This window comes from Manis javanica, chromosome 4, assembly GCF_040802235.1.
Source record: "Manis javanica isolate MJ-LG chromosome 4, MJ_LKY, whole genome shotgun sequence".
Lineage (NCBI taxonomy): Eukaryota > Metazoa > Chordata > Mammalia > Pholidota > Manidae > Manis > Manis javanica.
This window is the reverse complement of record NC_133159.1, coordinates 43901857-44106943: the sequence shown is the minus strand read 5'-3', so window position 1 is coordinate 44106943 and position 205087 is coordinate 43901857. Positions and strand designations below refer to the sequence as shown.

The 205087-nt window shown below is 46.7% G+C and overlaps 5 protein-coding genes and 1 long non-coding RNA gene across 12 annotated transcripts; 3 read left to right on the top strand and 3 right to left on the bottom strand.

Moving 5' to 3' along the window:
* The first annotated feature begins 10275 nt into the window (after positions 1 to 10275).
* Positions 10276 to 17064, top strand: PARS2 (prolyl-tRNA synthetase 2, mitochondrial). 2 transcript variants are annotated; one of them, XM_017655251.3, is made up of 2 exons: positions 10276 to 10389; positions 14542 to 17064. In XM_017655251.3, the coding sequence occupies exon 2, from the start codon at positions 14739 to 14741 to the stop codon at positions 16164 to 16166; it is 1428 nt and encodes a 475-aa protein (XP_017510740.3). In that variant the 5' UTR covers positions 10276 to 10389; positions 14542 to 14738; the 3' UTR covers positions 16167 to 17064. The 2 variants fall into 2 exon arrangements, with proteins under 2 accessions (XP_017510740.3, XP_073090082.1); XM_073233981.1 differs by lacking the exon at positions 10276 to 10389 and adding an exon at positions 10420 to 10906.
* A 5889-nt stretch (positions 17065 to 22953) lies between these two features.
* On the bottom strand, positions 22954 to 50829 carry TTC4 (tetratricopeptide repeat domain 4). 4 transcript variants are annotated; one of them, XM_073233982.1, is made up of 10 exons: positions 50642 to 50829; positions 49907 to 50024; positions 49010 to 49171; positions 45754 to 45831; positions 44165 to 44289; positions 36315 to 36401; positions 34086 to 34303; positions 33408 to 33489; positions 30934 to 31016; positions 22954 to 23183 (listed from the first exon to the last, which is right to left on the bottom strand). In XM_073233982.1, exons 1-10 carry the CDS (start codon positions 50750 to 50752, stop codon positions 23114 to 23116), a joined length of 1134 nt encoding a protein of 377 aa, XP_073090083.1. In that variant the 5' UTR covers positions 50753 to 50829; the 3' UTR covers positions 22954 to 23113. The 4 variants fall into 4 exon arrangements, with proteins under 4 accessions (XP_073090083.1, XP_017510744.2, XP_017510743.2 ...); XM_017655255.3 differs by lacking the exon at positions 22954 to 23183 and adding an exon at positions 23190 to 23607; XM_017655254.3 differs by lacking the exon at positions 22954 to 23183 and adding an exon at positions 28350 to 28925.
* A 4452-nt stretch (positions 50830 to 55281) lies between these two features.
* On the bottom strand, positions 55282 to 109902 carry MROH7 (maestro heat like repeat family member 7). Its single transcript, XM_073232852.1, is given in 30 exon segments — positions 55282 to 55424; positions 55427 to 55525; positions 56088 to 56150; positions 58231 to 58333; positions 59772 to 59924; positions 60177 to 60302; positions 63503 to 63617; positions 65474 to 65506; positions 65508 to 65591; positions 77576 to 77763; positions 80782 to 80920; positions 83117 to 83231; positions 83234 to 83270; positions 83707 to 83795; positions 83798 to 83882; positions 84293 to 84383; positions 86139 to 86166; positions 86826 to 86961; positions 87167 to 87225; positions 87228 to 87270; positions 89726 to 89852; positions 90148 to 90224; positions 90779 to 90862; positions 93624 to 93670; positions 93673 to 93696; positions 107069 to 107472; positions 108801 to 109296; positions 109299 to 109450; positions 109452 to 109631; positions 109847 to 109902. Coding segments are annotated over 30 exon segments (3576 nt in total).
* A 14746-nt stretch (positions 109903 to 124648) lies between these two features.
* FAM151A (family with sequence similarity 151 member A) lies at positions 124649 to 137134 on the top strand. 2 transcript variants are annotated; one of them, XM_017669046.3, is made up of 8 exons: positions 124649 to 124870; positions 125922 to 126068; positions 130435 to 130587; positions 132406 to 132565; positions 133995 to 134219; positions 134970 to 135109; positions 135885 to 136025; positions 136461 to 137134. In XM_017669046.3, exons 1-8 carry the CDS (start codon positions 124753 to 124755, stop codon positions 137132 to 137134), a joined length of 1758 nt encoding a protein of 585 aa, XP_017524535.3. In that variant the 5' UTR covers positions 124649 to 124752. The 2 variants fall into 2 exon arrangements, with proteins under 2 accessions (XP_017524535.3, XP_017524534.3); XM_017669045.3 differs by having other exon boundaries at positions 125910 to 126068.
* On the bottom strand, positions 130070 to 180546 carry ACOT11 (acyl-CoA thioesterase 11). 2 transcript variants are annotated; one of them, XR_005062252.2, is made up of 17 exons: positions 180322 to 180546; positions 158014 to 158221; positions 156942 to 157011; positions 153124 to 153184; positions 152012 to 152110; positions 151413 to 151548; positions 147651 to 147807; positions 146293 to 146412; positions 144734 to 144878; positions 143414 to 143469; positions 142589 to 142655; positions 142164 to 142247; positions 141372 to 141505; positions 139233 to 139364; positions 138389 to 138515; positions 137292 to 137530; positions 130070 to 130188 (listed from the first exon to the last, which is right to left on the bottom strand). XR_005062252.2 is itself a non-coding variant. In XM_037021902.2 (16 exons), exons 1-16 carry the CDS (start codon positions 180352 to 180354, stop codon positions 137375 to 137377), a joined length of 1785 nt encoding a protein of 594 aa, XP_036877797.2. In that variant the 5' UTR covers positions 180355 to 180546; the 3' UTR covers positions 134240 to 137374. The 2 variants fall into 2 exon arrangements, 1 of the variants encoding a protein (XP_036877797.2); XM_037021902.2 differs by lacking the exon at positions 130070 to 130188 and having other exon boundaries at positions 134240 to 137530.
* LOC108402473 (uncharacterized) lies at positions 158050 to 159490 on the top strand. The gene is made up of 4 exons (XR_001854441.3): positions 158050 to 158213; positions 158672 to 158828; positions 158970 to 159067; positions 159195 to 159490. It is a non-coding gene; the product is annotated as an uncharacterized lncRNA (long non-coding RNA).
* Positions 180547 to 205087: the final 24541 nt, after the last annotated feature.

The following is a 205087-nucleotide window of genomic DNA, read 5'->3' as shown; positions in this document are numbered from 1 at the left end:
TTCTGATTCAGACCCATGGCCCTGCATTGAGCTTGACACATAAGTTTTGGTTGTTGAACTGCAAAAACTCACATCAGTGACAGGGCTACCTCAGTTTCAAATGGGTGACTCCATCACCAGGTCCACAAGGGCTGAGATGGGGGCCAGGTCTGCAGCCCAAGGACCTTTAAGGCCTAGAGCTCAGCCAAAAAGCATGCACTTGCTTTCCATTTCTGCTCCAGCCTTAGGCCAGTTCTGCAGTTGAGAAACTGAGGCCCAGATTGGGAAACTGAGGTAAAAGAGCAGGACTTGACTAAGGCCAGGCAATGGACGGATGACAGTCACACATCTGAACCCCACCTCCAGGGTCATGGGCCAGTGCTCCCTGCCTTTTCAGGGCTGCCTCCTCTTCCAGGTTTACTTCCGTCAAATCCAGGAGGATCACGGGCTTTCCATTCATTCACTCAGATACAGGGCACTAGCTAAGTGGTGGCCCCTAGCACCAAGTCTGGGGCTGCAGTGGAGAACAAAATAGACCCCGCCCTTACCTCCAGGGAGCTCACAGTCCACAACCATACAAAGCAGGTTATCTAGGGCCTGTGGGCCTCAGTGGGGACTCTAGAAGACCAGTGGGAAGCTATCGAAGATTTCAGCTAGCAGAGCCGGTTACTCCAGCCCTATGCACCATACTCATCTTGTGTTAGTGGCCTTCCCCCAGCCCAGTGGGGAGGAGAGGGTGGCTGCCCCTGGGGCTTGGGGCATGGCCCCTTGGCCATACCTGTTCAGCAAGCCACTGCGAAGGCCAGGCCTGGAAGTACCCTAAAACTGTAGCTCTGGCTGGCAGGAGGAGGCTAGTGGGTGGGCAATCTTTATCTAATTATAGTTTCGAGGGCTATGGAATGTCCTTGTTCCCCAGGGAGCTGGGCAGACAACTGTCTGTCAGGCAACTAAAGCAGGAGTTCCTTAGGGGAGCACGGCAGAGCAAAAACCTTAATGACCCCATAATTGAAATAATGAAGATGAATCACACCTTATGCTGCCTGCCCACTCCTTCCTGTGGGTCTAGCAGCCAACATCAGGCAGCTAGGAACTCCTGTGTAGATGATGTGAACAAGACATGTTAAAGATCATGGAAATGGGTGAGATTTTTTGGCTATAGGTTTCTAGAATTTCAGTGTTGGAAAGAACCTTACTCATCTCTTCCAGCTCTCCATCTATACCAAAACTCCTCTCAACAGTAGTGTTCTGAAAAGAGTGTGTAAATCACTTGCAACGCTCTGACAGACACACAACTCACTGTCTCTTCAAGGAACCAATCCATTTTCAACAGGACTGAGTCTTCTGAGCATGTCCTTCTATTGAGCTGAAATCTTCTATTATTTATATCTCCTGATTCAAGTTCACCTCCTGGGGCCACACAGAAGAGACCTTAATAAGCGGAGCGACATTGAACAAGTCACTTCCCTTGGCCCCCATTCCCTTCTGTTCTTGCCCTATTGTGGGGTTTGAGTTGTTCCAGGGGGCTGGCTAGCACCAGCAGCCAGGCGGAGCTCTGACATGGCCTCCAACTGCCAGCACCCAGCCTGGAGCCTGCAGAGAGCAGGTCCTAGCAGCTGGAAGTGGACAGAACAGGGCTTCTCCCCAGCCCTAATCAGGCCCCAAGAGAGCATCCTGTGTGGATGATGGTGGCTGGATGCCAAATGAAGTGAAATATCTCCTTTTCTCAGGCTGCTAACTTTTTTTCTTGTTTAAGGAAGGGGAGGATAATGACATTTAGCACTTTACAACTCAGCAGTAAAATGAGCAGATGGAAACAGATCCCCAGCACTGTGGGCACACTTCCAGCGAGAAACCCTCCCAGCTCCAGTTCTGTCTCTGTGGGGCCAAAGTCATCGGCAAGCCTTGCTGATGGAGTTCGGGGGCTCCCTCACAGCCAGCTCCTCTTCCTGCTGCTGCTCCTCCCCACAGACAGCCACTCCAGGCTGCCCCCACTTTCCACTGCTTGCCTCTGCTCACCCTGTTATACTTCCCTGGAGCACCTTTCCTACCTCCCAGGTCTGGGTGGAATACAGTCTGTCTAATCTTGACCTGAGGAGGAGGGGAGGACAGGGTGGTTCCTGGCAAGGCAGCAGGGAGCATAAACTCCTGCGGAGCCATGGAAAAGCACCAGCTGGCCACAGAAGAACGATATGACTAGCAGGGAGTGTTCCCCCAGGGAGGTCAAAGAAAATCATCACCAGCATTCTCATCATCAAAACTATTTACTGAGAACTTGCCATGGGCCATGCAATGCAGCACATTTTTCGTATGCCTTACTTCATTTAATCCTCACAAGCCCAGTAGTTACATATCCACATTGTCTCCATTTTACAGATAAGGAAATTGAGGCTCAGAGAGGTTGCATAACTCTCCCAAGGTCTCTCCAGGCTCCCTTGAATGGCAGGCAAGCTAAAGAGTACAAATAAATGGCTTTTTAACTATTTGGGGTTTAGATTACTTTCTCTTCTATCACGTATGTTGCTCTGTAAACTGAACACTTACAAAATCTGAATGTGTTTTTCATGTTCATGTTTCCAAACCAGTCAATAGCTCTGTGGTGGGACATGTACTATTTTGGCATGTAAATGGTTTCATTAAGCGATAGCTCTTCTGTTAGTTTTATTTGTCATCCACAAAGTAAAAGAAATTAAAAAACCCTTGTGGTGAAGATCTATTGTTTTATCTACCCAGCACCCCTTTCTGCTGGGAATAGCGCACCTCTTCTTCCTGGGCCATTAATTGCTCCTTCCCCTCTCTGAGTGGTGGTGGAGGGCTGCCAATTATAATATCCCACCACAAATTCTGACATATAACCCAGGTTGGGCCAATCAGAGTCTTTCCCAGAGTTTTTCATCAGGGTGCAACAAGCAGAAAATGCTCTCTGTCTGCATGTTGGAACAGCTGTCAATGACTATCCCAGTTAGGAAGAGGTGGAGCCACAGGCATCAAAGGCTTGAAAACAGTATCTTAAACAAGACGGCATGTATTTACCTTGCAAGGACAACTCAAGTATTACTCAGTGCCTAACCATGTCCCCTCTCCCCTCAGCCACCAGGGACCTGCTAAGGCCACCCTACCGCAAGCACCTGTGACCCTCCACCTGAATGGAAGCACTGGGTAGTTGATATCCAGGGGAGCAGCTGTCAATCAATAGGGAATGGAAATTAGAGGATAAATACCTAAGCCTCATAAGCTGCAGTGGGGGTGGGGAGATCAGGTAATTCTGAGGCACGTTCCACACTGTCTCCCCAATGTCCCATTGGGATTGATGCCTACTTGTCCAAAGCAGTAACCTGCTCATTCCTTACCACCCTCTGTATTCTTTTGGGCCCTTCCCTCTCGCTTTCTTCTCCTCTTCCAGGGCTTCCTGGGATCACCTCCCAAATAAAGGACTTGTCCTTGACTCAAGGTCTGCTTCTGGGGGAGCCCAGCTTTAGATAACCTTGAAATCCTCCCTCATCCCAAAAGGAGAACTCTGGCACCTCAATTCTCCCATGACACTTTGTACCTCTAATACAATACACCATGGCCTAACTTGTATTTATTAAGTATGAAATCGGAATAAGTGTGTATTTATTGAGTACCAATTATGTACCAGGCACTGTACCAGGTGTCTTGTACCCATTCATTCATTTATTCACCAATTAATTCATTCAACAAATATTTATGAGCATTTACAATGTGCCAGGCAATGACTAGGCAGGAGTTGGCAAAACTATGACCCACAGGCCAAATTTGGCCTGCCACCTGTTTTTGTTAAGTTTTATTGGAACACAGCTATGCTCATTTGTTAACATATTTCTATTTGTATGGCTGCTTTCTTGTTATACCAATAGGGTTGAGTAGTTGTGACAGAGATGATATGGTCTGGAAAGCATAAAATATTTATTGACTGGTCCTTTACAGAAAGAATTTGCTGCCCCCAGGTCTAGGCAAACAAACTACAAACTAGGTAACATATTTACTATGTCAAATGGTATAAATGGTACAAAGGAAAAAGATCAGGAAGGGTGTGGATAAAATGAAGGTTCCAATGGCCAGGATTCTCACCTGGCCCTGGTCAGCTTACTCACTACACACATGTGGGCAATCCATCATTATTGACCATATAAAAAGCTCCACCCAATGCTCTGGGTGACATGGTGGCAGGGCTGCAGGGCTGCAGGAGAGCAGAGACTAGAGTGGTGGCAGTGCCAAGGACAGTAACTGAGACGGCTGAGGGGGAAGAGAGGCCCAGAGGCAGAGACCTGCTTGCATGCAGACTTGCTCGGAGTGGACAGAATTCTAGTGATTGACCTGCTACTGTGGGAATAAAGTTGGGTATAAACCCTTTCACCCCAAAGAACGTTTTACTGTCATTTTTCAGTCTCATTGAATCCATAGTGATCTTGCCCGGAACTGAAACCCACTGGCAAGACAGAGGGTGTCAGGAGTGATGGGGTGCAGCAGTGGGGATCGCAGTGAAAATAAGGATGTCAGGATTCCTGTCTGTCAAAGAGACATTTCAGCAAAGACCTGAAGGAGATGAAGGAGTGAGCCGTGTGGATGTGGCGGGAAAGAGCCACTGCATTAGAGGAGGAGCAGATGCAGGGGCTAGATTGACAGTAGTTAATCCTATATTGAGCACTGTGTACCAAGCACCCTTCAAGTGCTTTACATACATAATCTCACTACTTACTTAAAATCATCAACTCTTTACATACTTAATCTTACAAAAGGATGTTCTGAATATATTTCTTTTACTAATATTTATACAAAACATTCAATTTACACAGTTGTTTTGTAATGTTGTTTGCTTGCTTCTCACAACATTTCAAGGAGGTCACTGGCCCCATTGTAGTATATCCAGAGGCCAGCAAGGTCAAGTCCCTTGGGCCAAGTCACAAAGCCAGTGAGTGCTGAAGCTGGGAAGCAAACCCAGGTCTTTTTGGACCCAGATGCCCTGTTCCTTTCTCTAAGCTACCAACTCTGCAAGGCATGAATTCCACTTAGTTCTACTCGTACCTAAACCAAACCGCACCAAAGAGAAAAGGCAAAGGCTTACTGAAAGGAATTCAATTCCCATCATACTTCCAGATGAGAGCGACCAGATAAACTGTTGGAATTACACCCAGAATTCACAGACATTTTATCATTCCCTCTGTCCTGGGGCCGCAACACCATGCCCCAGATTGCTGACTATGCCCAGTGCTCTGTAGAGCTATCTCACAGCAGGGGCTCAAAAAGGAGTTATTGGTTGACAGATTAACTACTGCTGAGATTTTGTTTCATTGCATGTTTAGTAAGGCAATTTTATGAATTGAGGTTGTTGTTTAGAAAGACATTGATTCAGAAAATATGCATTGAGATTTGCTATGAGCAAAATTATTGAGATTTACTGTGTTACAAAACTCTTAATGTAGTACACAGATTTACTAAGGCAGGGCTAGAGATGAAAAGGACATAGGTTCTCCCCTCTGGAAGCTCACAGCCCAGTTGGTGAAGAGATGAACTTTTTGCATGTGCTATAAGACCTACTGTGTACCACGCATGGTGACAGTCAGGGCACTTTCATCAGTAATAATAATCATCATTGTAGCAAACATTATTGAACCCAGGCCATGTGCCAGGCACTGTGTTAAGCCCTTCACATGGGCTGGCTCCTTGCATCCTCATCACAACTCCGTGGGGAAATGTCACTCCTGTTTTAAGGATGCGGCATCTCAGCCTCAGGGAGGTTGACTGTCTCAACCATAGGCACATAGTAAGTAGTTGACAAAGTGAGGATTTGCATTCAGGTCTGTTTACCTCACTGTATGTACCCACTCAGCTGTAACAGACTCCAGAGAGGGAAGAGGCCAGCTGGGAAACTCAGAAAAAACTCTGAGGGGTCTCAAGACAGGGAGTGGGGGCTTCAGGGAAGGGTTCCTAAACAGGATGCCATTGAACTGAGCCCTGAAGAGAGGGCGTCCAGTCAACGGGGACACAGGAAGGGTCTGTTTGGATTGTTCCTCCCACACCTCTGCTTGTAGGTCAACACATGTTTGATACAAATATATTGTCACTGGAGGCTGTAAGTGTGGAGATCAGGCTGTGCATCAAACAGGCCTGGTGATGAATCCTTTCTCCCCTTCTAGTAGTTGTGTTGACCATGGGCAAGCCTGGGGTTGCCTCATCTGTAAAATGGACATAACAGTGATATTTATACCTCATGGGGTCATTGTAAGGAAATCATCAGACCTGGGTGTGAAGTGTCCCATACTGTCCCTGGCACACAGCAAAAGCTCTGTAAATGGGAACAATGATAATGACGACAATGATGATCGGTGGCTACACTCTTCAATTCTGAGGAATCTTAATGAAAAAAAGGAGCCCACCTTCCCAGCCCCTTTCTGGTCTGTAATCATCCAGACTTAGGTACTGAGCGAATGAGCAAGTGATGTGCTCTGGGTCTTGAGAAGAGATCCCTGGAGACAGAAGAGGACTGGTGTCCCATGCGGCGGCAGGAGCAGGGTGTCTGAAGAGAACAGACAGCAGCAGATTGATGGGTCTTTCTTTATGGTGGGCGAGGGGACCATGGGGTCCCCGGAGTTGGAACGGGTTAAAGGAGGAGCTCGTGCTTGCTATTACATCTCTCACTGAGCTTTCGCAATACTCCTATGTGGTGGTATTAGAGTTCTGTGTTACTGATGAAAAAATGAAGAAGCATCTGGCTTAAGATCATAGCTTGGAAGAGGCTGACTGGGCTGGGCTGGGCTAACAGGGAAGCAGGGTGGCTCAGGAGTCCTCCAGGTGGACTGTCCTGATGGTTCTCGGGAGCCTGTCCCCTCCTCCCCAACCCACCACCCCAGTCTGGGCCTCTCTCTTCATCCTCTTCCTCCAGTCTGAGTTCACACCTCATTCAGGCAAAGGAACACAGCAGAGTGTGCCCTTCCCTGTTGTAAAGTCCTGCCATTGCCCACAGGCCTGCTTCTCATGTGGCCAGCCTCCTCAGCAGAGGAGGTGGTCATCTTCTTGGAGTAACAATTGTGTTTGTTTTCAAATTATAACAAATAGATGTCAAGGATGGAGTGCAGAATGCCCAGGGATTTTTTTCTCAGAGGAGGAGTTGTTTTGGGGCTAAGCCTCAAAACAGATATGTATATGTTGGTGGGAAAGGGAGTATCATTCTTCACAGAAAATGTTTCATTGGCCTCAAAGATGAAGAGAAAACAGTCTGGACAAGCAGGCTCTGGCACACTGGCACCCACTGCCATCGGTGTTTCTATGATGCCTGGGTGAGATCTGTGCTCCAGCCAAACTATCTTTAGGCCTTCTTCCTCACAGCCAGTCATAACTTAATACCCCTCTGACTAGTGTCTTTCTATCCCCCCTTTTCAGCCTGGGAAGCTCCTAGTTATCCATTAAATTTCAATTCCATGTTCCCTCCTCCAAGAAGCCCTCCTTGACCCCCACTCCCTTACAATGCTGCTCTTTCTCTTTATAGCTTCTTACCACAGGGTGTTGGGACCACCACCAATTGAGAGGCAGCCTCTCCAGGAGATTATGAGCAACTTGAGTTCAGGGAATTCACCATACACTGCCTTCACTTGTTCAATCAACACACACTTAGAGCCCTTCTGCCAGGCCATGGGCTCTGGATGCAAGAGTGACTCCCCGAAGGAGGAGCTCCAACGGAGACAAACTATTCATTCACGTATTAATTGATGTATTAACACACAAAAGATAAAACACTTGCTAATCCCCAGATGGGCCAGGTCCTCTGCTCAAGGTTAAGGATACAGGAAAGAGCAAAACCTATGCCTGCCCTCCAAGGGGCTCCCAGTCTGGCCAGTGGCCAGTGGAAACCACTACATGCATGGTGTGTCTCCAGGAGTGTGGGGCAGCAAGGCAAGTGTGGAATGTGGGGTCCTTTTGTTTTGTTTTTGATGACAATGAATGAATGAATTTTTTCTGTGAGTTTTTTCCTGTTTTAGGGAACTTGTGGGGTTTTAAACATGAATGAACTCTGTAAATCAAGGCATCCAATACATGGCTGATCAACTGATTGATTTAAGCTCACACAGGAAGTTACTAGCATCTATATGGCTAGATTCTGGGTCTCCATCACACTGTCTTTCTCAGTGGAGATGATGGCTGTCTTGTGCAGGTTCTGCAGCTCTAGGCTGCAGAGCCTTCTGAAAACTCCAAGTAAAACACTTCAGTTCTTGGCCTGCCTCCCAAGGGGGTCGTGAGCATTAATTGTTTACCATTGGTAAAGTGCTCTGAAGATGTGAGGGTGTATAAACATGGCGAGTCATTAGGCCTCTCCACACCACCATGCTATCCAGCCTGGGAACTGCTAATTGAGAAATAATTAACACCTCAGGGTGCAGAAGACGGATGCTTGGCTTTTCCAGGATTGGAAGGGATGTAATAATATGCTTAGGGAGTAGGGAGAAATATAAGGCTAATTTGGATCCCGAAATATACTCAAGATTATTCACCTCCTGCCCCCAGAGAGGAGGGGTGGGGAATATTGCCTCTGTAAAACCTTTGGGACTGCACTCCTTGGGGAAAACCTTGATCCCAGTGCTGGGCTGCAAAGCTGAGTGATGTTCTTAGAGCAAAAGAGCTCAGGTCCAGCCCAGCCCTGCCCTGCCTCCTAGCTGGTGGGCAGATGCCAGTTGTGTGGTCTACCCAAGCTGTGTTTTCTTCATCTGTGAGGTCGGGATGATGAAATGCATCTAGTCCCCTCACCCCCACCACCTACAAGGTTGTCACGTGCCTTTCCTCTAGGTCAGCAGATCTTGCCCAGGCTGCACATTAGCATCATCTGGGATACTATAAAATATTAATGCTCTGGCTGACCCCAGATTGATAACCAAGCATCTCTGGGCTGGGGGTAGGAGGCACATGGTGCTTCCAGTGCAGTCAAGTGTGAGAACCTCTGCTCTTGTCTGTGTGTCAAGCACTGTGTTAGCAGTGGTGGGAAATTAAGGTGTAAGCTCTACCACATTCAGGCTTCCCTAACACTGGCTCATTATTTCCTGATTCCAAGTCTGTGAGTGTCCTAGTCCCTAGTGCCTGGACATTCCACTTCACTCCCACTGACATTCTTGCCCTGGTTAAACCCCACTCATTCTTCAGGCTTAGCTCAAAGCTCACCTTTGATGCCTTCCTTCCCTGTACTCCCACAGGACTTTTCTCAGCCCCCATTATATCACTTGTCAATCACACTGTTGTTCACGTCAGATCTTGGTGGGCTGAGTTTCTTGGGCTCAGTATCAGAATCCCAAGTGTCTTGCACTGGGTCTGGTACATTTTAGGCACTCAACACTATAGCTGTTATTAGTTAGGTAGAGTCACATGATATGCAGCTCTTGCCTCAGGATGTTTGCTCTTGTCCCCTGCGTCCAGAACATCCTTCCCCCAGATATTTGCAAGACTCTCTCACCTACAAGTCTTTGCTAAAATGTCACCGGCTATCCACGATCACCCCATTTTAAACTGCAATCATTCTACCTCCAGCCCATTTCCCTTTCAGAGTTAATTTTTCTCTCATAGTGTTTAACACTATCTGACTGATGGGTTCTGTCTTTTATTTAAAATTTTGATATTTTGTGAACCATGGATTTTTGCATTAATTTTGTGGTTTATTTAATTAATTGCATTAAAATACTACTTACCTTGATTGCTGCGTTCTTTGCCCACCCCATGCCTCCTTAAATTTCACTGTATGGGTTTACTGACTGTCACTTCTTCCTAGATGTAAGCTATACTGAACGCAGGGAATATTGTTTTGTCTGTTTTGTTCACTATTCCTAGCTTTTACAATAGTGGTAGATACATAGTAGCTGCTCAAAAAATATTTTGTGAATGAAAGTTTGATTTAGTGTCTTAAAAGATTGTCTTGGACTTTGTAATAAAGGTGCCATTTTACAATTGTTTAAAAATGCTCAATGTATTTAAATTGAAAGCCTGTAGTATCGTAGGGTAGACTCAAAACTGCATTGCCCACTCACCACCGTTGTCATGGTTACACTAGCGCCAGACTTCTGTTTGGAGAGTGAGGCGGGCCCTGGCAGTGGGAGGGAACTCCAGGCTCAAAACCTAGGCGTTGATCATAGAGTTACACCTCCCTAATCCTAGAGGGCACTTCCGGAACGGTGATTTACTTTTTGCTGCCCAGGCCAATCTATGATTGGGGGCGAGCCGGGTCCTCTCTCCTAGGCCAAGCTTCCGGAAAACCTCTCACTGGTGTATAAGTCAGGAAGGGGCCAGTCTCGGCGAACGCGGCTTTGTGATTGGCGAGACGGATAGGGGGCGGAGCTTGGGGCGGGTACGGCCGGGGCGCTTGCTCTCGGCCCGGCGTGGTGATCCGGCCGGCGGCATTGGCTGGGCCTCCTGTTGGTGAGCGAGGGAGGAAGCGAGGGCTGAGGGACGGGTCGGGGACGGTGGAGCGGAGAGTGCTCGGTCCTGAGTGCTGAACCTCAGGACCCTGGGGTCCGTTCTCCCACGTGCATCCGTCCTCGGATTGGGGCGGGGTCACAATCACCTAAACTCTAGGATCTCCTAGTTTCCTCCTTTGTAAAATGAGGGCAAGACTTCCTCCCTTGCCACCTCAGGTCGTATTTTGAGTGTCACCGTGGCCCTAGAAGTGCCCGTCCTGGAGAGGCCCTCCTGGTGGCTGAGCCAACCTTTCCATTTCTCGTATAGGAAAATGGAGATTCAGAAAGGGGACTCATTTGACCAGGGTCACCCAGTCAGTGCAGGCAAAGCCAGCTCATAGATTCCATTGTTTCATGCAGTATGGCAGTGCCTCCCAACCTTTTTCAAGTCCTGGTCCACATAGGAAATGATACTTGTGTACAAACATTTGTATGAGGTGGAAACAACAGGAATTGGGAGCGGGGACCTAGCTTTCCAGGTAGGACTCTGTGCTTATCTGTTATGTCGCTTGTCACAGATGACCTCACATCTCTGAGCCTACCTCTTCTGCGAGTTGCACATAATGATAATAATAGCAAACACTATGGTACTTACCATATACCAGGCTCTGTTGTAACCTTTGTGCACAGCTTTCCTGATTGCATTGCCGGGCCATTATGAATAGAACAATACAAAAGGCCTGTGTCGGAGGAATGGAGTACATGCTCCATAAAAAACGTGTGTGTGTTTTTAATTGAGATACAGTCTTATGTTAGTTTCAAGTTTACAACACAGTGGTTCAAGAGTTACCCACTTTATTAAATCCTTACCCCAACTAGTGCAGTTACTGTCAGTCAACATAGGAAGATGTTACAGAATCATTGGCCATAAAAAATTTATTGAATGATTGAATAACTGGAGGCTCACTTTCAGAATCTGAAGTATAGGACACATTCGTTACTATACTGCTTTTGAGGTATTGCCTGTCGATAACCTTGAAAAAGTGAGATAATAGTAATTATTCTACTATTTGTGTAAGCTGAGGGGTCTGAGGACAGGCACACATTTGGTGGGGGGAGTGGGGGAAGGTATTAGAGGACCTAAGGCTCTTACTTAAATTATCAAGATAATTATCCCATTGCAGCCCTTTACTTTGTCATTTACTACTATATTTGATCAATAAGCAATAATATCCTAAGTATTAGGCATTATGCTAGGTCCTGAAATCTAAAAATGCAGAAAACCTCATGAACTCATAGTTTAATGGAGAATAGGACATGAAAAATCATTCACTCCCAATGCCTTCACACATCAGTTTCTCAAAAACATTTCTGAAAATTACTCCATTACAGTAAACTATAAGTAGGTGTATAAATAAATGGGAGCACAGAAAAGGTAGAGACTATCTCTGTTTGGAGTTGTTGGAGAAGGCTTTTTACGATAAGGGAACCTTGAGTGACAAATTGTGAGTTGCTGAGGGAAGTTGGCCTATTCCAGGAATGTTGATCAATGTGGGGCGTGTTAGAGGAATGGTAGGACAAGAAGCTGGAAGAAGTGTGTTGGGTGTTGAGATCAAAATATGAAGAGGCTTTGGTACTATCCTGAGAAAATTATAATGAGGAGCCATTAATGGATTGTAAGCAGGGGAGTGATTGAGTTAACTATCTTTTTAGCTGTAATATGGACACTGAATAGACAGGGGTCAGGAATCATTCAGTTCACACACTGATAGACATTTATTGAGTATCCACTGTGTCCAAGTACTGTGGTGCATGCTGCAGATCCAACTTGCAATAAAATAAACATGGTTACGGCCCACAGGGAGTTTACAGTGGTTCTCTCAGTGTGGTCCCTGGACCAGCAGCATGAGCATCTCCTGGGAACTTGTGAGAAGTACAGGTTTTCTGCCCATACCCCAGACCTACTGAGTCAGAAGCTCTGGGAGCGAGGCCCCACCGTGTTTCACGAGCTCTCCAGGTGATTCTGGTGCTCACTGAAGTTTCACTGGGCTACTGTATTATAGCAAGTGGATGGGGAGGCTAACCCAAGTTTGAAGCAGTAAGGATCAGAGAGGAGGGGATGGACAGGAGAGAAATCTTGGAGATGGACTCATTTGCTTTAGGAGGAGTCAAGGCAAAGGAGTTTCTGGTACAGGCCACTGGCCTGAGGTGGGGCCTCAAGTAAGTGATGGAGCCAGGTGTGGATCACATGGGCCTTGCCTCCCAGACTTGCACTTTTCCACGCATTCACATAAGGGCTCTGGGGTAGTGCCTCCCAACCTTCTTCAGGCCATGGGCCACCTAGGAAGTGATAATACTTGTGCACAAAGGAAATGGATGAGGCTGCTGAGAGCTAGAGGGAACTGCATGAGGTTCCAGCTTCCCAGAGTTGAGAAGAGTCAGCATCCCAGTCTCAGAATCCTGCAGGGGAGCTTTGCTCCACAGGATAAGCAGACATGCTCACCAACCTTGGCAACATAAATCAAGAACCCTGAAATAGTTTATTTCAAAAACCTTAAATTAATTAGTCAAAAATAAAATAATAAATAATAAATTAGTCAAAGAAACTTTGACTCATAATTACATTCCTGAAAAATCTCTCCCAAATATATAACAGAAAAGAAAAAAGCCTTCTGTTCATTGTAGATTATGTGTAACAGAGAAAACTGACGATTGGTGGTAAAAAATGATACAGTCAAGCAATGGAATGTTTTACTACCTTTAAGAATATGTAAAATCAGAAACATGCATGCTCATTCAAGAGACAATGTCCAGTAAGCTCCTGCCACCAGCCAGGTGGCGAGCACGTTAGATACAGTCCTTGCTGCCCAGAGCTGAGTTCCCGGGGGTAAATGGGCAGACAAATGAGCAGTAACTTCAAAGAGTGATTGGGGTTTCTTAGGGAACAGGTGGTTGCTGTGAGCCGCCGGTCTTTGGGGTATGGGAATGGGACAAGGAAGGCATGCTGGAGGACAGGCTGGTAATCCTGAGGTCTAGAAGATGAGCAGATATTGGTATGCAAAGGGCATAGTGCATCTGTGAGTGAATGTAGTGCAGCTGAAACATGGAGAGGTTGGGAGGAGCCACCACCAGCTCACCTGCCAGCTGTGAAGGTCAGCGGCGTAGACCTGACTCTAAGGGTAGCAGGAAGCTGGTGTAGGACTTGAAGCAAGAAAAACTTGTGTTTTGGAAGTGGCCCCTCTGGCTGCAGTGTGGAGAATGGATTGGAGAAGGGCAGGGCTGGAAGCCGGGAGCCCAGTGAGGAGGCTGTTGCAGTAGCCCACGTAAGAGATGATACTGGCCTGGTCCTGGGTGGAGGCTGTGGAGGTGGGAAGGGGAAAAGGTTCAACAGCAAGCAAAGAGTTGGAATGGCCGGGCTGAGGGCTGGTGCCTGTGGAGAGCATGGAATGGATGAACCCAGGTTTCTAGTTTAGGCAAAGGGCAGCTTGCAGTGATAGGCACCAGAGTGATAGGCAGCACTGGATGGGGAGTGGGTTTGGGGGGAAGTGCTGACTTCCTTCTGTGGTGCTGAGTTTGAAATACCCATGCAGTGTGTCTTCAGGAGGCAGTTGAATAGGTAGATTTGAAGCTCAAGAGACATATATGGAGTGTTGACTCAGGGTTGTGAGCATGTGGCCTGACCAGGGGAGCATGTGCTGTGAGAAGGAAAGGGGCATACGACATATAAGGTGGCAGAGGGGAGGTGTAGGCAAAGGACAGGGCTGGCAAACAAGACAAGGGATTGGCGGCGGTAGTTGTCTCTGGGCCAAAGGATTATCATTGATTTCCTTTTTTATTTGTTTCTGTTCTTTTCCCAGTTTTCTATAATATCAATAGTAAACATCAATTGAGCTCATAGAATGTGCCTGATATTGTTCTAATAACTTCTTGTAACTCTTCTAAATTCCCACAATAATTCTACAAGAGTGGTCCTCTTGTATTAGATGAAGAAAGTGAGCAGAGAGGGGTTAAATCACATGCCCTAAGGTACACAGGGTACAGTCGGCAAGAAGCCTGCCTAGAATCCAGGCTGCCTGATTCTAGAGCTCATGCAGTCACCACACAACAGTCTCTCTCCACAGTATGCTGCCATATGTTTATAAACTGAAAAATACTGATTTTTTTTTTTCAACAGCAGTAAGAGGCAAGAGAAGTACTTTGATCTGCTAGGGTATCAGAAATGAGAGGATTTGCGTCTGCAAAACCAGTGGCTGTCACAGGCGGCTGTTGGAGACCAGACTGAGCCGGCCACTTCGTGGTGTAAGAACACAGCCTTATTTCTGCCTGGCTCATTTTTCTCCAGGCACAAATACTTCCCTGTGCCGGAGTGTCATGGAAGGGCTGCTGACAGGATGCAGAGCACTGCCTCCTCTGGCCATCTGCAGCCACCAGCTCCCTGGGTGCATTCCTCACAGGTTTCACTACTGTGCCCCAGGGAAAGGGAAGCGCTTGGTGCTCTCTCGTATGTTCCAGCCCCAGAACCTTCGGGAAGACCAGGTGCTCTCTCCTGAAGGTAAATCTGGTAGTCTGACCTGTAAGAGCCAGCGGCTGATGCTACAGGTGGGTCTGATCCACCAAGCAAGCCTGGGCTGTTACCACCTCCTGCCTTATGCTGTCCGTGCCATGGAGAAGCTCATGCGAGTAATAGACCAGGAGATGCAGGCCATTGGGGGGCAGAAGGTCAACATGCCCAGCCTTTGCTCAGCAGACCTCTGGCGAGCCAGCAACCGGTGGGACTTGCTGGGCAAGGAGCTGCTGAGACTTCAAGACAGACACGGCAAGGAATACTGTTTAGGACCAACTCACGAGGAAGCCATTACAGCCTTGATCGCCTCCCAGAAGACACTGTCCTACAGGCAGCTTCCATTCCTGCTGTACCAGGTGACAAGGAAGTTTCGGGATGAGCCCAGGCCCCGCTTTGGTCTGCTCCGAGGCCGAGAGTTTTACATGAAGGACATGTACACCTTTGACTCCTCCCCAGAGACTGCCCGGCAGACCTACAACCTGGTGTGTGATGCCTACAGCGGCCTGTTTGACAGGCTGGGGCTGCAGTGTGTTAAGGTCCAAGCAGATGTGGGCAGCATTGGGGGCACCATGTCTCATGAGTTCCAGCTACCAGTTGATGTCGGAGAGGACAGGTTTGCACTCTGCCCCAGCTGTAGCTTCTCGGCCAATGTAGAGACACTAGACTTGTCACAAACAAACTGCCCAGCTTGTCAGGGACCTCTGACTGAAACCAAAGGTATTGAGGTGGGACACACATTTTACCTGGGCACCAAGTACTCCTCCATTTTCAATGCCCAGTTTATCAACGACCACGGCAATCTAGCCCTGGCTGAAATGGGCTGCTATGGCTTGGGTGTGACACGGATCTTGGCTGCTGCCATTGAAGTTCTCTCTACAGAAGACTGCATTCGCTGGCCTGGCCTCCTGGCCCCTTACCAAGCCTGCCTCATTCCCCCAAAGAAGGGCAGTAGGGAGGAGGCGGCTGAGGAGCTCGTGGGGCACCTGTATGACCACATCGCAGAGGCGGTGCCACAGCTTCGTGGGGAGGTCCTGCTGGATGACAGAACACACCTGACCATTGGAAACAGACTGAAGGATGCCAACAAGTTTGGCTACCCCTTTGTGATCATTGCTGGCAGGAAGGCCCTGGAGGACCCTGCACATTTTGAGGTTTGGTGCCAGAACACTGACGAGGTGGTCTTCCTCACCAGGGAAGGAGTCATAGAATTACTGAGCCAAGTGCAGGTGGTTTAATGCTCCCCAGTGCACTCCTGCCCCATCTCGCAGTCTCGCTTTTCACTCTGCCTTCTCCTGCCCTCTTTTCTGGCGCTGGTCTTTCCAGAAACAGGGCAGCTCATGGAAGGTGAGACCATGTTAGGGAAACCAATGTTTTTTTTAATGCTTAATATCTTTTATTAAAAGTTTATGTAAGTTTTAGAATGCTCAATTTTTACAAGCGCTTGCTTTTTTTATTTTTATTTTGTTATCATTAATCTACAGTTACATGAAGAACATTATGTTTACTAGGCTCCCCCCTTCACCAGGTGCCCTCCCCCACCCCATTACAGTCACTGTCCATCAGCGTAGTAAGATGCTGTAGAATCACTACTTGTCTTCACTGTGTTGCACAGCCTTCCACATGCTAATTATACATGCTAATTGTAATACCCCCTTTCTTTTCCCCCTCCCTTCCCACCCATCCTCCCCAGTCCCTTTCCCTTTGGTAACTGTTAGTCCATTCTTGGGTTCTGTGACTCTGCTTCTGTTTTGTTCCTTCAGTTTTTCTTTATTCTTATACTCCACATATGAGTGAAATCATTTGATACTCGTCTTTCTCCGCCTGGCTTATTTCACTGAGCATAATACCCTCTAGCTCCATCCATGTTGTTGCAAATGGTAGGATTTGTTTTCTTACCGCTGAATAATGTTCCATTGTGTATATATATATACCACATCTTTATCCATTCATCTACTGATGGACATTTAGGTTGCTTCCATTTCTTGGCTATTGTAAATAGTGCTGCGATAAACATAGGGGTGCATCTGTCTTTTTCAAACTGGGCTATTGCATTCTTAGGGTAAATTCCTAGAAGTGGAATTCCTGAGTCAAATGGTATGTCTATTTTGAGCTTTTTGAGGAACCTCCATACTGCTTTCCACAATGGTTGTAGGGAAACCAGTTTTTATCTATTGCTCAGACTAGTTGATCCTTTTCTCTTGACTTCATGCTGCCATTTACCATTTCTTTTAGATTCCATTGTGGAGGCTACTATTAAGAGGCAGAGAGGCAAGAAAGAGCTGAATTCTCATCTTGGCCCTCAGGCAGGTCACTTCCCTTCTCTCAGCTGACCTTCCACATGTAGGTTGGGAGTGGCTGATGGCCGAGGCTCCTGCCTCTGACAGTGTAACCATGGCTTTCTTACTGCATTCAGTAGGCAGGCTGCCAGCATCCTCCACTGAGAAGTTGGGCTGAGGTTGTGGGGAAGAGAATCAGGAGACCTGACTGCCATCTACTCATTGGTAACTTGGACACAGCCCTTCCCGTTGGAGCCTCAGTTTCCCCATCTGAGCCATGAGGAAATGGAACTAGATCTGTAAAGTCCTTATAGCCATCGCTTTGGTTCCACAAGAGGTTCACAATAGGCAGAGCTGGGTCCCCTGATTCTCCACCATCGAAGCCTCCCAGAAAGTTAAGATAATTAGTAATGGCCCAGAAACCACCTCTAGAGACCTGGTCGTATTGAGACAGCTTAACACTGATCATGTTGTAGTGATTGAATAAAGTCAAACTGTTGAGAGGAGCCTTGCATGGTAATTAGCAACAGTGGTAACACTGTTTTAACAGTGCAGCAGCTTCCTGTCTTGAGACTCTTTCCTTTTTCTACCGATTCTACTCTCCACTCAGAAAAGAAACTTGGGTGGCTGGGAAAATGGGTTTTAAACCATCTTTTCCCACAAGTATCAGGGGCAGCAGGATTCAAGTGCATGGTGACCTTGTTCTAGGTGCAGAGTTGGGTCCTTGAGCTATGACAGGGAGTGAATATTGAGGGGATATCTGCCTGAATCCCATGGAAAGCTGGGCTCAGACTTGAGCCGCCACAGAGGTGCAGCCTGCTTTCAGGACTCCTGCTCACCAAATTAGGGTCTCAACATGGCCAAATCTAACAAGACTCTTTATCATGATTGGCCAAGCTCAAACCCACCCCCTCCTGAAAACATGCCTGACAGCTCTTGGAAGCCGTTTTCCCTCTGGCTCTGCCAGCACTCCAGTGTTCAGCGCTCATAGCATTCCTTTGTGCTTGGTGTGCACACAGCTCGTTGTTTGGTGAGCCAATCTCTGGTAGTTGATGGTCAGCCCAGGGGCCTAGGCTAAGTCCTAGTGCACTGCGGTTCCTGGTAGAGTCACCCCACCTCCAAGCACACACCATCAGGGGTCCTACATACAGGCAGACCTCAGAGATACTGCAAGTTTGGTTCTAGATGACCTCAGTTAAGCAAATTTTTTGGTTTCCCAGTGCATATAAAAGTTATGTTTACACTATAGTCTATAAGTGTGCAGTAGCATAATGTCTAAAAAAAAATGTACATACCTTAATTAAAATATATTGCAAAAAATGCTAACCATCTTCTGAGCTTTCAGCGAGTCCTAATCCTTTTGCTGGTGGAGGGTCCTGCCTTGACGTTGATGGCTGCTGACTGATCAGGGTTGTGGTTGCTGAAGGTTGGGGTGCCTGTGACAATTTCTTAAATAAGACAATGAAGTTTGCTGTATGAATTGACTCCCCCTCATGAATGATTTCTCTAGCATTTGATACTGTTTGATAGCATTTTACCTACCATAGAGCTTCTTTCAAATTTGGAGTCAAGCCTCCAATTTTGAAGGCTTGCTTTATCAACTAAGTTTATGTAATATTTTAAATCCTTTGTCATTTCAAAAATCTTCACAGGATCTTCACCAGGAGTAGGTTCTGTCTCAAGAAACCACTTTCTTTGCTCATCCATAAGAAGCAACTGCTCATCCATTTAAAAAGTTTTGTAAGGTTGCAGCAATTCACTCGCATCCTCAGGCTCCACTTCTAATTCTAGTTCTCACTGTTTCCACCACATCTGCAGTTACTTCCTCCTCCTAAGTCTTGAACCCCTCAAAGTCATCCATGAGGGTTATAATCAACTTCTTCCAAACTCCTGTTAATGCTGATATTTGACCTCTTCAAATCATGAATTTTTATTTTTTTATTTTTTTAAGGTATGATTGATAGACACTCTTATGAAGGTTTCACATGAAAAAACAATGTGGTTACTACATTTATCCATATTATCAAGTCCCCAAAATCATGAATTTTTTTAATGGCATCTAGAATGGGAATCCTTCCAGAAGATTTTTAATTTACTTTGCCCAAATCCATCAGAAGAATCACTATCTATGGCAGCTATACCCTTATGAAATGTGTGTTTTGAATAACAAGACTTAAAGTTGAAATGACTCCTTTACCGTGGACTGCAGAATGGATGTTGTGTTAGCAGGAATGAAAATAACATGAATCTCATTGTGCATCTACATCAAAGCCCTTGGGTGACCAGGTGCATTGTCAGCAGTCATATTTTGAAAGGAATATTTTTTCCTGAGTGGTAGGTCAACAATGGGCTTAAGATAATCAGTAAACCATGTTGTTAACAGATGTGCTGTCATCCAGGCTTTGCTGTTCCACTTATAGAGCACAGGCAGAGTAGACCTAGCATAATTTTGAAGGGCCCTAGGATTTTCAGAGTGGTAAATAAGCAGTGGCTTCAGCTTACAGTCACTAACTGCATTAGCCCCAATTAGGAAAGTCAGCCTGTCCTTTGTAGCTTTGGAGTGAGTACTGACTTCTCTTTAGCTATGAGAGCCCTAGATAGCATCTTCTAAGAAAAGGCTGTATCACCTACGTTAATAATCTGTTGCTTAGTGTAGCCACCTTCATTAATGATTGTAGCTAAATTTCCTGGTTAACTTGCTGCAGCTTCCCCATCAGCACTTGCTGCTTCCCCTTACACTTTTATGTTACACAGATGGCTTCTGTCCTTAAGCTTCATGAACCAACCTCTGCTAGCTTCACACTTTTCTTCTGCAGCTTCCTCACCTTTCTCAGCCTTCATAGAATTGAGGGGAGTTAGGCCTTGTTCTGGATTAGGTTTTGCTTTAAGGGAATGTAGTAGCTGATTGGATCTTCTATCCAGATGCCTGAAACTTTCTCCATATCAGCAGTAAGACTCTTCCACTCGCCAATTGTGTGTTCACTGGAATGGCACTATTAATTTCCTTCAAGAACTTTTCTTTTGCATTCACAACTTGGCTGTTTGGTGCAGGAGGCCCAACTTTCAGCCTGTCTTGGCTTACGACATGCCTTCCTCAATAAGCTTAATCATTTCTAGCTTTTGATTTAAAGTGGAAGACAGTGACTCTTCCTTTCACCTGAACACTTAGAGGCCATCATAAGATTATTAATTGGCCTAATTTCAATATTGTGTCTCAGGGAAAATGGAAGCCTGAGGAGAGGGTGGGAGATGGGGAAACGGCCAGTGGAGCAGTCAGCACACACATGGTATTTACCTCCCATCATCTTTTTTGGGCTTGGTTTGTGGTGCCCATGAAGAAAAATCAACAATGGTAACATCAAAAATCACTGATCACATAAAAAATAAGACAATGAAAAAGTCTGAAATATTGTAAGAATTACTACAATGTGATGACACAGAGACATGAAGTGAGTGAATGCTGTTAGAGAAATGGGGCCAATAGATTTGCTAGATGCAGGGTCACCACAAACCTTCAGTTTGTGAAAGACACAAGGATCTGCAAAGCACAATAAAGTAAACAAGGTGTACCTGTAACGTCTATGCCAAGTCCTAATGACTCCCAGACCTCCTGCTGGAGCTGTGATCCCAGCATTCAGGTCAGGAAATGTGTATTCTGAGAGCAAATCTAGAAAGGCTGGATTGTAAGGCAGGAGATCTTCCCCTCGGCTGCACACTGGAGTCACGAGGGTCCCACCAGAAATTCTGGTTATGGTCTGGGGTATGGCAGGGGCATCAGAATTTTAAAGCTCTCAGGTGGTTCTGATGCACAGTCAATTGGGAGCTCCTGGTGTACAGGTAGCCAGCTTCTCTGAGCCCACTTTGTAGTTGAGCATTTGAGTAATTTCAGTTGTACATTATCAGACTGATGTGAGATATTTTTAATGGTTGTTGAGGGCCTGCCATGCGCCATTTTCAGACCTTAAAACTGTGCAAGGTAAGGTGCTATTCTCATTTCACCCTTAAGACTGTGCAAGTTAAGGTGCTGCTATTCTCCATTCACAGAAACCTGATGCTCTGTTTAAGCAACTTACTCAAGAATGCATAGCTACTGAATGTCAGAGACAGAATCTGAGTATTGACCCAAACCATGCCCTTCCCATTGTACTGCATGGCCTCTGCCTTGGCAAAAGTGATTTCAAGAAATAAACTGAGTGTTTATGGCTGTCTAATCAAGTTAGCCTAAAGTAGATGAGAAATTAAAATTTGTGTCAGTGGGTGCTTTTTTTTAAATTTTAAATTTGCGTTCCATAAGTGTACTTATGGAAAGCTGACCTAATGTAAGCATTTAAAAAAAGCAGGTTTCCAGGAATAGAAAATTAATTTTTAACTCTTTATAAATGTTCAAGTTACAGAATGATTTGAGGATGCTATAGATTCATGGGACTCTAGAACAGGAGAACGTGGAACCTGCCTATCAAACCCTTTCACAGAAAAGAAACAGGTCTGGAGTGGTAATTAACCTGGCACATTCCAGCTGAGTGGCCAAACACTCGTTTGCAAGCCAGGTACACCATCCCCTAAATTAGGCTACTTTGGATGGATTTTGTTGCATTAGGAGAGGTCTGGCTGGATTAGCCTTTGAGCTACAAAAGCCTTGTAGGTGTGAAACAGGTACCTGTCTTCTATTCTCCGAGGGAGACAAATACAGAAAGTACAGTGATCGGTGCAAGGTCACACTTAACTGGAACCTATGTGTCCTGATTACTAAGCCTATGTTTCTCCCAGAAGCCAGGGCAGTATAATTTGGTGGAAAGATCAGAACTTTGAAGAGACATAATCCTCAATCCATTTACTAGGGATGTGACCTTGGCCAAACTACTTGCCCTCCGGGGTTTGGCTGAACTTATATGAAATGCATAACCTTTAGGGTGCTCTCAGGAAACACTTCCTTCACACCAGAAGACTTAGGAGATGCCCCCATTGGGAGCTCAGGTTCTGCTGTTAACTATATCTTGAGAGCTGGGTCTTGTTTTCTTGGTATGATGCTTTGCAACCTTCCTGTGAAATGCCACAAGCAGGAATTAAGAAACACCTGTGGATGGTTCCATCTCCTTAGAGGAAAGACAGAAATGTTCAAACCGTGTACCTTGCTGTCTCCTTCCTGAACTTGCCAATGATACCTCTTGCCATAAATTGATGAAATGAGGATGCTGGCAAAATAACAGGTACAGGCTGTATTATCATTGCTCATTCCTTGGGGAGATCTAGAAACAACTGGCTGGGAAATATTTAGCAGAATTAATACTTGGGGATAAAGGCTGGTGCATAACAAAACCATCATGTAAATCAAGTTCAGAATGTAAATCAAGGGTTCCATTAATATTCTGTTTTTTTAATGGAAGAAACACCTGCTGGGCTATCAATAAAGGAACCTTGCAGAAATCTGTTGAAATTGCCATTTCCTTAACTACTTGAGTGCCAGGCCTCCTCAGACTTTTTTTTTTAATGAGCTATGCTTTTTATTTATTTATTTTTTCTTTTGGTATCATTAATATACAATTACATGAGCAACACTGGTTACTAGATTCCCATTATCAAGTCCCTACCACATACCCCATTATAGTCACTGTCCATCAGCATAGTAAGATGCTAGAGTCACTACTTGTCTTTTCTGTGCTATAATGCTTTCCCCGTGACACCCCGCATTGTGTGCTAATCAAAATGCATGCCCCTTATTTCCCTTCTCCCTCCCTTCCCACCCTTCTCCACTGCACCCCCCCCAGTCCTTTTCCCTTTGGCAATTGTTAGTCCATTCTTGGGTTCTGTGAGTCTGCTGCTGTTTTGTTCCTTCAGTTTTCCTTTGTTCTTATGCTCCACAGATGAGTGAAATCATTTGGTACTTGTCTTTCTCCGCCTGGCTTATTTCACTGAGCATAATACACTCTAACTCCATCCATGTTGTTGCAAATGGTAGGATTTGCTTTCTTCTTATGGCTGAAAAATATTCCATTGTGTATATGTACCACATCTTCTTATCCATTCATCTAACTGATGGACACTTAGGTTGCTTCCATTTCTTGGCTATTGTAAATAGTGCTGCGATAAACATAGGGGTGCATATGTCTTTTTCAAACTGGGCTGCTGCATTCTTAGGGCAAATTCCTAGGAGTGGAATTCCTGGGTCAAATGGTCTTTCTATTTTTAGTTTTTTGAGGAACCTCCATACTGTTTTCCACAATGGTTGAACTAGTTTACATTCCCACCAGCAGTGTAGGAGGGTTCCCCTTTCTCCACATCCTTGCCAACATTTGTTGTTCCCTTTTTACAGACTTCTATATGAAGACTCCAGAATGTTTTTTAGAATGGATTGTTGGCATCCAAGGGCATGTACGGCTTTGTTTTAGAGTTAGGAAAGTTTCTGTAATGTGGAAAATGGCAAACTATTTTAATGATGTTACTGCAAACTTGGGGACAGACTGACAGGTTGGGGCCTTTGCTTTGACAATGAAATTCCAAAAAAAAATCAAGTTACTTCATATAATTTAAAATAATGACTTATGTCATAGTGACCAAGACTAGAGACTCTGGTGTTAAGAGTGTCTGGGCCACTTAACAGCTATGTGACCTTGTGAGAGAGATTTTCTCATACTGTTTGCTTCCTTCTCAGTAAAACAAGGCAACAGTTCCTAACTCACAGCAGGTGCTGGCTAAGTGGCAGCTGCCCTAGATTAGACCAGTTAGCCCTTTGCACACAGTAGGTGGGTGGGTAGTGTGTGGGCCAGCAGAATGAGATGGCACTTGTAGGCTCCCCACATTCAGGCACCACCTTGGTGCAGGAATGGTGTCCATTCCTATTAAGCCAGTAGCTCTAGAGGCTGCTAATGAGTTAAAGTCCCATGGTTAAATCTTAATTGCCCTTGGCTAATTGAAACCATGCAGGGTAAGGAGAGTGAGCAGGTGGCACTTATCAGTTAGTAGTAACTGAGGAAGCCCTCTTGGCAAGGGTACAACTTTTACCCAGGCTCACCCAGAAGGCTCACGGGCTAATGGGAACCGTGGGGCAGGATGTCAGTGGTGTGGAGATTTGGCTGTGGGCTCTAGCATGGTTTTCTGAAGACTGGATTCTTCTACCCAGGCTGACAGGTTGGGAACTTTGCTTTGACAGTGAAATCCCAAGACTATCGTAACCTTGGAGTGAGCAGGCAGGGGCCACTGAATCTCCTGCCACTGAATCTCTTGCCACATCCTCAAAGGCCAGGGCCCAGTTTGTTATTAATATTTCCTGAAGGGCTTGGGGGAGTCCTGGATTTGCATTCTGGTGCTACTTTTTACTAGCTAACTGGCTTTGGGTAAGTTACCTCTCTGTTCCACTTTTCTTACCGTAAAATGGTGCTATAAACGTCTTTGTCTCCTTGAGGTGTGGGGAGGATTAAGTGAGCCAATCCAGAAAGACCTAGAACACTGGCTGGCATGCTCTGAGCTCACTGGCTGGCAGCTGTTGTACTCAGCCAGGCCAGCATTGCACTACTCCTGGAATGTGCTCCTGGCCTTTGCTTGAAGGCCCGTCCACCTCACCCCACCCCATCCCCATTCCTTCTTCAACTTCACAGCCCACATCCATCACATGTGAAAGTTTCCACCCCTATCTATTCAGAACTCATCATCCCTTCCCGTGTCATCAGTCAGAAATTCAGTTGTGCACCTGCTCTGTGCTGAGCAGGTGCTGTGCTAGCTCCTGTGATAGAGAAAGGCATAGTTCAGGGTCCTTGACTGTTTATAGAACTGTGCAGCAAGCAATTTCTGTGTAATGTGATAAATGTGATGGTGCAGGTACCTTGGGACATACGGCATAGGGGCCAGGAGGGTTTCCCAGAGGAGGCAACTGGGCCTGACTATAAAGATTAGGGATTACACGGTAAAGGGAAAGAGCATTTGGGGGTGGAGGGAGGGAAGCAGGTGTGAGTGTTCCAAGAGAGTGGGGGCTGACTTGCTTGTTGTGGCTGTGTGTGTCCTCATTCCCAGCCCAGGGTTAGATCATTACAATAGTGTGGCCTTGAAGGCAGAGGCTGCGTGATGCACTTCAGCCTTGATGCCCTGCCCTTAGTTGATGCCAGTGAAATGTTTATAAAGCAAATGGAATAAAAGGAACAAAGGAGCAGCAGATGTGCTCTGGATTGAGATACTTGGGTTCAACTCCTGGCTCTAATACTCACTAATGATTAGACTGCATGCCCCCATCTCCTTATTTATAAAATGGGGATCACAGACCTGAAAGTGTGTCTGTTAGGATGAAATGAGAGGATTCAGGTAAACAGTTTGCGTGGTGCCGGCTCAGTATTGACAGCCACTACCTTTTCCTGTCCCCTGCCTACCCTTGCATACCTTCCAGCCTATATTCAGGGGATGGCTTAAGGGGACTTGAATCCCCCACCCAGTTCTCTAGCTGCCACCCCAAGTCCACAGAGGTAACCAGACAAGTCAGTGGTTCCACCTCCAGCCTGACCCTGGGAAGGCTGCACTCCCATCCTGTGGGGAGGAGGGGCCCAAGGGTGGGGAGAAACACTGCTGCAAATCAGGGATGCAGAAGACACTGGGACCTGCCTTCTCTCTAGGCCAGTTTTCTCATCTGTAAAATGAGGTGGGGGACAGTTGAATCCTTGAGATCTCCAACTTGTTTCTGCTAACATCCTAGGCACACAGGGTCAGGGAGGCACCTGGCAAGGGCCAGGCCCCAATACCCTGCTGGACATGCCCACCTCAGGGGCCACCTGTCCCCACCACTGGCCCCATCCCTCAGGAGGGGGAGCACGCAGCACCCTTCCCCAATACTCCAGCCTTGCTCAGCCAGACTGCCAGCTGCCTGTAGCAGGGCCAAGACTGGGCCAGGCCACACACTCAGTGAGGCAGGCAAACTTGGCATGGCCTGTAGTCTTGCATGGCTGGGAACCACAGGATGGTGAGGGTTGGGGGGGTGCAGCCGGGGGGGTTGGCACACATTCCAGGCCTGTGCTGCCCATGAGGACCCCTGCTCCTTGCCCAGCTGAGTTCTAGTCCTAACCTCTGAGGTCTGCTCCTTAGTCCAAGCCCATCCCACCCTCCTGCCAAAGATGGCAGAGGTAGGAGGAGGTGGAGCCTGTGGGCTGAAGAGGCCAGGAGCACTTTCTGGTGGTGTACGACGAGGACATTGGGCTTGAGCATGGGAAGGCTGTTGCTGTGCTTGTGTGTGGAAGAGGGGATCAGAACAGGTCTCTGGTTTATTTTTTTTTCGTTAATTCGTTCATTTGTTCATCCATCCATTCACTTATCAGCACAAGCACACTCACACTCACTGAGCTCCGACTGTGTCAGGCCTGGGCACTCAGACAAATCCCCATCTAGCCCAGGCCACAGAAATACTGCTTTCCAGAAGGTTCAGTGTGTTTTCTCAAACAGCATTATCGACAGTTTGGGCCAGAGAAGTCTTGGTCGTGGGGGCTGTCCTGAGCATTGTAGGATGTTTTGTGGCATCCCTGGCCTCTATTCACTAGATGCCAGTAGCATCCCACCAAGTTGTGAAAACCCAAAATGTCTAGGCATTGGCAAATGTCCCTTGGGGTGCAAAATTGCCCCTGGTTGAGAATCACTGGTCAAGTGCTGCTGGTCTGCACAGATGGGCCTCTGGATATGGTTTGCTTGAATTAGAAGCTAGCTACTGAATAATTTTGTGCCAGGCTGGGCATTGCATACAGTGTCTGCACAGAAATGCCACAGGCAAGCCTATGAGGTGAGTGCAGTGACTCACTGTGCAGATGAAGTAGGCTCAAAGCAGCAGTCCCTTACTGTCAAAACAGCAGTTGGCAGTCACAGGATCCTACCTCTGGTCTAACAGCCATTCTAAATCTCTTTTCTCCCCTTTCCACTTCTGCCCCACCTAGCTGTTGGGGGTGGGGGGCCTGCCAGAAATCTAGTGAAAGGGCAGGGTGGTGGAGATGAACGTCATAGAACGAACCTTCTCAGGTGTACAACATGCTCTCATCTGGCATCTCTTCACAGTTTCACAGTGTCTAGGAAGGGGGCAGGGCAATCAGTGTGTTTTTCAGATGAGTAAGGTGGCAAGTGGAATCTGCTGTGCCCCATGAGGGTGAGGTGGCTGCTACAGGAAACCCTGCAATGACTGCTACAGTGTTGTTGCTAACTAAACGTCGGGCCTCTAAAATGAGGTGCTGAGTTCTTACAAAGAAAGCCAAACAGGGAGTCTCTGGCAGGGAGTAGGAGTAAGTGAGAATAGCCTCAGTATGGCCTAAGCCAGGCTTAAGAGGAGGCTGGACTTCAGCTTCTGGCCACAAGCCACAGGCCAGGACCTGTATCTGGAAGGAAAGCTACTTGGTTCTTTTCATAAATATTCCACAGTAAACTGCCCTTCAGAGACAGCGAAGTGCACAGCACAAACCCCCAAAGTTAATCCATCTCAAGGACAGCAGCTGGTTCCAGTTTAATGATGCATGAGTTAGCTTTGCTATAGTAACAAACAACCCCCAAATCTCAGTGCTTATATAAGCTACAACAAGGATTTCTCATTCATGTTACAATCAATGGCTGCACACCCGCAGCCTCAGCTCTGCTCCATGTGCCTTACCATTCCGGCACCCAGCTAAGGGAACAGCCCTTATCTGGGGAATACATTCTCACAGCAGAGGGAAAGAGCATAAGCTAACCACACACTGACTCTTTAAGCTTCTGTCTGGCCATATTCACTCACATCCCCCTACACTGGGGCCAGGGAAGTACACTCCTCCCTGGGGAATGGGGTGGGCACTGCAAGAATGGCCACAGCTAAGGATATATGAAATCCTCCAGGAAGGAGGAAGCAAAGAGCTGCAGACAAAAATACAATCTATGACAATGACTTCACATGGGTGAAAAGGTTTTCCAGCTTAAAAGGCACAAAATCGTAAAATGTGAGAACGGGAGAGGAATCAGAGTTCACTCCAAGTCTGTCACAGTTCTCCATACTGCAAGATGAGGAAAAGTGGCAAACTTTTTACAGGTTCTGAAGGACCCCAGTTTGTAGTCTTTATAGATGTAGAAATAGAACCCAGCTTTCTTGGCTCCATCTCACCCCAACACATCTACAGCACCCCGTGCTAGAGCAACCCTCTGTGCTCATGAAATAACCGGAAGTCAGTGTCTCTCACCTTTAATGCCTTAAAATTACACGTGTGGGTTGTATATGTGCTGTTTGAGGGGCAGCTTCTCTGAGGCCTCTAACTCCACAAAGGTTCAGAACTATGCCACTGGATCCTGAGTCAGTGGCCACAGGCCAGAGTTCTTTGGGTCAGTTGGGTCTGCAACAGATGGTCCCTTCAGAGATGGCAGCTGGTGATTAACACAGCTCACAGTGAGTCTGAGGTATCACGACCAAGGCACAGAGTTTTGTATCAAAAGAAGAGAGTGAAAACCAGCTGTAACTCAGTACATTGACCAGAGAGGCTACAGTTCAGGGAAGTCAGCAGCTCTTCCCCCACCACTGTCCCCAGGGTGAGAAAAATGTGCTAGATTCTAGCAGTATGTCCATCTGATTGAAGGATGCCAGGCTCCACACAAAGGAGGGTGAGGGAGGAGATCCATGGGACCTAGCTCCCACAGCCTGGCAGTTACTTTACCTGGGACACCTTTCTCCCCTGGAGATAACTCCTACAAAAGGGAGAGGATCCCACACACACCAAAAAGGCTGGTGTCAGGGCTTTTACCCAGTACCTGCAAGGAACATGAGAAGGGTTAATTGAATTACAATCTTAATCATTCATGGACCTTCCCAACAACATTCAAGGTGAGTCACTATTAAAATGCAAGTTTAGTGCATTTATTTGTTTAGTTGTTTATAAATCTGGCAAATTAGCATGACCTCCCATTTACAACCTAGCCGGACCTTTGAACCAGTTCTCTGGCACCATGTATGTCTGTGGCTAAACATGAAATAAAATTCCAGGAACTATGCTTTCACTCATTCACTCAGCAGTGACATGTGCTGGAAACAGAAAGATTAAAAACAAGCAAAACCATCATCCCTGTTCTCAAGTCCTAGGGGAACAGAAATAATCAATTAATGACAGCAGGGCACAACTGTAGAAGCATTTGTGAGTTACAGCATTAGCCCAAAGGGTGTGATTCCTCTATAGGGAAGGGGAATCAAGAAAAGCTTCCTGGAAGATGCTGTATCTGAGTTTGACTTCAATATGAAAAAGGCACAGGGGAGCAAAAGCCAGGAGGTGCAAGTCACCAGAATATTTGCTGTTGTTGGGGCCTAGGGTACATGGAGTGGAGCAGGCTGGAGAGGCAGGCGAGGCCTTGGGCTCCCAGGTCAAGGGGTGTTAGCATTACCCAGTGTTCCTCGATCTGGACAGAAAAGCCTGTATCTTGGGCCCACCCAATTCACGGTCTGAAGTTGCTGGAAACCTGTCCTGGGTACTCTTTTGCCTATGCTAATCATTTAAAAAGCAAATACTTCCAATAGCATTTATACTTTCTGAGAAGCATGAAACTTGTGTTCCTCCACAGATCAGTCTGCTTTACATTTAGATTTCTCCCCCATTTTTTGGAGATGGGCCAGAATGTATCTCAAGCCTTCCAAGAACTCTGAGTAACTTGTTAACAACTGAGAAAATGAACAGCTAAAAATCTGTCTAAAAAACTGTCTATAAAGGAGATTTGGGGCCAGTAAAAAAACACTGCCAAGAGAAGTCTTTGGTCATATCCAAAGCAACCTTCGCCTGCTGCCTGCAGAACAGAAGTAGAAGCACCAAAACCAGCTGGACACCCCTACCAAGTCAGTAACCACATCACCAGGTCCCATCCAGTCTGCCCTCTCATCTCTCCAATTCGTTCCTTATTTCACATCATCTCACCATTAAAATCTGGACATTACTCTGTAAATATTACCTAAACACATTGTATGGCTCCATATACCACCATCAGGATAAAGTTTCTGCTCCTCAGCAAGACATTCAGGGCCTGCATGGATGGCCCTAGACCATTTCCCACCATACTCACCCACCCTCATTCCCCCTTCGGGCTCTTTCAGCCTAAATGCAAGAGCATTTGCTTTGCTCAAAGCTTAGGGAAAAGTAGTCCAAAAGTCACTTATAAATCCACTGAGGGCATTCCCTTATAGTTCAGGAACACCTCAAAGTGGAAGAGACACTGCCAAATCCAACTGGCTGCCTCATCTGTTATGTCTGTTAACAAAAATGTCCTCTTACAGCAAGACTGCCCTTTTCAGTTCACAAAAGCACTTTGACTCCTACTCTGTCACTGGCTCCCAAATATGTGAGAAATATGTAGGCAAGAGTTATTTACATTCTAAAAATGAGGAAACCTCCCCAGAGGCCATATGTGTTTAGAGTCACAGTCAGTAAATGACGGGGTCTAATGTCAAGGGCCAATGCACTTGCCATAGAGCACTATCAGGGGCACAGGTACAACTGGGACAAGGAGGGCCATCCCAGCTGTCCTCAGATACAAAAGCCAGGCAGCTTTTCCCTTCTCAGAGCAACCCCATTCACTTCCAGTCTTGGTGCCATAGTGCAGTGCCATGAGCCAAGTCACCACACTGCAACCTGTCTGGCCAATGGCCTAGGCCAGTCTCCATGGCTGCTGTCTCACACCCCTCTGTGTCCATCTGTGGAGGAATGAGAACCTGGCTGTGTCCCTGGGATGGTGCCTGAGCATCTCCTCTATTCTGTTCAGCTCCAAGAAGGTGACTCACCTGGGGTGCTGTAGCACCTGTAGCAGGGTGCTTCTGGGAGGCACCCGGTATAGTTCTGCCTTATCCTCATCCTCAAAGTAGACCTGCAAGGGTAACAGAGGAGCAGGAGTCAGACACAAATAAAGGACTTTAATAGCACTAGGCATACTGAGGTGAAGTCTAGGGACACATTAAAGAGACAGAAAATGTTATTAATTGAGTGCCTCCCTTTTAGAGTTGTGGATATCAGGCACTCAGTCTGCCCCCATGACACTCAGAAAGGTATGATCGGCTCCATTTGCCAAAAGATGAAACCAAAGCTCAGGGAAGGGAAATAACTCACCAATGAAACCCAGCTAAGAAATATTTGCAGCCAAGACTCAAGCTCAGATTCCTGAGCTTTCCCAGCCTTCATAATTCAGTCCTAGACCCTTAGGTACAGAGGAAGAAAAACCGTGGTGACCCAGGGTCAGGGATGAGCCTGCACAGGGTGAGAAGGATACCCACACTGGGGATGGCCCTGTGCAGGTGTCAAAGCCCAAGCACGGACAGGAAGCTGTCTGCCCAGGAGGACTGCCAGGGGTAAGGGGTGTCAGAGTCCAATCAGAGGAGGAGGGCATCCTTGGTGGGAGCCAGCCTGACTAGGCAGGATGAAAAGGGCTCCCTTATAAGAAGATGGCTGTCCGGGGTGGGCTGTCAGAGCCCATGGCAGGTGAGAAGGGTGTCCATGTATAGGGACAGCAAATAAAATACGGGGTGTCAGGACCCAGGGTATGGAAGGTAACCACTTATGGCAAGGGGTAGCCTGCTACAGGGAGTGAGAGCCCAAGCAGGACGAGGAGATTGCCAGGTGCTGGGACAGCATGGGGTGTCAGGAATGTGCACGGGATGAGGGAGAGCAGACAGCGGTGGTGACAGGAGGAGGATTAAGTACAGGGGACTTGATCAAACACAAATATATTAATAATAGAAGCCACTGTTACAATTATAGAAAGGGAGGAGACAGGTCTTGTGGTGTTGGATTGGAACTGGAGATACCAGTGAGACCGCAGTTCTCATACACACACACACGGCACTGGAGCAGTGAGCATCCCTCCCTGCAGCCCTGTACTTATGAAAATAGCTGTCACACAGATTTTGACTTCCAACTACCATTTTCCACTAAAAAGAACCAAGGCTCCTTGGAAAAATGTCTGACAGATTCCAAAGCTGGGGCAAGGAAAGCACGATTTGAATCTGGAACATCTTGTGCCAAAATGCAAGGAAGTACTTAAAAAATAGAGACAAGTCAAAAGGATACAGAAAAAAATGTGAGCGCATTTCCATTGGCCAAATCTGGGACAATTTAAACATAACATAATCATAGTAATAGATTATAAGTCAATGAATAAAATCAGAAACCATAAATCCTGTTTGATGAACCATGGGCTAATTATATCACTTCAGAGTACCCCTCTATAAAATACTAATCACCTAATCACACAGGGGAAAAGAGTAACCTTACAGTAGAGAAGCCTGGCAGACCCCCACCCCAATCAGGTGCTCAAAAGGAACATCATCAGTAATGTGACAGATTGAAATCATGTGCATTTGATAGATGCAATGAGAACACAGCATCACTTCCATGATATTTCAGCCAAATATGCAAAATACAGATCTAGTCATCGAGAAACACAAGACAAACCCACATTGATGGATGTGCCACAAAACAACTGGTCTTTCATCTTCAAAAGTATTAAGAGCAAGAAAGTTGAAGACTGAGAAACTCTTCCACTGTCTGAAGGAGACTAAAGGGACATGACCACTAAATACGATGCACTATGGGATTCTGAAGGGTCTTTTTGCTATAAAGGACATGACTGGGACAATTTGTAAAAACTGAATGGAGTCTGAGGATTAGATGGTACTAGTGTATCAAAGTTAGTTTCCTAATTTTGATGGTTGATTGGGATTATGAAGGAAAATATTCTTGTCTGTAGGAAACAGACACTAAGATATTCAGGGGTGGTGGACCATATGTTGGCATTTTACTCTCAGATGCTTAGAAGACAACTTCTTTGTAGTGTAAGTTGTAATTATTTGTTTAAAAAATCAGTGGAGTATTATTCAGCCTTAAAAAGGAAGGAAATTCTGACACATGCTAGAACATGAACCTGCAAGATGTTATGCTAAGTGAAATAAGCCAGATATAAAAGGACAAATATTGTATTATTCCAGTTATGAGGTACCTGGAGAAGTAAATTCAAAAACCAAGTAGAATGGTGGTTGCCAAGGACTGGTGGGGAGTGGGTAATGGGGAGTTAGTGTTTAATGGTACAGAATTTTAGTCTGGAAATATGAAAATGGAGATGGATAGTGGTGATGACTGTGTAACAATGCTACTGAAGTTTGCACTGAAAAATGGTTAAAATGGCACATTTTATAATATTTTAAAAAAGGAAACTCTGCCTTCCTCCCCCAGTCCCACAGAAGAGCAAAATTAAAACTTCTCTTACCTCTAAATTATCAGGGCAGTATTTTTGCTCTAAGTCCCAAGAGGGCATTTCAGCAAACATCACCATCAGATGATCAATAAACCTAAGGATATAACATGTATTTTTTGGGTGCCAAAAACTCATGATCTATTTTCCTACATCACAGTCCCTGGACACCAATTCACAGAGATAAAAAAAAAATGTGTAACACATGAAATGCAGGTTTATGCCATTTTGAGAGCAGTGCCCAAAATGTGTGTGTGTTTCACTTGTCTTATTATGACGGTCATTTTCTTAAAACTAACTCAGGCTTAACAACATTCCTTACATTTAGCCACATTCTAAGCATTAATCCTAAAAAATCACATGTTAAAAACTGCTAGTTATATTTTTCCTAATAAATATACACTTTCATTACCATGCATGTACTGCCTACAATGCTTTCATATCTCACCAGAGATATGCACCAGTGCTGGATGGACACTGTATTGTGGTACTACCCTTCTGAGCCCAGTCAGCATGGTGGTGAGACTTGTGTCTGTCCCTGCAAAGCTAATTAGTAAAGGGAGAAATCAGGTACAGGATAGAGATTATACCAAAGCAGACTGTGTAAAACCCTCTAAACTATTCCCTTCCCTCCTCAACCAAAAATCTACCTGTCCCTCCTGCTGAGACATCAGGGAAAGAGCACACAAGTACCTGGAGTCCTCATGGAAAGCAGAGATGAAGTCCGACTGGGCATACTCTGGGTATAGAAGGAGCACAGGCCAGCTTAGTCTGCCCTGGTCATCGACACTCAGCCTGGCTCCATAGGGGTTCTCAGAGCTGAGCCCATCCAGGAATAGCTCACCCAGACCTTCTGAGGCTGAATCTTCATCCTTATCCGCAGCTTCAGAAGCTAGCCTGATGTTCCTAGCCTGGGTGAAAGACAGAATCATACACAGACACACACACACACACCTTATTATGTGGAGGATGCAATTCCATCTCACTAAAATAAGGAAACCGTAACACGGCAAGCTCCCTGAGCGCCAGCTGTATGTGTGATTCAGCTTCATTATCTCTGAGGCCTGGCACATAGTAGGCATCACTTGTTTAACTCACCTTTACCAGGCATCCACCATGCTGGACTCTGTGTCACAGATATGAGCTAGATATGGTTCCTGCCTCAAGACCCTGTTCATGGTCTAGTGAGGAGATAACTATGGAAATCAGTACAATACAAGGTCAGAAATGGAGCTGTGGAACTGTAGACTATGAAAAATCAATTCAGTCTAGGGGCTGGAGGTAACTGGAAGATATTAGGCCCTGAACAATGACTTTGAAAGGCTGAGAAGCTGGGAGAAAGGGATCCAAAGGCAATCCAACCCAAGGAACAACATGTGCAAAGGCACAGAAAAGATCAAGAATGTAGCATGTATAAAAATGGCAAAAGTTTCAGTTTAGCTAGGGTGTAGAATACTAAAAATAATGCAGATGATCTGTCAAATGGAAATAAGGATAAATCAAAGGTCTGAAGAGTAGTCACATCTTATATCTGTGTGTAGAGGTTCCTAAGGCCAGCACATGAGAAAACCGCGTGCAATTAAAATTACCTTTTTTTTTTTAAACAAGCAAAGAGTAGTTTAATAAAGCAAAGTACACACTCAAGGAGGAAGTATGGGTGTGCTCTAGAGGCAAACAGCCCAAAATTACCTTTGACGATAGCTCCTAAATAAGGGGTTGGCAACCTTTTCCTTGAAGGGTCAGGTAGGAAATATTTTAGGCTCTGTTGTCTTTGTTGAAATTAACTACTCAACTCTGCCTTTGCAGTGTGAAAACAGCTACAGGTAATACCACAAGGTAGGGCTATGAGTCAGTGATTCTGCTTCTTCTTTTCTTCAACTTTGTTTTCCTTATGTCCTTCTGTTCAGTTCACTGGAAATGAAATCCAGATGTGTCAGCTCTAGGAAACTCATTTCTGTTACCCCAGCCTGATCCTAAAATATAGTATACATGGCTTATACTACTACTGTTAGGATTAATTCTTGCGTACACTGAAGTTTGAGATGCAGAGTTAGACTAAAGGAAAGAACCAAAATAAGGTCTGTATGCAAATATCTGGTCATTTCAATATCCTATATTTTAGAAAATAACCAAATCCCTCACAGTGAATGAGGATTAGATGGAGAACCTGGAGTGTTCCATTCTGTTTCATCTGTTAACATGGGCTAACAGATTGCTTGTTATGGGGATAGACTAGTGGAGTGCATCTTAGTAATGTGAAGATCTCAAAGTCAACCCGTAACTTAAATGGGTACATAATTTAACTCAGCAAAGAATGAAACCAGAACCTATCCCACAGTCTCATGGCAGGTGTTCTCTCTCTTGTGAAGACCAAGCAAGTCATGGCTCAAGAGGTGATTTGCTGGGTATCCGGGTAAAAGCAAGATTTGGATCAGACTATATTCATTTAAAATGCAGGGAGGAGAGAGCAGAGGAGGTAGACTTCTTTGTTGTTATTGTTAGTGGAGCAACATCCTAAAAATTCAGACTTCTCAGGATGCAGTTTCATAGTGTCTACGAGCAAGGACCTGGCTCTAACACACATGAGATGTGTGAGGTATCTTTACATCTCTGAGCTATGTTGTCATCAAGCAAAACAGGAACATGACCTACTTCAGAAGGTCATTGTGAAAATTAAATAATGCTTAACCCATACCAACTCTTCAGCAAAAGTTACTTGAGACTAACACATGTAAACAAGCAAGATAGCTGCCCAAACTCATGGGGGTCTCACTGTAGAGGGGGTCACACTACTTCATCAAAGCAGAGAGAAAATGAACAAATTCATTCATTCAGATAAGGCATTGCAAGAAAAGGTTCCCAACAAGCTTCAGTATTAGTGGATTTAGCAAAACCATAAGGGCTTAAGGTTTAAGAACTCACCTTGATGGCCTGGAGTAAAGCTTCATTCTGATTCTGCTCCTTCTTTTCTTTCAATTTTGCTTTCCTTATGTCCCTCTGTTCAGTACGCTGAAAATGAAATCCAGATGCATCAGCTCTAGGAAACTTATTTGTTACCTCAGCCTGCTCCTAAATTACTATCTCTGATCTCTAGGCAACCCAGGCTTCTATATTAAGGGATAACCAGTAGCTGGATTCAGTTCAATAAATGTTTAAAAAACACATGTCTGGGGCCAGAACCCTTTGCAGCAAAAAAAACTTTGAAAGCTACACTTCCGGTACCCAAGGAGCTCGGAGCCTATCTACTGAGGGGAACAGACAAGTCAAGTGTCTGTTAGGTGCTACTCTGGTGGTGTGAAACACACAGGAGGGAGTGACTATTCTGCCCCATTGAGGAGGTAGATTTAGTTAGACAAGAAGATCTACCAGATGACGGAGAAAGGGCATTCTCGGTAGAGGAACAGACATGGGGCATTTCAATTTCTCCAGTATGGCTGGAGTATAAGAAAACACATTGGAAAAACCCAGGGCAAGAATTTATCAAAGGTTCTGCCTTTTGCACAATTATAATCCATGAGAGAAAAGTTCCATCTATCCACTTAATCTGGCAGAAATATAATTTCCTTTCCTTGCCAATCTACCCAAAACCAGTTGCTCCTGCTCTTAAACTCAGGATTGTGGATTAAGAGGGGTCAGGAAACTTTCCCTATAAAGAGCCAGATGTTATTTCTAGGCATTACAGGCCATATATGGTCTTTGTTGATTATTACCTGATTTTGTTTGTTTACAGTCCTTTAAAAAAGTGAAAAACACCCTTAGTTGACCATGACCCCTTCTCTAACAGCACCAACCATCTATCATCCTCCCCACAAATGCCCCACAAAGACTAACACAGATCTTTCTGTTCTTGTAAACAAAGTCATCTACCCTTTCAGGGAGACAATGGCTGCTAATTCTTGGCCATTCCTCCTCCGATCCAGTCTGCCATGAGAGCTGCAAAAATCCTTTCTGCTGTTAGGAAGTTTGATTACATTATCAGGAATGTCCCACCCCTGGGATACCACTAGAACTATGTCCAATTCTGCCTTCACAGTTGAGCTAAGCCCAATCCACATTAGAGAATGATTAAGATGGATGATTAAAAGGGTAACTTGAACTCTGTCCCATGCTGTTTTTACATGAATAGGATGCAAGGGGGTGGATGTGGCCTCCTATAGTCTCACTTAAAGTTTGAGGTCTTGGCAGCCCAAATAAAGTGGAATAACCGCTATGTCTGAGGAGCCCTGAACTATGGAGCTTGCTGCCTTTTTTTTTTTTAATCAACTTTGTTGAGGCATAATTTACAGATTTTAAGTGTATAGTTCCATGAGTTTTGACAAATGTATACCCTAAGTACCCAACACTCCAAACAAGATAGGGAACATTTCTATCTCCGTAGTTCCCTCCTTTGCAGTCAATCCCCCTCCTATCCCATCACTGATAGGTTTCTCTTTATTGCCAAGTAACATTCCATCGTATGAAAATACACACTCTGCTTATTTCTTCTGTTTCTGAGCTGTTTCTGGGTTATTATGAATAAAACAGACTATGAACAGTCTTATGCAAGTCTTCTTTATGAACATGTTTCCATTTCTCTTAGGTAAATACCTAGAAGTGAAATTGCCGGATCATAGAATAGGTATATGACACTACCAAACTGATTTCCAAAGTGGCTGTACCATTTTATATCCCACTGGTAATGTATGAAGAGTTCCAGATACTCCACAACTTAGTACTTGGTACTGTCAGTCTTGTGAATTGGGATCCCACCAAGGTTTAATTTGCATTCCCCTGATAACTAACAATACTGTGCATATTTTCATGTGCTCATTGTAAATCTTTTTTAGAGAAGTATCTGTTTCTTTTGACTCATTAAAAAATTTTTCATATTGACTAATTTCCTTATATATTCTGGGTACAAATTCTGTTAGATATATATATTACAAATGTTTTCTCCCATTCTGTGGCTTGACTTTTAATCTTCCTTTGCTATTTATTTACTTTTTATTGAAGTATAATTGACATACAATGTATTAATTTCAGGTGTACAACAGTGATTTGACATTTACATACATTAACCCTTTAATGTATTTTATACAATTTTTTAAGTTTTGACTATGTCCTATTTATTCATAATTTTGTCTTTTATGGTTAGTACATATATATTTAAATTTTTTTATATTGAGGTGAAATTAACAACAGAATCAATCACTAGCCATTTTAAAGCATAATTCAGTGGCATCTAGTCCATTTACTATATTGTACAACCATCACCCCTATCCAGTTCCAAGACTTTTGAATACTCTAAAAGGAAATCCCAAGACCATTAAGCAGTCACCATTTCGCCCTCCCCAAACCACTAGCAACTACTAATCTGCTTTCTGTCTCTACAGATTTACCTATTTTGGATGTTTGGATATTTTGTGTCATTTCTAAGGAATCACACAGTATTATTCTTTGTATTTGGCTTCTTTCACTTTGCACATCTACATTATAGCATGTATTAGTACTTAATTCCTTTTTATGGCTGAATAATATTCGATTGTATGGACATACCACATTTCATTTACCATCTGTTGGTGGACATTTAGATTGTTTCCCCTTTTCAGCCATTATGAACAGTGTTACTATGAACATTTATGTACAAGTAATTGAATATTTGTTTTCAATTCTTTTGGGTATACATCAGGAGTGGACGTGTTAGGTCATATTGTAATTCTACAGTTAACTTTTTAAGGAACTGTCAAACTGTTTTCCATAGTGGCTGTACCATTTTAATTCCCATCAGCAACATAAGAGGGGTTCAATTTGTCCTTGCCCTTAACAGTATTTTCCTTTAAAGAAATATTATAGCCATCCCAGTAGGTGTGAAATAGTATTTCATTGTGGTTTTGATTTACATTTCCCTAATAACCAGTGACATTGAGTATCTTTCATATGCTTGTTGGCCATTTGTGTGTCATCTTTGAAGAAATATCTATTCAGATCCTTTGTCCATTTTTTTTAAATGAGTAGTCTCTTAATTACTAAGAACCTAAGAGTTCTTTATATATTCCAGCTGGAAGTCCATTAACAAATGTGATTTACAAATATTTTCTCCCATTCTGTGGGTCATCTTTTCACTTTCTCAATGGTGTTCTTGGAAGAATGAAAGTTTTTACTTTTGATGTTGTTTATCTATTTTTTCTTTTGTTGCGTGTGCTTTTTGTGTCATTTCTAAGAAACCATTGCCTAATTCAAAGACATGACAATTTATGCTAATACTTTTTCCTAAGAGTTTTATAGTTACAGTGCTCTTACATTTAGGTCTTTGCCATTTGGAGATAATTTTTGTATATAGTATGAAGGGGGTCTAAGTTCATTCTTTTTATGTGGATATCCAATTGTCCCAGCATCATTTGTTGAAGACTATTCCTTATTCCTTTCCCACTGAATGGTCTAGGTACTCTTAGTGAAAATCAACTGTCAATAATAAACACAAGGGTTTATTTCTGAGCTCTCAATTATATTGATCTATATGTCTATCCTTATGCCAGTACCACAATGTTTTCATTACTATAGCTTTGTAATAAGATTTGAAATTGGAAAGTGAGTCCTTTATGTTTGTTTTTTAGGATTGTTTTGACTACTCTGGGTCCCTTGAATGTCCATATGAATATTAGAATCAACTTGTCAATATTCTGCAAAGAAGCCTGTTAGAATTTTGATGCAGACTGAACTGAATGTGTACACCAAATTGAGAAGTATTGTCATCTTAACAGTGTTAAGATCTAATCCATGAACATGAGGTATCTCTTGTCAATTTTTTTAGGTTAAATTTCTTTCAACAATTTTTTTATATTTTCAGAGTACAAGTTTTCTATTACTTTTGTTAAATTTAATCCTAAGGATTTTATTACTTTTGATGCTACTATAAAATGGAATTTTCTTAATTTCATATATGGAATGTTTATTAAAAGTCTATAGATAATTGATTTTTGTATATCAATGTATCCTACCAACTTGCTGAACCAATTTATTGTTTCTAATGTTCATTTTAGTGGATTCCTGGGGATTTTCTATATACACGATCCTATCATTTGCAGTGTTATTTCTTCCTCTCCACTTTTGAAGGAAAGGTTTGCTGGATACATAATTCTTGGTTTACAGTCTTTTGCTTTCAGAACTTTGAATGTTATTCTACTGCTTTCTGACTTCCATGGTTTCTGATGAGACATCAGCTGTTCCTATTACTGAGTATCCCTCATGTGAAGAATCACTTCTCTCTTGATTTTAAGATTCTCTTTTTATTTTAAGATTCCCAAATCTTAGGAATCTTGGAAGATTCTTTTAAGATTTTCTTCCTTGTCTTCTTTTAACAGTTTGATTATGATGTCTGGGTGTAGACTTTTTTAAGTATATCCCACTTGGAATTTGTTAAGCTTCTTAGAAGGGTAGTTACTGTTTTTCATAAAATCTGGCCTTTTGTTTTCAGCTGTTATTTCTTCCAATATTCTTTTGCCCCTTTCTCTTCTCTTGGGGTTCCCATTATGCCTACAGTGATATGCCATCAAGTATATCAGGGCTCTCAGTCTCTCTTCATCTTTCTTTACTCTTTCTGTCTCTCATACTGGGTAACATGATTGACCTATCCTTGAAGTTCTGCTGTTGAGCCCCTAGTAAATTTTTCATTTCAGTTAGTGGGCTTTTCAACTTCAGAATTACTATTTGGCTCTTTTTTAATAACTTTTCTTTATTGATATTCTCTACTTGGTGAGATATCATTGTCTTTTTTTAAAAAAATTCTTTAGACATTGTTTCTTTTTGTTCTTAGAACACATTTAAAATAACTGGTTTAAAGTTTTTGTCTTATAAAAGTCCCATGTCTGGGCTCCCTCAGGGACAGTTTCTATTGATTTTCTTTTCCTTGATATGGGCGATAGTTTCTTCTATGCATGTCTTGTTTTTTTATTGAAAACTGGACATTTTAAATGGTCTGGAAGGGTCTCTTCTTCGCCCCACACCAGTGCTTGTTGTCACCATTGTGATTGTTTACTGACTTTTCTGGACTAATTCTGTGAAGTTGGGTTTTTATGTGATTACTAAAGTCTCCAATCAGTTAGCTCAGTGGTCAGCTAATGACTGAACAGATATCCCTAAATGCCTAAGACCAAGAAGTCTCCTAGTCTTTGCCAAGGGGCTGTGTGTGTTGGGCATGCCTTCACTACTCACCCAGTTTACAGTGCAGCCTTAGCCTTTCCTTCCTGCTTGCACAAAGCCTCCCATTCAGCTACAGGGGAGAGCTTAGGGCCATCACAGGTCTTTCTTGTGCACCTGTGTAGCCCTAGGCACACATGTAACCTTCTAGATCCCAGGAATGTGTTAGAGATTTTCAAAGTCCCTATAGAATCTCATTCCCAAGCTTTTCCCTTTAGGTTTGCTGATAAGGCTATTGTTTGCCCCAAGTGTTATCCACTGCCTCAGGCAGCTGCAATCTTAAATATTTGCCTCTAATTGTTTTTGAAACATAACCACCACCCACCTGAAAAAGTTTTTCATACTGGGATACCTCCAAGACTCGTCAAATAAAAACAGCCTTATGACTAGACTCTTCTAGGATACTACCAAGTGGTAAAATAATGACAGTTCTCTGAGAATGGGACTTTGAAGGAGCTCTAATCCATTCTGCCTCCTCTGGTGGCTGCCAGGCTACTCATTTTCACCATGACTGTGGGCTATAGGCTTTCAAGGATACTGCAGAGGTAGGAGGAAGGGAGGTGGGAATAGGGCAAGTTAAAATGCTATGTACAAAGCTTACTGTTCTTACGGAGGTTCAGCCATTTTTCTTGTATTTATTTAAGAAATAATTGCTGCAAGCCTTTAGTTCATTTCAGAGTTCTGAAATGTATTCTGATTCTAACCATTTTTGCTAGTTTTCCACTGACTTTATGAAAGAGAGAACTTTGGAGGTCTTTAGCCATTTTTGCTGACATCACCTCTCCTTACTAATTGTTTTTATCTACTTGTTTTATCAATTACTATGTGACAGGAATGTTGACATCTCCACCTATTTGTAGATTTGTCTCTTCTTTGAATTGTCAGTTTTTTGCTTATGCACTTTCAAGTGTTATTAGGTACATACACACTTAGAATTGTTAAATCTTCTTGATAAGCTGACCCTTTAATTCTTTAAAAAATGCCTTGCTTAATCTCTGATAACACTCATTGCCTTGAAATCTATTATGTCTGATATTCATATAATCCTGAGGTCTGTTGCTTACACATCCCAAGCACATAGGAATCTAGAATCAATTTACAGATATACGGGGATAATCCTGATACTCAGCAGGGACACCTACACCTAATGTTAGGCTTTTGGGCCCTGAAAACTCCCTTTAATTGTGCCTGTGCTGGACATAGAAGCTTTCATATAGGTCCACTAAGGATTTTTCTGTGGATAAGCTTGGCTTTGGCCTTCTACAGAAGCCCTCTAGATATTCTCTCCTACATCCACTATCTGTAGAAATCCTGGCCCACATCCAGTTACCTAGGCTCAGTATCTGTTGTTGAGTCATGTAAGTCCAGAGATATCTATTTTTTCTACCATTTCATATAACCAGAATGACCTCTGACTAAAACCTATCCCTGTTCAAGAACAGCTAAAGGTTCCCATGCACTGAAAATCCCCACTCTATAGGATAAGCAGTGAAGAGACATCTAGACCAGGAATTGGGAAGCCTAAAGCTGAGTTTTGGCTTTGTATTAAATAGACATGAGAAGCAGTATTACAGAGACTAAAAGCATAGACTCTGGGGCCAGACTGCCTGATTGTGAAGCCCAGCTCCACCACAGCTGTGTGACTTAGGCAACTTCCCGATCACTCTGTGCTTCAGCTACCTCACTAGTGAATTAGAATAGTTTCTACCTTACAGTACTACTGTGTGGTCTAGATGGAGTCATGTAAGTAAAAAAAATTAAATAGCACCTGGAACATACACACAGTAAGTTCAATCTTAGTGTTGGATATTATTTTTGGTAGGGATGGTATTCTATTACTATTATTGTTTTATCATCACTATTGCTGTTACGTGTCAGAAATGTAGCATTTCATCAGCAAGTTATACGTGTCTTAGTGCTGAGAGTAGCACAGTATTGTAGAAGCTTAAGGTTTTGTTTAAATGTTTAACTGTCCTTTCCCTTCCTCTTTTTCAAGAATTTTACACAATGTGCAGACTAGACTAAGCCAATCTTATGCTATTTCTTATTTATTCAAATAACAGCATAAATTAACCAGTCCTTACTGTATGTCAAGAAACGGGCTAATACACATACATATATAGACACATTCTCATTTAATCCTCATTAAAACTTTGAAGCACATATTATGTTCACTATTTTCAAAGAGGGGACTGAGTTTCAGAAATATATTCTGCTTTTTCCTGTCTGGAATGTTCCCCACCCGCCCCACCCACCCCCACCCGAACATGGCAGGCAAGTAAACTCTTGCTCAGTCTTCAAGAGCTTAGACTTAGGCATCACCTCTTTCAGCAAACCTCTGCTACCCCAAGCTCTGTGCTGGTCTTGCCCAAGCAAAAAAAGATACCACTACTATACATACTATATATTTTTGCTTTCCTCTATCATGTTATAACTATTTACTAGTTTATTTACTAGTCTGTATCCTGGCGCTCCAAGGGTAGAAACTGTTTTGGTATTTTGTTTTTAAAGAAGAAAACATTTACAATGACAAAAAAACCACAATCTGGAGAATGCTAATTAACAAATGCCAACCAACTACTAATTCTGCCACGAACCTTTAGTTTGTCTGCTTTAGACCTCATTTCCAGAAGCTTCTTCTCTTTGGCATCTATCTGCAGCCCCTCATCGCACCAGTTCACAGCCTCAGCAAAGTTTTTCAATTCCAGATGGCATAAGGCACCTGCAGAACCCAGAACCCTTAGGATCCATGGATAACATGCATATAAAGACCCCTCCTTGAGCAGGATCCCTCACATCCACCAGCTATCAGCCAAGTACCCTGAAGGGAAAATGGATGATAAAGCCCTGTACTTTACTATAATCCCCAGACAAGGAAGGTTATTTTTTGAATCTTGGAAAGATCTCTAGGGCCAATTCAGCTCCAAACTCCTGTAAGCCTCCCTGGTATATTAAGGACCCTTAAAAGCAGGGAAGGCTACAGCCTAGTGGCAAAGAGCATAGGCTTTGGAATCAGACAGATATGGGCTGGAAATCTGGCTCTGTCATTTACCAACAAGACCTTAGACAAAGTACTGAGTATCTCTGAGTTTCAGGTTCCTCACCTGCAAATGAGAAGCCCATCTCAGATGATTTTTTTTTAATGGAGACAGAAAGCAGAATTTGCCTTAGCCATTCATCAAAGCAGCGACAAGACCAGACATTAAGTCTCTCCTAAAATTGCTCTTGATGGCCACCAGTTTAAGCTGCTTCTCCTTTAAGCATGTTCATTTTCCTGCAGTTAGCCTCTTTAGGCTTCATAGAATTTCAAAGTATCAGAACCATAAGGGCTTAGATGTCAACAGAATTCAACCTCATCTTCCAGAGATGAGCAAGCAAACTGATACTAAGAGTGGGTGTCTTCCCAAGGTCACATGGTAAAGTAAAATTACCAATTCAGTTGAGGATTATAAACTTCCAGCCTGTGGCCTATTCTAAGGCCTCAATTCCATTTACTTGCCAATCTTTGTTTAGTACCAGCTTTCCCTACAGCTGAAGGAAATGGATCTACTGACTACCCCCAACCATGAATAACTAAAGCACAGCTTTGTTAAAGCATTTAAGTTGGTCCATGGAGATATAGGGGGGATTAATATGTGATGAATAAATTAATGTTTTCAAAGCACCTTTGAGCTTCTCAAAGAAAAGGTAAAGTAAAAAAGTAATGGAAGCACTCGTATTACATAGAAAGGTCAGACTACAAGAGAAAAAAAAATCTGGGAACATCTCAGCATCAGAGTTATCAGTAAAGGTCCCATAATTTATCTTTTAATTAACATTAATATAGCATTTGAAGATCTCACTTTTCAATCAGTTAATCTGGAAAAAAATTAGAATGAGGCTTTTGGAATTGCTTTATTTTAATTAACTTTATTCTTTATTAATTTAAAATGAGTTTCAATTTCTCTACAAATTCTTACAACACAAAGGGCTAGATTATTCTCTGGGGAATTCTTTTAAAAATGGCATTTTGCTGTTGATTAGAACCAGGAATTTAATATCAAGATTGCAAAAATAAGGTGATTTCATTAGTAGCTTACCACCTTAATATTAAAGCCTAAAATGTCTCAACTTTTGATTTTCAGTGCACTGAGTGCTAACTTTTCCATCATGACAATCAATCATATTGCAGTTCTACAAGACTTACCTCTTACTATTGCTTTGAGGTGGCAAGGTTTTAGCTTTCTCGCAGCCATCACATCATTGAGAGCAGAACGAACATTGCCTAACAGAACACCATTTAGTAAAAGAACACATTTTGAGATCAGAGTATTTCCAAAATTTAGTCTGTAGAGGCAAAAACACTCTTATACAATCCTGAAGAAATATAAATTAGAACAACTGTTTTTAGGGAAAAAAAAACAAGAGTTATGTTCATCAAGAGCCTTAGAAATGTTTATATCAGGCAATCCACAGCATAACTATAATGACTAGTACACACATGAAGAGGTGCTCAACATCACTAATGACGAGGGAAATTTAAATTAACATGAAATTGGCAAAAATTAAAGATATATAATATCCCATTTTGGTGAATATCTGGAAAAAGGGCACTCTAAGGATAAATTAAGGAGCAACTTAACATGTAGTTTGTGTATATACTTTGACCCAGCAATATTCTAAGAATTTACCCTTTAAAATACTTGCATAAATGTGCAAGGATAAATATAAAAGTATGTTAAATTGAAAGCTGGCATAACCAAAATATCCTCAACTTCGTAATGATTAAATAAATGATGGGAAATCCATACTATTGAATACTATGCAGCCATTAAAAAGCATAAGACCTGCACGTGAAAGGCATCACAGGACATCTGTGTTATATTGTTTTAACTGGTGGTCCAATGTGTATAGAACCCTGTATCTGTAAAACAAACCAATCTAAATATATAGACACACATACACACACATATTTATAAGTGCATTTTAAAAAGGTGTACAATCAAACATACTGGTTATTCAAACCAGGCTAGGGCATGAGGAAGGTTTTCACTTTCTAGTTTATATTGTAAGTATTTTACTTAACATTTGCTATTTACCTATTAATTTCACTTCTAAGACTCTAGCCCATGGGTCAGCAAAACTGTTCTTTAAAGTAAATATTTAAGGCTTTACAGACCACATATGGTCTGTTAGACATTCTGTTTTATACTCCTTTAAAAATATCAAAGACATTATTAACTTACAGGAGGCCAGAAATCCAGACATGGCCTGGGAGCCACAGTTTGCCAAATCATACTTTAGTCAAAACAATAATCAAAAGTATTGGAAAAACTTAATCACTTTGTTCATTTTTGCATTACTTCAAAAAACCGAAAAGCACCTATATACTCAACAGCAGAACATTAAAACAAACAGCACAAACACTGTTATGTCCATGTGATCCAACTTTATGCAGCTATTAAAATAGTATTCACAAATCATTTCAATGACAGTTAAAAGTGTTTATGTTATAAAAGTAAGTGAGAATAACTGAATGCAAAATTGGAAGAACAGCACTACCTTAACTATGGGAAAAAATGCATGTAAGAGATCCCAAGACTTATGGTTAAGGGTGATGGACTTAACCTGTGCATTTAACTCAGCCCCCACCACTCTCCACCTTCCTCCCAAAAAAAGCCATAACCCACAGACACCAGAGGAATAACACATTTTAAAGCTGGAAAACAAAGGGAAAGGGGCTAAGTGACTAATCAGGCTTGAGAAAACTAAATTCTACGCCCTGAGGGAAAGCCCCAAAAACGAATGAGCCATAGTGCAGAACCTACAAAGCACTTGGGCCGAAGGATCTGACAGCACCAGGTATGGCTGGAAGTGTGGCTAAAGGTGTCTTCTGTTTAGGGCACTTTGAGCCAAAGCTGATTCTGCATCCTAATGCTAGCACTGTGTACCCTCAGACAATACATTTTACTACACTTATTACATTTATTATAGCTTTTTACTCTGCTGGCATGGATAAAGCTGTTAACCTCACCTATCTCACACAGTTGCTATGAGGTCAAGAGGGATAACAAGTGTGAAAGTGCTTTGTAAGCTGCACTACTGAAAGATCATTTACGGAATGGCTTGATTATGCATCTGTTCCTCTGGTATTGAAAAACATAGTTCATTCTTGCAAGGTGTTTCTGATCTTATTAGCCCTGTACATGACAGACTTTAAGTTCCCCAAGGAAAGGAACTGTGTAGCTCTTTTATAGTCCAGTGCCTAGCATATAGCAAATGCTTTATATATGTTTACTGATGGAATAAGTAAATGAATGAAATGCCTTATGGGAAAAGTCAGGTCTTGCTCATCTCTAGGATGCCAGTGCCTAGCACAGAACAAGAACTCAGTTTGCTGAATGAAGAAAAAATATTTCTCCAGAAGTTAGAAGACCAGTGTGGGAGATGGAAATGTTAATAATGGGGCTGTGCAGAGTACATTTCCATCCCCCACCAGACTAGTTTCTAGTTCAGATTTTGACACTAACTAAAGGGTCCCTCTCTGGTCCTGTGTAAAATGAAGGGGTTGGCTGGCCCAAATAATCTCTAAAGTTCTGTTAGACTCTTACATTTTAGAATTTTATAATGAAACAGTCTAAAGGAAAAAGCAGTTGAAGCATATTATGGCTGGGGAGAAACTCTGTTCAAAAATGATGATGACTTACCTTGACTGGACTGTAAGATTTATTCTCTACCAGCCCCTCAGAAAAGCCTGAGGTCATTCTCAGGTCCTCCCCTAAACTGTGATAAGAAACACTGGTCTAACATGACCAAGGCAAGTCACCAGCAATAATGGCACCCAAATAAATAGTGCTTCCCAAAGACACATCTGTGGAATAGTCCTGCATGTTAGCATTATTTGAAAAGGGGGGCTTACAAAACTTGAGAATCACAGGGTAAGGTTCTCTGCTGTAGGTTATCTCAGCATCCTTAACATATAATGGACACTGTAAATATCCAACAAAGCAGCAGCACTTTCCAAACTTACTTGTCCAAAGAATATGTTTAACTTCAAAGGTCCCACAGAATACTTTGAGAAATTTCCCGAGATTAATATAGTTTCTCTCACACAAAGATCTTTATTGCCTTAATCCTTCTAGCACCCTTGGGAAGAGGATAAAAGGCCAGAAAAACATTTTTTTTGAGAGAATAGAAGCATTTGGGCTCAAAAACCCTAGGTCATACTAACTCATGTATTAAAGTATTTGATATCACTCATTTGGCTCCAACAGTAAGAATTATACAATACACGTGATTTCCCTCTCACCAAGTCTACCTGGAAGATAAGAGTTCAATTAGAGTAAACCAGGTTTCTGGGATAAGCAGCTCATCCTCCTCTGACAAACTCTCCAAAAGCCATCATAACAGCTTTAACCAGAAGTTAGTTCTTTAGAAAGCACTAAATTAATGGAATGACTTACCCAGATAGTACTGTGCTGCTGCCCGGTTGGTATAAAGGACAGCATTCAAACCAGGATCTGCACATTTCTTCTTTAAGCCTTCAGTGTACGAAATTACAGCTTTTTTATAGTCTTTTTCTTTAAAGTAATCATTGCCCTCATCTTTATAGGTCTTGGCCTGTTCTGTAAAGAAGAGTATAAATAATCACTATTTCCTATTTTTAGTTCATTAAAAATTAATTCTAAATCATGCAATGATGTAATGTTATAATAAACCAAAGAGAAGAAACCAATAGGTTAAGAAAATTCAAAAATTAATGCTCTAAAGCTGGATATCAATATGGAGAAACAAAGTCATGCATATTTAAGGCTACAGTCAATTCCAAATTTCTTACAAGGTAGATTATTAAATGCTTACCAAAAAAAAAAAAAAGAAACATAAAGAAAAAAAGCATACCTAGCCTAGCTCCTGAAGAAAGGATTTTTTAAAAATTACTGAAGAAATGGGGGGGGAAATTATACTTCTGCTTTTGCTTATGTTGTTTTATTCCCTGGAATGTAGTTCTCCTCCTCACCCTAGAGCCTACAAAATGGTTAAGATTCAGTTCAAATTTCCCATCCATTCTGAGCCATTCCTACCTCCCTACTTTCAGTGTTCCAGTAGCACCTACTATATAGCCACATGTTGGCATTTATCACACACCTAGGATTCTTCAGGAGGATTTCACTGCCCATTGGAGCATGACCTTTGAGGGTAGTTTTATTCATCTCTGTATCCTCAATGCCTAGCATTTAGTAGGTATGCAAAAAGAACAGTGACAAGTTAGTTCAGGCTAACTACTTCTTGTTATCAATTAGTCTTTCTGACTCTTCAATTCAATGTTGGCACAAAAAAAAACACTAAGTTATAGAAGATACCTTCTGGAGATCGATCTTCATCAAAAATAATTGACTGGAGGCAAGCCAAGTCAGGATTCTCCTTGGGATCAATTTCTGATGGTGCTTTCTTCATAAATAGGGGTATCTTTTCAAATTCCTGGAGAGTGTTAAGAGAAAAAAATGAACTATATGAACAGGGTTTTCACTGAGTGGATACAATTCCATGTCTCTATATCAAAGCTTTCTTACTCATTATGATTTGCAAATCATAATTAGCTCTCTCCCTATCCAGGCCTCATTTTTCCCACCTCTAAAATGAGAGTGTGTAGGCTAAAACTCTAAAGATTCTTTCAGCTCCCACATTATTACAAGAACTGTAGTAATTACCATTAATTGAGCATTCTTGTGTTCCTGACACTGGACCCACCACCTCACTTCATCTTTGCCACAATCGTACGAGACTGGTGCTATAGCTAGGGCAATTTTACCAAAGGGATGGGCTTCGCTAAGTTAAGTGACCCAGGAACAAGGGCCAGTAAGTGGTCAAGTCCCAGATCTGCCTCCGAAACCTGGACTCCTACATGTGCTGGCAGTTCTAAGAGGACCCTCAAAACCTCGAGGCCGATTTTTAGGCCTCATGTAGAAACCCTGTATTCGCCAGCCAGCAGTGCCAGAGGTCGGGGTCGCTGAGAGGCGCCTCCGCGCCGGCAATTCCCAAGAGTCCGGAAGACGTCCCCACACACGTGCGGAGACCCCGGGGCGGGGTCCGCCCACCTCCTCCCACTGGTCTTCGTGGAAGCCGGCACGGTAAGGCTGACTCTGAAACTTCTCCAGAAACGAGTCCATGGCATCATCTGCGGAAGCGTCCGGCTCGGGCCGCTGCATGGCAGCTCTTAACACCTCCGGCCACCGTGCGAGCACCGAGAACAGCGTGGCAACTTCCGGCAGCGCGGGGACGCTTCTCTCAGTCCTCCGGGCAGCGCCTGCCCGCGCGCCTCGGGTTCCGCGGTTCTGGGCGCTTGGCCGGCCAGACTCCACCCTCCCCTGACAAGCCCCTCCCCTCAGCGGGGCCGCAGCCCCGCCACACCAAGTGGTTTTGGGGTAGTGAATTAACCTAGCGCCCCACGATGCCCCACTGTCACTTCATTCACTCATTTGTTCAGCCAGTTAACATGCATTTCCTAAGCTCCTGTGTTTCAGGTCTGTCGTTATCGCTGGTTATGCAGTGGTGAGCAGAGCAGATAAAATCCCTGCACTCTAGGAGTTGGGAAAAGACAGACAATAAACAAATAAGATGTAAGAATGTCAGGTGGCAGCAAGAGCCATCCGAGAGAAATTTAAACTGGGTAGACAGGCATTCAAGCAGAGGAGGAGTTCTGGGGTGGCCAGGGGCTGTCTGGGGAAGAGCACTCCCCCTGGAGGGAACAGGCAGGGCCCAGCCCCAGTGAGGAAGCTGCGGGGTGGGGGCCGGGTGGGGCAGAATGAGAAAGGGGGTGAATAGGATAGGTGGGAGGGGTAATGGCCAGTAATTCTGAAGACTTGACTTTTTCTCAGAGTGCAATGGGACCTTTTGGAGAGTTTTGAGAAATAGAGTGAGGTGATCAGACTTGTTATTCCTGAACTTAACCACCCCCTGTAGAGCTGAGATGGAAACAGGTTTCCAGGCCCAGTGTGCCTTTCTGCATGCAGCCATTGGGTTACCCACAAATGGCTCTTGGGGCCCTGCACTGGGTGCCATAGCATCAGGGAGCCCACAGCCTGGTCTAGAAGGAAAGGTCCACAGACAGCAGACAGTCTAAACTGGGGCTGGTCACATGTCTGCACGTTGGAGGCCCAGAGAAGGGGACGTCACCTGGAGGATTCCGGGAGGTGATGCAGAGCAGAGATAAGGAAAGAAAGCTGATGGATGGGGCTGGAGGGAAGGTGGGTATTTTAGGCCACGGGAGCCCATGGGCAGAGAGATATGGAGGTGTGCAACAGCTCACAGGCTGGGTACTGCAAGAGTTTAGAGGGAAGGCCATCAAGATGGGTGGGAGCCAGGAGCCTGACTGCCCTTTAGCTCTTTATCCTGCAGAGGATAGTGAGCCACTGATAGACCTAAGGGCAATTTGCCTTAAGAAGGCCTGGGCTGCTAGGTAAAGGATGGATGGGGGAAGGCTGCTGGTGAGAGGCCAGAGGAGAGAAGAGCTCTGAAGTTCAGCAGTGGTGCGGACAGTCTTGGTCATTACTTGATATGAGGATGAGTGAGACAGCAGGGCTAAGGATGACACCAGGAGGGCCGTGAGCATTCCAGGGCCAGGCTGTGTCTTCTCCCACAGCCAGCAGGCACCTGGTCCAACTGCTGCCTTTCCTCCAAATCCAAATCTCCTTTTCCACACTTCCTCCTCCAGCCTGCTCCCTAGTGGTTCCTGTTCTTACTCTCCTCTTCATTATCTTTTCCCTTAGTACAGAGCATACAGAGCTTCCATTTTTAAAATCTGATTCCTACAAAGCCCTGTGAGGTCAGAACCCATCTGTAATTCCCATAGGGGAGGCTCAAGGAAGGGAAGTGCCTTGCCCAGCGCTCTTTGGGCATTCCAATGTGAGACTACTTGGGGCCTTGGCCAATAACTGAGCCTATCAGCCTCTGCTGTGCTTTGAGGCCACCCAGACACAGAATATGATAGTTGTCACTTGTCAAGGTCATCCCAGACCTGGGTTCTGGCCAGTGAACACATCAGTGTCTCTGGATGGGAAAGGCTTGAACATGGGAGCTAGGAGAGCTTTGAGACCCATACTTCTATTGAATCCGTTGTGTGACCTTGGTCAACGCTCACCCATCTTTGAGCCCTGTCTTCATCTGTAGAACGTGGCAATGAAGCCAGCCTGTCTTCCCTGTAATTCCATATATATTGTGAGACTCCAAAGAGACAATGCTTATGAACATTCTTGGCAATGGAAAAGGTTATGCAAAAGGACCACCCCCATTTCCTACTCTATTTGAGGCCCAGAATCCTGATGGCCTTGGCCTACCATTTATTGGAGGAGGATTGTCTGGTCAGCTTCATGGGTCCCTCATCTTCAGTAGGAGCTTACATGTAGATATTCCTCAGGCTGGTGTCTCCTCTTCCCACTCTGCACACTTGCCCAAGGACTCTCCCCTCACCCCTGTACACAGATGAATCCCAAATCTGTTTCCACCTCAGATCCCTTTGCTGAGCTCCACCCCTGTGCAGCCAGCCACAGGGTGGATGTCGCACTAGCAAGGCACAAAGGTGCACAAGCCCCCAAAGCTCACCACATCCAGACTGAAATCATCTCTCCCCCAACCGGCTCCTGGCCCTGAGGGGCTACTCAGTAGGGGTGCACTGTTAACCCAGTCATACACCCAGAAACCCAGGCACCATCCTCAACACCTCAACTCCCTTCCCTTCCTCCATCCTGTCCCACCAGATTCAGAAAATTCTCCTCCTTCATTCTCCCTCAAATCAGCTGCCCTCCCCATTCCATGCTGCCACCCACACCGGTTCCTTACCAAAGCCTCTAGCCAACCCTCCCAACTCCAGCCCTTCTGTTCCATTACAGAGTAAGCTTTTCTTTTACTCCCTGTTATATTTCTTCCCTATTATGTCCCAGTGCATCTCTTCCCTATTATGTCTCCATACTCCCACCCATTACTCCGTGTTTTAATGTATATCTTCAGTTTGTAAATATTCTTGCAAAATGAAACTATACATGCATCCATTAAAAAATTTTTTTATTAAGGTATCATTGACATACACTCTTATGAAGGTTTCACAAGAAAAACAATGTGGTTATTACATTCACCCTTATTATTGAGTCCCCCACATACCCCATTGCGGTCACTGTCCATCAGTGTAGTAAGACACACGCATGCATTTTGAATATACTTTTTCCCTCAGCACTAGGTGCTTGGTCCCATCCATGGAGCTACATATACCCCCACTGCCTCTAAGTGCTGCATGGGACTCCAGGGCGTCCATGCACTCACTGAGGATGGATCCCCAGACACCACAAATGACTGCCATAGACTTCCTCATACACCCTTCTCTCTGGATCTGTGGGAAGAATTCCCCAGCTGTGGACCCATCAGTGGAAATGCTGGGTCATGAGTATGCATAAACTTCATACAACTGAATAATGACAGATTCCTGTCCAGAATGACTGTACCCATTACCCTCCCACCAACGGCGCTGAGGGGATCCTTCATCTTCATGAGAAGAAAGACATTTGCTTAAATCTCTCCCCTGCTTAACACTCTACATGCCTTCCCAATGCTCTCTGAAGTCTCCCCTGTCCATAAGCCCAAGGCCATAGTGATCTGGCCTTTGCCCTCCTCTCCTTTCCCTCTAGGGTCCATTACACCCATACATCTGTGGTTGGTCCTTGGGCCCATATGCCCTGCTCTCCTCTATACATGTGCACCATGTGGTCATCTTTCCAAACCTCCTGGAGTGGGGGAATCTCATCTCTGGGAAGCCTTCTCTGAACCTCAACTCCCAGCTGGCCTATGTTCTTCCTCTAGACTTCACAGCCCCCACACTTCTCTTTGTCACAGAATTGACCTGCTGGGCTGCTGTGTCATTATATGCCTTTAATACTTCCATTAGACTGACATTTCTCAACCTTAGCATTTTTGACAACTTGGGATGGTTAATTCTTCACTGTGGGTGCTGTACTATGCATTGTAGGATGCTCATCTGACTCTTTGGTCTCTATGCGCTAGATGACAACAGCATTCCCTTCTCCAAGTTGTAACAACCAAAAATGTTTCTAGACATTGGAAAATACTCCCTGGGGGCCAAATTCATCCTTCGTTGAAAACCACTGCATCAGACTATGACTTTTTCTCATGGCCTGGGGCTGGGTCTTGTTCATGTCTATATCTCCAGCACCCAGGGCAGACCCGGTCCAGGTTAGGTGCTCAGTAAGTGTTGCCGGAATGAGTGGTAACCAGTCTCTGCCTTGAGCAAAGACCTGAGGGTGGTGCTCAGAGGTCAGGGTTCTGGGATATGCATGATATCATGGGGTTGGGGGAGTTTCTTTTCCTCCCCTAAAGGCCACCCAAGTTGTCATCTCCTTTTGTTCTTTTACCCACTCTGTGGGGAAGGGAAACTGAGACATCCAGAAGACTTACTATGTGGTCTTGAGCCTTCACCTCTCTGAGCCTCAGCTTCCCCACTTATAAACTGTGGGCAAAACAGCCTGTGTGAATCCATAAATGTTGACTGAGCCAATGAGGAAAGCCACGCTCTTTTCCCAGATCTGTCACAGGAGCAATGGCTGCTCCAGACAATGGGGCATCTCCCTTGAGAAAACATTCATGAGCCATGGAGAGGTAAGCCACGTGGCATTTATAGTGAGCATGGCTGAGGCCACAGCCCACTCTGTGGAGAGCTAGAGGTTTGGGGACATCACTGCTTCAAGGACATCTTCCAGGAGCCCAGTGCTTGCATGATCCAGGAGCATCGATGGTGGGAGGTGGGCAGGTTCTCAGAGCTAGGGCTCCAGCGGTGTGTGGTGGCTGGGTCACACACCTATGAGTCCCCATGTGGCATGGCCAGGAGTTCCGCCAGCAGCTGGCCAGGATGTGATCCTGGGCCTGGGCTGCGTAGATATACACTGCTGCCTCTGGGTCATGTCTTAAGTTTTCCAGAGCTGTGTCATCGGGAGGGGAGAAGTCACTTGATAAGACCAGGTCCCCACATGGGTCTCACACCTCATCCTTCCTTCTCAGTCCATGCCTTGCCTTAGGCACTCTGCTCAGCATCCCCTCATCTCACCTTCCTCTCAACAGCTCAAGTTGTTCACACCTTTCAAAGCCTGAAGCAAAACCTGTCTCCTCCAAGAAGCTGTCTTGGACTATCCCAGCCTCATGCTCCCATCAGCTACAAAATTAATCTGCCACCATTAATAAGAGTCTGAATTACTTGCCCTGTAAGTAGTTTGGCCAAAACTTCTAGCCAAAAACCCCAAAAATCATTTTTGGACTTCTTTTCTAAGCCTGGTTTCCTAGATTGTAAACTCGGCTGGGGTGTGTTTGTGTGTCCTGTGTCTTGGGGACCCCATGGTACCTACCACTGTACACATCCTCAGTAAGGACAACTGGACTAAGCTGAAGTCCATTGCTTTGGGACATACCCCTTCCCTTTCCTATTACCCGCTGTGAGCCCACTCATTCTCTCACTGGCCAACCTCACCAACACAGAGCATGACTTACCTGCTTTAACTTCATTCAGATGATCTTCCGTCACTATGTTCTCCATGCAGGGGACCAGGGACCCTTGAGCATAATCCAAGAGGTGAGTACCTCCACCTCCTGGCTCTGACTCCCATCTTCAAACCAGATCTCCTCAGGGATGCTCTCTCCACCCTCTTTTAGCCCCGTGAATGAAGATATCAAAGGATTCCTTTGACCTTGAAACAGGAGGAGTCCTCGTAGAGGTGGCAAATCCAACAGGCAGGGCTGGCACCAGGACAAGGACAGCGTCTGGGCTGCAAACCACTCTGAAATGTAGCCCTGAGTGGTCCCTTCTGCAGGCTGGCCCTTAGTGTCCTCTGAGACTAGGGGAGATGCTGCTTGGGTGCCCTCTTCTCCATGGAGTTTGAACGGCAATAATGTGAAGAACAATGAGTGCCTTGTATATCTTTCAGGCAGGTAGTTGGTGGGGCCCTGGAGGGGCTGAGACCCTGCTTCCTAGCCACATTGCTCAGCCCTCGCCTGCTCTCAGCCTGCATGTCTGGCTCTCAAAGTACTTACAGGCACTTGAATAGGCCTTACCTCTCTGGAGGGTACCAGCACTTCTTTGCCTGGCTCATTTCTATTTATCCTTGATTAATCAGCTTACAGTAGTCACGCCTCCGGGAAATTCTTCCTGACCCACCCCCAAGCTAGGCTAGGTACCTCTCTGGGCTCCCAGAATACCTGTCAATTTATCTCATCTGTATATGCTGTGTCATACTTGTAATGAGCATCTCCCACCAGACCAGGAGTCTCTTAAGCTTAGATCCACTGGGGAGAGGGATGGGAGTGGCAGTCTCTGAGGATCTTTAAGTCACATGTACAAATTGTATGCATAGGTGCATTTTTCTAGGGAAAGTGTTCATAACTGTCTTCAGAGACTCACAAAAGGTCTGTAACCACCAAGAGGTTAGGAATCACTGCACTATGTTAGGGGATGTCTGCGGGCAGATGCAGCCTCTACTCAGCTTTGTTCCCCAGCACAGGCCCTGGTGCAGAGAAGCTCCTCAGGATGTTAAACACCAATATTATTAGAAGTGATTAATTTGGAGCAATATTTAGAGAATATTGTCCCAGGAAATAATGTCACTGTGTGTGAGAAGGTGACTCTGATCAGGCACCCCACATTCTGAGTGGTGCCCTGAACCCTAGGCATTGCTTCTCTGTCCTGGCACTGATCATGTTAACAGCATCCCCCAGCCCATACCGTCAGCATCACCTCCTGAAGGGTTCTGTATTTCTCTAGACTAAGCATAGTGCTTGATACAGAATGGAAAATCAACCAATGTTTGCTTTAAAGCAATGACTAGATGGATGAAAAATTACAGTTGAATTGATAGAAGATTCTAAAAGAAACATTGCTTTATGCACTCAAGCCTCTTTGAAGCAGGGTCTCCTGGTCCTTGGTGAAGAGGGTGTGGTTATTTGTAGGAGGGGAGGTGATTGGCCCTGAGGAGATATACACAGCAAACCGTCAGAAGGGACCCAGGCAGAGGGGTGGGGTGTTCTGAGTAAGGGGAATCTATTTGTTTCTCCCCCCCCAGGAAAGGCAGAATTTGGGATTGTGGGAAATAGAAGAATGAAGGTGACTAACATTAGTGAGCACATTGATGTGCCAGACTTCGTATTTTTTAAAAATTTCTCATCCAGTCTGTGAAGCAGGAGTTGATCCCCATCCTACAGATGAGGAAACTGAGGCTCAGTGGGAGTAAATGACTCAGTTGGGGTCACGTAGGAAGGGGACCATGGAGCTGAGGTTTTGCTTCATTCCCTCACTGTGCAGCATGGCCCCTCCTGCCAAGGTCAATGGCAGGCACCTGCTGGGCCTGGTCCTAAGCTGTACTCCAAGGGGGAAGCAGTAGTTCTGCAACGTACAGTTGCCCAGGTTGTGACCTGCACAAGGAGTCCAGGATGAACCTCCCAGGGGTCTACTTCTCTAGCAGTGATTTTAGAGGAGGGAAGACCTTTCTAATGTCCACCATGGTTGTCCTCTGGCCAAAACTTGCACCCAAGGAGAAGCATTCACCCAGGTTCTGGAAGGGCTGGCAGCTTCTTTCCAAGGAGAGGAAGCAAATTAGAGGGTGAGCAGAGTCCCAGCAGGAGATTCGTTTTGCCCTGTTACCTATGAACATGACTGAGGACTTCCAAAGGGAGGCCCGGGTGTTCTTGGCGTACTGCAGACTCTGGCTGAGTAATGTGAAGGCACTGTCTTGGTAAGTGTTCACCTGGGACAAGGAGAAACTGCAAAAGTGCTGAGTTAGGGGAACTAATTACCCACCCACCCCTCCCAGACCCTATCAGGCAGCCAAGCCCTGGCCCCTTGCCTCCTAAACATCCCTGCTGCCCATCCTGGTTTCTGCCTGTCACCCGCAGAGGCCGGGGCTCATCTCCTAGCTGATTACAATAAGCATGTCAATGGTCATCCTGCCTGGTGTCTCCAACCCACCCTCTTGCTACAACCGGAAGGACAGTTCTAAAATGCAAGTCCGACCAGAGGTGAGTATGGACATGGCGTGCAAGGGTCATGGTAAATAAGGGGACAGATCTTACCAGTGTGAAGTATTCAGGTAACAGATTCATAGGAAATAAATTGAAGAATAAGAACTTCTTAAAAGCCAGACAGGAATAGGGCTTACTTAAGCATTAGAAAATAGGAAGCCAGCATTCTTTCTTGGTGGGGCAAAGACAAGCAATGTATTGGGCAAAAGAGTCTGACAATGGTGTTCAGGATGGTTTTGATCAAGTTAAAACTAGGGGGTGGTTTCTGTTTGAAGTTGTTGAAGGAGATGAAATCTGATCACTCTTCTATTGGCAATTGGGATGTCAGGGAGTAAACTCCTGGGCCTAGCATGCAAAGCTTCTGTGATTGTGTGTGGCAAACCATGAATTAAACAGCCATGAAGCATTTCCTCAGCACAGAGCATCTCAGAGCTTTAATGTGCCATGTCACTGCAGATCTCCAAGAGGAAGATGACAATGCGCATGTCCCAAACTCATGTGTCTTAAAACATCTTTTATCCCTGTGGGTCATGTGGGACCAGCATCACAGAGAAACAGCCTAAGAATAACTGTTGTAGAAAAGGGAGCCAGTGAAACCCTTCCGGCAGGGATATACCATAGACAGACTTGTGTTCTAACCAGATTGTTGTAGTTGGCTTTGTTGGGGATAGTAGATGAAATTAAAGGCTGGGAGACCCAGTGGATGGCTGGGTCCATAGCCCAGCTGAGAGACATCCATGACCTGAATCTAGGGCACAGTGGGGATGAGGAAGGAAAAACAGATTCAGAGATATTTAAGATATTTAAGATCAACTGTAGAAGATGAGGGAGATGAGGGAGTCTAGAATGATTCTAGATGTCAGCTTTGGGGATCTAGAGGGACAGAGCAGAACTGGCATGGGAAGGCCACAAGTTCAGAAAAGACAGGCTTGACATGCATGTGGTTCAGCTGGGGGAGGTGTCCCTTAAGCCACAGTACAGGAGCACTGGAAATGAAGAGAGAAGTCAGAAATGGAGATGAACATTCATTCAGGAGTCAACAACCTCTAGGTGGCAATGGAATTGTCACTCAGAATTCTTGTGTAAAAAGAAGGGGAGAGAAGGAAAGACTTGCCCACCCCCAACAGTCTCATAGGGAACCACTGTAGTCTCAGAAGCACTCACAAGGTACTTGCAAATTTTGGCCACTGCCTGCTTCTGGTTGTCCCAGGGCTTCTGGCTATAAGCTCTTTCGGGCAATTCCCAAGCCATGAAGCAAGAACAGTGGAACAGGGTCTTCACACATTTCTGGGGACCGACAGGAAGAGAATACTGGAGCTGTGAAATTTCAGGACAGCCATCACATGTTCTAGGAAAAAAAGTTGTGTGAAACTGAATTTTGAAAAATCGGTTCCTATTTGAAATACGTACGTGAAATTGGTTCTTTTGAGGAAGAATCCTGGGTGCCTTTGGAGAACAGAATTACTCACAATAGATTGTTAGTGATTCTGGCTTGGTTTTCATGAAGGGTGGCACCCCCACAGGGCCTGGCGCCTGTGCACACTGACCTGGCCCACGTTGGCATTGCACGATCAGCAGCAGGGGCACCAAGGTTCTGATCAGCTGCTCCTCCATGGCCGGGGTGCGGGCCGACCGCAGCTTCTGGACTACCTTGCTATATAGGTCAATGCAGAAGGAGCGCACATCCTCTCGTGACTGGGGCAGACCTGGAGGCTCAGGTGTGCTCCCTCCACCAGGAGGCTGCCTGGGCCCTTGCACCCCATGTGGAGGCACTGAGGCCTCACTCCCATTCCCTCTGAGGGCCCCGGCAGGCCCAGAGATGGAGAACAGCAGAGGCCAGTGTCCCCCTCACTGGAGTCTAGTTCTGGAGCTCTGCCCATTTGTCCCAGCCAGGAGTCCCACTAACTTTAAAGGTGCCTTATTGCCAAGTGGGAAAATGCCCCCTTCTTCCAGGACCAATCAAAATATGTGCCCTCTCTAGGTGGACCAATTGAAATGAAGCAAGTCTCTAGGGAGACATGATTACAAAAGAGCTCCCACTGTGAGAACCAATTAGAAAAGGAACTTTCTCTGTGTACCCACCCCCACCCTCCACCCATCCATACAACCCATACTCAGGTCTGCTCTGCACTCAGTCTGGGCTTGCACCAGAGATGCAGAAAAAAGTAATGATGATGATAATAATAATAATAATAATAATAATAATACCAGTGGAGCTGCCTCAGAGAGCATGTCCTATGTGCCAGCGCCTTACAGTGTCTTACATGAACTCATTTAGTTCTCATCAAAACCTATCAGATGGACAGTTCATTATCCCCACATTACAGGTGAGGAAACTGAGGCACAGGCAGGCTCAGGGACTTGCCCAAGGTCACACAGCTCCCTTGAGTTCAACTGCCGTTGAGAGAAGCCAGCACATGGGCAATCACAGCATGGGGGGCTGGGGGAGCTGGCGAGGGACATCTGAGCTATGTCAAAGCACCACAGTGAGCATGGTGGGCCTTCCTCTGGCCAGGAACAGGCCACCTCTTCAGGAATGGGAGGACTGAACCTGGGTGCAGACCCTGCCCCCGGAGGAGGGCCACTGCTCAGGATTCCAGGGCTCCATCAGGGAAAGGCTGAGCCTAGAGTCCCTGACCTTGTGGTGGACATGGGAGCCTCCACTGAGGTCTGGCAAGGTCCTCCCCCAAGAACCCACGTGGCAGCCACTAACAGACTTGGAGAGAAGGGCCTCTGCCATGAGGCTGACTGGGAAAGAAGGACCAGTCAGGCAGACCTGGTGTGAATTTCTCTGGACTCTGTCAGCTGTTTGACCTTGCAAACAGTACCTTACCTCACCTAAACATGAGCATCACAAGCCCTTTGCAGTCCTGCTGCGCAGAGTAGTAGGGTAACGTATGAAAGAGGTCAGCCCTGTTTGGAACATCTCAGGCCTCGAGAAATGGAACTTTCCCTTTCCCTCTCCAGGTCATGGGGGAAATGGAAATAGAACCTGGCAGAGCTTGGGCTGGAACCCAGGAGTCCTGACCCTACCACTCAGGCTTGTCCTTCTAGAGGTGACAGTCTGCTGGTGCCCACAGAGCCAGGCAGTGTTCAGCTGGACACTCACTCATCCATCTGGTCCCTACTTCTTGGGGAGCTTTCAGGGCTGTGGCTGGGGCTGCATCCCAGACACAACATGGTGCCTCCTCCCTAGACTCACAGTCCAGTAGAGAGGCAGAAAAGACGCAAGAAGTGCCTGGAATCCATGCTGCCTCGTGTCCACCTGACAATTAATCACCTGTCAGGAAAGACCGTGTCCACGGGGAAAACAGTGTAGCACAGAGAAGGCAAATAGTGAATCTGTGGCATCTTACTACACTGATGGACAGTGACTGCAATGGGGTATAGGTGGGGGCTTGATAATATGGGTAAATGTAGTAACCACATTGTTTTTCATGTGAAACCTTCATAAGAGTGTATATCAATAATACCTTAATAAAAAAATTTTTTAAAGACCATGTCCAAGCAGACAGTGAGCCTCCCTCCTCTGAGCCCCTGCACAGACCCTCATGTAGCTCACACCCACTGCCTGACAACCAGCAGGTCACAAGGGGCCGGCAAGGGTGGCGGGTAAGAGAATGAGTTTAAAAGTGTCCATCAACAGATGAATGGATAAATAAAATGTGTATATGCACACAGCAGAATATTATTCAGCTTTAACAAAGAATGAAATTCTGACTCATGGTACAACATGGACTAACTTTAATGATGTTAAGTGAGACGAGCCAAACACAAAGGACAAACACTGTATGATTCCACTTACGTGAAACCAGGAATGGCAAATTCTTAGAGACAAAGTAGAATATTGGTTGCCAGGGACTGGGGGAAAGGGAAATGGGGTGATATTATTTAATGAATGCAGTGTCAGTTTGGGAAAGAGACAGAACTTGGGAAGGAAGGTGAAAGTTCTGAAGATGGATGGTGGTGATGGATGCACAGCAACGTGAATGTACTTAATGCCACTTAAGCAGGGTTAAAATGGTGACTTTTAGGTTATATATGTTTTATCATAATTTTAAAGACTAAAAAAAGAGAGAGAGTGGGTTTTAGAGCCCAGATGTCTGGGTTTGAATCCTGGAGCCACTTACGAGCTGCATGGCCTTGGGAAGTTTACTTAAATCTATGCCTGTTTCCTCCTCTAAAATTGGGAAGGAAATAGTTTCTATATCATAGGATTATTGTGAGGATTAAATGAACCAATATGTGTAAAGCTCTTAAAACATGCCCAGAAGATAGTAAGTGCTCAATAAATGTTAGCTATTATTATTGCTGAGTCTCCTCTTCTGGGTCAGACCCCACCAACCTTCCCAACTCATCTCTCCCCAGCAACTCCTAATACCTTCCCATACTCACTCAGCTTAGATATCACTGCCTCCAGGAAGCCCTCCCTGATGCCCCACCACCATCTCGAATCTCCTTTTCTCCCACCACAACCTGGACTGCCCCCATCATAGCACAAGTCACTCTATGGTACCCCATGTTATAATAGGGGTGTCCTCTGTCTCCCCTGCCACGCTGAGAATTCCTTGAGGGCAGGGAAGAGTCAATTTCATATTTTTATCTCCAACCTTATATCTCCAATCTGGCACCTAGCACATAGCAATGCCCAGCAGAGGTTGGTGGTTGTCTGGGGCACTAGGGGGGATCTGAGAAGTGGCACAGGGAGAACGGGTGGAGAGAGAAGAGAAGGGAGGCAGGAAGGAGGGACACCTACAAGATTTTCTTCATATTCAAGAGAAATCATGGTCATGAATGACTGCACAGGAGAAATGACCAGTAATATGAACTGAGGCCAATGTTCAGGGACAGCTGGGGAGGGGCTGCCAGCCTGGTGCCCAGTGCCTGGTCAGTACCTCTACAAAGAAGGCCGTGGCAGTAATCTTGTGCTTCTCGTCGCCTCAGTCCAGGAGTGGGATGATCAGGTAGAGGATGCGGCACAGCTCTGGGCAGTTGTAGTGCACCATGGCCCTGGCAGAGGGGAGGGGGGCGGTCCCCTCAGGCTCTCCAGTCCCAGAGGAACCCGCCGAGTAGGAGTCTAGCTATGACGCTTGAAACTGGGCAAGTCAGGGTCGCCTGTGTTCCTGTGTTCCCAGGATTTCCGACAGGATCTCAGAGGCCATCTAGTTTAACCGCTTCATTTACAGATGGGGATACTGAGGCCCAGAGCAGGAAAATGGCTTGCCTGAGAGTGCAGAGCAGATCAGTAAGAGAAACAGGCTTTATGACCACCAACTGCACAGGAACATTTCAGGAGGAAGAGGCAGGCAGGAGAGGATGTGTGGCTCCACTCACTAAGTGCCAGGCAATAGCCAGATACTTTCATGTTGTTATTGAATTTGATCCTTGCCATTACCATTCAAGGCAGGATATTGTTGTCCCCATTTAATAGATGAGAAAACAGAGGCATTAGCTGTGACCTACCCAAGAACCCAGAGCTGGAAAAATAGCAGAGTAGAGCCCCAAACCAGGGCTCCCTGCTCCAGCTGCCTCATTTATTCTACTAAACCAGTGGTTCTGAAAGGGTGGCCCCTGGACCAGCAGTCTCAGCATCACTTGGGAACTTGTTAGAGATGCACATTCTCAGGTCCCTACCCCAGACCAGGTGAATCATAAACTGTGGGGTGAGGCCCAGCAATCAGCACTTTAACAAGCCCTGTAGGTATTTTGACTCATGCTCAAGTCTGAGGAGTACTGCACTCTGCTCCACTAATCAGTGAATCCAGGAAATGTGGCAGCCAGACACAGAGTCTGGAATAAGACAGCCTGGGTTGAAGTCCTACCTCCACCACTAGCTGTGTGACTTTGGGCAAGTCACTTAACTTCTCTGGGTCTCAGTTTCCTCCTGGATAAAACCAAAATAATAATAATGCTATTTCCTCGGACATGTTAAGGGCGAAGTGGAATGATCCACATACATACAGCTCTTTGCATGGTGCCTAGAACAGAGTAAGTACCCGACAAACGCAATTGTATCTTGAGACCCTCCACTCCCACCCCCACCACCGCAAAGAACACCATCCTGAGCACTTAGGGTGCAGGGCAAAGAAACAGGATCTTCCTGCAGGAGCCACATTATTGAAATCAAGGTGCCTCCTCCCATCCCCATGGGAGGCTGTGTATAGTCGGGGGCAGTGAAGAGCTCCGGTCTGGGTCAGCAGGTCATTTCCCAGCTTTGCCACTTCCTGGCTGTGTGACCTTTGGTACATAGATGCCCCTCTCTGTCCCTGGCAGCCTTCTCTGCAAAATGTACATTAATAACTCCTGCCCCACCAGTCAACATAGTGGTGATCCAAGTTACCCTGTGTTGTCTTACTATACTCCAGGGGCTGTTCAAAGTGATTTATTTAATCCTCACCCTAAAGCTCAGAGGTGGGTCTTATTATTTTTGTACTACCTATGGGAAAACTGAGACCCAGAGGGAGGAAGTAACTTGCCCTGGGTCACACAGCTGGGAAGTGGTGAGCAGGGATTCAGACATAGGCAGACCAACTCAGAGGCAATGCTCTCAACTACTTGGCTGTATCACAATTTCTGCATTAGTGTGGGAACTAAACTCCTAATGCAGTGAGAAAATGTGCTTCATAAATAATCTATGTGCTCTGCAACTGCCAGGGACACTTACAACTGCAGGTTGCCTCTGCAGAATGCATGCCATCTCTCACCTCTGCAGTATACCTGCCAAAGTAGACAATACTTGTCCGGTTTAGAGAAGAGATGATGGACTGGAGAAGGTCCTGCTCAGAGAGAGATACAAACCCAAGTCTAACTGTAGATACCAGGGTCACTTTCCTCCCTCTGACTCCTACCCTGGGCCCTGGCCTCACCTTGCCACCAGGGACACTCCAGGGTGGTGGTTCCCAGCTGCCCTTGTCCTCCACAAAGGCGGCCTCATATGAACAGTCCATCAGCAGCAGCAGGGTTTTCACCACTTTGACCACCCAGCTGCCAAGACAAGGGGGCTGAGGACTCATGTCACTCTGCCCCAGGCAGGTGGGGAGCCTGCCTCCACATGGGCCTCTCCTGCCACCACCAGGGCCCACCTAGCCAGAAAAATTTCTCACCTGCATGTTAATTGTTAGATAGTGGTGCTCAGGATATTCACAAAGGATGGCTTTTTTTTAATACTTGACTTATATGTGGATCCCACATTTCTCCCTTTATTATTATTATTATTATTTTTATTTTTAATAAAATGCTGAAGTGGTAGGTAGATGCAAGATAAAGGTAGAAAACATAGTTTAGTGTTGTAAGAAAGCAATTGTAGATGATCAGGTGTGTGCCTGTAGACTATGTGTTAATCCAAGCTAGACAAGGGTATTAAAACATCCACGGATGCAGAAGATTTCTCTCAAAACAGGGGGGGTGAGGTTCTAAGCCTCACCTCTGTTGATCCCCAATTTCTCACCTGACGGCCCCCCTGCGACTGTGCCTGTCTTAGGTTGTTCCTCCCTTGAGGAATCTTACCCGTCTCTGGCTAACCAGTCATCTTCCGGGGCCATACAGGGAGATGTAAAGTTGGTGAGAGAGAAGCCATATTGTTTGAAAAGGTTAGCTTTTTACTTCTTTGCAGATTTATGCCCTGTGGCTTCTAAGCCCAGCATTTGTCTTGAGGTATCTTTACCTCACGTGGAGGAATTATGATACTCGGTAAATTCGATATGAGGCATGAATTCTATTTAAGGGTTGTAATTAGGAAGGAAGAAGAAAAGCTATAGAGGTAGCAGACAGAAGAAAACATGGGAGGATTGATTATTTCTTTGACATATCTTCTTGTAGAGTAACTTAAGCATGTATAGGTTTTAACTACTAATTAAATTGTGCACACACATTAACATAATAGGAATACAGTTACATAACCAAAGCAGATCTATAATTACCAGCCATCTCCAGTGAATCCAAGAAAACCAGTTAGGCATCCTAGGCATTTGTGAAAATTTGTCTATGATGTGATGGATATTGTCCAACTGTACTTGAACAGTCTGAGAGAAATCAGACAAATTAAAACAACCCATTCCTGGGAATTGTTCACATCCCATATGTTCTTTTAACAGTAGATAGTCTGTAGTCGCAAGATTTTGGAGCGCTACAACTTGCACTTCTCCTAATTCTTGATTGTGTTCCAACGGTATAGATCCAGTCAAATTTGTTCCTTTAATGAAAGCACAGGCCAGCTTAGATATCTCCTTCTTCATTCCAATGGCAAGTCCAGGAACTGGTGGGATGGATGCAGCTACAACTGCAGCATCACCTGGATCTTTGTTGAGGTTTTTTGATGATCATCTTCTGGTATGACTCTTCCAGAGAGTGCTGATGTTGGAAGTTCTTCTTCATATCGTGTCTTAGTTCATTTTCTGGGTAGCCAAAATAGGCTTTGATCCTCTGTATAAACACAAATAGACCCTTTGCCCTCACTTTGATATGCCCTTTATACCATTGTGCAGAACTCATTGGAGGTCACCACACAGGAACTGCTTTTTTTTTTTTGTTATCATTAATCCACACTTACATGATGAATATTATGTTTACTATGCTCTCCCCTATACCAGGTCCCCCCTATAAACTCCTTTACAGTCACTGTCAATCAGCATAGCAAAATGTTATAGAATCACTACTTGTCTTCTCTGTGTTGTACAGCCTTCCCCTTTCTCCTACCCCCCCATGCATGCTAATCTTAATACCCCCCTTCTTCTTCCCCCCTTATCACTCCCTACCCACCCATCCTCCCCAGTCCCTTTCCCTTTGGTACCTGTTAGTCCATTCTTGAGTTCTGTGATTCTGCTGCTGTTTTGTTCCTTCAGTTTTTCCTTTGTTCTTATACTCCACAGATGAGTGAAATCATTTGGTATTTCTCTTTCTCTGCTTGGCTTATTTTGCTGAGCATAATACCTTCCAGCTCCATCCATGTTGCTGCAAATGGTAGGATTTGCCCTTTTCTTATGGCTGAGTAGTATTGTATTGTGTATATGTACCACATCTTCTTTATCCATTCATCTATCGATGGACGTTTAGGTTGCTTCCAATTCTTGGCTATTGTAAATAGTGCTGTGATAAACATAGGGGTGCATCTGTCTTTCTCAAACTTGATTGCTGCGTTCTTAGGGTAAATTCCTAGGAATGGAATTCCTGGGTCAAATGCTAAGTCTGTTTTGAGCATTTTGACGTACCTCCATACTGCTTTCCACAATGGTTGAACTAATTTACATTCCCATCAGCAGTGTAGGAGGGTTCCCCTTTCTCCACAGCCTCGCCAACATTTGCTGTTCTTTGTCTTTTGGATGGCAGCCATCCTTACTGGTGTGAGGTGATACCTCATTGTAGTTTTAATTTGCATTTCTCTGATAATTAGTGATGTGGAGCATCTTTTCATGTGTCTGTTGGCCATCTGTATTTCTTTTTTAGAGAACTGTTCAGTTCCTCTGTCCATTTTTTAATTGGGTTATTTGTTTTTTGTTTGTTGAGGCATGTGAGCTCTATATTCTGGACGTCAAGCCTTTATCAGATCTGCAATTTTCAAATATTTTCTCCCATACTGTAGGATTCCTTTTTGTTCTATTGATGGTATCTTTTGCTGTACAGAAGCTTTTCAGCTTAATATAGTCCCACTTGTTCATTTTTGCTGTTGTTTTCCTTGCCCGGGGAGCTTTGTTCAAGCAGAGGTCACTCATGTTTATGTCTAAAAGGTTTTTGCCTATGTTTTTTTCTAAGAGTTTTATGGTTTCATGACTTACATTCAGTTCTTTAATCCATTTTGAATTTACTTTTGTGTATGGGGTTAGACAGTGGTCCAGTTTCACTCTCCTACATGTAGCTATCCTGTTTTGCCAGCACCATCTGTTGAAGAGACTGTCATTTCACTATTGTATGTCCATGGCTCCTTTATCAAATATTAATTAACCATATATGTTTGGGTTCATGTCTGGAGTCTCTAATCTGTTCCACTGGTCTGTGGCTCTGTTCTTGTGCCAGTACCAAATTGTCTTGATTACTATGGCTTTGTAGTAGAGCTTGAAGTTGGGGAGTGAGATCCCCCCTACTTTATTCTTCTTTCTCAGGATTGCTTTGGCTATTCGGGGTCTTTGGTGGTTCCATATGAATTTTTGAATTATTTGTTCCAGTTCATTGAAGAATGTTGCTGGTAATTTGATAAGGATTGCATCAAATCTGTATATTGCTTTGGGCAGGCTGGCCATTTTGGTGATATTAATTCTTCCTAGCCATGAGCATGGGATGAGTTTCCATTTGTTAGTGTCCCCTTTAATTTCTCTTAAGAGTGACTTGTAGTTTTCAGGGTATAGGTCTTTCACTTCTTTGGTTAGGTTTATTCCTAGGTATTTTATTCTTTTTGATGCAATTGTGAATGGAATTGTTTTCCTGATTTCTCTTTCTATTGGTTCATTGTTAGTGTATAGGAAAGCCACAGATTTCTGTGTGTTAATTTTGTATCCTGCAACTTTGCTATATTCTGATATCAGTTCTAGTAGTTTTGGAGTGGAGTCTTTAGGGTTTTTTATGTACAATATCATGTCATCTGAAAATAGTGACAGTTTAACTTCTTCTTTACCAATCTAGATTCCTTGTATTTCTTTGTTTTGTCTGATTGCTGTGGCTAGGACCTCTAGTACTATGTTAAATAACAGTGGGGAGAGTGGGCATCCCTGTCTAGTTCCCAATCTCAGAGGAAAAGCTTTCAGCTTCTCGCTGTTCAGTATGATGTTGGCTGTGGGTTTATCATATATGGCCTTTATTATGTTGAGGTACTTGCCCTCTAGTCCCATTTTGCTGAGAGTTTTTATCATGAATGGATGTTGAATTTTGTCAAATGCTTTTTCAGCATCTATGGAGATGATCATGTGGTTTTTGTCTTTCTTTTTGTTGATGTGGTGGATGATGTTGATGGATTTTCAAATGTTGTGTCATCCTTGCATCCCTGGGATGAATCCCACTTGGTCATGGTGTATGATCCTTTTGATGTGCTGTTGAATTCTGTTTGCTAATATTTTATTGAACACTTTTGCATCTACATTCATCAGGGATATGGGTCTGTAATTTTCTTTTTTGGTGGGGTCTTTGCTAGTTTTGGTATTAGGGTGATGTTGGCTTCATAGAATGGGTTTGGGAGTATTCCCTCCTCTTCTATTTTTTGGAACACTTTAAGGAGAATGGGTATTATGTCTTCTCTGTGTGTCTGATAAGATTCCGAGGTAAATCTGTCCAGCCCTGGGGTTTTGTTCTTGGGTAGTTTTTTTTATTACCATTTCAATTTCTTTGCTCGTAATTGGTTTGTTTAACTTTTGTGTTTCTTCCTTGGTCAGTCTTGGGAGGTTGTATTTTTCTAGGAAGTTGTCCATTTCTTCTAGATTTTCCAGCTTGTTGGCATATAGGTTTTCATAGTAGTCTTTAATAATTCTTTGTATTTCTGTGGAGTCTGTCGTGATTTTTCCATTCTCATTTCTGATTCTGTTGATTTGTGTTGATTCTCTTTTTCCCTTAATAAGTTTGGCTAGAGGCTTATCTATTTTGTTTATTTTCTCAAAGAACCAGCTCCTGGTTTCGTTGATTTTTGCTATTGTTTTATTCTTCTCAATTTTGTTTATTTCTTCTCTGATCTTTATTATGTCCCTCCTTCTGCTGACTTTAGGCCTCATTTGTTCTTCTTTTACCAGTTTTGGTAACTGTGATGTTAGACTACTCATTTGGGATTGTTATTCCTTCTTCAAGCATGCCTGGATCGCTATATACTTTCCTCTTAAGACTGCTTTCGCTGCGTCCCACAGAACTTGGGGCTTTGTGTTGTTGTTGTCATTTGTTTCTATATATTCCTTGATCTCTATTTTGATTTGTTCATTGATCCATTGATTATTTAGAAGCATGTTGTTAAGCCTCCATGTGTTTGTGAGCCTTTTTGCTTTCTTTGTAGAATTTATTTCTAGTTTTATACCTTTGTGGTCTGAAAAGTTGGTTGGTAGAATTTCAATATTTTGGAATTTACTGAGGCTCTTTTTGTGAGCTAGTATGTGGTCTATTCTGGAGAATGTTCCATGTGCACTTGAGAAGAATGTATATCCTGTTGCTTTTGGATGTAGAGTTCTATAGATGTCTGTTAGGTCCATCTGTTCTAGAGTGTTGTTCAGTGCCTGTGTGTCCTTACTTATTTTCTGTCTGGTGGATCTATCCTTTGGGGTGAGTGGTGTGTTGAAGTCTCCTAAAATGAATGCATTGCAGTCTATTTCCCCCTTTAGTTCTGTTAGTATTTGTTTCAGATATGCTGGTGCTCCTGTGTTGGGTGCATATATGTTTAGAATGGTTATATCCTCTTGTTGGACTGAGCCCTTTATCATTATGTAGTATCCTTCCTTATCTCTTGTTACTTTCTTTGTTTTGAAGTCTATTTTGTCTGATATTAGTACTGCAACCCCTGCTTTCTTCTCACTGTTGTTTGCCTGAAATATGTTTTTCCATCCCTTGACTTTTAGTCTGTGCATGTCTTTGGGTTTGAGGTGAGTTGCTTGTAAGCAGCATATAGATGGGTCTTGCTTTTTTATCCATTCTATTACTCTGTGTCTTTTGATTGGTGCATTAAGTCCATTTACATTTAGGGTGACTATTGAGAGATATGTACTTATTGCCATTGCAGGCTTTAGATTCGTGGTTACCAAAGGTTCAAGGTTAGCTTCTTTAGTATCTTACTGTCTAACTTAGCTCGCTTATTGAGCTGTTATATACACTGTCTGGAGATTCTTTTCTTCTCTCCCTTCTTATTCCTCCTCCTCCATTCTTCATATGTTGGGTGTTTTGTTCTGTGCTCTTTTTAGGAGTGCTCCCATCTAGAGCAGTCCCTGTAAGATGCCCTGTAGAGGTGGTTTGTGGGAAGCAAATTCCCTCAGCTTTTGCTTGTCTGGGAATTGTTTAATCCCGCCATCATATTTAAATGATAGTCGTGCTGGATACAGTATCCTTGGTTCAAGGCCCTTCTGTTTCATTGCATTAAATATATCATGCCATTCTCTTCTGATCTGTAGGGTTTCTGTCAAGAAGTCTGATGTTAGCCTGATGGGTTTTCCTTTATAGGTGACCTTTTTCTCTCTAGCTGTCCTTTAAAACTCTTTCCTTGTCCTTGATCCTTGCCATTTTAATTATTATGTGTCTTGGTGTTGTCCTCCTTGGATCCTTTCTGTTGGGGGTTCTGTGTATTTCCGTGGTCTGTTCGATTATTTCCTCCCCCAGTTTGGGGAAGTTTTCAGAAATTATTTCTTCAAAGAGACTTTCTATCCCTTTTCCTCTCTCTTCTTCTTCTGGTACCCCTATAATACGGAGATTGTTCCTTTTGGATCGGTCACATAGTTCTCTTAGTATTGTTTCATTCCTGGAGATCCTTTTATCTCTCTCTATGTCAGCTTCTATACGTTCCTGTTCTCTGGTTTCTATTCCTTCAATGGCCTCTTGCATCTTATCCATTCTGCTTATAAATCCTTCCAGGGTTTGTTTCACTTCTGTGATCTCCTTCCTGACATCTGTGATCTCCCTCCGGACTTCATCCCATTGCTCTTGCATTGTTCTCTGCATCTCATCCCATTGCTCTTGCACTTTTCTCTGCATCTCCGTCAGCATGTTTATGATTTTTATTTTGAATTCTTTTTCAGGAATACTGGTTAGGTCTGTCTCCTTCTCAGGTGTTGTCTCTGTGATCTTTGTCTGCCTGTAGTTTTGCCTTTTCATGGTGATAGGGAGAGTTTGCAGAGCTGGTATGAGTGACAGCTGGAAGAGCTTTCCTTCTTGTTGGTTTGTGGCCTTCCTGTCCTGGGAGAAAAGTGACCTCTAGTGGCTTGTGCTGGGTAGCTGTGCGCAGACAGGGCTTCTGCTTCCTACCCGGCTGCTATGGAGTTTATCTCCACTGTTGGTGTGGACATGACCTGGCTCGGGCTGCTGCTTCAAAATGGTGGAGCCCCGTTGGAGGGGGAGCGGCTGGGAGGCTATTTATCTCCGTAAGGGGCCTCTGTGATCCCTGCTGCCCAGGGGGTTAGAGTGCCCAGAGATCCCCAGATTCCCTACCTCTGGACTAAGTGTCCTGCCCTGCCCCTTTAAGACTTCCAAAAAGCACTCTCCAAACCGAAACAACAACAGCAACAACAAAAGAAAAAAAAGTTAAATAAATAAATAAAACAATAAAAAAGAAAAACGCACAATTTTCTTTGTCCTCAGGTGCCGGTCTCAGGCACCCGCTCACTGGTCTTGCTTCCCTGTTTCCCTAGTATTAGGGTCCCTGTCCCTTTAAGACTTCCAAAAAGCACTCGCCAAAAAAAAAAAAATAGAGGAAAAAAAAAAAAAGGCCGCTCCAGTTTCTTTGCTCTCTGGCGTCGGCCTCAGGCATCCGCTCACCGGTCCTGCCGCCCTGTTTCCCTAGTATCCAGGACCCCACGCATGCACTGTGTCTGTGCTCTGGTCTGGATGGCTGGGGCTGGGTGTTCAGCAGTCCTGGGCTCCTTCTCCTTCTCTTTCCCTGCTGACTCCTCTCCACCCATCGGGAGCTGCGGGGAGGGGCGCTCGGGTCCCTCTGGGCCAGGGCTTGTATCTTACCCCCTTCGTGAGGCACTGGGTTCTCGCAGGTGTGGATGTGGTCTGGATGTTGTCCTGTGTCCTCTGGTCTCTATTTTAGGAAGAGTTGTCTTTGTTATATTTTCATAGATAAATGTGGTTTTGGGAGGAGATTTCTGCTGCTCTACTCACACCGCCATCTTGGGTCCCTCCTCAAAGGATGGCTTTTTAAAAATAATTATTAGCTTTGAGAACAAGAGAGTAAACAGAAGCAAAATCCCCCACCTTAGGAGAGAATGCTTTCACCCTCTTTTCCCTCCTGAGCCTCCTGAGGGAGAGGTTGGGGCTAGGCTTCCCCAGCCTCCTGGGCTCCTGACAACCCACAGCTGGGGTGTCCTCTCTGTTCACTTGGACACAGATTCCTGTCCAGGCCTGAGTCCTTTACCCACTCAGGACACTGAAGAAGTGATTTCCACACCAGGATGCACAGGAGTCCCAGGGAGACTTTACAACCTGGACCGACCAAGCTGGGACCCAGGAGTCTTTGCTGCTGAAGCTCCCAGGTGAGTTTGAGAAGCCCACAGTGAGGGAGAAGGGGGCAGACATCCCACCACATCCTGTGGTATGCCCAGCATGGTGCCAGGTGTTCAAAGTTGTGTGTGCATATGTGTATATATAACTTCATGTATATATAAACATATATACAAAAACCTTTATTAAAATAAAAACTGACAATGTATGGAATAAAATTCACCTTTAAACAAGTTTTCCAGAAACTTAAACTCATTTAAAGAGTTTATGATGCAGCTGTATACAGACATACCTCAGATGATACTAAGAGATGGCAGTGCTCGTGATTCCAGACAAAGCATCAAAGCATTTCGGAACTCAGGTGATTCTCAGGAATTTGCTCTTAATTTTGGTGTTTTTAATTTTGTGATGACTACTGATTAGTGTGAAAATTCAAGTTGCTTCTGAGTTCAGTGCTTTCGGACTCATGCAAGCTTTGTGCTAATTCTCTGAAGCATGTACTGTCAGTGACAGCCCGCAACTAGCAGTGCCTCCAGAGTTCAAAGTTACACATACGCATAGGGAGAGAGGGAGGCTGACCACAGGCATTGTCCACACTAAGGGCCTGGGGCTCTCCCTCCCCAACTATCCCATCCCCCCTCTTCCCTCATCCCTGAAATTCCAGGCATTGGGGGAACAGCGAAGCTGAGATTTACATGTTTTTGCTCGGAGAAGGGAGGTATAGCTTCCCTTTCAAGCATTAGCATCCTTTAACACAGAGTGCACCGCCCACGTGTGTGCTTCACTGTGACCTGACCACCTTCCCTCCCTGGTGTGTCCCCATCTCCAGGGGCAGTTGATCACTTCACTATGGGGCTTGGGGACAGCACTGAACTCAGAAGCTCCTTAGGGAACAACTTCACTCGGAGGTTTTAGACAGGGCGGCTTTGGCCAGCCCCTCACCCCTCCCTTGTTTGGGCAGCCAACAAGGAATAGGGTTTCTGAACACGGAACTACATTACCCAGGGTCAGTCCTCTCCACTCGTTCACCATTTCCTCAGGCAGCCTCTGAATTTTAACAAAAATGACCCTGCACATCTCTCTTCCTCCTCACCCCAACCAAAGATGCACCTGTGAAAGCCCCACATGAGGCCCATGCTTTGCACAAAGGCGGACGGGACACTGTTGTGGGGAGGCTGTGGGCAGCGGCCCTCTGGCTCCCCCAGATACGCACTCGGCAAGCTTCCGCTTCCTGGAAGATTCTCAGCTTTTCCCAGTGAAGTGGAGCAAGGGCTGCCCTGTCCCTGCCCTGGGCGGAGGCCGACCATCCAGCACGTGGGTGCTTCCACGTGGGAGGCTGCTGCAGGGCACAGAAGCTGGGCCTCATGGGACGCGCTGTCAGGCCGAGTCGGTGGCGTCTGGCCCAGCAGGACTGCGCTCCAACCTCTTCAAAAGCGCCTCCTCTCGGGAGCACGAAGCAATCTCCGCGCACTGGCCAGCCACGAGAGCCCTCCCCTTCCCTCACCAGAGCCTGGAGCCCAGGTGACCCGCCCGGGGTCCACAGCACAGTGACCGTTTTCTGTGGTTGCCGTAACACCTTACCACACACTTGGTGGCTTAAAACAAGGGAAATTTATTCTCTGATAGTTCTGGGGGCCCTAAGTCCAAAATCCAGGTTCAGCAGGGAAACGCTCCTTCCTGGGGAGAAACCTTCCTCCCTCTTTGGCCTCCAGTGGCTCACGGCGTTCCTCGGCCTCTGCTGCATCACCCCCACCACTGCCTCTGTCTTCACGTGGCCTTCCCCATTGTGTGTGTCTCCTCTTCTCACAAGGACGCTTGTCATCGGATTTAGGGTCCACCTGGTTAATCCAGGGTGATCTCATCTTGAGACCATTAATTTAATTACATCTGCAAAGACTCTTTTTCCAAGTAAGGTCACAGTCATGGGCTCCAGGTGGACATCTTCTGGGAGCCACCATTCAGCACCCTACAGCCAGGTCCAGCTTCAGGGCTTTTCTAGTCCCCCTCAGCCTGGCGCTTGCCTGCCTCTGCTTTTTCAGTCCCACAGGCTGCTGTCGGGGATGGGTGGACACTCAGGTTCTCTCCCAGATTCCTCGCGCCGACCTCCCCAAGCGAAGCCCTCATTGTGGGGAGCTCACGCCCTTCATCATGCCACAGCATGTAGAGAACTTTGCCACCATGTGTTCCTCCTCCTCCTCCGCCAGCAGCTCCCCAGCTTTCTGATTCAGGGCCAACAGACTGGGGAATAGCTCCAACGAGTGAGAGGGGAATCAGACTGGTGCCACAGCCTTGGTTGTCAGCTTATGATGCCATTCTGTTTGGTCTTTACAACACATCTGTGGGGTAGGAATCACTTCCTCCATTTCATAGGCAAGGAATCCAAGCTACTGAGAGATTAAATTAGTTTACCCAAAGTACAAATTACTAAGTGATGGAGTCAGGACCTGAGTCCAAGGTGTTCTGACATCAAGCCCAGCTACACAACTGCTTGCCCTCTGCCCCTCAAAGTGCACCTTTCTGAGAATAATACATAATAGAAGCCAAAAGAGGGAAAAAAAACTACAAACCAGACTATATAAAAATTTTAAATTCTGCACTACAAAAGACCATAAAATAGTTGCACATTATGTGCCAAACTGAATACAAATGACCATTGATGACCTTAATATATAAAGAGCTCTTACAAATTGATAAGAAAAAATCCCAACAGTCCTATATAAAATTGGGCAAAGAACAAGAACAGGTTGCTCCCAGAAAAGGAAACATATATGGCAATTAACCTGAACTTCATTACAAGAAAAATGCAAACTAAAATTACAAAAATTACAGCAAAATACGTTTTTTTTTCAACTTTCAATTTGGTAAAGATAAAAATGTTTAATACTACATTGTGCTGCAAAGGGATGGGAAAATAGACACTCTCATATACTGCTGGTGGCAGTACCCTCTGGGGAGGCAATTTGCAAGTCAGGCACTTTAGGAGGCACACCGTTTTCCCCTACATCACTCACTGACCAACAACTTTCCCACCACATATTCCTGTCCCACCTTAATATTTAAATGCAGAAACCCTTGATGTACCCATCCTATTTTCAGGAATCCATCCTACACAGACAATCACGTGTGCATAACATATAACATATAAACAAACTAACTCACTGAAGCATTGCTTATAATTGCAAAGGGCTACAAAATATCTAAATCAAGAGAAACCTGGTTAAATAAATTACAGTGTATTGGAATTGTACATGTAGGGATATTCTTCAGCTGTTAAAAATAAGAAGGCAACTCTATCCGTAGTGATCTCCAAGACATAGTCTATGCTAACAGCACAAATGTATAACCATATATGTTAACCTACTATTGGTCTAAAAATAGAGAATATAAACATGTACACTTATCTCTGCCTAAACCAACTCTGGAAGGGCATGAAAGAAACTGGTTGTTTTGGGGAGGGTAACCAGGTTATGGGGAAGAAATGACACTAACTTTTAATGTCTTGAGCTGTTTGTCCATGTGCTTGTATTACCTATACCAATCAATAATTAAAAATAAAATGGCCTGGCCTTGGATACAAATCTAATACAAATAAGCATCTCCAAGGAGGGAGGAAGAAATATGAAATTCTGAGCTCCTTGTGGGAGGGCTGATTGCTTGCTGAGGTCCAGCACTAAACAGTCTGACACACACAGCAGGGGCTCAGAATAGCTGTTGAACAAATTATTGGCTCTCATAAAAGTGTGCTTCTGTTTTCTCATCTAGCCCCAAAGCTAATTTCTGCTGATCAATTGCCCTAAAAACTTTCGGAAGGACCCTTGCTGGAGGTCCACCCCCACCCCCTGCCAGGGACAGTAGGAGCATACCACACAGGGCCAGAGATAGAGGGCTGGGTGTCCTTGACATCCTTGCAGGCAGCCACGTGGCCAGGCAGGTTGAGGCCGATGTGGTAATGGACCTGAATGAGCAGCGCCTGCAGCAGCTGGGGGGAGATGCGCCTCACATGGCCCATGCAACTGCTGATGGACAGAAGCTCACATAGACCGCTCGCTGCCTAGAGGTGGAGGGGAGTCTGGTGGGAGGTCCTGGCCCATCGTCTCAGTATTCCTGGAAGGGGCCTGAACTACTTCTCTAGGAGGCTGGGCCGGAACTTTGCTCTTCTCTGCAGATTCCCCCACCCTCACCCCACTGCACTCTGAGTCCTGGGTCTCTGGGTGAGCCCTGCCCTGGAACAATGACAGCAGCCTGCCTCTTTGACATGGACACAACCCTGGAAGAATCATGGTGGAGGGATCCCTTCCCACGTCTTGTGAGGTAGTGTTCACCCCACTGTGCAGATGAGGAGACAAGCTTAAACAGGTGAAGGGACTTGCCTAAGATCATCCAGTCCCTTGGGTCAGAGCTGGGGCATGAACCCAGGTTTTCAGTTACAGGGTGTAGTGTTCCCTGCCTCGTCCTCAGTCATACCACAGGCACACAGACCATGAGGAGCACCAATTTCCTCTTCACTTTGGGCCATTAAACCAGGCTGCCCTCACTGTCTTCCTATGTGGCCAGCAGCTAAGGGAAACAAACCCCATCCTTGAGCAGGAACCAAGGAGCACCAATCCTAGGACTCTCACTCTATGCCCACCTGCCTCACACCACTGCCCCTTCCAGATGATGGCTCCCCATGCCAGCCCTCTCAAGTCCTAAGAACTTGGCTTTACTGGAGGTTGGCCCAGGGTGTTCCCTGGGACCCATCTTGCATTCACCCTCCAATTTCTCTACCTGCCACCCAGCTCTGGTCCTGGCCTGAGCCCACCCCTCACACTCAGCCCACCAAGTCCTCTCTAACTGGCAAGAGGACAATACAGGGAACAGGGGAGGTTATGGGCTAGGGTCACAAGACCTGATGGCTCAGTCTGGCTCCACCATTCCCCGGCCTCTCTGTGGACCTCAGATTAATTCTCTGTAAAGTGAGGTCAATGCTCCTCTTTCAGCCAGCCCACAAGGTGGTGAAGATTCAATGAGAAGAGTGGTAAGAATGTTTTATAAAGAAGTGGTCAAGATCTATGCCACCAAGACCCCATCCTGCTGGCCCAAGGGAAAAGCATGTAACTGTGGAGTAAAACAACCTGTGGTATGTTCTCAGGTAAATAAGTGACATGTGTGAGTTAGAGGAGAATAAATGGCAGTTATTTGTACTTTACAGCTTAGGAAGCCCTTACACATACTTTTCCCAGGATAAGATAGACAAGGCATGGGTTATTGCTCCCAATTTTACAAATCTAAATACCAAAGTTGGAGAGGGGTAAGTACATGACCAAGGTTATATAATAATTCAGTGGCAGAGCTAAGACAAACCTTTTAGACTCAAAGCCTTTACATGTTTCAGTAGCTCAAAGCTAATGACTGCCCAAAGAACAGTCTATAGTATAGAGAAAAGTCTCTAGCGATGTACCTTAGGGCTCTGCTCTTGCCTCAGTCTTGCTCAGATGGTTTATCAATACCATAAGATAAAATTCACTCCAGGCTGTATCTATCTTAAACTATGTTAAACAACAAGCATGAATGAGTGACTTGAGGATACATCCACACACTGATTGAAGGGAGAGTGCATGAATGCCCAGATCAGAGAAGGAATGGGGCTGGTGCCTTATTCATAGACTCAGTGTTGGTGGAGAGAGGATAGATCAGGTAGAGAAGCACGGGACTCAGAGATAGGAGATCTGGGTCTGAGTCCTGCCACTACCATTCAGTTCTGCGGCCTTGGCTGAGACCTAGAATGTGACTGAGCAGCAGTGTCCTCTGTAAATGGGGACCACCTGCTCTTCCACCCATCATATCTTTATTTGCTTCCCTCCATCAGAGAATGTTTTGCTGAGTCCCCAAGATTTATGAGTGCCTAGAACATAGTACATGCTCAACAAATATTTAATAAATAAATCTGGCCAACAAAATTTGTTGGAGGGTCTACTATGTGCCAGGTATACATTAGACACTGGTGATATCATGTTGAGCAAAACAGGTTCAGGCATTACATGCACACATCTCACAGATTAGCTAAATGACTCTTACACTAAATTGTCAAATCACATCTTGAGTAAATGCTCCCGAGATAATGTATATAAAACAAAGGATGTTATTCACAGATTTGATCTGGTCAGGGAGATAGGTGAGGAATTCCCTGAGGAGGTGATATTTGAGCTGAGAGCTGAGGGGTGAGTAGAAGTTAACTTGGTGGAGAGCAGTCTAGGCAGAGGGAGCAGCACATGCAAAGGCCCCGTGACAGAAGATGGCATTGTGTGTATGAAGTTCTGACAAAGACCAGTGAAGCTGGAGCTGTGCGAGCAGGAGGACCAGGGAGTATGGCAGTGGTGGGTACAGATGGGGCTTTGCAGCACAGGTAGGAACATTGTTACTCTCAAGGGCAATGGGAAGCCACTGAGGAGGCTGAGAAGGGCAGACATGTATTTCTCAAAGGCTTTTTTGGCCACAGTACAGATTGGAGGGGCTGGAGTGCAAACAAGGAGATGAGCAGGGTGTTATCCAGCTGGGTAGGACTAGGGCGGTAGTCACAGAGGCAGAGAGAAATCTGTCTCTGCCTCATCACCTTCTGCAGTCAGACTCACCTTTCCCTCTGTATTTCCAGGGCTGAACTCTAAGAGTGTGGCAATGAGACATGCTTGAACATTTTGTGTCACTAAAGGAATTAATGAGGTATCTCATGTGATCATAACCCACAATATTATTTCCATTTACAGATGCTGAGACCGAGCCTCAGAGAAGTGAAGTGACATGCTCAGGTCACAAAATAGTAATGGAACTAAGCCAAATTCTCAGACTAAGGTCTGTGAGTCCCAGGTCATTGCCTTTCCCCCATCTCAGGCTGCTGCTGTCACTGTAAGCAGCAGTACTGTTGTCACTCGGTGGATCACAAAGAAGAGCCCAGGGACAGATCTGCCCAAGCCACACCACTACTTATTTGCAGAGCGGGGCACCAGAAGCTGGGTGTGCTGAGCTCAGTAGGAGGGAAGGAGCGAGGGGTGCTGGATGGGGCAGAGATGGGGCAGGTGGGGCACGTCCTCACCGCTAGGGGCACGGTGGAGGCCCTGCCCTTCTTGGTAACAGGCTTCTCCTTCAGGCTGTCCAGGAGCAGATCCAGGAGGTCTTGGATATCACAGCTGGGCTTGCGCAGGATCAGCTGCCTCCCCATCTCTGCTCCATGGCTGGAAGGTCACAGGCAGGGAGGGTTTGTGGGAACCAGGGCAGTGGGGCCCACCCTGCCTCCCAGTGATTTTGGGAAGGAGAGGGGAAGATGCTGTTGAAATTGCATCCATGGGTACACCATCAAGGAATGTTCCAGAAAACATTCCCTAAGGGGCAGGATGCTGACAATTATTGAAAACCCTATTTCCCAGGTATCATGCCAAGTACTTTATATACAATTTATTACTTCAGCATATATTGAATATCTGTTGTGTGCTAGGCACTAGGCAAATCTCTGGGCATATGGAAGTGAACAAGATATTCAAGACATTCAGGCTCACTGAATTCTTACAGTGACCCTCAGGGTGGGTTGTTATCCCATTTTACAGATGTGGAGCTGAGGCTGAGAGGCAGGATCACCAGTCCCACACTACACAGCTAATGAGCTGCACTCAGGAAGTGCCCAGGTCTGATGTCTCCAAAGTATGCTCTTTCCTCTATGCCAAGGGGCCCTCTGGGGCCTGCATTTGTCACAGAACATCAGAAGCACCCACTCCTGTCCCTTAGAAAGCAGTATGCCAGGCAAGGGGGTCTGTGCCTGCCAGCATCAGCCTGTGGCACTCCTGCTCTGGGGAGTTGAAAGCACTAACAGGCCTGTGCACTAAAGGGTTAATAGAACCCTTTCCCCCTTCTGCAGGAGCATTTGAACCTTCCATTAACTTCCTAGCTCTGTTCCCCTGGAAACCTGATAAAGATAGTATATCAACTATGTTGCTAGGCAACATTGCTTATGGTAAAAATGACCCGATTGGTAAATTGCGTCTGGGCTGGAAGGAACTATAAATTAACTATAAGAACCTCTGGGGACACTGAGCTTCCCAGGGTGTGGTGACACTTATGACTAGGCTTGTTCCTGTGGGGACCCCAGAAGTGAAGTCTACAGAGTTATTCTAAGAGATACTAGTTCCTGGGAGGCCTGACCCATTTAAGCCTAGGAAGCTCCTGCACCTTTCACCTGGCAGACCCAAGAAACCAACTCTTACACCCACGGCCAAAACTAGGGTGAGGGGAGTGAGGCCTCCAGGGCACAAAATTAAGAAGGCCCTTACTCTCAGGCTTGGGCAAGTGCAGGTGTGGCCCATAAGCCAGGGCCTCCTTAAGTTTTGTCCCAGCTCTGTCTCTGCTGCAGAGAGAGCCCCTACCACTGCCCTGTTCTATACCCCAACCACTCTGATGCCAGATGTGGCCCTACTAGTCTTTGAGTCTGAATGATAAACAATTCCAAGAAGCCCCCCTGGTGGGCAGTGTGGCCAGAAAGGGTTAATTTCTTCCTGGTGGGATGATGCGGATGTGGCACCAGCCCTTGCCATCCCAACTGACCTTTTCTTCTATGAACGACACCAACTCTCCTTAGTAGGGCAGCCCATCTGCATAGCTCCACACAGTTTTTTACATTTACTCACAACCAACCAACCACCTTAAGGTGTGGATCACATGCTTATTGCCTTGTTTTATTCATTCAGAGCTGTGGGAGCCGATTCCTGGGCTGGGGGTTTGGAGCCATCAGACTGCTCTCCTCTGCTCAGGCCTCACCATCTGGCCACAGTCCCTTCTGCCCACCGGACGGACGAGGAGTCCCTGAAGGCTAACAGCATGGTGCATCCTCCTGCCAGGCCCAGGCCAGGTGGCCCTCAGCACAGCTGGTGGAATTACTTGTTATGACCACCCATCTAGGGTGGGAATTTTGCAGAGATTATTTCCTCTTCTTGGCTATGGGGAAAAACTAAAGCCCAGAGACAGCAAGTGAGCTGCCTAAGACCACATAGCAGCTGGGGGCGAGTCAGGGCCAACACTCAGACCTCCTTTCCGTGGCATCACTAAAAAGCTCTGGGCTTGGAGGTTGTCAAATCTGAGTTTAGGTCCTCATTCTGTGCTTGCTCCCTGAGTGCCTAGGGCAAAAAACTTTCCCTGAGCCTCAGTTTCCTCATCTGTAGAATGGGGCTGTTGTACTAATGAGAGAATGTACTGATGCTCTGCACTGACACTTCACAGTGCTAGGGAAGTGCTTAATGGCTGTCAAAGCACCAGAGGTCATGGAAGAGGGGCCACCTGGGAGGACACGGGGCTTCTCTGGGCAGAAAGAGGGAGTCAGACCAGGATGGGGGCTACTTCCACCCTCTGAGATGTAGTGGCTGGGAAGCCCTCTCACTTGGTACCTGTCCAGCGGGAGGGGGCACACGAGCAGGGCCACAACAACCTTGGTCAAGGAGGAGCTGACCAGGAGGGAGATGGGCAGCAGGGCCACCACACGGGCCCGTGGCTCCTGGATGGGCTCAGCTGCACATAGATGCCCTGAATGATTTCTGGGATCTGGGGCAGAGCCAGGGCAGCCGTGAGCAGTCAGAGGACCAAAGAGAAGCCAAGGAAGACGGGGAGGTGGGGGGCAGGGGAGGAGGAATTGGAGATGACAGGATAGAGGGACAGTGAAGAGGAGAAAGAGAGTGCTCAGGACAGAAAAGGGGAGAGGCAGGTGGCACAGGTTCCTTCCCTGGGGCTGAGCCTGCTGAACTCCACTGCCCTCCCCACCCCTTACCAGGCTGGCTGAGTCCTCCCAGGGGCTGGTAAGTGAGCTCTTCCTCACCTGCAAGTTGGGAGTGCCTAGATCTCAGTCACCCCCATGCCCTCTGCCCTGCCCCGGTGCTTAGGGCCCAGGCACCCCCACCATGCCCACTGCCAGTCAGGAGGTCCTGAGGGTAAGCAGGCCCTGTGGGGTCTCCCAGTATGCCACTGCCCCCAGGGGCCTTACCACCTCCAGTGCTCTGTGGCTGTACCACTCCAGCACGGAGCTGAGAGTGACCTCTGAGGCCAGCTGCCTCATCTCCCCAAAGTCCTTCCCCTGAGCCTTGAGACACCTTGCAGCCCTTCCAGCGCTGCTAGAAGCAGATCCTTTACCTGCTGGGGCCCTAGAAAGTCTCCAAATTCCTGAAATAAAGGCACAGAGATACTGACACCCATGCACAGACCCAGAGCGAGCCATATACACATGCACAATATGCCGGGCACACATAGAGGTGAGCAGGGAGGGCCTGCACATTTAGTTACTCTGTGAGTGTCAAACAATTTGGGGAAAAGCCACAAAAGAAGGTGTGATATGGCCTGCCCTCAGAACTGGGTGACATGCTTCCCGAAGGAAGTCATAGCCCACATGCTATGGCCCAGACCAGAGGAGGAGGGGTCACTCAGGGTGGGCCCATGTAGGCAGCGAAGGATTTCTATAAAGGGCCTTGAGCTTGGAAAGAGGGAATGGGAGGAGAAGGCATCGGAGCTGTCCAGCACTGCCCCCCACTCCCATCCCTGGAAAGGCCCAGGGTTGATGGGCAGCCGGCAGTCACCGCAACCACACGCAGAATGTCCTGGCACCGGCTGACAGGGTGATAGGGCCCTAGGTTACGCTTGTTGCTCTTGTACAGCTCCTTATTGGTCCTGCAAGAAAAGAACATTCTCAGTGGGGCCAGACCACACTTTTTTGTTTTTAACATTTTGTTGAAGGTGGATATAGGAAGTGCATAAATCATAAGTAATCAGCTTGATACATCTTCGCACAGTGAACATACCCATGTAGACGGCACCCAGGTCAAGAAACAGTATCAGCACCCCAGAGGCCCCTCCTGTGCTCCTCTTTTGGTCCACAATCCCTCTCCCCACCCAGGGTAACCACTATTTTGTCTTCTAAGCTCACAGATCAGACTTCCTTGCTGTTAGACTTTGTGTAGTATGTGATCCTTTGTACCTGGCTTTCACTCACCCTGGTGTGGACGAGATTCACCAACACTGTTGCAAATAGCATTGGCTCATTCATTCTTGGTGCCCAGTACATTTCCTTGGTATGAAAATACTATAATTTACTTATATGTTCTTTTTCTGATGGATATTTGGGCTGTTTCCAGCTGTTATGCATAGTGCGGCTACAACCATCCTAGTATGTCTAGTCCATGCCTTTTGGTGACTGACTATACCACATTTGTAGGCATATAGCAAAGGGGAGCTGCTGCATCCTAGGGGAAGCATAGATTCAGCTTCAGGAGATGCTGCGATTTCCTCATTGGGGACCAGCTCTGTTCCTGCTGACAGTGTATGAGTGTTCCAGGGGACTCACATCTCACCAGGACATGGCATTGTCCGTGTGCCTCATTTTCACCATTCTGGTGGATGAGTGGCAATACGTCTTTTAAATTGCAATCCCCCTACTCCCAGCATTCCGATCCCCCTTTTCTGCTTTTTTCCCTGTAGTACTTGTCATCATCTGACTTACTCTACGTATTCCCTGTTTATTTTGCTCATTGTCTTCTGATAACAAGAAGGTAAGCTAGGCAGGGAGGATTATTTAATTAATCAATATTTATTTCTTCAGCGCTGTCTCAGTACCTAGAATAGCATCTGACACATGGTGGCACCATATTTTCTGTTGAAGGAAACACATTTTAGGCACATTTCCTGAGCCCTTGCTGTGGCTGGGCCTGGGTCCTACCTGGGTCCCCCAGGGTATACAAGACACGGGCATAAGAAAGGGCCATCAAGGTACATGGACCATATGGACTCACTGTGTGGGTTGTTTGTAAAGGAAAAAAGCTCAAGACCTGGAATAGAACAAACCGAAGTTCAGAACCTGGCTTTGCTCCTTCCTATAGTTAAGGGGGCTGGACAACCATTTTAATTCTTGAGAATCTGACCATGTGGGTTTGGCCCAGGTTTGCCAGATAACATAGAGGTTGCCTAATTAAATCTGAATTTCAGATAAACAAATAATTTTTAGTAAATGTTTCAAATGTATCAAAACTTTTTCACTGTGTATCTGAAATTTTAATTTAACTGGGTGTCCTATATCTTTATCTGCTAAATATGGTGATACTAATTTGGTCTATACTATTCCTGCCCATGAGCCTAATTGTTCATATGGCTTATACCACCTTCACCCATCACTCAGGAGGTATGAGTGGTTTCTAGGCTGTGGGAAAATCTCCTAGGAGCCAAATCTTTGCCCCAAATTCTAGAGATCAAGAAAAGCAGGGAGATCAGACAGATCCCCAAAGGCTGGAACTTATAACTTGATGCTTATAGAGACAGGAAAAGGGAAACTCTATTTGCAAGTGCCTGTTATGTGTGGCACTGAGCTGGACTCTTTACATAGATTATCTCATTTAGTCTTTTGAAACGTTTATGAGTTACATCCTATCGTACCCATTTTTACAGCTGGGGAAATCTGGGCCTGGACAAAAAGATTGCTTAGCTGAGATCACACAGCTAGGAAGGGCCAGAGCCAGGTCTTATGCCCAGGTCACTCTGCCTCCAGTGCCAAGGTTTAAACAACAGGCCACGGTCCCTTGGTTCAGGACAGAGTTGGGACTGTAGAGAAAGGAAGAAGCCAGGTAAGAACTGATCCTGGGCTTCTCTAGGTTCAGTGCCAGCAGGATGCCTGTGCCAGCCGACGTCTCATCACTAGCTCCCTAAGACTAAGGCCAGAGAGTTCCCCCACCTATAGGCTTTAGCCACTCCAGATTCTAAGATAATATCTGTTCTTCGTTCATGCCTTCCATAACTATTCGCTGAGCACCCAACATGTGCCAGGCCCAGGGCTAGTCCTTGGGAACACAGCCTGTTCTGCCCTTAAATGGGATCATAGTCTGGTGGGGAAGAGGGACCAGGAAACAGGCAGGGCTGTCATGCCTGGGTGCACACAGCGCCCCGGGAATGGGAGAATCCCCTGTTCTATGGGGACTAACACTTCACACCAGCTTCCACAGACCCCTTCAGACCCTGTGCTGGCCTCTTCCATCTCCCACTGCTGCCTTTTTGCCAGAGCTACATTAATGCCCAGGCGGAGCACCTGCTCAGAAGCCTTGTCTCAGAGGGTTCCAAAGGACTTACATTTTTGGAGCTCCAGGAGGGTGTAAAGGATGGTGATGCCGTTCAGAGCTTCTCCACCAATCTCCTCATCGGGATCCCTGATGTGCAGGATGAGCCTCCCCAGCAGACGCCCCAGTGCCGGGAACCTCGAGGACATCTGTTTGTGCCATGATTTTAAGGACCGAGCCTTATAGGTTCAACAATGTACAGTAAGTGGTGAACAGAGTGGGGGGTCTGGCCCTGGGCGTAGAGCCCTCTGAGGACAGCAAGGGCCACCTGGGACTCTCTGGACTGACGTAGAGGCTCCCTCAGGGCTGGAAAGATTCTCCCTAGGAGGGACTCCCTTCCCAGGGACGACTCACAAAGAAAGGCAGGGTCAGAAGCATGTGGCTCAGCACAGAGACATTGCTCTTCACTGCTGTGCTGGCTCATGGGTCTTCCCAGAGTTCATCCCGGGCCCCAGAGCCTGTGAGGACAAGGGCAAGACTCAGCTGCAGTCTCTGCTGCTGAGGTGGGCAGGCTAGCCTTCAGGAAGTGTCTGGGGAGGCGATAAGGGAACCCCCCATAGCCCTCGTCCTCTTTATGAACACAAGGATCTGTGGGGCCCAGAAGCGGAGAACAGGACTACAAGGGCAGAGGGAAGACAAGGTCAGTGAGGACAGAGATGAAAGGTAGAGGGTCATGAGGCTGGACGAGAGAGTCAGGGACAAGAATGGAGAGAGAAAAGACCTAGTCCCACCCCCACCCCCACCCCCGACACGCTTCTTACCTTACAGGGAGAGGAAGGAGAAACCCAGCATTCACTGACTCTACCAGGGGCCAAGCGAGCACTTGGCGATTTGCTCCACTACATCACTTTGTCCTCCCTAGTGTAAACCCTGGCAGTTTTTCTTTGTAATAATCCAAGTGCCTGACTTAAACTTTGATTGCCAAGGCATCCATTTCAAAGAGGCATCCATTTCAAAGGTGGCTATCCCAAATAAACACATTGCCCAAGCCAAACACCAGAAAAACAGCCGGAAGCCTCCCCCCATTGAGGCTCCTTTGTTTTAGAGGTCTTGGTTGATTTCAATCACTGATAGTTAGGCCCACTTGTTTTTTTCCTCCTTCTGTGCTTAAAATCTCACTTTTACGTTTTAAATTCACCAATAAAGAATGAGCCTGTGAATCTGCAGGCCCCCACCCTGGACCCCAATAAAAGCAAAACCTCAGACCCTGGCGCCCTTCAGCTCTTTTGCTCTGTGGCCCCAGGTATGCTGTGTAACTTCCAAGTTCTGTAAGTGATAATAAACCTGTATTTTTTTCTGAGTTTCCTGATGGCTATGGCTTCAGGGTATCTCACAATTGTAAGAACTGCAAGATCCAGTCCAACCACAACATTGGTTATTGATGAGCTGAGACAAACACAAAACATCTCAAAGTGTTTTCATTTTCTGAATGAGAAGACAGTTGTCCAAAGTCACGCAAAAGGAAATTTTTATTCATGGGAAAAAAAGTGGGAGGATGGTTGGGAAAATGCTCTAGAACTAGATAAATGGGAGGGGTCTGTGCTTTAATTATTTTTTTAACTGCTACTCTTACACCCAGATAGATTTTCTAAGTTGCCCCTTCCAGGAGCCATCTCCCACCTGCTTGGGTTCCTCCTCCCGCCACCACTGCCCCAGTCCTGGAATTGTCTTAGGAAGCTACAGGCATTACACATACTAAGACGGAGCAGTGGGTTTGAGACCCTTCTTCTCCTGCCTTCCCTCCTCTCACCAGCTGCCCACATCTGTCTGCCAGGTTGTCATTGCCCCAGCTTCCTGCATCTGTGCTTGTCACAGTTACACCACAACCACCAAGCAAGTTCATTGCCAACTACCTCCTCCTTCCCACCCTTCTGCAGCCCATCACTGTGCAGCACTGGCCCCTGCTGGCAGGGCCTTGTACTGCAAGAGGGCTGCCTGTTTCCCCTTTCCTCGGGGTCCTCTCTCAGTACACCTCCCAGGACCCAGAGCCCTCAGCTGCCAGCGTGGTCTGGCCCCCACCACTCTCTAGCTTCACTTCCCAGCCTCGACCTCTGGGCTCCAGCCACACTGCCTCTTTGTCATCTTTGTGGTTGACATGTCCTCTTGGTCCACAGGCCATTCCCTCTGCCTGGTATGTTCTCCTTTCTCCCATCCTCTTCAGCTAATCAGCTCTTCTTTAACCTCTTACACTCCAGCACCATAGCCTCTGATGCCCGCCTAGGCCAGGACCCCCATTCCGAGTTCTTTATAGCACCAAGTACTTCTTGCTTGCAACATTTATCACTATTGTAATTTTGCATTTATTTGTAAGGTTCTTTGATAATGCCCATCTCCCCCACTGCCCTTGACCCTACTGAATCTTCCCCCAATACTTCTGGAGTAGGCACTCAGTTAATGTTTACTGAATGAGAGGATGAATAAATGTGCCTCCCTCTGAGCCAAAACTCCTCTCCCTGGACCTCCCCTGACCCAACATTCTATGCTAAGGGTCACCTCTGCTCACTTCCCCCCAGGACAACCATGCAGAGGTCTGAAGATGCTCACAGGAGCCCTGTGAGGTTTTTCTTCTACATGTCTCATGCCCAGCTCGCCTACTTCTCAGCTATCCTCCCAATCCTGACCATCAACTCTGGCCATGCCAACATATGCCCACATCCCTCTCTTAGGGCAAGGATCTGGATGAGGGATTCCTTATTCTAAAGATTCATTCATTTACCAAATATTTGTTGAGTGCCTACTCAAGCCAAGAAAGATGAGATGGATTGCCTAAGGCCCTGCAGCTTGAGTAGGAGGGTAAAGATCCATATGTACCTTCCCCTCCTTTCCCTTTCTCTCCTTGATAGGAGTCTAGAACATGCGTCCCTCTAAGACACCAACTTCCCTGAGGACCTGCGGCAGAGGGACCCGCCTCACCTGTATGGCCTCAGCCTTGGCCTCCTTCTCCTGCATGGCCTGCACAGAAGGCAGGGAGAACACACTCTTCACACATGTGTTCACCTGCTCTGACCTTTCCTGCACACTCAGGACAGGCTGGGTGTGACTGGGGAGGAGTCAGAAAGCAAAGGCATGGTGTGAGAGGGGTCTGTGGCTAGAGGCAGGAGGTTAAGGATTCAGGCCTGGGATGGGGTCTCAGGGCTTGGCCTCAGAGATCCACACAAGAGCAAGATGAGGTGGGAGGAGGGAAGTGGGTGTGGAGGGCAGACAACCCCAGCAGGGACTAGGCAAGGGGAGAGGAAAAACCACAGGGGTGGGGCGGGCCCAGTGGGCAGGCTCCAGAGAGGCAGGAGGCCCTGCAAGAAGGGAAGGGGCTGGAGGCTGAGAGGGGTTGGGGACACCTCAGCTGGGTCAGGGTCTCCTGGCCTGCCGGTGGGCGGAGCTCAAGAGAATCCAGCGGCTCCCCCTGGATCTGCCTCTGGACAAGAAGCAAAGAGTCCCGTGAGGGGGACAGGCCACTGCAGATCGCCAGGGCTGGGGCCACCCTCTTCACAGGGAACAGGCCATAGCAGCCCCTCGGCCTGGGCAGGACACCCCCACCTGCATGCCGGGCCAGAAGTCCAGTGGGGAGAGCCAATTCACTGCTCAGACCCCGTCCTGAGCTTTCAGTTCAAGGCCACCAACACTCCCCACGTGCTACCCAGCTGAACCCCACAGGCAGAGCTCAGCAAGAAATGTTTCAGCAGCCTCGTGGTGGTGGGTGGGGCATATTTAGACCACGGACTGGCACAAAGCTGTGTCCTTCCGACCAGCCAATGACAGGTGTTACCACAGCCGTTTGTGTGTGAGGGAAGGAGTGACTTGCCAAAGCTTTCAGGGCATGTGGATGGCAGAGGTGGAGTTGAGACTCAGGTCCAAGAGTCCTGCCTCCTCCCACCTCAATCCCCCTTTCCAGTTCTCATCAGTGGGGGGACTCAGAACTTCCATCCCCTCCCTACCCCAAAGCCACAGACCCACATGTGGCCTCCGCACCATCATCTTCTCCGTAATGGTCTTCTTTTCCCCTTCTAGGGCTGATGTAGCCGGGCTCTTCTGGAGGGTGATGACATTCTGGACCTCAGCAGCAGCAGAGGGCAAAGCCACAATGTGAGAGGCACTCTGAACCCAGGCCTCAGGGCCTATGTGTACATCCCCATTAGCTTCTGCCACTGACAGCCAGCTCCTCCCTAGAGGCCAGCCCCCAGCATCAGTTCCAGAGAAATGAAAAGCCACAGGGAACTTGGGGTGGGGTGACGATTTGAGAATATTGTGCTTGTAGCAGGAGGTCCTGGGTAATCCCTGAAGGCCAGCATTTGGAGGAGGATCAGATATCAGGGACTACAAAGCATTATGCCCTCTCCAGTCACCTGAGGGAGAAGAGGCAGGAGCTGATGGGACAGAAAGGGTTTGAAACCCCACTGTTAATAATACCTCTTAAAAGCTTTGCAGTATCTACCTTCTTAAGGGCACATCCTAGTAAAATTAATGCATCTTGCTATTGAGAAAGGGAATATATTAACCAAAGTCCAGTTAATCTATTAGTTCTCATTATCTTAAGGCAGAAGAAGAAAAAAAACATGAAAAAGATAAAATTATGTCAAGTGGTAAAGAAAGCTAAACAAGTGAATCGGATGAACAGTGTGGTGGGTTAAAGATGCCACAAGTTCTTTCCTGCTCCTATCAAGAGGACAGACTGCCCTTGAGTCTGGGATCATCTTACTATTTACTTGGACCGACAGAATGCTGCGGACCTGGCCATGTGCCATTTTCTGCCCTAGCCCTTAAGGGAACTGGCAGCCTTTTCCTTCTGGAGCCCAGCCACCATGCTGCAAGGAAGCCCAGGCTAGACTAGAGAATGATGACACCATGTGAAGAGAGACTCTAGAAGACGAAGGTCATCTTGGATACTCCAGCCCCACCCTCCCCAAGCAATCTCAGTCTATACCATGTAGAGCAGAAGAGCCACCCCACTGAGTCCTGTAAAATTTCAGAATAGTCATACAGCTCAGCAATCCCACTTCTGGGTACTTATCCAAAAAAAAAAAAAAACTAATAACCCAACCATCTCAAAAAGATCTTCACTCCTATGTTTACTGCAGTATTATTGACAATAGCCAAGAAATGGAAACAACTTAAATGTCCATCAGTAGGTGAATGGATAAAGAAGATGTGGTACATATACATAATGGAATATTATTCAGCCATAAAAAATAATGACATCTTGCCATTTGCAACAACATGGATGGACCTAGAGAGTATTATGCTCAGTGAAATAAATCAGACAGAGAAAGAAAAATACTATGTGATTTTACTAGAATCTGAAAAAAAAGCAAAACAGACACAGACTCATACATACAAGGAACAACCTGGTGGTTGCCAAAGAAGAGCAGCATAGAGAGATCAGTGAAATAGGGAAAGATTAAAAGGTAAAATCTTCCAGTTATGAAATAAATAAAACATGGGGATATAATGTACAGCATAGGGGATATAGTTAATGATATTGTAACAACTTTGAATGGTGATAGATGATGCTACATTTATCTTGGTGGTCACACTGTGATGTATTTAAACGTTGAGTCACTATGTTGTACACCTGATACACACCTAATATTGTATGTTAATCACACTTTGATTAAAAAATACTAATAAAAATTTTTCAAAATCATAAGAAATTGGGCTTCTCTAACCCCCACTCCCCCAGCAGCCAGAGTGAACTTCCAAATCACTAAGCTGTAGGAGCTTTGCTAAATAGCAATTGATAACTTAAACTGCAAAAGTAACAATAGAGGGATGGCTAACGCAGACTGAACGGTCAGGGAAGTCCTCTCAGAGGAATTGATAATTGGGCTGAGACCTGGATGACAAGAAAGAGATAACCATGCAAAGAACGGGGGGAAGGTCTGCCTATGTCCCCAAACTAGAATGTCATATCACTATTGTATCTCTAGTGCCTGAAATAGTGCCTAGCACCCAGTAGGGACTCAATAAAATTTGCGGAACAACAGCAGTAATAAACCCTTCTTGTTGCAGGCACCATGCCCTGTGCTATGCATACATTATCTGATGTAGGCCTCACTTCACTTTATTATGCCCATTTTATAGATTGGAAGAAACCTCCCTGGCAGAAGAAACAAGTGCAGAAGCCCTGAGATGAGAATGAGTGTGGCATGTGTGAGAAATAGAGAAAGGCCAGTGGGGCAAAGGTAGGGTGGACAACTAGAAGAATGCCAAGGGATGAGGACAGATGTCACCTGTTCCCCCTCCCCCACCTGCATTACCCGCATTGAAGGGAGCTTGCCTCTGAAGCATCTTGAGGTCAGGGCCTCCCTCCTGTGCCCCCACGTCCAGACTGCTTGTTAACCAGTCTCACCCATACTCCGTGTGTTCACACTCATGTCCACTAGCCTACCCAGTCTTTCCCCACTGGCCCTCACCAACTCCCAAAGATACTGGCTATCTCTGGCCTCCCAAGGCCTGCTGCATGGCCAAGACTTGGATAGGCACCATGTTCTGGATAAGACCATTCCAACCTTTTTCTTCCTTTTAGAGACCTTCTCACAATTCATTCAATTGTTTCAAAAACTTTTGTTGAGCACCTATAACATACCAGGCATTGCTCTAGATCCTGGGAATATAGCTGTAAACAAGACAGATAAAAAGCCCTGATTTATGGAGGATACATGCCAGTGCAAGAGACTAACAACAAAGAAAATGGGCTAGTAAGGCATATTGTGCATCAGGGGGCATGAGTGCCATGGAGAAAAGAAGACTCAGGCAGAGAAGGGGAGGGGGAGAAGGCACCCAGGGAAGTCAGCTGCGAGTTGGGCAGGAAGCATACCAGAGCCATTTTGGTGCCATCCTCTCTCTTCCCTGGCACCTCACAGGGCATGAAGCTCCTTCATCAAAGGCTCCTGTACATATCATAGTTTCAAAGAGAGATAGGGAAGGTGAAGACATGGTGTGGCAAGGATGCCTTTGTCCCAAATCCCTCCCCCACTGGGCTTTCCAATCCTTACTCCCCCAGCAGCCAGACTGAGCTCCCTTCCCTAAAACCCTGCAGTGGCACCCATTCCACTGAGCATAAAGCTGGCATCTCTGTCAGGGCCTTTAAGGCCCTGCCAGGTCCCCTGACCTCCTCCCCAGCCACATCTTCTATTGCTTTCCTCTTGCTCACTGTCCTAGCCACACTGTCTTCCTTCCAGGCCGAGACAAACTTACTCCTCAGGGCCTTTGCACAGGTGGTTTCCTCAACCTGGGCCACACTATGGCCACACCCCCTTGCCCAGCTAAGGCTCCCCTCTTTCAAGTGTCTTCTTGCCTGCCACCCCCCAGAGAGGCCTCCCCTGACTTTGGGCTAAATGAGGGCCCACTGGGATCCTCTCATGTATCATCCTATTCTCTTCTTTCAGCTGTTATCACAATTTACAAATTAAATTCTCATTTGCTATAGTAGATATCTGCTGTTTTGTCGGGCCTAGATTTCCTTGTCTTTTTTTGCGGGGGTGGGGAAGAGACCCCCCACCCTCTGCCCCTGATCTTACCTATGGGCTATGTATTCCATATATCTAGGTGAAGCTGAATTCTGCAAGCCCCACCCATCATCGTCCCCTCAAATAGGGTGGGCGTGGAACCCAGGTTTGGCCAATAAAAGCACCCCTCCCTCATTGGGCAGAGCCAATAGGGCTGATGGGAACACCAAAGAGACTGGGTCTCTCTGATTCTAAGGGCCTATGAGAACCTAGAACTCCAGGGCCATCTTAGCTACCGCTGCTGGAAGATGGAGCCAATAGGGAGTCACAGAGACACCCCAATAGTCATGAATAGAGTTCATGCCAAGATCTTGGCTTCTGAGACCATTCTTCACAGAAAAGAACAAGGCTTATTGGAGAGAAGGCTAAGCTGTGCAGGGAAAATATAGGATTAACCTGAGATATCTTGTTCTGGAAAACAAGGCAGTGCTCAAGGAACAATGGGGACATGTCAAAGGGACACAAAAGCTTGCTTGGAGGGGATGCCACTGGTCAAATTGGGGAACTTTTTAGTATCACAATAAATAATGGTAGTAGCAGATTATAGTTCATCGAATAACTAGGAAACCATGAGTCCATACTAATATAAACAAGTAAATGAATAAATTGAAAGTTTGATGAGGAAAGGAACATTTATAGGTTCATAGTACCTCCTCACATAACATTTATTAAAAAGGGTAAATAGTGACTACTGTGGAGAACTTTGGCAGCAACCATCAGTCTCGAGTGATAGGAGTGAACATCATCAGTAATGGAACAAATCAAGATCATACACCACCCGATGGGATACAGTGCAGAAATCCCGCCACCACTTCCAGACTATTCCTGCCAAAGATGCACAACATGAGTGTGACTGAGGAAACATCAGACAAGCCCAAACGTAAGCACATCTTACAAAAATAACTAGCTCATAATCTGCAAATGCATGAAGGACATGAAAGTCAAGGAAAGACTGAGAACTAGAGGAAATGAAACTGAGTAGACAAAAATGTGCAATGAGTGATTCTGAGCTAAATCCTTTTTTCTATAAATAACATTAATGGGACAATTGGTGACATTTTAATAGGGTTTGAGGATTAGATGGTAGCAGAGTAACAGTATTAATTTCCAGATTTTGGTTAACATTTGTCCTTTTGTGAAAAATACACACTGAAATTCAAGGGTGATGGAGCACCACTTGGCAACTTATTGTCAAATTATTCAGAAAACAAATTTATACTGTACTTTCAAGTTTTTTGCAAGTTTTTTATTGTTTTAAAATCTTAGGAAGAATGAAGGAGAAATAGAGGCATATTCAGGCAAAATGGAGAGTTTACCATTAGCAGAATTTGCAAAAAAAATTACAAAGGATATTATTCAGGCAAAAGGAAATTAATCCCAGATAGAAGGTCTGGGATACAATAAGCAATGAAATGAAAGAAAGAGATTCATGTTTGGGTAAGTATATGAGCATTAACTATATAAAATAATAATAGTGTTTATGAGGTTAAGAAAAAGACAGAATTAATATACATTACCAGGATAGCATATAAATTGTTTTGGTTGAGGGGGAAGTTAAATGGGGTTAAAGTGTTCCTAAGTCTTAAACTGTCTGGGAGGAAGATAAACGTATTGATTAATTTTGACTTTGATTAGTTAAATATGCACACAGTAGCTTCTAGAGAATCACTAAATGACTTACAACAGTATATAACTTCCACACAAGTAGGAAAGAAACAAATCGCCCAAAAAAGGAGGAAAAAAGAAACAAAACAAGCAGAACAAACAAGCATAAGGTGGTAGATATTAAATTCTTCATAATTACATTAAATATAAATGGATTATGACTTGGAATATACAGTGTTATAAAAACAATACTACCTAAACTGATTTGTAGACTCAACAAAAATACCACAGATTTTAATTTAATTTAATTTTGTTTTGTTTTATGGAAATCGACTGTTTCGTAAAGTATCTAGATAGACAATCTCAAGAACAAAGTTGGAGGACTTGCACTACTAGATATCAAGACTTACTCTAAAACACAGTGATTAAAGCAGTGGTTAAAGATAGACAAAAAACAAAAGGAAAATGAAAAGCCCAGAAATAAACCTACACATATACAGTCACTTGATTTACTTCAAAGGTGATACTGCAATTCACTGGTGAAAGTATGGCCTTTTCAATAAATGGCCTGGAGCAATTAGATATCCACATGGGAGGGAAAAATCAACCATACGTGCCTCTCTCACACTGTTTTCCAAAATTAATAAAGAATGCATAAAAAATTTAATGTTAAAGACAAAACAATAAAGTTTCTAGAAGAAAACATGAAACTATGTTCACAACTTTAAGGTATGCAAAGATTTGTTAAACAGAGACAAAAAGAAATAGCTGGAAAAATCGATAAATTGTGCTCTTTAAAATTAAGAACTTCTGCTCATAGGAAGACTTCATCAAACCACAGACTTGGAGAAAATAGTTGCAATACATATATCTGACAAAGACTTACATCTGGGTTACATAACGAACTCCCACAAATCAATAAGAAAAAGACAATCCAAATTTAAAAAATGAGCAAACCACTTGAACAAGCACTTCACAAAAGGGGATATACAAATTGACAGTAATCATATAAAAAGATGTTAAACATTAGTAGTCATCAAGAAATGTTAATTAAAACCACAATAAAATATCACTGGACTCCCACCAGAATGGCTAAAATTTTTAAAAACTGACAAAACCAAATGTTGATGAAGAGATAAAGCAATTGACACTCTCGCATATGGGAGGGTTAGTCAACTCAACCACTTCAAAAACTATTTGGTGATATCTACTAAAGCTAACCATATGCTTATGCTATAACCTGGAATTCCACTTCTAGATAAGCATATCTGTGCATCAAAGATATGTACACAAATGTTCATAGCAACTTTATTCATAATATTCAAATTACAAACAATCTTAATGCTCATTAGCAGAAGAATGGATAAATTGTGGTGTACTCATACTATAGAATACTAGAGAACAGCAAAAAAAGAATTACTGATACATACTACAATATTGATTAATATGACAGACATAATATTGAGCTAAAGAAGCCATAAGCAAAGCAATACATATGGTATTATCCTATTGATCAGAAGTACAAATGCAGGCAAAACTACTGTATGGTGATGCAAGTCAGAAGAATTTTTACCTCCATGGTAATGGTTATCAACTGAGGGCATGCCCCACATGGAATATTTGGCAATGTCTGGAGACATTTTTGGTTTTCACAACTGGCAGTGGGGTGGGGAAAACCACTAGCATCTACTGAATAGAGTCCAGGGATACATCTTACAATGCACAGAACAGCCCCCCTACACACACACACACAAAAGAGAATTATCTAACACAAAATGTCAATAGTGCCAAGGTTGAGAAACCTCCCTGAAGAAGGGGTATTGATGGGAAATGATCACAAGGGAAGGTTCTGGGCTGCTGTCTTGACCAGGGTGGTAGTTATCAGCATGTATTCATATGTAAATATTCATCAAGTTGTACACTTGAGATTAGTAGTGCAGTTTTCATATTTTACTGATACTGTGTTATGTATCTTGAAAAAGCTATTTAAAAAACCAATACAATTTGGAAATACATTATTCTTAAAAATGCTCCTATTAAAAAAACAAAGATTGGCCTTAAATAGCCAAAATTATCTTGAGAAAGAAAGAACAAAGTTGGTGGATTCATACTTCTTGATTTCAAAGTTTACTACAAAGCTAGAGTAATCAGAACAGTGTGGTTTTAGTATATGGATAGACATCCAGACCAATGGAATAATATGGAGAACCCAGAAAGAAGCCCTCATCTATGGTCAATTGATTTTTTACAAAGAATCCAAGACCATTCAGTGCGGGAAAGGATCTTCTTTTCAAGACATGATGCTGGGAAAACTGGATATCCACGTGCAAAAGAAATTGGACCCCTGCCTTACACTATGTACAAAAATTAACTCAAAGATTAAACTTAAAAGCTAAAACTATAAAATCCTTGGAAGAAAATATAAGGGGAAATTTTGGCAGCAAAAGAACAGACAACAAAAGAAAAAATAAACAAATTGGACTTCATCAAAATCAAATATTGTGCATCAAAAGACACTATCCTTTGAGCATAAAAGACAACTCACAAAATGCAAGAAAATATTTGCAATTTATTTACATATATGTGATAAGGAATTAATATCCAGTATATATAAAGACCTAAAATCAATAACAAAAAGCAAACAAATTTGAAAATGGGCAAAAGAATTGTATAGCTGTTTCTCCAAAGAAGATATATAAATGGCCAATATTCACATGCTCCACATAATTTGTCATCAGGGAAATGCAAATCAAAACCCCAATGATATATCACTTCATACCTTTTAGGATGGATATTATAAAAGTGTTTTCCAAAAATGGAAAATAGCAAGTGTTAACCAGAAGACATTAGTAGTGCAGAAACTGGAACCCTTATACATTGCTGTTGGAAATGTAAACTGGTACAGCTCCTATGAGAAATATTTTGGCAGTTCCTCAAAAAGCTAAACAGAATTACCATATGATCCAGCTATTCCACTCCTAAGTATATATCTAAAGGAACTAACTGAAAGCAAGGATTTAAACAGATACTTGTACACTGATATTTGTAGCAGCATTATTCACAACAGCCAAAAAATGGAAACAGCCCAAATGTCCATCCTTGGATAAGTGGATAAATAAAACATGGTACATACTTTGGAGTATTATTCAACCATAAAAAGGAATGAAGTACTGATAAATGCTACAATACGGATATTATGCAAAGTTAAATAAACAAGACACAAGGACAAGTATTTGCATGATTCCACTTACATGAGATACCTAGAGTAGGCAAATTCATAAAGACAGAAAGTAGATTAGAGCAGCAGATTCATAGAGAGAAAGTATATTAGTGCTTACCAGGAAATGGGGAGAGCAGAATGGAGAGCTTCTGTTTGGGGTGATGAAAAAGTTTTAGAAATAGATAGTGCTAATGGTTGCACAATATCGTGAGTGTGACTAAAGACACTGAATTATATATTTAAAAATGGTTAAAATGGAAAATTTTGTTATATATATTCTACCAAAATTTGTTAAAAAATCAATTATATACTATACCAAATAACCATGAGTTGTATATTTTAAATGGGTGACTTGTATGATATGTGAATTATATTACAATAATAACTGTGTAATCACATTCAAAGGAATGAAGTTTGGACCTCAATTTCTCACCGTATACTAAAGTTAACTCAAAATGGATCAAAGACCTAAATGTAAAAATTAAAATTATAAAACTCTTGGAAGAAAACAGGCAAAACTCTCATGATCTTAGATTAGGTAATGATTTCTTAAATGTGACACTAATAGCACATTGAAAGAAACAGATAAATTGGACATAATGAAAATTAAAAACTTTTGTGATCACTATCAAAAAAGTAAAAAGATGACCCAAGCTAGAAGAAAATATTAGCAAATCATGTATCTGACAAGGGACTTATCTTACACAAAGAACTCTTGCAATTTAATAATTAAAAGGCATATAACCCAATTTTTGTAATGAGGAAAGGATTTGAATTGATATTTCTCCAAAGAAGATAGTCAAGAGACAAATAAGCATATGAAAAACTGTTCGACTTCATTAGCTCTCAGGTAAACACAAATCAAAACCACAATGACATGCTACTTCACACTCACTAGGATGGCTATAACCAAAAAGACAGACAATACAGACAATTGATGAGTATGTGGAGAAATTGGAACCCTCATATACTGCTGGTGGGAATATGAAATGGTTCAGCCACTTTGGAAAACAGTCTAGCAGTTCCTAAAATGATTAAACAGAGTTACCACGTGGCATAGTAATTTTTTTTGGTATTATTAATGTACAATTACATGAGCAACACCTGGTTACTAGACTTCCCCTATTATCAAGTCCCCCCCCACATACCCCACATACAGTCACTGTCCATCAGCATAGTAAGATGCTGTAGAATCACTACTTGTCTTCTCTGAACTATACTGCCTTCCGTGTGTCCTCCTCAGCTACATTATGTGTGCTAATCATAATGCCCCTTTTCCCCCCTTATCCCTCCCTTCCCACCCATCCTCCCCAGTCCCTTTCCCTTTGGTAACTATTAGTCCATTCTTGGGTTCTGTGAGTATGCTGCTGTTATGTTCCTTCAGCTTTTTCTTTGTTCTTATACTCCACAGATGAGTGAAATCATCTGATACTTGTCTTTCTCTGGCTGGCTTATTTCACTGAGCATAATACCCTCTAGCTCCATCCATGTTGTTGCAAATGGTAGGATTTGTTTTATTCTTATGGCTGAATAATATTCCATTGTGTATATGTACCACCTCTTCTTTATCCATTCATCTACTGATGGATACTTAAGTTGCTTCCATTTCTTGGCTATTGTAAACAGATAGTGCTGTAAATAGTGCTGCGATAAACATAGGGGTACATACATCTTTTTTAAACTGGGCTCCTGCATTCTTAGGGTAAATTCCTAGAAGTGGAATTCCTGGGTCAAATGATATTTCTATTTTGAGTTTCTTGAGGAACCTCCATCTGCTTCCCACAATGGTTAAACTAATTTACATTCCCACCAGCAGTGTAGGAGGGTTCCCCTTTCTCCACAACCTCGCCAACATTTGCTGTTGTCTGTCTTTTGGATAGTAGCCATCCTAACTGATATGAAGTGATATCTCACTGTGGTTTTAATTTGCATTTCCGTGATGATTAGTGATGTGTAACATCTTTTCATGTGCCTGTTGGCCATCTGAATTTCTTCTTTGGAGAAGTATCTGTTCAGTCCCTCTGCCCATTTTTTAATTGGCTTATTTGCTTTTCATTTGTTGAGGTGCATGAGCTCTTTATGTAATTTGGATGTCAACCCCTTATTGGATATGTCATTTATGAATATATTCTCCCATAATGAAGGATATCCTTTTGTTCTGCTGATGGTGTCCTTTGCTGTACAGAAGCTTTTTAGTTTGATATAGTCCCACTTACTCATTTTTGCTTTTGTTTCCCTTGCCCGGGGAGATATGTTCATGAAGAAGTTGCTCACGTTTATGTCCAAGAGATTTCTGCCTATGTTTTTTCTAAGAGTTTTATGGTTTCATGACCTGCATTCAGGTCTTTGATCCATTTTGAGTTTACTTTTGTGTATGGGGTTAGACAATGATCCAGTTTCATTCTCTTACATGTAAGCTGTCCAGTTTTGCCAACACCAGCTGTTGAAGAGGCTGTCATTTCCCCATTGTATATCCATGGCTTCTTTATCATGTATTAATTTACCATATGTGCTTGGGTTTATATCTGGGAACTCTAGTCTGTTCCCTTGGTCTGTGGGTCTGTTCTTGTGCCAGTACCAAACTGTCTTGATTACTGTGGCTTTGCAGTAGAGCTTGAAGTTGGAGAGCACAATTCCCCCTGCTTTATTCTTCCTTCTCAGGATTTCTTTGGCTATTTGGGGTCTTTTGTGGTTCCATATGAATTTTAGAACTATTTGCTCTAGTTTGTTGAAGAATGCTGTTGATATTTTGATAGGGATTGCATTGAATCTGTAGATTGCTGTAGGCAGGATAGCCATTTTGACAATATTAATTCTTCTATCCATGAGCATGGGATGTGTTTTCATTTATTGATATCTTCTTTAATTTCTCTCATGAGTATCTTGTAGTTTTCAGAGTATAGGTCTTTCACTTCCTTGGTTAGGTTTATTCCTAGGTATTTTATTCTTTTTGATGCAATTGTGAATGGAATTGTTTTCCTGATTTCTCTTTCTGCTAGTTCATCATTAGTGTATAGGAATGCAACAGATTTCTGTGTATTAATTTTATATCCCACAACTTTGCTGAATTCAGATATTAGATAGTAGTTTTGGAGTGGATTCTTTAAGGTTTTTTATGTACAATTTCATGTCATCTGCAAATAGTGACAATTTAACTTCTTCCTTACAAACCTGGATGCCTTTTATTTCTTTGTGTTATCTGATTGCTGTGGCTAGGACTTCCAGAGCTATGTTGAATAAAAGTGGGGAGAGTGGGCATCCTTGTCTTGTTCCCAATCTTAAAGGAAAAGCTTTCAGCTTCTCACTGTTAAGTATATTGTTGGCTGTGGGTTTGTCATATATGGCCTTTATTATGTTGAGGTACTTGGCCTCTATACCCATTTTGTTGAGAGTTTTTATCATGAATGGATGTTGAATTTTGTCAAATGCTTTTTCAGCATCTATGGAGATGATCATGTGGTTTTTGTCCTTCTTTTTGTTGATGTGGTGGATGATGTTGATGGATTTTCAAATGTTGTACCATCCTTGCATTCCTGGAATAAATCCTACTTGATCATGATGGATGATCTTTTTGATGTATTTTTTTAATTTGGTTTGCTAATATTTTGCTGAGTATTTTTGCATCTATGTTCATCAGGGATATTGGTCTGTAATTTTCTTTTTTGGTGGTGTCTTTGCCTGGTCTTGGTATTAGAGGGATGTTGACCTCATAGAATGAGTTTGGGAGTATTCCCTCCTCTTCTACTTTTTGGAAAACTTTAAGGAGGATGGGTATTAGGTCTTCACTAAATGTTTGATAAAATTCAGCAGTGAAACCATCTGAGCTGGGGGTTTTATTCTTAGGTAGGTTTTTGATTACCAGTTCAATTTCATTGCTGGTAATTGGTCTGTTCAGGTTTTCTGTTTTTTCCTGGGTTAGCATTGGAAGGTTGTGTCTTTCTAGAAAGTTGTCCATTTCTTCTAGGTTATCCAGTTTGTTAGCATATAATTTTTCATAGTATTCTCTCATAATTCTTTGTATTTCTGTGGTGTCCTTAGTGATTTTTCCTTTCTCATATCTGATTCTGTTTATGTGTGTAGGCTCTCTTTTTTTCTTGCTAAGTCTGCCTAGGGGTTTATCTATTTTGTTTATTTTCTCAGAGAACCAGCTCCTGCTTTCATTGATTATTTCTATTGTTTCATTCATCTCGATTTTATTTATTTCTGCTCTATCTTTATTTGCCCTCCTTCTACTGACTCTGGGACTCATTTGTTCTTCCTTTTCTAGTTTCATTAATTGTGAGTGTATATTGTTCATTTGGGATTATTCTTTCCTGAGGGAGGCCTGTATTGCAATATACTTTCCTCTTAGCATGGCCTTCACTGCATACACAGATTTTGCAGTGTTGAATTATTGTCATTTGTCTCCATATATTGCTTGATCTCTGTTTTTATTTGGTCATTGATCCACTGATTATTTAGGAGCATGTTATTAAGCCTCCATGTGTTTGTGGGATTTTTTGTTTTCTTTGTGTAATTTATTTCTAGTTTCATACCTTTGTGTTCTGAGAAGGTGGCTGGTACCATTTCAATCTTTTTGAATTTACTGAGGCTCTTTTTGTGGCTTAGTATATGATCTATTCTTGAAAATGTTCCATGTGCACTTGAGAAGAATGTGTATCTTGTTGCTTTTGAATGGAGTGTTCTGTAGATGCCTGTTAGGTCTACCTGTTCTAATACATTGTTCAGTGCCTCTGTCTCTTTGTTTTCTGTCTGGTTGATCTGTCCTTTGGAGTGAGTGGTGTGTTGAAGTCTCCTAAAATGAATACATTGCACTCTATTTCCTCCTTTAATTCTATTAGTATTTGTTTCACATATGTAGGTGATCCTGTGTTGGGTGCATAGATATTTATAATAGTTATATCCTTTTTTTGGATGGCCCTCTTTAATATTATGTAATGTCCTTCTTTGTCTCATTACTTTCTTTGTTTTGAAGTCTATTTTGTCTGATACAAGTACTGCAATTCCTGCTTTTTTCTCCCTATTAGTTGCATGAAATATCTTTTTCCACCCATTTCTTTCAGTCTGTGTATGTCTTTGGATTTAAGGTGAGTCTCTTGTAGGCAGCTTATAGACAGGTCTTGTTTTTTTACCCATTCAGTGACTTTATGTCTTTTGATTGGTGCATTCAGATCATTTACATTTAGGGTGATTATCAATAGGTATGTACTTATTGCCATTGCAGGCTTTAGATTCGTGGCTACCAAAGGTTCAAGGGTAATTCCCTTACTATCTAACAGTCTAATTTAGCTCACTTCATATGCTATTACAAACACAACCTAAAGCTTCTTTTTTTTCCCTCCTCCTTTTCCTTCCTCCTCCATTCTTTATATGTTAGGTATCATATTCTGTACTCTTTGTCTATACTTGATTGACTTTGGGGGTAGTTGATTTGATTTTGCAATTGCTTAGTAATTAGTTGTTCTACTTTGCTGTGGTTTTATTTCCCCTGGTGACATCTATTTAACCTTAGGAATACTTCCATCTACAGCAGTCCCTCCAAAATACACTGTAGAGGTGGTTTGTGGGAGGTAAATTCTCTCAGCTTTTGCTTATCTGAAAATTGTTTAATCCCTCATTCAAATTTAAATGATAATCTTACCAGTTAGAGTATTCTTGGTTGGAGGCCCTTCTGCTTCATTGTAATAAATATATCATGCCACTCTCTTCTGGCCTGTAAGGTTTCTGTTGCAATATCTGATGATAGCCTGATGGGTTTTCCTTTGTATGTGATCTTTTATCTCTCTCTAGCTGCTTTTAAAAATCCGTCTTCATCCTTGATCTTTGCCATTTTAATTATTATATGTCTTGATGTTGTCTTCCATGGGTCCCTTGTGTTGGGAGATCTGTGCACCTCCATGGCTTGAGAGACTATCTCCTTCCCCAGATCAGGGAAGTTTTCAACAATTACCTCCTCAATAACATTTTCTATCCCTTTTTCTCTCTCTTCTTCTTCTGGTACCCCTGTAATGCAAATATTGTTCCATTTGGATTGGTCACATAATTCTCTCAATATTCTTTCACTCTTAGAGATCCTTTTTTCTCTCTGTGCCTCAGCTTCTTTGTATTCCTCTCCTCTAATTTCTATTCCATTTACCATCTCTTCTACTATGTCTAATCTACTTTTAAATCCCTCCATTGTATGTTTCATTTCAGATATGGAATTTCTTAATAATTGAATCTCCATCTTAAATTTGTTCCTGAGTTCTTGAATATTTTTCTGTACCTCCATGAGCATGTTGATGATTTTTATTTTGAATTTGCTTTCAGGAAAATTGGTGAGTTCAGTTTCATTTGGCCCTTTTTCTGGGGTTTGTGAGATTTTGGTCTGAACCAGGTTCCTTTGACATTTCATATTTCTATGTGGCACCCTCTCGTGCCCAGAAGCTCTAGTCTCTGCAGCTGCTCAGCCCCTAGAGTGAGGTTGGGGATCATAGGGGGGTGGCACTGGTGCCTGGGGGGTGGAAAGAACTGTTTCTTGATTCCTGGCTGTTGTGCCTGTCTGCAGCATCAGAGCCAGTGGGCCTAGTACACAGGTGTAAGCCTCTGTGCTTTGCCTCTCTAGCTGTTCTAGGCAGGGCCTCCCTCTGGCTGACTTGATGCCAGCACAGTGACTGCTGGTTTGTGAGCCGGTGCCAGCAGGCCAGGAGGAAGGTGCAGCAGGCTGTGTATCACAGTGGGGGGCCTCGGAGCTGAGTAGCCAGCCAGAGGGATGGAGTGCCTGAAGCTCCTCAAAGTTCCCAACCTTCTAGGAAGAGTGCACCCAGCCAACCTTGTCCGCCTATCCCTTCCCCTGTGCAGCAAGCTCCATGCAAACCCCACCCCTGCAGCAGCCCTCTCGATGCTAGGAAGCCTCTCAGACCACCTGCCTTTCCTTTGTCCCAGAGTGGCCGGATGTGGATTTCCGTCCTCCACAATTCCAGCCAGAATCTCAGTCTCTCAAGCACTCTGCCTGTCCCAGCTCCCCAACCCCACCAACCTCCAGAGCACCACACAATGTAAGTTTGTGTTCCAAAGCAGACCTCCAGGGCTGGGTGTTCAGCAGTTCTAGGCCTCCACCCCCTCCCCACTCCATTTCTCTTTCTCCCACCAGTGAGCGGGGATGCGGGAAGGACTTGGGTCCCACTGGATCAAGGCTTTGGTATGTTACCCTGTTTCGTGAGGTCTGCTCTGTTCATGAGGTCTGTATGCAGTCTGGTGCAGCCTTCTTTCCTGTTGCTGTTTTAGGGTTAGTTGTATTAACTATATTTTTGCATTATATGTGATTTTGGGATAAGTTCTCTGTCTCACTTCTCATGCCACCATCTTGAATCCTGGGAGTCCCATGGTAATTTTTTTAATTGCAATATGGCATTGGTGCATAAACAAAAATATTTGCAGTTACAAATAATTAGGGAATCTTTATAACATCAAAAACTGGTGGGGAATTAACTAGCAGAACTCCTGCATATTAGAAGTAATGCATAGTCTCCCAACAGGACCTCGAGGCTTCATTCAAGTGGGGACCTCAAACACTCAACAGAGGTGAGCTGAGTCTAGAGCCAGCCTGCACCACTGGTCAAACTTTGACCTGAGAAACCAGGTCTGAAATTTACGAAGAGTGTGGCATACATTCTGAAAGGAAAGTATGGCTTATTTGGAAATAATAGAAGTATTATTATATGGAGATATTACTGTTAAGGAAATTGAAGCTCAGAGAGATGAAGTCACTTGTCCCAAGTCACACAACAAGCAGAGGCTGTGCACTAGATCTCTTGTGTATAATTAATATATTGCTTGTTATCCATTGCATGCTGTTTCCTTCCTCTCCCCTCCCTGTCTTACAAGTCTATTTATAGAGTTCTTCCAGGTCAGTGCCCTCTCTGGGACTGTTGCCCTTGCTGTACTCACCCTCAGGGCTTTAGGAGGCCATGGTATGCTTGGCCACAGTATCCTTTTCCATGGTGTTCTCGTCTATGGTGTTGCAGATGGGAAGCCCCAGTGGGAACTGGCTCATCTTGGCACTAGCCATCTTGATCCAGGTCCACAGATTCTCCTCCAGGGGCACAGTGTGGATGCTACTGTCCTCAGAATCATCCTGCTGGCTGCTCATTGTCAGGGTGGAGGTGTTGCTGAAGATGAAGCTAGAGCTTAGGCTCAGAGTTTCGTTGGAACCCAGGATCAGCGGCATACACAAGGGTGGAGAAAGGGTGGAGTCAGGTTTCTAGGTGCTGGAGTGAAAGCTGATACTGTCACTGAACCCAGGAATCAGGGTCAAGCATGAGGCCTGAGTGATGGTCACATTCAAATCAGACCTGGGATGATCACGGGAAGATGGTGGCATGAGTAGTTCAGTGGAAATCTGCTCCCAAAAACATATATATATATTTATGAAAATACAATAAATACAACTATTCCTAAAAGAGACACCAGTGAATGCAGTACAACAACCAGCATACATCCACACCTATGAGAACTCAACATCACACGAAGGGGGTAAGATACAAGCTGCGGGCAGGCAGGACTCGAATGCTCCCCCACTCCAGAACCCAGCGGGGAGAAAGGAGTTGGACCGTGGAGGGAGTGGAAGCCCAGGACTGCTAAACAACCAGCTCTAGAAATCCACACCCAGAGTGCAGACACAAGGTGCACGGGGTGCTGGATATTAGAGAAACGGAAAAGCAAAATCTGTGGGCAGGTCCCCGCAACCAGTGCCCCTGAGACAAAAGAAAAGCTAGTGCTTTTTGCAAGTCTTAAAGAGACAGGGACCCCCACAGCTGGATGAAGTCATCCCGGCACACTTAGCCAGCAGCTGGGAATCCTGGGGAACTTTAGGCACCCTGACCCCCTGGGCGGCAGCGCAGCTCTGAAGCCCCTCATGGCACTAAGCAGCCTGCCAGTCGTTTCCCCAACTGGCGCGGACCCCGACACGCTGGCCCAGTAGTGGGAGAGCGGCAGCGCGCGCCAGGAGCGGCGGCACCAGAGGAGACCGGGAGCAGCCCGCGTGCGCCAGCGGGGCCAGAAGGAACCGGGAGTGGCTTGTGCAAGCCTGCCGCGGCAGCAACCGAACAGCCCGGGAGCTGCCCGCGCGTGCCGCGGCAGTAGCACCAGAGGAGCCTGGGAGAGGTCCGCGCGGGAGAGGCCCGCGCACATCTGCAGCAGTGCCAGAGGGAGCAGCTGCGCTCCCAACAGCCGACCGGAATCCCAGCCTGATGCACAGCCGCCCATGCCAGACCCAAAGGCCGCTGCTGGCACGCAGCTGCCCGGCAGGGGTGCTGCTATCACGGAGGAGCACACCTGGCGTGCCTGCCACTCCCCACAGGGCTCCGCGCTGCTCTGACGGAGACCCCGCCCACAGCAGTTTAGGGGATTAACCCGGTGGCTGTTCCAGGAGTGCGGGCGACCGACACAGGCAGCGGAGAAGGGCAAGGCATCCAGCAAGCAGGAAAGGACTTTCTTCTCCCGGCTGACACACCCGCAACCTGCCTACAGCCACCACTATCACCACGAAAAGGCAAAAAAATTTAGTCCTGTCCAAGATAGTTCAGACAACCCCTGAGAGAGGATCTGCAGAGACAGACCTAACCAGTCTCCCTGAAAAAGAATTCAAAATAAAAATCATAAACATGCTGACAAATCAGACCTGGGATTGCCATCTGAAGCCGCATTGATGGTTCCCTTGGAACTTGTGTTCCAGGCTGCACCAAAGTGTCCTTTTGAAACAGACCCAGAAATGTCACGTGAAACCAAAGTCTTGGTCTTCTTGGAGTCTGGGATTACCGTCCCACAATGACCTGGAGCTGCATTGAAATCCAGCTTGGAGATGTTTCTTGAGCCCACACCAAGCGGCTGATTGGAGTCAGGATCCAGAGAAGGGTTTGACACTGGAATAAGGAGTGCTCTTGAGCCTGGCCTGGAGATGCAGTGGCCCAGACCCAGGGCTTCTCTTGAAAAGGGCCTTATCAGTGGGTCTGATTCAGGCCTGGAAGGATTGGAGTTATGCTGACCTAAATCAAAACTCTCACTTGAGAGGGAATTGAAGGCCGCCTCAGAACTCAGCCCTGAGGGGTTTCCTGAGCTCAGACCCTGAGCCTCAATAGAGCCAGGGCTCAAAATAAGGTTTGAGGCTGGACATACAGCCCCTGTGAATCAGGCCTTGAGCTGTGATTCACATTCAGGCCCAGGGCTTCACCAGAGTTGGAAGTAGTGATCAGGAGAGAGGCTGGAGCCCTGTTGTCATTGGGTCTGGGGATGTCATGAGACACCAGGTTGGGGGCCTCCTCTGAGACAGGTCTGAGTTGTATTAAGATCTGGAACAAGAGTCAAGTTAGGACTCAAGGGTAGATTCAAGGTAGGAACAAGGTCTGTGTCTGGGTTGGGCCCAGAGATGGTACCAGAGCCTGAACCTGGGGCCCCAGTGGAATTGAGACTGGATGTCATCTTTGAGTTTTCACTGAGGACCAAGGCTAGCCCTCTGATTCAGGGCCATGCCTGGTTTGGACGTCTCTCAATGCCACTGCCCCCTTTTCTCCTATAGCTGTTGTCAAGCTTCCTGAAGGGCTCCTGAGAGAGCAAAAAAGCAAATTCAGCCATGCCTCACCTATTAAAACCTTTGCATGGCTCTCCACTATCTTCAGGATAAAGGCCCTCTGTGACTTATAAGGGCCTCTGTGACCAGGCCCAGCCCACCTTTCCAGCCCTGTCCTACTCGGCTCTCCCACTTGTGCTCTCTTGATTTCAGCCATATCTCCTGTGTTTCTTTGACCACACCCTGCTTCCTTTCAGCTCATAGCCCTAAAATGCAATTCCTTTGGCTTGAACCTCCTTGTATTGTCCTTTGCCAATCTCACTCCTCCAAACACAGTATCATCACACTTTATTCCAATAATTCATTTAGTGGTCTAGCCCCTGCTAGAGATGAGCTCCACACTGGCAAGAACTATGCATATATCTTAGTCCTTGGGGTCTCCCCAGTGCCTAGCACAGTGCCAGGTACAAAGTGGAGAGTCCACAAATACTAGATAAATGATTAACCTCTCCCACCAAAGGTAAAAAAAGGAAAAGAGGAGCCCCCTTAAGGGTTACCCTCCTTCCAGCCAACCCTAAGTTTCTAAAACCACTCAGCAAACAGCTGTGGTGCTAGATTTCCAAAGCAGCTTTGGAGAGCTGCCCACTGCCCTTAACAGTTGGCCTGTTCTGAGTGAGGTAGGCTATGTGGGGGACAATCTGGGGCAATCATCAAAAACAGTCTGCCTCAACCCAGCAATCTCACTGCTCTGTGAACATCCAATCCCCCTACCCCACCCTACTGTGGGAATTGTAGGGATACCTCAGCTTCATGCATGCTCTTCTTAAGCAGGATTGGGTCCCTGGAAGGAGATGTAGAAGGAAACCAAGTCAGACAAAGAGTGATTTTTTTTCAATACTTACTGAGCAAAATCTACAGGCCACACATGCACATTTGTTAACCAAATCCCTTCTACATATACACAGAGTCCTGGAAGTTAGATATTATTGCTTCATTGTATACTTAAGTCAGTGTAAGTCAAGGAGAAGAAGGTCCCCCACCCCACTGGCCCTCAGGACAACCAAGACCATCTCTCTATGCCACTTGCCTACCTAAACCCCTCCATGGCTTCCCGGTGTCTTGAGGACAGTGTTCCTAATCCTTCTGGGTCTGGCCTCTATTCCCTTTTCACCCTTCTTGCCTCTCCATACTCCCTACCCACCCCCCTCCATTCCACCATCTCTGAATCCTTTTATGCTTCTTCAAAAAGTCAGGCTGCTGGGTTAAGTCTGTGCCTTCCACAGGATGGGCACTCAACTTCTCCAGACTCCTTCCCTGGCTAACACCTATAGTTTCACCCATTTGGATTTTAGCCCAAATATTAAGAGCTTTCCGGACCTCCCAGACAGGTGAGGTCCACTTGTAAGTTCCCAGGGCATCTTGTCTACTTCCCCTTCCTTGGCACACAATATCTGGTTTCCCCACTAGACAATAAAATCCTTAAGAGTCTAGAGCAGCAGCACCTGGCACATAGTAAACATTCAATACATGAGCTTATTTCATCTTTGTATCTCTTCTTCATTCACTTATCCTTTCCTTCAATAGCTCATTTCAGCACTTATTTATTATTCATTCATACACTAACTCATTCACTAAATCATTTACTCCACAAATTTTTCTGTGCATCTTTATTGCTTGGCATAGGTTTGGAGTCATGTGGTCCTGGGTTCAAAACCCTGCACATCTTTCTACTGGTCTGAATGAACCTGGGCAAAGAACTCTGGCCCTGTCCTCCTCATCTCTAATATAGGGAATACAAAGCTTGTAGTTTCAGTATCTGGCATGGAGCACATGGTCCACTCAGAGCCTTCAGGCCTCCTGTAAATGATAGCTACTTGTTCTATTACTCTTGCCACGCACTGTGGGCAGATAGGAGTAAGGGCCTGGTGGGAGCTGCCTTCATTCCAAGTGAGCAATTCACGCACAGCTCGGCATCCTGCCTCAGAAGCAGCAAGTATTCAATTGCCATCAGCACCACAGGTTAGTTTTATCCTGAAGCTTAATGCCATTTAAAATTTCAGGGCTACGTGTTTACACAGTACCTTTTGAAAGAGACTATACTTAATTTTATGTTCACAATTTTGTTTTATTTTACTTAAAGGGGAGCCTCAAAATGATAAAAGCTTCAGGTTCCAAAATACCTGAGATCTTCCCTGGATCACCCCTCCCACCTAAATGCGTGCTTGCATGTGTGTGTGAACATAGTAAACATTCAATACATGAGCCATAGTTATCAAAGGGAGGCATTTTCATCCTGGAAAAACATGGGTTGGGGACAGCCTATGAAACAGTGAGTAGGATTTTGGAAGGTCTAACTGGTTTGGACTGTGAACAAGAATATCCTCTACTCCTCTGACACAGCAAATGCATAATACCAGGTCACTAGACAGAAAGCCACAGGTCTCAACCCTGGCTGACCCTCCTTCTTCCATGAGAAAAGAACAGATCTCCACTTTCTCCTCTTCCCTCAATCCTCCTCCTCCATCCTGCAACAGACAGGTAAGGCTTCAGGGCTTCCCTGACAATGATTGGGAGAGCCCATGTCTCATCTTCAACCAAAGGATGCTGTGCATTGGGAACACTGGTGGTTATTGAGGGACCAATGGGAGCAAAAGGCGAGCCAAAGCCTCACTACTGTCTCAACAGCCACAACTACTTTGGCCTTTGTCCCCCAAGCCATATGGCAGGGGAAGGCAGAGGATGACCATCAAACAGCTAATCTTGTCTAAGACAAAGAGAATCATTTACTGATTCCCATCCTTTCTCCTCAATAAACCTTTCCACAACCTGGACAAGGGTTGTTGGGGCTCTCAGGAGGTGAAGCTATCAGTGGATCTTCTAGTTCCTCACTGAGAACATGTTTATCAGAAGTATAAGCCCTGACTGTATCAGGCACTTGTGTGAGTATATGTGCACACACACATATCTGGCTTTGGGACATCTCAGACATGGAGAATCCAAAACAGAACTTGCTATATTTCCCCCAAATAAGATCTTCCTTTTCTCTTTCATTGCAAGAAACTGGCACCACTAACCAAGTCAGAAACTGTATCATCCTTGACTACTCTCCCCCTCAATTGCTGCATCCAATTTGGCTAAGTTCTGCTAATTCTGGCTGCAGAAGAGCTCTGAAATATCTCCCTATATCTCCAGCACCACTGCTAGATCCTAGCGCAGCTCCCATTGCCTTGGCTCTGGGTCTTGAAATTTTCCTGTCAATTAAGGTCCCAGTATCTAGGAACTATTCTCAACAAATCATTTTTCAAACTGAGCCATAAATATCTTCCTCTAAAATTGCTTAACAGTGTAGTACTGACATAAGGATAGATATATAGATGAACGGAACAGAATTGAGAGTCTAGAAACAAATCTTTGCACCTATGGTAAATTGATTTTTGACAAGGATGCCAACTCCATTTAACAGGAAAGAATAGTCTCTTCAACAAATGGAGATGGTACAACTGTATACCAACATGCAAAAAATGAAATCAGATCCCTACCTCACACTGTATACAAAAAATTAGCTCAAAAAAGATTAGACACCTAATTATAAGAGTTAAAATTATAAGCTCTTAGAAGAAAACATAGAGGTAAATCTTCATGACCTTGAATTTGGCAATGGTTTTTTAGATATGACACCAAAAGTATAAGCAACAAAAGAAAAAATAGATAAACTGGACATCATCAAAATTAAAAGCTTGTGCACCAAAGACTCTATCAAGAAGTGAAAATACAATCTAGGGATTGGAAAAAAATATTTGTAAATCATCTGTCTGATAAGAGTCTAGTATCTAGAATATGTTAAGAACTCTTTCAACTCAAAAACAAAAAAGACAAACAACCCAACTTTAAAACAAGCAAGCAACTTGCATAACACACTTTTCCAAGGAAAACATACAAATAGCCAATAAGCACACAAAAATACATTCAACATCATTAACCATTTGGGAAATGCAAATCAAAACTGCAATGAGGTATCACTTCACTCCCACTATATATTTACAATTTTTAAAAATGGAAGATAATTGGCTAGGATGGAGAGAAATTGGAACCCTCAAAGGATGCTGGTAGGAATGCAAAATAGTGTAGCCTCTGTAAAAACCAACTTAGTGTTTCCTCAAGAAGTGTAAACCTATGTGATCATATGATCCAGCAATTCCACTACCAGGTATTTATCCAAAAGAACTGAAAATTAGTATTCCAACAAATACTTGTACACAAATGTTCATAGCAGCACCAGTCACAAAATCCAAATGTGGAAACAACCCAAATATCCATAAACTGGTGGATGGCAAGCAAAATGTGGCATATCCATACAATGGAATATTATTTGGCCATAAAAAGGAATATAGTACTGATACATGTTAAACATGGATAAACTTTGAAAACATTATTCTAAGTGAAAGCCACCAGACTTGAAAGGCCACCTATTATACAATTCCATTAATATGAAATATCTAGAAAATCAAATATAGAGAGACTAAAATATTAAAACAAATGGAAGAGGTTACTAGGTAAGGAGAAAGGAAAGAGTGGGAAGTGACTGCTCACCAGACACAGGGTTTCCTTTGGGAAGTGAAAAAAATGTTCCATAAACTAGAGAGCGGTGATGATCATACACATTATGAAAGTACTGGATATCACTAATACTAAATTTTATGCTATGTGTATTGTACCACAATTTTTTTAAATGCATGTAATAGGCAAGAAGGCATAAACTCAGCTTTCTCTGCCCCTCCCTTCTAAATAAGTTGATGCTTGAACAGCACAAAGGTTAGAGACACTGACATCCCATGCAGTCAAAAATCCATGTTTAACTTTTGATTCCCCCAAAACTTAACAATAGTGTACTGTTGACTGGAAGCCATACTGATAGCATAAACAACTGATAACAAGTATATTGTATGCTTTATGTATTATATACTGCATTCTTATAATATTAAGAAAATCATTAGAAAGAGAAAATACATTTACAGAACTGTATAGTAGACACTGAAAAAATCCACGTATAAGGGAACCGACATAGTTCAAACTCATGTTGTTCAAGGGTAAACAGTAAACTAAATATCCTGGAAATAGTTCAGCAATCAATCATGAAAGGACTCTGAAAACTAGAAAGGATGCAGTGGACTAGCTAGGAACCTCAGAACTTGAGGATGAAACTGTGGTGAGTTCCACAGGGTTTTCTTTTTTATCTCCCATATATTCCAGATTGGTCACCAGAAAGGCCTGCAACACAGACCTTCCAAGAGCATATACACACACATATAAAAAAAGAAAAACCTGTTTCCTCTGACCAAAGGATCAGGAAAGGGGAAGCCTATGGAGAGCCCCAGCCCCCACTCCATACTCAGGGCAGTGACAGGCGAGTCCACAAGCAGGGTCAGTGTCAGCAAAGCCCTGTATCTCTGGGCCTTCCACCCAGAACAGAGAACTTACTAGGTTCAACAGCTCCTGGTTCCCCAGGACAACAGGTGTCCCAGAAAAGCACCTTCTGCTACTGCAGGAAGCACCAGGAGGAATGAGCAAGAGTCCCAGCAGTGCCAGAGAATGAAGCAGGCCAACACTCTGAAAACTAAAACTGGAACTATAGTACATAAAAGCAGGCCAGAACCTACACTCTAAAAACAGGTTGACTGCCACTAAAATAGAAGATTTAAGCAGGATCAAAAGCCTCTTAACATAATATCCAAAATATCAAGGATACAATAAAAATTCACTCATTATACCAGAAACTAGGAAAATCTCATCTTGAAAAAAGGTAATCAACTGATAACACCACAGAGATGAATTGGATGTCCGAATTTGTGATAATGATTGTAAAGCAGTTGTCATAAAAATGCTTCAACAGGTAATTACCAAGCCTCTTGAAACACATGAGAAAATAGAAAATCTCAACAAATTAGTAGAAGTTATGAAAAACACAATAACTGAAGTTTAAATGGGAGTTATTTAAAAAACAATAACTAATTGTTTTAACTTGCTGGAAGAGCTCAATAGTGGAGTGGAGATGATAGGATAGAATTGGTGAACTTGAGGGCAGGTTAATAAAATTTACTCAATCTGAACAATGGAGAGAATATATACTGAAAAAAATGAACAGAGACTAAGGAATCCGTGATACAAACAAAATGTTTAACATTTCTTTCACAAGAGTTCCAAAAAGAGAAGAGTGCTTAAAATATATTCAAAGAAGTAATGGCTGAAAACATCCCAAACTTAGTGAAATACATAAATATACAGATTCAGGAGGCTGAGAAAACTCCACATGGGATAAATCCAAAGAAACCTATGCCAAATCACATCCTCATTAAACTCTCAAAAACTAAAAACAGTGAAAAAAATCTTAAAAGCAACAAGAAAGCATCACCTATTAGCACACCCCTCTGCTGGGTAACTCAGCATTTGACAGTGAATTCCCTCCTGTCTACATCAGATCTTGCTTTCTCTGCCCCCGACCTCCTGCCTTCTCCTCTCCTGTCCTGCCCATTCCTGGCCTGGCATCTCCCACGGCTTCCTGCCGCCTCAGGGGCCAGTGTCCTCAAGAGCTCTTCTTCCAGTTTCTTCTTCTTCCCCACGGCCCACCAGCATGGCCAAGCATTCTTTCTCTTAGCAAAATTCTTTCTGCAAACCTTCTGCCCCTCCCAGCAGTCCCTCACTCACTCTTCAACTGCAATAACAAGCTTCTCCCAAGAACCCTTTTTGACTCCTCTCTCTCCTCCTCTGGTCTCATGCATCTAATTAAACAACAAGTCCCTCCAGCTTTGCCTCCTGTTAAAAAGAAAGACCCAGGCCCAGTATGGTATCATTTTTGCTAGTCTAAGTCACCAAACTGCAGCTTAATGCCTAACCTGTTTGCAGTTTTAAACTCCCCCAGAAATGTCAGTCAGGAATTTTCTGGTAAGCATCAATAAGATAATTCCACATGGGCTCTCTCCATCCCGCAAAGCAATCTACCTAATAAGTCCCATTTGTCCTCAGATGAAAGTGACCTTACCTGAAATAATCCTTTTTTGTGTTTATGACCTCCTTGTCCTGCCTTTAAAAACCTCTCCTTTTCTGATGCCCTTCAGAGCATCTCTCTACTTGCTGGATGGAATGCTGCCCGATTTATGAATCGCTTAATAAAACCAATTAGACCTTCAAATGTGCTAGGATGAACTTTGTCTTTTAACACTCTAAATATATTCTGTTCCTCCAACCCCACATCCTCCAACCTGGCTTGTGTCCTCATCGCGGGAAGCCCAGATTCTGGTCTAATCTTCCAAACCTGTCCCACAGGACAGCACTCCTTTCTCCTGGCCACCGCCACCCTGCAGCAAGGAGGCTTCCCTGACAGCTCATTTCCCCCTGAACACCTCCCATGTCTCCCACTGCCTACGAGGTTATGTCCAGGCTCCTGGGTCTAGCCTTGAAGCCCCTTCACAGTCTGCCCCTGCCTGCCTGTCCACCTTGTTTTTGCTCCCTTCTTTGTTTTGAAAATTTGTCCTGAAGTACCATATACATTAGGAAAATTGTGCTTTTCGTATCAGTTTTGATGAATTGTCATGAGTGAACACACTCCTGTAACTGGCACCCAGATGGAAAGTGGAAAATTAACAGGACCCCAGAAATATTCCAGACACTATCTCCCCACCGAGATATCCTGATGTCTAACATCATTGTTTAGATTTGCCTGTTTTCATGCTTTATATAAGTGGAATTCTACAGCATACACCCTTTCATTCCTGTCTTCTTTGGTTGAATATTATGTTTGTGGGATTTTTACATATTTTTGCACGTGATAGTTGTTTCTTCTTCTAAAACATTGACTAACCTCTGGTCTCTTCCTGCTTTTGATATTTTTCCAGAGCCTTCAGGTAGTTGTTTTTTATATTTTGTCCAGAGTTTATAATTGTTATCTGTAGGAGGGTTGGTCTGATAGGAGCTATTTTTCCATTACCATAAGTAGAATCTCTCCTTTTTAATCTTTATCTTATTTTTCTCCTTTCTTACTTTCTTTAGGATTACTGAATTTGCCTTCCTTCTCCCCTTTTTTCCCCTTTTCTACTTGTTTGGAAGTTACATATTCTATATCTATTCTTTACAGTACTCTAGCCATTTTAGCATGCATATTTTAACTTGCAAAGTCTGAGGAAGTAATGCTACTATCCTCCTTCAGAAAACAAAAACCAAAAAACACAACGGCCTTAGAAGAGTTTAACTTCTCTAATCAGCCACCTCCCAACTTATACACTATTGCTATGTTCTATTTTAGTCCTGTTCTGCTTTTTAAACCCTACCAATTAGACATTATTATTTTATGTGTCTGTTTAGATTTAACCAATATCTTACCAATAGTTTGGCTGACCATTTTTTAAACTGAATCTCAGACCTTCCATCTGGGATCAATTTCCTTTATCATTTCCTTTGTAAGAGTTTATTGATGTTAAGGTCTTTCAGGTTTTATTTGCAAAAAAAAAACTTTATTTTACCCTCATTCTTGGAAATATTTTGACTGCATGTAGAATTCTAAGATGTCATTGTATCTTAGCACATCAAAGTTCATATTCTACTGCCTTTTAGTTCCCGTTGATGCTGTTGAGAAGTCAATCTGCCAGCTTCATAGAGATCAATCTACTATTTCCAGCTGCTTCTAAGATTTTTTACCTTGATATTCTGTAATTTCACTATAACATATGTAGTTATGGAGTTCTTTTTATTTTTTCCTACTTGGGATTCACTGTGATTTCTAAATCTGGCAACTGGTATTGTAGGGACCAAGGGCAGCCCACCCCAAGATGTGCCATTGTGACATCAGATTATTTTGAGCTGAAAAGCCATCAAGGCCCAAAAAACTCAGGAGGATACTTTGAACCACTCCAACTGCCCTGCCCCCATGGAACTCCCACAGGAGGAGCGCTGTCACCATACTTAACTATATTATGTCAACAAGGTGTGTAGACAGGGAGGGATGTGGCCAAGTTTGTTAACATTTCTCTCTGTGCTTCATGTTCTGTGTGACCTATCAAGTATTTTGTTTATCAAACATTTACTCTTTTCATATTCCTGTGAATTTCCTTTTTCCTTTGAAGTCTCAGGCCCCTACCCCCTTCTCCTTGGTTCTGGACGGCATATATACCTCATTTTCCCTGACTGTCTTTCGAACCCACCTTCCCCGTATGTATGCTATTAAACTTTGGCTTTTTCTCCTGTTAATCTGGCTTGCTTCAATTTGATTCTTAAGCCAGCTGGAAGAACCTCAAGGGGTAAAGGAAGTTTCTTTCTCCCCAGTGGTGTCCATCAATAATTTTTTAAAATTTCCAGAAATACTGGGAAATACTGCCTTTTCCTTGTTCTCTCTCTGTTCACCTGCAACTCATGACATGCGTGTCAGCCCTGCTCTCCGTCTTAACTTCTCGTGTTTTCCATCTCTGTTTCTCTATGCTAATTCCCAGGTGACATTTTCAGAGTTCATCTAATTCTCTAATCAGCTGTGTCTGAGGCCATCCCAAAGTTCTTACAGTCCTCTGAGGCCTCTCCTCCGGGGTAAACACCCTCATCCTTTTGACCTTCTCTCTTGGATATAATTTGCTGTCAGCCCTTGGCATCCCAGTTGCCTCTCTGAGGGGGTCCCCATGTGGCCAGACGTGTGAGTGTGACAGGTGAGGATGTGTGCCAGTTAAGTGTTCCCACTGAGTCTTTAATTTTATTTTTCATTCCTGAAGTTCTGTTGGGCTCCTTCTCAAAACCTGCTTGGTCATTCTATATAGTCTACTCTTGTTTGTTCACATTTTCAAGCTATTTTTTTTATTTCTTGAAACACATTATTCTATCCCTGATAATTTTGAATTCTAAAGATTGTGGGTCTTATTACTCTCTCTGTCAGTTTTCACTCATGGTACCTTATTTTCTTATGAGTTTTGAAATTGTTGACCAAGAGCTGTGCGTTTTCCTTGAAACTGCCTGGGGATTCTTTAAGTGTTCGGTAGAAGCTATGTTCCCTTGAAGAAGCCCTCTTTTTGCTTTTGTTAGTCATCTTGGAGCACCACCTATATGGGACTACTTTAAACTAAATTCCACCATTTAAAGTTTTGGGTCACTCAGGCAGTATGAATTTGGGCCAAGGATCTGTGTGAAGGGTAGTACATACTTAGTTTTCAGAGGAATTTTTTATCCCACCAAGTGCCAATATCAAAACAGGTGAGTGGGTTTATTTCTCTTTAATCCTTACTGAGGCTGTAGCCTTTAGTGTACCATCTTTATGAAGGTGTATCATATGTTGGAGGGGGTCTTAGGATTTATCTCTTGTCATCATAACCCATACTTCCCTCGGAGTGGAAATTCAGTGTCTCCAGGATTTGGCAAATTTCCTCAAACAAAAGTCAGCTTTGACAGTTGCTTCCTTCTCGGGGGCTCCTTCCTTCATGTCATTTTTCAGTGCTGTGGATTCTTTCCTATTATATCAGTTTAGAGATACAGTTAAAAGATTTTCTTTATTCTATCCAGTATTTAAGTAGTTTTCATCAGGAGGTTGATACACTGCTGAAATTGTTCCACAGTCTCATATCCTACCATTTCGTCCTACACAATTTCTGCTTTAGCTGCACAGTGGTTTCCCCAAATCCATGGAACTGTTTCACTGTTTCTTGCCTCTGTGCATTTTCTCATGATGTTCCCTGCATCTAGAATGTTCTTTTCATCCTGTTTCTCCACACTTCACCTGTATAACTCCTACTCATCTGTCAAAGCCCAATATGTATCATCTCCAGGAAGTCCTCCATGATTCTTCCCCACATCTGGGTTAGGACTTTCTCTTCTGCTTTTGCAGCATAGATCAGAACACTAATGACATTAGTCTGCTGTGGTTACTTGCTTGTTTCCCTCATTAGACTGAGAATTTTTTAAGGACAGCAAAGATTTGTTATTCACCTTTGCATGTCTGGTCTCCCAAGACCTGGCCCATTCCTGGTACCCAAGATCTTCAATAGGTATTTGCTGAAGAAATGAATCTTGTTCTTACTCTGACCTCCCTTGCCTCATTCCCTGCCCCATATTTACAAAAAAGAGGCCCTGACCGTATTTTGGAAAGCCTGTGAATCAACATCTACTAACCAACACAAAATAATTTTATAAACTCTTCTTCTCTAAAGGTAATGATTTTTGTGAAAACAGGGACTGGTTACTCATTCTTGGGAGTGTTCATTCTGGTTTAAGATACGGTACATTGATTGTTAGTCAGATGGCTGGTTAGTGCTAATTCTTGTTTTTAAAGACATTCTAAGAACTTTACCTTTTAACCCTAAAGACCCAAGAGGGAGGTTCATTTTAAAATGGAGTCCCTCTTGGTCTTCCCTATCCTGTTTCAGTATGGCATGGGAAGTCATGTAACTCAGTGTGGGGAAGGAAGAGAGCATTGAAACAGGATGGCCTGGGTGCTAGGGGCATCCCAGCCTTCTCCTGCCATTTCTCTATACCAGCTTCCAGAATCACCTTCCCAGATGCAAAGCTGAGCAAGTCTCTCTCCTACTTATCCCGTAAATGAAAGCAGCTCCCCATCCCCCACAGGATGGGACCAAGCTCTTTGCCAGGGTGACCCAGGCCTGCTCGCTTCCCCACCCCCATCTCCCAAGCACCCACAGTTCCCACCTGGCGATCCTGTCATACTGCACTGCTCATGTCCCCAAGCAAGCCCTTCTCCCATAAGCCTTTACTTGCTCCCTCACACATAGCTTCACTTGTCTGAAATGAGCTTCCCCAGCCCCTGTCCCCAACGGCTCTCCAAATCAACTCAGCTCACACCTCTTCTGAAAGCCACCCAGTCCACCCAGGAGTTTGGGGCTCCTTCACTGTGCTCCTAATCCCTTTGTCTCCTTGAGCCAGCATGCTCCCTCTTGGGGTCCCTGCCATGGGCACTTTCCATGTCTGACATCCTCACAGGCTGCAAGCCCTGCTCCGGTGATACCAGCTCTAGAATGGCCACCTCACATATGAGAGGCTGGAGCACCTTACACCTCCTGTTTCTTCTCTCCTACAATACATCATGGGGAGCAGTGGGTCCCGAGAACCTAGCATAGTGCTGGGTACAGAGTGCAGGTCTGTCTCACAAGAAGTTCACAGACAATAGAGTCCTTTGCAGCCTGGAGTCCACTCCAGAGCTGTTCCTCCTGCCAAAAGCCAGAGCCGGGTAAAGTCCCTCAATCACAAGAGGCAGTGTGAAAAGCCCTCAGCGGCAAGAGCAGCAGCAAAGCTCAGTGCCTCCCAGCTCACCCGACATCTTTCCCATGGGGGCTGAGCAACACACAGCCTGCTAGTCAGAAAGACCCAAGCCCTTATCTCCCAGCTCTGCTGCAGATGACTCCTGTTCCCTTATCTGAAAAGGGAGGGTGATGATGATGCCTCCCTCATAAGGATGTCACCAAGATTAAATAAGCAAACAATTCTAAAACAAGGGCTATTTATACACAGAAAGCCCTTGTTACAGAACCCCCAAATCTGGATTTTCTGCCGATGTGCAAGAAGCAATCTCTGAGTCACCACGTTTGAAGCAGAGAAAGCTTTATTATCAGAAGTGTTGGCAGGAGATAGCCGGTGGGGTAGGTAGAACAGGACATGTTGCCCTCGTAGAGGTCAGCCAAGTGGGACACTGACACCAGGCATTGTGGTCAGCTGGCCAAGCGGCACACATAAGTAACCACACCCTGGAATGGCCAGCCTGAGAAACAAGGGGGTTTTCTGAACCCCTAGTCTGGCCCTAACAGCAGGTCCTAGGCAACCATGTGGACTTCCTCCTTGAGGTGCTTATAAACCCCTAGCCACCACAACCCTAATGGCATCTGCCTGTGGAGCCCCTCCTGATTAGCAGGAGCCATTTTCTTTTCACCCCTCATTAAAAGCTTTGCTGGTTGCCTCATACTCTTGTGGGTTGACTTCATCCTTCAACGCCTCCGACACGATCCTGGCAAAAACAGCATTTGATCCGGTAACAAGAAGGACAGCCCAAGGAGAAGGCAGGGTGCCTTCCCTAGATCTGCCTCCTCCAATCCGCCTGAGGGACAGGTTGTATGCTATTGGCAAAGGAATGTGGGGCTAGGACAGAAACCGGAAGGCCCTTGAAACATTATGAACCGGTCCCACCTTCCTGGCCCTGCCTGAGGTGTCTTGGCGTGGTTCATGCTGACTGCAGTCTGGTATGAGCTCTGCAACATGGACGTTATCAGCCAACATCGCCATGACCCCCACCCTACCCCTGCATGTAACCAGCCTTAAGGCAGAGGACTAAGGGCAAGACAAGGTTAATGATCTTTTAAGGTCATGCAGCCTGTGAGGTTACTATGGAGGGACAGTATAGTGAAGGTATAAGCAAGTAAAGAAATGTATGTCCGGGTTCACCCGTGTCAACTGTAAGACCTAAATTTTGGATTTTTCTTTCAAAAGGAGATTTGTCCAACATTGCTGTTAAATACTGTAACCCAAAAAAGTGACCATCCCATTGTGAATGTAGTCCACGGACACTGTCCGCACCAGCATCACCTTCACCTTTCTTACTGTGGAATCCAGTGGCACCATGCTGTCCTTAGGGGACTCCACAGCTGACCACCCCTTTCTTCTTGAAGTGACCTTTCAGTTGACCCCTGGGGCCCGGGGCCCCTCCCCCACCCTTTCTGTTCCATCCTATGCTTCTTAACTCAGTCTTCTTCCTCCACCATCCCTAATGTCAGTGGCCCCCAGACATCTGCCTGTATCAGCTTCTGAGTTTCTTTCTGGAGGGGAGGTGGGGCTTCCTCATGGAAGCTGGTGGGGGCCTCTGAGGGCCCAGTGGACAAGGACCTCCTGCAGTATCAACTTTAAAGACAGCTGCTCCACATCTGAAACCTTGGTGCTTCCTAACCACTACTTAATTCTTCTCTTTTATAATATGTCATGGGCGAGGGGATTAAAGTCACCCAGGTAACAGAGCTGGGGCTCAAACCTTGGTGAGCCTTTGAATTGCAGTGTGATAGAAATGATGCTCACACCCTCTTCTTTGTTCCCAAGCCCCAGACCTCTACATGCAGTTTCCTCCTGGGCAACAACTCAGGGATGCCCTGCAGTTCCCACAACTCCACAAGGTCTGCACCGTACGCCCTCCTGGTCCCCATATACCATGTTCCCTCCATCTGCCCACCAGGGCATCATTCATCATTCTAGCCACTCTTACACACACACACACATACACACACACACACACACACACACACACACACTCAGACCAGGAGCCCTGCTGGATTTCTCTGTGGACCCCTGTACACTAAAAATACCTGTGCACATTATAGGTGTTTCTTACAGAAGTCCAGGGTCCCTGAACTAGACACCATCTCTAACTTCCTTCCTAAACCAGGGCCCCCAAGACACCTTTTGCACAAGGTGGTGACTCAGCCGCTTCCCTGTGGACTCACCAACCGTCCCAGGAGTGGCCTGCAATAACCAAGGCCATGCTGGGCCTATCAGTTTCAATCTCAGGTAGATAATCAATTAGCCACAATCTGGGATGGAAGAATACTTCATGTTCCTCAGGCAGATCTAATCTGTCTGCCAACCAAACCTCGAGGGACTCCCCAGGGCAGGGCATATAGAAGAAAGGACAATCCAGTGGCCTCCTTTTGCTCAGCGGAAGAACCAGGCCCAAAGAGGGGAAGACACTTGCTCCAGGTCCCCAGAACAGTAAGCTCAAGCTGGGAATAAATCCCCCGTCTCTCATCTCCCAGGTAGGGGTGGACCACCAGGGAGGGGCCGGGTCCAACATCTGCTGCCTCTTCCTGTGCTCAAAGTTCATTTTGGAGGTATTAAGATTTTCCACTTGATTTGTTAAGATACCGGGAGTGTGAGGGAAGATGAGGAGGGCGGGGAGGGAGGAGGGGCCTCTGGAGCTGTCTCCGCCCTGGGATTTTCCAGGCCCACGAATTGCGTATTGCCCGGTGCTCCTGCCTCCCACCTGGTCCCAGCTGCAGGGAGCCTCAGGGGGCTCTAGGCTGCAGGAGTTGGGAGGTGTTTGCCAGCGACGGTCATCATGGCTTGCAGGAAGGGGTGCTCAGACAGTCCGATCAAGTGGGCGCTTGCCGGCACTGCCATTGCGGCTCTGGTGTTGACTGTTGGGATAGTCCTGTCCTTAAAGCTGCAGCAGCCAGGTAGGGGTCTCCTTGGTATACCAACTGGTTGGCTTTCCCCAACCCTCAGTCCTTGTCCCCAGCAGGGCTCTGTCCCCATTCCAGCTCTGGTGGCCTCCTTTCCTTTCATCAATCCCACCAAGACTCATCCCCTATCCACAGCTCTGATTGCCTCTCCCACCACCAACCCCGCTGAGACTTTATCCCCAGCAGAAGGTCCCATTAACTTTTCCTTTCCCCTTCCCCAGGCTTCAGTTGCCTGAGGACCAGCAAATCTGGGTCTTCATTCCAGAGCTGTCTCCTGTGCCCTTGGACATTCCTTAGTGGGGGGCCCACCAGGCATCTCTAACTCAGCAGCCCGAGCTGAACTCATGCTCTGCCCCTCTCTCAGCAAAGGGGGACCTAACACCCTCCACTCCTCCCTCTGCCTCTGTGCTGCCTCCCCATTATTCTCTTGCCTCCCTCCCCCCCCACCAGCCCTGCCCCTCAAGCCTCAGGTCTCCCGGACCCTGCAGCAGCCTGCCCCCACCCACAGTCTCTGTCTCCAGCCTGCTCGCCAGCCTGCACTCACTCTGCAGACAGGGAGATCTTTCTAAACAAAATCCTCAGTGGCTGCCCTCAGGGTCATTTACAACCTGATCAGAACCCTCTTTTCCAATATGGCCCTATTCCATTTCTTTACATTCCATTTGTTCTAGGCCAGTGGCCATTCCTTTAGGCGACCACACTCTTTCCTACAGTCAAGCCTTTGCTTATACTGTTCTCTGCCTGGAATTACCTGGTCTCCCCTTTCTGTCAAATTTACACCTATCCTTCAAGGTTCCCCCTCTGTAATATTCCCTCTTAAACATTCCCTCCTCTGTAAACTTCCAGACTGCCGCAGGCTTACACCCAGGAGCCCACACATTTCCTTCTTGAAGCACTGCTAACACTGGAGTCCCATTGCCTCTGCCAGATAGCATGCTGGACACACCCTGGGGGCCCAGGGAGAACTGTGGGATGAACGGACAGATGGGGGCATGGGCTGGGGTGAGAACTGATGCTCGCAACCCCATTCCAGGCCTCATTCCAGGCTACAAGGGGAACCCAGCCTGCCACCCCAGTGCGGATATGCTGGACTACCTGATGAGCCTCGGCCAGATCAGCCACCGGGATGGCTTGATGGTCACCTGGTACCATGGTGCCAACAGCCAGGAGGAGATGGGAGCTGCCCTGAGCAGTAAGTCTAGCTGCGAAAACAGGGACGGGCCAAGGCAGGGGTGGGGGTGGGGTTAAGACAGTGCTACCTATGGGGTGGCATTATGATGGGTCACATTCTTGTCATATTCCACGTGATGAAGGGAGGCTAAGGTCTGTGCAGCTGATAAGCTTTCAGCCTTGAATTTGAACCAGATGTGTGATTCTGAGGTCACCATGTCCTGCCTCCCCTCCCCTCCCCGCTGTCCCTCCCATGACCTGTCAGGTGACAGCTACCCCTGATAAAGAGGTTCTGGCCATCATAAGCCTAAGGAAACCTGAAGATGTGAGTTTGAGGCCCAGCACTACCAAAAACGCACTGTGAACGTAAGAGCAACTTGTGTAACAACTGTCCCCACTTCCAAATGGTCATGGCGACCGGTCAGTGTTTGCTTACTATGACAATGGATGCACACACTCTGTGTGGGTTCTCCTAGGACTACAAGCAACCTGTTTTGCAGGTGCCATTTGACAGAAGAAAAATGAAGGCTCAGAAACGTTAGGGGACTTACCCAAGGTCACACTGTTTGAAAATGGCTAAGCCAACAAAGGAACCCAGAGTGATCAGCCCCCTGCTCTGAACCACTGCATAATACTCCACCCCAGTTCAGCAGGGAAGACAACCTCTCCTACAGGACTATTGGGAAGCTCAATGGATAATGTTCATGAACGTGTTCATAAACTCCAAAGCAGTAGCTAGAGGAGAAGCAAGGAAGGGTCTCCAGACCTGAGCACCCACCCCCAGAGCTTGATTCATTGCTTTAGGGGTAGGGCCTGAGAACTTGCATTTCTAATAAGTTCCCAGGTGTTAATCTTGCTGGCCCCAGGACCACATTTTGAGAACCACTCCTCAACAAAAATCCTTCAGTTTTATGTGAGCAAACTGGAGAGGGAGAGGGTCTTGTCCAAGGTCACACAGTACATCTGAAGCACAGCAAGGCCTAGGTGTCAGGCCTCTGGCTCTTATTCCTACAGGGTTACCACACCAGAAGGCCTGAGAGTGAGGACCTAGGAAGGGTTTGCTGAAAAAGTGAATGGATGAATGACTGAATGGTTAGGGAGGACTTCTGAGAGGAGTCAGGCTTGGTGTTAAGCAGAAGAGAGGCCATCACAGGCTGGAAGGGCCAGATTACTGCTCCTTAAGAGATCTCATGATTGGAAGGTAATGACCAGACCTTGGTGATAAGGAGGGCAAAGACCCTTCCCCCTGATGAGGGAACCAGATAAGAGGCCTTCCTCTTATCTGGGAGATAAGGCTGGAGGGAGGTGAGAAGGACCTGCCATCCATGGCTCATCCCAGGTCAGCCCTGGGGCAGCAGATGAGTGATCTGTCTACACCAGGACCTTGGGCAAGAACAAAGCCAAGGGCCACAACCTGGGGGTGCCCAGAAGTAGGGAGCATAGAGACGCACCACTGAACATAGCTTCAGGGGTCCAGAGAGGACCCTAGGCCCAGGGTTCTCCCCCTGGAAGGAGGGTGGCGCCAGGACTGGGGTAGAGACACTGAGGAGATGCCAGCGACGGGGCTAGGCTGGTGAAGCACCTTGGGCATGACTGGATATCCACCTGGACAGGAGGGGCCAGGGCCAAGGCCTGGAAGGCAGGTGGAACTAGGTTCAGATTTACCTTGGCCATATATCAGAAGAATGATTTGGGACAAGTGACTTCGCCTGTATGCAGCTCAGTTTCTCCCTCTGCAAAATGTGGATTGGTAGGATGACTATCTCATTTATCATCCAAACCAGGGCACTTTTGACAGTGAGAAAAGTCTTCTATTTCCTTCTGCCTGATGGCACCCCCTGAAGCCTAAGCTCCTGCCATGGCCGCGGGAAGTAGATTCTTCCTCCATCTCCTGTTCCTTCTTCACTCCTCACCCACACAAATCACCAAGTAACAACTTCTAGGAGAAGGGAGTATCTGGATTTCCACTAGAGGAAGGCAGTGGAATCTAAGGGAGGAATCTAAGTGTCTGGATTTCCACTAGAGGAGAGACTTTTTCCAGTAGAAGCTGAGCCCAGGTGGTTAGTCCAGAATGCACCTCCCATTAGCCTTCAAGGCAGTGCATTGAGTTGGACTGGGCCCCAATTCATATGTTGGGCCTCTGCTCTGGGCCCATCTCAGGAGGAAGGTTTAGAAAGGAGTGAGATGTAACCCTGTCTGCGAGGAGCTCATGGTATCTCAAGGGAGGCAGCTCATACAAATCAAGCAAGGTGGCAGCGCCAGAGGGTCACCAGGACTCAGACCTGATTCCATCCCTGCTCCCTCTCAGTGCACTGCCATGGCTCCAGACCAGAACTGGCCCCCATTAGATGGGGAAGGAGACCCCTCAGCCTCCATTCTCAGGAGCCACCTTCTTAAATGCCCAGGTGTCTCCTGGAGAGAGGGACTCAAGGGCCTGGCTCCTCTGGGCCTCACTGGGCCCCGAACCCTTTGGACCCCTCTGCATTCCCAGGTAACCAAAAGGGAAGATAAGAGAGGACTTTGTATTCAAGTCATAAAAATAAAGGCTGCCTTCATAAAGTCATTCTTAGTGTACAACATGCTTCTATATCCATGTCCTACATTTGCAGCCCAGGGAGGCTCACCTCATCTTGTCAATGAGGAAACCAGGGAGTCCTGTACTTTGGAAGCCAGATGCATAACAGATTGAATGGGATGATGAGAAGTGCCTGGGACAGCCTGGCACTCAGCTGCCTTCCTCTAGTGGAAATCCAGACACTTAGATTTCAGAGAAATCCGAAAATTCTCTGCAACTTCAGGCAAGCTTTCACCTTTTTTGGACCTGAGCTGGTTGACCTTGACTTTTCTACCATTCATTTATTCAGTCACTCATCCTTCAACAACTATTTTTGAAGCTCCTGTTTTAGGCATGATACTGTCTAAGTGCTGGAAATCTGAGTGATGGGTCAATTCAGATAGGACCCTGCTCCCCAGTGCCTCACTCAGGGAAGCGGATGTTAAGTGAGCAAGTACATAGGATCTGAGCGCTCAAGGGAGGAGCCCGGAACAGGCAACCTAACAGACTGGGCATGGGGTTCAGGGATGGCCTCCTTGAGGAAGTGATACTTCAAGCCAACATTAACATAAACAGGAGGTGGCCTAGTAAAGCTGAGAGGGAATAGTGTTGTCAAGGCAACAGTCACGCACAAGAGCCCACGGGACAAGGCATATTTGACTCTCACTATTCAAAGTGGTCGGTAGACCAGCAGCGTGGGCATGACCAGGGAGCTTGTTAGACCTGCAGAATCTTGGGCTCCACCCTAGACCCACTGATTAAAAATTGCATTTGAACAGTTCCTGGGTGGTTTTTTTGAACATTAATGTTGGAGAAGCTGGAGTGGATGGAACTGAGAGATTGGGGGAGAAAAGGACTCAAGGTCAGAGTGGAAAGTTTGCCAGAGCCTGGTTGATTCTTGGGGGAATATAGCGGGGGCTGGTGGGGAAAGGCTGTTTTGTTTTTTCAACAGGAAGTGACATGACAGGTAGGCATGTATAACACTCACTCTCATGGCTGTGTAGAGAATGGACTTGGAGGGGAGCAGGGCTGGAGGTGAGAGAACAGGTAGGCTGTGAGTATAAACCAGGAGAAAAGGCCCTTTCTGGAGCCAACTGTCTGATTTTGCAGGAGCTGAATGAGACCCCTCCCTCCCTCACCTCACTCTCCAAAGAACCCCCGGCGGGGTCCGCCAGGTCTGCCTTCCTTGGGAAAAGCTTTAGCTTCCTCTTAGATGAACTGTGGAGGGCAGGAATCAGCCAGCATCCACCTGATTGAGTTAACTGCATGAATTTGAAAGCTAAAACAACAATGCACAGTACTGTAAGGGTGCAGGGAGAGGAGCAAGCTTATGTCCTTCAGGCTAGAACATGAATCAGAACAATTTTCCTGGACAATAATTTAATAGTATGGAGACTTAAAAATGATCCTGCATTGCCCTCACTCAAATTCCACAAGCAGGGATCACAAATAATAAGGAAATCAGGATATGATGCATCATTTATTTGTAGCAAAAAATTAGAAACTAACGAACTGTCTCAGCAACAGGATGTGGTTAACTAAATCATGGCAAGTGCCCTCACAGGGCGTTTGGAGGCTTATTTTAAATCTGAAACATAAAAAAGAAAAAGATTGTGAAAATGTTCATAATGTTGAGATTTAAAGATTAAAATTTACAAACTATACATAGACAAAAATGGAAGAAAATACAATATGAGAACTATGATGGAAATGTGGGTATTTCCCTTCTTCCTGCTTTTCTGTATTTCCCAAATGTTCTCTAATAAATATGTAATACTTTGATAAGAAAAACATTTTTATTTAAGGAACTGATTGAGTTCTGCCTCTCGTGCAGGCAACGCCATGTTCCTGGAGGCAGACATCACGATAGAAGGGCTCAACACAGCCAATGAGACAGGTGTCCCTGTCATGGCGCACCCGCCGGCCATCTACAGCGACAACACCCTGCAGCAATGGCTGGAGGCCGTACTGAGCTCTTCCCAGAAGGGTAAAGACCTCTGTCAGCCCCCTCCCCAGCTTCCTAGCTCTCTAGCCCTCAGCCCTCAGGCAGCCTGGGTGGGAACCCCTCCACTGAGAGACAAGCCCAGCCCCAGTCCTTATTGCTCATTGCTTGGTTTTCCAATCCAATGTCCCAGAGGCCCAGGCTCAGAGAATTCTAAGGAAGATGGAGGATGTGAAGTGCATGGTACACTGCTAAGTGCCAAACATATTTAGGTTGTTCCCGCCTATGTGCATGAAACTGGATGCAACATGTTCAAAGCCCAACTCCTCCCTTCCTCTCCCAGGTCCATTGTCAGTTAGAATCATCAGCCTGATGCCTCCTTGCCCGTGAGACAGGGGCCATGGGTTTAGACAGAGTGAGGGCCTCTGGAAAAAACAAAGCAAGATAATCCATTGTGGAATAATTTGCTTTGGCCTGCTGGGGGGCCCAGCTTGTTTTTCTGACTTTACCCAGGTGCTGCTTTTCTTCCTCCAGCCCTAAACAAATGATTTGCAACCTTGGCAATGTAGCAAGCAAGCCCAAAACAACTAGTAAAAACAGGAAGGATGCCATCTTGAAAATTAGATTGCATTTTAAAACCCAATTTGTTAAAAAGTAACTTTCTTAACATACTCTTTAACAAACAAACAATAACTCATCCCACCTTGGGAGCAAAGCAGGCAGTCTTGAGTGATATGCTCCCAGACCAGGAAGCTGCTATCCCGGGAGGAAATCAGAGCAGTAAAATTCTTGTAAATAACCAGGAAGACTAAAAAGAAATTTAATGTCTCTTCAAAGATTAACATGTACTTCCTTAGCCCTTTGTCTTTCAACTGCCTGTAAAACCCCTAGACAACACACCACCCCGGGACTCTCTTGTCCCCACCTGGCCCGAGCCAGGAGCTCTGTCCTCTTGCTTTCTCTCTAAATAAAAGCCTCTGCCTCGCTCTCCTACCTTGAGTATTCACGAAGTTCATTCTTCGACTCTGTGTACATGAACCCCGGCATCACCCACATCCATTAAGTTGCTGCATCTGCCAGCTTCAAACCAAGGCCCTGCCCCCTGCTAGTCTCAGCCACATCCTCGCTCCAAGACCTCTGGACCTCTGTCCTCACTGGCCTCCTGCCTCCACACTTAATCCTCTGGTGTTCCCTCGACCACTACTACCACACACACACATCTGAGTGGGCTTTCCAAAATGTCGTCTTTGTCACATCACAGCCCAGCTTTAACCCTCTGTGCCTTCCCATTGTCCTCAGGACAGTGGGATCTCCTCAACCGGCTTTCAACACCCCTCTCTAACTTTTCAGACTTGTATCCCGAGTGACCTCTCTACAGGTTTGGGTCACTTAAGACCGGCTGAGCCTGCCCCACCCAAGGTCCAAAGTGCCTTTTCACCAAATGCTTGACAACCCTGGCACCAGCCCTATGTCTCAAGCCCTCAGCTGGCCCCTGCTTCCTCCCCTTGGGAGACAGGAGCTCCCTCCTACAGAGGCAGGCCCCTCCTCTGTGGGTTAGCTCTGCCCATCTGAAAGCCCCTTTCACACCCAGCTGGAGGTTGGTCCTTGTCTTTCCAACCAACTGCCCACCACCGCCATACACACACACACACACACAACACACACACACTACCAACCAACTGCCCACCACCGCCACACACACACACACACACTACCAACCAACTGCCCACCACCGCCACACACACACACACACACACTCTCTCTCTCTCTCTCTCTCTACCTGCTCTTTCTGCCCCCAAGAAGTCACATCTTCTGGTTCACACGAAGGGTCAGTTCCCTAAGCCCTCGGCTCTCTCCCCATAGGCATCAAACTGGACTTCAAGAGCATCAAGGCTGTGGGCCCCTCTCTGAACCTCCTGCAGCAGCTGACAGATGATGGGAGAGTCCAGAGGCCTGTGTGGATAAATGCTGACATACTCCAGGGTCCCAATGTGCCCATCTCAATTGAAATCAATGCCACACAGTGAGTGTTCACCTCTCCGCCCCAAGTGTGTCCACCCGTCTTCTTTCAACATCTGGCACAGGGAGTGCTCAGGGGGCCTTTGCTGAGTTTGCCTCCAGCTGCACCATATAGTCTGACCCCTGAGCCTTTGCACAAGCTGTTCCCTCTGCCTCAAATGCATTTCCCCCATTTCCTGAAGAACCTTTGCTCAGTCATTACCTCCTCCAGAAACTTCTCTGACATCCCAGGCTAATGAGGGCCTTCATCCACATTTCCTTTTAACACATCTCTGATTCCACTGGGCTGTCAGTGCTGAATGACAGGTTTGTCCCCTGCTCTACTGTAGACTCTTGGAGGGCAGATGGAGCCCAGTCCTCTCTGTATCTCCCATGACCAGGGCAGGGCTTTGCCTGCTGGAAAAGTCTAAAGTGCTAACTCCTTCACCAGCCTCCCTGAAATCCCAGCACTGCCACCAATAGCCCTTGCAAACAACAGCTGCCTGGTACTCTACAGTTTACAAATAAGGGCCATCTCTAAGGAAAGAATATGTCCTGTTTGGCCTTTACATAGCAATACCAGGTTAGGATTTCCCCCCATTTTTCAGATGAGAAAGTGGACAGTAATTGAGACTCAATTTGTTGAATGTTTATTATGCACCCAGGCACTGGTTTAAGTACTGTCATTGTAGAATACCATTTAACTCTTGCCGCAGAAATGAGGTAGGTACTATTATTTCATTTTATTAATACAGAAATAATAACAGTGAGGTTAAATGACCTGTCTAAGCCTAGTAAATGGCAGAGCAAAGATTCAAGGCCAGGCCTTCCTGATTCTAACGATCCATCCATCTGTCCAGCCAGCCAGCCAAAAATCCACCCATCCAATAGTTAGGATGACTCCCAAACAGAGTTGCATTCAGAAAGCAGCAGTTGGAGAAATACAATCAGTGGCCCAAGATAAATATGGTTCACCTTCTTCAGCTGTTGATTCTACTCAGTAGTTTGGGGAGAGTATTAACTGCCTACGAAAACTTGCCTCGTTGCAAAATCTGAATGAAATTTTAAAACACAGCCTGAAGCTTCAGAGACTCTTGCAGCTGGTACAGCCCAGTCCTCACACTGGGGCTCTGGGTAGCATCTTCCCTGTCCATATGGGGACACTGAAGAAGCCCTGCCCTGCCTGAAGGGATGCCATCACTGAGAATCAAAGAGGTAGAGTGAGCTGCCTAGATCACAAAGTCACACCTGAACCCAGACCCCCTGGCTCCAAAGTCCATGCCCAAGTTGTGGGACCATGAACAAGTCTCCTCTGTCTTTTAGAACTCTGCCTCTGCCCTTAATTATCATGGATTCAACAGCCCTTGCCATGTGCAAGCACAGTGATAGGAACCCAGGAGACGAGGAAAGGGCCAGTGAGGCTCTGAAAGACCAGTGTCTCTGATTCTCTGCAGGTTCCTGGCCTTGGTCCAGGAGAAGTATCCTGAGGCCACCCTGTCTCTAGGCTGGACCACCTTCTACTTGCCCCCATTCCTGAACAGAACATACACCCGAGACATGGTGGAGAAGATGCAAGAGCTGGCGGGACCGCTGCAGCAGAAGGTTAACTTCCCTCTGCGGGCTGTCATGGTGCGGGCTGCCTGGCCCCATTTCAGCTGGCTGCTGGGCCAATCTGAAAGGTGAAAACTCCCAGGCCCCTGCCACAGCCCCTCCCAGCCCCATGCCCACCCTCTAGGCCTGATGCCCTCAGGAAGATACCAGATACTCATGGCTGAAAGGTCTTAAAGATCATCTGGCCCATCCCCTGCTGATGTACACCCTCTTGACATCCCTGCTTTCTGCTTGAATACCTTTAGCGATGAGCTTCTCCTTACCACCCAAAGCAGGCTGTCCATTGGTGCATAACTCTCTGCCCGCTGGGAAGTATTCATATATATCAAGACACAATTTGCCTCCCTACAGCTTCCTACCAGGGAGCCAGCTGTGCCCCTGGCGCTGCACGGATTGCACCTGCCCTGGGACAGTCCTGTAGGGATTGAGGAAGCCCCATCCCCACTCCTGAAGCCTGCTCCCAGCTACCCAGTTCCACCTTCCTCAGCCAGTCCCAATGCGAGTCCCGAGGCAGCCCCCTTTCTCTTCATGTCTGACCTTGTCCCCCTTCCCCGTGCTTATCCCCTTCTGTCCTTGTCCCTTTCCTAAGACAGGAACCAGAAACAGACACTGCAAATGAGAGGCCTGAGGGCATCAGGCCTCTGTCACTCATCATTCCTGAAGCCCCTGTGGCTTCTTCTGCCCCAAAGAGGGTAAAGCTCAGGGAAAGGGGGCTGGTGGGACCCTGGAGGCCAGATGCTCCAACCCTGCCCAGCTAGGGTCCGGTTCTGAGGGCATGGGTACTGAGGCCAGGACTGAGCTGGCTCTCTGGGCCCCAGGTACAGCCTGACACTGTGGCAGAGCGTCACGGACCAAGTATCAGTGGATGATCTCCTCTATATCCGGGACAACTGCGCCATCCACAGAGTCTACTATGACCTTTTTGAGCCTGTCCTGTCGCAGTTCAAGCAGCTCACCGGTAGGGAAGGGCCTAGGGAGGGCAGGGAAGGGCTGGGTTCTGCACAGAGGCAGCACTTGGTGGACACTGGAGAGAAGTGGAGGGATGGGACTTCAGAAGAGGAATATCCTGGGTAGAAAAGGGGAAGGAATCCTTCAAGCATCTATTGTATACCACACTCCAGCATGGCACGCTAACTACATTTCATATATCCATGAACCAGGGATTCCATTTTATAGATAGGGAAACTGAGGCTCAAAGCCATTATGCAACTTATACAAGTTGTTCAGCCTATATGTGTATTGTATTCAGATAGGAACCCAGCAAATTCCAAACCCCACAGACCTTCCCTTGCAGCACAGGTAACCTCCCTTGCCGATTACTCTCCTGTTCCAGACAGCAGTCCCGCCACTGTACCCACTAATCAGTGATCCAGATGCTACCTGTTCCCTTGCTCAAACCCCTCATTCCCTTGACCCAGCATCTAGGAGGGTCTGCAGTTAACATCTCAAAGGGGACCCATCAGACAAGATTCCTGCCATGGGAACCATCTAGGTGAAGGAAAGGAATACTGGGTTTGGGGCCAGGTAGACCTGGCTTCAGATTCAAATCCCAGCAACTCTGCCTTTTGGCTTTAGAACCTTGGGCAAGCCACTTTTGTTAATCTCCAAAACGGGAGTTACAGCTACCTGGCAGGATGCTGTGAGGCTTAAAGATAATACATGTGGGCAGGTGGCACACAGAAGGCACTCTGTGAATGGCAGCCACTTTCTCTTGACAATTTGGGGCTTCACAGGGAATGCCACACGGAAGCAAATTTACTACACGGGGGGCAGCCTGATCCCTCTTGTCCAGCAACCTGGGGGTGATGGTCTGAGTGTGGAGTGGCTGATTCCTGACATTCAGGACAACAGAGGGACAGGAACACAACTCCCAGGTAAGGTCTGCCTGCAGCCCCCATGCTCCTAGCTGGGGGGTGAGGGATCTCCTTTGCTTGGGATAGGTACCGGGGGTCTCTGTTACTATGGCAATATGTTGTATACAAGGTCAGGGGAGTACAGTGGTATCAAAAGCATGGAGCCGCTAGCCTTCAGACAAGTGCCTTTCAACCCTGAGCCATACTGCCCTGCAGGAGAAGCAGGCATCGGTCCCAGGGCAGAGCCACAGGCAAAGATCGAGTTGAGCTAGCACCATATCCCCCCAGGCACATTTATAAAGCAGCCCTTCCACTGGAAGCCCAGACCCAGCCAACAAGGCTCCAGATACTCCTCCTCTGCTGTCCCCAATACTGCCCTACCAACCCTTTAACAAGGGCCCTTGACACCCCAGTGTCAACCCAAACCCCAGACACTTGCTTCACTGCCTCTTCCAGACAGAGATGGCATGATACTGCTGAACATTGGCCTCCAAGAGCCTGCAGCTGGGGACCCCGTGCCCATTATACGTGTCCCAGGTGGCCCTGCCCTGACACTGGAGATGTTCCTGCAGCAGCTTGCCACACGCCCTGGACGCTGGGGCATACATGTGCACATAGAAGAGCCCGCAGCCCTGCGGCCATCCCTGGCCATGCTGGCCCACCTCTCTACCCTTGGCTATCTTCCTCGGCCTGTGTGGCTCGGGGCCACAATCTCTCATGGGAGTTTTACAGTCTCTGGACATGTGGCTGGCAGGGAGTTACTTACAACTGTGGCTGAGGTTTTCCCCCATGTGACCGTGGCACCAGGCTGGCCTGAAGAAGTGCTGGGCAGTGGCTACAGGGAACAGCTGCTCACAGATATGCTGGAGCTGTGCCAGGGCCTCTGGCAACCTGTGTCGTTCCAGCTTCAGGCTGGGCCACTGGGCCAGAGCGCAGCTGGAGCCGTGGCCAGGCTGCTGGCAGCCTCTCCCCGAGCCACTGTCACAGTGGAGCACAACCCTGCTGGGGGCAGCTACGCATCCATGCAGGCAGTGCTGCTGGCAGCCAGGGCGGTGGACAGAACCCGAGTCTACTACAGGCTGCCCCAGAATTACCGTGCAGCTTTGCTGGCGGATGTTGGCAGAAACTGACAACCCAAAGGTTCTGGGCCAGAAGTGGTATTCTGCACATAGAAGAGCCCACAGCCCTCCAGCCATCCCAGGCCATGCTGGTCCACCTCTCCACCCTTGGCCATCTGCCTTGGCCTGGGTCAAGGCTTCCCCAGGGGAGGCAGGAAAGAATAAACACCTCTGCCTTCTTCATTGCACTGCATGTGTGTCCTTGGGAGCAGGATGGGGTGGGAGTAGGCACGACATGGCCACTGAGTGGGCCTAGAGGGTCTGGAGGTTGGGAGCCAGGTCATTCCGGTTGTCCAAGAGGAACTGCTCGCAAGCCTTGAAGGTAGTGTAGAACTCAGAAGACAGGCCAGCCACGTTAGTGGTCACATAGTTGAGAAAGCCTGGGGTGGCCTGGTTGTAGTAGGACACCTGCAGGACAGAAAGCTACACTCAGGAAGGCTAGGCAGGGGGAAGGGTGTGGCAGCTGAGAGGGTACGAGACAGGTCGGGGAGTTAGCCTTGCTCACCTGCTGGAAGGGCAGCAAGTATAGGCCAGCACCCTGCACCCTTAGAGCGCTGCATGACTGGCAGGTCTGACCTCCTCCAGCAGGTTTCCCTGTCCCCTCCTCTGGATGCTCACAACCCTGGCTTCCCTCTGTCACCACACACTGTATTGCCCTCCTGTCTCCCCTGCCAGCTGGGAGGCCCTGGAGGACAAACTGGGTCTCCAAAACCCAGCATGGAATCCTGTTTAAATGATGATGCTTAGGGCCATAGAAACATGTTGGTAATAAGCCCAGGGGTGTTCTGAGCTCACAGACACTGGCAGGTCCCCACCTGGGAGGGTCTCAGGATCCTAACAGCAACTATAGTGCGGGGGGAACCTGCAGGATCCCCACCCTTGCTTGCCCTCAGCTGCCTCCCTCACATTTTCAGTTAACACTGACCACCTTGCTGAGTTTAATGGGCTGAGAGCCCTATGAACCTTTCCTAGGCAAGGATTATGTAAGTAAATAATGAGATGAATTTTAGATTAGAACCCAGGCCATCTGCCCTCAGTGTTCAGAGCATTTTGCAAGACAGCAGTGGCCTCCGACTTATCTCTGAACAGATTCAATCTTAATGAAGGCTCATTTTCAGCCCCTGACACACAGCAGGAAGAGGGAGACTGCTGGCAGGCACAGGGTCAGGGACTGGAACTGATGCAGACAGACAGCCCTGAGCTCTGGACATGTGTGCGTCTTCGGGGTGGATCTGGGTGGGAGGGGTAAAGGGACGCGGGCCTCACCTTAGTCAACTGGTCCCCCTCGCTCCAGAAGCAGAAACCTGAGCAGAGGGTCTCCCCACGCCTGTACTCTTGGGTCTCCAGGTGTGTGGGTAGTGTAACTGACCTCAGGGCGATGACGTAGGGATCTCTAGAGCGGGGGGGAAGAGGTGGGGAAGGGACACAGAGGTGAGTGAGGGCCTGTTCTGCCCAGTCCAGGCTCTGCAGCCTCCTAGGCGCTGACACCTCACCAAGTCTAAGGCACATAAACTTAAAGACTGATGCCTGGCTCGGGCCAGGCTGCAGAGAGGAGGCACCTGTTGGTTAGCCAGACACCATGTACTTTGGGGTTTTCCTGCTTCACCTTCCGTGCCTGTCCCTGGCTTCCCTCTGTCACCACACACTCTACTGTCCTCATGGGTCTCCCCTGCGCCAGCTGGGAGGTCCTGGAGGACAGACAGGGTCTCCAAAACCCAGCATGGACTCCTGTTTAAATGGACAGAAGTGGAAATGAAGCCATCTGTCCCGGCATGCTCACGGTGGTACAGCTGGCAGACTCACCACTTTTCAGTCAGCATGGGGCATTCAGAGGGTAGAGGCCATGGAGGTGGCAGTGTGAGCAACGGCCTGTCCATGCATGGCCTGGAGCAAGGCAGCCTCACTACCCCAGGAACAGAGACCACCCTGCCTTAGAGCACACATGACAAGAGGGGAGTTATGTTCCCTTGTCCCCCATTTTACCCATGGTGAAACTACAGCAGCCCATAAAAGCCAAGTGGTGTCTGGAGTCCCACAGCCAGTAAGAGGCAGAGCCCTGACTCAAGGCTGATGTCCCCTCCCACATCTCACCAAGCAGGTAGGCACCCACCCATTGTCACAAGGCTTCCTCCGAGAGGCCAGAATCACGAGGTCTCGGGGCTTGGCATCGCCATCAAGGGCAGGGCTGATGACATGGTAGATGGCATCGTCCTCATCCACCTGCTGAACCAGCTCCACGTTCCTGAGGGAGACCTGCAGCTCAGGGCCCAAGGCACTCACACCAGCTCCTTGTGTGAACTGACCTGGCCCAGGCCCTCCCATTGCTGCGGCCTCCCAAAACAGATGCTTGAGGGACACTTCAGTCCCTCCATTGTTAAGCAGGGACCATAGGAGGGCAGGAAGTCCTGGCCAAGACAGACACATAGACACACGCACGAGGGCACACATAGACGTGTACACAGGCAAATGTGTGCACATACACAGATATGGAGACAAAAGCATGTATGGACACATGCACACCTGTCAACAGGCATATGTGGATGGATACACACCCACTGTGCACACACAGGCCCAGGGGTACCCACAAATGTCTGTGCAAGTGCAGACACCCCTCACAAATGGATGATGATTTAGTAGCTGTGCTCTGTGAGCACCCACCATGTGACAGGCACTGTCCCAAGAGTTTCATGTGTACTGTCTTCTTTAATCCCACAACAGCCCACATGGTAGATATTCTTAGTATCCCCATACTATAGACAGTTGGGGTGGGGGGGTCTGAGACTCAGGGAAAGAACCTGTCAGTGGCCACAGAGCTACTAAGGAAGCAGAGCTGGGATGTGCTCAGGCTGCCAGGTGCTGGAGCTCTGCCCCACAGGCCTGGGCATGCCCCACACATGCTGGGCACATACACAGGCTTACACCAACACGCTGCACACACACAAGGACATCCACACAGAGACACGGCCATGTCTGCACCCACCACCTTCTCCCTCACTCTCCCCTCACCGTCTATGGCTGCCTCAGGAACAGGGGAGCTGTGGGCAGGGTGTGGGGGAAGCAGCTAAGGCCTCCCTTTCCCCTCAGGATATTCCCTCCAGTCCCATCAAGTATCAAGATCTGATCTGGCCTTCAAGTCTCACACCAGACCACCCCCTCCAAGAAGTCTTCTCGCCATACACCCAACCCATCCCCACCAACATCCACCACTGACTCATCTCTCAGAAACGCTTCTAGATTGGCACTGCCAGCAGGCCTGGGGTCGCCTAGACTAGGGCTTTTTAAGGTAACACAGCCCTTTTTGCAAAGAAACCTGTAGCAGAAAGCCTGTGTATAAAAGCTCCAAGCAGGCCTGCTCTGGTGAAGATAGATGGGGGTAAGAAGGGAAAGGCCAATTCATCAAAAATCAACTCGCCAAACGATCTGCTCCCTCAGTTTCCAAATGCACAGACCCTCCTATGGACATACTAAAGAATGCAGGCTCCTCATAGTAAGCCACTGGGGAAATGATCAAAGGACCCCCGGAAGTGGGGTGCTGGCATAACAGAAAATGACTTGGCAGGAATTTGAAAAAAATATCAGTTTCAACTGTAACATTCCCATATTAAACTCCAAAATTATGGGCTATTTGACTAAGTTCAAGAAGGAAATATTCACATGAAGAATCAGTAAATTAGGAGAAAAATGTATTCATAGGGCTAACATTTATATTAAGTAACTCAACTACATTCAAAAATAACATATTCACATGCATTTCCATAAGAACTTGGATACTTGATAAGTTTAGTTAACTGGCCATTCCATTAGTTACCCTGAACCTGGAGTAGGTCCCACTCACCCCCTCAGCCTTCTAACCCCCACTCTAAACTGTCCCTGAGACCCCTTTGGGAACATAGAACTCCACAGAACATGGTTTGAAAATCACTGATCTATCCTGAGTGAATCCATGACCCAAACCTCAAGTACACATTTTAAGAGGAGGGAAACTGAGGCCCCAAAAGGAAATGACCTGTTTGTCACAGCTAGTTGGGTCAGAAACATGACTCAAACCCAGGCCTCCAACTCAGACTCTAGGTTCAGAATACCCCTGACTCTGACAGCCACCTGACACACAGCTACAGCACCCCCTATGCTAGGCTAAAGGCCAGCAGAGGCTGAGCATAACAGGGATGGCTCAGCAGGAGACCTGAGGGCCCACCGCTCCCCGCCAGGCCTGAGGAGGCCCCTGCCCTGCCAGCACCCTGGCCCTCACCGGTAGTGCTTGTCCCACTCGGGTCTCCGGAGCAGGTCTGAGAGCAGCAGGAAGGCCTGGGTTGCGTCCACATGTACCAACATCTCCATGTGGAAGGAGAGGAACTTGTCTTCCTCCAGAGTGTACAGGCGGACCTGCATGAGACAGAGGGAAGTTCTGTCCCTGCACCCCCTTCCCCAGACTATAGAGATATGATATACTGGAGGCTGGGGCTGAAGCTCAGGGCTGCCTACCAATCTGCTGTGTGACTGTGAACAAGCAACTCAACCTCTCTGAGCCTCAGTTGCATCCCCACAAATATGGGCTGTTGTGAGAATTCAGCAGAAGTGGACAGGAAGGTGTCTTAAGAAGCAGTGACTGAGGTAACAATGGAATGGATCCTCAGCACCAGGCACTCATGCAACACCCTCAGGTCACAGGTGGGTAAGTGACTTGTTCCAGGGCACGGGTAAGCATGGTGGAGCTCAAGTCTTCCCCCAACCCATGCTTGTCTACTGGCCCCCCATCCCTGCAATAAAGGACAAGGAGCAAAGACAGAGGGAGGAAGCAGCTGGGCAGAGAGCAGCAAAGACGAGCAATGAGGGGCAAGGAGGTGGGAGAGCAGGAGAGAAGGATTTGGGGGTTCTCTGCCTCTGGTCCTGTGGGGGCAGCTATGCATGTATAATTGGGTTGGTTCTAGGATCTCATTCAACTCCTTTCAAGAAATCCCCTTTTGACATAAGTGGAATGAGAGAGTTTCTGTAGCTCGCCATCAGCCAAGGAGCAAGGAAGCCTGGGGGTGGGGTCAGCTACCTGGTTGATCTCCGAAGACAGCACCCAGTTGTCCTTGGCCACAAGCATCTTCAGGGAGGAGACGTTGTTGTAGCTCAGGCACACCTGGACAGAGCACACAGAAGCTTCACCTTCTCCCCTCCCTCAGGGTTCTGTGTCAAGGCCATGGGAGAGGAACCTGGGCTGTGGAGGAGCTCTGGGAAAGGAGGTCCAGGTTTGACCACACTTCCTGTGTAACCTGGACAAGCCTCAGGGTCTTCTCGGGGTCTCAGCATCCTCCTTCCAAACACTGGGAAACAGGAATGCCTCTGCTAACTGTACCAGTCTTGAGGCATGGTCTTAGTATTCTGTCCCCTTCAGGCCCCCAGACCTACTCTGATAAGCAGGGAGGGTTAGGGGACCCCTGACAGGCCTGAGGACAGTCCCCTCAGTGCAGAGTGCCTTACCTGGTTGCTAGGGTCCCACGGGACAGAGAGGGGCATCTCCGCCTGCTTACAGGACACGATGTACTTCCTGGAGAGATGGAACATGTCAACCACGGTCCCTTGGGAGCCCATCTCTTTCAATGGACTTCACTGCAGGCCCACTGTGTGCCAGTCCCTGTGCTCAGCCCAGAAGGGTTGGAGACACTGCTGCCTGGCCAGGGAGACTGGTTGGGCACACAGAAAGCAGCAGCTGAGAACACACAAACTCAGTCAGACATGGTTGAGCCGTCAGCTGGCTGAAGTGGTTGCACCCTTAAGTTTGTGTCCTCGCTTGTAAAATGGGGTTGGCAGTCACAGCTGCCACACAGAGTCGTCCTGAGAACAGTGCTTGGCATATGGTACATGCTCCCCAAATGCACTATTAACAATGGATGGTGTACCCTGGTGTGTTCGCACCCCGCTCAGGTTTGTAAAGTGCTTTCACAGTGCACATTCACACCTGGTTTTGTGTCTTGAGCAATTACATTTCCTCATAAGGCCTTTCTTTCTTCATCTGCCAAATACTCATCAGAGTCAGTGGAAGGAACACAAGATTTAGAATTGGCCAGCCTGGGCCAGATTCTCATTCTACTGAAGATTCCCATCTGTGTGCTCATGGCCATCTAATCCCTCTATCCTTAGTGTACTCACCTATAAAATGGGCCAGCAAGACTGATGAGTAACAAGGCTGCATGTAAAGAGCCCAGCACAAGAACAGCAATGAAGAAATGTGAGTCCCTGGGGCCAAAGGAGCAGGCAGACAGCCCTGAAGCCCGTGTCTTCTCCCACCACCCAGCCTTGACCCACCTGTCCAGGCGGATCTTCTTCCTGGCACTGGCCTCTCTGTACCGCCGCTCACCATCCTGGACAGAGAAGCATGGACAGACTGTGGTGCAGGCAGGACAACCAATTTGCCTCCCTCCCCGCTTACTGTCTGCCCCACAAAGGCCCAAGGAGCTCCTGCAACCCTCAGGTGGAGTTCGGGTCTCAGTGGGACAGCAGGCGTCAAATTGACCTGAGTCCCTTAGGAGCACCACCTTCCCTCACTGGACCTGCTTCCTCCTCTGTAAAAGGGATCCACCAGGGGCACTTCCAATGCTAATAAGAATCCACATTTATTGAGCACTTGCTATGCACCAGGCACTCTTTCTGAAGTGCTTTTCCAGGCAAAATTTTATCTAAGCCTTCTAACAACCCTCTGAAGTTGGTACTCAAAATATCCCCAATTTACAGAGGAGGAAACTGAGGCAAGAAAGCTTAAGTGGCTTACCCAAGGTCGCAGGGTAAGGAGTGAGGCCAGGAACAGAACCCTGGTGGCCTGACTCAGGGCCCACCCTCCTAACCACTACTTCTAATGAGCGTTAAATGGCAAAGACCTGAAAGGCACCACTCTGTGGATGGGACCCCTCTGCGGGGCTCCCCACTCCTCCACCCACCACCCACTCAACTGCCCAGCACCCAGCCACAGAGTGAGGGCATTTCTCACAGCCCAAGCTTGGCCTGGTGAGGCGGGCAGGCAGGTGGGGAGCCTTCTAGGGAGGAGCAGCAGCTTCTCCAAGGTCAGTCCCTGGCCCCGCCAGAAGCCACAGGAGGCACAAGGGAGCCTTTTTTTAAGAGACAGCCTTTGAACTCACACCCCTGACTCTCGTTCCTGTGCTCCTTGCTCTCCTGCCACCATCGTCGTTATCAGTCACCACTTACTGAGTGCCTACAGGCCTTAGCCAGACACAGGGTTAGGTCCCCTAAACCCCTCACAGCCCTGTGAGGCAGGGACTATAGATACGCCCGCTTTACAGGTGGGGACTGAAAGCTCACAGAGGGCACCTGGTAGAACATGGCAGAGGTGTGATTCCAAACCACATCTGACCCCAAAGCCAGGGCTCCTCCAACACTTCAGGCCCATGAATGCCTATTAATACCAACTACAAGCCAGGCCCACGTGCATGGTCCAAGTTTTTTCAGGCAGAACAGGGGGCATGTCTGGGGGTCACACTAGGGCACTCAGAGCTGGCTGTGCCCCAGCAGAGGGGCAGGGCTGGGTCCATCACTCCCCAGGCTTGGCAGGACCCACCACCCCCAGCCACAGGATGGGAGCTGGTGGTGGGGCAGAACACTGCCCCCACTCACCCCAGGCTGGGGCTGAATCCAGGGCAGCAACTGAGGCTGGTTGTCTGCATCCAGGACCACGAAGGTCATGAAGGCGCTGTTGATGTGCCTCCGGCGAGTCTCAGCCTCCTGACGGTAGGCCTCCACACACACGCCCACCTCCATGCTGAGGGCGAGGGAGAGCTGCTTCCATGCTGGACAGACTTTCTCGCGGCCATGCCCCTCCCAGCACACCCATGCTCACACACATATGCTTGCATACCCGTGCACACCCATGCACCCCTGCAGTGCTCCACAGCCCAGATCAGAGCCCCACTGGCAGGAAACCCAGAATGGTTCCCTTTCATTAATGTTTACAGAGCACCTACTGCGTGCTAGGCCCTGTGCTAGTCACGGGGAACACAGAAATGAATGAACCTGTGGGGTCCATGCCCTCATGAGCCAACAGCTGGAGGAGGGGATAACAACACATATATGAAACACGAATATAAACCTCAAAGGGTGTGGAAAGGCAGAAGAAAGGAGGTGGAGATGCAGAGCTTAGTTAGAAAACATGGTCATTATACACGTATTCACAAGTTCTCTAACCGCCGTGCTCCTGAACTCAGCTGCTTCTGTTTCTGCATAATTGACAGTCTTTATTAATTTTGAAATAGCAGCCACTATTCCCCCCAGCTCAAGAAGGTCTCTGACAGCAGAATGTGGACACAGTGCAGATGGAGAAGTCAAGACCTAGAACAGGGCAATAACTCGCCCAAAGTCACACAACTGTCAGGAATAGAACCTGGACTAGAAATCAGGCCTTGTGGCTCCTACTTCTGGGCTTTTCCTCTGCACAGCAACAGAATGTGCACTGGTCAGACTAATAACAATTAATAATAACAGCAGCAGCCATGGCCGACACTCACTAAACATCTTCTCTGGCAACTCTTCTAGTATCACACTTCACTGAATCCTCACAACCGTGATGTAGTTGTGATGAACCCCATTTTACAAGTGAAAGAACTGAAGGTCAGAGAGGTCAAGCAACTTGGATAAAGTTACAGAGTCAGTAAGAGGTGAGCCAAACTTGAACCCAGGCAGCCCGGCTCCAGATGCCTCACTTTTAATTACTACACTGCGATCTTTGAAATAACCGACAAAGATACATATTTAAAGGAAGATTCCATGGGAGTAGGTATCTGGATTCATTCCAAAAATAAGGGCTCTGGGGACTAATTGTTGTTTCAGGAAAAGGGTAGGAAAGGGCTTGATAAGCTATGGCACACTGGTGAGAGGTGGCTCTGTGATCTGAGCAGTCACAGTGTGGTAGGCCTGGAAACAGGAGCCAGGGAGACAGACAGACACACTGTGCATGTGGTGTGATCTGATACAGCAAGAAGGCACAGGGCTGGGAGAGCCTACAGGAGGGAACACCAGAGCAGAACCTGGTGATGGCAAAGGAACCCAGCAGCCAGGCAGGGTTTAGACTTCACCTGCAGGAGGAGGGCTCCTGGCAGGTTTGCAGTAGGGTCCCTTCTCAAGTCAGGAAGAGCCCTCAAGCCCAAGAGGTCCCAGTTCCACCCATCCCAGCCCCTCACCTATGCTTGAAGGCGTTGTTCACGATGGCCTTGAGCACCAGGCGGTCCCCAACCTGGGATGGGCCCCGGAAGTGGAACATCTCAATGGCCTTCAGGGTAGGATGGGCACGGCACAGCCGGCTGGAGGAGGCCAGGAGTTGGGGGGAATAACAAGTGCCCCCAGAGCTTCAGTCACAGGCTTGAGCCACCTTCTCTCCCCTGTCCACAGACCCAGCCCAGAACCTCATGCACTGACCTCTGTCCCACCCATTCCCACCCAACCCAGTGACAGTTCTGCCCAGAAGAATAGAACTAAAGTTCCATTTCACAACTTAGAACACTGTGGTCTATGTACATGACTAGAAGGAAGGGGAGTTGGAGGTTACAGAAGGGCAGGACTTGGGGTAAATCCCTCCACCATATTCATTCCAACCTTCATATGTTAGCCCCTGCTGTTCCTACTACCTTGAAGACTTCCCCTTACCCAAATCCATTTGTCATTCAAGGCCTGGCTGAGGTGCTCCTCCTCCAGGAAGCCTTCCCTGACTATCCAGGATCTGACCCTCCTTGAGACCTTATCATACTCATAGCCTGGGCTGCCCAAAATGACGTTGTTTATGCACTATGTTCCACAGGTTAAACACAGAGGAGGGGCCATTTGAACCAGGCTCTAAAGGGAGAGGAAAAATCCCCCTCGCTGAGGAGAGTGTGGGTTGAGGGGGTGGGGGGAGGGCACTCCTGACAGAGGGAATGGCAAGCACACAGTCATGGGGGTTTGGGAGTGTTAGTTAGTGAATAGTGTTTCTCATAGCTACAAACAGACCCTGATATTTGGGGTAGAAGGAACCTCAGAAGGGGCAGAGGTTATATGAGAAGGAAGGAATTTTATCTCTAGGGAAAAGGGAACAGTTAGAGAGACTTTGTGGAGGAGGTGGGCAGGATTTTAGCAAAAAATGATGGGGAGGCATGGTGGGAGGTTAGACCAGGAGCAAAGGCAGGGTCTGGGAATGTGGGGGGTGGGAACGGGGAAGTGAGGAAAGGTGAATGGATCGATTTGCAGGGAGCGTAAGATATAGGAAGAGAGCTTAGGTGGGGCATGTCAACAGGAGATCCTAGCACCAGGCTGAGGGGAGTGGTGTTTCCCAGGCAGGCAATGGGAACTTTAAGGGCTTTCTAAGCAGAGGATGGAATAGCTCTCATAGAAAATCATTGTTCTCTGGTTCTCTGGATCTGAAAGCCCTTGGCTACCCTAACAGGACAGTCAAGCTTCTGAAGCCTTGGCTGTCGGCACCAAGTTGGTGTTCCTACACCTGAGAGAGTGGGCAGAAGGAGAGGCTGGAAGGACAGAGAGGAGGCAGAGGCAGCACGCTGTCCCCCACCTGGCTGCAATGGTGGCCACGTTCTCCATCCAGGCCATGATCTGGCCCCCAAAAGTATTGCCCTGGTGATTGGCATGGGGCGGCAGGACCAGCTCCACGCTCTCCACACGGGTCTTCTCAGCAGGCACCATGCAGCTGCAGTCTCTGCTCTCCAGATCTGACCAGGGAGGAGGGGAGGGAAGGTGGCAGGGAGGTGAGATGGTTCTCAAGGGCAGGCCTTCCCCATGGGCAGACCCAGGCCCCCCAACACCAGATCTTTTTTTTTGGTATCATTAATCTCACCAGATCTTTTTATGTACTCAGCTCCACATGTGATGGACCTGGATGAGAAGTGGCAGGAACAGGATAAGGGAGATTAGGCTGTCCCAGGGCAGCAGCTGGACACACCTGGGTCTGAACTTCAGCTCTACCCTAAACAGGCTGTATGCCTTTGGACCAGTCGAGTAACATCTCTGAACCTCAATTTCCTCATCTATGAAGGGTGGATGTCAAACCTGATCTGTCAGGACTGTGAAGATGAAATGTGATATGGTTCTAGACTGCTCGGCACCAAACTCAGGAGACAGGCTTCCAAAAGGAGAGTTCTTCCCTCCCTCTGCCCTGACATGCCCTGTCTCTCAGGGGCAATGGCACTAGGATATCCTCAGTAAAAGAGGCTAGAGAGTGGGCAGGGCCTCAAAGGTCGGGGAAGCAGAGGCTGACATCCTCCACCCAACCCAAGGAGTAGCATGCATCTCCCGTCTCCCAGGGAGAGTCCCCACCAGGAGGCGTCCATCTAAGAGGTGGCCTTCAGCTTGGCTTCTAGGCTGCTCAGGGACACCACAGGCAGCAGGAGGGAAGCTTGAGGGTGGCCTGAGCCAAGGTCAGCAAGCAGGATGGGCAGGATGGTCACCAGGAGCAACATGGCCTTGGCTTGGCTAGGGCTGAAGGCCAGGCACAGGCCAGGGCTACATGAGGCTGAGCGGTCAACCAAGGGCCAGATGCCAGGCCAAGGCATTGGACCGCCCTCTGGTAGAAGGGCTGTCGGGACAGGAGGGATTTAGGAGGGATGCAGTGGGTCAGATGGCTCCCGGGGGCTTTAATGATGGTAGGAAGAGCTGGGCACCCCTGCCACAGGCCCCAGGCCCCCATCAACAGGGCACATGGAGTTGGGAGCAGAGCTCACTGCCCTCACTGGGGTGAGGTACTTTATACTCTCTCACACTCTGGGCAGCTGAACTACCTTTGATTTGTCCTAAAATTGCCTCCTTTGGGTTTCAAGGAAGATTCCACATTGTAACATTAGGGAGTCAATGAGAAAACCCCAGGTCGCCCCTCTGGGTCTTTGCCCAGTCCATGGCCTCTGCCAGGGAAACTTCTCCTCATCTCTCCACCTGTCCAGAGCCTACTAGTCCACAGGGGAACTTTGTGTGCCAGAATTGTACAAGCTCCAACATACACTTCTAAGGGGAAAGAAGCAAAATACAGAACAGTATGTACTGTACCTTCCCTTTTGGCTAATAAGAGGAATTCCCCTAAGTCCCCAGGGAATACTTCTGAAAAGATGCCCCAAAATGAGTAGATGAAGCTGCCTCTGGAGGGGGCCTCAGTTCTGGGGCCAGAGAGGCTTGCATTTCATTCTATCTCTCTAAGTAATCTATAGCTAAGTGTGTATCTCTATACCTATGTGTGTGTGTGCACACGCATGCACACCTGTGTGCTTTTAAAAAAATCCTGCAAATACCTACAGCATTCTTCAATGAAGTAGAGCAAATAGTTCTAAAATTCATATGGAACCACAAAAGACCCCGAATAGCCAAAGCAGTCCAGAGAAGGAAGAATAAAACAGGGGGAATTATGCTCCCTGACTTCAAGCTCTACTACAAAGCCACAGTAATCAAGACAATTTGGTACTGGCACAAGAACAGACCCACAGACCAGTGGAACAGAATAGAGAGTCCAGATATAAACCCAAGCATATATGGTCAATCAATATATAATAAAAGAGCCATGGATATGCAGTGGGGAAATGACAGCCTCTTCAACAACTGTTGTTGCAAAACTGGACAGCTACATGGAAGAGAATGAAACTGGATTATTGTCTAACCCATATACAAAAGTAAACTCAAAATGGATCAAAGACCTGAATGTAAGTCATGAAACCATAAAACTCTTAGAAAAAATACAGGCAAAAATCTCTTGGACATAAAAACATGAGCAACTTCTTCATGAACATATCTCCCTGGGCAAGGGAAACAAAAGCAAAAATGAGCAAGTGGAACTGTATCAAACTAAAAAGCTTCTGTACAGCAAAGGATACCAACAGTAGAGCAAAAAGATATCCTACAATATGGGAGAATATATTCATAAATGACATATCCGATAAGGGATTAACATCCAAATTATATAGAGTTCACACACCTCAACAAACAAAAAGCAAATAAGCCAATTTAAAAATGGGCAGAGGAGCTGAACAGACGCTTCTTCAAAGAAGAAATTCAGATGGCCAAAAGACACATGAAAAGATGCTCCACATCCCTAATCTTCAGAGAAACGCAAATTAAAACCACAATGAGATATCACCTCACACCAGTTAGGATGGCCAACATCCAAAAGACAAACAACAACAAATGTTGGCAAGGATGTGGAGAAAGGGGAATCCTGCTACACTGCTGGTGGGAATGTAAATTAGTTCAACCATTGTGGAGAGCAGTATGGAGGTTCCTCAAAAAACGCAAAATAGATAAACCATTTGACCCAGGAATTCCACTTCTAGGAATTTACCCTAAGAATGCAGGAGCCCAGTTTCAAAAAGACATGTGAACCCCTATGTTTATCGCAGCACTATTTGCAATAGCCAAGAAATGGAAGCAACCTAAGTGTCCATCAGTAGATGAATGGATAAGAAGATGTGGTACATATACACAATGGAATATTTTTCAGCCATAAAAAGAAAGCAAATCCTACCATTTGCAACAACATGGATGGAGCTAGAGGGTATTATGCTCAGTGAAATAAGCCAGGCGAAGAAAGACAAGTACCAAATGATTTCACTCATCTGTGGAGTATAAGAACAAAGAAAAAACTGAAGGAACAAAACAGCAGCAGACTCACAGAACCCAAGAATGGACTAACAGTTACCAAATGGAAAGGGACTGGGGAGGTTGGGTGGAAAGGGAGAGACAAGGGGGGGAAAGGGGCATTACGATTAGCACACATAATGTAGTGGGGAGGCACAGGGAAGACAGCATAACACAGAGAAGACAAGTAATGATTCTATAGCATCTTACTACGCTGATGGACAGTGACTGTAATGGGGTATGTGGGGGGGACTTGATAATAGGGGGAGTCTAGTAACCATAATCTTGTTCAAGTAATTGTACATTAATTATATCAAAATAAAAAAATAATAAATTTTAATTTAATTTAAATTTTAAAAATTAAAAAAAATTTTAATTAAAAAAAAATTCTGTAGTCTTCAAGGCCAAGCTTAATATTGCCTTCCCTGATAACTTGAATCCTAAAGACCCAAATGCATTTTATGGATGACAAAGAGTTTTCTGTATATCCTAACTCCATCTTCACAGCTCCTGGGAACTGGGCAAGTGGCCCAAAGACTCCCCTTTCCCTGAAGGAAACCTTGAGACGAGAGGGTCAGCCAGGCCTGAGGCCACACATGAGTGGACATCCTGAGGAGATTCTTTTCCTCCTCTGTCCAGTGGGTGCCCAGGGCACAGGGGTCATGCAAGACACTAGCTGCCTTCCCCACCTGGGGCCACTCACCATCCTGAATAGCACAGTTGGCCAGGAGGTCCTGGATGGTGTCAGCGTAGACCAGCCGCATGCGCCGGCGCTCGGCCGCCACGCTGTGCTCGGTCTTCTCCTCCTCGGTCCGAGGTGTGGTCTGCTTCAGCTTCACCTGGGGCAGGGGTGTGGAGATGCTCAGGACAGGCTCCCCAAAATAGCAGGAGGGCCTGTCTTCCCTGCGTCATCTCACACCCAGGGCTGCTGGGCAGTTACAAGTCTTCATTCTCTCTTTGTCCCCATCTTCCTGTCTCCATGTTGACTGACCCATCATTTTCTTCCTCCAAATGTCCCCGGTCCCCCTTCTTGGACAAAGGCACACAGGACGAGGGGGAGGGCATTGCAGGACATGCAAGGGAATGGTGAGACCTAAGAATCCACATGTGAGATGTACAGGGAGCGGAGCGGAAAAGCAGAGAGGGAAGGAGCCAGCAGTCTGCAGGGCAGGCTGGGCCTTCCCTGGGCTGTGGATTCCCTGCAGCACCCTGACCTCCACCCCTCTACCAACTGATCTGAACCCACAACGACAGGTGCCCAGGTGGCCCAGCAGCACCGAGTAGCCAGGTAAGGTCACTTACCTTAGAGACCTCCCGGTGGGCCACAAAGGTGGCCAAGGCCTTGCACACGTTCCACCGCTTCTCAGAGCACAGGTCCTCAGAGGCCACCTGGATGCCCACCTGACAAGAAGAGCAGGTAGAGGAGTGACGAGGGGGGACGCAGAGCTCACCACCCAAGGCCCCACAGCTCAGTAGCACAGGAAGTCCCACCCCAGGCCAGGCCTCTGGTATTTCTGCATCACCTACTGGGTCTAGGAGGCCAGAGACCTGGGAGAGGGTCTGATTCTGCTGCCGTCTCCCTGGGAAAGCCACTTTCCTTTCCCGGGGTCTCTTCCTCATCTGTAAAGTGGGAGTGATCATACCTATCCTCACAGAGCTATTGAAAGGGTTAAAATGAGACTGTGTCTATGAGAGTGCTTGAAAGATAAAACATTGGCTGAATTGAAAAGACAGACACCTGGGAGACAGAGGGCCCAGGGGAGACCTGGAAATTTATGGGGTGCCCAGAGGCACAGTCAGGACTTTATCTTAGCCTCAGTGGTCCCTCAGTAACCACAGGCCCAGCTGGGTGAAGTTGCCTGGGCCGGACATCATAGGTGGGAAATAGAGTCGCTCTCCAGAACTCACAGGGCCCTGTACATCACCGAAGAGTCCTCCCATTAACCTCAACAACACAGCAGCATGGGCGTCAGGCCCCATTTTACAGATGGGGAAACAGAGGCTGTGGGAGGTAAGCTAACAGATGAAGTCAAGGGCTCTGCCCACGCCCCCCGGGCTGCCTCTGGGATCAGTCACAGCGGCTGTCTTCCTTGCTTTCTCATGACCACCTGGGCGCTGAAGAGAGGGTCTCAGGCTAGGTGTGAAGACCTAGGAGGCTAGGTCAACTCCCGTATTGGAATATATGTGGCTCGGTGACCTGGTACAAGTCCCTTGTCCTTCCTGGGCCTGTTTTTCCTTCTGTCTTACAGGTTGTCAGCCAGAACATCCTGGAGTCTCCTGGCCCTGTCAGCTGCTCCAGAGCTCTGCTCCCTCCACCAGGGCTCTGAGTGTGCAGGCAAGGGACTGAGGGTGGAGAGGAGGTAGGAAACTCCCCACCCACCTAGACACCCCCAGGCAGTGCCCACTCCACATACCTCCATGCTGGAGTTGAAGGCCCGGTTCACCTTGGCCTTAATATTCACCACTTGTCCAACACTGGGGAGAGAAAAGCAGCAAATGAACCTTCCAGAGGGGGCAGAGGGAGGGAACAGAGGTCCCAGATACTTGCAGGGCCTCTGCTAAGAGAAACTGGCAGGGGAATGTCACAGCTTACAGAGTACATTCACATCTGCAATATCACCGAGTCCTCAAAGCAAACCAGCGAGATAATGTCACACCCCATTTTACAGGTGAAAAAGCTGAAGCTGAAAGAAGTGGCATGATTTCATTCATCTCCCCACTTTTCCCTGCTTCTCCTGTCCAGTGAATGCTCAAGCTTCTTTTTGCCCCTTAGGGAAGCTCTTCTGGCCTCCTGTAGCCCCATCAGGTTCATTCCCCTAATACTTCTGCCAACAGATTGGTCTGTGTGTCTCCCACAACTTTTAAGCTCCTCTGGGGCAAAGATCATGTCTGTTTTGCTCACCATTGACTCTTCAAGGCCTAGCACATGGCACGTAAGTCCTCCGTAAACAGTGGCCTGCTGAATTAATGCACTCCACATTTATTGAATGCTTACTAAGTGCAAGGGGCTACAAACAGAGGGTGGGAAGGAAAATAGAAACATTTAAAAAATGCTTACTATGTGCCAAGAATTGTGCACTACCTCGTGTGAGCCTCAAAATACGCTTGGCAGGTAGCTTTAGGGGGACTGAGCATCAGAGCATGTAAGCTATTTTCCCAAGGCCACCCAGCTAAGAGGTGACAGAGCCAGGATTCTAGATTGATTCTGTTGACTACACTGGTTCCACTCTTTCCAATAGCAGCCTATCTCTCTGAAATGAGTCCCATGTCCTGAAGAACAGTCAGAATCCCAGAAGGAGGAACCTAGCCTGCCCTGTGCCTAACTGGAGGCAGCAGACGGTGCCCTGCAGATGGAGTGTAGGGATATGGCAGCAGCGGGCTGGGATGCTGGCCCCATTCAATACCATGTGACCTTGAGCAAGTCCTTTCACCTCTCTGAGCCTTGGCTCATGAACACGGAGAGCCCATGCTAATTTCTTCCTTAAGTAACACAGCCTCCTCCCCAAGGCTAGGAAGCATCCCTCCCAAAGGGCCTGCTGGGCAGGTAGCAGCAGTGGACACAATGTAAACAGCCACACAGGCCTGAGTTCCAGTCAAGCTTTACTGTGACTATCACACACCAAGTTGTGTGAACTTGGGTGAGTCACTTTGCCTCTCTGAGCTTATGTCCTTGTCTGTAGAGCACAGAGAATGCATGAGCCCTGAGGGTCAAGTGAGAGGACATATTCTTCACATCACAAAGAGGCGGCTCCCATACACAAAGCAAGCTCTGTGCAGGCCCTTCCCCAGGACCCTCAGGAGACAGAGGGACATGTCAAATGACTTCACAGTGATGCTACCAGCAAAACCCAGACAACAGAGAACTCTAGGGAGCAAGGGACCAGGTTTTCTCACCAAATCAATTTCAAGAAAAAAGAAAAAAGAGATGTGGGAACAAATGTGGGCAGGTTTAGTGCCTACAGATTAGTAACAACAACAACCTAAGAGACACAGCAAACAATTGCAACATTATTTGCATCCTGACTTGAACAACAAAAATAACTGTGAAGCAAAACAAAATAAAGAAACTGGGAGACAGTGTGGGCAATTGAATGCTGACTGAATATTTAATACAAGACATTATTGATAATTTTGTTTAGGTAAGGTAATGTGGTAATGGTGTTAAGGTTATGTTTAAAAAGAGTTTTCACCCCTTAGGGAGACATTTTGAGATATTTTTAAACAGAAAAACAAAAACAAAAACAAAAAAAACCTTCTCCAGTTTTCCCCAAGTACAGCAGGCCTTTGCTAGCCACCAGTGTGATCCAGGCCCCTCCCCAGCTTGCCCTCCTTCCCAGGATCCTCTCTGGCTTTCTGTTCCACCCACGCCTTACTGTGCCCAGACTCACATTCACTGCACTGGGTCCTGTAGCAGGTCCGTCCATCATGCATGAGCACACCCCAGCCCCAGCCCTCTCCTCTCTAGCTCCTCTGAGTGTCAGAAACTGTGTTGGAGGCAGAGACCTACAGCTGGCTGGGGCACAGTTCCACTAGCCTTCAAAGTACCACTAAACACAGTCTGACAGTATTGGAGCCACCTCAAACACCTCTTCAGGGAGCCCATTTGATTACTCTTTGTGCCACTACACCCCACCCCAAGACATATAGGAAATGTAGTTCATTGAATAAGAACAAGGGCTCTGGGGCCAGATTGCCTGCCTGGTAGCATATCCTGGGGCCTTCACTAGCTGTATGACCTTAAACAAGTTATTTTATTTCTCTCTGCCTCAGTTTCCTCATCTGTAAAATGAGGATACTAATAGCCAGGACCTCATAGTGCTGTTCTGAGAATTGAATAAGTTAATACATTAAAAAGGCATTACAAATAATGCATCACTATTGATTTATGATTGTGACAAAGGTCTTACAAACGTAAGATGTTAACAATTGGGGAGTGGAGCATGGGGTATATAGAAACTCCCTGTACTGCCTTCAAAGATACAACTTTTTGTAGATCAAAAACTATTCTGAACGATTAGCATGTATAATTAGCATGTGGGGGGGCATCGGGAGGGCTGTGCAACACAGTGAAGACAAGTAGTGATTCTACAGCACCTTACTCCACTCATGGACAGTGACTATAATGGGGTGTGTGGGGAGGCTTGGTGAAGGGGGAGCCTAGTAAACATAATGTTCTTCATGTAATTGTAGATTAATGATAACAAAATTTTTTAAAAAACTATTCTGAAATTAAAGATATTTAGAAAAAGTATTACAAAGCACACGTATGTCAGAGATCATTATTAGCATGAGACCTACCCCTCTGAATTGAAATTATGTTTCTATGTCTGCCTCCCTACAGACTGGGAGACCCTGGGGCACAGGGACTATGCTCCTGTTGTGACCATACACCCAAAATCAGCAATGGGCCCTGGTCTGGAAAAGGAGCAAATAGTGATGAAGGACAGAATAAATGAATACAGGGTATGGCCAAATGTTTTCCTTCACTGTAGCACACTGGGTCCCAGGAAGTCCTGAATGAACCCTAGGCACTTGATGTCCTGGGCTCTGGTGGTGATTAAGAAGCAGGCTGGAGGCAGGGGCACTGTATGCAGCCCGCAGCCTGTCCCTCAGCAGGGGCTCCACATGTGCTTTGGGTGCCAGCAAAGCTATGCAGACGAAGCTCAGCACAGTGTGATGGAAGGCTTTCTAACCAGTACAAATATTAAACAAAACAAAACCGGAAGGTACTGAGCTCCTCATCCCTGGAGGTGTGTGAGCAGAGGTTGAATGGCCCAAGCTTCTGGCTCAGGCTTTGCCAAGGCACCTTGTCTAGGGACCTCCCTACAGTCCAGTGACCAATGACCCACAGAGAATGCTGGGGCTCAAAAGGCATTCACTAAGTCCAATCTCTTCCATTTTGCATATAAGAAAACCGAGGCTCAGAGAAAGAATAACCTCCCCAGATGCACACAACACCCCATGACATTGTCTCAGGCTCCCTCCAAACCTGGCTGAGGGACCCACCCCACAGCACCCACCAGCAAGCCTGCTTCTAGCCCACAGCCATCCCAGAGACAAGGCAGATCAGTCACTGCTCCACAGAGGCTGCTCCCCCTCCATCTGCAAAGACCCTCGGTTAGTGGGTCAGGCTCCTGGTGGCACACAGGCTGACCAGGCATGGAGACAGAGCGGGGCCCTGGGCTTGTGGTGGACAGACCAGAAGGACCATGAGGCAGGAGGGACCACTTACCTAATGGTGTGCTCAAAATAGATATCGTCCATGGAAGCCGTGACACAGGGGCAGCCAGCGTGCCTCTCCGCTGGCGGAAGAAAGCCATGTGTTAGCAGCCTCCCCATATCACCCAAGCCTCTGATCAAACGTCAGACCACCCAAACTAAGGCAGTGCCTCCTCACCCACACCCCCAGCCTTCTTTATTTTTCTTCACCATACTTACTATGCCCGGACCCTGTTTTATGTACCTGGGTTGTATCTGCCCAGTGTCACTCCTTTCTGCCAGACTGCAATTACTAGAGGGCAGGGGTTCTTGCCCATCTTGTTCCCTGCTTGACCCAGTCCAGAACAGGACTCTGTGTGTGCCTGGCACACAGTGGACAGAAGAAGTAGCTGATGAGTGAATAGTGCATATGCCATGCTATTCTACACCCCAGCATCTTCAGTGCCCACACCTCTACCCAGTCAATCTCACCCACCTTTGCTTCCTTGCCTGAGTCATTCTTACCCTCAGGACTCTGCTCACCTGCCTGGGTCCCTGGGGAATCCCTCCCCTGCCCCCAGAGCTGGGTCAGGGCCTCTGGTCTATTCTCCTGCAGATATAGTTCTGCCTCTCTTTCCCAGCCCCCATCAGACCGTACTGGGGTGGGGCAGGCAGGTCATCTCTCTGTGCTCCCCACCAGTCTGTAAGCTCCCTGTGGGTTGGAAAATACCAGGACACCAAAAGGAATGAAATGACCTCAACTCGGCTCCCTCAGCTCAGTATTGGGAGCTTGGTAAGGACAGCCACAGCCTCTCCTGCAGGCACCCTCGAGCCAATTTTGGGTTAGCCACGTTTAAGGCTGTGCTGTGTTAGAGCAGGGACCTAAGGGTGCAGGGCCAACACTCAGAGCTGGAGGGAGAGCGGGTGTGCCGGTGCTGAGCAACCAGAAATTGGAGAGGGCATTTCAGGCAGGTGGAGCAGCATGAGCAAAGGTCAGGAGGAGGAGCGAGTGTGGCACTCAGGGGACAGGACTATCTCTGAAAATCAAGGCCTGCCCTGGGTGTGTGGGGCCAGCAGGTGGGGATGGCTGTGCCAAGTAGCCTCACCAGACAGGCAGGCTGTGGTGTCGATCCACTTGAGCAGCTGCCCGACGCTCAGCTCTCCACGGTGGTTGGTGTGGCAGGGCAGCACCAGCTGGCTCATCTGCACCTCTGTGGGGTTCCGGTACACCTCGCCATCTGCCATGGCTCCACACTTCTCGGCCCTGGAGGCCGACTTCCGGGATGTGTGGCTGGAGAACACGGAGGTGAGGCCCTGGGGAATGGGAGGGACAGAGAAGTCAGCTCACAGCAGGGTGGCCTGGGTCTGTCCCTCCCTAGGACCTGAGGGCCGGGGGGAGAGGAGAGAGCACCCCAGGGCCACCTCCCACCAGACCCCAACTCCAAGTGTGGCCAGCACCTCTAGCCCAGGGTCTCAAACCCCGAGGGACTCTCTAGATGTCATTTAGGCCCAATTTCCTTTTGGCCAACAATTCCATGTTAACTCGACCTTGGACCCTAGGGTGGGGAAGGGAGAGGAGAATCATGCAGAGAATTTCGTGCTCCTCCCTTTAGCTTATGGGCCAGCTTTTTGAAGTTTTGCCTCAGACTGACCTTTATTCTTGAAAGAGTCCCCCTCTCTATACAGTGAGCCCCATAGCAGTCAAGCCTGGGGATTTGCTCCAATAAAGTGTTTTAAGAAGCAGCTCCTATTCCACCCTCCAAGGACCCTTGATCTTCAGATGACATCAGAAGCAGCACCTCTTCAGCACTTGGCTCTCCTGACTAGATGGGCTCTGGAGGTCACTGACAGCTGTCTGATCCAGGCCGGGGCTGCCAGCTGGAGAACCAGCAGAGAAAATCTTGCAACTCATGAATTAGAGGTAGAGTTTCTGCTCGGGGCCCAGTTTATCACCGTCCCCAGACAGAAGCGGTGGGGAATGCCCGGCAGTCCTTGGATGGGGTGGGCTGGGGAGGGGGAGGCAACCTGCCATCTGTCTCTCTGGCCTGCTCTCCCTTCTCAGACTGTGAGCAAGAGCCGAATACACCTGCTTGTGTGAGAAAAATGACAGGGACCCAGGCACAACAGTTCCGATTCTTGTGGCCAGTTCCGACTGTGGTGGTAACCGTCACCATTAACTTTATGTAGCACTTACTAAGTATCAGACTCTCTTCTTAGCACTTCACATGTGCTAATTTTACCCAACAACAGACCCCAAGGTAGGTTCATTACTATCCTTGCTTTACAGACGAGGAACCTAAGTCTCAAAGACCAACCAGTGGTGACCCCAGAGGTCTGGCTGCAGAGTCTGAGGCCGACCCACCACACCACACTGCCTGCAGGGCCTCCCGGAGCCCTGAGGAGCCCAGGGCCCTGAGCCAGGATTCAGCAGCAACAAGCGTGACCCAGTGCCGGCCCTGCTACAGCTCCACGTGGGGGCAGGGACAGCTGGGGCGGTGACGGTTCTCATGCTGCGGGGTCTGTACTCCTTGGATAATTCTCCCCATGAGGCGTGCATAGTTAATTCAATAAATTCAAAACACACTGAGGTGACAAGTTCACCATCACTGACCCCTAAGTGGTAGAACTTGGATTTGAACCAGGCCTATCTGACCCAGAACAGCTTTTGGGTTCCCAGGGAAGCAGCTCATTCCTGAGAGCCCCTGGGTACCTTGCACTGAGGGAAGAGAGATGGGGGCAGCCACCCCAGGAGCTCTCAGCCTGGGTGGGGTCTGTGGGGTGACAGGCTGCCAGGCTCTTGCAAGAGTCTAGCAGGTTGCTCTGGTCCAAGCAGCAGGACCCATCACCATGGTAACCACTGCCAAGGCATTTCTGGCCTGGTGCGCACTGGGGGCCTGCATGGATGTGGATGTGGGTGGATGGCTTTCTGGGTGTGGGAGACAGGAGAGCAAAAAGGAAGGCAGACTCCATTCACCCACCGTCCTCCCAAATCCCTCCCACAGCCAGGGATTCTGGACAGGACATTCCAGAAAGAAGTCCTGGAGAAAGCTGGGGACATGGGGGAGGCAAGATGCAAAGGCTAGAAGGGCAGAAGAAAGGGAGCCGACTGCTAGGTTTCTGGGCAGTTCTGGGCATGCACACGGGGAAGCCCACACACAGTGTTCCTGTGCCTCTTTCCATACCACTGCCTCAGTGGGTCCTCACAAGGAAGGCAGAGGGTGAGGACTCTTCACCCCATCTTACAGATGAGGAAAGTGAGGATGGAAAAATCCCTGCAGTCAGGACACCTGAGTTCCAGTCCTCTTTTGGCTTCTCATCTGGTCAACCCTGATTCCCACCAGCCTCTGTGGAAAGGAGTTCGTATCTTCCAACTGGACTACTTGCCTGGAGGCAGGACCTCACCTTGTTCACTCATTCATTCATTCATTCATTCATTCACCAAGCACCTCCTCTGGACTGGGCCCTAGGCCAAACATTGAGAATACAAAGATAAGTCATTCTAATTCCTTTAAGAAGCTCCTACTCTAGTGCTCATGCTTAGAAGGGCACACAGTAGGACCTCATCAAAGATTGGTGGTGAGACAACCAGAAACACACTTGAGGTCAAATCCTAGCCTTGCCCCTCAAGTGGTATGTGACACTGAGCAAGTCCCCTAACCTCCTGAGGCCTCATCGGTACTTACTAGGCAGGCAGGGGCAGGAGACTGCCAATTCCCAAGATACCCCAGCCTTGGCTCCAGGACCCTAAGGTAACCCTGCAGGGCTCCAGCAGCCTAGCTGAGCCTTCCAAAAAGAAAGCTAAGGAGCCCTGTCTCCCCGTCAGACAGGAAGTACTGTGCTCCTCCAAACAAGGCTCTGAGCTCCCACTACTACTCCAGGCAAACTGAGGGACAAGGAGCACTGTGGCTGTCCTCCCAGTGCACTTAAAGAGAAGGGTACAGAGTCCCCCGGCAGGGTGCAGGTGGAGGGACAGAGCTGCACCACTGGCCCCAGGCACAGCCTCTCAGACTCCAACTCCTTCCTTGGCTCCTACGCAGTCTGCCCACATCAGGGGAGGCCAGGCCTTCTCCTAGTCCCGCAGTGGGCGGGCAGCCAGCACACGCAGGCAGGGGTGTGTGCAGCCCAGGCAGGGTTCGGCCAATGGGGCCTCAGAGCCGGGCCACTGCCCCTAAGACCAGTCACACAGAGAGCAGAGGCCCTGGATGGGGTCAGGGCCCAGGGCAGCCAGACAGGCCGAGCCCAGAAAGCTGACAAGGGTAGTAGAGCCACCAGGAAGGTTGGGAGGGCATCTGGGGGTCACAGGCGTGCCCTCTTCAATAGCCACTGTGCCAGGCCCTGGCCACAGGCGCCAGCAGACCTGCAGATCTGATGACCCCAGACTAGACCTCAGCTGGCTACACCACAGGCCTGTGTCCTTCCCCCTGAGCCACAGTCAGACCACAGACCGGCTGGGTCAGAGCAGAAGAGGCACTTCACCCAATCCTTTCTTAGCTGGGGAGACTGAGGCACACAGAGGGCAAGGCTGGTCCAGGATCACACAGCTGGGGAGACAGAATGAGCCCTCCTGGGCCACAGTTCCTTCTAGGCAACTTAACCACCACTCCACACCAATAGACCCAATCTTGAGTAGCCAAGTCCCAGTGGTCCAACCTCCACAAATTCAGGCCACCCCACTGCCTTTCAGCTCAGGCCCCCGCATTGCTAGCTGGCTGATCTGTTTCCACAGACTGTCCACAGGCCACCAGTCTCTCCACCTCCTTCCAGCCACAAAGCAGCAAGCAAGGAATCTTTCCAACAAGCAAATCTACCAACCAGACAGCCATAACTTACTGTGTCCTGCCTTGCAGGGACACTAGGTCCAATATTTATACCTCCTCCCCCCATAATACTTCGTTCTGTCCCTTACGACCACCCAGACCTTTTTGAAGAGCAAGCCTGACCAGGCACCTCCCCTGCTCAAGACTCCTCAATGACTCCCTACCTGTCTAAGGATCAAGGCACTACTCTGCTCCTGCCAGCACCCCCCACGGCTGCTCTCCCAGCTCCAGACCACATGTGTCTCTTCAGAGCACCGCAGCCCCCAGCTCCACTCTCACACCATGTGGATGCTGTCTCTGTACAGGATCCCTTCACCTGTCACATCTGCCACAAGAGTCCCTCCTCCTCTTCTTCCCCCAACCCTTGCTCCTTCCCCAGGGAGAGTTAGGGCCCCCTCCCCGACCCCTGCAGCCTCTCCTGTCCACTATAGCACTGACCACGCTGTGCAGTCACGGTTTCCAGAGCCACCTCCCCCAGCAGACAGGCGTCCCTGCAGTGCAACAGGCTCAGGCCTGCTGCAGAGCAGGTGCCCAGTACATTCTATACAAGAAGAAAGGAAAGGCAAAAGCTAATGACAGGGGAAGCCTTGGAGCTGAGACTAAAGACAAGGAAGTTCTGAGGTGCAGACAGCATGTGAAGAAAGGCAGACAGGAGGAGAGGCGATGGCAGTGGCTATGTGATGTGAACCGCCAGGACACGGGGGGGGCAGGTAGCAAAGTGCTAGGCACCTGTGTGGGTGCAGACAGACAGAGAGAGGCCAAGGAGTCTCCAGGAACCATGGAAGATTCGCAGAAAGGACTATGGCCAGAAAACAACTAAGACCAGCCAGCAGAGAGATCTGAGTACCTTCAGGAGCAGCAGGCCTAGAGCAGAGGAGGCCCACCTTCCCTGGCAGGGAGAGGTAGGCTTGGGTGACCTCTCAAATAACCTACCATACCCAGGTTGTGCCCAGGCCTTGGGGGTCAGCCTGGTCTGGGTTCGAGTCCAGTTCCACAACTATCTTGCGTGGCCTCAGGGCAAGCTGCTCAACCTCTGTGGGCCTCAGTTTCCTCGTCCGTAAAAATGGGATTATAATACTTACCCCAAGGACCATTGTGGGGATGAAATTAAATGAGATCAAGTGCTTAGAGCTCCTAGCACATGCCTACCATATGACCAACATTTATTGAGCACGTAGGGTTAGCATTACAAAATGAGTTTGGGTTTCCTACAGAAACATAGCTGGGAAGGACCCGCAGTTCACACTGGACATCGTCCTCTTTCACCCATGAGTTCCCCAGAACCTCCCATGAAGGGGCAAGACTGCAGCCATCTGAGAGGTTCTGCGAGAATTCACAAAGCCAGCAATAGCAGAGCAGGATCAGAGCCCAAATTCCCCTACTTTCCCTCCCTGCCTCTCTGGAGGATGAGGTAGGGCACTGGAAAGCAGGTGGGCCCCCAAGGGGCAGGAAGAAGCAGCCTTGGCCCACCCCCAGCACCACCAGTCCAGCCCCCTGAAAGGCAGCCAGGCAAAGTGCAAGAGCTGCCAGACTGGACGTCCTACCCCCACAAAGGCAGCTCCAGCCTCTCCCAGAGACTGGGACCGCCTCCCGGTGGTTCCCCACCCGCAAGGCAGGAGTACATGTCAACATCCTAATCTCTCCTTCAGGCCTATTCCCTACCTTCTTTCCAAAAAAGGCTCTGAGGCATCCCGCCCAGGCACACAGGGCGCACACAGGCTGCACATGCACCAGGAGCCAAAATGCAGACAGAGCTAAGGGACCAAATAAGGGGGCAGAGGATTATGTTAGGAATGCAGCTGCACGAAGATGCTGCCATAGAGAATTACATTTGGCTTTGAGATTCCCAGGAGACAAGGCAAAAAAGGGTAGCAGTGGGTACACAACTTGTAAGTAAAAAGAAAGAGCACTTGTCTATGAAGCCAGCCTGAGCACTGGGAGCAGGATGCCAGTGAGCTGTTCCATAGGTTTCTGATTGTCATATAACATCAGATCATATCTTCATTCTAGAAGATAAATAATGGTCCCCAGTGCCCTATACATACATCCTCATTGTACTGGTAGCTACAGGGTGGGTTGGCACTTAAACATTTTTCAAGGTTTTGGAGTGGGAAAGGTAGAGAATTAAACCATTATTTTTTATTAAGTAACTCCTATATGCCATTCATTCAATTAACATTTATTGAACACCTATTATGTATCAAGTTCTGTGCTAGGAGCTTTCAAAGCTTATCTTTATTTATCAGTAATTATCCTGTGCAGTATCTACCCTGAGAACCATAGCTGTTCTACCCATTTTACAGATGAACAAACCAAGGCTGAGAGGAGGTACATTGCTTCTGAGCACTTGGAAAGTGGTAGAGCTTAAGACAACCCAGACCCACCAGCCAAAGTCCATGTTTACTTTTATCTCTATAGGATTTCCATAGGCCTTAGAGATGGAGAAGATGGAAGAGATTCTTCCCATCTGAGACTCAGAGAGAGGAAGCAGACTACCCCAAGTCACACAGCCAGTCAGTAGCCACAGAGAACACAGGCCGGGGTCCCAACTGCCCATGCAGACATGACAGGCTGGTGCAGGCTGATCAGATGGTAGGTATTCCCCTTCTGACAGCTAGCTCTTGTGCTCTCCTAGGATGGGGGTTCTAGGAGGGTCTCCCAGCTTCTAATCCCACCCTGTGCCCCCAGTCTAGTGAGAAGGGAGGCAGGTTAGGGAATGTAATTGAGCCTCTGAGCTAAGGCCAAGCCTTCCTCAGTCCAGCCTCATTTCTCCTTTGGACATAGAGACTGATGGGGCATTTTCATTTCAGTGCCTCCCTATAAGGCTGAACATAAATGTAACTTTTATCAGCTCATCATCCCAGAAGACCTTGGACAAGGCATTTTACCTGTTTTCTCATCTATCAGATGGGGATAATAAAAGAACCTGGGATTATAGTGAGGATTTTAAAGATAGTGAACCCACCAGATGGCTATATTCAAAATCATAGAAAATAACAAGTGTTGGCAAGGGTATTATGAAAACAGAACACTTGTACATTGCTGGTGGGAATACAAAATGCTGGAGCTGCTGTAAAAAATACTTCAATGGCTCCTCAAACAGTTGAGCATAGAAATACCATATGACCTTGCAATTCCAATCTTAGGTATATACCCAAAAGAACGGAAAACAGGGACTGAAACAATGTCATGTTCATAGCAGCACTATTCATAATAGCCCAAAGGTGGAATCAGCTCCAATGTTCACCAATGGATAAATGGATAAACAGATTGTGGCATATACATATTATGGAATATGAGACATAAAAAAAAGAGTGAAGTATTGATTCATGCTAAAACATGGACTTTCAAAATTATTAAGCTTAGTGAAATAAGCAAGACACAAAAGGTCACACATTGTATGGTTCCATTTATATGAAATATCCCAGATAAACCCATAGAGTCAGGAGACAGATTTGTGGTTGCTAGGGGCTGGGCAGAGGTGGAATGGGGAGAAGCTGCAAAATAGGTAAGGGAGTTTACTCTGGGGTTATGAAAATGTTTTGGAACTACATGGAGGTGGTGGTTGCACAACATTGTGAATAGACTAAATCTAAATGCCACTGAACTGTACATTTCAAAATGGTTAATTGTATGCTGTGTGGATTTCACCTTGATAAATCATTTTTTTAATTCTCAAGAAAGACATTTTAGATGAGTATCAATAAGTCTGCTAATTTAAATTAAATGTAAAATACCACCTACATTTAAAAAAAAAATTTTGGAAGCAAAGTGTTTAACATGGCACCTGGCATATGGTTAAAAGCATAGGTTTTACTATTAGCTCTCTGGGCCTCAGTTGCCCCATCTGTCAAATGGGGCATTTAACTAGATAGTCTCCAAGGCTCTTGCCAACCGTGAAAGAGTCTGGCTCCCAGGAGGAACTCCTTAACAAGGCCTGAGAGGCCCTGTGCTGACCACACCTACCATACCTCCAGTCTTGCTCACACACGGCCCCAGCAATGAGGGCTTTGTTGCAGTTCCTAGTATTCATCCTGCCACCTCTCAGCTCCTGTCCTTTGCCCATGCTATTCCCTCTGTCTGGAGCACTCTTCCCTCTACTCCTCACCTGTGTAATGCTATTCATTCCTGAGCTCCTTTATCTCTTGCCCTTCCTTATGCTCCAGACATGGTGAACTCCCCTCTGTAATGCTCTCCATTGTGACCAATGTTCATTTCACTGTGGGAGTATTTGGTTGACACCAGACCAAAAGACCCACCAGGCAGGAGCCCGGTCTCTCTACTCCAAGTATCCATGGAGCCCATCAGAGAGCTTGTGGGTCAACTGAATGAGTTTGTTCAGTGGGTCTCCAGTTCCCAGTAGTGTCATCCCATGTAGGCAGGGAGAACGCAGGCCATGAGGTCAGGCAGGGGTCCCTCGAGAGGCCCTCTCCCACCCCTGCCCTCTCACCCCATTCTAGAGCAGAGACCCTGAACATCACCTGCCTCCCTCCACCCCTAAGGGTAAAAATAACCTTTGTCTGAAATATGACACCCACTCTGTCAGGTGATTCTAAGAACTCCACGGCCCTACTGAGCCTGCCAGGCCCTAGACCGGGTGGGGAAGGCATTTTCTGAATGCTCTCTCATTTGTACTGCATCTGAGCACTGGACAGACATCTGAGGTGTTACCACTGGCGAGGTACACAGGGAGCCCAGAGAAGTCCCTAGTCCTGTCCAACATCCCCAAACTCTGAAGCACACAGCCAAACTTAAGGGCAGGCCTCTTGCCTCTCTTTACTACAGCCCTTTGCTCCATAATGAGAAGGAAAAGGGCTTTGGAGACTGCTTGCTTGGATGAATGGGGAAACTGAGGCATGGGGGTCTCCATCCAAGGTCTTAAGTGAAAGGTCTTAGAGTAAGGCACACCTCAGGTAAATTACTGCGAAGTTGTTTCCTCCTTGGGACAAGAAAACACAAATCCCCCCACACCATCTCCATTCAAGAATAGTGTGAGGATTAAAGGAGATCCCCAAACCAAAGGCATCCAGCTAACTGTGAAGAGCCCTGCACATGTGAGGGAGCATTGTTTCAGCGAGGCTAGAGAGGATGCAGTGGTTGGGCTGCATGGGGACTTGTCTTCCCCAAAACACCACAGCCTCCAGCAGCCTTTGCTTCTCACTTTTGGGAAACGGAAACGCGGAGAAGAGAGGCAGCGTGGATCAATGGGATCTGGAGTCGGGCAGGCTGCGCGTGAATCACAGACCTGCCATCAGAAGCCCAGGGCCTCATGCCTCTTGCTTCCCCCTTCATCCAGGGATGCTTGTGTTGAACAACTGAGCACCTGCTATGTACCTATTCCTTCATCTGTAAAATGAGATCGTCACAGGCTTTGCAGAGTTGTCCTGAGGTGCAAAGGAGGGAACATCTGGAAATGCTTTGTAAATTGTGATGGTTCTGCCCTCCTTTTATTCCAGCACTTCTTGAGAGTCTGAGTAGGGCCTGCTGGGTGGACGAGCCTCCCACCCCTGCCCTCTCACCCCATTCTAGAGCAGGTCTCGATGGGAAGATATAAGTGGAATAGGGTTTACCTAGGAGATACTGTTACATGGAGGGGACAGGGGCCTGTGGGAAGGTGCTCAGAACCTGCAGGAAGAGGGACTGGCTGGGACGGACAGGGGTTCCAGTTAACCTCAGCCAACACCCTCACACCCACCCTGATTCATCTGGGCACCATCCTTGCAGTGTGTGCCAGGACTAACGACCCATGGGGTGTGAGCAAGTTTTTCATGTCTCTGGCCCCAGCTCATAAAATGGAAAGGATAGGTGTGCAGGTGAGATTGAGAACAGTCACTCCACCCCCACTGGTTGAAGTATTTTGTATGCACTAGACTCTGTGCTGAGCATTTAATGTGCATCATTTTGTTAAATCTTCACACAGCCCTAATAGTTGGATGCTGTTATGGTTCACATTTTACAGATGGAAAATCAGAGACTTAGAAAGGGTTAGTTACTTGCACGCAATCACAGAGCCAGTAAAGGGCAAAGGTGGGACTGGAACCCAGGTCTGTTTAACTTAAAGGCTGAGGCTGCTTGGCCTCTTTGCTAGAACCTCCCCTCTCTTCTGAATGGGCAGGACGGTTCCTGCTGTGTCCGGGTTTTATGCCAGCCATGGGCCCTTCCTCACCCACAAATGCCAGGTCAGGAACCATACATGAAGCTCCCTCCCTGTCTACCCTCACGTCCTCCCCAAGAGATAGCAATGGTGTCAGCACCCCTTCCACCACAGTCCAGGGTCACGGCACTCATCCTGGATGTTGAAGGCCCAGCTCGGTGAGGAGTGAGGCAGTCGCCAGGGGGGAAACTACAAGCTCTCTGAGTATAGTTGTTGTGCTTTGCAAATCCTCAGCTCTCGGGAATGCAAGGAAACCTCATGGTCAGCTAACCTGCCCCTCCCAGGTGCAGGAAGCTCAGCTACCACACCCCCTCCAGTGGTGTCCAGATGAGTTTGCTCACTCCTAGAGACAGGGGGCTTACTCCCCTATGATGTAGACCCTTCAAAGGAGCAGGTCTGCCTGTCAGTGTTCTTGCATTCCCTTGCTCCCCCACGCTACTGACAGCGGCCTCCCTTGGAGCTGTTTGCTACTTACCACTCCTTACCTCCTGTAAATCCCAGAGAGAGGCCAGAGGTTTTTGAACACAGGCAATCTGACCCCAAGTGCAATTGGCTGCGCTATGTGGCCCATCAGGGGAGCCACTCTGATGGTACCCGGCCCAGAACCCACACTCACAGGCAACACACCCATGCTGGAGCCCCTGGCCATGGATGGGTCCTTCAGGGCCAGGGAACAACGGGCACAGCCTCTGTCCTCATTAGAGTCCTTCGTGTTCTCCCTGCTGGACAGCCAGGGCTGCTGCCTGGCCTGCCTCTGGGTCACCATGGCAACAGGTGGCCTCCATGGGCCAGGCCTGGCCATCCTGCAAGCAACCTCAGTTACTGTGGAGCTGGGCACAGCACTGCAGGCCCCACAAGTCCCCTCCAGGAAGGCAAGGGGAAGAGGGGGAGAGACGGAGAAGAGGGAAGTGGAGAGAAGAAGAGAGGTTACAGAGAGAGAGAAGGAGGGAAAGAAGGGAAAAGAGAGAGAATAGAAAAAACATGAGGTCAGCACATAGAGGCGGGTCAAGAACAGAGCAAGTAAAAGAGAGGATGGACACACACACACACACACACAACCTTGGCAAAGGGCAAAGTAAGGGACTCAGGAAAGGGGCCCCCTTCTCACCTCCGCACTGCACATTCTTTAGGCCTGAGAGGCTCTCAGCCCTGCAGGATTCTGGCTGCCGCTGGGACTTCCTGCCCCAGGAAGCTGGCAGCCCGGTGGCCCCTTGGAGGCCCCAGCTGCTTCTCCAGCCTCTGCAGGCCCCTGCCCAGCAAGCAGGGCCCCCTCTTCCAGCCCCTCAGGCAGCACCTCCCTGTTCTGCATTCCTTGCAGTCTCTGAGGCCCCAGATGCCCCCAGTCCTGCAACCCACTCATGCTCTTCCTCTCCACCTCACCCAGCTTCCCCATCCCATAGCACACCACTTTTTCTCCCCCAGTGTTCAGTAAACCACTGAGGCCTGCTCAGAATGAGGCCCAGTGAGGGGAAACCAACCCTCAAGGCACTGCTTCTGAGGCCCCAAGTCACCCGGTGGAAGGGTTACAGATGCAGAGCTGGGCCTGGGTCTCTAGCAGAGGCTGCTGAGCTGAGCAGGTGTGCCGAACAGTTCCTTGGAGGGGCCCTTGCCTTGCTCCAGCCAGGCCTTTTCCCCAGCCTCAAGCTCCCTGCTGCAAGATGCCCTTATCATATCTGTCCCAGCCTGTGTGCCCTACACTGTGTGCCCTACACTGCCTTAGGGGAGTTTGAGCCCACAGGAAAGGTCTGTTGAAGAAATGATGAACAGGGCAGAGAGAGAAAGAAGGAAAAACAGGAAGGCACCAGCAGCTGGGGGGTGGGGCAGGGCAAGGCCCAGTGGACCCAGGCTGTGCTGGAATCGTGGTCCTGCCTCTGTCTCCCTATATAAGCTGAAGCCATTTACTTAAGCCATCCTGAACATCACTTGCCATATCTATAAAATGGGAATAATAATATCACAGAGAGGTTCAATAAGACTATATGTGCAAATTGCTTAGAATAGGATTTGATCCATTGAAAGTGCTTGAAAAGTGTCAGCTCTTCATGCTGTTAAAAAACAAGGCGTTATTGAACAATACCAGAAATTTTCCTGTCCAGGAAGGGTCTGCACAAGTCCCTGGTGTAAGAGACGATGCCATGACTGGCCGGCTGCCTTTGCAGACCCCAGGCCAAGCCTGGGGATGAGGGTCCAGGCTTCAGGAGGACAGGAGTGTGGCAGGGAAGCTCCCAGCAGTGGTGAGGGCAGACAGGCCTTTTAGCCCCTTCTGTGAACAACCACTGGCAGCCGAACATGCTGTCTACCAGCAGGGCCTCGTTTAAGCTATGAATCAAGATCTTGAACAGGACAGTCTGTGGCACTTCATGGAGGCCTCCCACTGATGTCCTCCCACAGTCTGACCAGACTTGACAACTTCTGGGAAACCTTCTCATTTCCCAGGCCCCTGAAAGGCTCAAAACTACTCACAAAGGAATAAAAGCAGTGATCACTAGAAACCAGCTCAGGTTCACTAGGAATTTCAGGCACAAGAGGAGAGGTCATTTGGAGCAGGAATAGACATAGTTTGCATATTGTGCATTTGCATAGACTCAGAACTTTGCACGTCCTCAGTAAAAATGTGCTAACATGAACCTGAGAGGTGCCTCCAAAGGACCACATTCATCTGCTCTGTTCAACATTTGATCAAATGGCTGGAATGAGGACACATCTGGTCATAGATGGCCACCTGAAGGGTTGCAACATATAAATAATAAACCCAATCAGATGAAAATGAACAAGATTCATAGTATTAGCCTGCATTTAAGTCGTTCTGTTGCCATCACTTTAAGTTATATGCCTATTGTGGTGGCTCTAACTTAGTGGTTGTTAATGCAAAAACAGTCTCATGATTTCATCTGTCCACAGCCTCAGCAATGACACCTCTTGCTACAACCAAACAGGTGCCCTGTGGCCACAGAGGACTTCTGCGTGTGGTGCGTGTGAGGCCACTTAGAGCAGCAATGATTCAGTGGCAGGGAGGAGCCAGCCTCCAGCTGGGGTGTGGCAGGCAGCATGAGGCCCAGCCCTGTGAGACGGACAGGGAACGGCACAGGAGGGTCAACCAGGCATAGGAGGGGCAGTGAGGAGGCAGGGCCATGTGTGGCCTGGTGACCGGCCTCTGGCTGCAAATCTGAGGTCTGGCTGGGTCAGAGGCTAGGAAGGTGCTAGTAAGGTGTGAAACCAAGACCAAACAGGGTGGACAAAGGTAGAAAGAGGCCAACTTTGGCTGAAGATGGACATCGGTCATTTTTAGAACCCCATTCATCCCTTCAAGGGGCTGGGAAGACAGCAGGGAACAAGATGCTCTTCTCTTATGGACAGACAATAAATAAAGGAACAAGATCATTTTAGAAAAGTAGTATAAGATTTTAAAAAACCAGCAGATGTGATAAAAAGAGAAGGTGATGGATGGGGAGGAGCTACTTTAGACTATGTAATCAGGAGGCTTCACAGCCAAGATCTGAATGAATGACAAGAAGGAGAAGCTGGGCAAGGTTCTGGGGGCACAGGTTCCAGACAGGGGAACAGAGGGTACAGAGATCCCAAAGAAGGATGGGAACCAGCTTGGATGACAGAGGAACAGCAGGACAGCCAAGGGGGCCGGAGCAGTACTAGGGTGCACATTACCCAAGGACATGTAAGTCCCAGTGGAGTTTGGATGGGAAGAACTGGAGGTTGTAGCGGGGAGGGTGGTGATCTGACCTGCATTTTAAGGTTACTCCGCTGTTGGGGTCAGTGAGGGTATGCAGGTCAGAGCGAGACAGCAGAAGCAGGAGACTCCTCAGTGGGCCACTGCAGCCCAGAGAAATGATGGAGTTCGGGTGGGCTGGTGACCCAGGAGACACAGAGAGATGATGGGCCCAGTGCATACTGGGGAGGCGGAGCTGGCACCACTTGCTGGTGGACCCCCATGTGACAGTGAAAGAAAGGGAGGATGCAGGGAGGCCCCAGGCTTTACACAAATGGCTGGTGCGTGGTGGTGTTGGGTACTGAGTTGGGGAGAAATAAACAGAGGTGCAATCAAGAATTTCTGAGATCCTACAGAATTTTATTGTTGTTAACAACCATTTGATCAATAAATATGAGAGATGCCCTCTCAAAAAAAAAAAAGAATTTCTGAGATCCTATTAAACACTTAGAAAGAGATATCAGGGAGAAGACGGAATGCTCGAGTCTGCAGCTCACTGGAGGAGAGGCTGCACATGGAGATGTGAAAGTATACGGACATTTAAGATCCACAGGCCTCCACAAGGTCAAAGGTGGGTCAAAGGTGGCTCTCAGTTCTTTGCGGCTCCTTCCTTTTACAGGTTGAGCCCAATCCCCTCCTCTTGAATCTGGGTCACCCCTAGTGACATTTTAACAGGTGACTTCTGAGATTGGGCAATGGCAATCTTCTATCCTGGTCTCTTCTGGCAGCTTCTATCCAGGTCTCTCGGAACTCATGCTCCGATGGAGCCCCTTGCCAGATGGGAAGTCTCACTACCCTGAGACCATCAAACAGAAAAGGCATCACAGGGGTGCATGAAATGCCAGGCCCACCTCGGCCCAACCTTCCAGCCACTACTGCCATGGGGCCAGATACCAGCGAAGCCATCCTGGACTCCCTGGTCCAGCCCATCCACCAGCTGGACACCACCAAGTAACCTCCATCAACAGTCACCCAGTCAAGCCTCACCCAAATTCCTGATCCACAAAATCTCAAGATATAAAAAAACACTTCTTGTTTAAGCAACTGAGTTTGGGGATAGTTTGTCACACAGTCATAGTAACTAGAACAGACATTAATCAAGGAGAGAGTGAAGACAGAGCTGTTTAGAGGTTGGGTGGGAAGGAGGGGTCCACAAAGGAGGCCCAGGGGGAGCACTGGGCGGGGTGGGAGGGGGCCCCAAGCCAGCCTACAGGACAGGGGCTGCCCAGGAATGACCCTTGCAGAAGCTTGCAGAATGCTTTTTAGAAATCTATGGCTGATATTTACTGGGCATCTACTGTGTGCCAGGCCTATTCTTTGGGGGTCCTTTACTTCTTAACTGCGCTCTGAAGCAGGAGTCCTCATTTTACAACTGAGGAAAAGGAAACTCAGACAGGTAGCATGGAAAGATATACCCAAGAACACATGGCCAATAAAGGCAGAGGGGACATTGGGCTTGGTTTCGTCTGACTCCAAAGCCAGGCAGGGGCGTGGCGGGGGGGACACCGCTGGAGAGGGTTCGATCACCCAGTACATGGGGCTTCCTAGACAGAGCCTGGCACTTTGGAGACCCTTCATCGGCTGTCTCCCGGCTCCCCTGCCTTCCAAGTGAAAGGAAGGAAGAGCTTGAAGGGGACAGCCTCTGATGAGTCCATTGTACCTGGGCTGTGGGGTTTCAGCACCCCAACTACTCCCACCCCAACCTATCCTAGCAGCTCAGAATCTCCACCCACCGCGGCCCCACCACTCTCCTGTTTGCTTAGCAGAGAACCAGTCTGCACTGGTTCACTAAGACACACCTTCTCTTTGTCTTGCTACTGGAAACTCATTTTTATCTCCAAAAGCAAGGGGACTGGGTGACCAGATAAGCTCAGAGTCCCAGAAGACCCTTAGGGTAGGGGTGGAGGGCGCTGGGAAGCAATGCCATGCTTGCCCCAAAGTTATCTAATCCTTGAGCTCCTTGTTCTCTCTAGGCCCACCTTTCCCATGTACCCCACTGCTCTCAAAGACTGTATATATAGCTGAGGAAAAGGAAACTCATTCGATCTCTTAAAACTCATCTGCCTCATGTAAAGGCCAGCATGGTGCTAACCTGCTTCGCACAAAGTACACTTGAGTGACAAGAACCATTATTACCCCCACATCCCCATGTTACAGATAAGGAAACCGAAGCTAGGAAATAGGTAGCTGTTAGCCACTAGCCCAGAACTGGCCAGAGTATTCTGACTCCCAAACTGTCCATCTGTCCCTCCCAGGGCAGCCGAGGAGCTGGGTCTCTCTCTGTCCTCGCTAAGGGATCAAAGGAAAACTGAGACTCACCTGGTTTGGCTCAGCCCTGGAGTGTGCTGGAAACAGGACGCTGCTTTAGTTTCCCTCCTGACCTCTGACCGGTTTCCAGGCACGGCCACACCTGGCCAGGCCACACCCCTGGGGCAGATCACAGCCTGTCCAGGGAGTCACAGACAGAACAATGCCAAGGAGTGAAAAGGCCCTGCATTCAGCACCACCCCCAGCAGTGAGCATCCCAACCTGAGTGGTGGCCTTCTTGGGGGCCACGGGGGAAGGGCCGCTGCCAGCCTGCCAGCTCACTGGGCTTCTGAACAACCAGACAAGGTACAGCTTGTGTCGGAGCTCCCTAGACTGTGAAGTGAGTGCACACATGGGGAGATGAGAAACTCCCAACAGGGGACAGGTCCCAGGTCTCTCTAGAGTCCCAGGGCCTCACTATAATTTTTTTCCAGCTTCATTGAGATGACAAATAAAAATTGCATCTATTTAGGTTGCACACTGTGATGTTCTGATATGCATATACATTGTGAAATGATTACCATAATCAACCTAATTGATTGATTAGGTTACTTACTGTCTCCCTTTTTGGGGGAGTGTGGGGATGAGAACACTTGAAATCTATTCTCTGAGCAAATTTCAAGTATACAACCTGTATTGTGAACTATGGTCACCATTGCTGTACATGAGGTCTCCAGAATTCGTTCTTCTTAAAATTGGAAGTTTGTACACTTTGACTAATATCTCCCCTTCCCCCAGCCCCCTCACTATCATTTTTTGAGCACCTACTATGTCCCTATATACACATTACACAGTATAGCACCTACTATATTTTATATAATTACCCAATAGCTTCATATCCATAATGTCATGTAATCCTCATCAAATCCCTCTTGCACAGACAAGGAAACTGAGAGGCGGGCTGTGGAGGCCTGGCCTAAGGGCACTCTGCCCTAAGTGGGGAGCCAGGACTTTGCCTGTCCTGTCACCACAGCTTTCTACTCATTGGGAATCCTCACCAAAGGAGATGCTTAATGCTCAGTGTCTACTGACATTAAGAATTAATGTCTGATTTGCTGGGGGCAAATAATTACTATTGGAGAAGCCCCAGGCAGGATATGCATGTTCCATGGACAAGGGGGCCAGGGAGGGATTCCTTAGGGGTCACTGCCAAATGCATTCACCATTCCTTGTGGAACAGGTTCTTTCCCACATCTCATACACAGGTGCCTCCACCTGGCCCAGGCTTCCTAACCTGGAAAGGCTTTCAAGCCAGCTAACCATTCATCACCTTCTCCAGAGAGCCTGCCCTGGCACCTAGGTTGGTGAGGGCTTCCGTCTGTCACAGCCTGGCCACGCTGCTCTGTCATCATCAGTGTGTACCTCTCTCTGTCTCCCCATCAGCCTGGGGGCACCTGAGGACAGGTCCAATCTGACTCATCCCTCTGTCCCCAAAGCACTGGGTCCATTCTGACTCATCCCTCTGTCCCCAAAGCACTGGACTCTGGTCCTTTCCATCACTGCCCTGATGCTGCCTCCTATCCACAGGAGGCTGCTCCTGGGGAATGGCAGGAGCACACAGGCCCACAGCCAGTGAGTTGGCAGAGAACGGAGCCGGCAGCACCAACTGTCCCTGGAGGCACAGGACAGAGCAGGCACAAGGCAGAAGTGTCAGTTCCTCGGCTCAGCCAGGTCAGGCCAGGACAAGGAGAGCAGCCACAGCACCAGGGCTCCTGCCCAGGGATCAGAGAAGACTGAATTCTCTAACTAGCCCAAAGTAGCTCCATGCCAGAGCCTTGGTTTTCTTACCCATAAAGCCAGATGAATGCCAGCAGCCTACGAGAGCTGTTGGGAAGGTCAAATATGCCTGACACCTAGTGGATACTCAACAAAAGTTAGCTTTTACCATCTCATCCAACCAACTGACTCCTGTCACTCACCCATTGAGGAAACTGAAGTCCAGATGAGACAAAAAGAAAAGAGCCAGCATTTGCCATGGCCAGTCACACGACAAGTTATACATTCCTCAAAGTCTTCAATCTTGCCAACAGTCTAGCAAAATCTGTAGGAGCAGACCTGGTTCGCAGGTGAGGAAACCAACGCCCGTGGGGCGAAGTGAGTTATGTCCTAAGGCAGGTCTCTGGACTCATGAGCAGCCGTCCAGAGATGCCAGGCAGCCACATGGCCCCACCTGGACCAGACATGGGTGAAGGGCCGTGGTGCGGCCTCCCTCAACCCTGGTGGGTGTGAGGAGAGGGGAGGGCCATCAGCTGGGAATCTGCACAGTCAGCATGTGAAGGTGGGCGGCAGTCGCTGAGGGGCGGATCTGAGTGTGACGGTGAGGCCACTTCCTGGGTGCCCAGAGGCTCCAGATCTCTCCCTGCCCAAGTCAGGGGTTGGAGAAGGGGGTCTCAGCCTAGCAAGTAGGACCTCTGGGTCCCTCGCCACTGGTACAAGCCCAGGCACGTCCTCTGACTTCTCTGTGTCAGGGGCTGATCCTATCATCACCCACCTGTTGTGGGGGCTCAGGGTGGTCAGGCAGGTGGCTGAGACCTTCATGCCAGTCATACAGAGGAGAGGAACCCTGAGTATGTGTTTCCCTGGGTCCCTGGAGTAAGTATGCAGGGACTACGCACCTTGGCACCAAGCCAGGGCCCAGAGCGTCCTCAAGGAGTGCACAGCCTGGTGGCAGGACAATACAACCCCCAGCCCTCTGAACCCCGAGCCCTGCCAACAGGCCCAGCACCCCCAGCCTGCAGCACCTCACAGCCTCCAGCTGCTCAGGCCTCGCTCACCCTACTCCAGCCACACTGGCCTCCATTCAGCCGCTCAGATGCACCAAGTGCCCTATACCATGGAGCCTGCCAATCAGTGCTGTTCCCTCTGCTTGGAATGCTCTTTCAGCTTCTCCCCTGGGCTTCCTTCTCAGCCACTGGGTTTCTGTTCAGAGAGCTGTCCCTTGACCTCCCTCATTATTCTCTCACAGTTCCCTGTTCAGAAACCTGAGTTTAATCTCAGCAGTGCCACTGAACAGCTGTGTAACCTTGGGCAAGTTACTTAACCTCTCTGACTTAGTTTCTTCATTAATATGGGCATGACAACATTATCTACTTCACAGAGTTGTTATAAGGAATAAATGAGTTAATGCATGCTTGGCACATAGATGGCACTTATATGGCATTTACTCTTATTACTTCTATTCATGGCACTTATTAGATTTTTATTGTGTATTTATTTGACTACCTTTTCATTGTGTCTCCCTCATTGGCTGTCAGCCTGAGTTCATCACAGTGTACTCTGCACCTGCCCCATGCTAATCCCTGCAGAGGGAACAACTGACGTCAATACAACATCCTGAGGAGACGCCACTGATTCTGGGAGCAGCAGGATGGGGACTGGAAGGGGAAATAATGGCTGAGCCAGGTTTTGAAGGTTACATAAAAGCAATGGGGTGAAGATAAGATTCTAATCCAGGGATGGCCAAACACTATGCCCTAAATCTCCCCACACTCTGAACTAGACCCCTAATGATGTTGGGGTCTGGGGCAGGGTCAGGTTCAGAGTGGAGCAGTGGGATCCCTGCCGGGCGGTGGGAGCAGCAGGTAGGTCTGTGGGTGCAGGAACACACACACAGACTCTCACATTGTGTCTGACCCACCACCCTGTCGGCAGCACCAGCGGCTCAGGGCTTCTCAGGGGAACTGGGTCAAGCAGCCCCATCACCATTTCCAGAGTAAATAATGCTCCCAGGAGCTGACCTGGATCGGGCTAGAACCGAGGCTGAACAGAGGTTCCCAGCCTCCCACCAGGGTGCCAGCAGGTCCCTGCCAGGCCAGGAGTGTGAAACTCAGTGCCCTATACAGACTGACACATGGAAGGGGAAGGAGAAGGGTCTCCACTGAGAGAGGCAAGGACTGGGACAGGACAGGGGGCCCTTCCACCAGCTCAGGAGCAGGAACTCTGATCTCCTCTACCCCTCCACCCCCAGCTTGACAGCAGACTCATCACCTCATTCATTCACTCACTCGCTCACATGTGCCAAGTGCTTGCTGGGTACCCAGTGGTGGGTACAAGTCAGAACCATCCAACTCTAAAATGCTCACTGTCTGCAGGGCCACAAGATACAGACAAGGGCCCCCAAACCCTGTGAAGCAGGTCTTGTGGGTTATCTGAGGCCCACTTTCTGTTCCCAGTTTAACCTGGCTTTCTTTATCCCCAGTGAAAAGTGTGGTGCGTTTCTGGTTTGCCTGCTTTTCATTAAAAATGGCTTTGGTAACAACCCAGAAAATGGCCCCAAATCCTCCTGGATTCCTGGGGAACTACAGGAATTTGGGAGGAAGCAAGGGGAGTCCAAGGAGACTGCTCATGAATGTGATGATCCAAAGGTGGCAGTCAAGGCCAGAGTGACTCAGCCAGCATGAGGTCACCTTTGTCACCTAGTGGGCCCAACTTCCATGCCCTACACGCACTCCTACTCCCAGACTCGGGGTGGGCAGCAGTGTGTGGAAGTGGAATGCCAGAGAGGCTCTGAGTAGGGACATGCGTGTTGGAAACCCACTTTGAACTGTCATCAGGCTGAGCTGAAGATTCCCAAAGAGCTCAAACTCTGCAGCCACACTGCCTGACTTTAAGTCCTAGCTCTGCCCCTTCCTACCTGTGTGATCCTGGGCAAGTCCTCAACAGCTGAGCCTCAGTTTTCTCACCTGGGATATGGGAATAACTATACCTACCTCACTGAGAACTGAATGAGTCAATATATGCAAAGTGTTTGGTTTGGTACCTAGTGTAGTCAGTACTGTATAAGGATTTGCTACTGTTGTTACCTCTGAAAAATGGTGATGATAATAAGTCCCTCCCCAATCACCTTCTCCCTAATTACTGATGAGTCTCAATGGAAAAGAAAAGAGCTGTGAAGGGTTAAAGATAACAGTGCACAGAAGACACAGACAGCCCCACCCACCTGAAGATGCTCTAGGCCCTGCCCTCAGGGCACAGAGAAGCCCTGCTGCTCTCAGGCCTCACTAAGAAGCTGCCTGTGTCTGCTCATTCACTAGGCATTATCTGGGGCTCTGGCCATGCCCAGCCCCATGCTGGGCACCCCTGCAGCAGCCTTGAGGAATTTACTGGCTGGTGGGAGAGATGGCCATGCAAGTCTACTACACAATCCAGCAGCAGCAGGAGGAGCAAACACTAAGGCTTGCTGTGCTGTGAGAAATCTGGGGAGGCTTTCTAGAGGAGGCAGCATCTGAGCTGAGCTCTGAGGGCTCAGAAGGAACTTTCCAGGGAGACAAACTAGCAGATGGCAGGGGGAAGCTGGGGGTACTCTAGCAGAAAGCAGAGTATATACCACAGCACAGGGAAGAGAACAAAGGTGGTACACTGAGGCAGTAGCCAGCAGTTCACTATGGCTGCCATACTAAGTGCAGAGGGGTAGCGAAGGTAGAAGGAGGAGGCAGAGGGTGGGCAGGAACAGATTACCAAGACCCTTTGTATCACATAAGGAATGAGCAGGTGTGCAAGAATCACATTTACCTTTTAGAAGCTTCCCTCCAGCAGAAGGGGGGAGGGACTGGACACGGGACCAGGGAAGCAGGGAGAAGGCACAGTGTGGGTGGGTGACAGTGCTGAGGTCTGAGCCCAGTGGTGGCCATGCACATGGAGGGAAGGGATGGATACAAGATTTCTTTATTTTCCTCTGCTCCCTTTAAAAAGGCTTTTTCTGAAAGCATCCCCAGAGGACACCCACTCTATGGCCAGCCAACCTCTGCCAGTCTGCCCTGAACCCTTCTCCCTTCACCAGATCAAAGGCCCCGCCAGGCACCAATAAGCACTTGGACCTGTCCCGTGCCTCAGCATCTAATATCGGCTCCAAAGTTCCTGTTAAGATTCCAGGGAAACGTTCTCTGGGAGGTCACCTTGCATGACACTTTTACAACAGTCCCTGTTTGTCCTACACTTGCTCTCTCAAAAGACATCATTGTCCCAAACAATCGCTGGCTTCAGCCTGCCACACTCAGTCCCCCACACACATGCCCCTAGCTCTATAACTTGTATTTGCTTTGTAGCCTTCAAGCCCTAAATCCTAAGAGTTAAATACCGCAGAGCCACGGAGCTCAGAGTACCCGCAGAAACACGCACAGAACTCCGTGGGGAGAAATGTGTACTCCCAGCACAGAATTTCAGATGTAAAGAACTTGCCGAAGGTGATTCCTCTCAATACAGCCAGCCTGGGGCTTGTTTGGGGTTGTTCTTATAATAAACCAGCCCAGGGGTTCTGCAATTTCTCCTTCCAAAGAGAACTAAAAAATGGCCTGTGGAAAATGAGACATGTAGAACTTCTGACTTAAAACACAAACTTCAACTCTCTTTTAGGAACCCCAGGCTCCAGCCTCCTCCCTTTTACATCCAATCCCAGCCAGCCCGCCCTCCGTACCCTTCGCAGGTGTTTTCCAACATTCTGGATCATGGCGCCAAGACCCCGCTAGCCGGCCGCACTGATGGGGGCACCCTCAGAGAACTGCGGGGCTCCTGAGCGGCAGCCGGGCTCGGGCTCCAAACGAAGCCTGCCGCCTTTCCTCCACCTCGCCTCCGGCACCTCCCTCCAAGCTCCTGCGTCTCCTGAGCCCAGCTGCTATCACCCAGTCCCCGACTCTCCTCAGACTGCCCTCTGCCCCCCTGCTCGGAGAGCCCCTGCACAGAAGGCTCCTGTGCCTGCCTGCTGGAGAAGGACAGAGGCTGCCAGCTGGGCCACAGCCACTTTAGGGGGCTGGGCCTGTCCCCTGGGCACCTAGCCAGACACTGCCCTTCCGGCCACAGCCAAACTTCATAACCCCCACTTCCAGCCCTTGACAGCCTCTCCAAGGGGTCTCTGGGCTCTGGGTTTGCTCCAAGAAGCCAGGCAGTTCCCCAGCCCCAACAGTAGACTGGCAAAACAGGCACTGGGTTTCCATCATCCAAATGGGGTCAGGCCAGAAGGTGGCAGAAGGCCAGAGAGCTGTCAGCAGTCTCCCAGAAAGATACCAGACCCACCTGCTAGGACTCTTCACCCTTGGGAGTGTCACCCGCCTGCCCCATCACTCCAGGCTGCTGGCATCAAGCAGCTGCCTGATAGGGACAGGGCACACCCCCTCACTTTCTTAAAATAGGCAGTATGACTTTTCTAAAAGTGGCACCTGCCACATCACACACCATTGGCTCCACAGGGCTCAGCCCCCTGGGCACCCAGCCCGCCACTCTGCAGCCACCACTGACTAGCCTGCCAGGATTTCCCCTTCTTCTCACTTTTGCAAGAGGCTTAATGAGGAGGCTTTGACATGCACGTTGGACTTCTCATGACAGGACCATAAAATAAAGTGCTTGGTGGTTAAGAAAAGCCAAGGGGACCAGGCAAGCTGGGCTGGGCAAGTGGATCAGGAATAATAACGAGCATCACACAATAACCAAACACCTACTGTGTGCCAGGCCCCATATGAGCAGGTCTCTTGGGGAAGGCAGGAGACATGCCCCAGGTGCACAGCTTTGGAGTGCTGAGCCATGCTGGAGCAGAGGTCAGTCCGATGCTGAGGCCTCTGCCCTTTCCTCTGCCCCTTATTGCCTCCAGTTCACTAACCACACACCTAATAATGTCCCACTCTGGGCCTGAATCACCTGATTCTGAGCTTGGTTCTTTCACTAATGTGTTGTGTGACTTTGGGAAAGTTCCCTCCTATTTCTGGGCTTCCTTGCTCTAGGAGTCAAGGACTCTCTAATGTCTATCCCTAGGTGCTCAGGCCTTCCCCTCAAAGAGCTTATGTTCTGTCAGCAGTTCAGAGTCTACAGATAAGAACTAAAGTCACACATTAAAGACTGTAAGATTGTCCAAGGAGGGCACTGAGGTTTGGAGCAATCTAGGTGACTTCCTGGAGGAGGGAGTACTAGAGCTGGGGAGACTGAATGGGTTTGGACAGGTTGAGAAGAGGGGTGTAATGGAAGGCCTAACAGGAACAGAACACAATGGAGTCATGGGCAGTGAGATCCTCATCTGACAAAGAAAAGCTGGAAATCTGCGGAGGGGGGCCTCGAATGCCAGGTAACAGGGTTTAGGCATCAAGAAGCCCTGAGAATGAAAACCACACTCGACATGACAAAAGCCACAAGAAGTGAACAGCACGGCTACCCTGGGACTCCCTGGGCTGGCAAGGAGACCAGCCCAGATCGGGGACAGCTCATCTTGCTGGATCCCCAGCCTCACTGGATCCGGGCAGGCAGCCAGGTCAATTTCAGCATCCTCACCATGTGATGAAGGAATAGAAACTCTGCCCTCTCTGCAGAGGTCCAGAAAGTCGCAGACTCACTGGACTCAGTCTAGTCCCCCCATCTGACAGATGGTTACACTGAGGTCCAGGGATGAAAACTGAGCCACCTCAAGTCCTACAGTGAGGAAGGTGTCTAAAATCAACCACTCCTAACCTCAAGGTTAGAGCCCTGTCCACCCCACTCCACAAAAAGACATAAAATAAGACAGGCTTCAGTCAGACTTACAAGAGGAGTTCCAGCAAGACTGAATCAGTATTAGGAACAAGCAACAACAGAGGGCCAGACCTCTCTGCAGAGGCCTGTCCAGCCCACAGTGGTCTCTCCTCTGGCTACTCATTACAGAACGGACTCTTGTGTCTCCTCAGCAGTTCTGTTTGGCCTACTACTCTGGTGATTATTTCCCTGGATAACTGCCTCCCCTCCCCAACTCACCTGGGAGCCCCCTGAGGGCTGAGACCACATCTTCCTCATCTCTTACACCATCGTCTAACACTCCCCCCAAAAAGCCCCAGACCAGGGCCCTAAATGCAGGAAACAAGAAACACCCCTGGATGAATTCTAGTCCTGGAAAGCCAGATGGAGAACTGATCTGAAGGGGTAGTTAGGTCAGTGGGTCTCAAATTTCAGCCTGCACCAGAATCACCCAGAGGGCTTGTTGAAATACAGATTGCTGGGCCCCCCTCTCCAGGAGAGCTGCAGTAAAGCCCAAGGATTTGTATTTCTAACAAGATCCCATGTGATGCTGATGCTGATGCTGCTGGTCCAGGGACCATACACAGCAGCAGTGAGCCAAGTCAGCTCTCCCATTTTACAGCTGGAGAAAATGAGGCCCAGAGATTTTAAGGGCAGCTCTTGACAGTACATGGCTGTCATCTCATCATCGTCATCATTAGCGTCATAACTCTTCTCCCATGCCCAGCATTGTGGTGTGCGTTACTTACATGTGATGTAAGTAAATACAGCACTTGGCACACGTTTCCACCTTTGGGCCTCGCCCTAAGAGGAAGATACTGTGATTATTACTCTCCTACAGAGGAAAAGCAGAGGCAAAGAATCATCTGTGCAAAGTCATGCAGTTGGTAAGAGTTAGCAGCAGGGTTTGAACTCTGATCTAATCCGGAGCCCACAGATTTAATGGCCACTCTCCATAGCCTGCTTATAGCTTATGCTGACCGGCAAATTCTCTAGAGGTTCCAGAATCCAGTAGGTTCATTTCTGGAGTGGGATGAAATTGTGGCGCCTTCAAGCCCAAAGGCCCAGTCCTCGAGTGGGCCTCTGGGGAGTCCCACAAATGGAGGAAGCCTGCCTCTTAAGCCCTTGAACCTAAAGTATTTCCCCCTGCAAACACTCCTTTTCCCACACTCCATCCTTCATCCGCCCCACTGATGGGGACTCCCTGGAAGACAAATGTCCACATTAATTCATCAGGCCCCACTCAGTGACAAAACAAAATGAAGTACTCTCCATTTATATTCCATAATGGTGCTGGGCTGTTCTCATCAGGTATGGGTCTGTCTCCTCCATTAGGCTGGGAACTCACAGGAGCAGGGATCTCAGCTGATAACCTGAGTCCTCAGAACAGGATCTACCCAGGAGGGCAAGGGTTCAGTGAGTAATGATGAAAGGAGGGAGAGACATGGGGCAAATGAGGGAATGAATGAGTGACTAAATAATCAAACCCAGAAATCCCCTCTGCCAGGCCCTTGAGCCTTCCCAGATAGGACCACGGGCTCTCAGACATCACCCACTCCAACTTCACCTGCAGCGCTCTCCTAGCCGAACCCCTCCATGGGCCAGAACTTAAAGCTCTCCCCCCACCTCACACACATCTACTATCCCAGCCTCCTCTCATGTACCTCCAAGATTAAGCACACACTCCATCTAAGGCTGCCTATAAATTAAGAGCTCCAAGAGCTACAAGGGTCTTGCTATCACCCCACAGCTGTAGCTCTGAGTCACTCAGAACAAGGTTGCTCCCCTGGCCTGACAGCTGGCAGGGATGTGGGAGCATGTGTCCTGTTCTCTGCTGGGCCCTGACCTGCCGCTGGCCCAGACATTTCTTCTATCTCTCAAGCCATGAACAAAGCTTCCCACTGCTCCCTCACATGCCTGGGGCTTCCTTTGTTCCTGCTGTTCCCTCCACCTTGATGCCCTCTAATAACTCTGTATCCAAAACCTGTCCCTCAACAAGGCTGGGTACAAATGGCACCACCTCCAGGAAGTCTTCTGGGCCCCTCCTAAGTAGCCCCTCCTTCTCTGTGACCTCTGCACCTCACCCCCAACCCAGCACATGCACCTAATTCACAGCCCTTTATTTTTCTCACTCTGCCTGTTCTCTTCAATTGGGCTGATTTGTTTTAATTTCTCCTTCTTGAACTTGAACAAGCAAGCAAGCAACAGGGATGGAATATCCTGCCTGCCTCCCACCAAATGCTCAGGATCTTGAACACAGTAGATGTTCAGTAAGTGTCCAGAGAATGAAGGATGAGTAATTGAATGGGAAATGAGGAATGTGTGAGTGAGTGAATGAAAGGAAACACATGCAGAAATGAATGAACTCATGATTCAGTGAGTGCAAGAATGTTGTCATCCTTTCCTGTTCTCCAAGCTAGATTCCCAGTTCCTTCAGGGGGCCTCTAGGGCCTGGCATGACAGAATAAAGGAAGTTGTGGGATAAATGGGAGGGAAGAACAAAGGAAGGGGGTAGTGATACCAGCAAGAGAGGAAGTGAGGTGACCTCGGTGTTGCTTCAAGGCCAGGGTCCCCCCAGAACCACAGCCTTTTTTTTAGAGAAACAAACAGGACAAGGAGAGCAGTGAGAAGCCAGTTCAGTGGTCCAGGGGTGAGAAGACACAGAATGGGGTGGGAGGGTTGGGGGGATGGTGAGGAAGGGGATGTCAGCAAGTCATGGAGGCCACATTCAGGATGCACGGGCAGAGGACTGGGCCTGTCCAGCCAGCGCTGAACTCCATCTTTCCTGGTGGGTTCACACATGCCTTCACTGCCCCTCCCGTGGGAGTTGGAACCCCCTCCCTTGTGCAGCTGCCGGGGTTCTGGACCCAGCCTGACTTTCAGGACTAGCCCCTTGCCAGGGAGTTGCTCACTTCTTGGGAAGGTGCTACCCCACCCCACCCCATGCCCAAGTGAGTCAGCACTGGCTGCACCCGCTGGACTCTGAGTCTTGGCTCCCCAGGCCCTCCCCTGGGTCAGCCTCCTCCATCCTAGTGAGGGCCCGCCCAGCCCAGCTCAGCTCCCAGGATGCTCCATGCCCTCGCCTGCCCAAGCAGGAATGCACCAGGCACCACCAGATTTGTGCGGAGCCCAGCCTCAGGGTACTGACAGAATGGCAAAGGAGGAAGGAGCCAGTAGCAAGGGGATCCCAGAGAACGTGGCCCTTCCAGGCAAGGCGGTGGGGGAGGGGCGGTGGGTCTTACCCAAGTGGTGAGAGACTCTAGGCCCCACAGCTTGCAGGACCGAGGGTGAGCGAGCTTGCTGTGGTTGTCGGACACGCAGGTCCGCGGGGAGAGGCTCAGAAAAGGGCTTCTGAGGTCCCAGAGTGGAGCCTAATGGGGAGGCTGCGGGAAGCCGGAGGGAGGCGCAAGAGGCTGCCAGGCAGAGGCATAGGTGGGCGCCCCTGGGCGAACCCCAGGACGAGTCTGATCCCCTCCCCTCCCCTCCTCGGCACGAGTAGGGCGGCCTGGGGCTGCCGAGCCTGCGGATCACAAAGAGCCGGGACACCCAGGCGGCGCCAGACTCTCCGCCCCAAGAGGCGTCAATTCCCCCGGGGCACCAGGCAAAGGCGGAAACCCGGGTGGCGAACCTGGCGGTTGACGTGGAAAAGGACAGGCGCCTGGGAGCAAAAGCCGCCTTGCTCTTGTTGCTAAGCCAGCCCCTCCTTCCTCTTGTAAAGGAATAACCGATTCGTTCCAACCCTAATTAAGCACCTCCTATGGTGCCAAACACTGAGTTGGATGCTGGGATGGGGTTCTGAGCAGGGCACGCTCTCCTTCACCTTATGGGTGTTGATAGAAAAAAAATTAAAATGGACAGTTAGAAAAAGAACAAAGGAAATTAATGTCTCTTCACTCAGAGAAAATCACTATTAATATTTGGGGATGTGTGTTCAGGCACCTCCCTCCCCCATGGTGTATGTGTACATATGGTGTTATATAATATGGCGTAGTATGATGTATATATGATACGATCACAGGCATGAAGGCACTGCCTAGAAAAATCCTCCAGTATTCATGTTTGGGATACAGGGGCCCAGGCAACCCTCCTCTGGGTAACAAGCTGGGGCACTTCCCTTGTCACTTTTCTTTGGCCAAGCCCTCAGAGCACCTTAAGGGGAGGAGTGTGAGGGCGGGAATGATGAGCACCCCAGGCACAGGGATTTGGCAGCAGCCCAGACAGTAACAGGGGCCTGTCTCTGGCTCAGCTCAGGAGCCTCTGCTCAGCAGAGGCTCCAGGTGTCAGCAACAGTAAATGCCATTCACAACTGCTTTCCAAGTGCTTTGAGACACAAGGAGGAACACCCAGAAACAAGAGACAGGTTGACTTGTCAGGGAAGAATTCCCACACTGGCAGGATGCCTCTGAGTTGGCATAAAGTATGGTTTAATTTTTTTTTATTAAGGTATCATTGATATACAATCTTAAAAAGGTTTCACATGAGCAACATTGTGGTTATTACATTCATCCATATTATCAAATCCCACACACACACACACACACCATTGCAATCACTGTCCATAGACATAATAAGATGCTATAGGATCACTGCTTGTCTTTTCTGTGCTATACTGCCTGTCCCGTGAACCTCTACATTATGTGTGCTAATCATAAGGCCCCTTAATCCCCTCCCTCCCCTGGCCACCTACTCTCCCCCACCCCTCCCCTTAGATAACCTCTACTCCCTTCTTGGAGTCTGTGAGTCTGCTGCTGTTTTGTTCTTTCAGGTTTGCGTCGTTACACTCCACAATGATTGAAATCATTTGGTACTTGTCTTTCTCCACCTGGCTTATTTTACTGAGCATAATACCCTCTAGCTCCATCCATGTTGTTGCAAATGGTAGGATTTGTTTTCTTCTTTTGGCTGAATTATATTCCATTGTGTATATGTACCACATCTTCCTTATCCATTCATTTACTGATGGACACTTAGGTTGCTTCCATATCTTGGTTATTGTAAATAGTGCTATGATAAACATAGGGGTGCATATGTCTTTTTGAATCAGGGATCTTTTCTTCTTTGGACAAATTCCTAGGAGTGGAATTCCTGGGTCAAATGGTATTTCTATTTTTAGTTTTTTGAGGAACCTCCATATTGCTCTCCACAATAGTTGTACTAATTTACATTCCCACCAGCAGTGTAGAAAGATTCCCCTTTCTCTGCAACCTTGCCAGCATTTGTTGTTCCTAGTCTTTTCTACATTGGCCATCCTAACTGGTGTGAGGTGATATCTCATTGTGGTTTTAATTCGCATTTCCCTGATAGTTAGCGATGTGGAGCATCTTTTCATGTGCCTGTTGGCCATCTGAATTTCTTCTTTGGAGAAGTGTCTGTTCAGGTCCTCTGCCCATTTTTGAATCAGGTTATTTGCTTTTTGGGTGTTCAGGAGTGTGAGTTCTTTATATATTTTGGGTGTTAACCCTTTGTTGGATATGTCATTTAGGAATATATTCTCCCATAGTTTAGGATGCCTTTTTATTCTACTGATGGTGTCCTTTGCTGTACAGAAGCTTTTCAGCTTGATGTAGTCCCACTTGTTCATCTTTGCTTTTTTCCTTTGCCTGAGGAGATGTGTTCAGGAAAAAGTTGCTCGTGTTTATATTCAAGAGAGTTTTGCCTTTGTTTTCTTCTAAGAGTTTATGGTTTCATGGCTTACATTTAGGTCTTTGATCCATTTTGAGTTTACTTTTGTGTATGGGGTTAGACAATAATCCAGTTTCATTCTCTTCCATGTAGCTGTCCGGTTTTGCCAACACCAGCTGTTGAAGAGGCTGTCATTTCCCCATTGTATATCCATGGCTCCTTTATCATATATTAGTTGACCGTATATGCTTGGGTTTATATCTGGGCTCTCTATTCTGTTCCATTGATCTATGGGTCTGTTCTTGTGCCAGTAACAAATTGTCTTGATTTCTATGGCTTTGTAGTAGAACTTGAAGTTGGGAAATGTAATCCCCTCAGATTTATTCTTCCTTCTCGGATTGCTTTGGCTATTTGGGGTCTTTTGTGGTTCCATATGAATTTAGAACTATTTGTTCTAGTTCATTGAAGAATGCCCTTGGTATTTTGATAAGATTGCATTGACTCTGTAGATTGCTGTAGGAAGGATGGCCATTTTGACAATATTAATTCCTCCTATCCATGAGCACTGAATGTATTTCCATTGGTATTTTCTTTAATTTCTCTCATAAGTGTCTTGTAGTTTTCAGGGTATAGGTCTTTCACTTCCTTGGTTAGGTTTATTCCTTTTGATGCAATTGTGAATGGAATTATTTCCCAGTTTTCTCTTTCTGCTAGCTCATTGTTAGTATACAGGAATGCAACAGATTTCTGTATATTGATTTTATATCCTGCAACTTTACTGAATTCAGTTATCGTTCTAGTAGTTTTGTGGTGGATTCGTTAGGGTTTTTTATGTACAATATCATGTCATCTGCAAATAGTGACAATATAACTTCTTCCTTGCCAATCTGGATTCCTTGTATTTCTTTGTATTGTCTGGTTGCCATGGCTAGGACCTCCAGTACTATATTGAATAGAAGTGGGGAGAGTGGGCATCCTTGTCTTGTTCTCGATCTTCAAGAAAAAGCTTTCAGCTTCTTGCTGTTAAGTATGATGTTGGCTGTGGGTTTGTCATACATGGCCTTTATTATGTTGAGGTACTTGCCCTCTATACCCATTTGGTTGAGAGTTTTTATCATGAATGGATGTTGAATTCTGTCGAATGCTTTTTCAGCATCTATGGAGATGACCATGTGTTTTTTGTCCTTCTTTTTGTTGATGTGGTGGATGATGTTGATGGATTTTCAAATATTGTACCATCCTTGCATCCCTGAGATGAATCCCACTTGACCATTATGGATGATCTTTTGATGTATTTTAGAATTTGGTTTGCTAATATTTTGTTGCGTATTTTTGCATCTATGTTCATCAGGGATATTAATTACAGGTCTGTAATTTTTTGTGTGTGGTGTTTTTGCCTGGTTTTGGTATTAGAGTGATACTAGCTTCATAGGAAGAGTTTGGAAGTATTCCCTCCTCTTCTACTTCTTGGAGTACTTTAAAGAGGATGGGTATTAGGTCATTTCTAAATGTTTGATAAGATTCAGCGGTGAAGCCATCTGGCCCAGGGAGTTTTTTCTTAAGTAGTTTTTTTATTACTAATTCAATTTCATTGCTGGTAATTGGTCGGTTCAGATTTTCTGTTTCTTCCTGGGTCAGTCTTGAAGTCTATTTTGTCTGACAGAAGTACCGTAACTCCTGCTCTTTTCTCCCTATTATTTGCATGAAATATCTTTTTCCATCCCTTCACTTTTAGTCTGTGTATGTCTTTGGGTTGAAGTAAGTCTCTTGTAGGCAACATATAGATGGGTCTTTTTTTCTTATCCATTCAGTGACTCTATGTCTTTTGATTGGTGCATTCAGTACATTTACATTTAGGGTGAATATCTATAGCTATGTACTTATTGCCATTGCATGCTTTAGATTCATGGCTAACAAAGGTTCAAGGGCAGCTTCTTTACTATCTAACAGTCTAACTTAGCTCACTTAGTATCCTATTTCAAACACAGTCTAAAGGTTCTTCTTTTTTCTCCCTTCTTTTTCTTCCTCCTCCACTTTTTATATATTAGGTGTCATATTCTGTACTTTTTGTTTATCCCTTCACTGATTTCGTGAGTAGTGGATTTAATTTTGCATTTGCTTAGTAATTAATTGGTCTACTCCCTTTACTGTGGTTTTATTTTCTCTGGTGACAGCTATTTAGCCTTAGGAGCACTTGTGGGAGGTAAATTTCCTCAACTTTTGCGTATCTGGAAATTGTTTAATCCCTGCTTCAAATTTGAATGATAATCTTTCCAGGTAGAGTATTCTTGGTTCAAAGCCCCCTCTGTTTCATTGTATTAACTATATCATGCCATTCCATTCTGGCCTATAAGGTTTCTGCTGAGAAGTCTGATGATAGCCTGATGGGTTTTCCTTTGTATGTGATCTTTTTTCGCTCTCTGGCTGTTTTTAATACTTAGTCCTTGACCTTGATCTTTGCCATTTTAATTATTATATGTCTTAGTGTTGTCTTCCTTGGGTCCTTTGTGTTGGGAGATCTGTGCACATCCATGGCCTGAGAGACTTATTTCCTTCCCCAGATTGGGGGATTTTTCAGCATTTATTTCCTCAAAGAGATTTCCAATCCCTTTTTCTCTTTTCTTCTTTTGGTACCCCTATAATGCAAATATTGTTCTGTTGGATTGATCACACAGTTCTATTAATATTTTTTCATTCCTAGAGATCCTTTTTTCTCTCTGTGCCTCAGCTTCTTTGTATTCCTGTTCTCTAATTTCTATTTCATTTACCAACTCCTCTACCTCATCTAATATGTTTTTAAATCCCTCCATTGTATGTTTCATTTCAGATACTGTATTTTTCAAAGTTTCTATCTCTTTCTTGAAGTCTTCCCTTGAATATACTTCTGTAACTTCATGAGCATGTTTATGATTTTTATTTTGAAATCTTTATCAGGAAGATTGGTGATTTTAGTTTCACTTAGCCCTCTTTCTGGTGTTTGAGGGATTTTGGTTTGTACCAGGTTTTTTGCCATTTCATATTTCTAATGATTACTGTGGAATAAAAACTTTGTGTAGGTGGCACCCTCTAGTGCCCAGAAGCTCTACTCTCTGGAGCTGCCCAGCCCCTGAAGCAATGACGAGGTTTGCAGGCATATGGCTCCAGGAGGAAAGAGGTATTTCCTGCTTCCTGGCTGCAGTGCATGCTTTCATTCCCAGAGCCAGTGGGCCAAGTGTGCAGGGAGGAGCCTCTATGTTATGCCCCTGTAGCTGCTGTAGGTAGGGCCACCCTCCAGCTGGCTTGGTGTAATGGTGGGGGCAGCAGGTTTGCAAACCAGTGCCATCCAGGAGGAAGGAGTGGCAGACTGTCTATTGGGGACTCGGTGCTGCATTGCCAGTCAGGGGGATGGACCATGTGAAGCTCCTGAAAGTTCCCAACCTGCTGGGCTGAGTGTGCTGGGATGATTTTGTCCACCTGTCCTTTCTCCTGAGCAGCAAGCTCTGTGTAATCCTAGCCCATTTAGCAGCCCTCTCATTATTGGGAAGTCTTTCAACATGCCCACGTTTCTTCTGTCCCAGAGCAGCCAGTTGTGGGTACCTGTTCTCCACAAGCAGCTGGAATCTCAGTCTCTCCAAGTATTCCACTTGTCTTTGCTTTCCAACCCTTTTAATCTCCAAAGCACCATATAATGTGTGTTTGTGCTCCCTGAGCAGATCTCCAGGGGTGGGTGTTTAGCAGTCTTGGGCCTCTACTCCATCCCTGCTCCATTTCTCTCCCTCCTACCAGTGATCTGGGGTTGGGGGAGGGCTTGGGTCCTGCCAGATGATGGCTTTGCTACTTTACGCATTTCCTTGAGGTCTTCTCTTTTCCCCAGATGTAGGCCATCTGTTGCAGCCTTCTTTCTGGTCACTCTTTCAGGATTAGTTGTATTTGCTGTATTTTCGTGTTATATGTTGTTTTGCGAGGCAGTTTCTGCCTCATTTCTCACACCACCATCTGGTTTTCAGAAAGCTGGAGTCTCAACTAAGGTTTAATTTTAATGTGATACTATTTATAAACAAATGGTGACTCCTGCAGATATTTAGGTTTTTTAAAAAACAAATGACCCTATTGGATATACATGTTATGTTATATGTTGTATTATACATATTATGTTTTGTAATTTGCTTTTTTCTCTCTCAACCATTATCATAAATACCTTTCCATAATTTTCATTGTTATATAATATTTCTCCTTACAGACTTGCTTGCATTTATTTAACCAATCTTTCTTTTTTGCTTTTATAATTTTATTGAGATATCTTTACATAACAATAAACTGCACGTATTTAGGGTATATACCATTTGCTAAGTTTGACATATATATAATATATAAAGAGAGATCTGTGAAAACATCTCCACAATCAAGGTAATGAACATATTCATCATCCCCAAAGTTCCCTTATGGTCCTTTGTAATCTCTTCCTTCTGAAGAATCCTGAGGCAATGATAATCTACCTCTGTCACTCAAGATTAGTTTGCATCTTCTTGAATTCTAAATAAATGGACATACAGTATATATTCTTTTCTGTGTACCTTCATTCATTCAGCATGCTTATTTTGCAATTCATATATGTTATTGTACACATCAATAATTCATTCCTTTTTTTGCTGAGTAGAATATCATTTTGTGGATATACCACAATTTGGGTATTCATTCACTTATTGATGGACTTTGGGTTGTTTCTAGCTACTTGCTATTATACAAATAAAGCTGGTGTGAACATTCATGTTGAAATCCAAAAATTTTTCGAAACGAACGGTGTCATTTCACATGCCCACCAGCAATGTATGAGAATTCTAGTGCATCCACCTCCTCACTAGCACTTGGTATTGTCAGTCAGTTTAATCTTAGTCATTTCAGTGGATTTGTAGTGGGCATTATAGCTTTGATTTATAGTTACCTGTTCATTAATGTTGGTAAGATCTTTTTATATACTTATTTGCCATGATCTGTGTTATCTTCTTTGGTAAAATGTCTATTCAAACCTTCTCCCATTTTTTTCTAATTGATTTGTATTCTTATTATTTGAGTTATATGAGTTCTTTATATATCCAAAAGAATTGAAAGCAGGCTCTCTAAGAGATATTTGCATACCCATATTCATAGCAGCATTGTTCCCAACAGCCAAAAGGTAGAAACATCCCCAATGTTCACTGATGAATGAATGGACAAACAAAATGTGGTATGTACATACAGTGGGATATTATTCAGCCTTAAAAAGGAAGGAAATTCTGATACATGTTACAACATGGATAAACCTTGAAGACATTATGCTAAATGAAATAAGCCAGTGACAAAAAAACAACTAGTGCATGATTCTACCATATGAAGTATCTGGAGTAGTCATATTCATAGAAATGGAAAGCAGAATGGTGGTTGCCAGGGGCTGGGGCGGAGGGGAATGAGGAGTTGTTTAATGGATACAGAATTTCAGTTTTGCAAGAAAAATAAGCTCTGGAGATTGGTCAAACAACAGTATGAATATACTTAACACTAATGAACTATACACTTGAAAATGGTTAAGATGGTATATTTTTTGTATATTTTACCACAATTAAAAAAATTTTTTAAATAAAAGCTCTACATATCTTGACAATGTTCTCTGTTGCATTGTTTTGCAAATATTTTCTCCAAATCTGTGGCTCATCTTCTCATTTTCATAGTAGTGTCTTTTGAAAAACAAAAGTTAAAAATCATGATAAATTCTAATCAATTTTTTACTTATAGCATAAGCTTTTTGTGTCCTATTTAAGAAATCTTTGCCAAATCCATAGTTGCTAAGAATTTATTTTATGATTTCTTCTAGCAGGCTTATAGTTTTAATTTTTACATCTAGACTACAATCTGTTTCACATTAATTTTTATATTTGGTGTGAGGTAAAGATAGAGGTTCATTTTTTTACATATGGCTATCCAGTTGTAATAGCACTATTTGTTGAAAAGATTGTGGTTTTCCTCATTGAATTGCCTTGGAAACCGTCAAAAGTTGACTTTATGTGGGGTGGCCTGTTTCCCAACTCTCTACTTTGTTCAATTGATGTTTTTATCTATCTTAAAGCCATACTACATTTTCCTGCCTACTGAAACATAAGTCTTGAAAGCAAGTAGCATTAAGTCCTCCTAATTTTTTATTTTTAAAAATTGTTTGGGCTCTTCTGAGTCCTTTGTATTTCCATTTCAGCTTATCAATTTCTAGAAAAATAAAACTTGTTTGGATTTTGATTGGGATTGTGTCAAATCTATCAATTGGGAAAGAATTGACATTAATAATATTGAGTCTTTTGACCCAATGATATGTCTCTCCATATATTTGTTATTTAATTTCTGTCTGCATTGTTTTATAGTTTTCAGCTACAAGTCCTCTGTCAAATTCATTACTAAGTATTTCATATAATTATACTATTATAAATGTACTTCTAAAATTTCAATTTCAATCAGAATATTGCTACTATGTGGAAATAGCTTTTGTATATTAAGCATTTATCTTGAAACCTACTAAATGCAGTTTTACTGACATTTTTTAGATTCCTTAGATTTTTCTTCATGGATAATCATGTTGTCTGCAAATAAAGACAGTTGTACCTTTTCATTTCCAATCCATGTAACTTTTGTTTCTTTGTCTTGCCGAATTGCCTTGACTAGAAACTCCAGCACAACATTTAAAATTTATTTAACCAATAATATTTTTCTCTTTCAACTTGTTGTTGTTTAGTTTGTTCCTTTTCAAAAGCAAATTACTCTGTTTTATGAACTCAATGTGCAGTCTTTCCTCAAATCCCTGCTGATGAATTGTCAGTTCACATTTATAAAGGAGATAATGGATTGGGAGCCCTGTGTAAATATGGGTGGTGCTTAACGTTACGCAGACATCAGGATTTGGGGTTGGGACAAGTCATGATGCTCTCTCTAGATTCAGGTCAGGACCCTAGATGCCTATTTACACAGGCCTTTTTTCTGGGGTCATCCAGCTTTTCAGAGAAGAATCTGCAAATGATTTGCCTTTGATGCAGATGCATAAGTTTCTGGACATTCTGATGCCACAAGGGCTTTCATTTAGACCCTTGTTTTCTGCCCACATCTTATCCCTACCTTTAGTCAGACTTGGCAATCCTGAGCCAGGGACTCTGTTGGATTCTGCAGAACATACCAGTTTCCTTCTTGGCAATGTTCACCTCCATGGTACACTAAGCTACACTTCTTCCTCCACCTGTTTTATGTCTTTTATACTGTCAATTGTCTTTTATATTGATCAATTGCTAAATTTTCACATTAACTGATGCCCCTCCCTTCCAGCCTCTTCATTGTTGTGGGTTGTTCTTTTTCATTTCTTTTACTGTCATTTTCATGGACTCTTGTTTAAGGAAAGGGAATTTTTTAAATAAATAAAAACAGCCAGTCCACCATCTCAAACACAAAGTTAGTAATAATACTAAAATAGCCTAAGATGATATTACCATTGTCTTTAAAAACAAAAACAAACAGCATCACACTCTTGTTTCCCTTTGAGTTTGCAGTCACTGGAAATTCCTAAAACTACCCCTCTCTGAATCCCTATTTATCTCTGCATTCTGTTTACACAACTGATAGCTGGACATAAACCTTAGGACTTTACTTTTCTTTTGTGTGAGTTCTAGCCCATGAACCTGTTTGTCTTTGATTTACTTGTTTGTTTTTTAATAACTTTCAGACACACAAAGAACTGGATTAATGGTAATACTTGGCTCAAGACACCCAGGGTTATCTTTTATATTTATTTATTTTTCATTTAGCCTTCATTTGTTCATCCATTTATTTTTTTTTTTAACTAATAGACTGTTTTTTGAGAAGTTTTAGATCTACAGAAAAGTACCGTGAAAAGCACAGAGTCCTCATATGCCCCTACAGCCCCCTCCTTCAGCATCTCCTATTACTAACATCTTGCATTAGTAAGGCAAGTTGATGAGCTCATACTGATATGTTATTATTAACTAAATTCCATAGTTTACATTAGGGTTCACTCTTTGTGTTGTACATTCTGTGGGTTTGACAAATATCCATTTATTTCTTTTTTTAAATTTATTTTAAGACTGTTTTTTAAGAACATTTTGAGTTACAACAAAATTGGGAGGGAGGTACAGGGATTTCCCATATGTCCCCGACCCCCATACATGCCCAGCCTCCCTCATTATCAACATCACTCACCAGAATGGTACATTTTTTACCAAGGATGAACCTATATTGACATTACTATCACCCAAAGTCCATAGTGTTAGAAATGGCATAAAACTAAATGTGATTTATTCCCAGAGGATTAACATTTAAACAAAAGTGTATTGATAAGAAGCCTACATATCAGAACATGTACCAGGGAGTCACTCTGGCTGGGAGGGGGAGGGAGATTGAGAAAGAGCAGGCTGTGCCTCACTTCAAATTTTTAAAAATGCAGAAAAATTTTTGAACCAGCCAATAAAACTAGGACAAATGTAAAGAAAGCCTAATATGGACATAACTTGCTTAGGCCATGTCCAGGAAAGAATGTGAACCCTGTAGTACTCAGCCAATGGGGAACCAGGTGTGCTAAGGAATAAATTGCTTGTTGTAGCTGCCCTTAGTGTGCATGCTTACCAGACACCCGGTCTTATAAGACCACCATTAAAGCCTCACTCCGCTGTTCTCTTTGACTTGTGTCCACTTATTAAGTTTGGACCAGTGAGCACGTTTCTCACAATAGGTTACATTAGGGTTCACTCTTGGTGTTGTACATTCTATGAGTTTGGACAGAAGTATAATAACATATATTCATCATTACAATGTCATTACAGAGTGTTTTCACTGCCCTAAAAATCCTCTGAGCTTTGCCATTTATTTAAGTCTTCTTTAATGTCCCCTTGGCTAGGTGTTAAAATTTTTTCTATGTTAATCTTGCACATCTTTTATTCCTTAAGTGCTTTATTCCATAGATACTCCATTTTCTGCTAGTGTCTTTCTTTCTACATTTTCTGAACCTGGGGTCCATGGTTACCAAGACATCCATGGCTGGCTCCGGAAGCTCTGTGAACCTTCTGAAACTGTATGTGCACTTTGTGAAAGTACAGAACTTGCATCAGATTCCTAAATATCTATTGCCAATAGTACTAAATATTTTTCATAAGCCAAGCAGTCCACTGAGCACTTTATAAGACCCACAATCACCCTAAGAAATAGATGCAGCTATTTCTCCCATTTTATGGATGAAGACACTAATGCTCAGAGAGGTTAAGTATTTTTGCCAGAAGTCACACAACTAAGAAATTAACAGCTAGCATTCAAACCTAGGCTAACTGATTCTAAAGCTATACAGTGAATCTCTGTAATCCAACCTCCAAAGAGGATTCCTTAGGGACTCAAAGAGAGACTCCTGCTCCAAGTCAAGACCCCTGGCCTCTGTGAGCCCCTGTTTGTTGATCTGTAAAATGGGTAGATGAAGGTTACTGCTCCACCCACTTCTCAAGGCTGTTTGGAGAGTCACCTGAGGTATGGCTGGAAAAGAAGCTCTGTAAACTATAATGTGCAGCACAGGATGCAGCAGGGGAGGTAGGAGAGGCTGGGGATCAGGCCTCTCTCCCACAAGCTTCCCAGGAGACAGAGGACACCCAGCTGCACTTGGCGGGGCTGTCCTGCCTGAGCATCCACTCTGGGCTAAGCCGTGTCGAGGTGGGGACACAGAATCAGACATGGTCCCACGGGGGAAGCACCACATCTGGTGGGTCCGACTCTTACCAGTCTATGTGTGCCATGGCAGAGTTAGGCCTGGGGTTGGTGCAAGCACAGAGGGGTGTCTGAGCCAGCATGGAGTTGCCATTTTGAGTTACAACAAAACTGTAACTCATACCTGGTGGAGGTGACCACAAACTGTAATTGCACAACCTTGGCCAGATCCCCTCCCCGAGACAACCATCTCCTCACTCCCATAAGGCCTCTTCCACTCCCCGCTTCAGCGCAGCCATGCCAGCTTCTGAAGATGTGTATTCATGGTATCTTGCCTCTGCCCAGAACTCCTCAGTGGCCTCCATCACACTTACCATGAACTCCATAGTCCCCTTCATGGCCTCTTCACCAGGAACCTGCCCCTCACTTCCTGGGAGAGTCTTCATCCCCACACCCACTCCCTGCCTGCAGACTCACCAGCCTTTCCTGCCTCTGGCCTCAGAACCTGCTGCACCTCCCCCTACTCTCTTCCTGGAGGGCACCTTCTCATCCCTTGGGTCCCGGCTTAAATGACAACTCCTCAAAGACACCTTTTCTGATCCCCCCATCTAAAAAAGGTCTCCCCTACACTTTCTATTCTCTGTCTCAGCCCCTAGTTGATTCCTTCCACAGCTCTTATAATTTCCAGTTATTTTATTTGTCTTTGTGTTTCTCTCTCTCTGCCCCTCCCCTTCCAAGTGTTTCATGAGGGCAGGAGTCATGCCCACCTGTTCCCAATAGTCCCCTCAGTGCCTAGGCAGAGCAGGCACTTGAAAGATATTTGTCAGATGAGTGAGTGAATGAATTAGTGAATGAATAAACGAATGACCTGGATCTTAAAGGATCTAGAGCTGCACTGTCCAATACAGTAGCCAATATCCACATGTGACTATTTAAATTTAAATAAATTGAAAGTGAATAAATTAAAAATCCAGTTCTCCAGTTGCACTAGTCACATTTCAAGTGCTCAGTACCCACATGTGGCTGGTGTCCACCATACGGGACAGCACAGATAGAGGACATTTCCAACATTTCAGAAAGTTCTATCAGACTAGGCTGTTCTGGAGAACATAGAGGCAGAGAAGGTGGACACAGGTATTTGGCACACAAGGCACAGTATATACCAAAACTACAGGCATGAGAGAGCATAGTGATGTGCTCTGGAATAAAGAAAGGGGGCACATCACCCCATTTTACACCCCGGTTTGTTGAAAAATTTCAGAGCAGGCAGAGCCCTAAGAAACCAGCCAGTCCCATCCAGCTCTCTTAGAATTGGAGACTGTGCTCAAAGATGGGAAGAGGGTTAGCCAAGTTCACAGAAAAAGTTAAAGGAATGGGGCCAGGACCCAAGGCTCCTGATGCCCAGTGTACCTCTTCCCTCCTTCCAGGACCCCCACCCCCATCAGCCAGGCTATAGAGCTTGCAGGGCCCCCCAGGCCAATCCTTGGCACTCACACTGACTGCTCTTATTTACTCCCTAAAGCACTTCCCAGCATCTGACCCCTAGAAATTTTAGACATCCCAAGGAGAATAGCTGCTTATAACCATTTGCTAATTACACGTATGGATGTCAATTAATTCATTTAGCTAATTAGCCACTCAATGAGCACCACACACCAAAGAACTGTAAAAGACAAGCATATGGTGAGAGAGGAGGGTGGTGGGGTGTTCATGCAGCATGCAGGGATGGGAGGCGAGCGCGGAGGCTGCAGCTCCTCCCCACCCCTAGATGAGTGGAGAGAGGCAGCTTAATGGCTGGGGAAGCGAGCTGCGGCTGCTGCCGACTCCATAAAGCATAATTATGGCTTTCCACTAACAGTGCTGAGAAAACATGCACGCACACGTGCACAGACAAGCACAAACATGGACACACGCATTTCTGTTTACACACACATACATGCTCACAAACATAGCAGTGACATGCCCTTAGGCACACTGCACATGTATATGCACACATGTGGACACACATGTATGTGGACACATGGGGTCATGTAGTATGAATCCACAGAAATTTTCATAATCAAGTCCTACCTTCAGTGAAGGCTGGAGGAAGGGGATTCTCTTTTATTGCACCCAACTATGGACCAAGCACTGTGCTCAGCCCTTCCATACATACTCTTTCATTTAATCTTCACATAACCCCATGAAGAATGAATTATCTTCACTTTACAGTTGAGCAAACTGTGGTTCAGAGAAGCCAAGACGCTTGCCCAAAATTCTCCAGCACCTCTCACACAGCTGTTAGGTGGCCGAAGCAGGGCTGATCCCCCCACCTCCATGACCACATGCGGCAGGGGGCAGGGGAAGGCAACAGGGGGTTTTCATCTGCTTGCAGTTGGTGGGCTTTGGGGAAAATAACCTCTTCTGGGGGCCAACCTCTTCAAGAGTGCAAATAGACTGTTCATAGGCTTTGTCCCACAGAGATGAGAGAAAGCGAACCTGAGGAGAAAGAGGATTGATGGGGCAAGAGGAGATACACACTAGGACTCTATCACAAGCGTCACTCTCACTGGGAGAGGGACCTCCCAGTCAGCCTCGGCTTCAGCCCCTGAGTCTGCTCTGATGCCATCTCTGTGCCAGGCCCAGCACTTGGGCCACAGGGTGAATCAGTTCTGAGCTCACGGCCGGGTGAGGCGGACAGAGCAGCACAGGCTGCCACCAGAAGAGCCAGCATCTCTACTGGCTGGCTGCAGGGAGAGCCCCCACCTTCCCCAAGGCCCAGGCTCCCTCTCTCCTGCACTCAGAGGGGCCGGGCTCAGAGGCCTGAGAGGAGCCCCTGCAACTGCGTGCTGGAGCCTCTCCCCATGTCTCCCAGGCCTTCTCCCTGGGGTCCTGCCCTGGCCCTTTACACCCTTCCTCATCCCCACAATGACCGCAGGGTTTGGCCTATTCCACAGAACAAGAATGGAAGTTTCTCCAGTTTCAGGGGGAAAAAAGAAAATTCTCCAACACCACTCTTCCAGCCTCTCCTTTTACCTTCCCTCATGTCCGTTCACCAAAGTGATAATAGGGGACCACAGTCAGGTGATTCATTTATTCATACACTCAATAAACATTTTAGAGCCTTCCTCTGGTCTAGGACAGGATGGTCCCAAACTCTCTTTTAAGAAAAAACAAAAACAAAAAACCTTGCAGCTCAACCCCCAGCTCACACCAACATGATGTCCTACTTCTGTTAGTTAAAAATCTTCTGTTGCAAGTGACAGAAAATCCAACACAAGCAATTTTCAGCAGAGGGAATGTATTGGCTCACATAACTGAGAAGTCAAGGAGCACTGTGCAGCCTCAGGCACAGCTTGATCAGGGGCTCAAGCAAAGTCATTAGGACCTGCCTCTGTCTCTTGTTCTCACCTCTCCAGTATGTTAGCTTCATTCTAAGGCATTACTGGTGATAAGCTTCCCTCCCTCGCAGATTCAAGACCACCAAGAAAGAGGAGCTTTTCTGAGCCCTCCTACAGAAGCCCCAGGATTCACCCTGATGAGAAGGGCACAGGGCACATATCCACTTCTGAACCAATCACTGTGGCTAGGGGGATGCCATGGCTGGTCCATGATTGGAGTCCCACCCAGACCACTTGGACTGAGAGGGGGCAGGTAGGTCCCCAAATGTAGTCAGAATCAGTAGGAATGGCTGGAGGACTAGAAGACATGCAACCTACCCAGTACAATGCTCTTCTAAGGATTCAACATAGGCAGGGGAGGAAATATCAGCCCCACTTTGCAGCTAAGGAAACTGAGTCTGAGAAAGGAGATAAGCCTAATAAAAACTCAACAGTAAGGGACTGAATCAGGATTTGACTCAGATCATGGTCACTTTTACCTTGAGCCCTTCCCTATTACAAGCATCTAGCAGTGTTATCTAGGCATCCAATCTAGAGCTAAGCCTCTTCCCCAGGCTCTGCTGTCCACCAGTCAGGAGTCTGGGCCAGCAGGGCCTCTGCCTGCAAGGGAAAGGCCTTCAAAGCTGGGGACTCAGTAAGAGCCAGCCTGCTCTATCTACACAGGTACCAGGGCCCTACCCATATCCTTTTTTTTTTTCTACCCAATCCTTTTGTGCTGCTCCCTCCAGGACCAGCTGGAGGCCTGCAGCTCAACTCCAGCTTCTCTTTGCCTGGGTGTGGTGGGGGACAGGCCAAGAGGGCCTAGGAGCAGCCCTAGCCAAAGGCCAATGGGAGTTGGAGGGTAAATGCCAGCTTCCTGGCCCTGTGGGTGGCATGACAAGATGGGGCCTGTTCTACCTGATTGCCCACTAGTAGCTGACCTGATAACACACCCTTTACTGGCTGCCTTCCGTACCCCATCTCACTGCCACCTCCTTTTCCTGCTTCCTGGGATCACCTCTCAAGCAGGCTTGCATTTGACTCCTTATCTCAGGATCTGCTTACGGGAAAATACAACTCAGGTACCCCACCACCACCGCCACCAATCCTTCTATCAACTGTGGGTATGGGAAACCTGAGGCAGTTCAGCTAGGTGACTGTCAATACTTTTCTAGTAGAATGCTTTCTTCAAATGCTTGTCATTTCCATCTGGCTTTCAATGACCCCTCCTGGAATCCAGACCTTCTCCCTCCCTCCTCCTCCCCCCATCAAGTCCCAGATGTGTCACAACCCCTTTGAGTCTTGTGAATTCCTCAGTCTCTGGCATCTTCTAAGTCAAAAGCATTTTCTTCTCTGCCAGGCAGAAATGCTGGATCTCTTGGTGAGGGAGGGAGGGAAGGAGGTCATGGACGTGGCTGCAGTTTGCTTCCTCCCCATGCAGCTAAAGCTCAGACACATTTCCACACCTCAAAAGCAAGCTTCCTGTTGAAAATCCTCATTGTGTCTACATATTCTGTCTGATGATGTAACTTTTGCCTTGTTATGCTAGAAGAACTTTCACCCTCTCTCACCATAGAAAACTTCACAAAACCCTCTTGCATTAACCCATCATTGGAGAGTGCCACACGTCAGGCCTCCAGACTGATCAAGTCCTGGGCTTCTCCGTCAGCTGCATGAGGGGATCTGAGAGCTTTATCTTTCTATCTCCTTTTATCTGCCTCCCCACCATCTCCTGCTCAAGGATATTCTTCCTATCTTCCTCTGGAGTATTTGGAGATGGGAGTATCAGTGATCAAATGCTGTGTAACGGATTACACAAAAAATTAGCACCAAAATAATTTACATATAACACAGTAATTTGTTATGCTCACAAATTCTGTGGGTCAAGATTTCAGGGAGCTGGGCAGCTCTCCCTGAGGGTCTCCCATGCAGTTGCAGTCAGATTCCAGCCTGGGCTGCAGTCATCCAGCCAGGCCCACAGATCCACTTCTAAGGTAACCCACTCACATGGTGAGCAGGCGGGTGCTGGCTATTGGCCGAGGGCCTCGGCTCCTCCCCATATGGGCTCCTCTGCGGGGCTGCTCAAGTGTTCTCACAGTCTGGCAGCAAGAGAGCCAAGAACCCAAAACGGAAACTGCAGTGCCTTCCGTGATCCATCTTAGGAGCCACGCTGTGACTTTCACCTTATTCTGTTGACTCTGACTCATGTTGGCGAGAATGGCACAAGACCCTGTGGGTCACCAAGGTCATCGTGAAGGCTAGCTACCACAGGAAGCTTAATGGGAGTCCTCTCCACCCCCAGGCAGTCCATACTCCCTGCTTTCTCAGTCCTGGTCCCACCCTAACACCCCCCTATTCCTCTCCACCATGACCTCCCAGTCTCCTGAACTTAAGACTGTCGTGTGTAGCACAGCGTGCCAAGAATTCAGGGCAGCAGAGGTTCAGGGCCCAGAGCAGGAAATGTCTCCAAAGCCCTGGTCATCCACCATTGCCAGGAAGCTCATCAACCATTCCCCTTGATGTCTCCCTCTCAAGCTATGCCCCTGTTACCAGCTCACAGGACTCCTGGGGCAGGGAGAGGAGCCCCATCATCACCTACTGCCCTTTGGGGACCAGGAGCCCTAGGAGGATCAGAAGGAAAAATCAGCTTTATTGCTGGTGAGACAGGATTGGGAAACATGGTGGGGGGCCTTCTACCTAACCTGAGCTGTTGACAGACACTGTAGGATGGCAGTCTCCTCCACCCCAACACCAACGGCCCCCCAAAAAGAGAATCTGCCCCAGAGGCTGCCTGCAATCCACCTGAAGAGACCCCAAGCAAAAGCTACCCAGTCAGAAGTTCCCAGAGCCCATGATCTGTAGAATGTATGAGCAAAACACAACATTGCTTTATGTCACTTAGTTTGGGAATAATTTGATATGCAATATTAAATAACCAACCCCCCTTATCTCCAAATACACCGCATTTTAAAGGGATTATTCTGACCAGGGCTAACCCAAGGATGTTAGGCTTTCTGCAATGTTACCGGTCAGATGGGTGACTCCTCCTCCTCTGCTGTGGCACAGGCAAGGGGAGTGGAGAGAGAGGCCAAGAGTGTTCATTCCAACAGTGCTTCGGGGCAGCTGGAGAGTAAACGGCAGCTCCTGCAGCCTCACCCCCACACCTGCACCTTGCCTCCCTCCACCCCTTGGCCCAGCTGCATGGGCACAACCCCCAATTCCTGCTGCTTTTTCAAACAGTTTAGCTCTTCCCCCTCTCCCCCACCCTGCCAGCATCTGTACATACCCAGGGCCTGGCTAACACAAAACCTTCTAGTCCAGCTTCAGCTTTTGGCAACACAAAGAACCAGAAGAAGCCAGGATGTTAAGCTTGTTCCTGAACTTACTAACCACATGACCACACCTGGAAGAAAAGCATCAACCTATTTTTAAGCAAATAAAAATAGGTGGCCCTTTCTTGGGCAGTCACTGGAATAGGCCACAGAATGGGAGGAATCTTAGCAGGAACCTGGGAGGTGGCTCCGGGTACCCTGTAACAGGAACATATATCAAACTTTGAGCAACAATGATGTCTAGGAAGTAGGATCATGGAAGACTTATGCTTCCTCCATATAGTTTGGATTCCTTTCTCAATAATCATATATGATCCACAATAAGAAAATTTCCATTTAGAGAGATAAAAGAAGGATGAAGTGAGAAGCAGGGTGCCTGGAGCCCTACCTCTGCCCGCTTCGGCCCCCACTGCAGGACCCTAGAGCACCTGCACTGGATGATTTCTCAACATCTTCCAGCTCAGATCTTTCAGCAAACACTATAGAGTCCCAACCTGCTCAGGGGCCTGGCCCAGCCTCGCCTGCCCTGACCTGGGCCGGGATTGCAGCCAGCACCTCAGGTGCCCACCAACACCCCTCGTGTGGAGACCTGGGACCCCCACTGCTGATCTGCTGCCTACTGACAAATGATCCTGCCTTCCCCATGAGCTGTGATTCCCGGGCCCATCCGTCAGCCGCCATGCCTTGCTAGTGCAATCAGAGTTTAATGACT

Bases quoted from the DNA above. Each gene is read 5' to 3' on its own strand.
- PARS2 (XM_017655251.3), top strand. From the start codon at position 14,739: ATGGAAGGGCTGCTGACAGGATGCAGAGCACTGCCTCCTCTGGCCATC.
- ACOT11 (XM_037021902.2), bottom strand. From the start codon at position 180,354: ATGATCCAGAATGTTGGAAAACACCTGCGAAGG. The intron at 151,549-152,011 runs GTAAGTGACCTT...CCCCTGCCCCAG, and splicing joins CCCACCGGGAGGTCTCTAAG to GTGAAGCTGAAGCAGACCAC. The intron at 144,879-146,292 runs GTGAGGGGCTGG...CCTCGCCCTCAG, and splicing joins AACAACGCCTTCAAGCATAG to CATGGAGGTGGGCGTGTGTG.
- FAM151A (XM_017669045.3), top strand. From the start codon at position 124,753: ATGGCTTGCAGGAAGGGGTGCTCAGACAGTCCGATCAAGTGGGCGCTT. The intron at 126,069-130,434 runs GTAAGTCTAGCT...CCTCTCGTGCAG, and splicing joins GATGGGAGCTGCCCTGAGCA to GCAACGCCATGTTCCTGGAG. The intron at 132,566-133,994 runs GTGAGTGTTCAC...GATTCTCTGCAG, and splicing joins ATTGAAATCAATGCCACACA to GTTCCTGGCCTTGGTCCAGG.
- TTC4 (XM_017655254.3), bottom strand. From the start codon at position 50,752: ATGCAGCGGCCCGAGCCGGACGCTTCCGCAGATGATGCCATGGACTCG. The intron at 45,832-49,009 runs GTAAGTCATTCC...GTGTTCTGTTAG, and splicing joins AGCAGCACAGTACTATCTGG to GCAATGTTCGTTCTGCTCTC. The intron at 31,017-33,407 runs GTAAGAGAAGTT...TTACCCTTGCAG, and splicing joins ACTGCCCTGATAATTTAGAG to GTCTACTTTGAGGATGAGGA.